The sequence below is a fragment of the Nothobranchius furzeri genome, chromosome 8 (assembly GCF_043380555.1).
Source record: "Nothobranchius furzeri strain GRZ-AD chromosome 8, NfurGRZ-RIMD1, whole genome shotgun sequence".
Lineage (NCBI taxonomy): Eukaryota > Metazoa > Chordata > Actinopteri > Cyprinodontiformes > Nothobranchiidae > Nothobranchius > Nothobranchius furzeri.
In genome coordinates, this window is record NC_091748.1 from 55478314 (window position 1) to 55757625 (window position 279312).

General features: G+C 42.5%; 11 protein-coding genes and 2 long non-coding RNA genes across 24 annotated transcripts; 5 read left to right on the forward strand and 8 right to left on the reverse strand.

Annotated features, from left to right (window-relative positions):
- Positions 1 to 16864: 16864 nt before the first annotated feature.
- LOC139071398 (uncharacterized) lies at positions 16865 to 17379 on the reverse strand. The gene is made up of 3 exons (XR_011521299.1): positions 17300 to 17379; positions 17003 to 17188; positions 16865 to 16937 (listed from the first exon to the last, which is right to left on the reverse strand). It is a non-coding gene; the product is annotated as an uncharacterized lncRNA (long non-coding RNA).
- Positions 17380 to 21866: 4487 nt separating this feature from the next.
- On the reverse strand, positions 21867 to 22447 carry LOC139071399 (uncharacterized). 2 transcript variants are annotated; one of them, XR_011521301.1, is made up of 3 exons: positions 22302 to 22447; positions 22005 to 22190; positions 21867 to 21939 (listed from the first exon to the last, which is right to left on the reverse strand). It is a non-coding gene; the product is annotated as an uncharacterized lncRNA (long non-coding RNA). The 2 variants fall into 2 exon arrangements; XR_011521300.1 differs by lacking the exon at positions 22302 to 22447 and having other exon boundaries at positions 22005 to 22290.
- Positions 22448 to 44863: 22416 nt separating this feature from the next.
- LOC139071414 (uncharacterized) lies at positions 44864 to 47911 on the reverse strand. Its single transcript, XM_070553872.1, has 6 exons — positions 47550 to 47911; positions 46716 to 47305; positions 46244 to 46423; positions 45763 to 45969; positions 45456 to 45510; positions 44864 to 45299 (listed from the first exon to the last, which is right to left on the reverse strand). The coding sequence occupies exons 1-6, from the start codon at positions 47749 to 47751 to the stop codon at positions 45142 to 45144; spliced, it is 1392 nt and encodes a 463-aa protein (XP_070409973.1). The 5' UTR covers positions 47752 to 47911; the 3' UTR covers positions 44864 to 45141.
- Positions 47912 to 115487: 67576 nt separating this feature from the next.
- LOC107393184 (C2 calcium-dependent domain-containing protein 4C) lies at positions 115488 to 117728 on the reverse strand. The gene is made up of 2 exons (XM_015971391.3): positions 117601 to 117728; positions 115488 to 116933 (listed from the first exon to the last, which is right to left on the reverse strand). Exon 2 carries the CDS (start codon positions 116884 to 116886, stop codon positions 115627 to 115629), a length of 1260 nt encoding a protein of 419 aa, XP_015826877.1. The 5' UTR covers positions 116887 to 116933; positions 117601 to 117728; the 3' UTR covers positions 115488 to 115626.
- Positions 117729 to 126955: 9227 nt separating this feature from the next.
- cdc34a (cell division cycle 34 homolog (S. cerevisiae) a) lies at positions 126956 to 166453 on the reverse strand. Its single transcript, XM_015971390.3, has 5 exons — positions 166059 to 166453; positions 138066 to 138152; positions 133605 to 133702; positions 127508 to 127642; positions 126956 to 127390 (listed from the first exon to the last, which is right to left on the reverse strand). The coding sequence occupies exons 1-5, from the start codon at positions 166239 to 166241 to the stop codon at positions 127168 to 127170; spliced, it is 726 nt and encodes a 241-aa protein (XP_015826876.1). The 5' UTR covers positions 166242 to 166453; the 3' UTR covers positions 126956 to 127167.
- A 3052-nt stretch (positions 166454 to 169505) lies between these two features.
- On the reverse strand, positions 169506 to 197529 carry ap3d1 (adaptor related protein complex 3 subunit delta 1). 6 transcript variants are annotated; one of them, XM_070554132.1, is made up of 35 exons: positions 197225 to 197529; positions 194849 to 194944; positions 194150 to 194230; positions 193944 to 194024; positions 193745 to 193852; positions 193457 to 193586; positions 191459 to 191598; positions 191276 to 191349; positions 191117 to 191166; positions 190872 to 190921; positions 189937 to 189985; positions 187428 to 187573; positions 187082 to 187230; positions 186755 to 186985; positions 186417 to 186648; positions 186150 to 186295; positions 185838 to 185979; positions 185413 to 185484; positions 185233 to 185308; positions 184892 to 185091; positions 183425 to 183498; positions 182805 to 182825; positions 178779 to 178947; positions 178490 to 178636; positions 178108 to 178161; positions 176242 to 176352; positions 175469 to 175627; positions 175146 to 175193; positions 173835 to 173855; positions 173331 to 173520; positions 173113 to 173201; positions 170939 to 171024; positions 170283 to 170404; positions 170048 to 170127; positions 169506 to 169829 (listed from the first exon to the last, which is right to left on the reverse strand). In XM_070554132.1, exons 1-35 carry the CDS (start codon positions 197318 to 197320, stop codon positions 169734 to 169736), a joined length of 3816 nt encoding a protein of 1271 aa, XP_070410233.1. In that variant the 5' UTR covers positions 197321 to 197529; the 3' UTR covers positions 169506 to 169733. The 6 variants fall into 6 exon arrangements, with proteins under 6 accessions (XP_070410233.1, XP_070410234.1, XP_070410235.1 ...); XM_070554133.1 differs by lacking the exon at positions 182805 to 182825; XM_070554134.1 differs by lacking the exon at positions 178108 to 178161.
- A 6979-nt stretch (positions 197530 to 204508) lies between these two features.
- hdgfl2 (HDGF like 2) lies at positions 204509 to 212736 on the reverse strand. Of its 4 annotated transcripts, none has more exons than XM_054752403.2 (16): positions 212524 to 212736; positions 212022 to 212098; positions 210178 to 210319; positions 209789 to 209980; positions 209316 to 209435; positions 209163 to 209228; positions 208885 to 209059; positions 208658 to 208742; positions 207926 to 208223; positions 207720 to 207847; positions 207566 to 207633; positions 206096 to 206166; positions 205915 to 206016; positions 205154 to 205310; positions 204969 to 205080; positions 204509 to 204797 (listed from the first exon to the last, which is right to left on the reverse strand). In XM_054752403.2, the coding sequence occupies exons 1-16, from the start codon at positions 212593 to 212595 to the stop codon at positions 204698 to 204700; spliced, it is 1965 nt and encodes a 654-aa protein (XP_054608378.2). In that variant the 5' UTR covers positions 212596 to 212736; the 3' UTR covers positions 204509 to 204697. The 4 variants fall into 4 exon arrangements, with proteins under 4 accessions (XP_054608378.2, XP_015826864.3, XP_015826865.3 ...); XM_015971378.3 differs by having other exon boundaries at positions 204954 to 205080; XM_015971379.3 differs by having other exon boundaries at positions 204969 to 205083.
- A 1528-nt stretch (positions 212737 to 214264) lies between these two features.
- fh (fumarate hydratase) lies at positions 214265 to 216164 on the forward strand. Its single transcript, XM_015971380.3, has one exon. The coding sequence runs from the start codon at positions 214356 to 214358 to the stop codon at positions 215853 to 215855; it is 1500 nt and encodes a 499-aa protein (XP_015826866.3). The 5' UTR covers positions 214265 to 214355; the 3' UTR covers positions 215856 to 216164.
- On the reverse strand, positions 216163 to 224199 carry fam32a (family with sequence similarity 32 member A). The gene is made up of 4 exons (XM_015971382.3): positions 224057 to 224199; positions 223075 to 223219; positions 216566 to 216619; positions 216163 to 216342 (listed from the first exon to the last, which is right to left on the reverse strand). Exons 1-4 carry the CDS (start codon positions 224128 to 224130, stop codon positions 216274 to 216276), a joined length of 342 nt encoding a protein of 113 aa, XP_015826868.1. The 5' UTR covers positions 224131 to 224199; the 3' UTR covers positions 216163 to 216273.
- A 52-nt stretch (positions 224200 to 224251) lies between these two features.
- Positions 224252 to 229699, forward strand: mrpl54 (mitochondrial ribosomal protein L54). The gene is made up of 3 exons (XM_015971381.3): positions 224252 to 224493; positions 224624 to 224780; positions 229188 to 229699. Exons 1-3 carry the CDS (start codon positions 224373 to 224375, stop codon positions 229318 to 229320), a joined length of 411 nt encoding a protein of 136 aa, XP_015826867.1. The 5' UTR covers positions 224252 to 224372; the 3' UTR covers positions 229321 to 229699.
- On the forward strand, positions 229660 to 243044 carry malt2 (MALT paracaspase 2). Of its 3 annotated transcripts, XM_015971373.3 has the most exons (17): positions 229660 to 229826; positions 230306 to 230476; positions 230661 to 230827; positions 234906 to 235036; positions 235121 to 235277; positions 235358 to 235542; positions 238431 to 238527; positions 238682 to 238732; positions 238951 to 239043; positions 239129 to 239332; positions 239429 to 239606; positions 241036 to 241110; positions 241205 to 241332; positions 241462 to 241611; positions 241693 to 241850; positions 242182 to 242319; positions 242421 to 243044. In XM_015971373.3, exons 1-17 carry the CDS (start codon positions 229798 to 229800, stop codon positions 242829 to 242831), a joined length of 2523 nt encoding a protein of 840 aa, XP_015826859.3. In that variant the 5' UTR covers positions 229660 to 229797; the 3' UTR covers positions 242832 to 243044. The 3 variants fall into 3 exon arrangements, with proteins under 3 accessions (XP_015826859.3, XP_070410237.1, XP_070410238.1); XM_070554136.1 differs by having other exon boundaries at positions 241205 to 241611; XM_070554137.1 differs by lacking the exon at positions 229660 to 229826 and adding an exon at positions 229830 to 229950 and having other exon boundaries at positions 241205 to 241611.
- A 7518-nt stretch (positions 243045 to 250562) lies between these two features.
- On the forward strand, positions 250563 to 258940 carry safb (scaffold attachment factor B). Its single transcript, XM_054752401.2, has 21 exons — positions 250563 to 250859; positions 251111 to 251210; positions 251477 to 251538; positions 251631 to 251786; positions 251864 to 251923; positions 252005 to 252038; positions 252815 to 253238; positions 253599 to 253642; positions 253723 to 253829; positions 253904 to 254053; positions 254151 to 254227; positions 254387 to 254433; positions 254524 to 254609; positions 254699 to 254841; positions 254949 to 255048; positions 255775 to 255971; positions 256059 to 256239; positions 257855 to 257928; positions 258038 to 258096; positions 258183 to 258237; positions 258311 to 258940. The coding sequence occupies exons 1-21, from the start codon at positions 250707 to 250709 to the stop codon at positions 258426 to 258428; spliced, it is 2427 nt and encodes an 808-aa protein (XP_054608376.2). The 5' UTR covers positions 250563 to 250706; the 3' UTR covers positions 258429 to 258940.
- An 8659-nt stretch (positions 258941 to 267599) lies between these two features.
- On the forward strand, positions 267600 to 274206 carry lpla (lipoprotein lipase a). Its single transcript, XM_015971371.3, has 10 exons — positions 267600 to 267855; positions 268587 to 268792; positions 269899 to 270078; positions 270964 to 271075; positions 271572 to 271814; positions 272109 to 272351; positions 272874 to 272994; positions 273094 to 273276; positions 273366 to 273473; positions 273594 to 274206. The coding sequence occupies exons 1-10, from the start codon at positions 267753 to 267755 to the stop codon at positions 273643 to 273645; spliced, it is 1551 nt and encodes a 516-aa protein (XP_015826857.3). The 5' UTR covers positions 267600 to 267752; the 3' UTR covers positions 273646 to 274206.
- Positions 274207 to 279312: the final 5106 nt, after the last annotated feature.

Consider the following 279312-nt stretch of genomic DNA (forward strand, 5'->3'; position numbering starts at 1 on the left):
TCTTTCGTTCTCAATCTCGTTCTGACTAACTTACCAAAACCACTTCTCTTCCCAAAGCAAACTTGTTGTGCATCAGAGCAAATGTATTTTGAATTGATACGGACCTGTGTGAGGAGGTGTGAAGGTCATCGCTAAACATCTTCAAAAACATTATTTAATTAAGTACTGATTCATTATAGTTCATTATGATTACCCAAAGCATAATAATCATTCATTTGATTAAAATACATTTATAATGAGCAAAGTGATCAAATGATTATTTAACAAAAATAATGAAGAAAGTTTAAGACTTAGTTTTATTATGACTAGACTGTGGGTTGAAGTCCTTCTTCTGAAGACCAGGTGTTGGATGTTGTGGAGTCCTTCAGACTTGCTGTCGGCTCAGGTCTTAATCTGTGGGTGAAGGTGCTGCGTGACCCAGCTCTGACCCAGCTGGGCAAATACGACCTTTGGCACAGAAAACCCATACTTCCTCACGTTACAGTATAATTTAAGAGTATTGAAAGATTGTATTTTTTGTACTTACCTGTGTCTGGGTTTTAGGATTAATCCAGTTAGTCACACCTGTTATAAATACAGCTCTGTGTTTGTTGGAGAGAGTTGAGTGATGGATGGAGTGGCAGGCATGGATTTGTGCTGCCTAGATTTGAATTTTGTAAAATGTAAATAAAATACACTTGGGTCTGGACAAAGGCCTCCTCAGTATTACTTTTCCTCCGGAACGCATGAGGGTCATCCTGACAAGTGCCCTCGGCACCACAATTGGTGGTATTTCAGTTCATCTCAGATTAGCTTGCTGTTTGATTCATCTACGTTATATTTGACAATTTAAATTCTGGTGGAATCATTAGATTCTCACTATGTTTACCTTTTGCAGCTCAAGTGTGGCTCAGATTTTTGATTGATTTAAACTGAAGCAGCTTTCTGCAAAAACAAAGTGGTGAAAAAGCTAAAAATGTTGCATCTCAAAAGAAAAACTGACCACATTTATGTTTATCCAGCAAACTCTGAAATGATGAAACTTGTCCTGTATTAGTGGCATTTTGCTGCACATGCTGCTAAAATCTGGATGGTAAAACTGATAAAAACTGTCAAATTAAATATAAATATTATTTAATCATTTGTGGCCCTATAAAAACAACTAATGATGATTGCGATCCTTTGCTTCACTTCAAGACTTTGTTCATGTCTTCTGAGATTGAAATGTTTCAGCTTTTAGATCAAATGTTTCTCCAGTGAACATTTTAAATGAATTAACCAGGGAGAGTGTGAGCAACAAGATGAAGGTGAGCTAGAAAAAAATGAAAAATACAGGAGAATATCACTAATCCTTGTTGTGAATCAAGAGGCAAAATTTGATTCACTATTTTGTTGCATCACTGCTCAGGGGTAAAGAGCGGGGGTGGGGGGTGTTCTAAGGGTATAATTACAGAGATAGATGAATACAGAGGTGTAATTACTCCTGGAGAAAGTTCACTGTCAATCAGCCTGACAGAAGCGAGTGTATCCTGTATGTGAGGCTGAACAGAGGGGGTCTAACCTATATGCATCAGCTGGATGGACCATTTACATATCGCACACTAATGGGTGTTTGATTAGATGAGGGAGATGAGTCTGACCTTTGCCTTTGTATGAGAGTTGTGATGAGGCTGTGACTGTAGTAAAAAAGAGGACGTGACCTTGACCTCTCTCATTTAAGAGGAACATAAATACTCTATTAAAACCGTATTTGTGCTTTAATAAAAAGGGATGGATTTGTTGCAGAAAGACAGGAAACAGATAACAGTGCCTAACATTCACGTTCAGGTTTCTCGTGATTTCTTACTGCTACAAATTAAAACCACACACACACACACACACACACACACACACACACACACACACACACACACATACACACACACGCACATACGCACGTGCATACAAACACGCACACATACACACACGCACATACACACACACACACACACACCAAGGTTTGTACACAAAGCAAGAGATGAGTAAGAATCTTGCAGGGTTGGCTGATAACCATCTTCCTTTCTGTATGTATGGGATGCATGACAACTATTATATTTAGTTATAGAAGCTGTTTGTGTTTTCACTGATGATAACGATCAGTACATGTTGTTACAATTAAAATGTAAATATAGCTAGGGCTCGTTTGCAGATTTCTTCTCTGGTAAGGATTTGCATGAGCAAGTTAAAGGGATTTGTGGTGTGTTAGTGTGTCTCCGTATAAAAGTTATTTTCTGCTTGAACAGAGCTTGTACATTCTGCACGACTGATGAGTTATTCCTACTTCACACTGGAAGCATTAACAGCGTGGAACGCACACACTCACCCACGGTGCGCACAATAGCTTGTGAGCAATATGGCTTACGCATGTGTGTGTGTGTGTTAAATGTGAAGAGTGCGCTAACACGACATTACAAATAAAGCATCACTAACCACTGTTGTTCAGTTCTTAAAGATTGATCTTTCCTCTGGAGAAACCTTTCAAAAGCTTCTCAGTTAAAGTCCAATAATCCCAAAGTTTAATCCAGCGATCCCCAACTGGTGGACACTTTTTTGCTGACCAACCTCTCATAAACCGGTGCTCCCCTCACCTCTCCTCAACCCCCCTCTGTCCACTATAGCCTCCATTCCCTATTTTCACAGCCAACGCTGCGATAATATTAGTTCAAGCCTTCTGGTTTAATATTTCATCTTTGTTGAAGTGGCAAAGTTGTCTTCATTACTTCTGTTGCTTCTTGTTAGCTAACCAGCACAACCAACAAGGCTGCATTTGTCCGCAGAACAGAAACATAAACTCATGTATTTTTTCTCATTTGTTGACTGGATGATCTGAGTTTGGGGCCGGAGTCTCTGGGCCCTATGGCTTACCACTGAGACTGAGTTAAGCATGTGCACTGTGATTTCAGACCTTCCTTGTTTAACCCTCTCAGGCTCAAAATAAGTCTTGATAAAAGGACGAACAACTAAAGCCAGGCGTACACTGTGCGACTTTTTCACTCGTAGCAGTCAGCTTCAGCTCAAACTGTACGACTTCCTCGCAGGGCAGATCTCACGAGTCATGCGCTCACACTGTACGACCCAGTTCTCGGATGCGACCTGACTGCTCACACTGTACGTCTGGAAGCAACACGTCGGACCTAAAAAATATGCTAAAAATAGCAGTTTTTACTCAACACGTCAGACTTTTTTGTCTTGTTTTGCCTGTTGTCCTGCGGGAGCGCTGCAGGAGGATACACAGGGATTTATGGGGGTTGGATGAGGAAAACGAAATAAAGAAAGTAAATCTGTGTTTTGTGATCAGTTTAATTTGACATGAACACAACAAACACGCTTTCTTGACAATCTTTGTGAGTAAAAAAAACGTGTAGAAATTAAAACGAACACCATGATGTGTTATTAGGGAAATAGCAGGCGAGCGGTGTTGATGCAGGATTGCGCATGCGCCGTGAGCGGTTCTGATACATTTTGGGTCGCAGCTGCTCGCAGCGCTGCTTCAACAGTGCAATACCCTCACGAGGGACGAGCAAAATATTAAACACGCCAGAAGTCCGTGTGAGCTCATGATTGCTGGTAGGTAGCTGGTCACGTGGTATTAATCGCCTCTCGTAACCCCCTGTACACTACACGACGCTCGGCGCAAAACTCGCCCCGATGTCGTGGATTCTCGCACGAGTGGAAAATCGGCTCAAAAAAGTGAAAAAGTCGCACAGTGTACGTCCGGCTTAAGTCCTTCAGGGGTACTTCTGAGTTAAAACATGCTCATGAAATACGTGTGTGGAGTAACCAGGTAAGTAACCAGTAACCAGGTAAGTAGGTGTTAAGATGTCTAATGAGCTTTGAAAGAAAAGCGTCTGGACTTCTTTGAGTTGCTTGAAGATGTTTCACCTCTCATCCGAGAGGCTTCTTCGGTTCTAAGGTCAAATGGTGGAGAGTCCCAGATTTAAACCCAGTGGGAGTTTCCCCCCGAAGAGGGAACAAAAGACCCCCTGATGATCTTCTACATAAACACAATGAGGTTGTCAGTATCCAAATGCAATCGTAGATATAAACACACACATGTTTTTAAGAGGATCTTCTGGTGACAGAATAGGTTTTTATACAATATCACTCTAAAACAAACCATTCCGCTAATTTTTTAACCCTCCCACTGTCTTTGTAGGGTGACCCTGCGAGGAAAGTTGACCATTGAGCAGGGTTGGTGGTTTATCCCTTGAGGTCCATATGGCAGGGGTGAGGTGGTGCTCACTCCTCACCCCTGCCACGTGGACCCAAGAGATAAACCATCAACCCTGCTCAATGGTCAGCTTTCCTCACAGGGTCACACCCATTAGGACAGTGGGAGGGTTAAGGAAGTATAGAGCTCCACAGCGCCATCTGGTGGAGCCCAGCCCCACTGGCCCCCAATGCAGAGACGTCACTGAGTATTTCCCCTCTTATTTAACAAGACCACTCAAACAGAAACACAGTTATCCTTTTGGAACTGAGGTGCACTTTGGCACTCTTTACTTTCATGATTCCCAGTCCCCATGTTAGTCATTTTCCATTCACTGAGCATTTCCTTTCCATTACCATCCCTGTTTGGCTCTGGCTGATTCTAATTCTGTATGTTTACCCAGCTTTTTGAAAACAGACTCTTTCTGAGGGGCTTTACAGACGTGTGTGATTTAATCAGGTTGAAAAAAGTTTATTGCAAACACATAAAACCTTCTGTTTGGCTTTTTTAAATAGGGAAAAACGAAGTATAAAACAAAAGTGCTAGACCTTGTTTGTTCACATAAAAAGTCCATTTGTGTCTCCGCAAAGCCCCTGAACATGGTTGTTTACCACAAAACCCTCTCCATTTCTATGTTTCACTTGCATTTCCCTGTTTATGTGAGAGCAAAACAAATTAAAGGCAGCAGATTAATAAGTGATCTTAAGCGAATGTTCTGACAGAATATGAAGCATATGCTCAGTGAGATGCAAGTGCACATAAAACAAATGGAAACTCACAAATAGATGTAAATTTGTGCTGCTTTTTGAAAACAGAGGCAGTGACACGCTCACTAAAAATGTCTTTCAAGTTGAGTGACAAATTAAGAGTTATCCAGGGACTTCATTGATTAATTTAATTAATGAACAGAGGTGAAAAAGAGGGAAAATTGTTAAAAAAAAGAAACTCAAGAAACTTTTGCTAAATTAACACTTCAATTAATTTACAGAATGAAATCCCAAAAGCTATTTTTTTTCATTATTTTGTTATTACTCAGTTTTGATTTTAAGCCAATCTGAATTTGAAATAAATATTTCATGCCTGTGATGAAGAGATGATAAATCTTCTCATCCAAAGACATTAATAAGTAAATATCCTAAAACACTGAAGTCAACCATTAAAGAAGTACCGTAAATCCTCTAATACAGGCCTGGGCCTGTATTTGACTCAAGCTCATCAAGCTCCAGGCCTTTATTGGAAGGAGGACCAGAATTAGAGGCAGGCCTCAAGTTCTATTTGAGCAAAATGAACTAATGGTTCGCTGGAGTTTTTGACAATTAAAATTGCTCCCACATTTTCAAAGTTAAACACATTTCTTTTAACAATGGTAGTTTCTGCTTCAGCCCTCTCCCCCCTCCCCCTGCGCAGCGGCCGCAAACTCACTGATGCTCCTGCAGCCTCTCGGAGTTCCTGCTGCTCTAAACATTAAAATAATTATTTCATTTTCTGTTCCTCACTTCTGATTACCTTCAATGGTGTCTGTTTGTTGCAACTACCAGGTACAAAAACTAACTTGTTTTTATTTGACTATTATTCTGTCCTGCCTGTTTATTATCTTCCTACATCTCCTCTCAATCCTAAAGAAAAACTGCTACCTGGGTTCATATATATTCACCTTATGAGTTACCTTTGAACTGCAGTTCTAAAAGATCTACCGACCGCAAAAACAGCGCAGTGCTCGCGGCCACATCAGTTAGGTGCGTCGCCAAGGACAAAACAGGTGATGCGCCCTGATCCGCAGCAGCGAAACGCATCAGGCACAAAAAAAAGAATGAAAGACAGAAAACATGAAAGGAAATGAGCCGACATGAACAATCGCGTGTTAAATTAGTTTTTGAGGTGGCGACACCTGATTTGATAACGTTACTGTGGCCGTGCTCAGGACGCAGATGTCTGGAGCGCGTCAACAATCAGAGCTTTGCATGCGCAAGCTGGTTAAGGTTAGGATGGGGGTGAGGGGAATGTTAAATTGCTAGAGGGTAAAAGTCACAAATTGGTTAAATGTCCGTTTTACGGCGGGTGTCAGTACCGACGCTCTGCACCGTGCGTTGCCTCCCGACGCGCAGGAGCTTGTCACCTGCTGACAGCAGGCTGCTGTCTTTTCCGTGGACTGCATCTTGCCGGTCATTATCACGTGACAGCGACTAGTCGATGACAGGCATAACAAGTCACTATAGAGCGGTGAAGCCAACTAGTGACTAGTTCATACAACCCCTGCTACTGCTCCCCAGAGTGTTCTGCAGCATAATCAGCACGTTCTCTTTGAACTTGATATCAAATTTTCGCCTCCTCTTCATCTCCGCACGGTTAAAGTTACCCACACGGTCTATCACTGGCAAATCAAAAGTGAGACGGATGACACAACCACCCTCTGTACTTGCTTGTTACCACATTCCACCCGGCCACAATAAAAAACCAGCCATTATTCACATCCGCCGACTCCAACACCGGCCAAAATATGATACCCGGCAGTTAATTAGATACAGGCTAATATTAGAGGATTTATGGTAATTAATGCATGAATTCACTTGATAGATGTGCGGAATGCTGATTCCTGCAGGAGATTAGGATTAACATAGAGATTATCAGAGTGTCATGGGTATTTAAATGCACCCTCATTCTCCTGTAATAAAATATATGTTCTGAAAGACCACCAGGAAACACGTTCCCAGTGACTTGTAAGGATGTGTCTATTGCCTACGTTAGTTTTTTGGCGTTCTCAGTTTAACAGCATAATAACATTGATGCAATACTCAGTATGTGTTCAGTACTTGTGCAATGCCAGATTTACCCAGCATGTCTGTGTCTCTTTCAGTCGTTCTGGAACCCAAGTTCTTAACTTTTATTCATGTTTTTTATTGGTCAAAGGTTACAATAATAGCGTACTGTCTATACGTATATATGGTGGGTACAGAATTTGATATATGTGAATGTGTGTGTGAATGGGTGAATGGCTGGTTGTGTTGTAAAGCACTTTAGGGGGTTCCAGGACTCTAAAAGGTGCTATATCAAATACAGGCTATTTCCGTACCCACTGTACATGTACCTTTGTTATTATTTGTCTTCAAATTATTCTCTTAAGTGTTTGTGCTGCTGTAACAAGTGAATTTTCCCGTTCTGGGATCAATAAAGTCAATTCTATTCTATTCCATTCTGTGCAGTTTTTTATACGCTAAACATTTCACTCTCGTTAATAAGCTCATTTAGCAACAGCTTTGCCTTATCAGAGATCACCCTTCCATGTCCTCTCCATTCTGCAACCAAATGTAGCATTTTAATTAACCCACCATGACAAGGGTTCTTGGCTAACAAACTCTGATCCACATTCATCTTACAAATGCTGGCTAATGAGGCTCTGGGTTTTACTTCAGTCCGGTGGCATTTTCTGTGTTTTCTGGGGTTGTACTTGCAGAGCTGGTTCCCTCTTCAGTGTTATGGAGTGAAAATCCTCACACACACAGCTCTAACACTGTGCTATTCAGTGTTAGACCTAGGATGACACAGACTAGTTAATTTATGAAGCTTCTATCATATATCGATATAAAATATTAATATAAGCGATAGAAGATCATACACCAACGAGCTTGGTCTATGATTAATCTACAGATTAATACTTAATTTAAGATACTTGAATTAATAGCAAAAGTTTATTTATTAAACAGAAGATTCAGTAAGATTATTTTCATTTGATAAATGGAAATGCAACCCTTTTCTGTGTTTCGTTTCAATAATGAGGCAAGTTTAAAAATGAAGGAAATTTTATTACTAACAATTTTTAAACGAAAGATTTGAAACGACAATTATAAAATGACAATTCATGGATGGCAATTTTAATGACAATCTTTAACAGTTTTGATATTACTTGTTTAAAAGCAAACCTGTGACTGAATGGAGCTAAAATGAGAATGATGAGTTTTGGATGTGTGAATTTCTCAGAAGGTTTCTTTCAGAGAGAATGAAAGTGTTCTGGGTGGAAATTATGTTTTGCAGATAACTGCATTATTTTTGAGAGAAGCAGCATCAAACGCATTCTGTCGAGGTCTACCTCACCCAATCAGAAGACCCCCATTTGGATCCGAAGTGTCCAGGTGGAGATGGGTTTCTTCCAGGCACGAGGTTGGTAGAAAAACCTCTAGCACGACCAGATCGGTTCTGAGATGTCTTCTTGGGTCACTCGATGTATGAAGCATTTGGCAGATGAACGTTCTCGTCTTTAACTTAACTTCAGAAATCAATGACTCTGGTAGAGTCTTCGTTAGCTGGTGACAGCTTCATTTATTCTTTGGCTATTCTTGACGGCGTGACAGAACAGCTTGGCAGAGGGTCAGGGCGGCCGTCCCTGGCTCCTCAGGATGATGCTTGGTTTCAGAACTGAACGTGAATCTGTGATGGTTACAGTTTTACCAAAAGCTCTCAGAACCACTCCCACTCCCTCCGGAAGAAAGCTTACTCATGCGTCAAAAATATGTTATTTTTTATCTGAACTCTGTGTTAGCTGAATGGGTGAACTTGACCTTGTTGCTAAACACATCTTTAATCATTATAATAATTATTATTACTATACCCAAAGCTTATTAATCCATTTCATGTAATTAAAATACCTTTATATTAACCAAGTGGTCATGTTATGATCATTACATTAAACAGTAATAAAATCAATAAGTTTATTATTTATTAATCTAATTATTATCATCACGACATGAAGTGTCCTTCTGGACGGAACAGCAGATATGATGTTATTATCTTGAGCAGACATCGTGGCTCCTTGGGTTAATCTGTGGATTCAAAAAGTACTGTTTGACCCAGCTTGACCCAGCTGGGCAAATGTGACCTTTGCCACACATCAGAGAGCCTTCATCACGCTACATCAGCATAAAGTGAAAATCCCATCCTGTTCTACCAATAGATTCAGAAACAGAGAGAAAAATATGCTCTATGGTGACACGTAATCCCTAAAATCTAAGAAAACCCACAGCGGTACCTCGCTGTCACACACATTGTTCTTCATCTACATGTGCCAGAGACACTACGTTCACCTGGCTGCTTCATGTTCTGCTTTGCATTTATGAGAAATCTCCATGGGCCAATTATCATGACTGTGACCGGATCACTGATTCTTAACATGACAACAGCAAACACAAATCAGAATGTACTCGTGTGAAATACAGTTTTCTAAATTAAATTAAAGTGCTGCAAAATTAACAGAAAAAACATTCTGATTCAAAAAAGGAAACGGTTTGGTTGGAACTATTCAAATTGAAAAACTAAATTTCTGTTTAGACATTTAAAGTGTCTTACCATTACAACTGGAGACAGCTCAGTCTGCTGCCTGACGAAAGGAGGGGGAATTGCTCCAGGGCTTTATGGGTGAGGTTTGTTATTATTTTCTTAGCAGTGGTTCTGCATCTGCTGCTGTATATGTCTAGCCTTGTGAACTAGACCAAATTCTTGCTTTGCAAAGTGAATATAAAGTCTGGCTTGCCAGGCTAGTAAATGTCCGCAAGAGAGGAGAAACTGAAGTCATACCTAACTTTCTGCTGCACCTTCTTGTCAGCCTCAGAGCAGTTTTCAAAATGGACAGTTACATGAGATGGAAGGATGTTTTCCTCTACTCAGAGGTAAAAAGAACAGCAAATCGAGCTGTTGGTGAGCCTTTTTGATGATAACTGACAGGCTGATCCATCCATCCACCCATCCATCCATCCATCCATCCATTGTCTGAACCTGCTTTGTCCACATAGGGTCACGGGGGGGGGGGGGGGGGGGGGGTATCTCCAGCGGTCAGTGGGCAATCAGGCGGAGTACACCCTGGAGCCAGTCCATCGCAGCTGACAGGCTGATCCAAAGACTAAAATGCTTCTGAGTCCTAATCTGTATTTTTGCATAATGCTTCTTTATAGTTAAATTGTACACCATTTACATATTAAGGGGTCCACAGAGTACTGTTTTTACAATTGAAAACTACTCTTTCAGCCTCTATAAACTATATAAAACATTGTTGGGGCTCACAGTAGCCCAGGAGCCATAATAAATGGTCACACTCAACCCCATGGATAAGGTCTGCAATGAAAAGACTGTTTTCACCACCCACTCGGCTAGTACATGTAAATAAAATGAACTGCAGGATCATGGACAAAGATGTGGGAGCATGGACAGTGTGAACAAGCATGACAAACAAGCTATCTGTATTCATTCATGGTCTGGATGTACATACTGGATCGTTAGTAGAACCCCATCATTCTTTTTTGTAGTTTTCCTCTAGTAAGAGTTAGCAGTAGCTCATATAGAGTTAGTAGTAGCTTTAGCTAGCATTAGCAGTAGCTTGGACTAGGGTTGTTGCGTTGTCAGCATCATAGTGACCAGTATAGGTGATGTTGAAGTGGATTGGGATATGCAGATTTAAGGTGGTGTGTCTTGCGTATGATTCGTTAAACTTCTCAGAGCAAACCGTTTCTCCCTCGTCTTTACAAAATTTACTGATTTACATAGGAGAGCAGGCCAGAGATGGCACAGGGGTTGCAAAGATTGACCGGATTGACTATTAACCAACGCTGCGGTTAACCCACCGTAATGAAGTCTCCAACACCGTAATAAAAAATTAAGACATTAGCAGACCAAAGCTAAAGTGAAACTGAATGAATGCATGCATCAACAACCACTCGGACTGCTCCGTTCACTGTTGCCAACCGTTTTTGACTGAAAGTAGCTGAAGTTCCCCCAAAAGTTGCTAGATGTCACCAGATGACATAATGTGCTATTTGCATATGACGCAATGATGTCATCTGGTTTTCGTGATGACGTCACCACGTTTGCATCATGACATCACCGGTCTTGTAGAGTAAATCAAATAAAACCTGCGTAATTTAATTTAAAAAAATATTTAATTTATTTTTTTTATGTTTTATTAAAATAAAAACCCCATAGAATGCAAAACAGCAGCCTTTAAAACATCAAGAAAAGATGGCACAAAAAATGGAAGGAATATTTTTATTTTGTCTGAAGAGAATGGATCTCTTAAACACAAAATATTAAATTGATAGGAATGTATGTATTTTATTAATTAATTAATTTATTTATTTTGCCTTTATTTAACCAGGTTGGTCCCATTGAGATACAAGATATCTTTTGCAAGGGAGGCCTGGCCAAGACAGACAGAGCAGCAGCACAATTTACAACATTAATACATTCACATTTAAATACATTTCCACATAAACTCAATTAAAACATGAACACACTGTCTGGATTCCAATGACCTAATCAGAGTCTTAAATCCATTCAAGGAAACTCAATCCTTGATTTTTAGATCTTTCTGTAGTGAATTCCATGTAGATGTAGCAGCAAAGCTAAAAGCCGTCTTTCCCAGCTCTGTGCGAACCTTAGGAACAACAAATTGCAAAAGTTCACTTGAGTGGAGGCTGAGCTGATTCTGCTTTCTTGATAAAATACATGATAAATACAAAGGCAAATATCCACATACAGCTTTATAAATAAAAACATACCAATGTATGAGTCGACATACCCGCAATGAAGACCAATTCACTTTTGAATATAACAAACAAAGATGGGTAAGAGGCCGACAGTTTGTTTTAAAGTGCAAGGCACCATGATACACACTGTCCAACATGCTCAAACAGTGCACAGGGGCATTCATGTACAAGATGTCTCCATAGTCTATTACAGACATAAATGTTGATTCTACTAACCTCTTTTTTACCGTAAAAGAAAAGCAAGATTTATTTTTGTAATAAAATCCTAATAAAAATCTCAATTTTTTTGTTAAATACTGGATATGGAGCTTGAAAGATAACTTATCATCAATTAAGAAACCCGGATATTTAAAACTAGAAACTAGTTCAATCTGATGACCCAGACCAGTAGAAATTGACTTATTCTCTGTTTTACTTTTTGACTGAGAGAAAAACATAAGTTTAGTTTTATCAACATTTAGTACAAGCCGCAAATGGCACAATTGTTCTTGTACTTGATCAAATGCTGATTGAAGATCCTGAGTTTGTCTTACAGTATCATTCTGTTTTTTATAAAAGTTTTAAATGTGCTACGTTATTGAACTCATCATAGAGTTCCAATGTTCCTTGAATGCACCACAGGTGGTGCGAGACATAGATATGTTATGTATATAAACACATGTAAACATGTATATGTGTTTCTTAGGTGTGTTCTTGCTGTGCGTTATTTCTAATTCCATGTTGTCGTTCTTTTTTAAAACACAGAAACGGTTTTGTTACCTGTTATTGACGCTACAGTTTCGCTGACGGCTGCCGGCTTCTTCTTCTTCTTCAGAGAGGGGAGAGCGGGCAATAGAGGGCGACAACGTCCTCTGCTGCCCGCAGATAAACGGAAAAGGAAGTGACGCGCCACCATCAGCGTCAGCCTGAAGAAGCCGGCAGCCGTTGGCGAAACTGTAGCGTCAATAACAGGTAACAAAACCGTTTCTGTGTTTTAAAAAAGAACGACAACATGGAATGTATATGTGTTTATATACACATATATATATATATATACACACATATATATACACACACACACACATATATATATATATATATATATATATATATATATATATATATATATATATATACATACATGTCTATGGTGCGAGAAGCCAGCAGCTGAGTGTTACACTGCCTGCACGCACATGCGCAGAACATTTTCTTTCTGATCCTATGGAAGGAAGGACAGTCCTGTCACTTCAGATGCATCTCTAATCTGCAGGTAAAGTTGGCAACAAAGTTGTAGTCAAAGTAGCTGAGGGGGGTCAGAAATGTCGCCAGATTTGTCGCTAGGTGGCTTTTTGAAAAAAAGTCGTTAAGGGGGTCTGAAAAGTCGTTAGAAATGGCGATAAAGTCACTAAGTTGGCAACACTGGCTCCACTTCCACCTAGGAATTGCTTCAAGTGTCCTCTGAAGAAATATTTCAGACTCCCAAAGATGCTAAAAGAGAGAGAAATTCAGAACAATGGCTCATCCATCTGCAGAGCTGGCAGAAAAAAAAGTTGCAACACTCCCAACTTGTTATCATCTCTGAGATAATCATGCAGACAAATAAATACTAATTAAAGGTGTGGAACACCAAAAAAAAAGTTTAATGATAATTTTTGTTAATCAGTCACTCTGAGTTTTTCATGCAGGTTGAACATGAAAATAATCTCCTACTCCTATCTCCTGCATTAGCTTCTGCTAGAAAATAGACGTGAAACTCTACTATTAGGAAAGCCTACGTCACACTTTCACTTAACATTCATGGACTCACCCATCATGACTCACAACGGGGAAGGCTGTTGTTGGTTTAGCGTCCAGGAAACAACAGAGAACATCTCGACTAGTAGAAGCTAACTGTTAGCATTAGCAACTCCACCACACAGCAGAACTCCTCCAGGCGTGTGTTATTTGTGGAGGTAAAACATCAATATTGCAAACAGTGAAGTGAAGTAGAGTGAATTTGTCTAAGCAAACATCTCTGAAAAGGAACAATAGATATTTCAGGGATTCACAACCTTTATAGAATGTAATTATACCTTCTATCAATAATTTATGGGATGTGTGTGTGATTTATACATGTTAATACAAATGTGAAATCAATTCATGTAAAATAATCATGGTGATGGTGGAACCGTGATTATTTCTCAGACTATAATCGTACCACTAAATTTATAATTGCTGCAACTCTAGATGGCATAGACATTTGGTATGACATCAGGTATGCTAACAACAAGAAGGTAAATTATGGTTAATTCTACTGCCCCTTTAAAGCTTTCTGAAAATGATCAAAATCATTTTTATCTTGATTAAGCTTTTAAGCCTAATTGGTTCTGGCTCAATCATTTCCCCGTCAAACATTAAGTCTAACCTCCACTGATCTGCTTAAAAAAAATAAAACATCGATTTAAGTGACATGTAGCAGATATTTCACCACCAGCTGTCAATCATGCTGTCACGGGAGTGTTTTTACAGGAAACCAACACCTTCCTGCTCTTATCTTTCCTTTCAGTAGCAGCTGCTCCAACCCAGAATAACATTAGGCTTTTGGAGATAACAAGGTTTCCCCCTCGCTCTCCTCCATCATCTGATACCATCAGAGGGTATAATTAGACAGGTAATGAAGAGCAGAGAAATTCCTGGCCCATCCTTCTTAATGAAAAGAACTCTAACAATGCAAATCCAGGCTCTTTGATTGCTCAGATGCCTGAAAGATTGAAATAATTTTAACTTTTAAAGTATCAGAGAAAGCAAGAGAGCCCCTCAGAGCTGGTAGATGATGAGATGTAATTTCTAATTTGTAGCAGGAAAGCTAGGGGTTTCCCTGGATGAATAAAACGAGTAATAAAATAGGGAATTAGTACGTGATGAGGCTGTGGGCTCGTCCACCCACTCCAGAGATGGCCCTTCTCTGTCTGGTCTATTGTACCTTGTTGTTGCTTCTTTCTTTCATTTTCTCCTCACATGGTTTTCTTCTGCCTTCTTGATCAGATTTTTCTGTGCTTATCCTCTCTGCCTCAGTCAGTTTCATCCCCTCTTATTCCCTCTTATTTTTTGAGGAATGGGGAAGTCATCTGCAGGCAAGACGATAGCAGGATGGCGTATAACTGTTGCATGTGGGTAGGCTAAATTGAACTCATGAGGCAAATTTAGATGGCATAAAATAAAGAAGCGACGAGTTTTACTCAGGGTGTAAACTTGGAGGTCATAGTCGATGGAATTTCTGTCACTATTTCAAGTCCTGCTGATAGATAATAAATAAAAGACTAAAGCACGAAAAAGCTCACAAGGGACAGAAGAGGACTTGTAGAAGTTTAAGAACCAGAATACACAATTATCCTAAAGTTGTGTTTGTCAGTCACATAGAACCACACACGTCAACCTGTTTATTCCTGCTTTTTGTCAACAAGTTTTATTTTGTATAAAGTTCATGTTTTATTTAACAGATTCAATCCTGCTAATTTGTTATGATCTTCTCATATGGACTCGATGTGTTGCTGCCATGGCAACAGTCAGCAAACGAAAGTATGATGTCATTTTATACAAAGCAGATACCCAGAGAGACGATAACAGATATTTGATATATATATATATATATATATATATATATATATATATATATATATATATACTTATTTTGGCCAATAGGAGGGGACCTCACCTTCCTTATCTTTCACCTGGAAGAGACCACATTTTACCTGGTTTATCTCAGAGGACAAATCCACGCTCTGCACCAGAAACCCAGACACTGATTCCACTTGAATTTCTATTACCTCTATTTTTAGATACTTGCCTTTTTGAAGGATTAAACTTTAGAAACCTGCCCTTCCAGTTTTAAAGTGACAGTGTGTATTTTTACCATTAATCTCTGGAAATATCCACCAAAATGTTGTTGAAAAGGAATAAAATGATGGCTTTGTATCTTGTAATCATAAAATTTTGGTCTAAAGTGCATAGGTCAAGGGTCTAGTGTCTTTGACGGACACCATATTAGACGCCACGTTTCCTTCTGGTGGTCCTGCGCCTGTCGATGACATCACACTAGATGATTGGTTGAATGTACAACTTATGAAAGTTACGTTAAAATGTTCAACAACATTTAGGCATGAGAAACATGATAAACTCTTCCCAAAACATATGTGAAATTACAGAATCGAAAAAGAGATGCAACATATTTTGGCCAAGTGGTATTGTCTAGTACAGGGGTGGGCAATTATTTTTTCCATGGGGCCACATGAGAAACAGAAAATATTGTGGAGGGCCAGGCCAAAAGGCTGAAGTCAATTATGCATAATATTAATGGTATTTCTTTATAAAAAGCAGTAAATACCATCATTTTTTCAAGCTGGTAAGAGTAGACTAAATGTTATAAATGAGCAAAAAGGAAAAAGTGAGGTTGGCTTACAAAAATGTGATTTATTCAAATTTCCCAAGGCAATGGTAAACAAAGTGTGCGCATTTGGTTTTTGTTAAACATTTGTGACTTATATTAGTTAACAGTTTCAGTCACATTCACTCCAAAACACATTTTGAGTTTCAAATGTTGTTGGAAAGAGGTTCTTAGCATTCTACAGACACACAGTATTGTCTGTAAAATAAAATCACTGAACTGTGATCTTGAGAAAGAGGTTTCAAACAAACGTGTCCCAGTTCACTGCTAGTTGCCTACATTTGTCGTCCAAACACCTTATTTCGTGTTTTTAAGCGATTTTTTTCTTATTCAGTGTGAGAAATCTCGTCTCTGCTGGGCTTTAATGAGTGCATCAAAGTCAGGTTGAATGTCTGAGGTGGAGATGCGAAGCACAGCTGACAAATGATCATCAGTGAGAGAGGCTCTATACCTGGATTTTGTAAACTTCATCAATGAAAATATTTGTTCACAAATGTAGGTAGAGCCGAAGAGAACCAACATCTTCTGATCATGTCTCCTCAGGTTTGGAAAGTTCTCCTCCTTAAGAGAAGAGTAGAAATCCAGCAGAGATCCTGACTTAAAGTGCTCTGCCAGTACTGCATCAGACTGCAGGTCAATGAGTTCCTGTCATGTTTGAGGGTAATTTCTTGACCCACGACATGAAGAATCACCACCGAGAGACAGAAGGTAAGTTTAAATGATTTATTTTGAATGGGAGAGGTAGCCGAAGCTTCTGCAGGACTGGAGGGATCCGTGGGGTCTGAGAGAGGAAAAGAGGTCAGAGTCTGGAGCAACGTGAGACGATGATGAAAAAATAAGGCTTACTGTTTCCTGGATGATCCGGTATTTTGTGGGGGGTTAGTCAGACCTGGCTGGATGGGGAGACCGAGGAGCTGCAGGTGGATAGGTGGGTGACGGAGAGCTGGCGATCAGGGGCAAACAGCAGGACTGGAATGTGGTTGATGGTTCTGGAGGTATAGCAGAGAGTGGAGATGAACAGATGACTGGAACCTGGAGGAATCAGGAGGGCAGAGCAGGTTAACTTCCAGAAGGGCAGGAACAGGTGGACAAACAAATTCTAAAATAGTTTTTAGGAAGATCAAAAGGAGGGCTAGAAACTACCCAAGACTGAGTATCATCTGGCAATGGTGAGATGTCCAGCTGCTCCTTAAATCCCCTGATCGCTGATGAGCTGATTTGGTACAGCTGGGCTCTCCAGACACACCCACCTGCAAACAACACTCAGCAGAGATGGTTATGCAGCACAGATCATGACAGTACCCCCCCCCCCCCTCAAAGGCCGACACCCGGCGGCCGCGCAGACGAGGAGGAGGAGGCAGCAGCAGAAGACCGAGCGGCGTCAAAGTCTCTGATGAGAGAAGGGTCCTCAATCCAGGAACTGGGGACCCACTGGCGATGTTCTGGACTGTAACCCTCCCAGTCCACCAAGAACTGACGCCCCCGGCCCCTGGGCCTGACGTCCAGCAGGCGCCGAACACGAAAGCCAAGTCCACCATCAGTGAGACGAATAGGAGAAGGGGGAGCAGGAACAGGGCACAACGGACTGGACGAGACAGGTTTCAGGAGGGATACATGAAAGACAGGGTGGATCTTCAAAGACGGGGGCAGGACAAGACGGACAGAACAGGGACTGAGAACCTCCTGAATGGGATATGGGCCAATGAAGCGAGGTGAAAGTTTCCTAGTTGTACCCTTGAGACCAATATCTTTGGTTGACAGCCAGACCTGTTGACCTGGACTGTACACGGGCGCGGGTCTGCGGTGTCGATCTGCCAGCCGTTGGTTGCGCTCTTTGGTGCGCTGAAGGACCGCCCGGGTTTGGATCCATGTTCTCCTTGCCCGGCGGATAAACTGAGGGACTGTGACAGAGGAGGATAAATCCGAAGGGAACAGGGGAGGTTGGTAACCAAGGGATGATTCAAACGGGGACTTACTGGTTGCAGTGGAAACGTGGGTGTTGTGCGCGTACTCGATCCATGGGAGTTGGGTGCTCCAGCTGGTAGGGTTTGAAGAGCAGACACATCTGAGCATAGCCTCCAACTCCTGATTGAGCCGCTCGCACTGACCGTTAGTTTGGGGGTGGTAACCAGAACTCAGGGAAACACGGGCCCCCAATAAGGTGGCAAACTCCTTCCAGACCCTGGAGAGGAATTGGGGGCCGCGATCTGACAAGATCTCTGATGGGATGCCATGAAGCCTGAAAACATGGGTTATGAGGAGGTTAGCGGTTTCAGTGGATGATGGAAGGGATTTCACTGGAACAAAATGACAGGCTTTTGAAAATCTATCGATTATAGTGAGAATTGCAGAAAAACCTTTGGAGAGGGGTAGGCCAGTAACGAAGTCCACTGCTATATGCGACCATGGGCGAGATGGAATGGGGAGAGGATGTAACAGTCCTGCCGGGGGTTGATTGGTGGTTTTATTACGGGCACAGACATGGAAGGCGTTGATGTACTCTTTAGTGTCACTAAACATGGAGGGCCACCAGAATGACCTGCGGATCAGGGCGAGAGTGCGACCAATTCCAGGGTGAACGGAAAACTTGGCAGTATGTGCCCAGTGGATCACTGCTCCTCGAACCTGTTGAGGCACAAACAGTTTATTGGGAGGACCATTACCTGGGTCAGGATCAGTGCGTTGGGCGTCCAGAACTTTGTTAGTGATGTCCCAGGAAACAGCTCCTACAACACAAGATGGAGGAAGGATAGTGGCGGGTTCAATGTCTCTGTCTGAAGCGTACTGGCGGGATAGAGCATCTGGTTTGACATTCTTTGATCCGGGGGTGTAGGAAATGATGAAATTGAAGCGTGTGAAGAACAGGGACCACCGGGACTGTCTGGGGTTTAACCTCTTGGCCTCTTTCAGGTAAGCAAGGTTTTTATGGTCTTTCCAGATAATTATGGGATGCTCGGAACCTTCAAGCCAATGGCGCCACTCTTCCAGAGCCAATTTGATGGCTAGCAGCTCTCGGTCTCCCACATCATAGTTTTGCTCCGCCTGAGAGAGTTTCTTTGAAAAGAAAGCACAAGGATGTAATAGATTATCTGAAGGTGACATTTGAGATAGGACAGCACCAACGCCAGAATCTGAAGCGTCGACTTCCATGGTGAACTGAACAGACGGATCAGGGCGAACCAAAACAGGAGCTTGAGTGAAACGTGTCTTTAACTCCTGAAAAGCCTCTTCAGCGTTAGCTGACCACACAAAGGCTCTTTTAACAGAAGTCAACTGCGTCAAGGGAGATGCCACCTGGCTGTAGCCACGAATAAAACGCCGATAAAAATTTGCAAACCCGAGGAAACGTTGAAGCTGTTTGCGGGTAGTGGGAGTTGGCCAGTCACGGACAGCTTCAACCTTTTCTGGGTCTGTTCTCAGCTTTCCCTTCTCCAGAACAAATCCCAGAAATTTCACTGAGGAAACGTGGAATTCGCATTTTTCAGCCTTGACGAAAAGGCGGTTCTCCAGAAGGCGTTGTAGGACAGCGCGGACATGTTGATGGTGTTCGGAAACGGTACTGGAAAAAATCAGAATGTCGTCGAGGTATACAGTGACAAATGAATTGATATAGTCAGAGAGTACGGAGTTTACCAGGGACTGGAACACTGCGGGAGCATTGGTCAGGCCAAAAGGCATGACAAGGTACTCGTAGTGGCCCAGAGGTGTCTTGAAAGCCGTTTTCCACTCGTCACCCTCCTTGATCCTTACAAGATGATAAGCGTTGCGGAGATCTAATTTGGTGAAGATGGTTGCATTCTGTACAGGGTCAAAGGTGGAGGAAAGCAGAGGCAGAGGATATTTGTTCTTGACTGTTATTTGATTTAACCCTCGATAGTCGATACAAGGACGCAGGGAACCATCTTTCTTTGAAACAAAGAAGAACCCTGCGCCCAAGGGAGAAGTGGATGGACGAATCAGACCTGATGCTAAGGACTCAGAGATGTACGTGGTCATGCATTCATGTTCAGCTTTAGAAAGACTGTACAACCTGCTGGATGGGAATGTGGCATCAGGAAGCAGGTCGATACTGCAATCATATGGACGATGGGGAGGTAAGGATGCAGCTCGATCTTTGCTGAAAACTGCTTGTAGGTCATGATATTCTGATGGCACTGAAGAAAGGTCCGGAATGGGTGGAGGACTGGAAGCAGGAACCTGGACCGGAAGGCTAGCGGACAACAAACAGTGGGACAAGCAGTAAGGACTCCAAGCAGCAACTTGACCAGTCTTCCAATCGATGTGGGGGTTGTGCATGCTAAGCCATTCATGTCCTAAGACGACTGGAAACTGAGGAGAGGGAAAAACAAAAAATGAAATGATTTCTTGGTGGTTACCAGACACTTGCAACTTGACAGGCTCCGTTCGGTGGGTGATGGTAGTGAGCGCGTTGCCATCCAATGATGAAACCTGAACTGGAGTGAGAAGAGGTGTCGTTGGAATTCTCAGTTTAGTGACCACAGACTGATCTAGAAGATTCCTCTCACAACCAGAATCAAGCAGGGCTGTAGTTAAAAAAGGCAGCTGATTAAAAAAAACAGAGCAGGTAAATACAAACCGGGAGGCTTCTTTGTTAGTGCTGCTACCCACCAGAACTCCCGGACTTACTGGTGGACTCTCCCTTTTGGGCGAATTGGACAGTTAGGTAGAAAGTGACCAGACAAACCACAGTACAGACACAGTTGGGAGGAGATGCGACGTTGTCTCTCTTCTGGGGTCAGACTAGCCCGGCCTATCTGCATGTGAACCTCTGGAGGAATTGCGGCAGAAGCAAAAGCAGACGGCAGAGCTGGAGGAATAGTGGAACGAGCGGTCTGATGGGTATGATAACTGGGCAGAGCAGACCTGGGACGGGTCTTGAGTCTTTTCTCAATGCGAATAGCCAGAGTGATAAGATCCTCCAGAGTGCCAGGTTCAGGACACAGGGCTAGTTGGTCCTGGATTTTGTCGTGGAGGGCTTGAGTAAAAGCTCCTTTTAATGACTCCTCATCCACACTAGAAGTGATAGCTAATGTTCTGAATTCAACTGCAAAGTCTGAAACCGTTTGTTTTTCTTGCTTCAGATTCCAAATGGCCCGGGCTATTTCTGAGGGTGTCTCTGATTTACCAAAAGTTCTATTAAAATCTACGAGGAAGTTGTCTAAGGAACCTCTAAGGAAACTAGGTTCCCGACTTTTTGCCTCAGCCCATTGTAAGGCAGGACCTCGGAGCAGACCGACAATGTAAGAAATTTTTGCGGGATCACTAATAAATGCTTCTGGGGTTCTTTCAAACGCTAACATGCATTGGAGAAGAAAACAACGTATTTTGCCTGACTCACCGGAGAAGGTATCGGGAGGAGGCGAGTCTGCAACCCAGAAGTGCCAATATGTAGACGGACCAGGCTGAACCGGAAGTAGTTGAGGTGGAGGTGGAGAAACTGAAGCAGCCGGAACAGATAGCTTTTCATTTAGTTCCCTTAATCTGGAGTCTAACTGGAACAAACGTTGGTTAGTGTTGGCTTGATGTTCGAGGAGAGTCTGTATGGATTGTTCATGTTGGGCAAAAGCTGTGGATATAACGGACGGTAGTGATTCGACAGCGGGGTCAGGAGTTTGGCCAGATGATTCTGTCATGTTTGAGGGTAATTTCTTGACCCACGACATGAAGAATCACCACCGAGAGACAGAAGGTAAGTTTAAATGATTTATTTTGAATGGGAGAGGTAGCCGAAGCTTCTGCAGGACTGGAGGGATCCGTGGGGTCTGAGAGAGGAAAAGAGGTCAGAGTCTGGAGCAACGTGAGACGATGATGAAAAAATAAGGCTTACTGTTTCCTGGATGATCCGGTATTTTGTGGGGGGTTAGTCAGACCTGGCTGGATGGGGAGACCGAGGAGCTGCAGGTGGATAGGTGGGTGACGGAGAGCTGGCGATCAGGGGCAAACAGCAGGACTGGAATGTGGTTGATGGTTCTGGAGGTATAGCAGAGAGTGGAGATGAACAGATGACTGGAACCTGGAGGAATCAGGAGGGCAGAGCAGGTTAACTGCCAGAAGGGCAGGAACAGGTGGACAAACAAATTCTAAAATAGTTTTTAGGAAGGTCAAAAGGAGGGCTAGAAACTACCCAAGACTGAGTATCATCTGGCAATGGTGAGATGTCCAGCTGCTCCTTAAATCCCCTGATCGCTGATGAGCTGATTTGGCACAGCTGGGCTCTCCAGACACACCCACCTGCAAACAACACTCAGCAGAGATGGTTATGCAGCACAGATCATGACAGTTCCAGCTGCACATCACTGGGAGCATTATCCACACTGCAGGTAAAGGGAGAGGAAATCATGCGCATTTCATCCTCGATTGTTCTGAGATCTTCAAAACGCCTTGAAAACTCACCATGTAATGCTCCTAACATGGATGAGTACCTGCTGAGGTGATCAGCTGATGGTGTGACTTCGTTCAGGGTTTGCATGTGAGTGAGAGTGTTGCTCTCCAGTTGACTTGAAAGAAACTGCAGCTTTCTCATGAAGGCTTTCACGAGGCTGTGCATTTCATGAACAAAAAGGCCCTTGCCTTGCAGTTTGGTGTTCAGTTCATTCATCAGTGTAGTCACATCAACAGCAAATGCAAAATCTGCCATCCAATCCTCATCTGAGAGCTCTGGAATGTCTTTGCCTTTCCTCTCGCAAAACTCTCGAATCTCTGTTTTCAAGTCCCAAACCCTCTCCAGCACTTTCCCCAGGCTGAGCCATCTGACAGCTGTGTGGAGTCCTCCAAAAGAGTGACAAACTGTCTGTGATTCATTGCCCGTGCCCTGATGAAGTTTATATTTTAGTAACAACATCAGTAACATGGTTGATTTTTAGCACTGACTTGCACAACACATGTTGGTGTATAATACAATGCAAAAACACCTATTTTTGATCTGCATTGATTTCTGTCACTTTATCTTGCATGCGTTTCAAAAGTCCAACATTTTTCCCTGTAAGATTTGGACAACCGTCTGTTGTGACACCTGACAGTCTCTCCCATTTCAATCCCAGAGTGTCCATGCACGTATTTACCTCTGTAGAAAGATCACTCCCTGTCGTTGTCCCTTTCATCGACCGCATTGCTGCCAGCTCCTCTGTGAGCTTGAAGTCCGTTATCCCCCGGACAAATACGAGCAGCTGGGCTGTGTCGCGGACATCACAGCTCTCGTCTAAGGCCAATGAGAAAAAGTCAAAACTTGCCACTTCACGTTGCAGCTGAAGCTCCAGGTTCCCCGCAATGTCCTCGATCCTCCTGGTCACGGTTCGCCTGGACAGCGGGATTTGCTCAAATGCACCTTTTTTACAGGGCATATTAATGCGGCAGAGTCCACCATGCACTCTTTGACAAACTCTCCCTCCGAAAACAGCTTGCTGATTTTAGCTATTTTGTGGGATATCACAAAGCTGGTCCTGGTTGCTGCATCCCTGGATGTGTGAAGCTTAGTAAAAAAAAGCCTTGCTGCTTTTGCAAATTTGCTAGCAAAGCTTCGGATGTCCGTGCCCTCTCAGCACCAGACAACTTCTTGTATTTTGACGAGTGTTTCTTGTCGTAATGCCGACTCAAATTGTAGTCCTTAAACACGGCAATCTCCTCCCCGCAAACCAAACACACGGCTTTACCTCCGACTTCAGTAAAAAAATACTTAGCAGTCCAATTTTTGTTGAAAATCCAGCATTCGGCATCTATCTTTCTTTTTTTTTTTTTTTTTTTTTTTTTTGCATGAGCGGACATTTCTGGGGGCTACAATCACCATGTCAACCGCGGGCACCTGTTGCTATACGTATTGCGTCATTGTGTACGTAAAAAAACAACTTCAAAATAAAAGCAATGCAGCCTTAGTCCATGCATGAGGTAAAATGAGAAAATACATTTATTTTGTAATTTCCAATTAACCTTACGCGGGCCGGTCAAAGTCAACCAAAGGGCAGTATGTGGCCCGCGGGCAGTAAAATGCCCAGGTTTGGTCTAGTATGATGACATCATCATCAGGCGCAGCACCCTGAGCAGATGCGGAAAGTACAACGCCCGAAAACTACAATCAGCATTGCGTTCTCATGATGGAATTACCTGAAGGACCATCAAAGTTTGAGGAGTCACAGCGAGGTTGCATGATTTCTGCTCCACAGGTAACAACATTTACCGTAATGTTTTTGTAAACTACTGACAGCCACGCAGATATGGTGTGAAACTACCCTGAAATATTTTTACTGCCCCCTAGCAGCAGAAACACTGCCACTTAAAGTGTAATCAGTTTTGTCACTCAGTTAAATTAAAAAGCATATATCGTACATATGACATCACAGTATAATGTAACTTGGATGTGTTTGAAGTTAAGATCATTTTGTTTTTGCAGCATGCATGTATTCTATAGTTTATTCTTCCAAATGTGCATGTCAAGTAATTTAACAAACTAGCAAACAGAGTCCTGATGAGTGCTGCATCTTTATGCTTCTAGGGTTAGAGAGATCAGACAGAGCTAACAGGCCGATTAAAAGCAGATTGTTGCGTGAACAAGGATCTTTTTCAAAGACTCTCCTCCTCGAGAACAAGCTCAGCCTCAACACATCTCTGGTCGGCACTCTGAAGTTAGTACCTGTTAAATGACTCAACAGTATAATGACAAGTTACACAGACGGTCCCATGTGGTTTTGAAGGTTTTATTCACCTGTGTCCTAAATAATTAAATAGCTTTACGCTTCTTTCATTTTAAACTGAATAAATGTTTTGTGCAGATTTGCAAAGTGACAAAACATTTGATTTAATGAAGTTCCATTCAGATTTCAAATATTGCTAATCGCTACAACAAGGTAAATAAGAAAGTGACTATTTGCAGTAACACCATGTTGCAAAATTGCAGTTAATACGATGAAAAAATATGTTTGTTTACTTATTGGGAAAACTCATGTCTTTAATTTGAATTTGGGAAAATGATTTAAAAAGTTGATAAATCTTTCAACAAACTTAAAGTAGGAAATGAACAAAGGAGGGCTGATAAGTTTTCAAACATAAGAGACACTTAATCCTTGCTGCATACTGGATCTCAGATGAACGTCTTTTATCTCTTTCAATCCAAAGACCTGGGGCAGAGACTCTCTCCAGCTCATCGAAGGTGAATTTAGAGCAGAGGATTCTAAAATTTTGTCCTGAAGTTTAAAAAGTCAGCTTTCCCACAGTCTGCTGTTCTTAACCTGAGAGACAACGACAGAAATAAACTTGGAAAGACGTGTTCTGTAGAGTAATTTAACACTTTCAAACTGCACGGTAGATATCAACCTCTGTTGTGTGACTCATCTTCATTTATAACCGCTGGACTCAGATAACCTTAGAAATAATCTTACTTTCATGATAACTACAATTATTTTACATGAACTGATTTCACATCTGTATATAAATCACACACACACACACACACACACGCGCGCGCGCGTGGGCGCGCGTTCTATAAATGTTTTGAAGCCCTGAAGACATCTATTGCTCTTTTTCAGAGATTCTGCTTAGAAAACTTCATTTGTAAAATCAAAGTGATGTCTGTAATTTTTAAGTTACAGTTTAAAACTTTTAAAATACTGTAGGTACAGAACGTATTCATACACTCGTCAATTTTTCACTCTTTGTTATATTGCAGCCATTTGCTAAAATCAATTAAATACATTTTTTCCTCATTAATGTACACGCAGCACTAGTGGTGTGCATCTCTACCTGCCTCACGATTCGATCCGATTCCGATTATCTGCCTAACGATGCGATTTGAGTCTGAAATGCATCACGATTCTTCACACAAAAATTTTCATTACTTAGTAAAAGCAGTAGAATAGTTTTCAATTTCTTTTTGATTTCGAAATCCCTGAAAAACAGAACATTCATCTATTCACTATAGTGAGCAATAATGTTTAAAGTGTGCTGCCTATAATTACTTAAATAATATAAGAAATAATGTTTTCGGTAGAGCAGCTTTAAGATAGAAAATTACTGAACTTAAAAATAGTAAACAAATACTGTGTTAAGTGATTCTTTCACATCCAGGATCCCAAAACCGAAATTAGCCCAGACATCCGATTTAAATGTAACGGGTACATCTTTGATTACTGGTAATGTTGGCCCTATCCCTGTCCGCCTTTTCTGTTTTAAATTGGCGCTAGGGCAACGCAGTGCGCATGTCATTGCAACTCTGCCCCCAGAAGTAATTATAAAACCTCAAAACTTTATTGTCTTGCATAGACATAGACCAGGGGTTGGCAACCTGTTCCCATCAGAGAGCCATTATTACCCATTTCCCACAGTAAAGAAAACACTGGGAGCCACAGCAGCTGCGGCGTTGTGGGCGGGGCCTACCCTCAGACAGCAGAGAGCTGCTCACAACGGGTGACAGCAGCCAGTACCGGTCGCTCGTGTACGTCAAAGTTATCTTTCATAAGAAGATAATCAATAAAATGATTTATATAAAATGGATCCAGAAGTTGTAGCCCGTCTCTGCCTACAATATTTTGATATTTTTCACCCTGTTGATGGTTTTACTGAGCAGGTGCCACTTTTGTCATACGTTTCTTTTTAAAACATGTTTAGACTGTTCAGAATACAAATCCAGGCTCTGTCACGTTTGATTGTTGTAATTAAACTTTGTAGGTGGGGAAGGTCAGAAAAGGATCCAATCATTTTGTTTTTCCCTCATTTACAGTGACGGAGATAACGGCGCAGTGCACCTGGCTCTGGTGTTAATCAAGTTTAATTTTATCTATTTTCACAAGAAAACAGAACAGTTAAAAGTAGGGCTTGTGCTGACCGGACAGTTCCCGTGTTTGACCGTTTATTTTGACGGAGAAAGAATGGAAAGAATTACCCCAACGCATGCAGACGAACTGACATTTTATTCTACGCACTTCGCAGATGTAGCAAAATCACTCAAGAAACTATTCCCATCTGAACATCTGAGCTGGACACTGCTCAGCGCAGCTCGCTGTCATCGTGTACTACATAAGGTCCACAGCGAGCTGAAGATGTGGAGAGGGGCTTGGAGCATGTTGCAGAACCAGAGCGCATGCAGGAAGATTCCTCCGACTGAATTCAGTCGGAGGAATCTTCCCGCTGATCTGAATCTGATGCGGCTCTCTGTGCTTGTAAAATAATGAATGGATATTTAAATAAAATGCTTTATATTTTACTGAATTAATTTTATATCTGTAAGTCAATTCTATGTAAAGATTGTCTGCGTAAACCTGAACAGGCCCAACCCAGTCTTACTGTGAGACCGGGTTGACGGGTCACGCTTGTGCGTAATCATGTAGGCGCTTTCTGAGCTGACGAGGATATGAGATTCTGGGCTTCTCCTCAGACGGCTCCTAGATGCGTCACCACATTGGAGACAGGAACAAGTGCTATTCAGCCAAAGTTTCATAATCAGGGAACATTTTCTAAGTGACAAGTCTCTCTGAGAGACAGGGTTTGGAAAACACTCGCTTCAGTGGGAGGAACCTTCCCGCATGCGCTCTGGTTCTGCAACGCGCTCCAAGCCAATCTCCACATCTTCAGCTCGCTGTGCACATATGCGCTGACAGCGAGCTGCGCTGAGCAGCTCAGATGTTCAGATGGGAATCTTTTCTTGGGTGATTTAGCTACATCTGCAGTGTGTGTAGAACAAAATGTCAGTTCGTCTGCATGCGTCGGGGTAATTCTTTCTATTGTTTCTCCGTCAAAATAAACGGTCAAATACGGGAACTATCCGGTCAACACAACACAAGCCCTGCTTTTGACTGTTTTGTTTTCTTGTGAAAATTGTTGGAAAGAGAAAGTGCGCCGTCATCTCCATGACGGTAAATGAGGGAAAAACAAATTGATCGGATCCTGCACGTCTTTTAACACATTGGTCAGGATTGACGCACTTTGTTTTCATTTAGTTGGTTAAAAAAAAGTCGGGCTCGGGTCGGGCCAGAGAATCCTGAAAACCTTTTCGGACCGGGTCGGGCTGAGGCTCCACCCCCTCGGGCCGGGCCGGACACGGGCTCAGATTTTAGGCCCGTGCAGGGCTCTAATCTTGACTACATTTCATAACTCGGATTTCAGAAAACATGATAAAGTCTAAAAAATCATTGTTACACACCTAAATTTATTTTATAAACGGGATTTAGATGATGAATGTTCCAGAGGTTCACGCCTCCTCCTCTCCAGAGGTCAAATCTAATCAAATCAAATCAAATCGCTTTTATTGTCACGTCACATGTGCAGGTACACTAGTACAGTACATGTGAGTGAAATTCTTGTGTCTCCTCCAGTCCAAAGGTCGATATCCCCTCCAGTCCAGTGTTTGACGCTGTCGCCTCCGTTCCAGTGGTTAACGCCTTCGCCTCCATTCCAGTGGTTGACGGCGTTGCCTCCATTCCAGTGGTCGACCCCATCGCCTCCTGTCCAGTGGTCGACGCTGTCACCTCCAGTCCAGTGGTCGACGCCGTCGCCTCCAGTCCAGAGGTCGACGCCGCCGCCTCCAGTCCAGAGGTCGACACCGCCGCCTCCAGTCCAGAGGCCGACGCAGGCGCCTCCAGTCCAGAAGTCGAGGACGTCTCCTCCAGCGTCTCTGCCTCCGGTCACCGCCGGTCCTGCCCTCGCCAGGCACGAGCCTCCCAGAGCCCGTCGTCTCGTCCTCTGCCCCAGACACAGGCCCCCAAGAGCCTGTTGTCCTCTCCTCCTCTGCCGCAGACGCAGGCCCCCAGGAGCCCGTCGTTGTCTCCTCCTCTGCCCCAGATGCAGGTCCTCGGACTCTACTGATCCCTACCTCCACTCCACCGGTCCCTTGGTTCCTCTTGGTCCTCCTTCCTGGTCCCCCTCCTTCCGCCCTGCTCTGTGTTCCTGTGGGTGTCTGGGATCTGCCATTTGAGAGGGGGGGGGGGGGGGGGTACTGTCATACCCTGTCTTGTCTCCCCATTCTGTTCAGTCCTGTGTCTCTGTTAATTGCTCCCACCTGCCTCTCGTTTTCCAATCACCCAAGCTCCCAGCCCTCATGTATTTAAACCCCTTCAGTCCTGTGTCTCTGGTCGGTTCATTGTTTCTATGTCCAGCGTGCTTTATATATTAAAACTCTTCCAAAACCGTTCCTGCCTGTCTGCCTGCCTTCCTCACCCGCATTTGGATCCTTGCCTCCGTTTCACTCACCGGCACGCGCTGACAGAAAACACCTGGACTTAAAAAGGAATTACAAACTTGATAAACAAATGGAGGAACTAATTAAAGGACACATGATGGAAAAACAGGAAAAAGAGTTCACAAAAGTCAAAGAAAGACACATAAAGAAGTTAAACAAACTCATAAACAAGAAAAGGAGAAAAGAAATACAAGATAACACCACACAAAGCTCATGGGTATGTAACATTTCACAATACGAACTAACAGAAGCAGAAGAGAGCATATTAAAAAATGGTTTAAACTTTGCAGCCACACCAAAAGAAATACCATATGATGAATTCATGTCAACAGATCACAGATGAGGGAAAGAAAGCAGAACTTAGAAATAACGTAGTTGGGATATTAAAAAACAGCCAAAGTCAACACAGCAATATTACAAAAGAAGAACAATCAGCTATGACAGCTTTATCCAAAAATGAACAGATAATTAGAACTACAGTAGTTATGGACAGAGAAAAATATAAACAACAGATGAAACAAATGTTAGAAGACAAAAATACATACAAAATACTTAAAAAAGACCCAACAGAAAACATTAAGAAACACATGAACAAATTACTGACGCCACTACAAGAAAAAGGCAAAATAACAGAAAAAAATTACAAACAATGGATTCCTACGGCAAACATAACACCAAGAATAAATGGAACGCCAAAAACACACAAACAAAACACCCCACTTAGACCAATAGTTGATAGCATAGGTACACCTGTAGGAGCTAAAAGCAGTGTTTTGTGTACGTGCATGTTGACATGTTGCTTATCAATACCAGCCGCACACGTGCTGTGCAACTTCTTGTTTATCAGGCAGCCCAGCTGCTGAGTACATGCTCCACAACATGTTGTTCAGTCCAGCTTATGTAAGTCTCAACTACTTTTGACCATATTAGGAGGTGGAAGTAGCACCCCATCATTTCTCAGAATCAAAAGGAGGTGGGGGTTGAATAGTATATGATGCTGCGTGGTGTAGGAGAAAGGGGGCTTTTGCAGAAGGATCTCCAGCCGAGGTGTTTAGATCGAAGCTGGACGCTGTCCCCATGAAGTGTTGGTGATGTATGGAAGAGTTGTGTAAATAAACGCCCCACGCTGAGTTTGGACAAAACTGTCTCTCTCTTGTGTTTGATAAGGAAAAAGAACCACATTTTGGTGACCACGAAGGTGGAGTAGAGGCGTGCTCTTCGGATCGTTTCGCAGTCCACGGAATTTTGACTTCTGGGCCCTTAGGTAAGAACAGTTTTTGTTCAATTTTGGATTCATCCGTGGATTGTGAACTGGTCTGAGAGAAAAAACATGCCCTTCTCATAAATTAGAAGTTATAATAACAAGAAGAGGCATTTGTCCAGAACAGCGGTGATAAATATTCACACATGTGTGAAGTCAGCTGAGTCATTTTGATGACGGACAAAGTTTAAGTGATAAATTAAAGCTGGGACAGTGAAAATTGGAATAGATTTTGACAGCTGATAAAAGTCCAGGGAGGACAAGTGAAAAAGGTCGACATTGAGATCCAGTAGGGTGTCCCGGTGAAGCCGGGCAACGACTGGGATCTGAGAAAAAGCGCTGAAGTTGTGACAGATAAGCTTGCCAGTAATTCGGTTGAATCCTCGGGGATTGGTAAATTTCATGAGTTTTTGGCAAAGGCATGTGTTGACGTCATAGTTGCAGCAAAGTGGCTGTAAACAACTCTGGAGCTCAGAAATTGCTTGTGTGTGTGTGTTTGGGAGAGAAGTTTGTGTGTGGGACAGGCGTGTGAGATAAGCGTGTGTGTGTGGCGGAGATAAGCGTGTGTGCGAGTTGAGACAAGTGGGTGTGTGAGATGAACGGGGTGTGTCAGGCGCCAGAGAATTAGAGGAGGAAAAAGAAAAACAAAGGAGAAAAAACTAGGAGAAGCTTTAAAAACGGTGTAAAACAAATCAATATTATTCACTGCAGTGCTAAATTTTGATGTTTAATGTTATACAAATTTCAAAGTCTGTGATCTTTGTCTGATTAGTCTTTAAACAGAAAACCAGAAGTTAAAATAATAAGTTTTTAGAGTGACATATATATAAATAAAAATATATGCTGAAGTGCACAAGCTTGATAACTATTTTTACCAGCTGGGTAATGTGAAATATGAGAAATATAGATTATGATTAATAAATAAATAATAATGTTTATGTGTGTTGAGTGTTTGGCATGAAAATGTTGCTTCAGTGTCAAATTGCTTTGAAGTGTGTTTTTCTTATCTCTATGCAAGTGTGAAAGCTTTGCTGTGTGTGTGGTTGTTTTACTCGTGAAGGTTCAAATACTCTGATCTTGTTTAAACTATTGCTTGGATAAATTAGAGAGAAACTGATTTTTCTTCTGCTGATTCGGTCTCTATTGTGGTTGACTCTTTCCTGTATTATAGTGTTATAAAGCTGTTTGAGAGTTGTTAAATCCTGAAGGCTGAATGCACTTGGTGGCACCGGATCTGTTCGTTTCTCCGTAGACACCCTCAGCTGTCAGACCCAAGCTTAAGACTGGGCAGGGGGGCCAGTGCAGAGGTGCAGGGCTCCACCTACAAGCTGTCCTCTCCATACACACGCACAGACACAGAAGTACAGAGGCGATCCCGCCTCTGACTCCACCTCTGTGTGAGGATTGGTTGGTGAGCCATAGGGCGTAGAGAAACCCTACCCTGTGGGCTGAGTTTTGCTCACACACAAGCTTGGGGTTCAGCATAAGGCTATTTTTAGCCTGCCACTGCAACACAGCTGCTGAGGGCAAATAAATACATATTCAATCCAGATTTAAAAGGTTCACCTATAAAAACTTTCAGGCATTAAGTTTTTCTTTAAACAATAACTAAAGCTTTTTGAACTAACTTTACTTTAGTGTTACATCAGAAGAGATTTGATTTTAAGGCATGCACAATAAGAAGATAAATTGTTCAACATTTGTGTAAACAGAACAACAACAGATTACTCAAGACCACAGCATCATATGTCACCAGTATTTGTTTCAACTTTCACTTCTTGTTTATTTTCAGGAGATTATAAATAAACAAACTAGTTTACTAATCAGAGGAATAATACGTGTCACTGAAACTTCAAAATGTCGGTCACGCCAGCAGGAATTTTGGCAGCAAAGAATCCTGCTTTAGCAAAAGAGATAAAGCACATGTCAGAGAAGTGGTCGAAACGGACGAGAAAACTATGCAATCCGTGGCCATCTGAAGGCACTTACGATGTAGCAGCATGTGACAATTTTGAATTGAGAATTCAGGATCATAAAGCAGATGGGTCCAAGAAAAGACAGCAGAAAAGAGAAAAGGAAATTCAGATCCTGGACTTATTCAGGAATGAAGGAAAGATTTACAGACAGAATTTTAAACAGGCCATCCTTAAAATGAAAGACAAATTGGACAAACCCCAGAAGGAAGTGAAGGCCCCAGCAGAAGAGGGCCTGTATCCCCTCTTGGGAACCGTTACAATTACGGGAGATTTTGATTTGCGCGACACATTCGACAAAGGTCCTAAGGGTTTAGATGTTGACAATGCAATTTTAAAATTAACAACATCACAGCAATCAGATGAAGCACCTGGCAAAGAAAAGCATGCAAAAGGAAGTGAGGAAAGAGAATTCGAACAAACAACTCCACCTCGTGGAACGCATCCAAAATATTGCAGTACAGAACGTCGAGCGGTAAGTGAAGAAGGACGAAGGGAGACTGATTGTTTTGCAGAACATAAGGATTTTTTGAAAAGGCAACCGAAGGCTAACTCATACTGGATTGACCTTGAGAACAAGGATGAGGATGTACATGATGAGCTAAACGATGTTGACCAAATTATACAGGACATATCTGAAGGCCTGCAGAAATCCTTAAATCACATCACAGGCACACATTCAGATGAGGTTAGTGAGAACACCACTAGCACAAGCAAGGAGAAAAATTTCAAGCCTTTTTACAAACCAGGCATTCACTCACCAGAGCGTGGTGACCCAAATACAGGTCTGACTCAGGAGAAGGAAAAACCAGGTCCTAGCAGTGAAAGCCGTGATCTGAGACCCAGACATGACTTAAAACCACCTATTCGATACACTAATGATGGTCAGTACCCAATTTTAATTAAGGGCACAAGAGCTAATTATATTCCCTGGCAGAGCCTCGACCTCACTGGTTTGGTTTCGCGGCTGCCCCACATTCAAGATGGCGCTGGAAAGTGGGTTAGGGCTTTCGAACAGGAGACAACTGGGCTAATGCTTGCCCTTGGAGATCTCAAAGCTATTTTGGCTCGAGTTGTTGGGACATCAGCTATGGGAACATTGCTCGCATCCAATGGAGTCCAATGGATGCTGGACCCAATGGCTGACGGCACGGAGTTTAACACACACAGAAATGCACTCTGGAACATACTAAGAGCAGCATATCCCAACAGGATTGACCCCAAAGCTTTGAAAGGTGAGCCACTTTCAGAGACTGAGAGTCCTGCGTCATTCGTTGACAGGCAGCTCAGGCGGTGGAAGCTGAAGACGGAGGAGGGTCCTGAGGGGACGCCAATAATGACTTCTCTGTTCCGAACATCCCTGATTTCTGCTCTCCCGACTCCTGTGCGAGACAACCTGGAGGATGTTGTGGGACTGGACTCAATGCCACATGCACAGTTCAGAGACCATGTAGTCCACGCAGTGGACCGCTATCGGAAAGACAATAACAAAATGATTGAGCAAGAAAAGTGCGCTCAGAGAAAACTCACACAGTTGCACATAAATGATCTCCAGCACAAGGCGAAGACGCAGGAGGCAGTGGAGAAAAGTGACAGCAACTGTGACAGTCAAACCCAAGCATTGCAGACAGCTGTGGCCCCGCCTCAAACTCCATCTCAACCGGTTATCAGTGTCTACCCAAACCAGTATGGTAGACAGCAGCCTGGACCACAGAGACGATTTCCAAATCGTTTCCCCAATCGCTACCCAACCTGACAAGGCTGGGTGCAGCAGAACCGACCCCCACTTCCAGGTTCATGTTGGGGGTGTGGCCAGATGGGTCACCTGTATCGAGACTGTCCGAATCCAATTCCAAACCCTGAATGGTCTGGGCGTGGTCGTGGAACACGACCAAACCGGGGAAGAGGAGGTCCAGTTAATCCATGGGCAGCACAACAAGGATTCTAGGGATGCCCGGAGGGCCCTGGGGGGGAGGAGCAACTACCAATTTTAATAGCTAACGCCAATAAAGAACCAGTGATCAATGTTAAAATAGAAGGCAAATCGGTCCCAATGTTAGTTGATACTGGGGCAACCTACTCATGCATAAAATCAAATTATGCAACTCATCTCCCCATGTCTGAGAAAAGCGTAAAGACAACAGGGTTCTCGGGAACAAAACAAATAAACCCCTTAACAGCTCCAGTAAGACTAGCAGTTGATGACAGTGAAATCGTAATCCCAATTCTGATTTCAGACCAAACTCCAGTTAATCTACTAGGAAGAGATGCATTGTGTAAACTAAAAACAAAAATCTGGTGCACACCAGAAGGAATTTATGTAGATAGCTCTGGAATAAACTTTCAAATGACTGCTCAGACAGAACACGCTAAGGTCTACTGGCTTGGTGACATTAACAAGCCAGTCTCAGAGATGTTTCAACAATGGAAAAAATTTATTGAAGCTCAAATTCCAGAAGCTACTGTACCGTTCAGTGACTATCAGTGCACAATGACTTATGATCCATCATGCAGTAAAATCTTTGAAGAAAAATGGGACAAAGAAACAAAAGACTTGCACGTTAGGCTAGTGTCACAATACATCGTGATAGGACAGCAAGGTGCAGCTGTGAATGTGGAAGAAAACCCATTTATTGAAAAATGGCACACTGTGCCAGAATCAGCACCACACATTACCTTAATGGTAAACAAGGGCTTTGAGTCAAGAGATCTTGGACCAATGATGTTAACAGCAACTAAAACAGAGTGGCAGAAAACAGATAACCCGCTAATCTATACTACAAAAAATGCAGAAATGATTAAAATTCTCTGCGGCACCACCATGATGTCAAAACCACAGGTTGTAACAGTCGCAAACAAAAAACACATGCAAGGTGTAGCAGAATCAGAAACAGTTCAAAACAAGTTGAAAGCCGACATGCTAAAACAGGTTCCAGACCAGCTATGGTCTAAACATGACACGTATGTTGGACTGGTAACATCGGCAACTCCAGTTCAAGTGGAATTGAAGCCAAATGCAAGACTGCCTTATCGACCCCAATACCCACTAAAGCCAGAAGCAGAAGAGGGTATAAATGCAACTATTGAAGGTCTAATTCAAGCAGGAGTACTAAAAGAAACCTATAGCACATGTAACACTCCAATTCTGCCAGTGCTAAAAGCAGACAAGCTCAAGTACAGACTGGTACATAATTTAAGAGCTGTAAATGAAGTGATCACTGACTTTGACGCAGACGTGCCAAATCCAAGCACATTACTGAGTAACATCGATGGGGAAGCTAAATACTTCACGGTAATTGATCTGTGTTCAGCATTTTTTAGCATCCCATTGGCCAAAGAAACACAATATCTTTTTGCTTTCACGTTTCGTGGGAGACAGCTCACGTACAGAAGGCTACCACAAGGGCTAAAACACAGTCCACACATCTTTAACCAAATTTTGAAACAGAGCCTCGAAGGCATCGAGGTGAACAGCACTGTGATTCAGTATGTTGATGACCTACTGATTTGCGCACGAACAATCGATGATTGTCAACGTGACTCCATTAAAGTCCTCCAGAAGTTAGCTCGGGGAGGACACAAAGCCTCTCTGACAAAGCTTCAGTAATGCCAACCACAGGTAGAGTACCTAGGGAGAGTAATCTCCCATGGGACTGTCGCCATCTCACCAGAACACGTGGAAGGTGTGAGCAAAGCTCCACAACCACAAACAGTTGGACAAATGATGACATTTCTGGGAATGACTGGTTTCAACTCCGAGTGGATTGAAAACTATGCTGAAAAAACCGCACCACTTAGGGCACTGATTAAAGATGCTGGAAGTGAGTCTTTAAAATCGACTCTAAAATGGACAAATGACGCTAAGATAGCTTTTGAAACCATCAAACAAGACATGCAAACTGCGCCAAGTTTAGCAACACCTGACTACACAAAACCATTTTTGCTGTACGTCGCAAACAGACATGACATGTATGCCTCTGCAGTGTTAATGCAGGACACATGCAGTGGACGTCGGAAACAACCTATTGCGTACTACAGTGCAAAACTTGACAATGTTGCACAGGGATGGCCCCCTTGTTATCAAGGATTGGCTGCTTTGCATTATGCTTATGAGAAAGCCTCAGTGATAACAATGGGATATCCTGTCACCATCTACACACATCACAAAATATCTGAACTAATCAACCGAGGGAAGTTTGTGCTAAACCAAGCAAGATGCCTGCAGTATATGCCACTACTGACATATCCTGACGTTGTCATAAAGAAGTGTACCACAACAAACCCTGCTAACAGTGTTCCCTTTGAGTTTGAAGGAGAACCACATTGCTGCATAGCCGAGGTATCTAGATACACTAAGCTAAGGCCTGATTTGGAATCTACCCCTTTCGACCAATCTGATGTCACCTATTTTGTTGACGGTTCATGTTTTAGAGACTACTTAGGAAACCATGCAGCGTTTGCTGTTGTGGAAAAAGTAGATGACAGATTTGAAACAGTAAAAGCTGAAAAGTGTAACCAACCCTGTTCTGCACAGCTAGCGGAACTCAAAGCCCTGACCGAAGCTTGCAAGTTGGCAAGTGGCCAGGTAGCAACTATCTACATTGACTCTGCATACGCACATGGTGTTTGCCACCTGTTTGGAAGTGTGTGGAGACAAAGAGGTTTTAAGAAGACGGATGGTACACCCATCCTTCATGGAAAGCAGATCAACGAGCTGATCTCAGCAATGATGCTTCCATCGAAACTGGCCATTGTAAAGTGCCCTGCGCACCGCAAGGGTAACTGTGATGTCATCAGAGGCAACAATGCAGCAGATGAGGCGGCAAAATCTGCCTCCAGGTGTGAAGAAGCCATTTTGACACCTGTAATATCATTAGAGCCTGTAATAACACCAGAAGACATCATTCTGATTCAGGAAAAGGCAGAGAAAAGCGAGCAGCAGTGTTGGAGAAGAAGAGGTGCAACAATGGACTCAAGCGGCTTGTGGAGGTCTCATGAGGGCTTGATCGTTGCACCTGTCTCCTTGCTGACTATGCTAATCTCGGAAAGCCACGGTCCTGATCATTGTGGTCGTGCAGAGGTGCTGAAAAGACTTAACAAACAAGGTTACTGGTCACCATACCTAAAATCCATGGTTGAGGAAGTAATAGATCAGTGTGACATTTGTGCTGAGAACAATGTAAAAAAGGGCATCACAGTCCCAGCGGGACACATTCCAGTGCCCGAAGGTCCTTTCAAACATTTGGTCATTGACTATGTTGACATGATTAAGTCTGTGCATGGGAAACGGTACATGCTGGTGATCATTGACAGATTCAGTCGGTGGATCGAAGCCATTCCCTCTAAAGATCTAGGTTCAGAAACAGTGGTAAAGTTTCTAGTCAGAGAAGTGATTCCTCGCTTTGGTATCCCGTCGGAAATAAGCTCGGACAATGGTCCTGCTTTTGTTGAAAAAGTCCTTAAAGGTGTGTTGCAACAACTAAGGATAAAGCGATGATTAGGATCAGTTTATCACCCCCAGAGCCAAGGGATGGTCGAGCGAGCGAATCTGACGTTGAAGTCTAAAATCTGCAAAATCTGTGCTTGTACTAACCTTAACTGGGTTGATGCATTACCGCTTGCCTTAATGAGCTATCGCATGCAAACTAACAGAAGCACGCATCTTTCACCTCATGAGGTCCTAACAGGCAGGCCAATGCCAGCTCCTCAGCTTAGAGGACCCCACAAGGGGCCTTCGCTGGACCAGCTAGAGCTTGAATTCAAAAGCTATATCAAGCAACTAACCAGCATCCATAAAGCCATCTATTTGCATGAAAAGAGAAAGGAGCTCGTCTCTAGCGCAGGCGCAGACGGGCCAGTAGTTCCTGGAGACCAGGTGTACATCAAAGTTTTCAGGAGGAAGTGGCACGAACCGCGACGAGAGGGTCCCTACAAAGTGGTTCGAGCAACGCCAACAGCAGTCCAGGTCGAAGGAGGATCGACGTGGCATCATCTGACACACTGCACGAAAGTCAAAGACAAAACTCAGGGCAGTATTGTGTCTGACGTAACAAACCGGCATGATGGCCGGAGGAAATAAGGGCGTGCTAAGCCTGATGACAGTTCTGTTTTGGATAACACTAGGGGGTCTGATGATGGTGCTGGAGGAGGTGAAGATGGAGACGATGGCCGAGGAGCAACTCGTCGACCCATCACAAGAGCATACGCCAGACGACTTGGTCAACGACGAGGCAGCACACCGTGATCAAGTTAAGTACAATTCAGCAGGCCGGATGCAACATAGGTCGGCATCCCTGCCTGCATTCGACGTAGCAATTGTTAAAACTGGTGTTACAACCACGGTTCCAAACAATGTTTTGACCACAACTAAGACAAATAAAATCCCTGACAGTGTGACCACAGTTCCAAGTAATGTTTTGACTACTAGCGCTACTACTACTGTGATCCCTGATGTTTTGACTACCACAGCCCCTGCTGAAGAGGTGAGGGCCGACTGGAGCTCTTCCTCTCTTTTACAGCTAGTGACTCCACTGATTTCAAGATCTAAAACAACGCCAATTAGCAAGCTGAGAAGCGTAACCACTAAGCCACCTGTCAGTACTACAACTCCCACAGGAGGTGTAGCTGTGAAATCTGGCTTTCCCACCGCAACCTCTGGTAGTAACTATGTTCGTAATCTCACTCAGAAAGGACAGAATGAACAAGAAGTGACCAATCGCAAAGCTGTACCTAAGCCACTATTTGGGCCAATTAGACCTAGGTCCGGCGGTAGCACAGGGCCTATCTCCCCTAGAGCGAGCAGACAATTGGCTATAGAGGATAGGCTTTGGGATGCCGCCATGCAAAATAGTTGGTATAAATGGGCTTTGTATACGACGAGAGAAATGACTCCTAATGACTGCATAGTGTGCGCTCAAGCACCCGGAATGTTACCTGAGGTTGTTCCGGAAAAGTATACTTCTAGTGAATGTGCCATTACACAACGACGCACATGTAAGACTAGAAAGGAAATAGAGATAAATAAAAAGATTCCACCTCTTCTTAAGATGCCATTGTGTGGATTCCAATGCAGATTGCTCCATGGTACACGAGATAAGTACAAATATGTTGAAAAATATGCAGAATATAACATCCTAGAGGAATGTGCTGAATTTGCGATCCAAACAGACCAAAATGGTCCTCCAACGGACTACAAAATTGATTATAGTGCTGATTATGAATGTTTTGCAAGTGGAGGTTTCGCTGACGATGGAGTGGACATAGGTAATACATCTGTCAATTGTAACGTCACTTGGGTATTATCCTGGTTCCTGCATGCAAATGTGACACCACTTCTCATTGACACCCCTGTTTGGTATGAAAACCCTGTAACTCTTAGTCAGGATTGTGATGACATATCGATGACGATTCCCACTCTGGATCTCATAGGTGAGCAAGACATTCCAGTGGCCGACAGCTACTGGATGTGTGGTGGTGATGTTCTAATGAATGTTTTGCCAAGTTTTTGGGTTGGGTTGTGTACGCTAGTACGTATGAAAGTTCCAGTGACTATCTTGCATGAAGGTGTGAGTGAATTACTTCAGTTGGAGACTACCAATAGACGTAGGACAAAGAGGTATGATGTGTTTGATCATAAAGTGCATTTAAACGCCATAGGACTGCCAACAGGAATTCCCATAGAGTTTCAGGCCAGAGATGAGGTAGTGGCAGGTTTAGAGTCAATTCTTCCTTGGATAACAATAAATAAGAATGTGAAATGGATCAACTATGTTTATTTTAATCAGCAAAGAATCTTAAATTACACAGTAAATAACCTTGGCCTTTTGGGTGAACAACTTCATGCCACCGTCAGAATGACTTTGCAGCACGACCAGGCTTTGGACTGGTTGCTGGCCGAGAAAGGTGGGCTCTGTAAGTTTCTGAACTCCAGTGGGCAAGAATGTTGCACCTACATTCCAAGTAATACGGCCCCTGATGGTGCATTTACTGAAGGAATGAGGAAATTGAACGATTTAAAGATAGAGCTGAGGGAGAATGCAGGCAGGGAAAGCTGGTCCTTAGACTCCTTAGCCCTCAAATTGGGTCAGTGGGGAGCTATTTTGGTAAAGGCAGGAATTAGTGCAATAGTAGTACTAATTCTGATTTCTCTATTGGCATGTTGCATCCTACCTGTTGTGAGAAGACTGTGGGAGCGAACTCTGGCTGCCCAAATGAACCTTGCTGCGTCGTCTCAATATGTGCAAATGGAAATGGCCGCAATGGACTCAGCACGACACCCACTGTGCCTGAAGAATGGGACGGCTGATGGGACAACGATGGAGTAATCTTTGCGTCTCATCAGAGATGTTGTTGTTGTGGTTACATGTACTCGACTAAGGAATCGGCCTCAAAGTCCTCTTCCAGCGACAAGACCCCTGCAGCAGTCATCAATAAAACTGAACTTGACTCTTGTGTTTTCTTCACTCCATTTCTTTTTCAGTTCTGCAACTGGGACTCTGACTCCGCTCTCTATTTCGGTTGAGCAGTTGTGTTGTTACATCAAGTATATTCATTACACCTCCTGTTGTGTTTAACTTTTTTATAGGTTTAGTCACATCGACATCATCTAGTCGTTCATTCGTATCCACGTCAATCATTTATTTCACATGAGTTTGTATTTTTGATTGCATATTCACGTACAGTTACTGGTTGCAATATTGCTAAGGGTAATTAATGCTCGATCATGCTTATGATTTTTGTTCTCTGTTGGAAGGTTTCATCAGTTTGTTTTCTCTTACGTGTGTTCTTTTGTTAATTCACTGTTACCTAATGTCTGCCGTATACTTAGGCTAGACTTGTATGCTCACTCTGTGCGTTATGCGATCGTCCTGTTTGGGCCAGGAGGTCAAGGGGGAATTTTTCCTGTTAAGAACAGCGGACAGGTTTTCGCCCCCTTACGGTGTGCGCATGCATTTTGATGTGTTACTGTGATGGTTAAAGACGTCACATTCCATGTTGTGTTTTGAAGCTGATACTTACTTTGTGTACTCATCCAAGTGTTGGTTTGCAGTTACTTTGTCGTTACATATATACCTATATAGTTTGGTTGAAGTTTGTAGTGTATTTGTCATTTTGCCATTCGACACCCATTTACTGGTTTATGTTAACATTCACTTATGTGTTATGTTATATGTTATGTAGCCAGCTTATTAATGGGGGTGGACACCCCCATGGGGGGGATCTGTAGGAGCTAAAAGCAGTGTTTTGTGTACGTGCATGTTGACATGTTGCTTATCAATACCAGCCGCACACGTGCTGTGCAACTTCTTGTTTATCAGGCAGCCCAGCTGCTGAGTACATGCTCCACAACATGTTGTTCAGTCCAGCTTATGTAAGTCTCAACTACTTTTGACCATATTAGGAGGTGGAAGTAGCACCCCATCATTTCCCAGAATCAAAGGGAGGTGGGGGTTGAATAGTATATGATGCTGTGTGGTGTAGGAGAAAGGGGGCTTTTGCAGAAGGATCTCCAGCCGAGGTGTTTAGATTGAAGCTGGACGCTGTCCCCATGAAGTGTTGGTGATGTATGGAAGAGTTGTGTAAATAAACGCCCCACGCTGAGTTTGGACAAAACTGTCTCTCTCTTGTGTTTGATAAGGAAAAAGAACCACACACCAACATATTTGGCAAGAGATATCAGCTAAATCATCAGCCCGTTATTAGGAAACACAGATCAACACTGCAAAAATAGCATAGAACTGGCAAAAGAACTAAAGGAGATTACAGTAGAAGACAACGACATACTCATCTCACATGACGTCACATTCCTGTTCACAAAAACACCAACCCAAAAAACCATAGACATAGTAGTTAACAGAATCAGACAGGACAAGACTTTACACAAAAGAACAAACCTCACAGCAGACGACATGGCACAACTGATAGGACTGGTAGCTAACTCCACTTACTTCACATAAGACAACACAATATACAAACAACTGGAAGGCTTCGCCATGGGTGACCCGTTATCAGCCACCCTGTGCGAGTTTTTCATGGAAGACCTAGAACAAAAATCCATAGCCACTGCCCCCCAAACTGCAAAATAAAACTATGGAAAAGCTATGTAGACTACACTGTTAAAAAAAATTCCGTTATAAAACGGAAAAAGTGCTGGTAATTAATTACCAGCACTTTTTCCGTTATTGTACGAGCACTTCCGTAAACCTTAAAACGGATATTTCTGTAGATTTACCAGCACTTTTTCCGTTATTGTACGAGCACTTCCGTAAACCTTAAAACGGATATTTCTGTAGATTTAACCGAGTTTTTCTGTACCATTGACGGACATTTCCGTCAAACCGAAAATGGCAAATTCCGTATTTTCCATAAATTTCTGCGTTGTTGCACAGACAATTCCGTAAACCCTATAAAAGATATTTCAGTAGATTTACCTGACTTTTTCTTTACCATTTACGGACAGTTCCATCAAACCTAAAATGGAATATTCCGTATTATTTAAGTACTCAATCCATACCATTTACGGACACTTCAGTCATCCTAAAATGTTTAATTCTGTACCATTCTCTATACCGTTTACTATCAATAAAGCACAAATGTTGAATCACAGCAATTATTTATTTCCTTTAATTTTACATACATAAACCTGCTGTTCTCTCAAAGAAGTGCAGCCATGTTAGGGAGATGCCAAATCTAGCAACTTTTTAGCATCCACAGGCTGACAGGCATTAATAACAACTTGTTTTGTTAAAGACAATGACAAAATAAGACAATAAAACTGCCAGCATTGCTGTTGCTGTCTCACCTGTCAGTGCAAAATGAGGAGGCCCCTCCAGGAGGATGCAGAAACCTACACCTCCAACTCCACATATCACACCGACAGGCAGAGCTCTGCAACCAGTGGCTGACCTTTCTACAAAAAACAAATAGAACATTAGAAGTATTATATTATACAACTTTTCTATAAAACATCAGTGCAGCAATAACAACCATGACCTTAGAAGGATGACTGTGCAACATGCCATTAAGAGATTTTTAAAACTCTTAAAACAACTTAAAACAAAAAAAAATTAAAACTTACACCTCCAACTCCACAATGACAGGAAAAGCTTAACCGGAATGACAAATATCACCCACCTTCCCTCCCCCTTAACATGGGGGATTTGAAACTGCAGCATGTGTGTTGTGGGCATAAAACATCTGAACTCACCTAATACTGTAAAAATCTGTATTTCGACTCCCAAACCCCATGTTTTTGGATTTGCCTGTGTGTGTGTGTGTGTGTGTGTGTGTGTGTGTGTGTGTGTGTGTGTGTGTGTGTGTGTGTGTGTGTGTGTGTGTGCATTCAGTCCAAAAAGGTATTTTCTGAGCTCTGAGAACAGCTCAAATGGCCCATTCAGATTCCTTCTGCTTGCATTCAAATTCCTTCAGCTGAGAAACCAGCTTGCACACCTGTGGAGGAATGAAGTGCCGTTTCTTCCCCTTCTTCTCTGCCTTTGAGCCTCGCTCAGGATTGACCCCAAAGAAAACTCTGAGGAAAAAAAAAAACAATAGTGATATGCAGACAAAGTTTGCACGTGTAGTGTGGCTTGACAGGAGTGGAGCAGTTCAATAAAATCCTACAATTGTTTTCTTCAATATGCCCCTATGTGTGAACCTCTCTATCATTCTAATTGACCATCTGTCTAGAACCCAATGTTGTTGTGGTGCTGGTGCCAGTGGCTAAGCTTATCTCTTCCTTTGTCTTTTCAAGACACATGCATTCGCACTGTGCATATACAGAAATGTTTGCAAGAGCGAGAAGTCTGCTTATCACCAACACATGACAGCATGCATCCTCAATGTGTATGCAGGGATATTATAAATGCACAGAACACAGAAGGGTTAGAAAACACAGTTGACATTGTCCTATCAAAAGGTGTAACAGCACATTTGAACACGGACTGTCCTGGGGGTTATTCAGACATGGAGTGGAGAAACTGTCACATTCAGTGCATGTTACACATCAGTACAAGTATTAACATTTGGGCATGAATCCACTATGTCCACTATGGTCCCTGGAGCAACATATTTTGAGTTTGGGGTCTGCAGCCAAATAAATTTCAGTTTGTGTGTCTTTGACATGAAAAGGTTTGACCACCACTGACATAACCTGGTCTCAGGTGCTAATGGTTTTAAAGAGATAGCTCAAAAGAATTTTGTGTCAACAAACCATTCTGAAAAAAATATGTTTTTGCTCCATTTCCCAACTAGAATCATGTTATGTTTGTTTTGTTATTGATTGACTTAGGACACTATTTAAAGCAAGAAGCATGTTACCTGCCCTTTAAAAAGATATGACACATTTATTCCAACAGTGGTCTTCAACAGGGAGCTACAAAATCTCCGAACAAATCCATATTCAGGGGGATCATAAGCCAATAACAGCTGATCTAAAAGCTCACAGCATGTGGCGACACATTTTGAGCTTGTACATCTCAGACAAACGGGTTTAGTGTAGATTGACAAAAAGCAGGTCAGGTGCAGAAAGGCACGGCAAAGTCACATTTACAAAGTATTTCCAAACAATGAGTGCTTACCTTTGCATGAATTCGAGAGTAAAAGCCATCTCCGGTGGGTATTGGACGTTGCAGACATAAAACATGGAGAAGACGTAGCTCAAGGCCACAATGGGAGAGGTGATGTGGTCATTGACAAGTAACCCATCAACAGCAATCTTGAATTGCTGGTCACCTTAAACACAGATAAAAACCATGTACGACTTACAAAAAAAAAATCCTACATTTTAAGGCAAGCAAAACATTTCTTTAATAAATATGACACAACAACAGCTTATAACAACAGCTAACAACAGCTTGCTGGGATACAAAAAAAGATTTAACTACAAACCTCTGATTAGGATGCATGGGGTCACTGGGAGTTCGACTTCAGGATCTGCAGAGATCTGTTTTGGTGACAGACATGATACATGAATGAATGTTTCCAGTGCACACAAACCTGCTGGCAAATTGACTATCTGCTAGTGTCTTCATCAGACAGAGGTAGCCATTATGCACAAACATTAATGTAAATAGTTTATAGAGAATATCAGCAGCACAATTAGGGGAATCTATACTTCCTACTGTGGTTGGTTACTCGGTTCACCACTGGATGCAAATAATTATCTTGCACACAGTTTAAAATCTACAACATCTACCTCTTTTTTGTGGAAGAGTTTATAAGAGTCTTCCTTGAAGTATTTTGAAATGCCGCAGATGAGCTGTATTGGACCTTCGCCCGTCTTCATCCCTTTGTAGTCAAGGAAGTCACTGATCCCCTTTTCTTTTTTGGAAAGTTCCTGTTGAAGGTTCAAGGTGTTAATTTTGTACAAGTACATAAGACTAACACTCATTTTCGTTTGGAGCTATGGAGAGAATTTTGAAAAAAATTAAAATAACCTGTTCTGTTTTGATCTCAAATGTCCTGCTTTTTTGGTTGTCACTTCTTGATTTTTGGTCTCAAATCTATTCCATTTGATTGTTCATCCAAGTTATTCTATTTGATTGGTTGCCAGTTTATCTTTTTTGGTCTCAACTCTCTTTTTGGTTGCAAATCCGTTTTTGATTGATTAATAAAGACAAAATTCTCTCCATATGGAGCAGCACAGCACAATCATAATAATAACAATAACAACACACCTGTGCCAGCTTGTTTTGTACAGAGAAGCCAAAGAGTTTAGATGCATGATCAAACAGGTGAGGAACTTCAAACAGGAACGGCCACTCGTCCTTTACAACGGCAATAGTGGTATCATCATCGTTGAGGATTTCACGCTGAATGGGATATGTTTCAGTCATCAATTTTCGAACAGATGACTCCTAAAGATATGAGGCAGTTAGACAAACAGTCGAACAGTTAGTCAAACTAACCAATTAAAATAATAAAACAGGGTATCAATTTCAATTGACTATGGGCATAGTGATACAGACGATCTACAATTTCACAATGTGTCCTAAATTGTACTTGGACCCAGACCTCATCGCATTACTCCTGCTATATACTATTGCTGTGTGAATGGTTGTATGTCTAGATGGTGGACTGTAGGAACCGAATATCCCTTTGAGGATTAATAAAGCTTTCTGTGTCTGTAATGGATGATTGCAGACCCACCTGAAGATCCTGGGTTTGAAAGGCACGTTTCAACTCATCTCGTTTAGACAGCAGGTCTTCTCTACACATGGCCCCCTCAATGATTGGATCCCACGCAACACATCCATACAGATCTGAATTTCTGGGCCTTTTCTTTGTCGAATTTTCACCCCCTGCTTGCCTCTTCAGTGAGCTTAGTGGCCTCTTCATATTTTCAATTCTGTGTTCCAGCTGACGAAAGAGAGTTTCAGAACCATCTTTTGCAAAAGGTTTGTTTCCAAACGGCTCTTTCAGCTTGAAGGAGGCAGGATATTGTCCTACAATCATACTGGCGAGTTCCCTCAGCTTTTGTCTACCAGGTCTTCCTGGGTGTTTATGGAGGTAATCTTCAGCGACGATCCGAACCATCTCTCGTCTGTCTTTCCCCATTATGTACTTTTTTTCACGCAACTCATCCATGACTTTTGAGGGAAATTTGTGCCATGGTACAGAATATGTGTCTTGGGATGGGGAGTCGGCTGTCTCAGGTGGTGTTGAGGGCAGCTGAAACCTCTGTGGTTCAGGTGTTGATGAGGGGCCAGGCCGGGTGAACTGCGGTGGAGTTTGTGAATCTATGGATGATATGACAAACATCTTCATAAATTAAACACATCACAGTTGTTGCAAATCAATTAATACATTGGTCCTCAATGTCCAGTTTGGGTCAACCAGGAATACAAATGGACCTAATTATGAAAACCAATTATAGAGAAATTATTGCCATGTACAGCTGATGGCAACTTTTTTTCGGCATTTTTGGAATAAACCCTTGTAGTTTCAGAAAACTTGCATTAAAACAGAGGGGCAAAAACTCACCTGCTTCCAATGCTTTGACAGCTCTGACGAATCTTTTGCACTGAATGAATGGCAGAGTGTCTTTAATGTCCTCCGGGTCCACAAGGCTCAGGTCATCTACAGAGAGAACTCCCAATTCCTCCAGTTTAGCCATGAGTGTATCCATCTTATCGCTACTGAGCGATGGCATTGCTTTCTTGACATAGTTTTTCACAAGTTCCATGTTGGTGTGTGTTTAAGAGGAATGAGCCACCGAGTACCTCTGTGGTAAGCATAAAGTGGATGATAATCAACAAGTTTGTTCAAATCATGGCAACTGAACAGGTCAGAAGCATTTTCATCAAGTTCATAGAGTCCAAGCTCAGGTATCCAGCTGGCAGTTTTCCCTCGAAGCAAAAGTAAGACAGTAGTTTCATTTTTTACAAAAATGCTTGCTATTTGTCCTAACTGCAGTAGTCCTTTTGCGTAGCTCAGTAAGACCAGCATTCCATTTGCATATTTAGTGCCTTTAACCTGCGCACTCTCTGTGACAACTGAGTTACTTGAGTTCAAATCAAATTCACCAACCACTGTCCTTATGTTCTGGTCATAGAGCTCTGGATAGAACCGTGTTGAGTCTGACACATGAACCTGGGAACGAAACAAGGTACCACAAGACTGATAAGCCTGAAGCAACTGGTGCCGTTCAGCCAGAGACTTGGTTACATTTATGAAGTTCTTACTTGCCCTAATGCACCTTTTAAAATAAGAATGTTTTGATTCAAAGCGCATTGTCCAAGTATATATGAGTGGGCCAAATTGTAAAGTCAAGTGTGCATAGTGAAGCAGATAGTGGTGTTTTGGTCTAAGTTGAACTCTTGGAAACAGCTCTTGCCTCAATTCCACATACAGTTCAATCAGTCCCTTCATGAAAGCAATCTGCAACTCTGAGAGCCGAGGTGCACAGACAAATTCAACAAGCTCCCTCAGAAGTAGTACAAGTCCCCATACTTCATTATCAGCATCTTCAATTGTGTCATGCACCAAAACAGGCAAGAATTTCAAAAGCCACCTGTTTTGGGCTGCATGTCCTCCAAGCCTGGCTCCTGTAGTGGGAATAGTGTTTAGCTTGTCGCTGCTTTCACCAGGAAATGATTTGATTCTTTCATTAAGAACCTCATAACTGAACCACTTTTGTGTTCTGATTAAGAACTGCAAAAACAATGCCAAATCATAATCTACTACCCCCTCAAACAGATCATGAGCTAAACAAGCTGGTAAGCCTGGCTGACACACATGAAAGTTGGACAGTTTGTTGAAAACACTGTCACATTTAACACCGTGATGAGTGTGTACTTCATCGTTACTTTCCAGAAACCGCACAGTCTCATTATGATCAGCTGGATTTCTATGAGTGAAAACTGTGAGAGGGTTAGACTGAAATTCACTTTTTGTTGCCAAACAGTATCTGCAGAAATATTGAGCTGTGCTGAAATTTTCTGTAAAGCCACCAATCATGTGGGAGCCCAGATTATCGCCCATTATGCACGCAACAGTGCCTTTATATATTTTTCCATTGAAAGATATGCCCCTTTCCTCCAGCTCACACAAGTCTGACACTAGCTTATTGAAAATCTTATCCATTCCAAAGTATTTGCAATCTTTCTCTACACAGAGTAATGCCAACTGTATCTGATCAACAGTTGATCGTTGGTGTGGATGAAAATTTCCAAGTGTGAAGTAGACAGCCAATACTTTATGCTTTGTCTTGGCAGATCCGAGTGGATTAGCCACCTCAAAAGCATCCTGAAAGAGCATTACCTTTAAACTGTCTGGGTCTGAGGAAAACATGGCATTGGATTTGATGGCCCACCCATCAGTGACATCACACAGTACATCATCTTCAGAATTAGAACTAGGACTGTGCTGATCTAAACCTTGCTGTTTCAGAATTACTTTGAGGGTTTCCAGTATTGGGATGTAATGATAGTGCCTCTTCTGGCCACTGTGATTGCGTCCAAGAAAGACTTCAACAGGTTCAACATAGTCATAGTGTGACTTGTAATATTTCAGCCTCTTGTGTTGCGTAGTTAAATGACCCTTTTCATGTAATGCCTTGTGCATAGGGCTCTGCTCGTACATACTATTCCCAAGAGATGTTACAGTCTCCTTTGGAACACCATACTGCCCCAGTTCACAGGCTAGTGCTTCCACAGTATATTCCTGTTGAATATCACTTATAGTTCTCATTTCATTTGCTATTTCTGTTATTGTGGAGGCTGGAACCAAATATTTTGCCTGTAAACCCAAGTAAAACTGAGCAAGACTCTCTGTGAAGTTGTCTTTCACTTGATCACAGCAGAAATTATCACTTTGTTCTGCATCAATGTTAAAACTTTCAGGTTCTTCAGGTTCTAAATGTGATATTTCACCTTGGAAAGACCGTTCTGTTAGTTCACATATATGAACTGGGGCTATCTTGGTAACATCCCACCCTTTATGGTATCTGGAAATATGCGTTAAAAAGGATGACTTTACATTGAATGTCTTAGAACATCCATCAAAGGGACATGTTACAGTCAAACCCTCATCTATGTGACCACTCAAATGACACTTTAAAGTTTTAAGATCATCATATTCACTGCTGCAAAAATTAAACAAGCACCTTAACTGTACAGACACATTACGGTTCCATGTTTGTGTGCTCCTTCTGTCTACATGAGCTCGTGACATATGCACAGCAAGGCTACTGTATGTGTTAAACTTCCTTCTGCAATCCCTATGGCCACATAAAAAAGATACATTATTATTATTTCTGTGTGTTCGGCGGTGTTTCAAGTAATCAGTCGAAGACCGAGCATTAAAGCCACAAATGTTACAAGTCAACATTTTTAAGAGATTGAATTTGCCAATTGAAGGATAGCCAGAATCAGAACAGAATCAATATGAAAACAATAAATTTATATCAGCACAGTGAAGCACATTCACTTTTCAGGTACCTTCAAATAAGTAATCTGCGTTGGGCTGCATGGGCCACTTTCCTTGGGCTTTAAATTTTTTCCTGCAAGGAAATCTGATTCTACTTAACTATCACCCCTTTTAATTATTACCATGTTCAGTTGCATGCTAACGTAACACGGCGAGCTATAACAATACACACACACACACACACACAAGCGCGCGCATCCAATTTATGGGCTAACGCTAACTTTAGTTGGGCAAACCACGCTTCAAAATAACGCAAAACCGACACATTCAAATGTTACCATGAAACACACACGGCTACCAACTGACTATCGAGACCAAATTTCATGTAAGAGGGAGGGAAAAATGGTTTTTGACGTACTTACGAAGCGCAGGCGGCTGGCTAATGCTAATGCTAACGCAGCTAGCAGCAAACGTCCACTCACATACACACCACTTCCAACTGCCTATCGAGGCCAATTTAATGTACGAGAGGGAACAAGGTGGCACTCCATTCTCATTCCACACAACCAACCTGTTTCCAACTTTCCTTGTGACTTGCAGAAATTTAGGTAGGGACTGACCGCACTGAAAGTAATGGCGTCGGAATATTCTGGCAGGGGGAGAAAATTCTGCATGCGCAACAGCAAACTTTCCGTATTTCGCAAAACGGAGCGAATCCGTAGCAAATCCACGGTAAAGGGACCCCTAAATTTACGGATTTTTTTAACAGTGTACATACTGGAAACCATACAAAAAGGACAAACAGAAACACTAACTCAACACTTGAATAACATTGACGACACAGGCAGCATAAAGTTCACTTATGAGTCAGAAACGGAAGGCAGTATAGCTTTTATGGATATGAAAATAACCAGGCAGACCGACGGGACCCTAAACATAAACACATACAGGAAACCAACACACACAGACCAATATCTATTATGGACATCAGAACACCCTACCATACACAAAATGTCAGTAATCAGAACACTATATCACTGAGCAAACATGATAACAGAAGAAAGAGACCGTAAACAAGAGGACAAACACATACAACACGCTTTAAAGACCTGCGGATACCCGACATGGGCAATAAACAAAGGAAAACGGCAAACAATAACAGAAAGAAAAGAACAACCTAAGCAAAGAACCAGTAACCCAGAAAGACAAGAACCAAAACCAGTGAAAACCCTACCATACATCAAAGGCATAACAGAAAAAATAAGAGCAACAATGAAAAATACAAAATAAACACACCAACAAAACCATACACAACAGTTAGAAACAGACTAGTACACCCAAAAGACAATATCAGCTGGACATAAATGTGTAGTTGTTTACAAAATCCCATGCAAACTCTGCAATAAAACATACATAGGAGAAACCGGACGCCAACTCAACACATGAACAATAGAACATGGAAAGGAGTGCGAGAAAGAGGCAAGTCGAAAACACACAAGAGCAGCAAAAGAAGAAGCAGAAAGTACAATAAAGAAGTCAGACGTAACAGATCACTGCACACGAGAAAACCATGTAATGGACTAGGACAACACAAGGATCATAAACACCGAACAGCAAAAATACAAAAGATGGATAAAAGAAGCAATCGAGATAAGGAGACGTGGATGTGGGACCATGAACAGGGATGATGGAGTTTACACGTTGGACCGCGAATGGGACTGCATCGTTGGAGAGGGAAGAGTGGGCAGCAGAGGGAGACAACGTCCTCTGCTGCCCGCGGATAAACGGAGAAGGAAGTGACGCCACCATCAGCGTCAGCCTGAGGAAGTTTGCAGCCGCAAACGAAACGTAGCGGGAAAACAGGTAACGAAACTGTTCTGTGTTTTAAAAAAGAACTACAGCATGGAATTAGAAATACGACACAGCAAGAACACACCTAAGATCTCAATTTGCTGTTTATGTAATTAAATATTAAACTCCTTCCTAGTTGGTTAATTAACATTTTCTCAGTCTTTATTCTGTTGAAGACCCCCTGGGCGCAACTACAACAGGACACAGCGATGAAGAGACGCTGGAAAAGGATAACAGCTTCAATCACCTGCACCCACTCTCCAAACTGGTTTCATGGTCAAAGGATCAGAAGGACTTTTTGGGGACAAGATCAACTCCCTGACAATTGGACAACCACCTCAACGCGCCATGGAAAGACTGACATCTTCCTTTTAAGAAGTTGAACTGTGCGCTCACATCCAGAACTCCATTATTGCACTCCAGACCTGGACTTCAAAGAACTTATCAACTTAAGACTGAAACCATCCTGATCAACGGAAGAGGACTCTGACCTTCCAAACTCTTCTCCAACTGAGACTCTCAGCCCACGGACAAGCCCTTGATGAAGAACACTTGATTTGCCTCAGTTCTGCCATGGTTAGAGCTGCATAAATTAATGTTACACGTTCATTTTCCCTCATTCACAGAAAGAGTCATCTGCAGCTTGAAGCTTTAAATTAAATTCACCTGATGTTTCAATAAACTCTACTGATGTTTTTTGTATATGGTTTTGCTAACCTTTCCCAATCTCTTTACAAGGACTGCTATAAATTATAGAACTGTTGCATCATAGTAAATTCACTTAAATATGTGTGGAATAGCTTATCTTAAGTTTTTGTTGGTGTTGATTTAACAGGTTCCCATTATCTCACTTGTATCTTTGTTAGCTGCTGTTTGATGTTATTGTCAGTCGTGTTTGCCTTCTCGTGTTTTATTATTTTATTTGTTCTTTATTATTTTACTTATTTGTTATTCATGTGTTGTCTTCTTTTTGTTTGGTTATCCTATTCGGATAAACAGGAGGGATTATGTTATTATGGAAATTTTATATTTCATTACTTTAGTCCTATTAACAGATCTATTAACTGAATGTCCTGAAAGCATTCTCACACACACACACACACACACACACACACACACACACACACACACACACACACACACATTCTTGTCTTCCCACATACACACACACACACACACACACACACACACACACACACACACACACACACACACACTCACACACACACTCTCTCACACATGATCCACTCCCATTCCTCTCTTATCTCTTTGCTTAAATAAACTCTGTGACCAGCTGTTCAGGGCATTTGCCCTGCGCACTTGCCACTAAATCATGATTTGGTTGTATGTCTGCCTCATTGGTTCTTGTCTCTCTCTAGCTGCAGGAAATGGGTTTCTTGGTAAACATATTGATAAAATCCATGACAGTAGAATAATCAGAACTATGTCATAGAGACATGGGAAGGGGCCAAAGTTGAAGGTATTAGATGAACAATGTAGCATCATGAATGTCCTGTTTTTGACCTAAAGGTCATGATTGCTGCGTCTGCTCGAGCAGAGACATAAAGTCTCCGACACAGGCTGATCTACATGAGATACTGGCCAAGGACTTTCATGCACTCTGCTCATCTGAACTGTTTCACCTCTGTTACAGCTCAAGACGAAGACGAAGAACTCTCTTGATAAACACATTATCAACCAACTTTGTTATTACCAATAATAATGTGAGCCCAATGTTCAATCAATCTGTGAAATGACAATGTTATTACTTGATATTATAATCCTGTGATCAGTAGTATTTTACAAGTAATTGTAATCCTGGACATTTGCACTAGACACTGACGACACGTAATGCTAAAGTCACACGACACATTTCCTTTTGTCTGATCTAATCAGAACCTTCGTTTCTGATGCGAGGCGTGGTTATTTGTGGTGTTTGTATAAACCCTCTTTTCCATGTCAACTTCTGATTTGCCAGTATACAAAAATATGACAATTATAAAAACTATTCCACGCCACCTTTTCTTTAGTTCAAGCGTTCTAGAGAAGTCTCGGACAAGCCATCCAGACTTCCTCTTCAGCCAAAAAGAACCTCAGACAAGCTGGATAAAATCTGTTGCAAGTTACACCTGACCGCAACGGTTCCTTCAGAATAAAAGCTGAACCTCACGACCCCTTCAGGGTCTCGCTAACGCCAATGAACCTGTCGTGACCTGGAAGCATTCCCAGACTAGTTTGGTCGGCACCGCTGCTTTTCTACCGGCTTCGGTTCCAAGGAGGGTCCAAGAGGACCTCGACATTCTGGATCTAAACGGAGGCTTCCCCTGGGGTATGTAGACCGACAGATGGCGTTTAATGTGTGTTATAAATCTCCAACTAAAGTTTAGAGCGAAACATTCACTCCCACTCAGAACTAAATGCTTCTTCGGATCCGCTCATTCTGATAATAACATTCCACACACACCCCATCATTGCACGTCTCACTCCACCTTAGTTCCATCAGTGTTAAAGTTAGCCTTGTTTAAATTGTGTAGAAATAAATTTCTTAATTATTATAAACATGACTCTCTTTCTTTCCTCTGAGTTAATACGAAGTGTCAAGTAATCCCTGCAATAAAAAGTTCTGATCTTCCGATTAAAATATTCAAAGATCCATCAGATTAAATATTTCATATTTCTATGAAATCTCACATTTTATGGTTCATAAGTAAGATGTAAACAACTCATCATTTACAACAAACTAAACTAAACGCACTTTGATTGGCCACTAGAATATTTCAGCTCAGCTGACACTTCACGTAATGCGCACATGATTACTTTTTACCCTCCCGTGGGGCGGAAAATATTAAACTGGTTAGATATTCACCTCAACGTCTCATGAGGCAAAAAACTCAGTGAAAATCAGACGTACACAGCCACGTATCTGCTGAGCAAACGGTTATTCGAGGCTGTTTGCTCAGCAGTGACAAGGTTTCTAAGTGGAGGCATTTCAAGAAGCTTGTCACACCTGCATGTTTATGCCAACACAAGACATCGTGTGACAAGTAACCCCCCTCCCCTAAATAAAAACAAAGAAACTTATGTGAAAAGACTGAACCTCTGTGGTCAGGTGGGGAGCGCTGGGCCACCGCGGTGTCTGAAGACAGGCACCTCGGTGGTCCAGGGGGCGGACCACTAATCTGAAGTTAAAGCAGTCACCGCGTCACCAAAACCTTATCTGAGAAATAAACAAGACACTCGACCCCCCAATCACACACACAAGATAAAGGAACAGGGCATCACGTCTGCACAGTGGGTAGCACTGTTGCCTAGCAGAAAGGTTGCTGGTTTAATTCTCATCAACTTCCTTTCAGCGTGGAGCTAGCGTGTTCTCCCCATGTATGAGTGGGTTTACTCTCGATGCCCCCCCCCCACCCCCCCCCCACCCCCCACACACACACACACACAGGCCAAAAACACACGTTTAGGTCAGCTGGTGACTCTAAATTGACCCTAGATGTTAATGAGAGTGTGAATGGTGGTGTGTCGAGTCCCTGTGATGGACAGGACTTGACCAGCGTGTCCCCTACCTCTCAACCAGTAGTTGCTAGAGAGAGCCACCAGCTCCCCACAACGTTTGTTCAGAAAATGATTGAATGAGAAACAAATGTGAAAAGTTACCCCCCACCCCCAGTCAGTCGTGGCAGACGGCTGCTCAGTCTGTGCCAGGTTCTGTTGGAGGGTTTTAAATCTTAAAAAAAATAATCTGTCTTTAAATCTAAAGGTCAGTCTGAAGTGCGACATAAGTCCATGGAGAGGACAGAACAACACCATGAGCAGGTTTGATGTTACTACCAGTGAAGCTGTGGGTTTGGGAGGAATAAAGAAATAAACAACAGAAAAGTCAGATTATGCATCTTATGAAATAATCAGACAAGTCAGATGTGATGATATTAAGAATAAAATATCTTATTGTTTGAATATATATTAGTTTTAAAGCAGAACAGCTGAACATTCCACATTTGGCATTTTACCAAATAAAAAGCCTGATTGGGAATAAGTGATGCTCACCAGTAGGCAGTGATGCCGCTACACAGGTTTCCTCTTAAATAACTTGCTAATATAACCTTCTTCTAATTCTACAGACGTGATTTAGTTTTCTAAAAGGTGCCTCGGTGTGACCTTTTAAGGTTGGTTATTAAACACCATGGAAACATTCTGAGTGGCTGCTTTTCACAAGAAAATAATAAAGGAATTAAAAGTAAGATCTAAAATGAAGTGCAGCTCATTACTGTTACTCAGCTGCTGCAGCCTTTTTGGCTCATCTTTATTAATAACTCTTGCAATTATGGACGCCGTTGCACATTATGCATCCCATTTAAAGATCTGAAGGGGATGCTGGTGTGGCGGCGTGTTGAAATGTGGGAGACAAGGCAAGGGAACGAAACAGAACTGTTAAATAAAGCTTCAAAAGAAACCATTTCTCCCTCGTCGGCCTGCTTTATGTGATCATCGGCCTTAAGGAAAAAATCTGATTGGATCTAAGTCTAATTCTTTCATCACTCTGTTCCCAGTGACAGGAGGAGACAGGAGGAGATTGGAGGAGGCGTGAAAACCAGGAAACAGAAAGAGTCTCGCTATTATAAAGACAAGTTTGGGGGTTGATGTTTTACAATTTATGCATTTTTTTTAATTTATCTAGAACATATTGAACTTTAAGATCACTCTTCCTCTTTAGTTAGATGTAAAACTTGGTTATTTGTTTCCCCTTATAGGGAGCCTAAGTCACTTCAGCACCAAAAAATGAATGCAAGTCAACGGGGCTAAAAACGTTATTTTCTAACCCGCTTTGCCTTATGCCCTGGATCGCTGCAACTTAAATGAAAAGTAATGATGGGTGTTTCGACCATGCCTGTCATGTACTTTGAGATTTATCAGCCTGCAAAAGTTCGTAATTAGCATGACTACAAACCAGAAATCGGCACGTCGCATTTATGACGTCACCACATAATCTCCTCTCCCCTAACGTAGCTGCTACTTACCACATGACCAGATTTATGGTGGTTCTTTCCTCCTGTAGGTAGGTTGCTGAACTTACAGGCCTTTTCCCTCAGTTTTCTCTGTGTCTGGTTTGATGATGTCACTTTCGTAGTCCTGGAGTTATTTTCACACAAACCCTAAAATAGCATTTCCCCCGTTCGAAAATAAGAGTGTTCTTGGTATCAAAATGTGTATTTAAAATTCACGGACATCATATGTGAAATCCATGGCACAAAACAAGCGGAGTTAGAAAATAGCGTTTTTAGCCCCGCTGACTTGCATTCATTTTTTCTTTCTTCTGGGGACCCATGGTGCGGAAGTGACAAGCTCCCATTCAAAACATTGGCTTTTCATCCTTTTGCTGCAACTCGTGAATTCGTGTTATTTTCTAAAATCCAATTCAGTTAGAGGATCTTTCATTGGAATGCTTTGCTAATTTGTTTTCAAACCTCTGAACTGTTTGCAATAGTCTTGAGCTCTCTGGAGCAGATGCAACCTTACCCTGCACTCTGGTGTCTCCTGGGCCTTGATTAGACTTTTTGTGCACCTTTGTCATTAGTGTTTTCCAACATCCTAGTGAAATGTTTTCATGGTGGTTAAAATGTAACATTACAGCTGTTTTTGCATATGCTATGTGTGAATTGACAGGAGTAAGTTGTGATATGTTTTCATGACTACAATAATAATTCATTTCTTAGCTTTTCTGAAATTAAAGCACAAACTGAAAGTTGCAGAGACTCCTTCCTCCAACGGCTGTAAACGTATTAAAAGGTTATTGTTATCAGGTCTCTTTTGTCTAATTAAATTTCCACCTTTTCAATCACTTATTGAAAGTGATAAGCAATAATTAAAAATAATCTAATTTCTGGAAATCTTGTAAACTTTTGAACTTGCAGGTCAATCACCTGGTAAGGCAACTTTTAATCTTTATATCCTATTGAAGCTTTTGCAAGGCTAAACTTGGAAAAAACAGAAATAAGATAAGTTTCTAAAAACTTGGTATGCAATATATAATTTCATTAATATAACAATAAATTAATATAACAATTAATGAAATTACAACTTTTCTTTCTGCAAGTTAAGTTTTCAAAATACAAAGAATAATGATTTTTATGTAGAATATATTTTTGAGTGTACATTGAATATTTAAAACCCTTACTTGGCTTTTTATGACCTACAAAGAATGCTGCTGTTGTGTCCTTGAGCAAGACACTTAATCCAATTTGCCTGCTGGTGGTGGTCGGAAGCCTCGCCTCTGTCAGGGCGCCGCAGGGTAGCTGTGGCTACAATGTAGCTCATCATCACCAGGGTGTGAATGTGTGTGTGAATGGATGAATGATACACTGCTCTGGAGTCCTCTGAGTCTGAAAGGCATGGGTCATAAATACTACCACAGCTTTTTCTGTCTTTAGCTTAGCCAGTTTCCCTTCCCAGCTGTTTCATGTTGATACACGCCTTACACAGAAATGAATGAAGAACGTCCCCTTTGACATCTGTAGCGGTGAGGATTAGTTACATTATTTGTTAAATGATCAACAAGATGTGATATTCCAAATAAATTTGAAATATGAATCTGACTGAACTTTGAATATTAGAATTAAAATTAGCTTTAGGTTGTTTTGACTATTCAGGGAACACACACCATGTTAATTCAGACAGAGTCAAGGATACAGTTGATAAAAATGAATTTAATTCTATTTTTCAAAACTAAGTGATTATACATGACAAAATATGCATAAATGATGGTTATACAAATAACAGACAATGGACAAAATGATGTAATGTAAGCTAGATGTTTAGCAGAACCTTGTAAGTGTCTGTGAGAGCTTGTGATGTCTGGGTTGTAAAAGCAGTTTGGCTCTATGGTTTAATAAACTAGAGATTATTCATAAAGCCATCTGATGCCATTTGTGCCAAGTCTACGCACCAGTGTGCGAAGGTCCCCGTGTGATCCAGGGGGTCAAGAGGTTGGGATGGACAGTGCCAGTGGTGGGATCTCTGGGCACGGAACCCGTAGTTCCGAGCATGACCCATCTAGTCTGAGATACCATCAGGTGATGGCAGGAAGCTGGTGTATATATTTTGTGCCTGAGGCTGTTTGGTGGCTCTTAAAAGAGCCGTTGTGTCTGACATCACTCGCAAGCATTGCAGAGCAATGTTTTGACCTGAGGTCAAAAGAGAGGATGGTCCCAAACGCTTGCTCAGCGGTCGGCCGAACTAGGAGTCGGCTAAAGAATCAACTAGATCAGGAAGTGATCCTTGTATTTATTAAATCAGCCATTTGGTACGCTATTTCTGGGTAGCTAGAGTCCGATTAGCACCGCCCCCAACAGTGGGGCTTAGTTCCTTCTTGTTTGAACATATTTAGGAGTCGAAAATACAACTTTAAGACTAGCGGAAGGACTCAAACCCAGAGGCAACATTGCAAAATACACTTGTTTGTCTAGGGCTACATCCCAAAATGTATTGCAAAGTTACATCCCAATCTATTTTTAGCTACTGTAGAATACGACATTTCTTTAAAAATCTAAGAATAAAGATAATTTGCTCAAATACATTCCAAATTATTTCATAAACTAAATTTCTGTCCACACAGTTAGTTGTTTTACACCAAACCCAGTTCTCCACAAAGCTTTGTTAGAGTAATCAGGGTTTCTACTGTGCTGCTTTTCTTGTCTTTGGTTTATTTCAGGGTGACGAGGCCACACGACAGAAGCACCTCCTCAGACAATCTTGGGAACAAACAAGCAGAATCTGAGGTAGAAACACTGATTAATTTTCAAACTAATTCTCTGGATTTGGTGTATCCAAACACCTAAAAAGACTGTTGGGTTATTGTGGGAAAGAAAAGAAAAGAAATTAGACAGAGCGAGCCCAGGCCATCGCTATCATCTTAATCACATTCAATCCCCAAATGCAGCTGGAGGTCTGATTCGTATCTCTGCCTCTCACAGCTCTGTGACCAATCAATAGATTTAAGTGGCTTTGCTCTCAGCTCGTGCTGAATGAATGAGCACTCTCACACCAAGAGGTCGGTTCGTTTTCCTGCTGAAAGTCATGAAATTCCCCAGCTTGACTTAGGGTGGATCTGTCGGTCTGCAGCCCTCTGTCACTCTCAATCAGCTGTTATCAATCTTAAAGTGGCTCAACACCTTTATGCTTCACAGTTTATTTAAAAAAATATTCTTCTTGATCAGTTCAGTTCACAGAGAGCAGTAGAAACACCAAAAAACGTGGAAATCTGTCATCATTCCTGCAATCGATCGGTCGATCAGACGCACCTCCTCCTAATCTCTGCTCACCCAGAGATTATTATCAGCAGCAACAGGCTCGAGCTGCTACACATTAAAGAGAAAAACACTTCCTCTGCCTCCTGTGATGTTACCATGACATGCACACTTAGAGAGCATCCACGCTGTAAGGACTATAATTCCCTCCTACTGACGCCGTCCTTTTGACAGGTGTTCTTTGTGTAGCTTGAACAGGGTTCTTGTCTTAAAGGTAAATACAGACGTGGCACTCAGTTTGGTTTTTGCTTTTTAATAAAAAATATTATACTTGTACCAATTTTGCACACATCTCTCTTATGTGACAACATCCTTCGCTTTTCACCAAGTCGAAACATTGCGCAACACCAGTCATGTGGTAATACTGGATGAATCCAGGATCAAAGATAATGTAACTGCAGCAAAAAATTGAAGCCTTAGACGGGCAAGACTGTAACTAACCTGAGAATCGGGTTCCGAACAGTGCATGAACAAGACTCATAGATTCACATGGAAAGTTTCTGACCCAGTTATCATCGGAGTGGCATCGGGCTGCACAAATCATTATTTTTTCTGTTGCACGGGGGTTAAGTGCCCCAGATGTGTTTCTCTAGTCAAAAATGCAGGTAAGAAGTGACTTAGCTCCCTTCCAAACAGAATGCAGTTACCTCAATGAACCAATAATCCTGCTTTGTAGTACAAGTCTCTCGTGTGGTTTATTTAATCCAATTAATCAACATGTGGTGTTTGGTTACTGGCTGCTCTCTTCCAAATCCTCTCGCACTGTTAACTGGCTACATGGGGAGGAAACTGGACACATAAAAGAAAGGTTGTCCACCGTCCTTTGTTTCTTTGTTACACTGGGCGGGACAGAGGAACCTAAACATTTACACAAGATACATCACTCAAGTGTTTTCTAAATGCGGATGCTCATATCTCTGTCCTTTGTCACGAGCATGTCATACATCACGTGGATAAATTGCAGATTCTCTGAAGGGTGCATTCACACACGCACACTCCCTTGCAGTCTTTGTTGTGGTAATATTGCTCATAACGTCTGGGTTCATCCTCATCATTATTTAGTTCCAACACCTCAGTGTCTTTTATTAGCTCCCAGAGCACGGTCCAAAAGAAGAAAGCATGCATCAACAGCGAGGAGAACATCAGCACCCTGCTCAACCCTGTGGCTTTTATGTAAGAAATAATGAGGAACTAGCATCAGAAGTTTGTGCCAGATGAGAGCAGGACTAAGACGCAAACATTTTTTAAATAAAACTGAACAGGATGATGATTAGGAAACCATCAGCACTGGTGGATAAATGTCATGTCCTGCTGAGCTAAGGTCTGGTTTCTTATCATTGCTAGATTTTTAAAAAGTGTGAACATATGTTTACAATATATACAAAGTGACTATATGATCTGAAACTGTGGTAGTCTCCAAACTTCAGTGCACCGATCATGAAAAATTTACATTTGAATTTCCCACTGTTCAGAAAATAATTTGTTTGTTAGTTTTGTGATTTACATTGTAAATGTTCCTGGCTCAAAACTGTATTGGACTTTTAATGGGGTTTTTTCACTGTTTTTTCCCCTATTTTGTTGTTTTTCATCAATGTTTAGTGAGAAAAGGCAGATATTTTTATTAAGTGGAGCCAGGCTGGGGGGAATAGTTTCTCCTTATATTGGAGACGTTGCAGGTTTGGCTCATCAGTGTGAAAGGGGGCGGCCTGTTGGAATTACTCTCATTTAAAACTGAATAACAAGTTTGATGAACCAAACAAAGGAGGGACAAGTGTAGCAGAATGCAAGTAAAAAGATGGGAAATCACCGTCTGATTTTGACTAATAGATCTCTACATGGTTTCTCTCTCTTCTATCAACCCTTTTTGCTGGTGAGTCACGCAGGTCACACATCTAATTTAGATGCCAAGCAAACTGTTCCAAAAGTCTAGTGTTAGTTTGGCTCCAGCAGAATGAAGCCATCAACTTAATGATGTAACGTGAGGAAATATGGGTTTTCTGTCACAATGGTGGTGTTGGACGCAGCGAGGTCAAAGCTGGGTCATTGAGAACTTTCACCCACAGATTAAGACCTGAACGCCAGCGAGTCTGGGAGGAAACCATAACATCTGCCACCTGCGGTACCAGAAGAAGGAGTTCTCATGGACAAGTAGTCATAACAAATCAAAACATAAAGTTTAAACTTCTTTTTCTTGATTTTAATGTTAAAGTAACCATTATCATTTTGCCCATTATAAATGTGTTTAATCAAATGAATGGTTCTTATGCTTTGGGGTAATTATAAGAGATTTAATGAATCCATTCTTAAATAGTGTTGAGAATGTTTGGTACTGACCTTCACACACACCCACACACATCTTCCCACAGTAAACTCCAGACACATTTGATGACGCACACGTTTGCTTTGAGAAGAGAAAGGTTTTTGGTAAGTTTCAGTCTTATGATAACAGTTGGTGCTTGACAACGAAAGAGAGAGGACGTGTGAACGACCGCTAATGGGGCACGGAGCCCATTGGCTCAAACCCCCCCCCCCCCCTCTCTCTCTCTCACGCTGTTTCTGCCACGCCAGGTAGAATAGCTGAATCGCGACTTCTAACGCAGACTCATTACCGAGTCTTTTGATTTCTGAGTGAATTAACTTAAGAAAGCGCGTCGACGAAACGCTTTACCATCAACGTGTACCGAGGGCAACTCTGGACCGGTTCTGTTCGACACCTACGTCTTCCCTGTCAGCCGTTGAGTGTCATCTGGATGAACCACAACATCCTCCACGGCCCGGATCCGAAAGAGGGTCCACAAGAGTTCGGTGAGACAGCACACGGTGTTTAGCGTTTGGATGCATTTTTTCCAACTAAACCTAAGTTTATTCAAACCATCACTTTTCACTCAGACACCTGTTTCTTCCTGAAGCAAAATCAGATGCACACACGCATCCATCTCACATCATATCACTCTCACAACTCACAACCTTCTCAATCTTCATAAATTCACCAGAAGGTCTATTTGAGCAAGAACAGCATATCAACTGTTAAAGATTATCCCACGAAGTTGCCAATGTGATTGTTATTTCCTGTTTGTCAATTTGCAAAATCATTAGTTTAATTTGAAGAATTAAAACTTTTAATCGTCATACTGGTTTCCTCATTGAACTGAAACACAGACACTCAGATATTATCGGCAGTTTATCGATGAAAACAACCTTTGAGTCTTCTGAACAATATAAAATTTGGTTATTGATTTATTAAAAATTAATATTCCGAATTAATACGTAGCATGGTTCCTCTTTCATAAAAGAGCATAAACCCACAACGCTACAATGATCTGAGCGCATGTTTGGATGGCAAAATATTCATCTGGTGACGTTCATGCATTTAAAAAACAGATTTCATATTTCCTCCTCTACTCTTTTTGTACCTCTTGTGCAGGAGTCTATAACAGTGTTTCTTGCTTATGTCTAAACTCCAAAAACACAGATAACCTGTGCTGAAAAGACCCAAACTCACACACGTTGTATGTGTGAATAGTTAAAACTACATGTGCTCAGGCCAAATGACCCTGCAACAGAGAAACTCAGGTTTACTCTAGTGAATAGTTTTTACATCAGAAAACTGTGATGCTGCCTCCAGTCTGTGCATCAGACTAAATGTTCCTTCTGAAGAGGAGCCTGAGTGCTTCCTGTGGAATCAGGAGGCTCAAAAACAGATCATATGCTTAAGAGTAAAGTGGTGAATTTTGTTTTGGTTTATTTAACCCAGGTGATGTAGCTTCTCATTTCTGCAAATATGTTGGTCTTAATGCATGACAAAAGTCTGGAGCTGACTGAAATTAGGTTGAAAACTGTTAAAAATGTTTTTTAAACTGCGCCAGAGCCGTTATTTTTTCCTTAATATGTTATATTCATGAGAAGAAATTAAATAACCTTAAACAAAAATGAGTTAATACTTGTTATGACCAGACTTGGGGACCCGTGAAGACACGGAGACACGGTAAGGCATATTTACAGACTTGTTAACCCTCTCAGGCTCAAAACAAGTTTTGGTGAAAGGACAAACAACTTCGTCCTTCAGGGGTACTTCTGAGTTAAAAACATGCTCATGAAATATGTATGTGGAGTAACCAGGTAGGTAGGTTTTAACTGTTACAAATCTGCAACGCCTGCCTCCAGAGGGTTAATACACATTCAAAGTGGGAAATTTACCAGAACCATATGGGAAGCAGGCAAAGGCTTGGTCAGGATGAAGCATGGGTCAGAGGTGGGGAGATCTGTGGGAAGCACAAGGAGGCAGGCCAAGGGCAGAGTCCAAGAGACAGATCCGTGGTTGAGAGCCCAGGTGGTCAGATACGTCAGGATATTTCAGGCAGGGGACAGGACTGTGGGGTGGTCGAGATACAGAAACAAGGTTGAGATTCAGGCATAGTTGTGAGTACTGGAAATTTTACAGGCAGAAGAGCTTTCAATAATCTGGCGTCCTGGTGTCTGGCTTGGGTCTTGATAGGGAGAGGTGCAGGTGGAGAGGGTTAGGGAGTTGATGGCTTGGCTGAGGGAGTGGTGTTGGAGGGCTGCAGGCTGGGCATCATGACAAATACTAGGGATGCTCGATATTGGCTTTCTTACCGATATCCAGTATACCGTTATTGTCTCAACAATAAATGATACCAATAAACATCTTATGTGCAAAATAACAACTACTTCAGTTTATGTTAGTACCAGGTTTTATATTAGCTTTGTCTCTCACAGCAGCTGAACCTCATTCTCTCTAAACTAAGGCGTAGTTTGTAATGTATTTTTTTCTTTTTATGTAATTGTAGTTACGGTACTAAAACTTTAATAAAGATCTTCCGATGAGATAAACAAACAAGTGAAGATTCTTATTTTTGTTTTAGCCGTTTGTTAGCGGGCTAGCTACACATAGCTACGTGCTGTGAGGACAGCATACGTTCACTATCCAGGACAAATATCTATCTCACAAAGTTGTGTTAAAATATCTCAAAAGCTTTTCCTCAGATCTGTTTTATTTTTACATTATGAGAGAGAGGAGAAGTAGCTGAAGACTTTGATGTATAATATGTGTAAGAGTTGTGTTATTAAACGACTGAAAACCGATACCAATATTTTCCAATATGAAATTTTATTTTTTATTTTTTTATTTTTTTTTTTTTTATTTATCTCAAACCATCGAAAACATGAAATTGCATATGCACTCCCCCATATTCCTGGTGCATACAAAAAAAAATTTTTTTTTAAAATGAGGAATACGATAAACATATGCTGTTGAATGAAACAATACAAAACATACAATAACATAAAACCATTTGAGAGGGAACTGGAAGAAGCAAAAGCTTATCTAGTCCAGCCCCAATTCAGTTAATAAATCACATTTGCTCACATTAACAAATTTGAAAGAAAAAAAATTTTTCTTTATGCAGGTCGTTCTATCTTCACCTTGCTAGTTGCTACATAAAAAGACAGTTACAAAACAATTGTTCACATGAATCTACAGAAAAAGAAAACAAAACCAATAAACAACAAAAACAAAATATTCCATTTGAAGCCAATTACCATTTTTATCACTTGCTATTTATGTATGAGTCAATTATAAGTTGTTTATACAACATTTTAAATGATCTAATGTTTTTACATAATTTTAAAGTCACATCAAGTTTGTTCCACAGTTTGATACCACATACAGATACACACATACTTTTCATAGTTGTTCGGTATAATGGAAAAATGAAGTTTTTAACGCCTCTCAATTCATAACCCTCTTCATGAGTTTTAAACAACCTTTGCAAATTACACGGCAGTACACCCATCATGGCCCTATACGGTACAAGGACAGTTTTAAATTGAATTAAGTCAAAAAATTTGAGTAATCTTAAATTGTAGAATAATGGAGTTGTATGATCTCTATATCCAGAATTTATAATTATCCTTACCACTCTTTTTTGGAGAACACAAATCTTTAATAAATTAGATTTATAAGTATTGCCCCATACTTCGACACAATATGATAAGTATGGTAGAATCATAGTACAATAAAGTGTGTGTAGTGCTTTCTGTGGTAGAGAATATCTTGTTTTATTTATTATTCCAATGCTTCTGGCTAATTTAGAACACACATATTGTATGTATGGCTTCCAACAGAGCTTATGATCAATCAATATCCCCAAAAACTTAATTTCATACACTCTTTCAATGGCTATTTCATTAACAGTCAAATAGATTTCTTTACTACTTCTTTTATTTCCAAATAACATAAACTTTGTTTTGCTGACATTTAACGACAGTTTGTTTTTATCAAACCAATTCTTAAGCTCACTCAATTCATTCTGGACCTTTAGTATAAGTTGCTGTATATCTTCTGCTGAACACAAAATATTTGTATCATCAGCAAACATAATAAATTTAAATAATTTTGAAGTTGTGTAAATATCATTTATATATAACAGAAATAACTTTGGGCCAAGTACCGACCCTTGCGGAACTCCACAGTGAACTTCGAGACAGCTAGACTTGTGATAGCCCAACTGCACATACTGAGCTCTGTTACTCAAATAACTTTTTAGCCAATTGAGAGCTGTCTCCCTTATACCATACTTCTCCATTTTTGATAAAAGTATTTTGTGATCGACTGTATCAAAGGCTTTCTTCAAATCAATAAAAATTCCCAGAACATATTTTTTCTGATCAAGCGATGTGGATATGTCTTCAACCAATTCCATTAGAGCTTGTGCAGTAGATCTACCTGATCTGAAGCCATACTGACTGTCTAATAAAATGCCATTTTTTTCTACAAATTTTTCCAGCTTATCATTGTAAATCTTTTCCAATATCTTTGAAAACTGAGGTAACAAGGAGACCGGTCTGTAGTTTGTAAATTGATGCCTATTGCCAGACTTGTAAAGAGGAACCACCTTAGCCACCTTCATTTTATTTGGGAATATTCCTGTTTTAAATGATAAATTACATATATACGTGAGTGGTTCGACAATACAATCAATAGTTTGTTTAACTAAAAACATATCTATGTCATCTCCATCTAATGAAAATTTTGTTTTACATGCTCTGACAATTTTAAGAATATCCTTTTGAGTCACTTCTTCAAGTAATAATGAATCCGCCACACCGTCTCCGTCACCATAACCATTGGATTCAGAGTCCACATTACTATTTATTTTGTCAGCCAACTTTGGACCAACCCCAACAAAAAATTCATTGAAGTGTTCTACTGTCAACTGTCTATCATAAATATCTCTGTTATTACTGACAAAATAATCTGGATGGTTTAGACCGTCACAACGCTTCTTGATTATTGTATTTAACACGTTCCATATTCCTTTGATGTTACTTTTATTCCTTTCAATCAAATTACTGTAATAATTCCTTTTACACATCCTCATTATAGTAATTAATTTATTTTTATATGTTTTATATTTTTGCTCCGCTTCTTTAGTTCTGTGTGATATAAATAGCTTATATAATGTGTTCTTTTTTTTTACAAGCATTTTGGATCCCCTTTGTCATCCACGGCTTCTCTGAATATCGATTTCTACAACTATGTCTTATCATCGGACAATGCTTATCATATATACTTTTGTAAATATCCAGAAATAAGTTATACGCAATATTCACATCATGTTCACTATATATATTACTCCAGTTAACACTACGTAGTTCCGTTTTTAAATTTTGTAAATCTTCTTCCTTTCTTCTCCTTTTATACATTAAAGTTTTAGCTGGTTTTACTTTCTTTGGATGGCAGTCGTGGATAGCAAATACAGGGAGATGATCTGTTAGGTCTGTTATCAATAGTCCACTATGTATAATACTTTCTACATTATTAGTAAATATATTATCAATAAGAGTGGCACTATCAGCAGTTATTCTACTTGGTTTCGCAATGAGGGGAACCATGCTCATACTGTACATTAACTCAAGAAATTCATCAGTTTTCTTATGTGCTGTAGCTTTCAGTAGATCTATATTAAAGTCTCCACACACATATGTTATCTTACTTTTGTTTAACATTAAAATACTTTCCATTGTAACAATAAATGTGTCAATGTCACTTCCTGGTTTCCTGTATACACAATGAATCACTATGTTTTTTGTTTGCTTAATACTCACTTCAATGGATATACATTCCATAACTTCATCAATAACCATAGACAAGTTTTCAGTAAATTTATATGAAAGGGACTGATCAATGAAAAACGCAACCCCTCCACCCTTTCCATTCCTATTGATACAATGAAAATTGTAACCTTGCAAGAAAAAATCCTCACCGTGCTCTGAATCTATCCATGTTTCTGATATTGCAATGATGTTAAACGGCCTCACAAAATTATCAATATAATCTTTAATATTCTGAAAATGAGCATAAAGACTTCTGCTATTAAAATGAATGATAGATAAGCCATGCTCATATTTAATAGTTGCATTAAACTGTTGGTCAGTAAAATAACCACTTAATGAATGTGTGCTACTATGGAAATTTTGTTCTGGATCAATGTCCTGTTCAAAATCACCCATGAAGAAAAAATAATTTACATATAGAAAAAAAATTTAAGTAAATAAAACAACAACACCCACAAACTAAGTAAAAAACTAAATTAAAAAATGACCAACATAACTGTAACCATATCACTTAATATTTTCCAGTTGCTTGATATCTCTGATCCATAACCCACGACTATTTTCCGGAGCACCTTTCTGTTTGATGAACACCTTACAATTCATAGTCCAGGTAGACTCTACGTATCCCTGCTTTTTCATTTGTCTCGCTCTACGAGCAATGTCTGCATTTTTCTTCGTCAGATTTTCATTCAAGTACACATTTGTTCCCTTTAATTTCCTCCCCTGTTTGAGCAGATCCACTTTGTGCTTCCTACTATTAAAGCGTATCATAATAGCTGGTATCACAGATTTATCCTGATTTTTCTTGAAAGGTAATGAATGGCATGCCTCAATGTTTATTTTATCAATTGAAATGTCTTTACTTTTCAGAAATGACACAACCTGCTCTTCAGCTGTATCATCTTGGTCAGCCCCATTGTCATTATCTATTCCCTTTACCGCTTGGAGGTAGCTTTTAGGCCTAATTTTAAGACCTGTAATAATTATATCATTCATTCTTGAATGCTGTTCCAGCTCTGCCACTCGATTTTCGAGCAAGTCAATTTTCCTTTCTTGTTCCATATTTCTCATTTTAAGATCTTTAATCTCAGTAAGTAAGTCCTTAATGCAGGCTTGCTGTTTTGTCAAAGTTGACAACTCAGCTGTCATCATGCTCACAGAATCCTTTAACTCCTCCATATCTTTCTGTAGTACTTTCATTGCCATTTTTGTGGCCAGATATAAAAACAGTTCACTTAGCTTTTGTTGAGATTTTCTGTGTAGCCAGGCTTAGCGTAGATGAGCCAAGAAACAGGTCCTGGTAGCTGATGGTGGATCCTGGCTGCCAGACTCGAAGGTCGGTGACAGTACCTGGCTGCTAGGCCCGGAGGCCGGCGGTGGAGTCGGGATGCTGGGCCCGGAGGACGGTGGCAGTACCTGCTGCTGGGCTAGGAGGCCGATGGTGAAGCCTGAACCCGGCCTGAAGGTTGGTATGGCTAAGCTCGCTGCTTGTCCCGGACGCTGTTGGCGGAGACCGGCTGCTGGGCCCGGAGGCTGCTGGTGGAGCCCGGCTGCTGGTCCAGGAGGCTGCCGGAGGAGCCCGGGCACTGGGCCCGGAGGCCACCGGTGGAGCACGGCCGCTGGTCCCGGAGGCCGCCGGCGGAGCCCGGCTGCTGGTCCAGGAGGCTGCCGGTGGAGCCCGGCTGCTGGGCCTGGCGGCTGATGGCGGAGCCCGGCTTCAGCGGTCGGAGATGGTAAACACGTCTCGTCTCTTCTTGTCTTCTTCCTCCTATCTGGGTTCCCGTCGCAGTGGCAGCTGAGTGTCAGCGTCTCGTGAGCTTGATGGCAGCTTAGGGAGTTGCTTTCCAGCGGTTCTGTGTTCGATCTGCCAATATTAATAGTAGACCAATAATATTGAGCATACTTAGTAGATACCTAATATTAATCAGTGTAGCATAGAACTGTCTGGAATAAAATACTGTGCAGCAGCAAGAAAACCAATAATCAGTGAAGCTGATTAAAATGTAAAGTTCTGACTCTGAAGATGTAGAAAAGGTCACCTGGAAGTCCAGAGTCCCCTTCACCGTGAGCGAGGGGCTCATCGCTGTGAGAGCCCTCAACGTGCAAACTCAAAGCAGCATTTTATAACCACAGAACTCCATCTTCAGTACTGTCTTCTGCTCCTGAGACGAGGATTCTTTCTCCCTAATTGCACAATTATACCAGACTATGATGATGTCAGGATTTATCAGGTTCAAACCCTGAAAGCCTAGTTCAGTGAGCACAAGACATCAGAATTACAGATGGATTTACCACCACAGAAACCAGACGTCCCATTAAATACAAGAGCTGGCAATAAATTTAATTTAACTCTAGTTGAGGTGGGGGTGGTGAATCGGCTCATCAGCACGATGCAGTAATAACAACTCACAAATTACAGCCTGATGGAAAGAGTCCCACAAATATCCTCAGTTTTAAAAATTCACCTGAACCTGCAGAAAGACGTTTTCTTTGTTTCACGAGTCACTTTCTTCTTTAATAAAACTGCAAATTTGCTGTTTTTGCAAACAAATATGAATCTTTTAGCTAACAATCAAGATTATATATTTTAAACTCGTCTAACTGATTGCATACCGTAAAACGTTGCTTTGCGTCTTGATGCAGATTGAAAATATCAGCTATCCTCTCTGTCTGCAGCAGAGCTGCTTATAATAGCCACCCTCCCAAGTCTCCATTAAAACCTTCCGCTACAGGAGCTTTCATGTCAGTTTAGAAACCCTCCTTTTCTCGCTCATTAGAAGAGGTGACAGGCAGAATAAGGTGCGCTGATGTGACATTTCCTGCGACACGAGTAATTAATGAGGTAATAACAGGAGAATATTAAGCAGATCTTACAAACTTGCTTCATTCTAACCGACTTTGGCTCTTCTTGTCTTTCATTGTGAGCCGTTAAAATGGATTTTAAATGTTTATTGTGGGTAAGAAAACAAAACACTCTCTGGCGCTTTAAACCAGAAATTAATTTAAAGGTGTGTTTCACTCATTTAATCAATACATCTGTAGTGGTTTTTAGTAGGAATGATTGCCTTGCGCGTCGTTCTTGGGGGGAAAATATGCCAGTCCATCGTTTTAAGGAACTAGTAGTGATCCACATCACAGCTGAGCTTTAGACAGCAGGATTTGGATTCTTATTTCTTGATATTTAAAAATCTTGTCTCAGACTGGCATCACGACTCTACAACTGACTTGCATCATTGATGCTTTATCTCCACAAATAACACAAGCCTGGAGGAGTTCTGCTGTGTGGTGGAGTTGCTAATGCTAACCATTAGCTTCTACTAGCTGAAACGTTCTCTGCTGGACGCTAAACCAACAACAGCCTTCCCCGTCATGAGCCAAGATGGGTGAGTCGTGCCATGTAAATCTGTCAGAATTTTCAAATCATAAGCTAATGCAGGAGATAGGTGTAGGAGACTATTTTCATGTTCAGCCTGCATGAAAATCTCAGAGTGACCTCATTATAATAACGAATATTAATTATAATTGTTTTTTCAGTGAACCATACCTTCGAGGATGTTTCTGGGAAACTCAAGTTACATCGTTAGTAATCTATTAGAAGTGGCAAAGCCTCTTGAGAGAGGACGACCCTCACAGAGTTTTCTCTTACATCATTCCATGTTATTTTATTTTGCTTTTCTAAGAATGATGAATGAATGAAGTCTGTGAAAACCCAGGACTCATATGAGGAGTAACTGAATGAATCAGACACGAGTCAGTGAAAACAATGAGAGATGTCGAGAGGAAATCCATGAAAGGCAACATGCTGCAACTCATCGGCAGGGGATGAAACTGTTTCAACTGGAAGGGAAGAAGAGAGGCCATTTGAGTTTAGAAGCTTTCTGTACTATCTGAAGCACTCTGGAGGCCAGTTAAAGAAACAAGACATTATTAAAGCATCAGAAACAGCCTTAAATTATGATTTAAACTTACAAAATTCCTTCAAATAGTTACAATAAACAACCTGATCCAAATATATGTCCAAGCAAAATTCTGACTATCAGATGATTTATCAGGACCTGTGAAGAAGAGAAAAATGACCGGTTAACCCTCTGGAGGCAGGCGTTGCAGATTTGCAACAGTTAAAACCTACCTACCTGGTTACTCCACATACGTATTTCATGAGCATTTTTTAATTCTGAAGTACCCCTGAAGGACTTAGTTGTTCGTCCTTTTATCAAAACTTATTTTGAGCCTGAGAGGGTTAAAGCTGTGGGAGCTAGAAAGTGCATGTTGTTGACTTGGAAGTCCTCAAAGCCCCCTTTGCTTTCTTTTTGGTTCCGAACTGTTTTAAATGTTCTTAAGTTAGAAAAGGTGAGCTTTATGGTGGGAAGTGCTTCTGTAAGGGTTTATCACATTTGAGCTTCCTTTTTAGAATATTGTAAATCCCTGGACGAGATGCGGTCAATGGATGCAGCTAAACCCCCCCCCCCCCCCCTTTCTTTTTTATTTCTTAATTTATTACTTATTTGTTTTTATTCTTTTTCCTTTCTCTCTTTTGGGTGTTTTTGTTAATGAAAAAGAAGAAAAAGTTTCTATGAAAGACACAGATTATATGTGTTTCTGTTTCTGTGGTTTCTTTCAATAAAAAATAAAATATTAAAAGCTGTGGGAGCTGCTGACACAATGTGTTTTGGATTTAAATAAAAGGCTCAACGTGTTCTTTAAAACCGTCTTACATCAGACTGGAGGCACAGCTGGTGCAGTTAAAATAATAAAGTTAACCTAATTATTTTAATACACGCATGTGCATGTGCAGTCTGCAGAGCTGTGAGTTTATTAACGGACTTTTTAGTTCGCAGAACAAATAAGTCCAAGTTTTAATAAAATACAAAAGATGCATTAAATGTGCATTTAAAAAATCTGACATTTGGCACCTAAAGGGGAACTAGAGCCGAAACAAAAATCTATCTCCTTGCTGTGTTCGACTTTAAATACCTTAAAGGTGCAGTATGTAAGAATATAGTGAGAATTTTGCAGTGAGAAAATCGCACAAGAGTCTAATGTTTCAGTCATTTTGGAAGGAAGGTTATACTGAAACATATTTCATAACCAACTGCGAGGATTGTCAGTTTTTCTCCTTTCAAAACAAAGGAAGGAGGGACGGAACTGCTGTTTTCTATCAGTGAGTGCGGGGTTGCCATGTCTCCTGCGAGCTCATACTGCATACGACGACCAGCAGAAAATCTCCAGAGTTGTTTAAGGTGGTTGTAATCAAGGCCGGATTATACAATGGGCATTATGAGCACGGGCCCAGTACTTTTTACCCAAGTACCGCAGCAATTTCCTAATGTTGTGATTTCTTGCACATATGACAATAAAACACTTCTCATTCTGATTCTGAAGTTTGAACCAAAAGTCTAATTTAAATGTTTGGGGTTTTTTTATTACCAGAAAAGAGATCCACTCTGGCTTTCATTAGTTTAGGAGGGTATTTTTTTAATTAACATATTTATTTATGTAAAGATGAATAAAACATTTGCTGAATGTTAAATCTAGACCAGTTTGAGCCAAACCTCTTCTTATTGCTTACGTAGAAATTAGATCATTTGCCATCTGGAAATGTTATGTTTTATTCTTTTCATCAACCAGATGTCAGCATCAAACAATCTGGTCAATATCAGCATTAATCCCAGTAATCACTCAGTTGTAATTTATACAACAGTTGTATGTCATCATTTAAGTGTTTTTCCAAGATTTTCTTTTGCCAACAGATGAAAAGTGTTCGCCGTGTTCCATGAGGAGTTTTAGAAACATCACAAATGGGTTTTTACCTGGGCTGCACTAAGGAAAACCCGGACTTCGGACTTCGTTACATATTTACGCTGCTCAGACTGCTGACATTGTAATAAAAATGTGCTGTTAAATTCATGTAATATTACTCAGCTGACATGTACTTTGTTCACAGACGCAAGTCTGTTCTATGTGAAAGCATCTACATTTAGAACATTTTTGTTTAATGTTGTGTTCATCTGTTTGTTCTAAATCAATAAAGACCACTGGTTCAACTTTTTTTAAAATAATTTTCTGAAAGCATCTTATCAGAGATAATGAAGAAGAAATTCTAAATTAAGATTTAAAATATTTGATTTTGAGTGTAAGTAAAGTGTTGAAGCAGAGTGTTTGATTGGCTGTGGTGACTTCTCTTCACTCGCTCCCACAAGGTAACCAATTATAACATAATGACGTCTTTGGTTCACAGGACGGAAGCTGTTATGCACCAGTCTGAGCTGCAGAGGGATAAGTGTCTGCAAAAGGACTACTGGATATGTCTGACATGCAGCTGTTTAACATGCAAAAAGCCAATGTTGCCACCGACGTTACGTGTTTTCAGCAGAAACATGAATAAACTCACTGTGGTTTTCCCAGAAATGAGCTGAGGTGAAAATGGAGCACTTGAGATGCAAGCAGGAGCTTCTATTTGTCAGGACCTCAGAGAGTAAATACAAAAAAATCCAGCCATCTCAGTGGTTTGCCTTCATCTGACACCTGTGCATTTGAAAACAAGCCTTCTTTGATTTTATGGCAGCAGCGTGTGGATGAAGGACTGGGATAACACTCTGAATTGCTTGGCCATCCTCTTCTTTCCCTGTGTTTTGTAATTAAGATCCCACTGCTGCAGCACTAATGTTAATTCACAGGTGTCTGCTGCCTGGCAGTCACCATGGCAACCTCAAAGGTATGCCGTCTAATTCGTAACACACACACACACACATTTTATTCCTGTTCGCTTATCAGGGCTGATTAATCTGGACAACAAACGGTGCTCGCTGTGGCGTGGGCAACCTGCTGCCGACCTCCCCTGAACAGGAAATTGAGGCTGACTGGTAAAAGTCAGATCTCAAACTACATTGTTGTTCCTAAACAAACCTTTAATAATTACTTGTAAAAAAAATGATGAAACAGCATTAAAGCTTCTTGTGGGGCGGCCCGGCTCTATTAGGTTTAAACGCAGTCATGTGGGAGGAGGAGCTCATCGTCGGGTCGATCCCGGCATCAGCATCTCTCATCACTCAGAGTTCAGATGTCTGTTCCAAACTTCACACAAGATGACTCATTTCTGTTCTTCTTGATTCAAATATGTCTTTGCTGATTTGAAAACAGTTTTCCTCAGTTGTTTATACACAATTCCTTGTACGTCTGACACAATGACTACAACTGATCCATCAACTCCCTTAACCAATTCTGCTAAATTACAAGCACAATCTCTGCTTTACACTTACACTGCAGTTGAAAAACACACTTCTGTCAAAACACTTCACACAACTCTTTGCATTTGGCACAATTTTCATGAAGGAAATCTTGTGTTTTCACAACAAACACACTGTCATTCCAAACTGTAGAGCCAGTTGCCCTGTTTCATCATTCGACTAATAGAGATTTGTTATTTAACTACTTGCTGACAATTTCCAGCTACATTGCCTTCTTCAGAGCGTCGCCGATGTTGGTGGCGTCACTTCCGTCTTTGTTTATCTGCGGGCAGCAGAGGACTATGTGCCCGCACCCTCCTCACCGATGACCATGTCCCATGAATGGTCCAGTGTATACACTTCAATCAATCAATCAATCAATCAAAGCTTTATTTATAAAGCGCCTTCCGCAACCCTGTCAGGAAGCCCAAAGCGCTGAACATGGTACAGTTGTAAGTAATTATACTGAATAAATCAACAATAAAAGAAATTCAAATTACAAAATACAAATTACAAAATACAGAATGGAAATAACAAGATAGATGAAACATTCCGGTAAAATACAAATGTGTGAGACACAATTGGATTGAGTGGATGGATTGAGTGTACCAATGAAAACTGTGGAATGGATTCAACATAATAGAGGGCCATAATCAAGCATGTTCTGGAAACGCCAAGCGGAGGAGGTGTGTTTTTAGGTGATTCTTAAAGACTGGCAGAGAAGGGGACAGCCTAACTGAGGGTGGCAACTGGTTCCAGAGTAACGGTGCTAGGACAGAGAAAGCCCGGTCCCCACGGATACGACACCTAGACCGAGGGACAGCGAGCAGGCCTTGGTCAGAGGAGCGCAGAGCGCGTGATGGGGAATGTCTGTTCAGGAGTGTGGCCAGATAGGGGGGAGCACCACCCTGGAAGAAATGATAAACAAAGACGAGTATTTTGAATTGTGAGCGATAGGAAATCGGAAGCCAGTGCAGGGAGGCCAGAACTGGACTGATGTGGTCCCGTTTCCTGGTCCCAGTCAGGAACCTGGCAGCGCTGTTCTGCACAACCTGTAGGCGACGCAGTGTTGACTGACACAACCCTGCGTAGAGAGAGCTGCAGTAGTCAAGCCGAGAAATTACAAAGGCATGCAGTACCCGCTCCAGGTGGGCTCTCGACAGCATATGCTTGATTTTAGCAAGGCGTCTCAGGTGAAAGAAACTGGACCGGATCACAGAATTGATGTGAGCATCAAATTTAAGTCCTACATCAAGTTTCACCCCCAAACTGGTAACAACTGGTTTTGAGTATGGAGAAAGAGGGCCAAGATCAGCATAACGATCCACATTCCTGCTGTTGGGGTGAAAAACAATGAGCTCTGTCTTTCCCTCATTCAGATGTAGATAGTTGGACATTAGCCAAGACTTCACCTCATTAACACAGGAGACAAAGGACTGAATAGAGTGACCTTTCTCCTGACACAATGGAGAGTAAATCTGGCAATCGTCAGCATACAGATGGAATGATAGGCCATGTTTACGAAAGATTGACCCCAGAGGTAGCAGATAAATGGCAAACAAAAGTGGACCAAGGATCGACCCCTGCGGGACCCCCCACCAGAGCCCCTCCCAAGAAGAAAAAACATCACCCAGTTTAACACAGAATGTCCTGTTTTGGAGTTACGATCTAAACCAGTCCAGAGCTGACCCTTTGATCCCAACCCATCGTTCCAAGCGATCGAGTAGAATCGCGTGGTCAACTGTGTCGAAGGCTGCTGTCAGGTCTAATAACAGAAGCAGCACAGATTTTCTGTGATCTAGTGATAGATAGATGTCATTTAGGACCCTCAGTAGAGCAGACTCTGTGCTATGGCCAGACCTGAACCCTGATTGGAAAACCTCAAACAGATCAGAGTCAGCTAAATGTGAGACCAGCTGCTGATAAACGACTTTCTCAAGCAGTTTTGATGTAAAGGGCAGGGTAGAGATAGGCCTGTAATTTTCTATCACAGAGACATCAGCACCAGGTTTCTTCAGGGTCGGCCGAATAACTGCTGCTTTCAAAGCAGCTGGGACCACACCTGTGCTGAGGCTCCCATTGATAATCTGACCAAGTGAAGGGCCAAGGCACGGAAAGGCAGCCTTCCAGAGACGAGGCGGTAGAACATCAAGTGGAGAGCCAGATGGCTTCTGCCTCGCAACTAGCTTACTCAGCTCAGAGTATGAAACTGTATTGAGGGAGCTCAGGGTGGGTGGTAATGGATGAACTGGAACAGGGTCAACAGAGTTACCAGAAATGACTGCTCTAATACCTGACACTTTATCAACAAAGAATTTGTGAAAAGCTTCAGAGTTTCCAGCAGCTGTAGAAGACATGGTGCTAGGCTCCTGATACACCAGAACTGAGTTTAGCGTTTTGAAGAGAATCTTAGGATTATTGGAGTTTGTCTCAATGATGTCTGCAAAATAGGCCATTCTGGCGGCCCTCACTGCATCCTGATAAGCAACCAGAGATGCTCTGAACAACTCACGCGAGACCTGTAGGCCATCCTTTTTCCACTTTCTCTCAGAGGATCTACACGCCCGCCTGCAAGCCCGTGTGACATCAGAAAGCCAAGGCTCCCTCCTAGGTCGAGACTTGCACAGTTTGAGAGGGGCAACCACGTCCAGGACCTGATTACAAAGTACATCAAAGTGTTGTGAATAGTGATCAACGTTAGATGGATCTGGCTTAAAGGTCTCTAACCTTACGGACATACAGTCCACAAATTTTGAAATAGTTTCTGCATCCAGGGCTCTGAACCTAGTAGCTGGAGCTTCACACACAGGGACAGGACATGGCAACGTAACATCACAGAGTGTTGGAGAGTGGTCAGAGAACACAGGAGGCAAAGTCACAAGGTTCATGATGGGTAGACCATAAGAGATAACCAGGTCCAGGGTGTGACCCCTGGCATGAGTTGGGGATGATACCCATTGAGTTAGATTGAATGACTCTAGCAAATTAAAAAAACCTTTAGCAAGCACATTATCAGGACAGCAGATATGGATGTTAAAATCACCAAAAAATAGGACATAATCATATTTTAGGATGCAGTCTGCCACAAGATCACAGAAATCATTAAGGAAGTTAGAGTCAGTCTTTGGAGGCCGATAAATCAGCACAACGAGCAGGCGGGGGGAGATGCACAGTTCAAATAAGCACAGTTCAAAGGAAGAAAATGACATGGTGGGTGTAAGCTGTTGTAACGGAATCAAAGTGATGTAACTATCTAAAGTTGTATTTTAATACACTGTTAGTAGTTCACTTTTTATAAACAGAAGAATATGCTGTTTTTATCATCAGGGAGTGTAATTAAACACTCTGTATTGACTTTGAGACAATAAAAGAGAGAGAGATGGGATCGTTTGAGAATCTTTAATTTCTGAATTATAAATTCTAAACAATCTACCAGGACTACTCTGTGATGGATGAGAATGGATTCGGATGTTGTGTTGGTGCGTGTGTGTGTGTGTGTGTTTGGTTCAGATTCTCTAGGCTGACGTAAAGGAATCTGGTCGTCTTTGTTATGACTAGATATCACGAGGCTTATAAAGTGATGACATGAGCCGCTATTTTGCCGTGTACGTACCCAGTGGGGGTCTCCCAGGTAGATCAGGAAATGCCAGGTCCAAGAACCTCGGATGTACGCTGGAGCTGTCGGTGCAGCGGTCGCAACGTTTCAAAGCCCGTCTGGAGGGTCGACCCCGGTACCGTTCGTCGGCGTCAGCAGGTACTCTTATTTTGAAAGGACGTCGTCTGGTTGTTAAACGACGAAAATCTCCCGTTTCACAGTTCTTAGTTTAGAGAAGAAAACACATCTGGACAGGCTGTGCTTTTCTTTAGGATGATGTTGAATAGAACTGAAGTCAAAATGGAACTAAGCTTAAAATGGCGTTGCCTTGTTTTATATCTCTGAATTGTTGATAAGTTGGAGTAAAGTGGATTGGACACTTGAAGTCAACACCAGATTCTCCTGCGGCAGCCGAAAGCTCTGATTGGTTGGAACAATGTGTCATGCGTTTCTATGGAGATGAGGATCAGTATGTCTGTGCCGTAGTCCTGGTTTCATTAAACATGATTCATGACATATTTATTTCACAGATCATTCACTTGATTATTGTTGATCAACATCTGTTTTGCTTAATAATTTTAATCACAAATAAAGTACTTTGATTAAGTAAAGCTTCTTCTTCTCCTTCGGACTCTTCTCCTGGAATGTAAACAGTCTGAGGAACACCCGACCTTGGTTTTTCTACACGGTGTTATTGTGCCCAGGGGGCAGCTGTATGGAGTTGAAAACAATGAACTTCATAACCTTACATATCCCCCCTTTTCAAGGTCAATGTGGTCCTTCAAGAGACCACTTGGTCGATGAACAAACCCAAGTTATGAAGAATCTTGACAACAGAACAGGATGCGATCCCAAGGGAACAGCCATCTGTGGTGAGGCACGAACCCCACGCCGGAGAACAGTCTCGCATACTCCTCAGGAAGAACACAAGTCAGCAGGTTATTAATTATTCCCCATGGAAGCAATAAACGAAGCAACAGCAACTTCATATCCTCACGGGCAATAAAGCAAAGCAGGAGCAAATCTTGAACGTATCCACGAACAGGGTAGTATTCCAATTAAAAATCGATTGTTGTATCCGCAGGCAGGGTAATATTCCAAATAAAAATTGAACTTTGAAAGAGTACTTATCGTAATCCACAAAAAGGGAAGAGCGGGTGACAGTAATCCCAACGAATGAGGTGTCCCAGCAGCCATGCCGGAACCACAGTCGTCCAAGGCCAACGAGCCGGAGCACCCTCAGGAGTAGTCGATGCAGATGACGAGTCACGGATCCACCCCCAGGACGCAGGATCCTCACAAGCTCAGCAGAGGAGAGAGAGCACAGTGTAGGCACTTCAATGTAGACATGACAAAAGTGCATTTCATGTCATCAAAGAAATAAAAATAATAAAAACCTAACTCTATGAGTGCCTTTTGTACTATGTGTTAGTTTTAAGTGTAATTACCCATTAAGTGAAGAAATGGATGCAGCCCTGACTGTGTAAGATGCAAAAAGGAATGATGCGAGAAGCAGAAAAATGAAAGAAACCCTAACTGGTATCAGTGAATCCTCACTGTAAATACTTGTGTCAGGACAGGGGCAAAATTGGTTATAGCCCAGTAGGATAAATCAAAGAATTGATAATCACAAACAGAATTCTCACTGTAAAAATCAACTGGTCAAAGGTACTATAAAAAAACAGAAATGTAAATCAGCACTAAAATGTAAATCAGTGGTTAGTAATCATGTTCATGTTAATGTACCCCTAAGGAATTGTGATTAGTAAAGATTAAAAAAAAACAAAATTTTGGACAACAGTACTATGTGACCTAACCCACTCACTGTTACCTGACTCCAGGAGCCCACAGCACGTCCATCTCAACACACCTTAAGTCTGCACGTGACGTATAACAGGAAAGACAACCATGTACACTCACAAACAAACAAATTTGTGTAATCAGAGATAGAAATCTGTGGAACCAACGGGACGTATTTATCACCCCCTTTTGAAGTCGGTGGATTGTTGTTGTTGGTATCGGCCAAATCTGTGGGACCCTTGTGCAGTTTGATATGGTCCCTGTGTACCCATTTGTAGACGGGCGCCTTGTTTTTGTCGGCGATCTTGATCTGATACACGACCGGAGAGATCTTATCTGTAATCAGGTATGGACCCGACCATCTGGGCAAAAGTTTCTTAGCCAGCTTCCCCGAGGTCGCATTGTTGTTTCCCGTTGTGGGAGCGAAAATGTAGTACCAGGCCTGGTCACCTACATCGAGTTCGGAATGTGAGGCTTTCTTATCGTAATAAGTTTTTCTGCCTTCAGCTGACTTTTCCAGAGACGCCTGTGTGAACGAGAATGCTGCAAGCAGGTGATCTCTCAGGTCCTGCAAGTATTGGCCGCTTGTACACGCCGGGGCTGTGTCGGACGGAACCCGTCGTTGATACAGCAGGTGAAGCGGTAGGGTCATCTGCCTACCCGTCATCATTTCAAACGGGGAGACACCTGTAGACTCGTGAGGGGTAGCGCGTATGGCCATGAGGACCAATGGAAGTTTCACATCCCAATCTCGGTGGTTAGCTTTCACGTACTTTTTTAACATGCTGATAACCGTGCGGTTCACCCTTTCGACCTGTCCAGAGGACTGGGGCCGGTGGCTAATGTGGAACTTAGCCTTGACACCCAACAGTTCCCAAAGATGTTTCATCACGTCAGAGGTGAAATGGGTACCCCTGTCCGAGTCGACCCTCGTGGGCAAACCAAAGCGGGCAAAAACGTGATTCAGCAAGAGGACCGCTGTAAGAGGACCGCTGTAGTCCTCGCCGTGTCATCAGGAGCTGGCAAACATTCAACCCATTTGGTGAATGCGCAGGTGACAGTCAGTATGTACTTACTCCCCCTGGTGGATTTGGTCAGAGGCCCCACCCAATCGAATTGCAAGTCCGACCACGGAGTGGTCGGCCTTTTTTCCTGTAGGGGAGCTCTGTGCGTAGGGTTGGACGGCTGAAACTGACAACAAACCAAGCAACGCTCGACGTGGTCCGAGATATCACGACGCATCCCCGGCCAATAAGCAACCCGGCACAGGGCACCGAACGTGGCCTTGATGCCTTTGTGACCGGCGGATGGAGAGTCATGAGCCTGCGAGATCATGTCCATCCTCAGCGGTTTTGGAGTAACAAGGACAGGCGGCGAAGGAGGCTTGGCGGCGTGCATCAGCAGCCCTTCGACGACCCTCAGCGTAGACCGCACACGAAAGAGAGAGCGAAGCTCTGGAACGGAATCAAGTTCGACGGAAGTCGGTAGCTGGGTTTTAGGATCAGAAATGTACTTGATCATCCTGCTGATAGCAGGGTCCCGGGATTGAAGACTGACAAGATCGGTATCCGAATAGGCAGGTTGAACGGCCACCGCACCTTTGGGTTGTCCCGAGTCGGACGCTTTAGCAGCCCGAGCTCGAGTAACTACACACACCTGGTTTTCATCAGGGAAAGACCACACATGTCCATCAAGCCACCCGGGTTCAAAAACCCACAAGGGACCATCGGTCGTGCCCTGTTTGGCCAAAGAGTCTGCAAGATCGTTCAACTCCTTTTCAGGACCGGGTGCGCGAGAGTGACCTTTGACTTTACGCCAGTAAATGTGCATGTCAAGTGCAGTCACCAGAATGTCACACGCCCTGAAGAGGGCCTGGTTTTTGACGGGCTTCCGGCTAGCGGTCTGGAACCCGTTACTCTTCCACGTTGGTAGGTGACACAAGAAACTGAGACGCGCGTAGTCCGAGTCAGTGCAAACCACCAGTTCACGGAAGCCATGGTCCCTAGCGCTACGTAGCGCTATCACGATCCCCGCTACTTCAGCATACTGTGAGGTCTTCTCACCCAGAGAGTAACATCGGGACTCCCTGCGGTCACCGTCTACCCAGATGACACCCACGCCCGCACTAGGCGCAGAACCATGCCGAAAAGCACTGCCATCCACGTATACGGTCGGTAAACCCGCACAGTACGACTGGTCGTAGTAGTGGTGGTTGCGGTTTAGAAGAGCCTGAGGGGGCCTGGCTGGCGGGACTGACGCGATGGCGTCGTCCGAGCAATGTTGGCATGCAGCCAAACCCATGCCAAGAGGGCTACGTCGGTTCTGGGCGTAGCGCACCTCGATGTCGAAACTTTGAAGAGCCAGCAGCCACGAAGCGATTCGTGAATTGGTCACCACACCATCTCTGATGCGCTGACTGTTAAGGAAGGTCACCGGCTGGTGCTGTGTCTCAATGATGATTTTCTGTCCGCCAATGTAGTTCGCAAAGTACTTAACTGCCCACATGGTGGAAAGCAAAGCCTTTTCACAGTCCGAGTATTTCAACTCAGGTCCAGTCAAGAGCTTACTAGCATAGGCCACGACACGCCTGTCGCAGTCATGAATCTGGTAGAGACCAGCACTCAAACAGTGAGCTGAGAAACCAACCTCAAGATGGAACTCCTTGTCACAGTCGGGGAGCGCCAAGCACGGAGCCGAGCACATGGCGGCCTTCAGGTCATCCATGGCCTGCTGGTGCTGCTCCGCCCACTCGAACGCCACATCCTTCTTCAACAGATTAGTCAGAGGTCGTGCCAACTCAGCGTAATGTTCCACGAACTGACGCGAGTAGTTGCAGACCCCCAAGAAGCTGCGAAGTTCGGAGACGTTCGTCGGAGGTGTGATGGTGGCAACACCCTGAATCCTGCCAAGCTGAGGCTGTACTCCCTGTGGTCCCACAAGGAGGCCAACGTACTGAACTTGCGACCTGCACCACTGTCCCTTGGCGAGAGAGATCTTAGCACCCGCCGCCGCGAGCTGACCCATGACATGGTCCAGCTCGGCCAGGTGGTCATCCAACGTACGCCGACGAATAAGAATGTCGTCGACATAGATGAGTGTCCCACGCTCTCGAGCATCGGGGCAGGCCTTGTTCAAGAAGATGTTGAACTCAGCTGGCGAGTTGAAATAACCAAAAGGACACCGGGTGAAGGTGTACTGCCGGTTGGCAAAGGAGAAAGCAAGTTTGTGTTGGTCCGATTCGTGGACGGGAATCGTCCAGAATCCAGATGCAATGTCAAGGGTGGAAAAGTACTTAGCATCTTTCACTTTTGGAAGCTCCTGCTCCAGGCGTGTCATAGGCCACCTAGACAAGGGGACCTGTTTGTTGAGTTGCCGGTAGTCAATGGTAAGTTACCACTAACCATTAGGCTTTAGTACCGGCCACAACGGAGCCGAGTAGGTGCTGTTGCAGGGTCGAATGACCCCGTTAGCCAAGAGGCTGTTAATGATTTCCTGGACCGGTTCTATGGACGCCAGGGGAATCTTGTATTGCCGCACAAAGGACGGCGGTGCATCTGGCCTGGTAGGAATCTGGACTTCATGGATAGTGGTCAGACCACAGTCCAAGGAGTCAAGTGAAAGAAAATCCTGGTACTTTAGCAAAAGTTGTCTTAGCTGGTCGGGCTCGACCTCGTTGGTGAGAGCATCCGCTTGGTCTATGACCTTCTCAATCTGTAACAGAAGTTCCGGGGGTCTACCCGGTGGCTTCGAGAGTGGTGGTGAGGTCAAATCGCGTCCCCCCGCGAAAGACATGCCACCGAAGGGCGTCCGCCTGTGTCAGGCCACGGTTTGTACGGCTTTGGCTTCCGCACACGTGCAAACAGTTGTCCGGACGCACCGCTGATTCTAGCGTCAAGGCGTTGGAGACAGTCCAACCCTAAGAGCATGGGCATCGGCATATCCTCGGTGATGTACACGAGGTGTTTAAAGCACATGCCTCCTATCGAGATGTTGACCTCAGCCGCCGCAGCCGCGGGCGAGGGAGCGCCATAGAACTCGTCAAAATCCTTTGGGCCCGAAATGAGTGTGGGGGGTGAGATGTCCTCCCCCCTTTGTTCGCACATGCTGCTGTAAAGAGCTCCGCTGATGAGCGAGATGTCCACTCCTGTGTCTAATAATGCGACACAGCGATGTCTCTGATTTACAGTGACCTCCACTGTGGGCCTATTAGATCCCTTTCTCACGACCAGAGGTGCAAGCAAAATTTTCTCAGTGACGGCGGTGGTAGTAGTGGTACTGCGGTCGGCATCTGCGGGTTCATCGCCTAACATCGCCACGGATGGAACGACCGGTGAGGTGTTGTCGCTTTCCTTTGAGGTGTTGTTGTTTTCCTGTGAATCAGAACCTGAGAAAACATCAACCTGCAGCATTTCAGTCTCACTTTGCGGTTTCTCAGGCAAACACGGAGTCTCTGACCGGGTCTCCTGAGAATCACGCACAAATTGTTTGACGCCCTCGACGTCTTTCTGAAGATTGCAGATCATGTTCATCATGTTAGTCATCATTGGAAGGAAAGTGTTTTGCATCGCCTGAAGTTGAGATGATAATTGCATCGTTACCTCTGAGTCCATTTTCCAAAATAGTAAATAGTCTTTTCTTGTTTTACCTACTAATTTACTCTTCGAATTTGCCTTCTAATTAGATGTTTATTTAGAAACAACCTTACCTGTAGACTTTTTTTAAAAGAATTAGTTACAGGGAAGCCTGGCTGATGAATGATTATTTTGGGCAAAATTGTTCAATAATGCCAAAAATATCATTGTCATTTGACCTGCCCAAGATGGCGGGTCGAGCTACGTGCCGGGCACCTAAGAAGGCGGACCGCCGCGCATGCGTCGTCCGACACCCGGCTTTGATCCCCGTAGCAATCACACGATTCTAAACACCGCTGCGTGTTTCAGAACCGCCGCTAACGTTACCTTAAAGTACTCCGTACCGGAAGGTTTAGCGGATTAAAGGACGCAGTTCCGCTGCGTCGGAACGGCTAGAAAGCTCCGCGGGACGCATTCCCGAGCCTTCTCACCGAGAAGAGTGGCTAGTTAGCTCGTCGGCTAATGCTAGCGAACGCCCTGTTGCGACCAGGGTCTCAAAATTGCCTCGATCAACCAACGGGCATCTCGCTCCGTGATTGAAAGGGTCTCAATAGCGTACGCAATCTGGATGCAGTATCGCTCTGCGGTTGTTCTCGGCTGACAGCGTTTACCGAGCAAGTCAAGCTACGGCAGGTGCTAACGAGAATTCCGACTAAGAACAGCGCGGATCCCTGCACTCATCGAATGGAAATAAATTTCCGACGGAGTCTTCTGTCTCCGATTACACAAATGGATGCACACAGTGTCACAAACACCGCGACAAACAATAAACAGACGGTTCCAATGCAATAAAACAAGAGAAATGTTTACCCTTAGATGTAGGCCCCAAAATGGCCACCAGCACACGTCAGCACTTAAGGTGTTTTGATGAAACAGCGCCTCCTGTTGGAGGGTGATGAATGTGCACCCCCCCTTTCTGAGAGCTGAATGAGGAAGCGCTCGCCTTTTTCTTTTCTAACACACAGACACTGAACCAAAAATATCCCAAATAAAATGTCTCAGAGTCGGCACAAAGTGTAATAAACTGTGCAGATATCAAGCTTGGCTCGCCATATTGTAACGGAATCAAAGTGATGTAACTATCTAAAGTTGTATTTTAATACACTGTTAGTAGTTCACTTTTTATAAACAGAAGAATAGGCTGTTTTTATCATCAGGGAGTTTAATTAAACACTCTGTATTGACTTTGAGACAATAAAAGAGAGAGAGATGGGATCGTTTGAGAATCTTTAATTTCTGAATTATAAATTCTAAACAATCTACCAGGACTACTCTGTGATGGATGAGAATGGATTCGGATGTTGTGTTGGTGCGTGTGTGTGTGTGTGTGTTTGGTTCAAATTCTCTAGGCTGACGTAAAGGAATCTGGTCGTCTTTGTTATGACTAGATATCACGAGGCTTATAAAGTGATGACATGAGCCGCTATTTTGCCGTGTACGTACCCAGTGGGGGTCTCCCAGGTAGATCAGGAAATGCCAGGTCCAAGAACCTCGGATGTACGCTGGAGCTGTCGGTGCAGCGGTCGCAACGTTTCAAAGCCCGTCTGGAGGGTCGACCCCGGTACCGTTCGTCGGCGTCAGCAGGTGCTCTTATTTTGAAAGGACGTCGTCTGGTTGTTAAACGACGAAAATCTCCCGTTTCACAGTTCTTAGTTTAGAGAAGAAAACACATCTGGACAGGCTGTGCTTTTCTTTAGGATGATGTTGAATAGAACTGAAGTCAAAATGGAACTAAGCTTAAAATGGCGTTGCCTTGTTTTATATCTCTGAATTGTTGATAAGTTGGAGTAAAGTGGATTGGACACTTGAAGTCAACACCAGATTCTCCTGCGGCAGCCGAAAGCTCTGATTGGTTGGAACAATGTGTCATGCGTTTCTATGGAGATGAGGATCAGTATGTCTGTGCCGTAGTCCTGGTTTCATTAAACATAATTCATGACATATTTATTTCACAGATCATTCACTTGATTATTGTTGATCAACATCTGTTTTGCTTAATAATTTTAATCACAAATAAAGTACTTTGATTAAGTAAAGCTTCTTCTTCTCCTTCGGACTCTTCTCCTGGAATGTAAACAGTCTGAGGAACACCCGACCTTGGTTTTTCTACACGGTGTTATTGTGCCCAGGGGGCAGCTGTATGGAGTTGAAAACAATGAACTTCATAACCTTACACTGTTTACAAGGAAAGCTGGATTTAAAAACAATAACCAGCCCTCCACCTCTGCCCCGTGACCTGGGGATATTAAAACACGAGCAGCCAGGTGGTATGAGCTCGAGTAGGGAACTTGTGTCGCCAAACGGGATCCAGGACTCACAGATGCAGAGAAAACCCAGGTCATGCTGAATAAAAAAGTCACGAAGAATAAAAGTTTTGTTCAGCACAGACCTGGCATTTACCAAACCAAACCGGGTCTGCAGCGGGGCTGCAGCACAGAGATCGCGCACGGACCCAGTCCCCTCTAACTCTGTGCCCGTAACCGAGCGCAGATTCTCCCAGCAAACCCCAGTCTGGCGTGATCTTCGAGCCGATCCGCCGTGGCGCGGTGCCGATACACCATCAGAGCCGGCCGAGTTCCCTGGGCAGGCGCCGAGTAATCCAGGAGACATCTCGGAACCATCGGGTCAGAAGCTGGGCCGGATCGGGCCAGCCGCTTGTTCAGGGATCCAGGCCGACGTCTCACGCGCCCGCTACCTCTCTTTCCTCGTCTTCTCCGATGCTTCCTTCTCGAGCTGGGGCGGACAGAGGGCCGACACATCACGGCTTGGGTGGAGAGAGCACGCGGGCAGTTCAACCAGCAGCATCGTCCGTGAGGTTCATAGCTCGCACAGCCCGGTTCCCAGCGCACGCTGCCGGCTACATCAACGGAAGGACGAAGCCTCAGCAGCGCAGCTCGATCATATGTCAGCAGAGGATCCACACCATTCAAAAAAGGGATCAGCACTTAAACACTTCTTAAACACACAGCAGATAACACTTCTTCGTCATCTTCTGTATTTCTGTTGTTCTCTGTTTATGATCTGTGCGCTGTCCTATACAAAGACATAACAGAAAAAATAGTGATAGCAATGAAAAAACACAACAAACACACCAACAAATCCATACATGACAGTTAGGAAAAAGACTAGTGCACTCAAAAGACAAGATATCATCAGAACACAAGTGTGGAGTCATGAACGAAATACCGTGCAAACTGCAATAAAACATACAGAAACCGGACCCCAACTCAACACACGAGGAATAGAACACAGAAAGGAATGTGAGAAAGAAACAAGTCAAAGTCACACAAGAGCAGCAAAACAAGAGGCAGAAAGCACAATAAAGAAGTCAGTCGTAACAGATCACTGCACAAGGGAGAATCATATATTGGACTAGGACAACACAAGGATCATAACAGTTTTTCACAATTGTTATGGAAATTTTATATTTCATTACTTTAGTCCTATTAACAGATCTATTAACTGAATGTCCTGAAAGCATTCGCGCGCGCACACACACACACACACACACACACACACACACACACACTCTTGTCCTCCCACACATACACACACTCACTCTATCCACTCCCATTCCTCTCTTATCTCTTTGCTTAAATAAACTGTGACCAGCTGTTCAGGGCATTTGCCCTGGGCACTTGCCACAAATTCTGATTTGGTTGTATGTCTGCCTCATTGTTTATTGTCCCTCTCTCTAGCTGCAGGAAATGGGTTTATTGATATACATATTGATAAAATCCTTGACAACAATTGTCTACACACAGTTCCTTGTACGTCTGGCACAATGTCTACAACATAGCTGATGCAAAGGAAATCTCGTTTTCACAACAAACACACTGTCATTCAAAACTGTAAAATCAGTTGCCTTACTTTAAACACAAAACTCATCAAAACACCTGGCACTCAAAATCAAAAATCATAAATTAGAGAAACTATTTCCCTCCATGGTGGCATTCATCGCCATGCTACCCTTGGCCCCTACAAGACTACCCATCTGCTCACGTTCCTGGACATCTTACACAACACACTCCTTCCAACAGACCAGATGAATGGCCCAGAGCAGCTCAGGTTTGTTGTCGTTGTCACGTTTGAGCCAGGAGGAGGTCAGGACCCAAGATGTAGAAACCCAGAACGACACAAGGCAGGAGCGTAGTCAAATGTAAAATCATTTTATTAGGAGTCAATGTCCAAAAATCCAAGAAGGGACAGAAAGCCAAGCCTAAAGTCAGTAGCCCAACTGACAAAAGCAAAAAACTCTTTGATAAGCTAAACCTAGAGTTTCATGAGGAGGAACAGAACAATACTGACAGTGAAACTGGACCGACAAACACTGAGAGACACAAACAGTGTTATATACACAGGGACTGGGTGATTAGGAGACGAGGAGCAGGTGCGTGGGGAATAGAGCACAGGTGAAACAAACGAACTGAGGGAAGAAGCAGAAATAAGCAGGGGAGAAAACTATATCTTAAACCTGTAAACCAAAGCTACTAAAACAACCCAAACTAAACTTCCTCAAAGACACAGGGGAATCTGAACATAAGTAAACAAATGATCTAAGTGGGGAGCGAGAACTGAGGAGAGACTAGGAGAACATGAGGGAAACCTGGAGGGAGCTAGGGACAAAAAGGGCTGGGGACTACAAGGAGCACAGGACTTGAGGGGATACCTGGAGGGAGAACAGGAGGGGGCTGGGGACCAAAGGGACACAGAATCTGAGGGGACACCCCCCACAATGCGGGACAGAAATTGAGGCCAACGCGGAAGTGAAATAAATTGCAGTTCCATCCTCTGGGGGCTGGTGTCAGAAGCGAGCAAATCCTCATTGACTCCCATGTCAAAAATACCAGTTTCACAGCAGAAATAAACATGTTTACAGCCTGGTTCCAAAACATGTTTTTGGTTTTGGTTTAAATTATCTAGTTCATACTCATGACAACTCTGAGGGGGGTGAATTTTTTGTCACTCTTCTGTTTAAGTGTATTAAATGCCTAAAATTCTGTATCATTAATGAGCATCAGACCCACGTGACCACAGAGCTAGCTCCGTGGAAAGGCCTCCGTCCGAGTCTCGGTCTCGCCTGAAAACTGTTCAGCGATTTTCAGTCTCTGAAATTACGTAGACCAGTAGTTGTGGCGTTTGTGTATTCTTTTTGGATATTATTTGTGCAATTGTTGGACAAAAGGACTTGCTGTGGTATTAATTGCACTAATAGAGCATTCAAGGAGTCTCCATTTCTTTCGGTAAGTAAAATTATATTTATGTATTTTAGGTCACTGCCACTTTTGCACTAGCTGAGCTTATCAAAGTAGCTAGCTAACTACCATTTTAACATGTACTGTTTAACCATGAAATGTAGATGTAATACGGTAAAATAATTAACAGGGTATATGTCGATGGGTGTAAAACCCAGTGCATTTAACATATAAATGGGTTGAAATATGACATGTTGGTGGAGCTCTCGGAGGGAGTCTTCTGTGTTCCATTCTTCCACCTGGTTCTCCCCAGCGGTCAGCCCAGCGCTTCTCTGACTGCTTTGGTGCCTGTGTGCTGCGCGGGCTGACCGCTTGTGGAGCGGACTTGGAGAGAGACCTGACCACAGAAATACTGCAGCTCGGTGAGTTGGTTGATAGTGCTTGATGTTAGTCTCCAGAAGTCTGTATGTCATCAGATAAACTCGCTCGTTGGTTATATTTTTTGCATATTTGTAAAATGGTGGTGGGGAGCGACTAAATAACTAATTTGTCCACAAAGAGCCGTGACCGGGTGCCCTGTTCTCATCTTATCTTAAAACTAAAACCATTTTGATATGTTATTGCACAGATAAGCTGTATTGTTGAATCCCAGCAGTATAGGGTTTTGGTTTGTTTGTTCTATTTTGTTCCTAGCAGGTATTAATTTTCTCTCTGCGGTTGAGTTCCCGCCACCACCCCCAGTTTCGGCTGTGGAACGTCATCAACGTATCTGAAAGTAAGATTTAATAGATCCTATCATCTTTGGTGATCTCACGCCAAAAAAACATCCTTTGTTCTAATGGTGAAATTAATTTAAGCTGATCTTTAACCTGCTGACCTCTATAACTTTATTCCTATTCCTACTTCAAAAGAAACCCCTGTGCAGAGTCCTTCAGACACCTAAGTGAAGTTGCCCCCCCACCTTCTTCAAATCTAACAAAATTGGTGTCAAACATTTGCTTATGGCAGGTAAACCAATAAAAAAACTAAATCACCCAGCTTCCAGCGACCCCCCAGCTTCCAGCGACCCCCCAGCTTCCGGCTCGCACGGCGGGCTCACAGCACCAAAATGTTGGGTAACTTTATTCAATCCAGGATTACCTCAAAGAAAGTCCAAAACACACAAGGGGGTTAGAGATATTAGGTTTTAGATTATCAATACCATTTACCAATAATCAATCACCAATAATCAACAACCAGACTTTGCAAATTCGGAGAAAAAGAAGATACACACCAGTGGCTGTCTGTTCGGTCTCTCGACGAGCAGATGCTCGCAAAAAGGTTTTATTCAAAAGTACATAGCACACACACATTAAAGATAAACACACCCACCCCCCTCACAGAAAGAAAACTTTCCCAGGTTCTTGGCATAACAGAGAAAAGCTTCGTCTGGACTTCACTAGGGAGCTTTTGTGATAACAACAGATCCTGCAGACCTGCAAGGTCGAACCTCCCTGCCGGAGCCACAGAATAATAACAAAATATGATGAGCATGGAATGAACCTTCGTTTGAATTAAAAAACACCAGATGGTACCCAGACAAAATCATTTCCATACGTCCAATACTGTTTTTACCCAACATTGCCAACTGTTTTTGACAGAAAGTAGCTGAAGTTCCTCCCAAAAGTCACTAGAAATTGCCATCTGGTTTGCGTGATGAAGTCACCACGTTTGCGTCATGATGTCACCGGTCTTGTAGAGTAAATCAAATAAAACCCACGTGATTTTATTAAAAAAAATTATTTAATTCATTTTTTAATATTTTATTAAAATAAAAAAACCATAGAAACACAGAAACACAAAACAGCACGAAATACAAAACAGCAGCCTTTAAAACATCAAGGAAAGATGGCACAAAAAAATTGAAGGAATATTTCTAATTTGTCTGAAGAGAATGGAACTCTTAAACACAAAAATATTAAATTGATAGGAATGTATGTATGATTGAATTAAAATGAATTTTCTATAGTTTTCAAGTGCCTTGAGATGTATTCTTCTGTTGTGATTCAGTGCTATATATTGACCTAACAGATAATATATATTTTTTTTATTTTTGTTTGGTTTTGTTGTTTTTAGTACTTTTGTGTAAAAAGAAGCAGGCCGTATTTAGTATTCAGAAACGTTACATGCAAACTGCCAATGACCTGAGGTGTTTGCCTTACAGTATTATTCTGTTTTTTATAAAAGTTTTAAATGTGCTACGTTATTGAACTCATCATAGAGTTCCAATGTTCCTTGAATGCACCACAAGTGGTGCGAGAAGCCATGTGTGAGTGTGACGCTGCCTGCCAGTGCCAGCCGAGCTCAGCTGCCGAAATGCGGCAGGATGGCAGAAGGAGTGGTCGCCCTTTATGTAGCTCTGGTAGCTACTGTATCTCAAATAATGGGCTTGTGAAAACCCACAAAAGATTTGATTGGTCAAAGGGGGTAGCGTGATCATGCTGCACGAACTTGTGCAGATTATTTTCTTTCTGACTCTCTGGAAGGAAGGACGGTCCTGTTGCTTCAGATGCATCTCTAATCTACAGGTAAAGTCGGCTACAAAGTTGTAGTCAAAGTAGCTGAGGGGGGTCAGAAATGTCACCAGATTTGTCGCTAGGCGCTTTTTTGAAAAAAACAATCGTTAAAGGGATCTGAAAAGTCGTTAGAAATGGCAACAAAGTCGCTAAGTTGGCCACATTGGTTCGACCGGGTGTCGTCATTTGATCCCAGCCTTACAGCCCCACCCTCAGCTCCACCTCTCTTCCCTTTTGTGGAATTGTCTGGACTTGATGGTGTCGGTACAGGATCTGCTCGGACAACGGAACCTGTGACACGGTCAAAATGGCGGTGGTGGCCACCTCCCATTTCTCCTCAAAAACATGTTATTGGTGCCTGTGGAAACCCATTGTCCATATATTTCTATGTTGATGGGGGACTCCTAGAGGGAACCTGGAGGGGGCTGGGGACCACAGCGACAGAGAACTTGACAGCCATTTGAGACAGCATCAGTTTCCACCGGCTGCTCTGGTTCATGACTGGTTCACTGCCCACCCATGCTATTTAGTTCTTAATCTCCCTATCATATGGTCCAGTCCTCAATCCTATTGAATTATTTTTCTGCTTGGACATGGAAGGTGTATGCCCAAAGTCCACACACACACACACACACACACACACACACACACACACACACACACACCTTCTCCAAGCTATGAAAGATGCATGTGGCGATAAAGCAGCTGATGCTATTTCATGGCTGGATTTGCCAACACGCTTGATGAAGTAGTTAAATCACCTGTGCAGCTCATAGGCTCTAGCCTGTTAATCACCTACTGATTCAAATCAGGTGTGTTGAAGCTGGCAAACAACTAAAACATGCTGGATATTGGCCCTCCAGGACCAGGAATGGGCACCCCTGCTCTAGATTCAAATCAGTTTTTGATTGGTTTCTCTTGATCACAACCACTTAAAACATGGAAAAGTGTTGCTCCTTCAAAGCAAAATTCAAAAAGGCTAAAGATGACAAAAGATTTTCACAATAAACCTATTTCACAGCAGACATTGTGACTTCAAAGTGTTAGGAAAACCCAGAGTGCTGCATCCCATTAAGCAGTCATGCTTGTTAGTGGTTTAATATCACAAACAGCAGCAGGAATGGAACACAGCCCTGCTCTGTCCACCTGCACCTACTCAACTGCCCAACATGTCTGCCATGGACCGGGCCTGGTTGCGCCACTTTGAGAATGGACCGTGCGCTGGACGCAGCAGCCTGGAGCGCTGCACAACAACGCAGCGCTGTGCCGCTCTCTGTGCTCTCTGCTCAAAAGAGTCCATAAATGATGTAATATAGGTAGAAAACTTTTTTCCGGCTCCCCTGAATGTGTAGGATTTACAGCTCCCCTATAATTCGATCCCTGCTCCTGGATGAAAAGCCGGACATTTTCATCAATACAAGAACCCCCAGTCCGGACGCCCTGGACAGAGAGTGAAAAGTGGACATGTCCGGGGAAAACCGGACGTACGGTCACCCTAGTTTAATATAAAGCGGGAGATTACAGATAGGCCTACAGTATTTTGCTCGTGCTCTTGCTGCCCTGGGCCCTTTAGAGTTCGTGGGCCATGGGCAATTGCCCAGTTGCCCATATGGTTAATCCGGCCTTGGGTGTGGGCACTGCTAGCCGATGATCCTGTGATGACCGGAGCGGCCGGGCCGAGACGTAAGCCTTTGCAAGAGGATTCAGGTAGATGGGAGCCGTACATCTCAGACTTTGTATGCTAGTGTTAGCAATTTGAATTTGATGCGTGCTGCTAGCGGTAGCCAGTGGAGCTCAATGAACAGAGGGGTGACGTTTTCTCTTTTTGGCTGATTGAAGACCAGATGCGCCGCTGCGTTCTGGACCATTTGAAGAGGTCTCACAGTACAGCCTGGAAGACCAGTTTGAAGGGCATTGCAGTAATCGAGGCGGGAGATGACAGTAGATTGCACCAGGAGCTGGGTGGCATGTTGTGTTAGGTATGGTCGGATCTTTTGTATGTTATACAGCGCAAAGCGGCACGAACGAGCAACAGAGGTAACATGATCTTTAAAGGTCAGGTGTTCATCAATCACAACACCCAGATTTCGAACTGCCTTTGAAGGAGCCATCACTGCTTCATCGCCTGGTGCTGCTGCTCTGGGTTCTGGTTCTTCTGGAGTTCTGGACGTCCTATGGTTTTCCTGCTATGGTTTCCTGGATCGTTATGGGTTACTGGGATCTGGTCTGTTTCTGCTCATGGATCTGGTTTCCCTCTCATCGTGGTCCCTGCCTGCGGATTTCGCTAAGTGGGGATTACTATTTCCTGTTTGGTTTGCCTCACTCCTGATGCTTCAGTGCCTGAGAACTAACTCTGTCTTCCTCTGCTGAGTCCTCAGGGCTTCTAAGATTGTCCAACGCCTCACGGTCTTTGCCGTGACCGTGTGACCTTGGAAAGGGGGGGAGTTGTAATGTACCAAAAGGGTCAATTTTTCACCATCTACATTGACCAACATAGTGACCTTTCATCTACAGCATAAATCCACTTTCTATGTGGCCTTCTAAATCCAGAAGGTTCTGCTCAGCGTGTGTTGACATTCCATGAAGACAAAACATTCAAATAGACACTGTCCCAAGGTCCAACACTCGTTGCTTAGAAGCCAGAAAACAGTCTTCACTCTGAACAAGTGAAGACTCCATGATTTCATAGTTATAAGTTAAATAATCATATGTGATGAATGAACAAGATGTTTAAATGAAATGATTGAATAACCTGTACTTAAATCAATGAATTTGAAATGAATATTGCTCTTAAAATAATATCACTTATATCACAAATCACTATGTGTTTGATTTACCAAGTTAATCATTTACACTCATACACATTACAATAAGATATTAATTAAGGTTAAAAACATCTTTGTATCTGAACGAAGGCGTGGCTTTCTGAGGAATGTTTTGGTAAAGCCTTCCAGACATGACACATTCTGATTTGCCAAAACCTTTCTGCGACGCTGCAACTGATTACAGACACAACAGGTCTTTTCAGAGCTACTTCACACCTAATCCGCAGACCCTGGGTTGCATCTCATAGCCGGAGAAGCTGAACTCAGAGGAAGCTACTGATCTCTGACTATTGTGGTTTCGACGTCCGGTGACCTCACCACTCTGACCGCAAACCTCCAAGTCGCCGGGACCAACTCATACAAGGGTATCGTAAGCCTGCATACCGTTGTCTGATGAGGTTTATAAATAACTAACTCTAGTTATAACAAACAACAAATTATTTTACACCCATATTTCACAATTTCTCTCAGATACAAAGAACGGTTGCCACAACATCTAGCTTCCATCACAACACATCACATCCACCACACCACATCTCATTATTCACATCTTGTCACGTACTTTAGGAAAAATAATTAAATTCATTTTATGAACTATATACTGACTCTGTCTGAATTAATACGAGTGTGTTTAAGGTCCCTGAATAAGCAAAGAACCCTAGAATCTTCTGATTAAACATTCAAAGATCAATCAGATTGATATTTCATATTTGTATGGAATATCACATCTTATTGGTCATAATTAATTAAAAATGTATTCCACTACAGCTGTGAGGGGCGGAGGTGAGGGCGTGTGTGTGTGTGTGTGTGTGTGTGTGTGTGTGTGTGTGTGTGTGTGTGTGTGTGTGTGTGTGTGTGTGTGTGTGTGTGTGTGTGTGTGTGTGTGTGTGTGTGTGTGTGTGAAGACATTGAAAAGTAGCAGCGTGCTGTAAGAGGCTCAGCATAAGAACAGGAGTTGCAGAGCTGATGACTGCATCAGGAGCTTTTATTGATGAGGACATCGAGTCGGGATCTTGTCACTCTGATGAAAGAAATGAATATTTTTACACTTTGAGAGAGAACAAACAGTACAGTGCTTTTCTCAATATTATCATACCATGAAGAGCGGCTGGAGAGGAAAATAGCACTCTCCTCGTCTACCGGCTGGTAATGACTACTTGATGTAACCACTTTAATTTCCTGTCTTTCACTTTATTGTCTTCTTTTGAGAAAAAGGAAGCTATGAGCAGTTTGATTTCCATAATTAAAACTGGCACCAGCGTCACAGAAATGGGCATTTCCTGTCTCGCATTTTTCAATGACAATGACGCAAAAGAACAGAGGTGTATAGATCATCATGTATTGCTTATAAATATTACTTTAATTTAAAAATAATGGTTATTTGACAGAAATTGAGAATTTCACATCACCAATGGCTCAGAGCTTCACCCTCTCACAGTTCAGAGCTGGATTGTCTCTTGTGATCATGGAGGTCAAGTCGATGGCAGGTCTCCAATCTTACAGGTGAAAGGGTCCAGGAGTCGATGGTGACAAGGTCACGGCCGCCGGTTAACAAATGGTTTCAGGGCATTGTTACTGCTGCTGCTGATAAACAGCTGGAATGCTCCGTGTGGATTCACTCACCAGTCCATCACAACACATTCCTCTAGCAGCTCACTTCAATGAAAATGTAGTGAGGTAGTAAATAAGCTGGAACCAGGTGTGAAGAACAGAGACATCCCGCTGGACGCGACTTTACTGGAGGATAAACAGAATAGACGCCCAAGTCTGAGGTAACAGAAATAGTTTGCTTGCTTTTGGTTTTGATAATAGTGTAATCAATACCATTCCTCTCCGTAGCACTGGCAACAATTTAATTACACTTATTTGTGATCCTTTGTTAGACATCTTTAATTCATCCACCAGCCGCTGCAACAGCAACTGTCTCACAGCCTTTGAAGGGGACATATTGTGCAAATCTCACCTTTCAGCACCCTTTTGTGCTGCAGGTGAGTCTTTGCTGCCACTGTGAACACTCTAAACTCACAAAATGTAAAAATAGAAAAACACCAATCCTTTTTGTTTTTTTGTCTGTGTTCAGTTTTAGGAATTATATGCCTAAAACAAGCCATTTCAAAAAGGTCCCATTTGTGATGTCACAGACGGGGAAACCACAGAGCCCCGCTCGCGTGTAAGAGAGAGCGGCAGCTGAATGAGCAGCGGCTCTACTTCGATCCCCTCCCAGATATTGGAGCTTCTCAGCTTATAGCAGCCTGAACGAGGGAGGGGCAGCTCCAGCTTGTACTCTTAAAGTTTCCCTGAAATGGCTCATTCTGGAAGGTACTGAAACAGGACGCGTGATGCACACATTAACCCTTTGATGCATAATGGTCACTACAGTGGACAGGTACGCAAAATTGTTATTTATTTATTTTTGCTATTAAGCACAGCTGTTGAAGACTTTATTGCATGTGAGCCCCTCCATTTGGACTTCAGTAAGTCAAGCCAACATATTTCATGTTCAGAATGCATGCTGTCCACCGAGGTGGGCATGTAATAAATTATTTGTAAATTATTGTATGTTATAAAAAATATTTGTTGAAATTCGTTTCATTCACACCTAAAGATGAATGAAAAAAATTGTTTAAAAAATCATGGTTGAAGATTTCATAATTCATGCATCAAAGGGTTAAATGTTTGTAAGCATTTCCAAAAAGTCTGAAAGTCACTTAAAACAATCTGTTCTTCTAATACAGCGTTGCCTGCTCCGATTATTAAATTATGGTCTAGTTGGATAAGTTCTGTACTCTACTGTTGCTGTAGCTAATGGCATAAGGCACAAATGAATCACAACAAGATGTCTAAATAGGGAATAAAAAAACGTGAAAAAGCCACAGATGATAGAGATGCTTTGACAAGCCTGATCTAGCAGCAGAGCAGCACCATAACATCACCTGGAAACATCAGCTAGCTAGCATATAATATGAACTTATTCACTATTGTTGCACTGTTCTGTAAAAATCTTCTAATGTGTTTTCTAAAATTGTACAGATCTAAGTTGGTGTTGTTGAGAAATCCCAGAGAAAACCGTGGAAATACATACAAATCTACTAAAACTGCATTCATCACATATTTTAAAGCAAATTTATTGACCAAATCCAGAGGGAGCAGTGTGCTGATGGATGTAAAGGTCGGTAATAACAGACACATGCTCGGCTATACAGCACACACCTGCTAAATAAAGGCCAATCACGCCAGACTTTCAGCATAATCAATGCAACAATCAGCAAGTCTATAATTTACTGTATAATTGTAACCATGACTGAGGCACCAGCAAGCTACTTAAGGCATTCTCCTCACACTTTAAGAAGACTGCTGTTGAAGAATAAGAGGGAGAGATCGAAGCATTTTAGAAAAGAAAGAAGTCGTTTAAACTGTGGGGACAGAAATGGAGCTCTGTGATGGATCAGTCAGCTGTTCGGGCTGTACCCTTAGCACATGGTGTCAGCTGGACAAGCTCCACTTTCTGCAAATCTGCACAACATACAGTTGATGAAAAGCACTAATAAATCAATGGAAGAATGGATGGTGCAGAAATGAGAAATGTTACAAGTTTTGGAGTGAGCAGAGGTGAAAAAGCATGTTCCTTTTACAGAGATGAGATGTTGTAATGGCCTTTCTAGCAGGTATCACTAAAAACATAACAATGTGGTGTGTTACATTAAAACTGGTCTGCTAACAATACTTTACTCCTAATCATCTGAAAGCTGAACCCATATGTTTCCAGCAGCTTTAAAATGTTTATGTTTATTTATTTGGCAGACGCTTTTATCCAATGCGACTTACAGTTTATAACCTATAGGGCATGTTGTGATCTGTGGGAGAAACCGGAGTACCCGGAGGAAACCCACACGTGCATGGGGAGAACACACAACTCCAAGCAGAAAGGCCGCAGCCGAGTTTCGAACCTGCAACCTTCGTGCTGCGAGGCAACAGTGCTAACCACTGCGCCACCGTGCAGCCCGTCAAATGCCAAATCTAAATGGCTAAGTCATGACTTTGGTGAGTTTTTCTTGAGCAGATCGTTTCCAACATGAGTTAGAGTCGGGTTTATGTTAGATTAGACATTTGGAGGCTTTGGAAAAGTAATTTTTAAAACCACACCAAACATTAAAAACCTTCCACTTGAAGATTTCACTAAATTAACATCTGAACACAATATCCTGCATGGCTGTTGGACAGCAATTTAACCAACAACTCTTCAGTCGCCACACAAACACACACTTTTTCCTCATTCCTTCACTCAAAAAACACTCCACTCTGCTGTTGCCATAGCGATCCCAAAGCCAATAACAGACCTAAACCTTTCCTCTCTTAGAGTCAAGGAAGCCAAGGAGGAAAATGGCCCCAATCAAATTTACCCCAGAGTGTATAGGTTCCCACGGCTGATGCCTTGTCACATCTAGAACCGAGACCCTCAGTCGCTCTTGTGTTTTCTTCCACCCTCCTGCTGCATACTCAGGAGAAGACAGCATTATAAATCAATTTACAAGCTGTGAGAGACATTCGGCAGTGGATGGAAATAAACAAAGGCAGATGGAAGATATTGGAAAACATTTTCCTCCCCGACACATGCAGCGCCAGCCTCTCGTGTGCAGCTGGCAAAAAAATACCTAATGATATATTCTCAGGTGCGTGACTGAGCGGGTGATGAGCTAGTGATGGAGAGGATGCAGACAGGATGAGGGGTTGGGAATCTCATGCTTGTTTTGAATTTTGAGAATTAAAGTGTGTTCAGCCCACACAGGCAAAGTGGGCAAAGGTTTTTCATAGCAGCTGGATGAGGTGGAGGAGAGGACAAGGAAAAGGTTGGACCAGATCAAAACCAACCTATGGATGCATTCATCAGCTACTCTTCTGCCTAAAATGATCAGTCAGTGTAGTAACTTGTTACAAATAGTCATCATCAAGAGGGTCAAGGCTGGGAGCTGAAGCCTGGCCCATGAGGTTGAGGTGTTTGTCACCTGCTGAAGCCTGATTCGCTTGGCCTCAGCAGGTGATTAGAAATGAAGTTATGCAACTTCAGGTCTAGATTACAGGAATGTGAAGCTGATTCTGAGCCTAGGGACAAACATATTTCCATTATAGGAAATTTCTGGGAGTGGGTTAGGCGACAGGGAAATACAATGGCTCGGTCCGCTCAGCTGTGTCTCTGTACAAAATCAACCTTTTCAAGACTTTGCTAAGACATCAGCATATTGCAACCATTTTGGCAGGGAGTGACATCACTTAACAGTGCCAAACATGGTCAGTAAAGTGTTATTCAGTCAAAGTACACTGTAACAGAATCAAAGCAGGTTAAAGGAGGCATCAATCTTTATGGTGTTCTGTAGGATACCACAAAGCCGCTGAAATTACAGCGCTGTTGAACCATTTCCACCACATTATTTGGTGTTGGGAATTTGGAAACGGTGATTTTAAAGCAGCTTTTTCCTTGCATTCTGCTTCACCAGCAACTCATCCAATTTTACAAATGCCGGTTGCTTGGCTACATCTGCCAGTATCATTAGTAAGTGGCCAGTATTTGTATAGCACTTAGCCAAGGCACTTAACAACGCAATGAGTCATTCACCCGTTCACACGCTGATGATGAGGAGTGGCACTGTAGCCACAGCTGCCTTGGAGGTGCACTGGTACAGGCACCATCGGTCCCTCCGACCGCCACCAGCAGGCAAGGTGGGTTAAGTGTCTTGCCCAAGGACACAACAGCAGAATTTTCTGTCCAGAACCGGAAACAATCCTACTGTCACGGTCTGTGCTGAGTTAACCTTTGTTTGGAGCTGAGTCTTTCTGTCTGCAGGTGGGCGTGCCGCGGAGAGCAGCTGCTGCTAATCTCCTCATCAGCATCAGGGGATTTAAGGAGCAGCGTGACAACTCACCAGTGCCGGATGATTACTCAGTATTGGGTAGTATCTAACCTGTGCTCTGCCTGTTTCAGTCTTGTTTGCCTCTGGAGTTTCCTGCAACCCTAGTACTCACCTGCTTGTCCTCCGGCTCCCTCAGGTACCTCTCGTCCACTAAACTACTCTACCTCTCATGGAAGAGACTCCCCAGATTAGCCCTGCCTGCCAGCCACGCCGCTCTCCCCGACCGCCCGCTCTCCAACGCCCACCTGCCAGCCCCGACACCTTTGGACTCCTGTGCTCAGCTCCCAGCCATCATCGTCATCTCAAGGACGCCTCACTCAGCCAGATCTGACTCACCCTCCTCTCTATCTCCAAGACCTTCAGGAAATTGTAAGCCCCCCTCTCTGTGCATTATCCTCATTTATCTGCAAACTACTCATCCTTGTTTCTGCTGCAGAACTCTATTGGACCCTCCCGATCTCAGACCTTCTACCACACCTCAACAAGTCAAAAATAAATCATTTTTTACTTACCTTTTGCCTCGAGTGGTGATTCTTCATGCCGTGGGTCAAACAATTACAGCCCAACACGACAGAATCATCCGGCCATACTTTCGACCCCACTGACGATTCACTTCCGCCTGCCCTAGCCACAACATTGTCCCAACACGAGAGTTCCATCCAAATCCTCCTTGATCATCAGACAAACACTAATCAGCATTTATTCCAGTTAGAAAACATGATCTGGCAGCTGAACGACAAGCTCTCTGTCCCATCGACTCCAACGGTTCCACCAGCTGCCTGTGAACTTCCTGTCCAGCCTGACCCCTCACCTTGATTGCACTTCTGGGTACCGGATTCTGCTCCATCGGTTACGTTCAGTGGAGAGTTTGACCAGGTACGCGGTTTTCTGCTCCAATGTAAGTTAAGTTTTGAAAATTACCCAGAATCGTTCAGTAATGATTCAATGAAAATTTCCTACATGGTGGGTCTGTTCTGTTGTCGCGCCTCACAATGGGCGGAAGCTAAAAGCCGGGACCCCAGCTTCCTTAGAGGCTCCCTACATAATTTTCTAGCTGATTTCAAGAGAACTTTTGATCATACCAAAACCCCAGCAGAAATATCTAGGATCATTTGGTGCCTTAAACAAGAGAAACAAACTGTGTCGGATTTTGCCATAGATTTCAGAACCCTTGCCTTCAAGCATGGATGCAGAATCATTAACGGGAGCTTTTACCCATGCTCTTAATGAGACGATTCAGGATCAGTTAGCTTTCTGCCCCGAGGCTGGGTCCTTGGAGGATCTCATCAGCCTCGCGGCCCGCATTGAAAAGAGATCAAAGACTCGTCCAAAGTACACTCAGCCATGCTTTCAGCCAGCTCAGCCCATCCAACCTGTCTGTGCCACATCCCTTTCTGTTCCAGCCCCAGCGTCGGAGAAACCATTGCAGATCGGCCGGGCCAGCTTGACCCCTGAGGAGAGACAACAGCGGTTCTCCTCCTGGTTGTGTTTATATTGTGGTCAGTCAGGTCATTTCCTGTCGAGCTGTCCGGTGCACCCAAAAGGGAGAGCCCACCAGTAGTAACGGGTGTAACGGTGGGTGGTAATTTCAACAGCAAAACCTCCCGGTGCACTTTGACCTGGTCTGTTATTTTTAACCAGCAGTCCTTTTCCACGAAAGCCCTTGTGGACTCCGGTTGTGAAAGGAACCTCCTGGATCTGACCATGGTAAATCAACTGGGAATGGTAAATCAACTGGGAATCCCCACAACTCCTCTCTCTGCTCCAATCAGGGCCTCGTCGCTGGATGGAAACCCATTAACCTCCATCACACACCAGACAGTACCCGTCAAACTACAGTATTCTGGTAACCATCATGAAGTCGTATTATTCTTTGTGTTTCCCTCTCCTCAATCACCTGTCGTTCTTGGTTATGACTGGTTAGCCACACACAACCCCCATATTGGCTGGAAAACTAGTCAGGCAGTAGCCTGGGGCCCGCATTGTTTGTCCCATTGCCTCCTGTCTGTTCACCTCCCCACCCAGCGTCCGGTTTCCAGTTCCCCGATTCCTCCCGACCTGTCCCTGATTCTGACCGAGTACCATGATCTACAAGCTGTGTTTTGCAAGGACTGAGCCGCCTCTCTACCACCACATCGTCATCATGACTGTAGCAAAGATCTACTCCAGGAAGCCACCATACCTTCCAGCAGGTTATACAATTTATCTAAGCCTGAACGTTGTCATGTTCTGAGGGTGGAGATGGTGGACCAAGTGTGGTGGAGGGTTCCAGAGGCAGATGAGCAGGCACGGATAAAGTAAAAATTGTTTAATTGTAGAACGGGAGCGACAGGACAAACAAACATGCACAAAACGACAATGATCCGACACAGGACATACGAGACGGGAGGTATAAATATACTGGGGAAAATCAGGAACACATGGGCATGTTAACAAGGGCAGGTGAAACCAATACACAACTAATCAGGGCAGGAGAGAAACACAGTCAGGAAGGCAGGGGCAGATTGTGACAAACGTGACAGCATGGCCACCTACATCTCAGAATCATTAGCAGCAGGTATAATCCGTCCATCCACCTCTCCACTGGGTGCTGGATTTTTCTTTGTTTACAAGAAAGACAGCTCCCTGCGCCCCTGCATTGATTATAGAGGATTAAATCAAATAACAGTCAAAAATAAGTACCCTCTGCTTCTGCTGTCATCTACTTTTGATCCAGTTCAAAACGCTACCATTTTCACCAAGTTGGACCCCCGAAACGCCTACCACCTGGTCAGGATCCGGGAAGGCGACGAGTGGAAGACGGCCTTCAAGACCCTCCTGGGCCACTACAAATATCTCGTCATGCCCTTCAGCCTCACCAACGCCCCCGCCATGTTCCAGTCATTGGTAAACTCTGTACTCAATGATTACATAAATTGGTTTGTTACCGTTTACCTCGATGGCATCTTAATATTCTCCAGTACCCTCTCTAAACACCGCCATCACGTCCGTGCAGTTCTACAGCGTCTTCTGGAAAACCACCTCTTCGTAAAGGCTGAGAAATGCAAATTCCATGCTTTATCTGTGAAGTTCCTTGGATTCGTCTTGGAGAGCTGGCGGTTTAAGACAGATCCTGATAAAGTAGACGTAGTCTACGACTGACCTCCCCCAACTACTCGCAAGTAGCTACAACGGTTCCTAGGTTTTGCCAACTTTTGTAGATGTTTCATTCGTAATTACAGTCAGATGGCTTCTCCTCTCACACAGTTAACCTCCACAAAGAGACCTTTTGTTTGGACCAACGACGCCGACCAGGCATTTTTGGAATTAAAGTCCCGTCTTTCCCAGGCCCCAGTCCTGTCTCGCCCCAATCACTCCCTCCAATTTACTGTCGAAGTAGATGCCTCGGATTCTGGGGTAGGTGCTGTGCTTTCCCAAACGTCCTCCTCTGATAACCTGCTCCACCCCTGTGCCTTCTTCTCCAGGAAACTCTCACCTGCCAAAAATAAATATGACGTGGGAGACCAAGAGTTGCTGGCAGTTAAATTGGCTCTGGAGGAATGGCGCCATTGGCTGGAGGGAGCTGAGCACCCCCTGATAATCTGGACTGATCATAAGAATCTCGCCTACCTAAAGGAGGCCATGAGACTCAACCCCAGGCAGTCCCGTCAGTCTTTATTTTTCACTCGCTTCAACTTCATCATCTCTTTCAGACCCGGAACCAAAAACATCAAACCTGATGCCCTGTCTCGCCAGTATGCATCCGACAAAGACCAGGAACCAGCCACTATCCTCCCTCCATCCTGTGTGTTGGGGTCCATTACCTGGGACATCTCGCAAAAGGTTCTAGATGCACAACAGATGGACCTCGACCTAGGTAACGGTCCTACCCATAAGCTGTATGTGCCTCAACAGGTCCGAGGGGCAGTCATACACTGGGCACATATGACTAAGTTCTCCATCCAGGAGTTGGTCGCACCCTCGCTCTGGTCCGCAGGTCCTTCTGGTGGCCCTCCATGTTTAAGGACGTCAAGGAATACATCGGTGCCTGTCAGGTCTGTGCTCGCAACAAAACCACAAATCAACCACCGGCTGGACTCCTAAGACCCCTTTCCATTCCCTCTCGCCCATGGTCCCATGTTGCACTTGATTTTGTCACTCGTCTGCCTCCCTCAAAAGGGTTCTCAGTTATCCTCACTGTCATCGACAGGTTCTCCAAGGCCTGCCATTTCATTCCCCTGAAGTCCCTTCCATCCTCCGCTGTCACGGCTGACCTACTGGTTCTAGACGTTTTCAGACTCCATGGCATCCCCACTGAGGTACTGTCCGATGGAGGCCCCCAGTTCCTGTCTAAGGTGTGGAAGGAGTTTGCTACCTCATTGGGGGCCAACGTCCCCCTAAGCTCTGGATATCATTCTCAAACTAACGGCTAGTGTGAGTGGCTCAACCAGGAGTTGTTGTGTGTGCTCCTCCAATCCTACCAGTTGGAGCACCTAACTTCCCTGGATTGAGTACGCTCACAATTCCCACATCTCGTCTGCTACAGGTCAGTCCCCAGGAGTCGGAGGCCATGCTTTGTTGTGTGTGCTCCTCCAATCCTACCAGTTGGAGCACCTAACTTCCCTGGATTGAGTACGCTCACAATTCCCACGTCTCTTCTGCTACAGGTCAGTCCCTGTTCGAGTCATCTCTGGGTTATCAACCTCCGCTTTTCCCGCCAGATCTCCCTGCCTCAGTCTCAGTCCCACAGTTCATCCGCAGGGCCAAGAGGACTTGGATCCAGACCCGGGCAGCTCTACAACGCACTGCTGAGCACAACCGACGGTTGGCTGACCGCCACCGCCGCCCTGCCTCACCTTATACCCGAGGGAAACAGGTCTGGCTTTCCACCAGGGACATAAAACTAAACGATACCAGCAAGTAACTCACCCCCCAGTTCATTGGACCATACACTATCAGTGACGTCATCAGCCCCTGGTCTGTCCGACTCTCATTACCCGCATCCCTGAAGGTCAGCCCTGTTTTTCATGTCTCTCTCGTCAAGCCCGTTTCAACCAGTCCTCTGTGTCCTGCCCCTGCTGCTGCTCCTCCTCCTCCTCCCATTGGTCTTGCCGATGGTAGCCTGGGCTACCGAGTGCGGCGTCTGCTGGATGCCAGACCCCGCGGTCGGGGTCGCCAGTTCCTGGTGGACTGGGTAGGTTACGGCCCAGAGCATCGGCAGTGGATCCCTGGGTCCTGGATTGATGATCCGTCCCTCATCGGGGATTTTGATGCTGCACGTGCAGTCTCTGCCTCCTCCTCCGCCTCCTCCTTCTCCTCTGCCTTGCCGCCGGGTGGCGGCCTTGGGGGAGGGGGGGGGGGGGGGGTACTGTCACGGTCTGTGCTGAGTTAACCTCTGTTTGGAGATGAGTCTATCTGTCTGCAGGTGGGCGTGCCCCGGAGAGCAGCTGCTGCTAATCTCCTCATCAGCATCAGGGGACTTAAGGAGCAGCGTGACAACTCACCGGTGCCGGATGATTACTCAGTATTGGGTAGTATCTAACCTGTGCTCTGCCTGTTTCAGTCTTGTTTGCCTCTGGAGTTTCCTGCAACCCTGTTACTCACCTGCTTGTCCTCCAGCTCCCTCAGGTACCTCTCGTCTACTAAACTACTCTACCTCTCATGGAAGAGACTCCCCGGATCAGCCCTGCTGCCAGCCACGCCGCTCGCCCCGACCGCCCGCTCTCCAATGCCCACCTGCCAACCCGGACACCTTTGAACTCCTGTGCTCAGCTCCCAGCCATCATCATCATCTCAAAGACACCTCACTCAGCCAGATCTGACTCACCCTCCTCTCCAGCTCCAAGACCTTCAGGAAACCATAAGCCCCCCCTCTCTTCAGAATTTAGGCACTCAGTTGGTCCCTGAAATGGCACGGAAAGGGTCCTTTCGGGCCACCCTGGTGAAATGGGGACACCCACATGGCACGAAGGTCTGGTAAAATTACCTGGATGTTCTGGTGGCCTTTCCAAAAGTAATGTGATGTCTCACCTTACATCCCATTCCTGATCCATTAGTTGGTCCACCCTTTGCAGATACAACTTTTCTTTCCACAAGGTTTATGAGCATGTTTATGGGAATTTCTGACCGTTTTCCCAAAAGCACATGCATGAGGTCTGGCATTGGCTATAAAGTCTACATTAATGGACCAGAGGGAAATAAATAAAAGCAAATTTAATGTGGAGAATAAAAAGTTGCAAAATAGATTCCCAAAAGCAGAAATATTACAGTAACAGAAGCTTTTATGTTTCGTTTGTTTCTCCCTGAGGTTAAAGGAAATCTGACCATTACCAATAAATTAGCAATTACTTATGTCTGTGTTTGATGTTGATTATTGGGAGTAGAAAGGATAAGAAAAGGATAGGAGACCTGGAGACTCCTATGGAAATGGAGTTTCAGAGGGAAAGGGTTATCCTTTAAAAAAGCAACTGTTAAAATAAGGCTGGGAAGGATGATAGGCGGGAAGGGGGGGTCAAGGTGATGGAGAGGTTCCCACAAAAATAATGAGAATTCCATTAAAGTAATGAAGAAATGTATTAAAAGCATTTTCAGCATTTTCATCCTGCATGAATAATGTGCAAATGATGTTTCGGAAAGGTGGAATGAAGAAAAGAAAGACTTTCCCTGTTCTTTAGGACAACTATTGAGCAGTTTTCTGTTTAACTATTGTTGGTCACTCAGAAATATAATCCTAATAAACTGTAACCATCAGATAATGAATTGATGATAACAACAAACATCAACAGTGACTCCATTTAGTTTTATTAAAAGAAATTCACACCCATTAACACGGTAACTAGAGAACAGCATCATCACAGTATCAAAGAGAATCAGGTTAGAAACACAGGAACAACAGCTGCACTTGGAAACCAGCTTCCATGGTTTTTTATTTTCTTTTGGAAAGAAAAGAATTAAGAGTCAAGTATGGGATCGGCACATTTCTTCTGTCCGAACAGACCTGTTAATACAGAAGAAAACCAGCATTTATACAGTTTATTTTAGATTAAAACAAAGTCACTGTTCATGCAAAACACACACACACAGTAAAATCTGTCTGCCCTCTTTTACATAATGTTGGGCTGAGTGTTGGTTTGTTAGCAAAATTAAGAAAACACGTCTAACATGAATTTGCAGGAGAGACGGCCAAATTAAACACATATTTACTTTGTTTTAATTAGTAGAAGGATTCTCAGCTGCTGTTTAAATGCTAGCAGACCCGTGATGCACTGACTCGCTCCACAAAAGTCTCTACCTCCGAGGAGTCAGACCAAGTATCGGCTCAAAATTTTCATATCGATGCTTAACTACTAATTTTCTTTTCTGCACAGTAACTGCTCACCTTTAACTTTGTCTCTTTTCTGATTCTGAAAGTGAAATCACTTTGGTGTGTACGTTGGTGTGTTTTAATTGCGCTGACACGTTATTTTAATGCCCGTGCTATACAAATAAAGCTGCCTTACCTTATCTAAAGTTGCATATGTGTTTTAACGTTAGTTGTGTCTAGTTAAGGGGATTTTGTTCCAATTAGAAGTTTGTATCTGTGTGAATAATCACTATCTTGCCTGCCGCAGATAGCCTCCTGAATGGCTTCTGTTCAGAGAATAGAGCTAACTCTAAGCTAATGGCTAGTCTAAACATCTAAACGTTTTAACAAAGTTTCACAGAGGTTCCGGACATTTTTTATCTTTCATCAGATTTTGAATTACACAACTATGTACATGCATCAATGTAATCAGCAGCTGCCAAGTACATGTGTCAATTCCACCAGGAATTTATTTTCATTTCTGACTAAATAAGCATGTCATGCAAAACGGACAGCATTGCAAGTGTTTATATAAACTATTCCAAAGAAATGCTGTTGAGATGTTGGAAACTGCAGCTGTTTTAATACTGCAGCAATCGTTTTTGGTCTTGGCAGCGTTATAACAAGGTGTGAGCTCATCAGTAGGCCACCTACAACGGGTAAGACATGCATTATTTATAGCTTTTATACAGTTATACTTTTATACTCTGCTCAGACACTTTCTCTCTTCTCTTCAGTGTCTTTAAGACTAATTCCTACACAGTGCTACTAAAAGCCTGACAAAGCTACAAAATGAGGACACACTCATTTAACACCTCCCTCGTAGGTTAGGGGAAGTATTGTATTATAATGAGTATGTGTGACTGTAGCAAAGATCAATCCACAAAAGCACAACAAGAGTCCACTCAGGTTCAGCACAAGTGAAATTATTTAGCCATGCTTGTAGAAATCTAAGACAGGATTTAGTAATAACAGCAGAGGAGATCATCTTTGACTTAAAAAATGCATCAAACCTAAGTGTAGTTGCACACACACACACACACACAGATATGCATTTAGGTGTTTCGTCGTTTTTACGCCATCACAGCAATTACTGTATGTTGAATATATAGAGCACAGGAATGACGTAGCAGAAGCTCAGGAGCTCATTTCGCGTTTACCGAGCACTTACGGCCAGAGACATTTCTTCTACTCCCTCAGCAGAAAACAGCCAAAAATGAGACACAATAGAAAAACTGCCGTTCACGTTCGAGCACACACTAATGTTTTCTTTGTTGTTAGTATTTTCTGTCATCTTGTTTGACATTTCCTCTTTGTCCCACCGGGATTCATCAACTCTAAAATTGAAGTGTTGCTCCTCTTCACTTCCAACTCGCTGGTGCATAATTAGCATTTCTCTGGAAAATGCTGAAGCTATCATGTACAGTTTACAGACAAATACAGTAGAAACCCAACACGTGTCAACAATCAGTTCAAAAGCTGCTTACAAAGTGCTTTGTGTCGTACACAAAAATTTACCTTTAGATAAAAGCATGCTGACCAGGACACACACACACCCAGAGTAAGGCTTTGGGGTTTCATAAACACTTTGAGCATGTCATGCAGACACCAGTTGATGCTGTGCAGCTGGCCCTCACAGTGACAACATCGCTCTAATATCCTCATATTTAAAAAATAATAACTAACATGCACATAATGGTGCGTCTACTTGTGATGCCGAGGCACTACGGCTAAAGCCTGGTTGCATACATAGATGATCTTATTACGTGTGCTGACGTGTTACATTTAAAAGGTGTATTGTTGTTTTGCTTTGTTTTGTGTTCCTATTCGGTCCTAATTCTGTCATTTCTAAAGGTAAAAGGATAGTGACTGAAAGATTATTCAGATGATTCTAGAATGGTTGCCATGTAAGAATTAAATGAGCTATCGCCATCAGGTTTGGAGGAATGGTGCATCTTTTTGAAAAAAGTTTCTCAATATTTCTTCTGCTTGTCCAACCCAGGTTGGCTGTTGCATGCCAGTTTCCTCAGGACATTAAAAAAGCTCATAAATCCAATAATAAATGTAATTTACAGATAAAGGGTCCTAATTTTAGGGGTGTTTTTGTTTTGATGTTTGTTGTTTTTCTTTGTGCACCAGCACTTCTTTTCTCTTTTTATTGAAACTCTTTAGAAAAGTAGAAAAATACAATTTAGTGACAAATCTTGACTACAGTGGGGCAGATGTGTAATATAGCACGCCTGCACAATCACATTCTAATTAGTTAAGATGCTCCTTCGTCTGACAGTGTTCCATTTCTGACAAAACTGACCTTGTTGTGTGTACTCAAGTATATACGTCCGTTCTCTTGTTATCTTTAGACATTATTACTTCCATCCGTCTCCTTGGTAGTTTTCATGGTAAACTTAATGTAAAAGTAAGATGATCACTATTTCTGCCACACAAGGTTTCATTTGAGGAAATTTCCAAAAAGTCCATATTCCCTCTAAGGATCACTGTAACTGTGAGTCCACACCAACATCACTACGTTTTGTCATTCACGAACTCTGACATCATGTCAAATCTTATCCAGTAACAAGAGAAACTTTAAAAGTTCAAATCCACAAGAACAAAAACACATTTTACATTTCTGCAGATGTACTTCAAGATCACCAAAATGACTGAGTGCTGCAAATAAAATGTGTTCCACTACTTTACTTGTATTGAATTACTTTGTTGATATTTCTTCCATTTTCTGATCATTCCAGAGGAAAATATTTAAGTTTATAGCGATTCATTTGCAATGAAACTTTTAAAAGTGTTTTTCAACACAGGGGTGACAGTTTTTGTACTGATTTAAAATTAACACAACTAGATTTAGTGGAACCAGTTGACCAAACGTGGTTTCATAAATTCAACATTTCCTTTTTAGAGTGTATTTTGTGATGTGTCACCAGCATTATCCCACTCTTGTCTTTATTTATTTGTTAGACCTAATTAGATTTCTGACCTTACAGAGATACAAAGAAAATTATGTAAGTATAAATAGCTGACTTAATTTATGCTTTAAAGCAGAAATCCAGAGCTTTTGCTCTTTATGATTCATTATGCTGCCTCACTCCACTTAGGATTGACTGATTAGTGTTTGTTGTTAGCCTCAAGGGCAACCTGCTTGAACTTGAGACTGTTATCCACACCCTCATCTCCTCACGCTTAGACTACTGTAACTCTCTTATCACGTGTCTGAGCAGAACCTCCCTGAACCGTCTACAGGTGGTTCAGAATGCCTGTGCTCGGCTTCTGACCAAGTCCTCCAAACACACCCACATCACCCCGCTTCTCCTCCAGCTTCACTGGCTGCCAGTCAACTTCAGGGTTCATTTCAAGATCCTGGTTCTGGTCTATAGGGCCTTACATGGACAAGCACCATCTTACATTGGTGATCTTCTCAGTCCCTACACCCCCAGCAGGTCCCTGAGGTCCAGTGATCAAAGCCTACTGGTTGTGCACCAGGCTAAAGACCAAAGGTGACAGATCATTTGCTGCTGTGGCCCCTAGACTCTGGAACTCTCTCCCCCTGAGCCTGAGATCAGTGGACTCAGTGGTCTCCTTTAAAAAGCAGCTGAAAACTCACTTGTTCAGGCTGGCTTTTGTATGACCTTCTTCACCACTCTCTCTTTATTCTGCTCTCCCCACCTATTTCACCTTCCTCAGGATCCACTGGTTTCCCTCTTTCCTATTCGCTCTCTCTCTTTCTTTACATTTTTTAATCACAATTGTCTATTTTTTGCTCATTGTAAATATATTTTTAACCAATTTCTAAATAATTTTTCATATTTTTGCATTTTTTGTTTTTGTGAAGCGCCTCATGATTTTTATCTTGAGAGGCACTATAGAAATGATATTTTCTTCTTCTTTCTTCTTCTTCATTATCACTTGTAAGTCTCTTTGGACAAAAAGTGTCTGCTTAATGCATAAACATAAACATAAACATACTCAGAGGGCACCATCTCGAGGCACAAAAAATATGTTTCACCTTAAACCCCTCTGTCTAATTCTGTGATTACGGCTGAAAGACGCCGCCTACCTCTAGCTGGTCAACAGAGGTAAAACCCTTTGTTTTACAATTATCACTTAATGCTTTTTATTCATATATATTTTAGAGGTGGGACTCGATTAAAAAAATCTAATTAATCAGAGGTTTTGTAATTAATTAAACGTGATTAATCACATTTTAATCGTTTAAGACAATTTGTCCTCGAGCAATGTTTAATAATAAAAATAATGTTAGTGAGGTTCAGGTGGCATACCCACACTTTAATGAATATATTTCTGTAGCCACAAGGTCTATTTGAGTATTTTAGTAACCATAAATGTAACTATTGTGGGCTTTCTTGAGATGCATAAATATTAGTATATGTGTTATTGACGTGAAGTGTAAATGGACATGAAACATTGAAAATGTTGTGTACTGAACTGAACACTAGGTGGCAGCAGAGCACTACTAACATATATAGAGGTGTAGTGTAGAGTTCCGGGGAAGTCCTGCTGACGTTACAAGATTAATGTTGTGTGTATGCTTGTCCCTCCTGCTGTAATAAAGTCCAAATGGATAAAGTTACTGCCTGCCTGCCTGCCTGCTTTCTACCAGCTAGAAAATATAACAGTAAAAAAGTAGATTTTTTTCTTGCTTTCTTTCTTTTCTTCATGAAAAGCAATTTGTCTTGATTCTTTTAATTGGCGTTTGAATTGTGTTTGGAGCAGGTATAAAAGGTTTATATGGCCTTGTAGCCCAGGCTCTGTGGTTTCTCGAGGTGCAGCTTGATGATATTTATTAATACACAGGGCATACATTTTGATGCTGAACTTTTTCAGCCACTGGTGGCGGACACTTGAGCCTGAGTGGGAATTTTTAACACGTTATTTGTTTCTAATGAATTAATCGAAATTAACGCATTGAATTTCCACTCTTAATGTTGATATTTGTAAAGAAGCACCTAACAATGAGAAATGTTGCCAACTTTGAATCAACTATGAAGTAAGTCCTTCAAAGCTCGGCTTGCTCTTTGATTGAAATCATAAGGTGTCTAGCGCCATTGGCTAATGACATATGTCCTACATTATACCACACTACAGGGTAAGAGTATCACATTTACGGATTCCTAAAAAATAATACATAATTTCTGAAATAAGGAAAACTCAGGATTTCTGCTTTAAGCTAAAAATTGCAACCAAACATTAGTTTTGCAGCATCTAAGCTGTATGATCTTTTGATACCTGCAAGATTAATCATGATCATGTCAGCAGTAGACTTCTGTCTCACTTACTTAATCATATTGTAATTCGATTTTTGATGTGCATGTAAATGTGGACACTCTTTCTGTTCCTTGCTCTCCTCTGTAGATCAAAGGATCATTTGCACATCAGGATGTCGAGCCACTTCAAAGCTCGCACTCATTCACAAAAGCATCTCTGCGTCCGGCAGATGGTGGAGCTGATGCAGAATCCTGTGCTGCTGCGGATTTCTGCCACATTACAATAATAAAAAACACACAATGCCAAGGTGAGCACGCTAGACACAGGCTGATGCACAGGTGCCGTCCAACCTTTCAGCTCAAGAAGCGTGGTCAAGAGGAAAAGCTTTTTATGTGTTGCGGCAGGGCTCAGCTCAGTTTGATGATGGTAAACATTGACCACCATAAATTAGGTCAGGAGGGTCTGTTATTTTGTTGCTCACAAATCCAAGATTAAAGCTGTAATCACAAGTTTGGGTTTTTGGAATGAACAACGATGGAGGATAAACCAGCGTAAACATTAGGTTTTATTCCGAATCCATGGGGTTCGCCTCCTTTCAGCTCCCTGGTTTTAGAGTCCTGAAAGCAGTTTGGTCAGTGGCACCTCCCTCTCCCCCAGCAGCATGTCCCTTTTGAGGCTGGTACCTTTGTTCACCACTTTGAACTTGACGGAAAGATTCTTCACTTGAATCGAGCTTATGGAGTCAAAGAAGAAGTCCTCGTTGAAAACCGGGTTTCGGCTATTCTTGATGATGTTGCTCCTCTGCTTCTGCAGCTTGCCGGGATTCAGGTAGACGGACACACAGCAGTTGATGCTCTTGATGTCGCAGCTCTTGTCGTAAAGACTCTCCGCTGCCAGAACACGGATGAGCAGGCGGGACGTGCTGGAGTCGTAGTTGGCGCTGATCCTCACCGTCCCACCTTTGTGCAGGTTGACGGTGTGCTCTCTTTGGAGGCCAGGATCAGATGATCCCGCACCGCCTTGCAGAGAGGGAACGTGAAGCCGTCTCTGTATGTTAGGGCTCGGCTCAGCTGAGCTGCACTCGTCGGTGGACAGGGAACTATGGCGAGCAAACGTCCGCTTAGCCTTGACGACTTTGGCCTGGGTCTCGTGGGTGAAGATCTTGAGCAGGGATGCAGAGCGGGAAAGAAGTGGAGAGCTGAAGGGAGAGGACTCAGCGGAGGAGCAGGTGTCACTTTCTCCACCGCTGAAGTAGCGATAAGGGTTCATGTGGGAGGTGTTGTAGTCAGCTGGGTTCAGATGGTTTCCGGTGTCGCTGCTTTTTCCTGGGGTCTTCCTCTGAGTGTTTGGAGAAGTGATGGGACTGGTGAGCTCGCAGTGGAACAGCGACTCCTTACGCCGAGTGTGGGGGCTCTCCTTTAGGGTTGCAAAGCCATATGAAGTCTGAGTCTTGGGAACATAAGGGAGGGACATTGCTGTTTGCGACTGTGGGTCTGCGTTGGTGTCTCCAGCCACGACATCATCAGCACTCTCTATCTGAATGATGTGGCGGTTCGCTGCTTTCAGCAAGTTCTTAGTGTCTCCTGCCAGCTTAGCCACCAGGCGAGGACTTCTGGGGCTGCTGATCTTCCTGCCGCTGCCCAGAGTTTGCTCAGAAGTGGATGGCTGTAAACAGTCTTTGGTTTTTGTGTTTGAGATCTCTGGCTCCACGGGGCAGCTGACCAGCTTCGGTGGGATAAAGAAATCAGGAATTTTGTCTGGGGTCAGCACATTGCTGTAGGCTGGGGTGACAACTTTCTTGTCTCCACCATCTCCTTGTCTCAGCAAACTGGTGTCCACCGAGCCACGGATCTTATCCAGAACCCACATGGTCCCTCGGGACAGTGGGATTCAGGATCAGGCTGATTCAGGAGCGTCTGCAATTAACAACATGGATTGGTAGAGGATCAGAGGAGAGTCACTCCAGAGGGATGAAAGTGTTACTTGATTGTGGCGGTGCTGAAATGCAGCCTGCGTGTAACTTTAAGAGGAAGCAGGTTTTACGGTTAAGATAAACTGAATCTAAATTTCAAAAAATGTTTTCTGTAATTGAAGAAAAATTTGTATTATTTATTATTACAGCATAACAAAGAATATGTAGTTAGAATTTAACTTAATCTAAATGTAGTCTGGAAAAGAACTATTATTGTTTGAAGGCTTCCGACGTGAAGTTCATAACATAGCTTCAGCCTCTATGCCCTCATAATGCAAGAAAACAACAGTTACTATAAACCTCATAGAGCTTTCCATTTCAGTCTGAGTGACTAGTATTGCCGTTTTATCGATATGATGTAATTTCTTGAAATTAACCAATCAAAATTCGACTAATACGAATTACAATAATTTAGAAATTAATTAATCATTTCTTTAATTTGTTCAGGAAAACATTTTGAAGCAGAAAAGTTATAAAACTCAACAGGTGCGAGACGCATTTCTCCTTTTGTGCGTCCTGATCTGCTTCCAGAAGCTCCAAAACAGAAACCCGCTCTAATGTCTATTTTCTTTCATGCTCTATGAACAAAAAGTCATAAATAATCTACTTACAGAGTTAACGGGAAGCCGCTTCTCTGCTTTTAGCGCTCCTTTGCGTCTGCTCCTTCAGTAACAGGTGTCAGATGCGGCTGTGCGCTCCGCGGCGCGGCTGCTCTGCACCTCCAGACGGTCTCCGATCCCGAGCTCCTGTCGTGCGTTTTAACCACGGCACGGAGCTGCATCTGACCAATAAGATCAACTTCTGCCACTCCGCGTTTCCCAGCGGAACCAGTTAAAACTCGCCTGTTGCGTCTGAAAGTTGCAGATGTGGAACTAATCTTGTTTTACGCACGAAGATATGGCCACGCTCCGTGGTTTATAAAGAATTAAATTGTCTTTAAATTATTATTAGTTTACACTTAAAGTTTTCTTAAATGCAGCGTAATCTCCTAAAGGAGCAAAAACCTACGAGCTTCATGTTTGTTTGTTTATTTGTGCCAGTAAACCTTTTCAAACCATTAAAGAATTAAACAAACGTTTACTCAGATCTGTCTTTGTTGGCCTTTCCCTCTTTGTATTCCTGCTCTTTTGTGTTTTTTTCCTTCTTTTCTCTCTTTTGTGTTTTTCTTTGGGTTTAAATCAGCTGATTGGTTTCCCTGGAAACTTCGCTATGGCAACAAATACATTTGTCTAAAATTGGACGGCCCCGTGTCTTCATTGATCCGCTGGACAAAAAAAAGTACTTTATTTGTCCAGATTGCCTGGTTTTGAACTTATAAGTGCCTTGAAAGCTGTGGCTCAGCAGAGGCTGTGTCTGAACTGCATTTAACAAGGTTCTTAAAAATAGACAGACTTCAGCTTCTGATGCATCCATGAGAATGAACTAAAATATCCTGTGACTGGGCTTGAAATATGTGCAATGCTGTTGATAAAAATGGGTGTTGGGTATTTATTAGCTGCTATATTTAACCCTAATTTAAATGTCATCCTTTTTTCAGCCTAATAATAAACATCTGTGGAGCTTTTCATGCTGCCACTTGTGAATGAATGAACTCAGACCTTCATAACCCCACCCAATCAGACGCACATGGGGGGGGGGGGTAACAACAGGTGCCTCTTGAGCTGATCTGGACATGATGTTACAGGCTTTTAAGAGTTATTTTCAGTTATTTGAGCAATAAACTACTCTCTGAGATAACCTGTGGGTCGCTGAGGCACATTTACATCTTTACCTGACTTCTTCACCAAGTTCTGAGAACCCAGTGAATACTTGAGTAGGCAAGTTAATTATCATTATTATTTTATTTCTGATACGTTTGGTTTTACATAAAAGATGTTACGCAATAAAAGTATCCTTTTATAAAGACATAAGCTGTCATGTGAGAACAGAAAAACACAAAAAGGAATACATTGAAACATGTATTAAAGGGGATATTTCATGACTTTTAATAGGTCTATTGTCGATACAAAACTTGTTCTTGAAGTTATTTGCATTAAATAATTCTCACATGAAGCAAATTCAGCAGTTTTGCTCTTGACAGTTTCAGTACCTTCCAGAATGAGTTGTTTCAGAACTCTGTCACTTTCAGAAAACAAGCTGGAGCTGGCCACGCCCACCCATCTCTCACTCAGGCTGCTATAAGCTGTGAAGCTCTGGTACCCGGGAGGGGCTCAGAGTTGAGCCACTGCTCTATTTTGGATGAGAGAGCTGGTTTTATTCTACTCTCCTCTGTTGTGATTTGTGTTTTTCAAGTTTTCCTTATTTTAAAGATAAAAAAGGTTGATTGTAATGTTTAAAACAATTACTAAGATCAAAAATGTGTCTTTTGCATGACTCTCTCTTGACTCAGTGCAGAACTGTAGGCTCACACTGTCAACAGCTTCCTTTTAGAAAATAATGAGATCGATGGCTGAGCTTTGGAGACTCGTCAGAGGAAAAGGTTAATGTGTCTGTTCTGCTCTCATTACAGGAGCCGGCCTCTCTACAACTCTGTCAGCCTGAAAACGAAGAGGAACACGTCAGCTCCTACGGACCCCGGTGGACAGGAAAAGTGCATTCCTTCTGCACCGAACACAGATCTGACAGTGTGTTCTTGTTCTCACAAGCAGAGAGATTAAAGTCACAGAAGGCAAGAAGGTGTTGGAACACAATAATCACTTGAAGGTTAAGAGTCAGAATGTGTCGAACATTATCCCTGCCAATGATCGACTGGCTTCCTGGACGGACAGGAAGGAGAAGAAAGAAGGATGTGCTCGGAAACAAAAGCACAGCAGGAGGTCTGGTATACTTCCAGGTTTTATTGGATGCATTGTGCGCATGAGCGTGTGTGTGTGTGTGTGTGTGTGTCTGTCTGTCTGTCCGTGTGTGTGTGTGTACTTATACGTTTAATGACCCAATACACCTGAAAATGAGTAAAAAGAGAACCCTGTCATTTCAGAGGAAGCATTTCTGCCACATTCTCTCTTTTTGTTGTCATCCATCTTTCCTTCCTGCCTGCCGACCTGCTTCCCACCTTCACAGCTTCTGTTGCCTTGGAGACGTCTCATAGACTGACATATGGATTACCCCCACCCCAATAGCATACATTTCTTCATCTCTCCAGTCTTTTGCACCCACTCCATCTTGCTCAGTCTCCATCTCTCTGTGGCTCGCAGAAAGCTCCGACTCCAGTCACTTCAGGCCTGCAGATTTGTGCCAATCTGCCAGTTGGAGGACAGGGTACATAGTAGCACATGTGACTCATGGTCACAGCGTTAAAGCTGCACACAAGTCCTGGAGGTTTTAAACATCCTGCAGATGGGGGTGTACATGCAGCAGCTGGGGGAGTGTTTTTCATTCAGACAAAAAAACAGCGACACACACAAAAAAAAAACAGCAAAGTATGAACGAAACCACAGAGGGAGGAAGCAATTCACAAAATGCCATCACCATTTGAGTGTCTTGCATTCTCTGCTTGGCTGGACTGGCATTTGGAACGGACACACGCAGGGCAAAAGGTCAGACCTGTTGTTACAGGAAGCAACATTGATGGACTCTGTTGCAAATATGGTCTCTTTTTGTTAGGAGGGGACTGGAGACATGACTTAGGAGAGAGTTGGTAAAAGGACAAGGGAGGAAAAAACAATAACTAAACAAAGGACACTGCTGCATGTATTTATAGCTTTCCCAAAGCCACAAAATAGGATGTATTGATCTTTAAAAACGATCTCCTGGCATTTCACACTCGAGTCATTTTCTTTTCCCGGTGGTTGGTTAACCATACCAGTTAGTTTAAACTGAAAGGGGAAAATATAAAATTTTGGCCCAAATAACATTTATATATAATTTTATTTAAGCAGCAATTTGTATCACTTATATTTTTCTCTAATTCTTCGTTTTTCTGGGAAGGATGAGATTTTAAAAAGCAAACACCTTGAGGCTTTTGATCGAAGCCACAAAAAGGGTGAGCTAATAACATTAAACCACTTAATAATGATTTTTTAATTATAATGCATGTGTAGTTTAATAATTTTGTTAAATGAAAACAAATAAAGTCGTTTAGTTTAAGCATCCCTTGTCTCATTTTATGATTTCTGAGATGATCAAGACTTGCAGACATAAGCTGTTGCTGCCCCCTAGAGGTGTAAAGCACAAACTAAACTCCAGGAACCATCTATTTATTTTTTATTAAATCTCACCAGACCTCTGATTATGAACACACCCCAAAAACTGTAAAACTACCAAACTATAAAAGTCAATTATATATAACATAAAAAGCCAACAACCCCTTTCAGAAGTATCTGAACGGGCAGTGAACAGCATATTTTATTTGATACAAAAAATAACTGTTTTAATCTATTAACCCTCTCAGGCTCAAAATAAGTTTTGATAAAAGGACAAACAACTAAATCCTTCAGGGGTACTTCTGAGTTTAAAAATGCTCATGAAATACGTATGTGGAGTAACCAGGTAGGTAGGTTTTAACTGTTGCAAATCTGCAACGCCTGCCTCCAGAGGGTTAAAGGTAAAGAAACACAGCTGGTTTGTGTAGTCTGTCACAGAAAAATAGACATTTTTCCTTTAGTATTTTGCATCTAAAAGTAGAAACGTGGCATAATCTTTTCAAACTCACAATTGATGTCAAATTAGAAGATGCACCTGTTACAGAGTTAATAATATTGTACCCACAAATGTAAGATTTATTTTACTTAACACACCTTTCTGCCCTTGGAAAAGAAAATAGGGCAAGCTTTAGTTAGGTGGTTTGCAGGAGCAGATTTAGCAGTGAAGTGTTCTGGGGCGTCGCCCAAATGAATGATGAATCTTTTTAGCATGTACAAAAAAATTGGTGGACAACTTTTGTGTTAAAAAACCATAGCACAATATCGTGTAAACACATATATCAGTGTTTGTGAAAACCTTTGAGCCACAAATTGGTAGACATAAGAGTTTCTCACGCGGGACATGATTGAACCATGTAGGACAATGTCTTTGTGGGCTTTAGATTTGTATCTATTTAGCAGTGGGTGTTACTTTACATATTATACATATTTTATTGTGACAACTGTCTGTAGAAATAATTGGAAAAAAGAATTTGATTTTCTACAAAATGCAACCTATTTTTAATAGGTTTATTCAGTCACTCTGCTCAGAAAAATAAACCAACAGGAATTGATCAGAACATTATTAATCATTGTATAATTATTAGGAATCATGGACGTAATTTTCACTTTAGAAGTGGGGGGGACGGGGAGGTGGGGGGAATCTTTACAGTATGCTCTAATGGGAAACAGGCTTCAACACAAACGGTTGTTTTCTGCTTGGTCCTAGAGTTCAACCAGTGTCAGTTTTATATAGCATAATATTGTTTTTGGATGGTAAAAAGTGCAGGGGTCCAAACTTGACTTTGTCCCCCCCAAAAAAATTACGTCCATGTTAGGAATTATTAAGGAACACCAGGAACATCAGAAAACAAATGATAATATTTCTAAATATTGTAATAATCCACAAGGGGATATTGTGTGTTGTTGTAGCATAATGTTACTGTCACTTTAAAGGTGTGGAACACTCGTTTAATCGATACGTTTGTAGTGGTCTCTAGTAGGAATGAATGCCTTGTAAATTGTACTCTGTGGGGAAAAAAGCCCTGGTGCACCAGTTTCAGGTAGTAGAAGTGATCCACATGAGAGATAAGCTTCAAACGTTGGAGTCTTATTTCCTGATATTTAGAAATCTTGCTTCTGATTGGATTACAGAAACATGACTCTACCACCAACGCAGTGTTGCTTTGCAACGTTGATATTTTATCTCCACAAATAACACAAGCCTGAAAGAGTTATAGGTAGATAATTATAAAACATTAAAATACTGCCTACATTTATTTCAAAGGCTTTGAAATTATTCAAAACAAACTAGTTTCAAAATATGTAAATGTATAACAAGCCTTTTACTTTTAAAATTGTGTATATATTGGTTAAAATAAATATGTAAATGAGTCACTACCTGCTAGCCACCAAATCTGCAACTACTAAGCAACTAACCAACCATAGTTAACTGCTTTGGATCTAAAAAATATTCCAGACAACAGCCTGATGGCTACAATTAATGGACTTACATTTAAACTGGAAAGTTGCCCTTGAAGTAGCTGCCGGCTTCTGATCCGCCATCCATTTGAAAATGCCACGCTGCATTCTAGGAAATTGTTGACCAAGTACAGGCTACAAGACTCCGCTCGTGTATCATTGGTCAGCTAGCTAAACGGCTAAAAAATGAAGAACACACGCCTCGGTAAAACATGAACACTAAACACGCCTTGGCGGTTCCTGATGTATCACCTAGGCAACCGGGGCAGGACCACGATATCAAGGCGAGGTTTCTTAATATTGAGAAACACCCACTATGATTCTGAACCATGAGTTGAAACCATTTTTGTTTTTCTTTGTTTCATGCTTCATAACATTTGTGTTTATATCAGTCTTCTCACATGTGCAGTGTGTCGTACTGCATGTTACTTCCAAGCTTCTTTTTTTTTTTACTTTCAAATGGAAAATTCTGGTTTAGGGCTTTTCAGAAAACATCCAAGGCTTGAGCACAAGTTGCCACCCCCTAACCCCGCTTGAAAACATTTAATCCCACAGTAACAGATGTTTTAACAGGTAATGATTAATGAATGATGGTTAAATTGGACCTAAGACTTTCTCTAATTTATTTTAGGTTAAATTTGAAGCACAAAATAAAATAAATGACTGATGAGGAAATGTGTTTAAAAGGAAGTTAAACTCTGTTAAATAAATAAAATCGACCATAATTTTACATGTGAAATAAAGATTTAAAGAGCAAGTCAACCCCTACCAGAGTCTAACTCCACTCCCGCTTCATGTTTGAAAAATGCAACACATGCTGTTGCCTGGCAGACCGAGAGGGCGGAGCCGCTAACAAATACACACACACTCAGGCTCACGACAGCATTGTGACATCATAATGTACCAGTTTACATCATAGCATACTTCTTAGCCAATAGCGGTGGCAGATTTAAATTAAAATACAGTGCAGTTTTTACCTGACAACGGCACAACACTGCCAGTTTTAGGCAGAATATTTAAATTTTAACTAAGATGCACTGAAGTGCCAAATTATTGACGACACGTGTCTGCAGCACGATTAGACACTTGTTTATTTAGTTTATCAGCAAAAAAAAGTTTATTTGGGGGTCACATGCTCTTTAATATTTAATAGGTAAACATTTTCTCTTCTGTCTGCGTGTTTTTAGAATTATTTTGTTTTGAAATATATTTTTGTAAATCTCAAAAAATCTCAGTTATTCAAAAAATTGTCATTTTTTTGTCTAAGTAATTTGAATAACAACACAGCATCTAATAAAGAACTTTATTTCAGAATTTAAATAGATTTACAAACCATGAGAAAAAAGAAAATATAAACAAGAAAAAAATAAGAAACATCAAGTGATCGTCAAAATATCCACATGTGCATATCAAGGTAGAGATTGTAAACAGTCTTTTGAAGCCAAAAAATGAGTCCCCCATCCCACCCCTGCTAGAGAAGAACTGGTTGGTTGGTTTGTTGGTAGTTTTTTTATTTTCCTGAGGTTTTAGTTGTTTCTTAACTGCTGGGTTTTATCGCAATCACAGTTCAGAGAACTTGGGGAAAAAGTGGAAAGACGAGAAAACATTTGACAAAAGTAACACCCCTCCCTTTAAAAAAAACACGAGCATCATTCATAGATCATGAAACTGGGTTACCAACAGTTCATCGTGAAATATTCATGACCAGGGGCATTGTGTGAGTTTGGGGAACATTTCTGTTCTCACAAGATGGTGTATTTAAATGTACAATTACGTATTCTCTCATGAATAACACGAGTTCTTAATCTTCACACAAAAATTAAAATTTTCCAGCTTGCATCATAATTTAGAAAACAAGTCAAAACTGGAAAAAACAGGAAAAGTCACACACCCCCGGCTCATTCAGGTTCCGATCCCTAATCTTGGACATAATCCCAACCCCTACAGCAGACCTAAAACCACAAACACATATCAGCATGCTCGTGAAGAACTACATAAGTCTGGTCATGCTCAGAGACCAGCCTTGAACTTCTTCACTTTCTCTCCACGTTTTTCTGCTCAAACATGAGAAAACAGACATGGCCACAGTAACATTGTGAACACTGCTAGCTGTTGGTAAAGTGTTTAAGCGTGCAGCAGAGCACTCCTGGCCGAGAGTAGAAGTCCTCTGGTGGTGCACAGGAGACAGAAAACCAACCCCCTCCCCCCAGTCAGCCTACATATTCAGCAGGTCGTTTTCCATTCCCCTGATCTCCTCTGAGGTAACAAGATTCAGGTGAGTCAAGATGGCTCCGATCCAGTCTAGTCATTCAAAGACAGAAATAAAAAAATAGTGCACACAATGACCAGCAGGGGACGCGCTCTGACGGTTTGGGAGCTGTGCTACTCAGTACAGGACTGAAACTGCAGACCAAAACAAAAATGGATCCAGCTGCACACGTCCATCTCCATCACTCCAAAGCCTTCACAGACCAATCTGGAGTTAGAGTAGACTATCAAAAGGCTACTGCTGCATTTGAAGCGCTGCATAGGATTTTTTAAATACAGTACTCAGGATTTTTTGGGCAGCAGCAGCAGACTCAGGTAGCCATTTTTCTTCAACATATCCAGGCAGCTGAAAGCACGTGCTTTTACTCTGAAAGGATGTGGGGCAGTGGGAGGATGTATGATCTACATTTGACTCTGCAGATCAGCTGTTAGATCTTAACTTTCTCACTCACACCACCAGACAAATCTGACAGATGCTTCTATAAATAATTTTGTACATCACACTCTGCCACTCTTCAGGGTTGAGCTGGTGGTCAGTCGCTTGAATCTGGAACATTATGGTTTAAACAAGGCACAAGAAAGTGTGAGTGGGCTTTTTGGGGGAACGATAACTTCCCCCATTTGGAGCAGCATAAGCTTTGTGATGATAGAAGGGTCAGAGGTGAAGTGTGGCAGGACCTGACTCAGCCTGCTAGCAGATCAAGATATCAAACACAAGCTATCCAAGAGCAAATAACCTTCTTTTGCTAATGCTGCTGGATTTAGATTCAGGGATGCACCAATACCACCCAACCGAGCATGCGTGCTCACACTTGAGTAATACTGAGTACTATAGATGCCACTGATCTAAGTCACAGTTTGGTACAAACAGAGTGAGTTCCTGTGTTCTTGACTATAATGGTCTGAATATCAACTCCTAGTGTAAAAATACTGAATAAATAAAATGTGAAACACTCGCTACAAACTCTCAACCACAAGTCCTACTAGTGTGAGAAAATTACCTTGTGATAAACCAAATTAATGCACCTGACTGACACAGTGCATTATCTAATATAACTGCTTGCTGCCGATCAACTCAGAAGCTTTTTCCACACGGCAGATTAGAAACAATCAGATATTATTTTAAAGCAGCCGTTTATGTCGTTAGATGGAGAGCTTCACTTCTTTTGATGCTGTTAGCAAAATGTGGCTAAATAAAATGGGCTACCACTATGAGAGCGGTGATCAGCTTGTTTACTTTAACTCTTTTTTTTCACCAGTTTGCTGGAAACTCTGCACAGTAGCTGCTGTTGGTATTGGTGCATCTTACTTAAAGTGATCATCCTCCATCTGCTGATGGCGCTTCATCAGTGGGCAAATTTATACCAAAGAGAAATTTGGCTAAAACCATAACATCAACATCTGTGGAACAATCGAGTCATAAAGCCAGAAAGCTTTTTTTTGGAAATTCCAAACAGATGCCGATGAAAACGAAGATGGAAAAGTTACTTCTTTACATTTTACTGCTGTTTGTGTTCGTTTTGTGTGTAACCGCTACTAAAACAAAAAATTTTTAAAAAATCTTAATAAAATGTAAAAAATAATAAATCAAAGAACAACTCTGCAGCTTTGTTTTCTTCACAGGATCAGGCTTTAGTGTGCAGAATGTGACTGCACTTAACAGAAGTGGATGGTGGGGCTCTCAGTAACGACTCCAGAGGAAGAAGAGGGTGGAAGAGGCTTCCATAATGAAAGAGGGGGGTGCATGTGTGTGTGGGTGAGAACAGGAAGTGGTCAGTGATGGGGGAGGAGGAGGACGCCATGACACGGTCAGGAATCCTCTGTGCCAGAATCATCCTCGTCATAGCAACAGTCCTCATCGTCATCATCGTCATCTTCATCCAGCTCTTCGTCATCATAGTAGTCATCATATAAAAGGTTGGAGCCGTCATCTGTGGGTGGGACTTGGGTGCGGACGCAGTATTCGTCCAATGTGATGGGAACCTTCACGCCGTCCCGCTCTGCGTCAGCTTTGGTAGCCATTACCTGTTTTCTTTCAGGTGGAGATAAAAGTGTTTCAGAGTCACAATAATGCAGAATAAACCTTTTCAACTCTTAAGTGTAGCGTGCGTGCGTGCGTGTGTGTGTTTGTGTTTGTCACACTCAGTACCTTATGATCTCAATGTATTCTCTGTCCTTGCCTTTGCTCTCCCTCCACCTGCGGTACATGACTGACGCGTCCACATTGGCAGGAGAAAATGTGTTTGGTTCGTTCAGCAGTGAGATGACACTGAGCAGGATGGTCCTAAGAGATGTGCAGCGACAGGATGGGAAAGTCAGAGAAATTCAAATACAGAAAAAGATTTACACCAGCGTGGGAACTGAGGTAGAGAAACAAAGATGGAAACCAGATGAGACAAGAGACTAAGAGAACAGGACAAAGACTGGTACAGAAATGGCTACAAAGACCTGGGGCCTCTTTTATAGAGCTTGCTTACCAAGCCTCCACAATGCGGCTCAAAAATTGAGCCCAACCCGGAAGTACCAAAAATTGCAGTTCCACCCTCATCCGCTGGGGACTAGAGTCAGAAGCGAGCAAATCCTCATTGACTCCCATGTTAAAAATACCAATTTCACAGCAGAAATAAACATGTTTACAGCCTGGTACCAAAACATGTTTTTGGTTTAAATTATCTAGTTTATACTCATGACAACTCTGAGGGGGGTGAATTTTTCTCTCACTCTTCTGTTTAAGTGTATTAAAAGCCTAAAATTCTGTATAATTAATGAGCATCAGACCCACGTGACCACAGAGCTAGCTCTGTGGAAAGGCCTCAGTAGAGCCTCGGCCTGGCTTGGAAACTGCTCCGGCATTTTCAGTCTTTGTGTTTGTGTATTCTTTTTTGGATATTTTTTGTGCAATTGTTGGACAAAATGACTTGCTGTGGCATTAATTGCACTAATAGAGCGTCCAAGGAGTTTCCACTTCATTTTTCGGTAAGTAAAATTATATTTATGTATTTTAGGTCACTGCCGAGCTGAGCTTGGATTTTAACATGTACTGTTTAACCATGAAATTTAAATGTAATAGGGTAAACCAAGTGCATTTAACATAATGCTGCACTTTAGAAAATGGGTTGAAATATAACATGTTGGTGGAGCTAGGTTCTGACTATCTATCGGCTTGTGGAGCTCTCGGGAGACCGATGTTCTCCACCCGTTCTCGCCTCCCCGCAGTTTGATGCATCTCTGTCTGATCGCGGCTTCCGTCTGCTGCACGGGCTGCTGCGTGGGCTGCCGGCTTGTGGTTCTCCCCTCCCCGCAGCTCGGCGCATCTCTGTCTGATTGCAGCTTCTGTCTGCTGCGCGGGCTGCCGGCTTTCAGCAGCTTTCGGGAGACCTCTGTGTTCCACCCGGTTTTACCCAGCGGTCAGCCCGGCGTATCTCTGACTCAGAAGCTCTGGTGTTGTGCACAGTTAACTCCGGTTGTAGCTAGGTTACTACCTCCATTAGCTTAGATCCCACCTCCGCGTTAGCTTGTAGGTAGTTCGACCGGGTGTCGTCAGTTGATCCCAGCCTTACAGCCCCACCCTCAGCTCCACCTCTCTTCCCTTTTGTGGAATTGTCTGGGCTTGACGGAACCTGTGACACGGTCAAAATGGCGGTGGTGGCCACCTCCCATTTTAGCCCAAAAACTTATTAATGGAGTCTATGGAAACCCATTGTCCAATATTTATATGTCGATGTTGCTAACGCACAAAGCGGGGTCGAAAAACTGCGTAAGCAACTTTCCACGCAAACTTTGGGATTTATGAACGAAAACTTGGCGGAAAAATGTGCGCAACTTTAAGTTGTCTAAGGACCTGGCTTACGCACATTTTGGACATGGAGAGCACCTGCAGTGCTGCTGCTGAGAAGGATAAAATTATGAAATCCTGCAGTATTATCACTTGTACCGCTTAGTTTTCAAACAGAACAAGACCCCCCACACTCGCGCACACATGCACGCGCACATGCACACACACAGCCTGAAGCGCAGAATACGGAATGCAGAATATCAGCAGGGGGACAGATTGAGACACAATGTCATGCGTCTGTGACAGTGTGTGTCCTGTCACTGTGACCCGATTGATCGTGCACCCTGGCTACTTGGACAGGGGAGATCTCCGTTTGGCTGACTGGTTAGTGTGCATGACTTTCACCCAGAAGTCTGGGAATTGAATCCAGATTGGACCCTTTTTTTTATATCACCACAGATGTCTCTGAAGGACTCAGCATTGACGGCTTCAGCAACGCTGTGCCACTCCATGGGATTTCTCTTATTTGTTTAGCAAAAGCACTTCCTTTCATTTCTCCACCTCACCCACAAGTACCTGAATTTCTGCTTCTGTGAAATTGTGCTTCCTTAATCTGCCTTGATCTACGGTCGACATGTCATTGGCGGAGCGCTGCAACAGCCGGCTTATGTATATGCATGAGGTCCACAAGGCACTTTGCATTGACTATTTATGACAGTAAGTGGGCGTGGTGAGGGCGGGATGTGACTAAAATGCAGCTGAGAAACATTCTCGTTAGTCTTTGATTTATGAAGCAGAGATCGCATGCAGCTGTGCGTACTCCACGTTTGATGGATCACAAACCTACTTGGCGTAAGTACTTTTTTTTGGCTGAGCTTAAGTACGGTTTTAGTAAAGATTCTACACAATGTTTGATAAATGAGACCCCTGGACAAAGACAGGGGTAATCCAAGCAGCTTGTTGACTCTGTAAACATCAGTTTACATCACCATCAACATTTGATTTTAGCTTCAAAAGCTTCTGGTTAACCAGATAGAGATCCGTCAGCATTGCCACACGTTAAATTATTATCATTATTATTATTATACTTTATTCCAGACACAAGTCCATAGGAAATAAAACAAACATCTTAATGAGAATAAAGGAATAAACACAGCCCTTGTTGATACCTTATAAATCAAACTATCACACCAGTGTCTCCTTAGTCCAGAAGTAAATCTAAGACAGGTTTTACTAGGATTTACTATGGCCACAGTTATAGCTCTTAGTTTTGTCCAGGTGACACATTAAAGTATGCAACAATTATCTTAATAGTGCCTCAAATCTAGGAACTTTGTTATCCACAAATACTTGATTGGCACTGTGCCACCTAGCAACACCCAATGTACACCTGACTGCATCGTTATCGGCTATCTTGAGTCTTTGCAGATGCTTTCTAGAAGCCAGACCATAGCTGAACAGTATACAGAGGTGCAATGTAAGATATAAATAACGAGCGCTTCAAAGAGTCGGAGAGCATTGCAAACAGCCTTATTAATGTGTTAGCCTGAGAATAAACAGTGCAACGTTGACGATAGAGATCCTCATCATCAGACCAATTGTTGGTTGAAACGTGCCCGAGGTAGTTTACCTCCTCACACTCTGCAAGAGCACTTCCTGACAGATAGAAGGTGGGAAAAGTTAATTTCTTGTCCCCAGCACTTCTTTATATGGCTTATCTTAGCATTGTACTGCATGTCATATTCCAAACCATAACAACAGCATATCTTTAGTAAATGCTGCATCCTTGCATTATACGAGCAGAGCAGCACCAAATCGCTCGCATACATAAGAGGATTTATAATCATGCTGCCCACAAGACAGTTTTTGCACTATTCAACTGAGCTGATAAGTCATCCATATATACATTAAATAAAATCGATGAAAGTATTCCTCCTTGTCAACTATGAAAATAAATCTCTGAACTAAGCAGAAAAGACGGGACGGCTGGTGTGTTCAGTAAAAATCTGAAGTGAAGGATTATTTATACATGGTGTTTGGATGAGTGCTGCTTGGGTGGAGGTTGATTTACTGTGTTTAACCTCCAAACTGCTCACTCCATCTATCTTCTTTAGGAGGAGCCAGAATGTGGAACTGTTTGCGCGATAATCAGCTCCAGGCTGCAGCAGGCTGTGTGTGTGTGTGTACACACATCTACATAGCAGAGTGTGTGTTTGAGCTTTTAGGATGAAAGGTGAAGCTTCAGATGGACTACACATGACATTACATAAGAGTTCAATATGTAAAAAGAAGAACCCGTCATGAAGGAAAGGGATTTAGTGGTAAACAACTGAACAAAGTGGCCCAAAGCAGCTAAGAAAGATGGAAATGTGAGAATGTTTGTTCCGCAGGAGTAAAGCATGCAAGTTGAACCACGATTATTTTTGAATGATGTTAATTTTTTTGCATGTCAAACCAGAAAACTGCAAATTAATAAGAACAAAAACAAACAAATAATTAGAAAGAAAAGCTGAATCAACCCAGAGCTTTACATGTGGCTAATGGAGATCTTTACTGTAACGTTAAACACGTTTGCCACCAAAATATAAAAACATATGTGCTCAATGTCCACTTCAGGATAATTCTGTGTAAACATAGATAAACATAAATAAACTCGGATGTTTTACAGACAAGGTTCTACCAAAGGCTGATGATGTTTGTAGTTCCCATAAAAGCTCAAAGCGTTTAGATACACACTATTGAGGGAAGATCTATTTACATACATGTATATACATGTGGACATACATGTGTAGTAGGTAGAGCTGAAACAACTAATCGATTTAATCGATTATTAAAATAGTTAACAACTTTTTTAGTCATCGATTAGTTGTTTAATAATCACATTTTACCGCATAAAGTCTATTTTTACCACAATCTGACATCGGTTACAATGTTAAATTTGCCGCCAGTGTGTGGCAGTAATGAGCCACTGATCTACCAGTGGAGACGTAGAAGAGGAAACGAGCCAATAAGTGCCCTCGGTTTACATGACGTATCATGTTACTGATGCTCATCTTGCTGTGAGAGATGGCGGAACAAGAAGAAATACGGAAGAAAAATAGAAGCGACAATACTGAAGAGAAACCCTGGAAAAAAACCTCACGAGTATGGGAGCACTTCACTCTAGATGAAAAGACGGGTGACCTGGAAAATATGCAAAAACCATCTAGCATGGCACGGAAGCACGACGTCCCTAAGTGAACATTTGAGACGAAAATGTGGGGGCAAATGCAGCAGAGGAAACGCCAGCCCAGTAAGTAACAGAAAATAAACAAGCTAAATATAGTGGTCCATCACTACACGCAGATCAAATTTGGGACTTAGTGTTTTAGCTGAGTTTGTTATAGTGGATGTTAAACATGTTTTTTTGCCGCGTCAGTCTACGGTGTTCTACTTCTGATTGACTAAATGCAATCGTGAATCTCCTCCGTGTTGTGAATCATGCGCTTGCCAAATTTAGTACGTCTGTTTATAAGAATGTTCTCGTTAAGAGAAAAACGGCACAAACCCATAACTATGTTCCTCATTCAAGAAAGGACAACTCCACGGAGAAAAATATACAGACGAGCTGTGTCCAGGTGAATATAACGCGGCATAGTTGTACACTTTCAATTTTTAAATACAGGAGAAATTCAGAAAGTAATTTTTTTAACTATTAAAAGGCTGTTTTACTGTCTAACGCTGAAAAACGCCTCACAACACATTTTTGTCAAAATAAATGATCACTGTATATTGTTAATTAATTCAAATAATATAATATTGATTTAGTGTTGTAGTGTGTGTGCTGCTTTATTTTATATGTGTACTTATTTCAGTCTATTTTTGTTTCTCATGCAGAAAAATAAACAAGCAACGATGGACAACTACATGGGGAACAAGACACTCACCCCCCAGCAATGCTTACCACTTACAAACTCTATTCTAGATTCTACATTATTTTTTATGGAATTTACCTCTTATATTTTGATGCCAAAAAATTATTCTGGACTGATATTTTGCACTGTTTAGCTCATTTTACACTGCTGACTGTGTTCGTGTGCAATAAAATAGATTGCAGTCAACTGCACAATTCTGTTTTTCTTTTTCTTAACTGAAATGTATTCATCACGTGTATAGGTTAAATAGCTAAACAATAACAAACCGATTAATCGAAAAAAATTATCGACAGATTAATCGATTATGAAAATAATCGTTAGTTGCAGCCCTAGTAGTAGGAGAACTAGCAAAAAGGCTCTTTTCCTTGAAACGGGTACAGAGCCCTTTGGTAAGTGTTTATTCTTGCACTTGTTTTTTTTTGACACAGACGATAAAAGCAACATTTATTTATTCTACTCCATACTGCAAAATGTGAGCAATGATGGAGAACTTTATCTGTAGAGCAGGAAAACAAGAAATGTGCAAAAAAATAAAAATTTAAAAGTCTGCCAAGTACCTGACGTTCTGTGTGGGGTTCCACCTCTCTGAAGGCAACTCACCGCTCTGTGGGTCATCCACTGGTGGATGCAGGATAGAGATACACACATCCCCGTTCTAGGAACACAACACAATACACACACATATTCAGATAAATATTTCAACAGGTCTTATTTAAAGCGGTAATTTCCTTGTCTGGTATCATGTGGGGTGTGTCAAGGCTGTAGATGGCGTGTGGATACCAGCCAGTGACAGCACAGGAAAATGAGAATTAAGCAGCAAATCAGATCAAATACACAAGCATAAAAGATATGTTGGGAGATGGAAGAGTCTATTAAAAGGAGTCATCACCTGTTACTACCATGGATATCTACATCATATATTATGGGCTTTTAAGCCATAAAAATAAGTTGTATTGGAAAAATAAATTTAAAAGTGACCGACATGTTTTCTCACGAAAGCACATGTGATGTTTTGGCTGTGTCGTATGCGTCGTTTGAAATCGTAGGGTGTCCAAGGAAGACCCTGTCTTTCTTGCATCTGATTAGATAGAAGGGCTCTACTACAATAAACCATAGGGAGTCACGCCCATCTACTTCTGGACCATGGGTCCTCGAAAGAACGAAAAAATGAAGGCAAGTCAATGGGGCTAAAAACACTACTTTCTAATTAAAAAGTTTGTTATGTTCCATGGATTTCACATATGATGTCTGTCAATTTTAAACACGTTTTTTGATACCATGAAAGTCCTTATTTTCGAAAGGGGTGGGGGACGACGACATTAGTTTAGGTTTTGTGTGAAAATAAGTCCGGGACTACAAATGCACTTCACGAAAGTGACGTCATTGAACCAGACACGAAGAACAACAGAGGGAAAAGGCTGTAAGTTTAGCTAACTTGAAATCCTTCCTTCGGGATGAAAAAAACACACCATAAATTCGGCCCTTTGGCTAGTAGCAGCTTCACTAGGGGAGAGGAGATTATGTGGTGACGTCACATATGTGACGTGCCAATGTAGTCATGCTAATTACAAACTTTTACAAGCTGATGAATCTCAAAGTATGTGACAGGCATGGTCGAAACACCTATCATTACTTTTCATTTGAATTGCAGTATAACATATGTGTGTGATCCAGGGCCTAAGGCTAAGTGGGTTGGACAATAGCTCTTTTAGCCCATTGAGTTGCATTCATTTTTTCGTTCTTCCGGAAACCCATGAGCTGACTGGAAAGGGTGGAGACATAGGCTCCCCATCTGCGAAGTGCAGACTGTTCTCCTGCCACCGCCACCAACAGAAAGCTGTTTTGTTAAGAAACTGTAAACTTAGCGCTATAATAATCAGAGGCGAGAAAGACGGGACCTCCCTTGGACGTACTGCAATTCCAAATGACGCGTCCTGTTATGGTTGAAATATAGATCCAAAATTAAAGTTGAACCGACATCTTTTCTCGCCATGAATTCAATGTCTTTCGGCGCGTCTCATTTGGACATTTAAAAATTAAAATTTGGGTGTTTTATATGGTTGTCATGGTAACCGGTGTAGCGGTAAACCCCGTTAAAGAAGTTGACAATAATATTAACAGTCTTGTTTAAAAAAAATATTATCTCGGTGGATTACCGTGGCTGCGGTGTAGGCGCATTGACCCTTACCAGCTACCGTATCATCTGCTGAAGTTGCCGGCGGCACAAGCGCACTTTTTTTTTGTTAACTCATTCACTGCCATTGACGAATAAAGTCGTCATTTGCATTTTTCTTACTGTTTGAGCATTAGAACGAGCCCCCGCACTGAGAACAAACATCTCAGCCCTGAAGCCGATCTTCATCTGTATAAGTCACATGTCACGTGATCAGGAAGCAGACCATCCATGTGTTAGATCGTTTTGGGCTGTTTCTGTAAAAAAAGTGAGGCGCGAACCGGAAAAGCGTCTGCAGATCACAATTCGACCACAGATTATGAAAACGGATAACGCTCGAAACACACAGACTCTTCCTGATGTGTGAGTCTCCTCTTTGTTTTGGTTGTTTTCGTGTCGACATCATGCTAGCGCGCAACGTTCTGTGACTCTTAAAAAAACAGTAAAAACGGTGAGAAACGCTGGCAGCGAAGGCCGTTAGCGATCAGGAAATGGCTGGCAGTGAATGAGTTAACGACCAAAACTTTCTTGAAGCTAAAGCTGAAATAATGGCCAAAGGAGGAGATGGCAGCGCTCAGGACATTTATTATTCCTCAAAGAAGACAAAGTTGGAAGTATGGGCATTTTTTGGATATTTGAAGAATGCCGAGGGAGTTTATAGAAGACGGCTATCCTGTTTGCAGCACGTGCAGGAAAAAGTGTCTGTGAAAGGCAGCAGCACTTAAAATCTCATGACACATCTTTGTGACCATCACCCACAACTCTACAGTCAACGTAAGGCAAGTTAACGTTAGCGTTTTAGCTAAAATGCGTGATCCGAGGATTTGGGTTGAGGGAGAATGCAACGAGTTGCTATATAAAGCAGCCGCAGCGCCGCTACCTGCTTTTAAACCATGTCGCGGACACCCCCATATTAAAATGACGCTATGCATAAGAGTTGGTCTCTTTCCGAGAATAATTATAAATTTAACAATGATTACTGCCTGATGACATTTTTCCAAATCTGCAAAGCTCACCGGAAGGACACAAACCGAGGACAATATTTTCCTGATATAGGGATTATTACTCAAGTAAGGGTAAAAAAAAGTATCTGATTAGAAGGCTACTTGAGTACTGAGTATCATCTGATCTAATATTTTTAAAATGATGACATCAAGCAGACAAAAAATAAGAAGTTATGGGCAAATATTGTATTTTAAAGACTAAAAGGGGAAAAATGTAAACAAATAAACAACATAATTCCAAAATTACAAATTTTAGGCAAAATTTAGACACAATCTGAGGACTATATTTTCCTGATATACAGGGTTTATTTAGTTGTCTGAAAATGTAACACGTTTAAAAAAATACCGCGATAATACCGAAAACCGTGATAATTTTGGTCACAATAACAGTGAGGTTAAATTTTCACACCGTGACAACCCTAGTGTCTTATTACTGTCTAACCACTGTAAAACCACTTGTCCTCCGTGTGTAAGTCAGGAGTCTTACATGTTGAGCCATCTTTGACACATTTAACTAAAAATATTTGTATCACCAAAAATGGTGTTAAAACCCAGCAAACATTTGGATGCTTGATGACAGCTGGAACGACTTTGGGCCAATAAAAGTTTGATATTTTAAAATACGAACTATTATTACTATATTTTCAAAAACAACTAGTTCCAAAATTTAAGTTGAAACTACGTCTCTAATGGCCATCTTTTCTGGAAGTAGAGAAGTGTGGGCTATAGCGGCGTTGCTCTGCGCTGTCCATATATGGTACTGTACATCCTGCCTTTGTGACAACAGTTAGGCCAGAGCTCAAGATCTTGATTTGGAGTGCGCATGCTCGTGGGGTGAACGTGGGCTGGTTGAAGTAGCAAAGAGGAAAAAAACGATCCAATGTTAAATATCGACTTTTTGGCCATTGAAAAATCATTAGGAAGCCATTATACACATTTTTTCAAGTGGAAAAGTGACATTTCAGGTGATGACTCCTTTAAAAAGTCTGCTAATAGAATTACTTTACAGTGATTCTATTTATTAGTTTTATTCCATAAGATCAATGTCAAACACTTTGTAGATTGTTTTTGCTTTCAGTCCTTCCAGAGTGATGTGATGCTATAAGCTTTAATTAATTAAAAAGGTAGTTCTATTATTTAGCAATGAGGAAATGCTATACAAATATTTCCACAGTCTTTAAACCTGAATCATGATTTAGAAACTTAAACTCTGATTCCTGATTGAAATTTCTAACTAAATTCTAGATAATTCAGCAGCAAAGAGGACAGAAGGCAAAGATTGCAATGCTCCATCTAGAGCTGCACAATATATCGCAAATATATCGTTATCGCGATATCAGCACACGCAATATGCATATCGCAAATAACAGATAAATATCATAATGAATGGTCAGCTCAAATGTTTGCTACACATAATGCATTCTGTCAATCAAACGGAAGCATGATGTATTTTTAACAAATCAAATAGAGTTCTTCACCAATTTGGCCAATCGGGTGGGTTCTAAAAGGTTAGAGTCCCGCCCCCGAGGCGGACGGCACTTAATTTGGATGGTTAGCAAACACCTGAATTAGCTTTGTTCTGCTCTATCTGCTGATTCTGCTTTTCTCAGGATCCACTGATTCCCTTTTCTTGTTCATTTTCATGATTTTTTTTTTGTAATTTTTTCATTTCTTTGTTTTCGATTATTTTAGTTCCAGAGTTAATTTTTTATTTATCGCAAGTAATATCATCATCGCAATATTGGCCACTGTTATCGCATCTCGCAGGTTTTCTTAATATCGTGCAGCCCTAGCTCCATCTAAACAAACAAGCTTGGATTTACACATTTAGAACTAATTACCTCATAGATGTTGGGATGCCACATTTTGGTGAGGAAACGGAAAGCAGGTGGAGAGTAAGGGTAGTCGACAGGAAACTTGATCCGAGCCTGAGGATGAGAGAAGGTGCAATAATAGATGTGGCAAGAAGGTCATTTACCCAACTCAGCTACCAGTAGACAAGTCCAGACTACTTGCCACCTACCTATTCTTGCTGGGGAAACATCTTTAGTTATTAAGCAAAAAGACTGGTTGAGCCACAGTTATGCAGCCCCATGTAAATAAAGCCGACATGGCATCAGTTTCCTTACAGTGTGCAGTGAATCCACGAATAGTACTCCTAAAAGCTACTTGTGCGCTTTTTCATGGACATTACTAACAAAAGAAGACACATATAAATATAGCTGCCAAACAGAAACAAGGCTCCATTGTGTAGGTTTGTTCTTGAATGGATCATGACTCTCCACATTTGTGGCCATAACTCTAAAATTGGCTTGAAACTACTTATAAAAATAGTAAATGTGGAGTCACTGCAAACCCTTCCAAGGTGGTTGAGTGTGGAGGAGGCAATGGTGGTGTAATGTAATATGTTGGAGGATGGGAGGGATGAGTGTGTGGAGCTGAGGAAAACGTCAGCAGGCTGGGAGGGACGGGGGTTGGTGGTATAAGGACACTGTGTACGTCCTCACCACAGTGCAAAACAATCCACTACAAATAACTGTGTTCTACTGTCATATGTCCACACACACACACACACACACACACACACACACACACACACACACACACACACACACACACACACACACACACACACACACACCTGTGAATTACTGTCATTTGTTCCTACACATTCACTCCCATGTTACAAATGCCATCTTCTATGCAGAAATAAACAGTCTGGATGAAAAAAAAACATTTTAGTTCTAATAGTTTAAGTTTATCGTCATGACAACGCTGAGGTGGTGGATTATTTTTTGTAACTCATCTGTTTAGATGTAAAAAATACTTTAAATTAATAATTATTAGGAGTGTGTACTTTTGATTGACAGGTGTATAAAGAGCCATCAGCGCTACAGTAGCAACTTGCCTCCTGCTTACTCCAAGGAAAGCCTCTGCCTCACGTTAAAAGTGTTATCCTAGAAAGTTGGAGTTGCTCAACCACGGTTTTCGGGCTGAACTCATTCCACAAGACTATTAGTTTCGGATGGCTCCAGGATAGCCGAATAAGCTCGCAGCTACATTGGCTCACAGTTTGAAGGGTGTCAATCAATCATCTGCCCTCACCCTCACAGGCCCACTCTCAGCTTCATTTTTGTATTGTCCAGTGTTGATAAGACGTGCAACACGGCCAAGATGGCAGTGGTAGGAGCCAGCCATTGGGCTTCAATTCAGCTCTTCAGAAACCTAAGGATGATGTCATGAAGGCACCTTCCATTCATCTGATCTTATTTTTATATTTATATACACATATACATATACATGTACACACACAAACATACACACACTCTATATATCCTAACACACGTCTGTGTTCCATTGCTATAAGTTCCTACACACATTTTGTGTAAATCCAGTCTGTGGAAGATCCTTTCTCACTCTCCAGCAGACGTGTCAGGACAAAAAGCAATAGTGAAGGAGCACACACACACACACACACACACACACTGAATGAAATGATTACCCACATACATATTGCTCACAGCAAGAAACCATCTTGTGAAACTCTCATCATATACATGTACCAGGGTTTTTCCTGGCTCAAATTGAGGCAGAGGTGGCACCATCCTGACCATGCGCCAGCACATGAATACTCTGTGCATTCAACTGCCTCACTTTTTTAGAGACAAAATATTATAAAAGGCTCAATAATATGCATTAGATTAGTGTTTAGTTTGCTTTTCCCATCTGATATTTATAGTTAAAAATATTTTTTAATATTTGACCTACATTTCAGTAACATTTTAGGTTTGTATTAACACTCATCTTAGTCAAAATAACACATAAATATATCCAGTAAAATATAATGCATTTCATTAACATGCATTTGTATTGAAAATTTTAATAACATTTAATTTCTGCTGCCAACAATGTAATGGTGGCATGTCTATTATGTACGGGTTAGGGGGGTGTTTCATTTAGCCTTGGCCCCCAAAATGCCTTGAAATGGCCCTGGGCGTGTGACTGAGTTTTGAAGGTGATCTGAATTCTATCAAATGTATAAATATTACATGTGTATAACTTATTGCTAGGGATGCTCCGATCCGATCACGTGATCGGAAATCGGGCCCGATCACGTGATCGGAAATCGGGCCCGATCACGTGACTTTTAAAAGATCGGAATCGGGTGTTAAAGATCGGATTTAACCTTATAAAACAACAAGCATGACATTTTTAATCAATCTTGAGTTTCAAATTGAATAACAATGGCTTAATTTTGTACCAAGTTTCACTTCCTCAATAACGACATGACAACACCATACGGCAGCCGTAACGTCACACGTTTTAAAGTGGACCGTGGAATTCAGGTAGCAGTTAGCTAGCAGGTTAATGCTTGTCTCGCTCCAGGAGAGCAAAAAATGTCAGTGGTTTGGAATCATTTTAAACTGCACTTTATTTGGGAGCCTTAAAGTAAAAGTTGAGCTCCATGTAGAGCACATGGAAGAGGTGATTTACTAGTTCTTTGCAATTTGATGTTGATGTTTTATACTTGAATGGTGAAGTTCGTACTAGGGTTGTCACGGTAACCGGTATAGCGGTAAACCCCGGTAAAAAAGTTGACAATAAAAATAACCGTCCAGTTTTTAAAAAACTATATTATCTCGGTGGGTTTACCGTGGCCGCGGTTTCGGCGCGATGACCCTTACCAGCCACCGTCGCTTCAGCTGAAGTTCCCGCGGCGCGCACACGCACTTTTTAATTTGCAACGGCACCAAAACTTTGAAGCTGAAATAATGGCCGAAGGAGGCGACGGCAGCGCCCAGGACATCCATCAGCCCTCAAAGAAGACTAAATCGGAAGTATGGGCATATTTGGGATTTCTGAAAAATGCTGAGGGACAGTTAATAGAAGACGGCTATCCCGTTTGCAGAACGTGCAGGAAACAAGTGTCTGCAGAAGGCAGCAACACTTCAAATCTCATGGCACATCTGCGTGACGATCACCCACGTCTCCACAGCCAGTGCAAGGTAAGTTAACATTAGCATTTTAGCTTACATGCATGACGTGAGGACTTTTGGTTGAGGGAGAATGCAACGAGTCACTACATACTGCAGCCGCAGCGTCCTCTGCCAGCATTTAAACCGTGTCACGGACACCCTGTTGCTGGATGAAGCATCTTATTTGTTGATGATGAAGAGAAATATACAATTAGTTCCTTGTCATGGATTTGTTTACTTATTCAATGCCATTTATACTTGAACATTTGGATTTGATTACATAGTGTAGTAGTTATTTTAGTAATTTGTTTAAAGTGGATATTTATTTTAAATACATATTTTTTAAGGTTGACTTGTACAGTGCTCAAGTCAAGTGTGGACTGGAGTTTTAGATTTTCATTTTGATAATGAAGAAAACAAGTATATGAGAAAACAAGTGGTGTTTCTTTGATTTGTTTACATATTGTTTATGTTTTGAATGTTTGGATTTGTATAATTTAAACCTGCACTGACTACAGTAACATGTTCCAGAAAAAGAAGCTGTTTGTTCCTTTACTTGTGAAAAGTTGCACTTTTGCTAAGGCTTTGTGTTATTTTAGGTTTAATAAACACTGTTAAACCTTTTCAGAACTATTTCAGTTTGTGTAGAACAGGACTATCAATGCTTTCTGAACATATGCAACACCGTTTAAAAAATACCGCGATAATACCGAAAACCGTGATAATTTTGGTCACAATAACCGTGAGGTTAAATTTTCATACCGTGACAACCCTAGTTCGTACACCACTTTGATTAGGCATATCTTTTGTTCGTTTTAATAAACTAGTCAGTCAAAGGCCTGAGATGTATTTTATTTTGTTACCTGACTGAATTATGCAACTACCTCTTAGAGGTGGAGGTAAGCACTTTAATTTAACTTCTATTATTGTGTTGAGTTATTTTACAAACCTTTTCTACTTTTCTATAAAAACAAATTTGTTTACATATTGTTGCACCACTGATAAGCTACAAAGATATAATTTTGTTTACTTGGTTTGAAGTGCTGCTGCACTAACAAAATGTTTCTACTTTCTTATGGTATCATGTTGGATGCAGTCATATAAATAATAATAACAAACCTAACTGGTCAATTTGGGTGCAGTCTCCCTTTTTTCTTGCTATTTTATTGTATTGCTGAAGTATCGGATCGGGACTCGGTATCGGCAGATACTCAAAATCAAATGACTCGGAATCGGATCGGGAGCAAAAAAATGTGATCGGAGCATCCCTACTTATTGCTTTATACAGGTAAAAACGTGTAGTGGAGATAAATCTACCTACATTTTACTTTTCAACACTTTGTTTTGTTTTCTTGTTTTTATTTAACCATTTTCCTGTCCTGTCTGTCTCTCATCTTCCTGCATCTCCTCTAGGGCTGGGCGATATGACGATTTTAGACCGTTTTACGATCTACACATCTGACGGTCTGTCATTTTTGAGAGACCGTTTTATCACGATTCACAGCTCTGCTGTTGAATTTCTGCCTCTGAATGAAAAGGGAACGTTGGTTACGAATTGTAACCCCAGATTCTATGAGTCTAGTCGCAGCCCTTAAGCTAGCTGCTATTGGAAGGATGATCTGGGAGCCAATCATGAAGAGCTTAAATGTACGCCCACCAATAGTGGGCCCCCTCGTGGTATATAACCGCAGTGACCCCACTGCTCACCTCCAATGGCTCTTATTCCCATCATAACTAGTGGGGCCAGTGGCTTAAGGGCTGCGACTAGACTCATAGAATCTGGGGTTACAATACGTAACCAACGTTCTATTTCGTCTAGTCTTAGCCCTTAAGCTAGCTGCTATTGGAATAAAGCGCAGCTGGATGGGTTTACGCCCCACTGGTTAACACAACCAATGGACACACCCAATCAAATCTCCTCTAGTGGGGGACGTTCAGCCTCAGACCAGGCCTAAAGACTGAGGCAGGCACGATAAGAGAGGGGCCCCCACTAAAAAACATCATCCACAAGAGGATAAAATCCATCTCAGCAAGGCCAATGAGGTGCCATAAGCATTCATTTAGCCTGCTGGGGTCCAAGCACTGAACGAGTGATGGAACCTGAAGACACATCTCGTAAATAATAACGAGTAAAGGAACAGGGTGAAGCCCATGAAGCAGCCTGACAAATGTCTTCCATTGACACACCACTGAGGAGCGCCATCGAAGAGGAAATCCCTCTGGCCGAATGAGCCCTGAGTGCCTCAGGGGGATCCCGCCCTGATGATGTGTAAGCGAGGGAAATGGCGTCACACAGCCAGCGTGAAAAGCGCTGGGCCGACAGCGCCTGACCAAGGGAAGACTCCCTGTAGTGCACAAACAGGTTTTGTGAGCGACGAATCCCTGAAGTGCGTGACACATATCGTGCAAGCGCGCGCACCGGGCAGAGAAGGTGAGAAGCCGCCTCCTCCTCAGAATTATGGGGAGGAGGAAAAAGTCCAGCCAATGAAATTGACCTGGATTTGAAGGAAGCATTAATGCTTTTGGGCACAAAGGCTGGGTTGGGGCATAAAACAGCAGACCCGCCATCCTCCCGGATCCTGAGGCAAGCGGGAGCCACTGAGAGGGCGGTTAGGTCACTCACTCTCTTAACTGATGCTAGCGCCAGCAGCAATGCAGTTTTAAGCGACAGGAACTTGAGTGAGACCTGGTCCAAGGGTTCAAATGGAGCTTCAGATAAGCCGTGCAGAACCACCGTTATATCCCATTGGGGAAAAAGCGGGCGGGACACAGGTCTGTTCCTTCTGACACCTTTTAGAAAACGTTTTGTGAGGGGATGATTGAAAACAGATCTATCTCCAAAACCCTGATGACATGATGAGATAGCTGCAGCATATGTCTTAACAGTGCTGAATGCGAGGCCCCTGTCCATCAGTATCTGCAAAAACGATAGAACATCCGCCAGCTGGCAGGAGAGCGCTTGAACATTCCGTTCTGCGCACCAGTTCTGGAAAGCTGCCCATTTAGCACCGTAAGAGGCAATGGTAGAGGGCGCCCGCGCACTCTGAATCGTGGCCACCACATCATGCGGCAGCCCAGAAGCCTCTAAGCGTGACCGCTCAGCGGCCAGACCCACAGCCGTTGGCCTATTTCCGGAGGATGTTTGATTATCCCATCCGCCTGGAGAAGGGCGTCCGCCCTCCACGGGAGCCTCCACGGGGAGCCGGACACTAGCGCTTGCAGTTCCGGAAACCATGACGCGGACACGCGCCTGGGAGCCACCAGAATCACCGAGAGCTGTTCCAACCGAATTCGGTCCAGGAGACGGGGAATCAGAGGGACTGGTGGAAACGCGTAAAGGAGCGTTCGAGGCCAGGGCTGGTGTGAGAAGGCGTCCGCCCCGAGCGGGGGTCCGTCCCGGGGACTCAGGGAAAACCACAGGCGACACTGAGCGTTTTCGCGAGCCGCGAACAGATCCACAGACGGTTCCCCGAACCTGATCCAGATCTGTGATATCAGTGCAGGATGTAGACGCCAGTCGGAGTCGCGGGGTCCCCCTCTCGACAGGATGTCTGCCGCTACATTCAGTACCCCCGGAATGTAGATGGCTCTGATGGACAGCAGGTGGACATGTGTCCAACACAGTAAATCTGTGGCGACACGCAACAGTGGGAGGGATCGAACTCCCCCTTGGCGATTTATGTAGGCTGCCGCTACCCGGTTGTCTGTGTAAACTTCGACATGACGGCCCTCGAGAAGGGCAGCGAAGTGTCTGATCACATTCCTCACTGTCATAAGCTCCAACACATTTATGTGCTCGTGCGTGTGGGAGGGCCAGCGATCTGCCACCGTGTGGGACAAGCACGTGCCCCCCCACCCCGACAGTGACGCATCCGTAAACACAGATACGTGTGACGCAGGACGTCTGATGGGAACCCCGCGTGAGAGGATGCAGGGGTTCCCCCAGTGAGCGAGGTCCCCGCCCACTGAAGGGGGAATCCTCAACATACGTCTCTTCTGACGTATTGGGTGTACCCGGAGGCGGACGAACCAGCGTTGCAAGCGCCTCGTGCGCAGCAAACCTAGCGGCACTACTGAATGGGCTGCGGACATCATGCCCAGGAGTTTCATGACTAACCGGGCTCTCACGATCTTGCGGGGTTGAACACGGGAGATCACCATGGAGAGATCTGCCGCTCTTGCAGGCGACAAACGTGCTCTCATTAGGGAGGCGTCCAACTCCACCCCGAGAAACACAATCGACTGGGATGGAAGGATGGAGCTCTTTTCCCAGTTTATAGAAAACCCTAGGGTTGACAGATGCTCTGTCAACCTCCTGGTTTGTTGTGACGCCTCGTCCTCGGACCGAGCGCACAGGAGAAGATCGTCCAGGTAAAATAAGACCCTCATTCCCTCTGTGCGCAGTGGCTGCAGCGCGGTCTCCAGACATTTGGAGAAAGTGCGCGGGGCTAGCGAGTAGCCGAAAGGGAGGCGATTGAACTGATATTGAACTCCCTTGAACGAAAAACGCAGAAACTTCCGGTGGTTTGGAACTACTGGTATGTGGAAGTATGCGTCTTTCAGGTCGATTGACGTGAACCAATCCCCGGGGCGCACATATTCCAGGACTTGTCTCATCGTTAACATGCGGAAATGCATTACTGCTATGGAGCAGTTGAACAGGGACAGGTCGAGAATCGGCCTCATTCCTCCCGACTTCTTCGGAACTACGAAGTAGCGGGAGTTGAAACCCGAGAGTTCTTGTCCGCGAGGGACTCGGGAAATAGCGTCTTTGGACAGAAGTTCCCGCAGTTCCAGCTCTAGCGCCTGAGACTGTACTTGCGATGTGAACGTCGTCTCCACGATCCCGTTGAAGGGAGGTGGAGTGGCCTGAAAATGAAGTGTGTGACCGCAATGAATGGTGTCCGAAATCCATTTGCTCATGATGCAAAGGCGGCGCCACTCGTGCGCGCGTTCCGACAGTGGATGCGTGTGCGCGGTCACGTGAACAACGTCTGAGGGTTGTGCATGCGCCCTTACCGCCGTCGCCTGTACCAGAGAACTGGGGGCGACCCATGGAGGGCTGCGCTCGAAAGGGCAAGTGCGAAACAGCTGGAACAGGCTGGTCCACACCGCGGAGCGTGGAGTCCGAGAGTGAAGGACGAGTGGGAGCCGGGCCTGTGCACGGGGGCGACAGAGTGCTAGCGGATGGAGCCGCGCACTGTGCCGCCGCGCGTGGTCGAGACAGCGACATGACATCCCGCCCCACCCAACGGCGTGGGGAGAGCGGGACGAGTTGGGCCTGGCCGGATGCTGGGGCCAGAGCGCAAATGGAGCGCACCCTTACGGCTGGCCGTGTATTATGACTACCTGCAGGAACATGTGTGCGTGCAGCAGTGCTTGGTGTGGGGAACATGTGTGAAAACTCGGCAGAGGATTCTGCGGAGCACTGTAGGATTGAGCTCTTTGAGTGACGTTTTTTGGGTTTTATTTCAAAACCAACAACATCAGAACAATCAGTAACACACACATTCCCCCCAAAGAGTCACTTCCGTGGCTGCTTTCGGCGAGGCTCCTGCACCTGGGACTGCCAAGACGGCGTGTCTGCTGGCCCCGCCGGAACCGTTGTCCGCCATCTCGCTGGTCCCGCTGATGTGGAGCCGAAGCGGGAGGCCGGCTCCGTGGAGCGGGCGGTGCAGCTGGACGTCTGAAGCTTCCGCGCCGTTCGTCCCATCCTCTGGCTGAACGGCCGGAGTGCGAGGCTGACCGAGGGTGGACCAGGTCTCGCACCGTAGCCGATAGTTCGGCCGTCTTCTGAGCCCTCTCAATGACGCCCCTAAGATGGGGACCAAACAGAACATCGGTGGTGATGGGGCCATCCAGCATCTCCCTTTGCAGATGTTCCGGAATGGAGGGCAGGGCCTTCAGCCAGATCGCTCGCTGGATGAGGGTCTGCCAGGCAGCGATGCGAGCAGAACCGGTGAGCACAGCAGCACACAGATTGAGGATGGCATCAGCAGTCTTAGTTATGACGGCTTTCGACTCCTCGGGAGCTTCCAGCTCCTCCATCATCTTGGAGACGCCGAAGGCAAGAAGGGCGATGTTATTCCCTGCAGCGCCGGTGTGAAAGGCACACTGATGTGTGCGGTCGGTGAGCTGCGTCAGCAGCTGGTCATGTTTTGAAGCGGGAACAGCTCGCGGGCCAGCGAGGTGGTTCTTGGCGCCGAACAGCGAGGCCAAATCCGGCTCTAGTGGAGGAACGGACGGCCAGCCTTGGTCGGAAAACCCCTCGACCTTGGTGATGGGCGCATATGTGGAGACTGGCGCCTTGAGCTTGGCAGGCTCGGAGAAGGCGGCAGACCAGCAGCTCATAGCAGCGGGGAAGCGCGGCCAGACAGGGTCTGGACAGCGTGTCTGAGTTGCCCCGAAAATTCCCGCCAAATCATCCGCTTCAGGCAGGGCCGGTTCTGGCACAGCTAGCCCCTTGCGGGCTGCTGACGCAGAAATGATGGCGGGCAGCTCCTGGAGCAGTGCTCTTACTGCTGGCAGGGAGGAGCGAGAAGCCACTGGGGCAGAAGGACCCGCTGAGCGAAGCTCGTCGACCTCCGTTATGTCTAGGAGGGACGCCGCCTCATCGTAGTTTTCGCTGTCAGTGACGTCATCCAGCCGGTTGAAGCCAGCCGGCTCCTGACCGGCGTCGAAGAAAACCAAAGCCTTGTCCAGCGGGTAGGAGTCAGCCACCGGAAATTCTTCGTCGGCGGCGGGAGTGAAGTACTCGACCCGGCGAATCTTCTCCGCCACGGGCAGAGCGGCACAGAACGGGCACGAGGCCTGCGGGGTCAAGGCCAGGCCAGCGTGGTGAGCCCCGAGACAGACCTCACACTTAGCGTGCAGGTCGCCGCTGGAAATGGAGCCCGTCTGGCAGGTCGGGCAGGGTCTGGTGTCGCTGGACATGGCTGGTAAGTCGTCTTCGGATAATTTGCTCTTTTGAGATAATATTTGCTCTTTAATAAAGCTCTCAAGCTTGGCATGAAGAGAAAAAGGAGGTGAGCAGTGGGGTCACTGCGGTTATATACCACGAGGGGGCCCACTATTGGTGGGCGTACATTTAAGCTCTTCATGATTGGCTGATGCGGAGATCATCCTTCCAATAGCAGCTAGCTTAAGGGCTAAGACTAGACGAAATAGAACTTACCCCAGGCGAATGACACGCCCTTGTTTGACCCTTAACCAATCAGAGTGAGTCATAGTAATATATTAGTGCCCCGCTTGTTTTCACTTTGTGTGTGAACAAACATGGCTTCGCCGCGGCTGAGCGACAACGAGGTTTTCGTTCCGAAGAGGAACGCAGGGTTTCCTTAGCGCGCGGCGCTAACAACTTAGCGACGTGACATGTCTCGGAGAAAGCGTAAAAACACGTTGGACGCTTCTTCTGAAGCAGGAAAATAACACCGCTTCTAAAGCAGAGCACGACGTCGCCTCGGCTCGTCCACCCTCTGCCGAGCCGGTGTCGGTACCGGACTGAGCTCGGTTGCTGGAGCTGCCCCGTGACTGCCTGATGGAAAACCAGCGGGTTTCATCAGACTCGTAGTTTCTTGTTTTTGCTGGGACCCCCTGTATTTTACCGCTCCCTCCTGCAGTCTTCCCCTATTAACATTTAAAATGATTGTGTAAACTCCGTGTATCAATAGAAACAATCTCTGCCTCTGCCAGCTGCAGTAAATGTAGTCTCCAAATAATAAGAGGTGCATTCATCTGTGTATCTCCTTTGATCCACATTAGTGATGTTTTCAGCACCAGAACAGTGAAGCAAAGAAAGATTCCTGAGTTTGTTAGTAATTTTATTTATTAGGTGCATCTGACCTGTTCTATTTTTCTCTGAAATGAGATCAAATCAGTGCGTCTATGGGTTGTCTCCAATCTGCACTGGAAAATTTTACTTTATTTAGAGACTTGTTGCAGAAAATATTCAGAATGCGCAGTTATTTGCTACCACAAGCGATCTCTGGTCCAGCCGCACATCAGAGCCGTATTTGAGCTTAACTATCCACTACATGAGCAACTGGGAGCTACATAGTATTTTGAACAAGTTAATGTTTGCACAATACGTTTGCAATTGACATGTTTGCACTTTAAATATGTTTACGATTTTAATTTATGTTAAGTTACTTGAAAAACGAGAAAAACTGATTTTTGTTATTGTTTCTCTCAGGGCTTTTATCATCTCTGGTGTGAGTTTAAAATATAAGTGTGTTAGCACTGTGCTGATTATCCCTAATATGAATAAATGTTTATTTATTCAATGTTTCTCTTCTTTAATACGCAATTGAAGTTATGCTATTCATGGGTAAAAAATTGTGATAAAATCGAAATCGTGATAAAATATTGGAAAAATCGTGATATTCTATTTTTTCCATATCGCCCAGACCTAATCTCCTCTAAACTCTCCAGAAAAACTGCTGCCTGGATTCTTACTTTTTCACCTCATCAGTTACTTTTGAGCAGATCAAAAGGATCTCCTGACCGTAAAGCAGAGTGCGCATTTTGATGCTGCTTCAGTGAGGTGAAATCCCTGCAGCACACGATGAGCGGAGCATGTCAGGAACGATTAAAAGACAGAATACCAGAAGATTTTAACAGATATGAACGATCATGTGTTAATAATAATGTTTGATCGCCACCTTGAGAATGTATTGTGCGCCAGATGCAGCGGGCACACCAACGATCAGCGCTCTGCGTACTCTCCGCTCAACAGAATCCCCGCTGAGACCATTAATATTGTAATACAGGTAGAGACTGGATCTTTCCCTGAAAGATATCTAGCCCCATAACTCGATCCCTGCTCCTGGACGAAAAACCGGACATTTTGATCAATGTCGCTTTTTTTGCGGTCAATAGATCAATTTTATCTGCTAGTTAAAAAGTTATTTGTGAGGTGAAAAGGAAGGGAGCAGACAGGAGTTTTTCTGGAGAACTGGGAGATGCAGGAAGATCAGAGACAGACAGGACAGGAAGATAGGAAAACAAAAACGAAGAAAACAATGTAGGTAGATTTATCCCACTACACGTTTGTGCCTGTATAAAGCAATAATTTATCAGCATGTAGTATTTATAGTTGATACAATTCAGATCATCTTCAAAACTCCGTCCCATGCCCAGGGACGTATCTAAGCATTTTGGGGGCCGAGGCAAAATAAACCCCTGCCAGGTATTTTAAGCTGAACTGCTATCTGTTTTTATATTAGACTTTTTATATTTGCAATAAAGTCCAAAAGTGAAGAATTTATGTTATTTATTACTTGATTGTTCAAGCTACCTCACAGAGGTGATCTGTGGTTAAAAAACTTAAAATAAAAAGGTAATTAAATAAAAAATAAGGAACATTCTGGAACTGTTTCTTCCTTCTTTTTTTTAAGTATCGAAAGTATCGGATCGGGACTCTGTATCAGCAGATTCTCAAAATCAAATGACTCGGACTCGGGGGCAAAAAAAACCTGATCGGGACATCCCTATTTATAGGCTTCTTTAATTGTGTTGCATAATTTAAAACCAAGCACCAAAATATTCAAGTGTTGAGGAACTCTAAATGTTTGGACATTCATGATCAAAGAGTTTAGTCATAAAGCTTTATATCCTTCTGCAGAATGGTATAGAGCTCCGGACCCCACGTGACTCTCAGTTAGTAGACGCCATATTGGCAGGTAAAAGAAGCTAAACAAACACGGATCGTAAACATGAACGTGAACGGGATCGGCTTGGATTTTACTTCGTCGGAGTTTACTTCACACTTTAAAACCGAAGAAATCGTTTTATATAGTCAGAAATTAAATAGACTAAACATCTCCGACCCTTACCGTGCCCCTGGGATACTTTTTAAAAACGCCAGAAGCTGTCGGAGCAGACTTCTTACCGGACCTGGCCGGGGAACCCCTTGGGATTCCCCCAGAGGAACTGGCTCAGGCGGCTGGGGAGAGGGAAGTCTGGGCCTCTCGCCGCTACTGCCCCCGCAACCCGACTCCGGATACGCGGATGAAAATGGATGGATGGACAAATAACAGATTTACACGTAAGTAGTTTAAATAGAGTGCTGTGCTGTTTGAATGTATAAACTGAACGCCAAGAGAAATCACTAGTCTGATTGTTTTCCGTGAATAAAATAAATCAGGCAGGAGTGTCTCAGGATCTGTCTGAGATCTGTCTCGGTGAGACAGATAATAGCAATCCAAAGTGCTTTTTATGTGTGATCTGACAGTTGATCAACCATTGCTTAAAATGAAATACAGCTTAGCCGGTAAATTGCTGTGATCATAAAACACGTAAACGGCAGCACGCAGAAATCACAAGGCAACATTTTAAGTAATGTTTACTTGTTGCTGTGAGTAATAAGACAGAAAAAGCCACGCCAAAATAAGTTTAGGAAGCCCACTAAGAATCGTAACAAAAGCATTTAAAATAAATACCATACACAGTTGAGGAAACGTTGGTTTAAGTACCTGATATGAAGTGGTTGCTACATAAGCGAAATCCTTTACTCTCGGGATCCTACAGTTTCATTTTAGCCCGGTCACTAGCGTGTTTTATTACAATGATCCAACGTTTGCGGCGCTCCGGATCATGGGGAATCCAGTAGATGGCTCATTCCTTAAGTCGTCCGTGTCTGTTCTGTAGCCTGGGGCACAACAGGAATCTACCATATTTCCTGTCTGATAGAGTTTTCTGACAATAACAAATAGTCCAGCTGTCGGCTTCTACCTGCCAATATGGCGCCGTTTCGATTTGAACTGTTGCATGCCGGGAGAAGTGACGTCAACTCCCGGAGCTCTATACCATATAGATTTTGTATTTGTCAGAGCAACTATTATATAAAGAGATCAGCAACCTACTACTGTAATCTGATCCCGCCCTATAAAACTAAACAGAGAAGAAACATTGAGGCAGCTCTGTAAAATTAGGGAAATAACCTAAATCTTGTGTCTGACTAGTTCTGCCAGAAAGCTGGCAGCCAGGCAGAGTGCAAGGTTCAATCCAACACGGTACACATTACAGGCTGCCAACAGCGCAGCACATGGCAGGCAGCTAAGAGAGTGGTGGAGGTGGAGGGAAGTCATGAAACGCCACTGGCAGTTTACTTTGTCCTCCACAACATTTCTGTCCACTGGCTGAAAAAAAGGAAAATGGGACAGATCCTCCAACACTTCATCCTGAGCCCAAAACAGCTTCATGTGCCAAGAAGAATATTTTAAATAAAACCAACAGACTCACATCAGTGGGCCAAAATTTAGACTCATGTGTTTGACAGTTTTTGTCAACTAGTCCAACTGTTTGCTTGTTGCAGTCTGAGTAATCTAGAAGGCATTGACAAAGAAACTGAGCTTTTCAGGATATGCAGGGAAATTACTAACCTAGTAAACAAGCAAGACTGTACACTTTGAACTAAAAACCAATCCCATATGTGCAGGGGGATGCGCACACACACACACACACGCGCACGCGCGCACACACACACACACACACACACACACACACACACACGCACACACGCACACACCATTTCTCAACATTTAAAATGTAACGTTTGGATCCTGGATCAAGACAGAACCGCCTCAGAGCCTGAGATCAGAGGACTCAGTGGTCTCCTTTATAAAGCAGCTGAAAACTCATCTGTGTAGCCTTTGGTTGATTCTTCATCACCTTTTCTTCATTCTGCTCTTTCTACCAATTCAGTCTTTCCTGAGATCCACTGGTCTCTTTCTTATTCATTTTCCCTTTCCCTCACATTTTTTAATCACAATTTTAACTTTTCCCAATTTAATGATATTTTTAAATCTTATTTACTTATTTTCTTATTTCTTTTTTTTTTTTTGGTTCTTGTTAAGCGCCCTGTGATTTATTTTATCTTAAGTGGAGCTACATAGAGATAGTTTCTTCTTCTTCATGTCAGTTTTCTTGTTAAGACTCCATGTGAAAACTTTCCAGAGCTCCACATCCAGATCCACACCGCAGCTGGTGAGATTGCCCTGATTCGATTCAATGATTTTTGGTCCATGCAGAGGCCAGACGGAAACTGGACCACATCCGTTCCGCACTTGGTGTAGAGGCTTTACCTGACCTGGGCACACAGACTTCTCAAACAATCAGTACATAGAGCCATGTTTAGGAGGAATGACTACCACACTGGCAGCCCCGACTGGAAGAAAAAGAAAAAGTGTGCACATGTTTTAACAAGCTGGGGCCCCACACTCACCTCTAGTCACACTGGGCTTTCCTTTCAAAAGGGAACAACTGTGGGGAAGGGTTCAGTCTACTCTGGAGCTAGCTGCTTCAGTGTTCCCTGTTTGTTCTTTCTTTGGCCTTGCTCTTGTTTCTCTGTGACACAGCTAGAGGGGGAAACATGACTCTGGCAGCTCAGCTCAGCTCAGCCAAGCCTTGTGCAGCTGGGCTGGGTCTCCTCGCATGCACCCCCATCTTACAAGGCTTATATGGAGCATGTGGATGAGCAAAGAAATGAAAGCAAGAGAATATTAATCCAACAGCTCAACAGAAGAGACCATCTGTAAACTAACCATCAAAATTTAAAAAGGACAGCAAATCCAAGGCTAAACATCCAGTCTGAAACCTGTCTTCTTTTCCCGTCTGAGTCTCAGTTTACGTCACAGTTTAATGCACCACTAAAACAAGCAAATTGCCAAAATAAAGGTTCTCCCACAGCAGTGCAGCTTTGAGTCACTTCACTCATTACACCATCATTTCTGGTGTTGAGAAACCCTCGGCATGAGAAACCTCTTTGTACAGCAAAAAAAAAAACTTGACCTCATTACTTCTAATGTAGTGATACAGGACAGAGGGGGTAGTCACAAAGAATCTGTCAAAAACTTAAAACCATATTAAGTTATTGTGTCTGTCCTTGTTTTAACCCTCTCAGGCTCAAAATAAGTTTTGATAAAAGACGAACAACTAAGTCCTTCAGGGGTACTTCTGAGTTAAAACATGCTCATGAAATACGTATGTGGAGTAACCAGGTAGGTAGGTTTTAATGTTGCAAATCTGCAACGCCTGCCTCCAGAGGATTAAAGGTGTGGTTCACTTGCTTAATCAATACTTTTGCAGTGGTCTCTAGTAGAAATTAGGGCTGGACAATAATTCATTAGTGATATACTGGGGCAGCAGTAGCTCAACAGGTTGAGCGGGTTGTCCAGTAATCGGAAGGTTGCAGGTTCGATCCCGGCTCCGGACAGAGAATTCTGCTGTTGTGTCCTTGGGCAAGACGCTTAACCCACCTTGCCTGCTGATGGTCGGAGGAACCGGTGGCGCCTGAGCTCGGCAGCCTCGCCTCTGTCAGTGCGCCCCAGGGCAGCTGTGGCTACATCGTAGCTCATCACCATCAGTGTGTGAATGTGTGTGTGAATGGATGAATGATACACTGTAGTATAAAGCACTTTGGAGTCCTTACTCTGAGAGGCGCTAACCACTCGCTGCCAAATTGCAGCCTTTGCGATTAGAAAATCTCCTTTTGTCACATCGCAATTTAATTGTACATGCAGTTAATCGTTCAGCCCTAATATACATGCAGCTCTATGCTAAAAGTGTATTTTCAAAAAGGTAATGATGGATTTCTTTGTAAAAGTTGTCCATCTTTCCAACAGAAAGATTTGCCTGGACCAACGTAACGTGATTACGTAATTCCGTAAGGTTCATGTTCAGCCAATCAACTACTTTGACGTCATCGGCAGTCGACAAACCCCGAGCCGATCTTGCACCCGAGCAGATCTTGTACCGACACCGGCTCGGTCGTGAACGAGCCGAGGCGACGTCGTGCTCTGCTTAAGAAGAGGTGTTATTTTTCCGCTTCAGAAGAAGCGTCTAACGTGTTTTTACGCTTTCTCCGAGACATGTCACGTCGCTAAGTTGTTAGCGCCGCGCGCTAACACGTCAATAGTGCAGCGTAGCCTGCTGGAGGTTTTAAGGGTTCCGATGAAAACACCCGACCTCTCAGGCTGCTCACACATCGATCTTAAGTTGTCGCTGCTGCGCTCACGCCGTAATGCAGTATTAGATGCGTCAGACATGAAAAAATAAATACATTTTACATGAATAAGTGATGCTTAGCCTGGTGGGGGGAGGAAAACCTGGCCTAGAAAGCACTGGAGGAAACCCTGTCAAGATCATCAACACTCATTTATCTTAATGCTATTGAAACATGTAAACCAAAAAGCATTATATCTACTGCTACCTTTCTCATTTTAAACTCAGTAACTTATGCTGTAACTTCACCTTGCCCTGCCTGCTCCTCCTTGCTGCCTGTCGGCTGTGATCGCAAGCGACAACATAGTAGTTCCCGCTGCTTTTTCGGGAAACAGCGCAAAAAAAATACTTGGGATCTTGTAGGCGTGGCGGTGGGATTTCAGCCGTGACGGCCCGCCACGGCTACGCCTATGTAAGGGAAACCCTGAGCAAATTCTCTCATTGCTACTGAACATTTTCTCCACTTATGTGGTTATGATATAAGGCTGTTGCTGCAACTGGAATGTGAACTGTGCTGGGCCAAACCAGGAAAATTTAGATTTTTTGAGGGAAAGAGAACAACAATTGTCTACCTTTCAGAAGAGGAACTGGCAAAAAAAAAACTACATGGAAAATATGTGAAAACATTTGCTTTTAACCCCAAATTGAACAAGTTTACCTAGATCTTAAAAAGCAGCTCAGATGATGAAACTGTAACTATGATCCTGATAACAAGCTAACAAATTGAACTAGCTCCTCTAAGATAACCGGCTAGCAGAGCTTCTGACTGACAGTTTATGTGCAGCAGCAAATCAACTATCCTGATTAAGAAGGTTATAAAAGCTCATAAATGAAAAATCACTTTGATGTGTGGGGGAACTTTTCCAGGCCCTATTTAGCAGGGTGGGACTGGGAGGAGAGAGCTGTAGCCTTTTAACTGGAAGCTAACCAGAGCCTGGGGCTAACATCACCACCCGGTGGAACACTAGCGATATTTGAAATTGCTACACGATGATGTGTTTCCCTCTGCTTCTGTGTTATGCACTGAAGCTGGCACGTTCCCGGAGTTTTTCCAGCAAGGTGGTGCACCACCACATTATGGGTGTCAGGTCTGAGCATTCCTAGATGGAACAGTTTCCTGGAAAGTGTATAGGTCATTGGGGGGCCAGTTGAATAGCCCCCAAGGTCTCCCACTCTGACCCCCTTAAACTTTTATCTTTGGGGTCATCTGAAGGCAATTGTCTATGGTGTGAAGATATGAGATGTGCAGTAGGGCTGCAACAACGAATCGATAAATTCGATGTTGTGTCGCACAACACTCCCAAAAGCGCCCCCCCCCCCCCCCTTCCCGCCCGCCGCTGTGCGCAGAGCAAGTCAGCCGGCAGATCAGCGAGAGGGAGAGCCGGCAGATCAGCGCAAGGTTCGCGCTGCTGCGAACCGGTTCCGCCCAAGGCCGGATTAACTGGGCAATTGCCCAGGGCCCACGAACTCTAAAGGGCCCAGGGCACGAGCACAATACTGTATCTATAATTTCCCGCTTTATGAGGACTATGGTGACCGTACGTTCCGTTTTCCCCGGACATGTCCACTTTTCACTCTCTGTCCGGGCGTCCGGACTGCGGGTTCTTGTATTGATGAAAATGTCCGGCTTTTCATCCAGGAGCAGGGATCGAATTATGGGGGAGCTGTATATCCTACACATCCGGGGAGCCGGAAAAAAATTTTCTATATTATATCATTTTTGGACTATTTTGAGCAGAGTGCGGCACAGCGCATTGTTGCGCAGCGATCCAGGCAGCTGCTTCCAGCGCACGGTCCATTCTCAAAGTGGCGCAGCCAAAAAACTATAATTAGCACACGATCGTTCATGTCTGCACATGTTCTCTATTTTCTGTCTTATTTGTGCCTGAAGCGCGCTACTGCGGAGCTCATCACCCAGGGTCCGAAATTAAATTTTTTACTCACCGGCCAAGTTGGCCGGTAGATGATGAAAATCTACCGGCCAAGCATATTTTTTTACCGGCCAAAATTCTAAATGATTTAGATCTACCTAAAGCATGTAATTCTATATTATGTTGATTCCAAACAGAGTGACAAAATAATTAAAACATCAATTAATAAGGAAAACAACTCTTTTGTCATTTTTACTATTTATTTATTTATTTTTAGAGATGTTTTTATGAACTCTTTCATTGAAATCTAGTCAGACTCCTTGTTTTCTCTGTCCATGAAGTCTGGCCTCCTGCTTCTGACACCGTCTTTGTGCCAAAGCATTACAGCCTCATTTGGGTCATAGTCCTTGATCTCTGGCGAACACAGCTGCACCATGAGAATATCTGAAAGTGTCAGGGCTAGGGTTGTCACGGTAACCGTTGTAGCTGTAAACCCCGGTAAAAAAAAGTTGACAATAATAATAACAGTCTTGTTTAAAAATATATATCTCGGTGGATTACCGTGGCTGCGGTGTAGGCGCGGTGACCCTTACCAGCCACCGTATCATCTGTTAGAAGTTGCCGGCGGCACATGCGCACTTTGTTGTTTACGACCAAAACTTTCTTTAAGCTAAAGCGGAAATAATGGCAGGAGGAGACGGCAGCACTTGGGACATTTATTATCCCTCAAAGAAGACAAAGTCGGAAGTACGGGCATTTTTTTTTGGATATTTGAAGAATGCCGAGGGACAGTTGTCTGTGAAAGGCAGCAACGCTACGTGGCCATCATAATGTAGCCATTGTCTCACGACTCCGCCGTCTCAATTTCGCCACTTTTCACAAAATCTTCTGGTTGCCACTGGTCCTGGTGGTTTTTCTTCCAGTTCGACGAGTTTTCTTTTGGAAGGCTGGCTGACTCCAGTTAAAAACCGCCACATTTCACAGCTAGTTTTAACACGAAGCTAACGGCTAACTTGATAAACTGATTGAATGGGATAGGTGGAACTGACGTTGGATGCGGCGTTCACGTTTCGCATACGTTTGTGTACGTTGCATGCAGGCGGGAGGAGTATCAGAAATCCATGGAAGATGACTGATAAACATAACTAATTTGGTGCAAACATTTACTCGCCAGGTGGCAGGTAGAGCTCAAAAATTTACTCGCCAAATGGAGCTATTTACTCGCATTTGGCGAGTGGCGAGTGTTAATTTCGGACCCTGTCATCACCTGTGCTGTGGTGATGTCACCTCACGCAGCATCGAAAACGCGCTCTCCGCTTTGCGGTCAGGAGATCCCGTTGATCTGCTCAAAAGTAACTGATGAGGTGAAAAGGTAAGAAGCAAGGCAACAGATTTTCTGGAGAATTAAGAGGAGATGCAGGAAGATGAGAGACAGACAGGACAGGAAAATAGTTAAATAAAAACAAGAAAACAAAACTAAGTGTTGAAAAGTAAAATGTAGGTAGATTTATCTCCACTACACGTTTTTACCAGTAAAAAACAATAAGTTATACACATGTCATATTTATACATCTGATACAATTCAGATCACCTTCAAAACTCAGTCACACACCCAGGGCCATTTCAAGACATTTTGAGGGCCAAGGCAAAATGCCCCCCCCCCCCCCCCCAATAACTGGGCTCCCCAGAGGCCTCTGTGTAATTCATACCCTCTCCAGTAGTGTTAGTTATACGGTGTTTATAAAAGCCCCTCAGACATTACTGACATGTTCTAATATTATCAGATGAAAAACTAAATTATCAGACATGCTGTCTCATCTGCTTCTTTTCTAAACTTGCAAAAAGTAACAAAACCATTTGAAAGCCACTATTTGTGGATTCTCTGAAAGTTTCCATGGAGTGTGGGACAACTTATTTTTTCATTGATCCTATCGTTTAATCTCACAGCTGAAACAAGCATCCTTAATAATCCGTGCACAAGAAGCTTACCAATGCTGTAGTAAAACAAAAGGTATAATAATTTATTATTAATAAAACCTTGTTGCAGCACTAAAGCAGAAAAATGAGATTTTGCAATAAATATGCTAAATATTTACATATGAATTGTTTTAGAGCCATTTTATTGGCAGAATCTGATATTAATTTAGTTCTTACAAAAAATGGGTCCCAACATGGTTTGTGTGGTGTTGCCATAGTGTGACATCATAGGCACAGATCCCCTGTCCTCTTGTTTGGAAATGGAAATATGGTCACCCTATTAAACAAACTGTCCACCTGGGCTTTTGCGCTGCACAGAGACGCTTCGCTGCCTATGACTGAACGTCAGTTGAGTCAGTCTCATGCAGACTGACCAATGAAGAGAGGGCCTCAAGTTAAGACCCCCTCCTCATTGGTCAGTCCACACGAGGTGGGTCAAAGGTTACTCTGGGCGGGTTACGTGTTGTCAGGCATTCAAGTATTGAGTATATTTACTGCATATTACAGTAAAATATTCTGTATGTGACCACATTATGGTGATCCTCGGGTTGTGATGATGGAGCCCTTGAATATTGTTGCCCAGGGTACAACAAAGTGTTAATCTGGCCCTGGTTCCACCGTCACATTTCCGCAGAAACTGGTTGATCACACCGGGGCCAGACTACTAGCATGTGGTTTTACAACCACAATGTCCTCGGAAGCAAAAATGCTTTTAAAAGGGAGGGAGGAGTCCTAACTGTTGCTGCAGGCGTGTTGTGTGAGAGTAGGGCTGCTCAATTAATCGAATTTTAATCACGATTATGATCTGAGTTTTGAACGATTATAAAAAACAAAACAAGCCGATTATATGCTCCTCCCACTTGCGCTGCCCTGAGTTGCAAATGAAGTGCTCCTCCCTGACAGCGTTGCCAACTTGGCGACTTTGACGCTATTTCCAACAGCTTCTCAGACCCCCTTCTTGACTTTTTAAATCTTAAAAGTACCTAGCAAACACCTCAGAATCATCTCTGGTGACCCTTAGCTACTTTCTGGATAACTGTCGTCGACGTTTCCTGCAGGTTAGCTAAACACTCCGCCTGCGCTCCGGACCGTTCTTCAGGACATTAGGAAAGGGAATGATGTAGTGATGTGTCATTCGCTAAAGAAACAGCTCTCGGAGCCGGCTCCCTGTTGGAGTAACCAGGGTGAGTGACACACACACCGTACCTGCGGACTCCTGAGCCGCTAAAAACGGCTAAATGTGCACGTGCGGCGTGCTAAACATACGTGCAGCTTGCCCCGATTGCTGTGAGACCGGGTTGGGGGGTGGGGGGTGCAGCTGTGGTTGGGACATTTATTACATTAACTGATGAATGACTTGTAAATAAATAGTTTATAAATAAAGTAGAAATAGATATAAATAAGTTCCTCATGCTGATAAATAATAACTAACCTCTCTGAGGACGCGGTGCTAGTGCACTCTCCTACAGCACCTTGACACAACTTCAGTAAATGTTATGCAACATTTTGTGAACATCAATTTATTTGCATTTATTTGTTATAAATGCAACTGTATAATTCTTGCTGTCAGTATTTGCAAGATATTGGTATTTGGGTCTGTACTGGTTAGACTTAAGAGTTAAACCAAGGTCTACAGCCCTTGGGTCATAAACTATGAGCTATAAGTATATTGGTCTTTTTATACTGAGAATCAGGAGTTATTTTAGTGATCATCTTGTTTCTTATTTATTTTTGTCCTGATTGTGCCTGAGCAATTTTATGACTGAATAAAAACAAATAAAATCAACATAAATAGAAAAATCGTCCTAAATAATCGTGATCTCAATTTCAGTCACAAAAATCGTGATTATTATTTTTGCCATAATCGAGCAGCCCTATGTGAGAGTGCAGTATATACTGGTTAATATATTTTTGGGTTCAGTTGCTTTCATGTGGCCTAATGTGAGTCTATTTGGGATCATCGGAATGATCAGCAGCATTTCTTGATGTGACTTTATGGCAGTTGCCCAGGGCATCATCACAAGGAGGATGGCATTCATTTACTTTTGTTTTATTTGGTATTTTTTCAGTCATTTTTGGAAATAGTGATCAATTTTGATTAATTCACAGCCAATGTTGAATTACATTTAAAAATTAGTTGTTTGACATCCCCAATTATAATGTCTACAGATGAGATCAAACAAAACAGATGAGAATTGCCCTTAAGCTGTTTAACTTGGACCAAGCATTTTAGGTCACAGATAGATGTAGCTTAGGGTCTCTGTCTATACACCTTATAAGACAATTTAGGTGATGGCATGTTGTTTTTCTGCTATTGAACTGTTTTCTAATAATGTTGTGTTCAATAAAGTGAAGCAGTTTTAAAAATTTCCCCACATAATCCGATTAATCGATTAATCGTGTCGAGACCCCATCCGATTCATCGATTATCCAAATAATCGTTTGTTGCAGCCCTAATGTGCAGCACCTGAAACTATGGATACTGGAAACCTGTGCTGGCATTTATACAGCGGTGTTGCCACCAGTGTGTGAAGAGTGGGAGAAGAGGATTACATTGACAATCGAACACAAAGTGGTCAGAAACTTGTAAATAACTCATGAAAGAATAAAGTTACGTTCAAACCAAGCACACCATTGTTTTTCTTGTGAAATTCCCAATAAGTTTGATGTGTCACATGACCCTCTTCCTATTGAAAAAACAAAAGTTGGATCCAAGATGGCCAACTTCAAAATAGCCACCATGGTCAACACCCATCTTGAAAAGTTTGCCCCCTCACATATACTAATGTGCCACAAACCGGACGTTAATATCACCAACCAATCCCATTTTATTAAGGTCTATCCATATAAATGGCCCATGCTGTAGAGTCATTACTTACACCCAACCAATCAAAAATACAGACCCAAGCACGCTCCGTCACCAAGCCCTCCCCTCTCAAACCTAAACAGACAGCAATGTGACTTAAACAAGATGTTGCAGCAAGGAAAAGTGGAAGAAAACATACCAAAAAAAGGTTACAATACTTCACCGGTGTGGCAATAAGTCTGACAAAAAACAAAGGTGGTTTGATACAGAGAATCAATAAAAAAACACGTATGGTAACACAACCAACTTGTTTTATCATAAAGTAATGGCCTAAGATGGCCAGGGCTGCACTTAAAATATATTTGACATTTTTCATATAGCTGTCAATAATTATTGATATCGATCAATATGACTTTTTTAACCGATGAGGTTTTTTTTTTCTATATTGTCCAGACCTAGTAAAATTAATGCCTTTTAAGTTGAACTCTGGGTACAAAAAGTTCTGGTGTGCCCGTTTCAGGATCTAGAAGATTGCCAGATCAGAGGAGAGCTTCAGCCAGCAGCATTTGGAGACTTACTTCCAGATATTTGGACATCTCTCCTCTGATTGGCTAACAGCAACACGACTCTACCACTGACACGGTTTGCTCTGTAACGTTGATATTTTATCTCCACAAATAACACAAGCCTGAAGAAGTTCTGCTGTGTTGTGGAGTTGCGAATGCTAAGGGTTAGCTTCTACTAGCCGAGACGTCCTCTGCCGTTTCCTGGATGCTAAACCAACTATAGCCTTCCCCATCGTGAGTCAAGACGGTTGAGTCTGTGAATGTTCATAGACAGCGTGACGTAGATCTGTCAGGATTGTCAAATCCTACTTTCACTGTCTATTTTCTATCAGAAGCTAATGCAGGAGATAGGTGTAGGAGACTATTTTCATGTTCAATCTGTATGAAAAACTGATTATAATCAGAAATATTAATTGAAAATTTGTTGGGGGTTTTTCCCAGTGAACCACATCTTTAACACCACACTAAATTGACAATTGTGGAGAATCGAGCTAAATAAGAAGTGCTGATTGTCATTTTGCTAAATGAGTGCCAATAGCAAAAAGATACTGTATAAAATCTATTAACATATTTTAAAAATCTTACTCCAAGAAAGTTTCAGTGTTGGGCGTTAATTTTATGGATACCTACATTTTAAGAACATTTTAAACACAAACATGTCTTTGCTTGATAACAAATAGGGAAGTTTAGCACATTAGTAGTGCTTATAAATGTAGATATGTTTCTGAGAAAGGTGCAGTAATTATATTAGGTTTATTGGAGCAGATTTACCAGACACTAGGCCAGGGGTTGGCAACCCTGGTCCTGGAGAGCATCTATCCAGCACGTTTTGGAGGTTGCCCTGGTTCAACACACCTGATTTTAATCAGCAGGTGATTAAAATGTTCTGCAGAGCCGGGTGAACTGGTGAATCAACTGTGTTGAATCAAGGCAACTTTTAAAACTAGATAGTGGCTCTCCAGGACCAGGGGTCTCTATCCTTGCACTAGGCTAACAAAATTGGTTTTAGATTATCCTGGTGAGAGAAAATTGCTGTAACACTTTACGAATTAAAAATCAGCGAAAAATAAATAAAGAGTTTAAATGTGACACACTTATGTGTCTGAAAACGATTGAAAATCTATGGCAAGGTCATAAAAATAAAGTCCTGGATCCAAATCAAAATCAAGAGTAAATCGTTTTTAAGCTGGACTGTCCTCACTTTTACAAAGTAAATATGTCCATAACTTGGTGAGATCCACTAACAAACAATCTGTAACCCCTCGTAGTGTGTGTGTGGGGGGGGGGGGGTTGTTCTATGAGAGTAGCCAAGTCAGCTGCTTATTACATGTCCCAAGATCCTAGCCAGCTATGAGACAAAATGATCCACTGCCAGCTATCGGGCCCTCTGAGCCTGAAAGAGTACTTCACATGATGAGGTTGAAGGAAAACAAGACTCTGAGAAGTCCTGGAACAGATGAGCGGGTGAGAGGGTCACTGCATACCCAGGTCAGTTACCTAATCGTGTCTGAGTGACATTTGAATGTGTTTCAGTCCAGTGTGTGTGCTTGCAGTCATGACTCTGAAAACGTAGGAGAAAAAAAGCCTGGCTCTGCCAGGTTTCACGTAATGTCACTTTGGTTTGTTTCAGAAACTCGGTCAAAACGTTCTTCAGTTGTTGTTGTTAGAATAACTGGTTGGATGGAAACCTAAATGAGAACAATGAATCACAATCATGTGGTGGATTTCACAGCCGGGATGTGCATTCCTGCCCCGACAAAGGAATCCTGCAGCACCCACACTGTCACACAGAGCACCACCTACAGCCACCGGGACGGGGCCCTCGGATCGGGCTCACAAATATGAAAAAAAGAAGACCAGAGATGACAAGATGAAGTTCCTCAAAAACTGGAAGCTAGCATAACTGCAGCTGCTTTTCTTTTTTCCCCTCAGAACAGATCCATCACACCAAAGTGGGATAATCCAAACAAACGTGGCTTAGCAAGCCGCAAATATGATAACAAGCTAATAAGAAAATGTAGAAATTCATTGTTTTCACTGTTGCTACAAACTAACTCTTCTGATGCCCTGAGCTATTTTGTTTCATTCTGACTAGACTATTATGTCATTTTAATAAAGGCTTGTTTGATATAAAACAAATATCCATGAAAGTCAAGTTTCTACTACAACCCCCAAGGTTGTCTGTGTACAAAAAAACTAACCACTTAGTAAAGAAATTTAAACAATGTTCGCTACGTTCAATAATTTTCAGTTTACGCTCTCGTTATTCTTTGAGTTTAACATAAATCAACAGCATGCCTGCTATGGTGACACACCTGTAGATCTTAAAATGTAGATGTGTACGTTCTACTAAGGTGAGCTAATTCCAGTGGCCTTAGGTCAAAAACAGGTAAAAACGGTGTGTAAATGTACAATTTGAATTGGATTAAATGTTCTTTTGGATTAAAAATTTGTAAAGCAAGCATAAGAATATGTATAAATTAATCCTCAAAAGGGAAACATCAAGTCTGAATTAAACACATCTTCACTCTCATGGGAGGAAGTTAGTCAGAAAACAAGCTCATGAGTTACCAGGAAGTCGACGAGGCATGCTGGAGGAGAGGGGCCATCTGTGTTTGAAGAGCAGCATTACCATGCATTAGAGACTGGTTTCCAGGAGTTAATCAGAATATAAAACCCAACAGACTGTTCTGTACCACTGCTGTTGATTTACAAATGATCCACACAAAAGAAATGATTGAATCAGTCAGCTAGCTGATGAACTTTAGAGTAATTCAGATTACAAGGGTCAAAAAGGTAAATGTCATCTGCCTCCACTGGACAGGAAAAACAATGTAGTTTTACTTTTCAAGATTAGAGATTTCAAAATTGAACTGAAACTAAAACTCCAAGAGATGCTCTTTGTAAAACTATTTTTTTAAATAATACCATAAATTTTACACACTGTCCACGTGCTTTTGTTAATGGAGCTTGGTTGTTTATTATGGTTCACTGTTTATTAAAGTTAATCTGTAGTTTATGATGTTGTTTCAAGGTGTGGGGGTTATTTGATTCAAGACAACTATAAATGGTGAATATAAGTTTCATAATGTTATGAATTGTTTAAAACACAAAATGTGGAAATAAATGAATTTTATAATCCAACAGATTATGTTTCTTTTTAATAAATCAGCTATGTAACCTAAATTAAGTAACTGGCTACATTTCAAAGCAATGCAACCATGATTGTGATGATGAGCACAAAGAATATGATGAATTAATGAGCCATCTGATGAGCTTCCCACTCACAATGTCAATCAGCCTTTTGTTTCAGAGCAACATGAAGGTATGATAACAATGTTATCACGTACTGACTGGACAATAAATGTATTCTGTAACAACCGGTCTAAAGCTTCCGTGTAATGAAGCATCACCACTAAAAGTCATTCTGACTGAGTTGATTTAAAGTTACACAAAGAGCTGTGTTTACCACAGCAACGTTCAACAGAAAACAACCCCAGCGTAAGCAAAACTTTTATTTACTCATTAAATCATGAACAGATTTTATCTACTATGCTGACCTTCATGTGTTAAATATAGGCTAAATTAATCCACAAAAGAACAATAGATATACTGCTAGCTAACATTAGCTACTCACCTTAAAATAACCACCCTCGTAGTGCGTGTTCGGGGGTCCGAAAATCGCTACTTCCCAGTTGTACATGTCCGACTCGTCCACTAAAGTTATCTTGAATCCTTCGACTGGCTCATCTTGGAGACTTTTCATTTCGAGCATTAGTGCTTTTTGTGAACTGGCTACGTGATGTCCATGCTGAGCCATATTCCACTACGATTAGTATTAATATATCAGCAACCCACCACAATTGTGACTGCGAAGGACAAAGCTGGGTCGGTAAAAACAATAGCTACCCGCGGAATAATGAAGCCCCTCGCGCAATGGAACGCCTGAACGTTGGTTTCTGCTGGTAAATCTTCAAAACAGGATCTAAAATCGCGACGACTCGGCTTTATTTAGTCACAGCTGGTGCGCCTTCTTCCTCTAGTTGTGAATATCCAAGAGAGCTCTGTCTGTACAATTTAAATCTGCTTCGAGCTATCTATTAGCGAGGATACTTGCCTAACTTCCGGTTACTTATTTCAAAATAAAAAAATATTTTTTGGGGGGGCAACTATTTCTTGTACAATACTTTTACCATTTTGATTCGAGAGTAATATCAAAACAATTTATACAATTTACACAGGTTTAGTCACTCTTATGTTTGAGATGTTTACAGTTGTAAGATTTGTTAAATTTTTTTTAATGTCAAATCTCAACTTGCCCTGATGAAAATGTATTATTTTGAAGTGTAGTGAAAGCAGCCATGTTTCTTTTGTCTCATTAAAAACAATCTTTTCCAAGCCATATGGCCTTGTGTGATAATTTATGCAGTTTGCACCTATTGGACCCATAATGATTTCTAATAAACCAATTTGAAGCAAGCCATATGGCCTTGTGTGATAATTTATGTAGTTTGCACCTATTGGACCCATAATGATTTCTAATAAACCAACTTGAAGCAGAAAACCCACTATGGTTTTAAAAAAAAAGAAAGTAACTTTTAAAAGCTCGTATCATCGAGCACCAAACAAGTTAATTTTACTTTGAAAGTCTAAACAGGTAACATAGCTAACAACAGTTAGCCTGACAAAAATGCTTCAAAAGCTAGCTTTCAGTTTGGGTGTGTAGAGACTGACCAAGCGAGATTTACCTTTAAAGAAACACGTTATACAGGAAATGATTAAAACAGCCCTGAAAGCTTCGTCGGCTTAACTTTTACTTCTGCTGGTCGCTGTCAACCAGCTGAGGTCTCGCTTGCTTGCACTTCAAAGGGACGCCTAAAGGGAATTGTAGTTCATCTCAGACAGCCTGAACGCCCCTGTCAAAGTTTTAAAAAAAAAAATACGTCAAACATTTTGGCATAAATTTTTATTATATTTGGAACAAACACACACACACACATACACATCCCCACACACGCAAAAGACAACAGAAGCTTCCCACAGCCTTTATTTCTAATTTGGGTGGACTTCCTTTACAGGGAGCAGATAATTTATGTTGCCCCCTTGACATCATGACAATGTACACTGCAAGCTTGATACCTGAATATGGAAAAATAAGACATGCCCATTAAAATATGCAATTTTCAGAGAATATTTCAATGTCACAAGCCAAAGTTGATGACCCAAATGTAAAGAGAACTAAGATGGTGGGTTGCTTCTTCTCAGTTCATGGCTTCATGTGAACTGCTCCTGTCAAATATTCTTCTGAGCCCCACACTCATGGTGTTGTAATACTAAAGCCCCTTCACTCCCCTGTGTTTAATAATTTAAAACATTCAGTGATATCACTTCTTTTAATGTCTGAACCTAGAACGGATAAAAACAATACCATCAAAAATAGAGAAAGGTCAAGTAAACACCATAAAAAAAGAGAAGAGAAAAAATAAGGAAAAGGGGCAGTATGGAATGACCAGTTTGTGTACACTTCTAATCATGCAATTTACAAATTCTTCTAATATTATGCACAAAATGATCATTACGCATGACGAGGCAGGTTTTTTCTAGGAATCATGGCTAGTAGTTTTCAGAAACACATGATCATCTTTTCCAATCAAAGCAACAGATCCCCTCTGTTTAGATTGTACTACAGGACTAATACCTGGTGGAATGGCTGACCTTCTGGTCACAGACATTATCAAAGTTATCTACAATAGCAGACAAATGTGAAAAGGGCCTCACTAGTGTATGTTGCTAAGACGATAGCAGGGAAAAGGAGCTCCGACATAAGGGATGCTAATTAATTCATCCAAAAATGAAAAGTGTTTGTTACAGAAGGTCCAATCGTTCTTAAAATAGAACCTTTCATGATTCTCGTGACATATTGCACAAAAAGAGGCAAGGCAGTTCCTTAAAGGGCAAATAAACCTCAGAACTACATGCCAGATGTACGTTAGCCACCTTGGGTGGAACTACTGTGATACAAATGTTCAAGTGGCACAATAGTTCACAGGAACCCATGAAAGAGTGGATGCTACCTCAATGTAGATGCCAATTTGCCCAATGGTGACTTAGAGAAAGCCAGATTTACTGGCCGTTAGATAGTTTTACTACATGGTTCAATTGACCACAACCTGACTCAATTGGTGACACAAAAGCAAGAACATTTCAGAAATATGCAGTTATTAGAATAACATTAACAGAACCAAAACAAACCAAGGAGTTGAAGATGACTCAATGACCATCTGCTGAACACTCATATCCTCGTGTATTTGCACTAGATTTCAAAACTTCTAACGTTAAAGGGAGACAATTAAGTAGACGTTTTCAAGAGATGTATGGAGTTCTAGGAGACTGGAGGGGCCAAGGCACAGAGCAAAACCACTCAACTGAGCCGGACAAGGACCCTGCAGATGTGCTTCCAGTCTTAAGCAGGTCGGACAATGCTTCTTATCGTCATACAAGGTGAATTTTTCTATTAGTGTATTTTGCTTTGGTTAGTTTGTTCCATCATCAATGCAGCTGCCTAATATTGGGTCTTCTCCAGACACCAGGTGACCAGGCTGGATTATCTTTATTTATGCTTTTCTCTTCAGGTAAGACCAGACAGAAAAACAGTCAGTCACATTGGGTTTTCAGGCTTAAACAGAAGAGCTGCACTGATGTTCAGTGAGTGGAAAGAAAGGTCGAGACAAAGGCGCAGGCAGACGGGCTTCAAAGAGCACAAACAGAAGAGAGAAACAAAACATCAAACAAACAAAAAACTACAGACAAAAACGTAAAACTTCAAAACCATAAAAATACAATTCAACCATCAACGGCAAATATCCAGTTGTCAATTTTACATTACATAACTGTCACAGACTGAACTGCCAGCAGAGTGGAGGGTGGAAAGTTAATGCAGGAAAGAACAGAGGACATGAGCAATTTCAGAAACGGGAGCTCAGTGAAAAGTCAGGGTGGAACAGGGAGGCGATTCAAAAACAAGGAAGTAAAAAAAAATAAAGAAAGTCAAAGTGCATTGCAGAGAAGACGGAGCGTGAAGACTGTGAGTCTGTAAAACAGCTTCAAGTACGAGTGAGTGACCGACAGAGCTGAGGCTGCAAAGGAGAAGGAAAAGGAATTCTTGCGAATTTGAGGACAAATAAATAGGGCAAAGCTGAAAGCGCCAGCCGCAGTGTTTTGTAACGTGATTATGTCGTGTTTTGGTGAGGGGGTGAGTGAGTGGATGGCATGAAGGGGTCACTGGGGGGCACCATGGGGCTGTCAGACACAATCAGCACTGAGAAAAGGTCTGCTTGATCTCATCCAGCACATTCCCAAGCAGCGTCGGCTCATCACATTTTGCGTCAACGGACACCGTCTGACTAGACTGGAAAACAGAAAGTAAAGTTAAAGCCATAATGTCGTAAATGACCAAAAGTACTAATTCCATGACTCTGGGTATAGACATTAATCAAGGTTCCAAAAACAAGCAAAAACACATTTCAATAAAATATTACAAATGTGTAAACATTTTAGTCAAATTTCCTGAATAAAAATAAACTGAATAGAAACTGAAAAATTAGGCCGTTTTTTTGGTTCACTTACAATTTTTACCAGCAGACAAACATGGTGACCCTGAATGGACCTGCTGTACATTGAGGCACAGGAGTCGATCCTCTCCACAACTGCTCCAAGACCACACAAGGACATTGTGTGATTATTGTCTTCTTTCAAAGTTACTGCATTCAGTCATTATTAAGGCTCTCAATAACCTATGCATACTCTGAGATTTGAAGTGCAATTATGTTTCAAGGCTGCTTAAAAGAAAGACAAACTGTACCAGAGAAGTGGTGGTGAAAGCAGATCCTGGCCAGTAGATGGTGAAAGGGCATGTTAACCCCTTCCAGTCTGATAGAGCTGCTCTTCAAGTCTCCTGACTCCAGAAGCTTTGCAAAAGCATCACTGGTATAGACAAAAAGAACACAAACGACAGTTAGTGACAAATATAAATGCATGTTGTCAAATAGATCAGCTTCCTTTCTGAATGGTCTGCAGACTTGTTTCTAGTCTATTTGGTAAAAAATAAATATTGTCCCCCTTAAAGCAACAACATAACTAAACTATTTGGGTGTTCTGACAGCTGCAGCAGAATCTAGTTGCACTTGTCATCCACATGAAATCACAGCTCCTGGCCCTTAAAAGAATCAATTTGAAAAAAGCGAGGCTGAATATTTTCTAACAGTCTGACTGTGATGGTTGAGTGTGGACAAGAAAACAGAAGCTATGTCGGATTGTGTACTGCCATCTGTGTTGGTCTGACATGATCCTGACAGTGCTTCAGCTACTATGCATTTTTCCCTGGACTGAGACCAATATGGAGGTTTTAAATTAAAGTTTAAGTTTTAGAAAATTCCAGTGTGTGTGTTTGTGTGTTTAACCTAAACAGAAAAATAACCAAGATTCCATAAAAACTATTTAACAATTAATTGAACCAACCTGTAACAAGGAGTAGTGATTAGATAGGAGGTGCAAGTAAAGTGCAGTTTAAAGTCCAGTTTCTCATGAGTGGAGGATTCTTCATTCTGTAACAAAAGAACAAGATATTTCCTTATTGATCAAAACATCTGGAATGATCTGGGTGAACAAAAAAAAGACCAATCAGCATGAGGGGGTGGTTACAATCTCCAGTCTTGCCAAATGTCCCACTACTCTACATTTGTTTCTGTCCAATTAACAAAGTGATAGGACATATTTGCTTAAAGGAGTTGTTAGCTTGTTTAACCAATACATTTGCAGTAGTCCTTAGTAGGAATGAAAGCCTTGTTAATAGTAATAGTAATAGTTATCCCAGTGCACCATTTTCAAGGAACTAACAGTTACTCGCATCACAGCTGAGCTTCAGAGGGCAGGATTTGGAGTCCTACTTTCTGATATTTGGACATCTCGCCTCAGACTGGATAACAGCAATGAGACTGACACTGACTTGTAATGTTGATGTTTTATAACACAAGCCTGGAGGAGCTTCTGCCATGTGGTGGAGTTGCTAATGCTAATGATGAGCTTCGACTAGTCAAGCCGTTCTCTGCCGTTTCCTGGACGCTAAACAAACAAACAGCCTTCTCCATTCTGAGTCAAGATGGGTGAGTCCACAATTGCTAAGTGACAGTGTGTGACGTACATCTGTCAGGATTTTCAATAGGGATGGGTACCGAATTCGGTACTTTTTAAGGTACCGACCGAATTCCATAGTACCGACCGAGCACCGATTCACGTCATTTCAAATGGTGCCTCGTTTCAGTACCCGTCCATCATAACGAGAACTTGCCTAGACAGCTGCGCATGCGCAAGAGCGTTATGTCATCGGTCGCTGCGAGCGAGTTGTAAACAGAGCAGCATGGTAGAAAGAACGCACGCTAAAGCTTGGGTCCACTTCACTAAATGTGATGGGTAACTGGGTCATGATGAAACCAGCGACAACTATCTAAGTGAGACATCCTCATCTTAATCTGCTCCGGTAGGTAAATATAATTAGCTTGATATGTTAGCTTCCGTTTCGCTAATGGTGCGTTCACTTTCTCCTCGGAACTCCGAATTCCCGACTAGAAGAACATGAACGCGCTCTAATGTTTGGCTTCACTTTACTAAATGTGACGGGTGAAGACGAAACCAGTGACAACGATCCAAGTGTGAGGCATCATCGTTTTAATCTGCTCCAGCAGCTAAATAAACTGTTTAAGATAACGTTAGCTTGGTATGTTAGCTTCCATTGCTACCATTGTTATCAGCTAATGGTGCATTCGCTTTCTCCTCGGAAATTCTAACTTTCCAGTAGGAAATATCAAATGAAAAAGACTGCAAAAGGAATGACGATACACAGTAAATTTAGTTCACAGTAAAGATGTTTGCTTCAGTTTAATTATCAGCTTACAAAACTACAAGGACGATGTTAAAATACAAATAGTTGTATGTTATTTGTCGTGATATTTATCAAATATGGTTATATATTGAGAAAATATATATTTAATTATAAAAGCGAATTAAAATAATAAACACTCAAAAGTATCGAAAATTGGTACCGTTAAGTACCGGTATCGATTCTTAGGTACCGAGAATTAGTACCGGATCGATTCAAATGTCAAAGATACCCATCCCTAATTTTCAAATCCTAAATTTTCACCTTCTATGTTCTATAATGCAGGAGATACATGTAAGACACTTTTTTAATGTTCGGTCTGCTTGAAAGAATGACTGATTATAATCAGAAATAATCATAAAAAATGGGTTTTCAGAGAACCACACCTTTTAAACAATACTACCTGATCAGCTGATTGACCAAAAATGGCTAAATGCCCAACAGCTGCTGATTCTTGGACTTTTAAAACTAGGCAAGTGTTTTTTTTTTTACTGCACACAATGATCTAGAAAAATTTTGAAATAAGTTGGCATTGCATAGGCCAGAATATATCCTTCAGTGGGACATGTCTAGGTTGGAAACTTTAGACCATCATCCTATTGAAATTAATATCTAAGCATTTAGAAATCCTGAAAAAGAATCAAAATCTAAAGCTATGTTTGCAAAACATTAGTGAAGCAATGTGGTTTGATCAATAACTCCAAAATCATTTACATTAAATGCATTTTTGTGTTTAATTGTGCATTTTACTACAGACCTTTACAATGAAGGTCAGAGTTCCCTTCAGTTTCTGTGGCATTATGATGCTTTGCACAGTGAAGACAAATCTTGCCTCGTTGGACACACCTTCAACAAAAAAAGCTCAATGTTAGGCGACTCAACCTTCATTTCCAATGAGACGTTATAAATAAAGCTAACACACACAGCAGCCAATCCTTAAACAACTGCATCAACATTCTGCGGATCGTCACTGACCAGGAGGAAGCTGAAAGGGGATGGTGAGGCTGTCATGAGGGCCCGAGCCTTCTGGCCTCTGCAGCTTGGAGTTCAGAGAATCCAACACGTTGAACTCCATGGATTTCAGGAAGCTGTCACACTTGTTCTCAAATATGACGGACACAACCACCTGACTGCCATCCTGCAGGTTACCCTGGATGTCGTACGCCTTACGATCAAATGAATAAAACAGGAAAATAAAAGTTAGCATCACAGAGATTAAGCGCCTCTCCCAAGTCTAGTTAGAGAAAATAGTCAAGAAACAAGATTTTAGATGAACATCAGAAATTCCTAGAAATAGGCTGAACACGAGGGGGTAAACACAGAGATTTTCTCAGAAAGAGACCAAACACTGCTGTGCTACAGAGGCATTCGTGTAATCTGCCTCAGAGGACAGCCTGTAAAAAGAACAAGGACAGAGAAAAGCACATCTATCAAAGAGTGTTTAAAATTTTCTGCCTGAGACAGAACTTTAACAAATACCTCGTCAGCGTCTTCCATCATCTTTAAAGAGAACAAAAAGAAAGAAGGCATTTGGATTGATTTTTGCTTCTATGTTGAATGTTTATGTGTCTACGACGTCCAGGTAGTGCCAGGTGTCAAAAATTGAAACGTCTGTTTACAGTTTTATTTAGTAAACTAGGCTAACACATTTTCACATGTGCTCTTGTTCTGGTAATCTGTGTGCATGGATTTGCTAAATAGAGCATCTCAAGTTTGGTGAATTTGAGAACATGTCAGGATTTTTTTTTCTTGAACCAAAAATTCCCCCTCACTTCAACCACAGAAAATACTAGTTTGAGTAAAAACAAGTGATATTTTAAGCTGGACAGATAAGAGTTATTCGCCATTACAGGGAGCAAATTTTGGGACCGTTTACAAGGAGCAGCACCTGAAAATAAATACTCTCTTATTAAAAAACAATAAATCACTAGTTGTAATGCCATTAACATCTGATAATATTTCATGTGATCAATGATACTACAGTTGCTACTAATAATGTCATTGAAATAAGAAAGTCAGGTGTTGAACTTTGCAGATGGTCCCTAAGCAGTAAAGTTACCCAGAGATCGGTCAGCTGCCATCTTTGACGCAAACACACAGCTCAACCCAACAGCTGCTGCACATTTACACCGCTGTTGTTATTTCTCCAGCTTAAAATTCAGCTCCGTTTAATGGAAATTAGATTACAGTTTACTTTTCTATAGTTGGACTGAGGTTAAGTCTGTTCTGCAATGTTGCTCGTCTCGAGAGCCACTGATCCAGGTAATTAAAACATTTCTGGTTTTGGCAATTTAACTAAATAAATAAATACATCACTGCATTTAAATAGTTGTGTGCATACTGTTTACCAAACCGAGAGCACAGATCATGTGTATGGTGTACAAAAGATTTCCCTGAACTTTACTTGTATTCTACACTTGGCACCGATCCTTCTCCATAGCCATCTTTGACACACCTGGTGATTACTAACCTTGTATGGAGAAACATGTGAAAAGTTACAGATAATTCACCTCGTTTGATCAGCAAAACCATTTTTATCTCATTGTTTATTTGCCCATCTGTATTAACAATTCACCAAAACTGAATCAGGTTTAACTCCAATGCAAGAGGACTGTGTCTAATTTAAACCTTTTTTTAAATAGAAACTGTTCTATTGGAGAAACATGAAGACACATTTATGCATTGGAAATTAAACTGGGGAATTAAATGCTCCAACCCAAATGAGGATAAATGGTTGTGGAAAAATAAAGAAGAATATTCTGCAGCAGTTTCCCAATCTCCATCACTCACCACCTTGATGTAGGAGTTCTCAGCCAGCAGGCAGTAATTGGACATGGGCTGAAAGAAGAGAAGAGCTCAGGTCAGATAGGGCGTTCGCAGTCACTCGGTGTGACACCCCGGCAACAGGAGCCTGTGTCATCAAACTGATCTAACGTGTGTGTGTGTGTGTGCGTGTGCGTGCGTGTGTGTGTGTGTGTGTGTGTGTGTGTGTGTGTGTGTGTGTTAAAATTGAATGTTTATGTTTATCAAAGCTTGTAGAAACAGAGGTGATGAACACTTTGAATGTAAACTAAATATATCGGTAAAACATTTTAGGATGTTTTAATACTGACCGGGAGAGGCTCTTCTTCCTCCACAGTCCCATTCTGAACAGACTCCTCTCCACCTTTGTCACCATGGTGATGGTGATGATGATGATGCTTCTTCTTCTTTTTCTTTTCCTTGTCTTCCTTTTCCCTTTTCTGCTTCTTCTTCTTGTGTTTGGATGACTTCTAAACCCCACAACAGGAGCAAAGAAAAATACTTTTAGAAATCTGTAAAACATCAACAATATGTTTAAACACTGAAGAGTTTGACACTTCACGCTATTGCTTTGAAACTGGTTTCAGTGGTTCTTGAGGCTGACATTTAAACAACTTCCAGTTGTACAGCTCTCTGCTGATCAGAAACTGCACCTTACAGTTTTGTGGTTCAAGTAGGAACACTAGAGGGAGGTCTCTACTTGCTTTATGGCAACAGCTGTTTGCTATGACGGTAGCTCGATAAAGGCCATTCGTTAGCTCTTTCAGTTCATCGACCAAATAAAAGTGTAGCACTAGCCACAGCAGGCTGTGGCAGGACCGCTCACGGCAGTTGTAATTATGCTTTAAACCAGGCGGACGGAGAAGCAGGAAACTTAAGTGTTGTTTTAACTGACTAAAATTTCAAAGTGATTGAAAATCTCCTCTCAAGACCAGAGAAAGTTGTAGAAAGATGGCAGGTCATTTACACAAACTTGTGAGAATGAGAACTGTCAATGTGCTGCATCTTGTCAGGCCTTTGTGAACTGGAATCTCAAGCACTGTGGCCAAACTTAGCAATTATCACATTATTGGCAGTGACTCACCGTCTCCTCCATTTCAGTGTCTTTGGGTTCTTCAGGCTCCGAGTCTGGTGTTGTGACAGAGATAGCCCCAGGCGCTGGAGCTGCTTCTGCTGCTGCTACCGTTGCTGCTTCCTGCTCTCACACAAACAGGCAACACACACATACACAAAACACCAAATTAAAAGAATTAGCAAACATGACCACACCAGCTTTGTTCTCCACTTCTGTGTTGAGAGAGGGAAGAAAGGTTAAGAGTCCCAACAAAAATGCCACCAGTGGCACACCAACAAAAATGACGATGCGTTAAACACTAAGCACATCCAACAAACCAACACAAACGGCTGCTCCAAAACTAAATCCTGGTGTGCGAGATTCTTTGTGACGGCGATAACTCAAGTGTGACAGCCAACACGAAAACAAGTCTTCTATATAAACCAGGCTGAAGCGTGTTTCTGGACCAGCTTCCACTTCGGGGCTGATAGCTTCAAAGATAAAACACACACACACCCATCTAACAGACCTGGTTTCACTGAACACTTCTCCTCACACGAAGACTAAAGATGAAAGAGCACTTTTAGATCCCTCGTGTGTCAAAAGCAGACTTATATTTCAAGCACGATATGTTTAACTTTCGCACAGAAAAGAGATGAAGATAAAAAGCTAATTTCTTGATGTAAAAGTATCATAAAATGTGCCGTCCTAAAAAGGTCAACAGGGGTCTCGTAACTCCTCTGAAATCATTAGATTACTCTTATATTTTGTCTTTAGTTGAGGTCATTTTGAACTGAACTGACTCCTGTAGATGAAGTGCATTCATTATAATCAGTAAGTGTTTAATAAGGTATTTTGCTACTACAGACTACTGAATACTAACTACTGACAAATGTACACAGAAATGAATGACTTTCACCTTTTAGCGGTGGGTGAGTCAAAACAGATTTAAGCAAATTTATGCCCGTTTCCATTATCAGAACTTCGGGGTATATTTATAGGAACTTCCCGACGTGTCTCCACTTGACCAGGCCAGCTGAACAGCCATTTTCAGGAACGTTCGAAGTACCCGAGTGGGGTAGATACTCGGAAAGGCCCGGTGGAGTAGCTGATTGGTTATAACTCAGTAGGAAATTACATCAGACGTTGTCCAAAACAGCCAGCCTTAGTAAATTAAACTCCTGACACCAGAAAAACGGGGAAATTACTCCCAACAACTGAATTCTCACGGCTTTGTTGTCTCACAGAGCACCGTCAACAACAGAGCTTCTTCTGGTCTTGAATGCCATGTTTTACATCACACAGTTGCTCTGGTCCTCTGAATGGATTCAATTATGATATACTTTGACAGAATAAATGCTTTTACTATTAATGTTACTGTGGATGCTTTCTGGCACGAACCAGTTACTTCACTTACTGCCAAAGCAGTTGCAATATGCAGACGCCTGTGCAAGTCCTAAAAGGGCTTAATTTGAATGGAGACACAACAGCAGAGAGGACCGGGACACCGTATCTTCCAGTCAAATTTCCCATCCCAGAATTTACCCTTAAGTTCCAGCAATGAAAACACACCACCGACTTACTTTAACTACAACTTCAAAACCATCACAAGACCCATCAAGCAAAGCAAAAACCAAGAACTGGTAATGTACAACACTAACAATATGTATGCACACAACTGCATGCTAGAAGACAGAGACCCATGAAAAGTAGACGAAACAGTGTTCTGTGACCTCAAAAAGTAAGGAGTCAAAAAGGCGCCCAAGATGAGAAATAAAAAGGTGATGCTTATCCAAAGATCTCAGAAACAGAGTGTAGAGTAGATCTAATGACTGATGGAAGTTTATGAAACACAGCATGATGAAGAGAGAAAAGGGGGGGTGGGGGCGACTCCACCTGGGTGTTAGAGGGCACTGGAGCGTTTGAGAGCCAGAAATCCAGGTCCGAAACCTAGGAGAGGAAGGGAGGGAGAGGAGTGGCAGGAGGTGAGAGGGGCGGGGGCGCAAACAACTTCTGCATCTTACTACAGACAGAGATTACACTGCACTATTTCATGAGTAAATCAGGTATTTGGAGAGAGACTGCATGGTTGGCTACGAGGAAACTGATGCGTGATCACAGGAGCTGACCGGGAAGCAGCAATGGAAGTGCTGAGTCAAATCAAACATTTCTGCTTTTGTCTAAACTCTTTAAAGAGCAAACAGTAGGACTCATTTGTATCAATCTAAATGGTAAACAAAAGGAAATACTAGATACTAAACATGTTACAGAGGCATACATCAGCAGAGGTGGATGTGGGAGGAGTCACCACTTCATTGGTTTCTTCTGACTGGAACGCAGGCTCATCTGCCTGACCACAGAGAAGATCCGCCTCCTCCTTTTCTTCATGTTTGTGTTTTTTCTTCTTTTTCTCTTCTTTGCTCTTCTGTTAAAGAGAAAAATATAACAGATTTCTTCATGTCAGTCAGAACCTGACAAAAGCTCAGTCATCACAGCAGTCGACGGCTCTTTGATCCGATTCACGAGGAAACAGCTTCAGATAATCCTGACTCAAACAGCATCTTTACCTTCCTATCCTTGTCTTTATCTTTCTTCTTTTCCCTCTTTTCTTTGCTGCTCTTCTTTTTGGGTTCCAGTGAAGAAACATTTTCTCCCTCTTCATCTTCTGCTGGGCTTTTCAGAACCTCTGCAGCACGATGAGACCTGACTGGCAGCTTCTCGCTGTCCGCAAGCGGCCTGTACATAGAAATGGTACAGAAATGTATTAGAGGTTTACTTGTAAGGCTCTTGATATTTGGAGCCTAATCTAACAAAATTAATAAATAGAACTTCAGCATTCTTTCTGTTTGAATCTGTTCCAAAAGCTGAACAAGGCTGGTCAGGTGCAGCTGTCAGACATACTCAAGCAAAGCTGCTCAAAATTAAAAGCAGGCAAGTTTCAGTCAAAGCACTTTTCTACCATTGTTCCAGGCATCAGAGACAGGCAACCAGCCCAAAACATTCCTCCATTTTGAAATGAAGAGCTTTAACATCCAAAATCTTGATTTAACAGCTGCAATGTGTCCCTCTGCTGGCTATCCTCTATTAAGACAGTGCTGTGTGTGTGTGTATATCTATATACAGGTGCTGGCCAGTAAATTAGAATATCATCAAAAGGTTGAAAATATTTCAGTAATTCCATTCAAAACGTGAAACTTGTACATTATATTCATGCAATGCACACAGACCAATGTATTTCCAATGTTCATTACATTTAAATTAGATATTCATAAGTGACAACTAATGAAAACTCCAAATTTGGTATCTCAAAAAATTAGAATATTCTGAAAAGGCTGAATATAGAAGACACCTGCTGCCACTCTAATCAGCTGATTTACTCAAAACACCTGCAAAGGCCTTTAAAAGGTCCCTCAGTCTTGTTTTGAAGGCACCACAATCATGGGGAAGACTTCTGACTTAACAGCTGTCCAAAAGACAATCATTGACACCTTGCACAAGGAGGGCAAGGCACAAAAGGTGATTGCTAAAGAAGCTGGCTGTTCGCAGAGCTCTGTGTCCAAGCACATTAACAGACAGGCGAAGGGACGGATAAAATGTGGTAGAAAAAAGTGTACAAGCTCTAGGGATAACCGCACCCTGCAGAGAATTGTGACGACAAACCCATTCAAAAATGTGGGGGAGATCCACAAAGAGTGGACTGCAGCTGGAGTCAGCGCTTCAAGAACCACCACGAGGAGAATCATGAAAGACATGGGATTCAGGTGTCGCATTCCGTGTGTCAAGCCACTCTTGAACAAGAAACAGCGCAAGAAGCGTCTCGCCTGGGCCAAGGACAAAAAGGACTGGACTGATGCTGAGTGGTCCAAAGTTATGTTTTCTGATGAAAGCAAGTTCTGCATTTCCTTTGGAAATCAAGGACCCAGAGTCTGGAGGAAGAGCGGAGAAGCACAGAATCCACGTTGCATGAGGTCCAGTGTAAAGTTTCCACCGTCAGTGATGGTGTGGGGTGCCATGTCATCTGCCGGTGTTGGCCCACTCTGTTTCCTGAGGTCCAGGGTCAATGCAGCCGTCTACCAGGAAGTTTTAGAGCACTTCATGCTTCCTGCTGCTGACCAACTTTATGGGGATGCAGACTTCACCTTTCAACAGGACTTGGCACCTGCACACAGTGCCAAAACCACCAGCACCTGGTTCAAGGACCATGGTATCCCTGTCCTTGATTGGCCAGCAAACTCGCCTGACCTTAACCCCATAGAAAATCTATGGGGTATTGTGAAGCGGAGGATGCAATACGCTAGACCCAACAATGCAGAGGAGCTGAAGACGACTGTCAGAGCAACCTGGGCTCTCATAACACCTGAGCAGTGCCACAGACTGATCGAGTCCATGCCACGCCGCATTACTGCAGTTATTGAGGCAAAAGGAGCCCCGACTAAGTATTGAGTGCTATACATGCACATTCTTTTCATGTTCATTCTTTTCAGTTGGCCAACATTAGAGAAACAAACATTTTTTCATTGGCCTTTAGAATATTCTAATTTTCTGAGATATCAGATTTGATGTTTTCATTGGTTGTCACCTATAAATATCAAAATTAAACGTAATAAACATCGGAAATACATTGGTCTGTGTGCATTGCATGAATATAATGTACAAGTTTCACGTTTTGAATGGAATTACTGAAATATTTTCAACCTTTTGATGATATTCTAATTTACTGGCCAGCACCTGTATCTATTACTTTGTACCAAGTCAGCATTCATTTCTTTATATTTTGCTTCCAAGAAGTCAAACTTCCTTTATGATGTTTAAGAAGATCTGAAATATTTTAATTTTTTTTAAATAATTAATTCTTTTAAAGTTTTTCAGACACCTTTGGCTGATTCTTCACTCATTTTCTAGCCTTGTGCTTGAGTTTTTTAATGAATGTTTTAAGCTTTTTAATTCTAACTGGTGAATCATTCAGGCATCTCAAAGCCGCCTAAACTCAGGCAAACCAGTGATGTCAAAAACAACAGAAAACTTAAAAGGTGTGGTTCACTCATTTAAAGTAGCTTTCCAGAGTTTTCCCCTTTCAGAAATTATGTACGATTTTACAGAAATCTGTAAACGTGATTGTCTTACTATGTACTGTGATATAATGTAAGAAATAAGTCAATTTTGTTTTTTGCTAAGCACGCCCCCGCCCCACAGAGCTCTGTGCAAAAGGAAACAGAGAACTGACCAGAACTAGCCGATTACTACCAACTAACCGCTTACATGCTTCACATTTAAGGAAGTACTTCAGGCTGATGCTGATTGGTGAACTTTTCACGGACAAGTCTTTAAAATATAAATATATGAAAACACAACATGACATGAGAATAATACTTGTAAAACAACGTGTTTTAGCTCTGTCTGTCGACTACAGAAGCACATTCAGAAACAAGAAACGTGAAGTCGCCATCTTAAAACGGATCGGCAGAATTTTTGTGTGATATGCTTGTCGGCCACTTGATGGTGCTATCAGATAAGCGAAATACTCCGTCCAGTTGCTTTAATCAATACACTTGCATTGGTCTCTAGTAGGAATGAATGCCTTTTAAGTCATCCTATGGGGTAAAAAAAAAAACACCAGTGCACCTGTTTCAGGAAGTAGAAGATTGCCTGTCTTCTTTCCCGATATTTGGAAATCTCACCTCAGACTGGATAACAGCAACGCAACTCTACCACTGACTCCATTTGCTCTGCAATGTTGATGTTTTATCTCCACAAATAACACAAGCCTGGAGGAGTTCTGTCGTATTGTAGAGTTGCTAAAGCTAACAGTTACCTTTTACCAGCCGAGAGGTTCACCAATGTTTCCTGGACTATAAACCAACAGCCTTCTCAGATGCAAGTCAAGTTGGGCAAAGGTAAAAAGCCTAGCCAATTTATTTTTATTTATTTATTTGCATTTCAAGTAAATGCAGCAGAATATGCAAATCAATGTCAGGTGCAAGAACTGAGCAAAGATTAAGTGAAACATAGCAAAAGTCTCCTGAAAATCCTTTGAGCGTTACTGCAGTGCTCACACTGTGAGCGCACCAGAGCGCCAGAAGTCAGGAATGTCTGACTGAAGTCAGACCTGACAACTGTGGGTCAAATAACTGCTCTGTAACTCCAGTGATGAATCTTCCAAAAACATCTTGCTGTGACCTATTTTAGGGGAAAGAAATAGCAGCAAAACACTTTAGGAAGCTAATTCAAGAGGACAAGCAGCAAAAAGATTCAAGTCCTGATAATATCAGCACCAGTCTATTACAAAATTGTTTAATTATTTTCTCATCAATTTAAATCATTTGTTCAGAATTACAGGTGCTGATGTTATCAAGCACAGAGTCAAAACAGTAAAAGAGGAAGAAAGGCTTCAGGATCAGAGAAAATGGACGCTGACAGAAAACACGTCCAAAGCTACAAGCAAAGCCTACATATAAAGAGTCTACAGGGAGAAGAGAGCAGAGATGAAACAACTAGTGTGAGCTCCTAGCTGTGGAAACACATCAGTAAGTAGAAGGGCAAGTATTAACACAAACAGGCAGTAAGTCAGGTCCTCTGGCTGGGGCACGACTCACCTTTTCCCAGCTGATTCCAAACTGTCACCACAAAGAGGCAGTGGTGATGGTTTGCATAGAAGAGAGGAAGCAGAAGACCATGAGGAAGAAAAGAGCTGGGCTACACCGACCCCAGTGCTGTGGCCAGAAAGCTCTTAAGATTTTCTGATCCTTTCAAAAATAGACTTGTTTTTATAAATAAAAACTGAAAACCGCAAAACTAAAAAGTCTTTAACTAACTTATAAATATTAGATCACGACTAAAATATCACCCATGACCACTTTCATCTTCAGATGAATGACCCTAGTTTGGCACATTTTCCTTTTTTATGCATCTTGAAACATCTTGGGGGGATCAAAATGGACCAGATTAAATCTGGCCATTTCAAAAGAAGTGTCAATAGAGGAAAATAAAAAATATTCAAACTGCCTCAAAAATTTACAAAGGTCCTGTAATCAGGATTTGTGATCAAAACAAAATAAAACCACATAAAATAAAGTGAAAACAATTGATCCTATCTAATTTTGGACTCCGTATTTGAATAAAAGCTTTACTTGGTTCTTATTGTTTTTAGACATTTAACAAAATGTATTAAAATCTGATCTCATGCAGAAGTGGGATAAATATGATGTAAACTCACTTGTCCAGGTCGATATCCAGAGCTTTGTGTGGGTCAGCGGGATCTCTTTCATCATCATCGCTGGGTAAGGCATTCTGATGCAACCAGAAATCACAACAAAACAGGAAATAACTTGCTCATTAATTACTATATTAGTTCACTGACTTCCGAACTTTGATGTGAGGAATCCAAAAAAGAAAGATCATATTAGGTTTTAATAAAATTAAATGATTTTGCCAAAACTAAATGACGAAGGTCACTGACTTTCTAAAAACTTTCAAATAAAAATGCCTTTTAAACAACAAGTCACCCCAAAGCTATTGCTTCTGCTGTTAAACTATAAACAAGTGTCTAATAGTCATGTGTAGTCTTTATTTCTGGCATTTTAGAGCATCTTATTTAATATTCAGCCCAAGACTGTCAGTGTACCGCCCTCTTCAGCTTAAAGGTCTGCTCTGTTTGAATTTGGATCAGCCATCGTTATTGGATAAGCGGTACCATGTGACGTCATCTCAAGTTTTCTGGAGCTCCACATTCATACCACACCACAGCCAGTGTGAATGCTCTGATTGGACTAAATGATTTCTGATCTATGTGGAAGCCATCCAGAAACGTTAAGTTATGCATATAACTACCATTCCCTGAAGGAGAGGAACGAGGTACAACACATATAGTATAGGATATCACGCCTTCGCATGGTCTGACTGAAGACACCTTTAATCACGCCTTTAAGCCACATGACATGTGACATAGGGGGCAGGGTCCATCTGCTTATAAATACCCTTATTCACACATCATGTTCCAGTTCTTACGCTCTTCACCTCCCTGGAACACCTCCCAATCAACCTGTGCTAGCTAGCACTCTTCTCCGCTGTTTTTTGGAGCTAGCTTAACTGTTCGTGTCGAACTAGACCGCTGCCTGCTGGTAAGTGTGCCTACTCGCCGAGCGCTAGCACCGTTTAACCTCGCTAACACCTACGCTGTTGGACCTCGTGGTTCGGAATGAGCACCAGGTCTGACCCACAGAAGAAGAAGTCCACTATACGACCCTGCCCACAGGGCTGTGGCTTCACGACAAGGATTTACATGAAGCTTGCCCTGTTTGTCTCGGTATTGTCCAAGCCAGGAGAGCGTTGACAAGAGCCGGACGCATGCTCATTCTGCAGCCAGCTTAAGCGCTCAACGCTGGAACGCAGACCACGCGAGGGCGTGATATCCCATACTATATGTGTTGTACCGAGTGAATCAACTGAAAGGGAGCTGGACTGCACCTATTCTACATTTGGAATGAAAAAGGCATTAGAATCTGATGGGGGGTAACTTGCTCTTTAAAGACAATAATGCATCAGCCAAAAAAAATATATAAATGCAACAAATAAACCCAAATGAAGTTAAAATCTCTTATGGATCCTAATGTGAATCCTGACTGTGTTTCTGTGTAACTGGGGCTTGTTTGAACATTATCCTTTAAAGTCACAGTGAGCCTACCTCTGGCATCTCCTCTGTTACAATGTCGACCATGTGAGCAGGTGTGATGTCCTCCTCACTCTCCGGACCGGAGTCATGTTTCTTCCCTCGTCCGCTGCGCTTTTCTTTCCTCTTCTTCTTATCCTTCTTCTTTTTCTCTGCCCTCTCCTTCTGACGACGCTCCTCTTCCAGCTTCACATACTGGTCGGACATAGGCAGACCTGAGGCAAACGGGGACAAAATTGTTTGGAAAGTGAATGATGGATGTGCGGTCAAACTACACATCATCATGCAATACTGCAGTACATTAAACCACTTGAAAAGGGTGTTGTGTGTGTTACTGAGAGGATGACATGTGCTACCTGGGACTTTGAGAGGCACACTGAGGTCAATCTGCACAACTGGGATGTGTTCCACTCCAGGAGTCTCCTGATACACCTACACAGAAGAACACTATAACTGTGCAGTCTACATTTAGTACACTACTGCTTTTTGTAAAGTGCTGCCATGACTATAACATTAGCGAAAGATGGTAGCCAGACCTTTTGAGAAGACGGAGAGGCCTTGATGTAGAACGGATTGTTGGCTTGCTCCTGTTTTCTGGCTTCTCTCCTCTGGGAACAAGGAAGTACGCAAACAGCAGCATGGAATAATCAATGAATAACACCAGTTTAAGCATGAGAATGGATGCACATCAAAAGCTGGATTAATCACATTAAACTCTGAGAAGATCCATATGATTTGCTGAAATGACGACTACAAGAGATTGGTAACATTTTCAAACACATGTCTAATGTTTTTGTTTAATCTGAATCACCCAAATGGTTCAGGTGAAATAAGATGCTACAAAGTAGGTGGAAAGGTTACTAATAAGGCTAAATAAATCAAAGAACAAATCACACAACCAGGTTTTTTTTTTAAAGTAAATTCACTTTTTAAATTAAACGGCGGCTTCATGAGTGCGTACCCTCGCCAGCTCTTTCTCGTCCACCTCTGTGTGACGGGGACGAGAGTGTTTCGGCTCCTCCTTTGAAAAAATTGCCTTTGGTTGCTCATCTTCAGACTCACTTTCAGATGGCGGCTCATTAATCCAAGCGTCCAGGTCCAGGCTTCATAAACATACAAACACGTGTGCATCACACTGGTCAGCATTCAAACAGACATGGATTCACAGACGTTTCAGTTATTCCCTTAAGTTTTAAACTAGAAACATGAACCAAAATAACCAGCAATGTTTGTTTTGAATCTTACAAAGAGTACATGTGGTAGGTGAACTCACCCGTCAGGAATAGGTACTTTTTTCTGTGCCTTTGGAGCTACAGGGTTGAGTTCTCCAGCAAACAGAGCACAGACTTCCTCTGACACTTCCACATCCTTCTGCTGAAGCTTCTGGATGTACTTGACCAACTGCAGGATGCAAGACGCCTGAAGAAAGACAGCGAGCCGGTTTAGATTGCCGTTACTTTGCTGAGTTTGAGTTAGCATTGGGATCCTGACTATCTTAAAGCACAATAATGTTTTCTTGGTGTGACTCGTTTGCTCTTACCCGCTCCTGCACCTCCAGGTTAGCGCTCTGAACAAACAGCGGTAGCCTGTCAATCATTAGCTGACTGGCTTCCTGTGCAGTAGTGCTGTCTGTGTTTCCCTCCTGACTCTTCAGCACAGTGGCAAACAGCTTAGCTGCATTCTGTACATACACAGCCTGGATGTGGCCTGGTAGTGTGGCTACCTTGGGCCTCAGCATGGCCTCCAACGTCTCCATTGGGTTCTCCAGGTGTCTGAGAAAATCACAAAATAAAATCTGTACTGTCATTTCCACTAAAGCAACAAAAATTAGATATTTTAACCAAACTTACAGAAAAGGATGAAGAAAAGTGTACTTACTCTGAGAATTCTCCACAGATCCAGGCTGCAGCATACAGAACCTCACAGATGCCGTTTCGCTGCGTGTTTCCAGTCAGCATGTGGGCGTTGTCCAGCAGAGTCGCCATCTGAGCAACAGCAAAGACTCGGATGGCCTTGACCCGTATAGCAACATCCAGCATCTGAGAGGCGATGAGGTGGCCATGCCGTGTGCCTTCCAATCGGGTCAGCTCCACCAGAATGCTGATGTACCTGCCAGGCAGACACGAAGAGACGAGTGTTCAACACATCTTCGTGTGAAGCAGAAGACAGAAATGTGGTTTTATGAGGTTCAAGAGCAAATCCAACCATTCAAAGTTTGTGATGTATTGATAGTTGCTTTGGCTGCAAATGTCAATGATCTTTGTGAGCAGTTCGTCCCTGTAGGTGGTTCCTTCTGCTTTGTCTACGTGGAGCATCAGCTTCTTTACAATCTCCATCAAGTTCTTCTTGGACACCTAAAGAAAGTTCAAGCAACGTGGAATTTCAGTCTACAAAGGTTGATTAAATTAGACTTGCATAGTGCCAAATAGAAACTACGCACAAAATATTTGTCAAATACAATCATTCTGCACCATTTGAAACAATAAAAATCCAGCATCCTTCATCCTACATGTATCCAAGCACAAAGTGAGATTTAGATTTTGTTTCGTACCATGCCATAGAGCAGGTCCAAGGCTCTGAGACGAATTGACTCATCTTTGTCATCCAGACACTGGAGGATCAGGTCCTTATGAGACTGCACTGACTTGGGGTGAGTCTTCAGAATCTTAGACATGGCGAGCAGGCCCAGATATTTCACTGTGTTAATACAACAAATACCACATGCCTCAGAGAACTGAACAACAAACAACCCTTTAATCTTCTTTAAAGAATGATACAACATTCATCTGTTAACTCACTTAACCAACTACACTGGCCTAACACCATGTCTGTCCCTTCATTCACACATCCCAATATTTTTACAGGACTGTGATCAACTTGGAAAACTGATCAGAGAAACTGTTCTTTAAAGGTGCATTATGTAGAAATGAAATTAAAATATGTGGTCAATTTTGGTTACTGTAACCACTGTAAACAACTCAGGAGCTTTTTGCTGGCTGTCGTCAAATTACAATTGTCGGCGCTGCCGTATTGGCTCGCAGGAGACACGGCGACCCCACACTCACTGGTGGTAAACAGGAGTTAAGTCCCCCCTTCCTTTGTTTTGGAAGGAGAAAAACTGACAATCCCCACAGCCAGCTGGATATGAAACATGTTTCAGGTATAACCTTCCTTCCTAAATGACTGAAACATTAGACTCTCCTGGGCTTTTCTCACTGTAAAATTCTCACTCTATTCTTCCATACTGCACCTTTAAGCAATCAATGGTTTCCTAAAGAAATGGATAAAAAATGAGAAACATCACATTTAAAATCAGTAAATGATCAGTAAGCAACAGTAAAAGCAGCTACTTCTATACTAACTATGAGTGGATCTATAAAGTACATGAAGGGAAATCAAAGAAACACAAAACAATGGAAAAGACACACACACACAGACACACACGAAAAAGTATTTTCTTTTTATCCTCGTTTTCATTTCTGAAACTCTGCTCAAGTGTGGTGTTCCCTCTATTGTTTTATCTACAATGCCTCTCAGGTTCCTGAGTCAATAAACGTGTGCAGCACTGACCTTGAGGGTCAAGTAACAAACTCTCCCCACCTACACTCCTCATCCCTGCCCCATGGACCCAAGGGATAAACCATCAACCCTACTCAATGGTCAACTTTCCTTGCGGGGTCACACCCATTAGGACAGTGGGAAGGTTAAACATTGTTTCATGCCCCTTTACAACATTCCAACATAGTATAGCCATAAATATATTTTGGAGATTAATAATAATAATAATAATAATAAAGTGGTGCCCTTGTTTTTGTCTAAAAACCTCCACCAATAACACTTTTCGGACAGAAAGTAACCTTTGGACCACCCGGGTGTCGGTCTGGTCGAACCGCCACACTTCCGTGTGTGCTTCGGTCCTCCACTCATCACACACTCACATATTTAGCAACAGAACACCACTGGTGTGAGAGGTTCTCAAAGAAGGAGAAATAGCCAGCTGCTATCACTTCAACTTTAGGACAAACTACCAAAGTCCCAAAAAGAAAATCAACATTTGAAGTCGCAGACAACAAAAGGCGTTTGGACCTAGAAAACCGTGACTGGTGTTTAGTGCTATCTCGTTTCCTCTTGAAATGAGGGTGTTCAGTTCAGGCAGAACCATCTCAGGGAAGATACCCGAGGGGAGGGGTGAGTGTTCTGCAACCGTGTTTGCGTTCAAAACCTAGCTTGTTTAGTTGATTCACTAAAGCGGCTTTGGACCTCTAGAGACCAGAGGTCCAGTTTGACTCTTGCTCTCTCACTAGTTTTGCTACACAAACGTAAAAAGGTGATTCTCTCACGGTCAGGGCCTGCTGAAAGAAAGGGTGTGTAATCTGAGTCAATGTGCAGGAGGCCGCTGGTTTGACACCAACCAATAAGCTGCGAAAACTGAGCTCAATAACAGAGAAAAATGAACTTATGTCCTCCCTAAAACTGGAAACATTTGAACTGTTTTGGCTAAACATATTTACTCCCCCTGATCAGTTCAGTAGGTTGGTTTTCCACAGGCTTTGCAGACTGATGCTGTTCATACCAAAGTGGTGTCTGATTCTAACGGAGAACCGATTTTCAAGGTGGTTTAAAAATCTTGTAAAACCCAACAAGAGGTCCAGTAAAAGGATAAAACCAAAGTGTCAGCAGCTAGACCTACAGATACTAGCAGTCTGCTGTCTACACCACACACACAGCTATCTATGAACGGAGGTCCAGATAACTCGAATGGCTCAATAAACCAATAGGGTTAATTACTGATTGGGTCTAAACCCAACAGATGGAAGCAACAACCTGGGATAAACCACAGAAAGTTGTTTATTTCCACCCTCACTCAGCAGGCTTTCTGGAGGAAGAGGTGGATGCTACACAAGTATTCCAAGCTGGCCTTCTTAATTGAGCGAAAACAGCAGTAAGGATCGAGTTATCCAGAATGAGGGGTCTACGGTGTTGTCTACAAGGATGGACTGTTCCAGTCAGAAACAGACAATGAGAAAATGACACACTGCAGGCATTGACAGAGGGCTCACAGTTCTGGTCCGAGTCTTCAATCAGGATTCGCAGTTTCTGCACACAGAGCTGTGGGAGAGAAACAGCAGGAGGGAAGAGCCATCAACACAACTGTTAACCTTTCCATACCAGTTTCTGCTCTGTCATAAGAGAACACATAAGAACAAAAATGAAGCATCTCAGAGAACAGAAATGAGGCCTTAGGCTGATTTTATATAGGTTGCAGTGTGAACTGTTTTTATGTCTTAAGTCTTCTGCAACAGCAATCGTCGCACAAAGAATGAAATTTAAACACAAACAGGTTTTGGTGATAATACCTCGACATATCCGAGATGTGTTTGTCTATCGACTACTGTGGGTTCATCCCTGGGATTCTATAAGAGTTTTGGAGCAACAGATGACAAACCAACAGGCTGTCACATTCCTCTCAACTCAGTCTCAGACTCTCTGATAAGGGTGCAGCTCATTGATGAGGCCAAAGCTGCAAAGAAATGTTTTTTAAATCCTGCAGATATAATGAACCAGATCCTCTTAGCTGCTGCTCATCTATTTTTCCTCTTCATCCGTAAAAATAATGCCAGGGCTTTCATCCAGTGTAACAGTTTCATACACATCAAAGCCTGCAGCTAGAGGAAACTATCCTCTAGCTACTTCTAACGGGTGATTCACGCTTGTATCCATCTGTCTGCTTTGCATCATACCTCCACAGTAAAATATAACCTGCATCCTACATGAAAGCCAAAATGCTTATTCAGCTCAGAATAGCTTTATTTTCTGTAGAGCTGACAGAAGAAGAAAGGTCTTCCTTGCATGTTCGACAGCAGCATCCTTTCTATGTAAGATGTGTCTTAATCAGACTGTGACAGCCTGCATTATGACTCAACTGGAGAGGAGGCGGGTCATAACAAGCATTTTATTCGTATTAAAGACGGAGGACAGAAAGTTGAAGGCCTACCTGGATACTAGCACTGTGGTTCGGCATCCCAGAGGACAAAGAAATCAGCACTGTAATGAAGAACAAGAAGGCAATTAGCCATGAAAAACAAACCAGTGTTATAGCAGAAAGATGATGTAGAATTTGAGAGAAAAACAAATAAATCCTTTTCTAATCTATAGAAAACTGACTATTTCTATGAATCTTTAAGAAGCCAGTTAACGTTCAGATCGAATTTCTACCATGTAGCAGAAATTAAAACTAACCTGCAATTACAGTGTTGACACATTCATACAGCAGAGACATGGCAGAAGTGCTGTGAGAAAGGAAAACCGGGTACAAAACAAAGAAAATAGAAATTATTATTAGTTTATTCATTCCATGAGACAATCTATCAAAAAATCTAATGGAGTATTTCAGCTCACCTGTGGATCAGGTTAGTCAAAGGTTCGATAAGCTTCTTCCCCAACCTTGGCTCCAGAGGAGTGAGTGCACCAAACTGTAAAAACAGAGACGTGATCCTTTTGGAAAACCTGACTACATATTATTACTACTTTGAAATTATGAAGTGTTTTTTTTTTCCACTTTCAAATAACCTGCTGACTTACCAGCTTGATGATCTTAATGAGAACCCAATTATTAGTAGAGGAAGTCATAAGTTTGAAGAAAAGTGGGGCCAGAGACAGGTAGTTCTTAGGATTTCTCCTAGCCAGCTCACAGATAACATTTACAGCTGCTGACTGGACACCTAAGAACGAAAAAGAACAAACGCTTTTTAGGGAAGGGTTTCCATTTTAAAAAACAAACCATTTAAACACATAAACATAAAATCTATGTGAAACGGCATAAAAACAAAATGCACATCTTATGTAATAGTTGCTAATTGATCAAAACAGGTCAATAGAAATATTCTTGTTTTTAAAGGTGTGGAAAACTCATTTAATCAATACATTTGCAGGAGTCTAGTAGGAATGAATGTTTTGTAAATTGCACTGGGGGGTGTATACTGGTGAACCGTTTATCTCCAAATAACACAAGCCTGAAGGAGCTTCTGCCATGTGTTGACGTTGCTAATGCTAACGGTTAGGTTCTACTAGCTTTTAGGTCCGCTTCTTTTTAATCTATATATTTTACCTTTGGCAGCTATTTTCAGAAAATTCGGGGTGAATAATCATCTCTATGCTGACGACTGCCAACTGTATGTGGCTCTTAAAGCGGCTGACCCTGTGCAACCACTGACTGACTGCCTGAATGAAATCAAGTCATGGCTTTCTGCCAATTTCCTCCATCTGAACAGCTCCAAACTGGAGGCTTTTTTTTTTTTTTTTTGCCCCCTGCTCCCCCTCTGCTGTGGAGCCATCTCTGCCTCATTCTTTGTCAGTTTTTCTGAAGTCGGCAATTAAAAGTTTGGGGGTCATACTGGACGCCAATTTTAAAATGGATACACAGATAAACCAGATGGTCAGGTCGTGTTTCTTTCATTTTCGCCGGCTGACTAAATTAAAATCGGTCCTTAACAAGAGAGATCTCCACACAGTTGTTCATGCTTTTGTAACTTCACGTTTGGACTATGCTAACTCTCTGTTATATGGGGTTCCATCCTCTTTTCAATGGTACGCCTCCCAATCGGTACAGAATGCTGCAGCGAGGTTTCTAACAAACACAGACCGATGGCAACACATCTCACCTGTTTTAGCAAATTTGCACTGGCTTCCTGTTCAGTTTCGGATTAAGTTTAAAATTCTACTGCTGGTGTATAAATCTTTGCATGAAATGGCACCCTTTTATTTGGCGCAGCTTTTAAGCCCCTATGTTCCGGTGCGAACCTTGAGGTCCTCTGACCAGCACCTTCTGCTCGTCCCTCCAGCTCGCGATAGGGCACGTGGCGAACGGGCTTTTTCAGTTTGTGCCCCTAAGCTTTGGAAACAATTCCCCCTGACGGTCCGACTTGCCTTCCAACTTTTAAAGTACATCTGAAGACATATTTTTATTACCTGGCTTACCCAGCTGAGATTGTTTTACCCTTAAGTTTGTCTGTTATTTTACTTTTTTACTTATTTTTATCTAATGACGCCGCTGTTTTCTAGTTTGGTGATCTGTAACTTAAGTTTTTAAGTGTTTTTATCTATTTTACGCTGCTGTCTTCTAGTTTGGTGTCCTATCGTCTTGTACAGCACTTCGATTGGCGTAGTCGCTGTTTAAACGTGCTTTATAAATAAAGGATGATGATGATGTTCTCTGTTGTTTCCTGGATGCTAAACCAACAACAGCCTTCTCCGTCACAAGTCAAGATGGGTGAGTCCATGAATGCTAATCTACAGTGTGACGTAGATCTGTCTGGATTTTCTAATCCAAGAGATTCACCATCTATTTTCCATCAGAAGCTAATGCAGGATGTTGTACATTTCTCTTGCCAAGCTAGATACTCATAAGGGAATTCCTTTCAGTTTAAAACAACAACAAAACAGCATTGCAGTATCACAGCCGCCATATATCATTTTCTCTTGCTGAATACTTTATGGGATTTAGAAGACAGAAAATAAAACTCACAAAAAAGCTTCTGCAGTTTCAGATTTGCCTCAAATGACAAAAACACTGTAACACACCTGGATCTGGATCCTCCAGTTTCTCTTTGAGCCTTGGAAAAGCAGGGCGCAGGGATTCTGGGTACTTCAAAAACACCTTATACATGATAAGCACAGCTTTCTTCCTAATGTAAGGTTTAGTGTGGGACATCTAAAGTGGAAAACAAAAACAGCCAAAATAAGAACCAGTTGTGTTCCAAATGCAAAAATGTTCACATTTCATCTGTGAGCCTAGAAAAGAATTGAAGACCATGGAGGAAAAGAAAAACTGGTTATGTGGATAAACTCGACATTTCCTGCATGACTCACCAGTGTCATGATGTCATTAGCAAGATCTCGAGCCAGATCAGGAGTCACAAAACAAGAGAGCCCAGTCAGAGCAACACCTGTATCATACTGGTTGGGACTACTGAGATCCTAAGAGAAAAATGGAAAAGTCAATAAATAAAAGTAGGACAAAAAGGTAGAAAGGTATTCATAGGCTGCACCAAACAAGTGCATCACCGACCTTTCGGATTTGATTGGTCGTCAGCATGATGACATCAGTGCTCTCATGGAAGCACTGTGAGGCTGCTAAGTAACCGATCCTCTGCAAGAAGAAAACCCGAGCAGGAAAGACAAATGCACTTTGTTATAAAATAACAGAAACATTATCATCGGTCTGCAGCAGCTGGTTTTCATTAACACGATCAGCTGGTGCACGGGCAGTTATACCTTGTATGTGAACTTCGAGGAGCTCATGACTTCAACAATGTTGAACGCTGCCCAGCTGACATCATAGCCCAGCATCTGAAGCTGTAACACAAACGAGCCACACTGTAAATAATGTCAAAAACACTGAGAAACTAACAGATGTTAGCTGGAAGCTCAATAACTGAATGTAGATTTTAAAAACCTCTTTATAACCAGCAGAAACTTCACCACAAACACTTCATTTGACAGTGTTTCTTTGTCAGACTCAACTGTGTTGTTTCAAGAATTAGCACTTTTATTCTTCATTACAAGTGACTAATTTGCTCCAATGTTCACCAAGTTACAGGGTTTGTTTTCTTGGTAAAACTTCTATAAAATAAAATGCGCAACGCAACTCTATCCAATTTGAGTCAGAAAAAGTCTTAGTGCATCAATAGTGTATGTCTAACAGAAAGCACAGATAAATGTTCTACTCCTTTCAGGATGAGGACGGCCATTTTTAAATTGTGATTCAACAGCAGTTTGACGAAAAGCTATTGATCCAAAAAGATCACGTCTGCAACTATCTTGAAGATTGTGATGTGCACTTTAACCTGACCAATCATTCTACCAGAGGGCCCACAGTGGGGTTAAACAAACAGTAAAGAGCAGATGTGACAAAGCCAGAGCTTCTGCTTGTGTGTGTGTGTGTGTGTGTGTGGGGGGGGGGGGGGCTCTTACATAGGTGAGCTTGCACACAGCATTGGCTTTGACAGCGATGTTGTCCTGCTTGAGCTCCTGTTTGATCTCATCAATGCACGTGGAGATGTATTTGGCCTGAGGACAGACAGAGGACAAAGCAGACACCAGATTAGATTAGGTAGAGTAATGTCAGGAGAGCGTTTTTAGGAAAAAACAAAATGAAAAGCCAGCAAACCCCAGCAGCACTGCTGTCTGCCATCTAGCTGACAAAGATAGAATTAACTGAACAAGCTTGATCTAATTAAACCTGTTTTCATCAGCTAACGCTTCTACTATCACTGCTGTCATAGATCTAGGGAGGAGGATGGGCCTGCATGTAAACAAATAAATAAATGCTGTCCAAAAATGTGCTGGTGAAATGATTAAATACACACACAAAAAAATAACATAGAAGTAAGAAACACACAAAAAAATAACATAGAAGTAAGAAATGGAGCAGGATAATGTGCAAACGTTAAAGCTCAAGCATCTTTGACCTTTCTGCCCTTACTTCTACAGCTATAACTGAATATTTTTGGAGAAATCTAGAGCAGTCAGCTTGTTTTATTCAGCACTGGGGGAGTGAGACGAGCCAGGCCTTTTAATGCAAAAAAAATAAATCAGTCAACCATTGTTGAGCTGAGAGGAGCAGCCTATTAAAACAAACACATATAGAGTGTGCCGGTCATGTGTGCGCAGTCATGAGACAGCACAGTGACAAGAGGAGGTGGGGTGGAGAACTACAGCAGCAGCTCCACAAGAAACTTTGGTTTGCTGTGGTAGAAAGCTGGCAGGAGACTGAAAATGCTCTCCTTCAACTACTGACTCTGAATCCACCAAATAACTCAAAAAGTTGATGGGAAGCCAACAGGGGCAGCAACACAGACTGAGTTGGAGATAATCTATAGAGCTGGAGGATATTTGATCATAACTTGTGCAATATTCATTTTCACAAACAACACTGACAAACAGCTTCCAAACACTCCGAGGAGCAACCATTGGAGGACATCCTCACACGTTTCCTCAATACTCCCTCTGTTTCAGAGCATGGAAGCGCTGAGGAATGAATGAGCAGTGCAAATATTCTGCTTCCATGTGAAAAAGATGTGGGCTGACTTAAAAAAAGGGGGCAAGACGCACTCATGAGTACGCACACAGAGTATTAATATTTCAGCAGGCTGTCCACTGTTGACTGGGCAACCAGCACTTTATCTAGATGGCCCTGGTTAGGTTACCGTGAGACTAGGAGCAACAGACACAGAATCAAAGATCAAGAGTCTTAAACAACCGTGTGGTCTAGGAGCTGGATTTTCTATTCCAAAATTCCAATAAAGATTTTAGGAAGTATGATCTGCTGGTTTTACCTCTACACACACAAAAAAAATCATTATAGAGCAAGATGGTCAAAAATGTGTGGATTGGAGCCGGTTGCAGCAGGTATGTGCAACAATGCAACCCAGGGACTTTACTTAAAATCCTCCTTTACTAATACGGTATTTTTGCTCTTTCATTAAAAAGCAGGTTGAGGTAAGGCAGGAAACATGACTGCACACATGGGTATCATAATTCATCGGTCACTGGTGAGAAGATTGCTTAACTCATTTTATACACTATCCAGACTCATTACAATGGACTATTTCACACTTATTTCAGTCAGTAAATCATAAATTCATCAGCATAACGGAACACTTTCTGCTAAATCAGCTGATCACAGACAGATGTGACAAACTAGCAGAACAAGAAACGCGACTTTGTAAAATTAAACACTTTCTGAACAATCCAATCCAATATCTTTGATACCGCTGGAGAAACACACTCCAAGTTATCCACTCTGTAATCAACTTTTTTTATACTTTCATGTGACAGCTGACTGTTACTGTCATTATCTGTCTTGTAAGTTAACGGGTCTTTTTCTTTTGTATTTTCATTTTTGTAAGCACCTCATGTCCTTCGGCTGTTTTGAGTTGGGTTAGGATTAGGGTTGTGTCGCTTGTCCGAGCAGCTCTGTGCCGAACAGAAAGCCAGTGCAGAATTCACTAGCTGTCCCTGGTTTGGTCCTAGTTCTGCAGAAGTAAGTTCCTGGTGTGAATAATTATTTGTCACCTTTTCCCTCTGACTTCTAGCCGGTTGTCACTGAAGTGTCTCCTTATTCACACCTGGCATTGGGCTACAAAGCCAGCGTTAGCGGTTTGTCACTAAGTAAACGCCAACCAGCTACATAAACAATCCAGTTCACCGCTAGCTAGTGGCTGAAACAACTAGCTAACTCGTCAGGGCTAGCCGTTAGCTAGTGGTGTAACGGTGATGGTTAAATGAATTAACTTAAAAGCACAAATAAATTAGATGTTTAAGGTGTTCCAGGTGGGCTCATTTTACCTCATCTTCCTTGTGATTCCTGATGCCACGTACTAAATCCTGGAGATTTTTGTCGAACATCCGATCGATGCTCCCTTTGACAATCTTCAAAGCCATGGCTGTCTGCGACTTGTACCGCTTCTGTCCAGTGGACCCACCCGCCTTGCAGAGAGAGAGGAGTCTTCTGGGACTAGTTTCTCATCCACCCGGGGGTACCGTGCGTTCAAGGTCCGCTGCAGTCAACCGAGCCCGGGCAGGTGAAGCTGCTGAGGCCAGACGAGGCGTCCTGAGCTGTGCAGAGACGCTGGCAGTAGATCTGTGTAGGAAATGGCTGACAAAATGGCGTCTAAAGTCAGCTGACTGGAGCGTTAAGGGAATGAGCGGAGTTAAAGGTCTAGGCGGTCTTCAGCTCAGCCTGGCCTGGAGGAGCCGCCTGCTTCATAATTATATATATATATATATATATATATATATATATATATATATATATATATATATAATTATGTTGTTATACTTATTGTATCTCGTGGCCATGCATTAATAACTCGTGGGAACGCATTAATAAGTCGTGGCAACGAGTTAACAACTCATTCCCATGCATTATCTCGTGTCCACGAGTTATTTCTTTCCCTCAATGTCACCAGACGGACACTGTACCTTTCTACTGAACTTTCAAAACTAAATTTAATTGTTGAGTTAAGTTTGACAACAAAATGAGCATTTTCTTGTGTTTAGTTTAAAGTGAGTTGATGCGTTTATCACCACATGTAGGCTAAGTTATATATATATATAACTTAGATATAGGAGCTATCTGAGCTTAGTGGAAATTACTGTTCTGAACTGCACCTTTCCTTAAATTATATCATTCACACTTTGACAAATTAAACAAAGTATTAAATTAATTGTGGATAATGTGAAAAAAGATTATAGGCCAACTTTTTCTTAACAGTATGACATTGTTCTTAAAGTCTCTTTCCAGAGTATTTATCTTCCACCATCTAGTGGCTGACAAGCGTATCACGCAAATGGTTTCTCCTTCCATATTTTAAAGATGGCAACTTCACATTTGTTTTTAAATGTGCTACTGTAGCTGACAAACAGAGCTAAAAGTCATTGTTTTACAAGTATTATTCTCATGTTGTGTTCTCAGTATATTTATACAACACTTGTCTGTGAGAAGTTCAACTCTGCATCCTTAAATTTGAAGCATGTAGGCGGTAGTCCAATGCTATTGGTTAGTTCTGGTCAGCGCTTAGTTTCCTATTGCATGGAGTTCTACGGTGCAGGGGGCATGTTTAGCAAAAAAAAGTGTTGCTTACATTATATTACATTACATGATGCGACAATCACTTTCAAGGAGTTCTGAAAAATCATACATAATGTTTGAAAGGTAAAACTCTGGAAAGATATATTAATTCAAAGGTAAAGGTTAAAGAAAGGAGCACTGTTCAGATAGTAAATAATGTTATTAATGTGAATATAAACTAAATCGTGCCTGCTGCAGAACATTACAGTTGAGTGTTTTCGACTTTGTGCCATCTTTCTTTTCTCTGCAGACCACCTCTGTCACGTTGCGAGTTAGGAGGAGGTTAGGACCCAAGATGCAGGAAACACCAGATGGCACGAGCGGTTCAAAAGTAAAATCCTTTTTATTAAGATGAGAAACAAAATCTAAAAGGGCAGGAAGCCAGAAGCCAAAAACCAAAGTCCTGAATACCAGGAGAACCAAAGCTCCCATAGAGCGCAAAACCAAGAGCTGAGGCTCAAAGCAACACCGACACCAAACAATGGACCGTCAACAGATAGAGACGCAGACAGGGTTAAATACACTGGGGCATGATGGGAGGCAGATGGGCTGCAGGTGTGTGGGGAGAGAAACCAGGTGAAAGCAATTAACTAATCAGGGAGGAAACTAATATGACCTAAGAGTAAAACCTAAAGAAGAAGAGCAGCAGCATAACTAATATTCTAAGGGTGTAGGAAAACTACAAACACCGGTGGGAAAAAACACACTAAAGAGACTAATAAAATGAAAAGCTGAAACTATAAAAACTGCGGAGGGGTGACTGGGGAAGACTGAAGGAACACAGGACCTGGGAGAGAGGATCTGGAGGGCTGTAGATCTGGGAACACAGAAAGAGAAACTACAGGGGTGTGACAAAGGAGGACCACGGGGAGCACAGGACCTGGAGGGAGATACCTGGGGGGAAGGAAACCTAGAGGGGCTGCAGCTCTGGGAACACATGAGGAAGACGTAGACAATGACACAAGAGGGCACTAGGATACACAATAGGAGAACCTAGAGATGAATGGAGAACACAAGGAGACACATGAGGGGAGACGCAGATCATGACAACCACACCACAGCCGACAAGGGCCATACAAACAATAAACAACAGTAGAACATCTGCTGGATTTTAAATAAATAAAGTTCATAAAATGAATGTGTATAAAGTGTATTGATCATTTCAGAGGTCACCCGTACGCTATTTATTTTGATTTACATTTTGTCTCAAAGATGAAATAAGTTAAACTTTACTGATCCCAATGGAAAATGAATGTCTGGCAGCTCCTCCAACACTTATAGATTTAAAATCCTGATGGCTGCAGAAATGAAGAATGTGCTGATATTTCTGTCCTACATTGGATTGAGGAGCCATATACCACCAATGTGTATTATGTGTATGTAAATTAACATAAAAAATGAAGATATTTCACTTAGATGGAAAAAATGGTCAATTAATTAATAGTTTGATGCAATGCTTCACCAGCAATTAAAACATTTTATGTTGCTTTAATAAAATTTAATTTCTAACTTCTAATAAAATTTTACAAATGTAATGTGATTCAAAGGCATGTTTTGAATCGACAGTTGCAATTAAACAAACATTCATCCTTTAGAGGGCACTGTTTCAAAAACAATACAAGCTGAATGAGCAGTCAGCCTGAATTTACGGTCTCCGGGTCTGCAGCCATACACCTGCGCCTTTTCTACATCACTCCCCTCAGGCATACAACACCAGGGAGTCTGGTAGGGGAAAGAGTTTGGATGGGTGGAGCTGCCAAGCAGTGGTCTCTCCTTTCAGCCTTCAACCACCCCCACCAAACCCACTGCCACAACCACACACACACACACACACACACACTCACAACAATGGTTCACTCGCACTGATTCTACCCTCTAAACTCCCAGTGTTCGCGGCCAAGGCCAACTACCACCCTCACTATCCCTATGGGTTGGTGGCATGGTTGAGTGTTGGCACTTGCTTTGCAGGGTGGCAGGGCCGGGTTGGCCGGTTGGCCTGTGCTGGCTGTCCCTCATAGGGGTGGGCCCCTTGGGGCTTGGTTGGCCCACTCTGGGTTGGCCTGTATCGGTGGGCGTGACAGTGTGCTGGGGTGGGGGCTCCAGGTTTGGCAGTCTCAAATGGGTTTCCTTTGGCTGGGGGTTGGTGCCCTGACATCATCTGGCTAACCCCCCTTCTTCCCTGGTTTTGGGTCTGCCCTCTGGTCTGGCCTATTGGTGTCCACCCATTGGTGTTCATCAGCTGCTGGGCCGTGCGTGGCTCATCAACATATATACTGGACAATTCATGTCAATAGGCTCGAATTACAAGGTTTTGTTCCCAAATGGGAGGTTCCCACCACCGCCATTTTGACCGTGTCGCACGACCTGTCACGCCTAGACAGTCCAAAAAAAGGGAAAAGAGGTGGAGCTGAGGGTGGAGCTGCTACAGTTGGAAATGAACCAATGCAGCTACTTAGCTCACCCAAGAAGATGAGAAGGGCACCAAGGACGGGGTAGCCAACCTGCAAGCCTTCCGTATTCATACTGGTCTCCTTTAGAGATCTAATGTGGATTGGGACTGTTAAATTACAAGTGGAGCCTCAGACAGCTGCGATCGTAACCAAGCGCCATAGCCTTTTACATCTGCTCTTGCTCCACGGTCGGAGATCAGCGGGACATTAGCCACATGCTAACGCAAAGCTAACAGAGTTTTTCCAGGCGTTTTTAGCAAGAAAAATGCAGTAGAGTGACTCCAAAGTGAAGGCACCTCTGGCCTGCTTAGTAATGAAATCATAACTAGGTAAGCTGACTGTGGATATCGGGCGTTGCTGTTCCACCGTGGTCAAAGATCCATGAGTCTGCCGCTGTGTCAACACCCTGCGGAGCAGAGAGCTGAGTGACAATGGCGGACTTGCAGATCTTTGACAGCGGCGGAACAGCGAAGTTCGAAAGCCTCTGTAGATATATAGCTCTAGTATTTTTTTAACCCAGCAGCCACACCAACACATTATATTTCAACTCATTTTAGACCAAGCAGTGTTATGGTAAATGCACAGAATTTTCCCCCATTCAACCAGCAAGCTATTAGTGAGAAAATGCGGTTGAATGACTCAAAAATGAAGCAGCGTCAACTAAAAGAGCTGTGGTGTTTCTGTGGTCTCTCTCAGAGATCCACCAGTGACCAGCATGACTACATCCTGTCACTAGAACCAGTCCGGCTGCTCTGGGAAATGGAAACAGCCACCCGCGTGCTCTAGCAGGAGACAGGAGAAGCTGCGCACCCGCTCAAGGTTCTTATGCAGCCCCACTAACAAGTTTGACCAAGCAGTTAAATGACTCAGCATTTTCCCCCATTCAACCAGCAAAATAAAGTACAGAAATATAATTTTCCTCTGCATTGTTGGTTCTTTTTTAAAACACAGAAAAGGTTTCTCTACCTTGCTGACAGTTTCGTTCGCTCAGAAGAAGTTTGCAGCCACGAACGAAACTGTCAGCAAGGTAAAGAGAAACCTTTTCTGTGTTTTAAAAAAGAACCAACAATGCAGTTAGAAAAGCAACACAGCAAGAACATACCATAGATAATTTTCCTCACTGATCAAAAGAAGCAGAAACTGCTTGGATGATCTGTGTAGTCAATAACCACAGCTTGTCCTCTTTGTCCAAATAATTCCATAATTAATGTCCAAACACGAAAACAGACAAAACTAATGTTCAGAGAGTCGAAATGGCGCAGGCTTAGGTCCTTCTTCTGAGCTAGCTCTGAAGTCACATGGATGCTCACTAATTATTCAGAAATGTAAGCATTAAAATCCATTTGAACAGAAGAGGTACAAAAATTCACCCTTCTAAGAGTTGTCATGAATGTAAACTAGATCTATGAAACCTAAGCTGGTTCTTTGAACCAGGTTGTAAACATGTTTATTTCTGCTGTGAAATCGGCATTTTCTACATGGGAGTCTTTTTTTTCTTCAAAACTTTATTGAACAAGGTGATAAGTATGCAAACAAATTGCATACAAAATTGAACAAAGAAGATGAAACATATGCCAGGGGGTGCACTACAGAAATGTTACAAACATCCAAATAAATTATAGGTGGTGCAAATAGTTATAGTTTTTAAAGCTTTTTTGTTTTGTGATCCACTAATCAATTTTATGTAAGATAGAGTGTCACTATAGTGCTTGAAATTAGGTTTTTGGTTACTATACTTGCATTTGTGGAGATAGAATTTAGCTAGAATAATTAACAAATTTATAACAAAGTATACATCTTCCTTTCTGTGCTTGCGAAAAAAAAAATAAAACATTTTCCCATTTTAAAATGAAGTCCTTGCAGAGCTGTCCGATAATAAATCTGCTAGTCTTTTCTACACGGGAGTCAGTAAGGATTTGCTCACTTCTGGTGCCAGCTCCTAGCGGATGAGGGTGGAACTTCAATTTTTGCCACTTGCTTTTTGGCTGCAATTTAATTGCAAAATGATGGTGCTTGGCCTGGCTACAGACTCTGCTACAGACTCTGGCGTTGGCAGGGCCTAGGCTGCTGCAGGCAACTCTTCCCTCATCACATACACAACATTAAAAAAACAAAACAACACTCATAGACAAAAGCCACATCCAAACACCCAACAAACACTTAGTGACTCAGATAAACAGTTTAAGACCTGCACACACAGGTAACCACACAATCACACACACGTTTTAGAAGATATAGATGCGCACGCACACACACGTATGCTATTACAAATACGGACAATACAATTTACCAGCTCCTATTCCCTTTATTCATGTATAATTATTTTTTAATGATGACTGTGCAAACATATATAACCAGCTTTCTTCCTTTGACTTCAGAGGGTTATCAAAAGCAATGAAATACTTAGATATAGATTTATAAAAAGCATTAAATCAAATTAAATCTAACTTGAATATTTGGAGTTAAAATTTGACTTTATAGGGTGAACACCATAAAAATGGTACTGGCTCCACAGATATATTGGTCTTCAGACATCTTCCTAGGTACTTTATTACAACGTAATCGATCCACTATTTAGCAAAACAGTGTGTCATTACTGGCTGTACATTTTTGCAGACAATAGTGTTGCGTATGTAACGGATGCAGGGAGCATACCCTATCCATACTTTTCCAGCTGACATCTAAAAACCATCATCAGTCACTGATAAAAGTTTGTGCAGTCACCTCTGGCAGCCGACTCATTTCAGGAAGTTACCAGAAAACAAGAATCAAAACCATGCTGAGATTTTTATTCAAGTCTCAACTACGTAATAGAAATGCTTTACCAATTTACAGAGCATTAAAAACACGTTGTAGGCATGTAACGGAAAAATGCCAAAATAGATTGCTTCTACATGATTTCTACCCTTTTTTTGGCCAGTTTATGGTCTATACTGTTATTTATTATGCAATTTACTAAAAGCAAACACTACACATGTGTGTGCAAGTTTTTTTAAACTGCACTGTAGATATTATTTTAGACAAAAGTGTAATCATTTGAAAAGAAGCAATAAAAAGTAGGTGGGTATCTTCAAGTGACCTTTTTTACATGTCAGACTGAATTAACTGAACCTAGACCACATAATTAAAAAAATATTCAACATAAAAGACACAAATAGCACTTCATTACTCTCACAAAGCTATACACACACAGACAAGAGGCCTTCGTGATGTTTGGCAGGCTTTATAAAATGAAGCAAACAGGTGGCAGCTGCACAAAACCCTCAAAACAACAGATTAACACCTCCTTCGCTTCTCTTTGTAAAAATTAGTAAGAACTCATTTTGTGATACCCAAGTTAAAGTCTATTTATAGTTAAAAATGTAATCATTCAGTTTATGCAGAGGATGACAACAGAAAAACATGAGTTGAACATCCAGAACAAAGTGAGTGTCACACACAAAAGGAGAGGTCAATTTCAGAAACAAACAACAAAAATAAAACGTCCGTGAAGCGCTACAAGTGATCACGCTAAAAAGCATTTCATTTTGCCGTGAGAGGCAACGGACCAGAGTGTTTGGAGGGGGGATGGCTTTCAGGTTTGATATCAGCAGATCACAAAATGTATCAACGTTGATGTAACAGATGCTGCAGGAAACGACGAGTGTGAGCTGGGATGTGGTTGGGGGCACGAGCGCAGCAAACATGGGCCGCCATCTTTTAGAGCTTGGTCCATTGCTGAGAGTTGTGAAGAGTCTTTCAGCTCTCTATAGCTGGCGCTTCTGTTTCTGCTGAGACGGAGCCATCTGCTTCCTCGTATGTGTGTGTCGGCTGTTCGGCTGGGCTATCTGCGCTGCGTCTGCAGAAAAACAGCAACAGCTGCTTAGATTACAACCATGTGTCAATTTATCAGCTAAAAAGTAGATCACATCACTTTTTTACTAACTGTTTTATGCTTCTGTGGAAACGAGTCATAACCAGAAAATACAAGTCATAACCCAAAGTAGATCCTAACTTGTGTGATTCTTGCCTGACTGGACTCGAACCGGCTTCGTCGTCGTTGTTCTCCTCTGGTGTTTTGGGATTTTCCTCCATCTCCGTCTCATTTTTCTTCTCCGCTGACTCCCCGTTGACTGGAGTGGCTTCTAAAAAAGACAAAATATGGATTTGCCAAACTCATTTTGAAACAAAAGTAACACAGACACCGTCTTTTACCGGTGTTTCGTGACTCCTTGTCATCGTCTTCTGCTTCCTTGTTTTCAGGTTTAGGTTTTACTGCCAGCTCGGTTTTGCCTACAAAGCGAAGCTTTAGCTTGTTGTAGACATCGCTGGCTTTCTCCATGACCGCTGTGCTAGCCTTATATCTTCGAATCTGTAAAATCATAATAAAGAGAAAAAAAGCACACACTGAAGATGTTAGGAAAAGACAGTATTTCATTGAAGGCAAGGCAGCTTTATTTATAGAGCACATTTCAAACACAGAGGCAATTCAATGTGCTTTACAAATATCAGGACATGATATGAAAACACATAAAAACACAAATTACAATACACACAAATGAAGGTGAAGATTGAAGATAACCCCTCACAAAAAAAGAGAAAAAACTAGAAAATTCCAGAAGAAATTTTAAAAAGGGACCTGCCACAAGACATTTTCTATGCAAATGTAAAAAATGCCACACACAAAGTTTGAAAGGGTAGCTCAATATGCCCAAAAAACAGAAATTCTTTGAAGCCTTTTCTAATAACCTCGCCGTGGTAATTCAGAACTCTTACAAACGTAATAGCACACCTCCCACGGCCAAGCCGCTCATTTCGATGTGAAATTTGTGCACGCTGCCATTCGAGCCGCATTAATGTCCGCGGAAAAATAATAATAAAGGATATTAATGTCGAAAAAACCCCTGGTGCATAACAATAAGGACCCCGCTGGCTGAAGCAGCAGCAAAAGACGCAACCAGAAAAATAAAGTGCACCTTCTTTAGTGTGGCAATAACTTCAGCATTCTTCTGGAGAATATGGCTGGTAACAGGGACAGCTTCAAGCTCCTCTAGGGCTTGTAAACACTTATCAATGTCCTAGAAAGAAAAAATAAACACAAAAAGTTCTTTTTCATGTCTGCATCAACCCAAACGTAGAGAGAGCTGCTGAACTTACTGGGTTGTCCACTTTGAGTGCAAACTTGATCTCTGTGTGGAGTTTCTGTAGCTTTTCCTCTGGTGATGCTTCTGAATATGGACAAAGGAAAAAAAAAGAAAGTTAAACAGCATCTGCCCTTTTTCTGTTAGAGGAATTAGACGAGTTTGCAGTGCAGATGAGACAGTAGCCACGTTTACATGCGCATATTTAATCGGATTGAATGCCCATTCAGATTGAAAATTCTGCATGTAAACATGTCAATCAGAATATTCTGATCCGATTCGGCCCGATCGGATTGAAATTTCAATCCGATTGAGAGCGGTGGTTTATTCCGTTCTTCATTCCGATTGACGTGCATGTACACAGCCATTCGGATTGTTGGGGTAAAATAATGCCCACTGCGCATGTGTGCAACAGCCAGCGGGCCTCTCCGCTGTCATTTGGACTGCCTGACTTCAAAAATGACGGTGTAATTAACGAGCGGCGGCTTTTAAATCCGACGACAAGACGTCCCGTTTCAGTAATATTTAATTCAGAACTTGCATTTTGTGGAAGTAAAATAAAAATCTGATTATTGCACAAATCATTCGACAAAGATGTTCAAATCTTTACTGGAAATACGCAGGTTTATCGTGGGGGTTGCAGCGCACGGATCCCCGTTTCTGTCAGCTTTGAACACAGCAGCTTCTGCAGCAGGTGATGGAGACACGCTTGTAAAGAACACAGGATAATATGGGTTTTACAGACCTGATTGGAGGCTGATGTTGGGTAGAAAAACGTCCTCGGTTAAATACTCTGGACGACAGTAAAGTCCGTGTTCGTTAAAAGCAAGTAAACGCAGATGACCTGAGATGCGGTTCGTTAATGATGAACACAGGCTTCTAAACTTTCTGAACATCTTCTGTTATTTTGTTTGAACAGATTTTTCTCAACAGTTTCAGCTGATCGTCACATGTTATTAATAATAAGCCACAACAGAGCTCAGTAATAAAACATGAGGCTAATCCCCCCCCCCACCCCCCGTCCCCCCCCGTCCCGCAGCGCAGCGCAACAGCTGTCAATTCAGACCTGCGGACCAGCTGATCAAGAGGCAGACATAACCCTCCCTTATTTTAATCAACAATAAAATGCAGCAAAGCATATATCTGCAGTTATTCACTGAAGAAAACGTAACTTCTATGAGCTAAATAAAAATATTAAATTGAATAAATGGATCAGGAAAGCAGGAAGAATAGTTATTTCTGTTTTTACATTTTTCTTTTCGTTTCATGGCGTTTGTTTACAATTTTTCTTTCGTGAAACGCAACTCTGCGCATGCTCAACCTATTTAATCGGATTAAATGCTTGGTGCATATGTACGCACGGCATGATCGGATCATTTCAGTTCGTGTCCATGTGAAAAGAGATTCGGAAATTCCGATCAACCAAGATTTCAATCGGATTGAGGAAATTTGCCACATGAAAACGCAGCTAGTGAGCGATACCGACCCTTTTTCTTCTCCACTCTCTTCTCTGGCTGCCTCTCCGGTCTGCGTTTGGGCTTTTCAGGCTTGGACCTGAGTTAGAGAGAACTCTGAGATCTGTGGTCTTCAATATTTAATCCAGTAGTTCCAATGAGGTCTGCTGCCGTTTGTCCACTCACCTCGCTCTGGATTTCTCCTCTGCCCGTCGGGCTTTCTTCTCTTTCGCTTCTTTCTCCTTTCTTTCTTTTCTCTCTTTATTCTGTTTTGCTGCCTTTGATTTGTCTTGTTTCTTGGAGGATTTTCTCAACTTTTAAACAAGAAAAAAAAAAAACAGCTCGTGCATCATTCTACAGCAATCTGTTTTCCTGTTAGAGCAGATGTTTACCTCTGCTGGTGGAGGAGAATCTGAGTCTGAAGGTGCGGGGATCGGGGGTGGAGGAGGTTTCTTGGACTTCTTCAGTGGGTGATCATCTACACCTTCATCTGAACTACTGCTGCTGTCGTTGTCGCTCCCCTTTTTAGCCTTATCTTTGTCCTTTTTCCTTTTCTCCTCCTCTTCCTTCTCTCTCTCACGTAGCCGGCGGAGTTCCTCAGCCTCCTCCTTTTTTCGGCGTTCTTCCAGCTCTCGCTTGCGCTCCTCATCACGTTTCTTCCATTCGCTGATGCGGTCGGGTTCACTGTCGCTTTTTTATTAAAAAAAAAAAAAAAGATGTAAATTTCAGGTGCCAAGCTAATAATCACACAAAACCAGACCGCACTGGAAGTCACACGCAGGTAAAAATTGTAAAAATGGCCTGTATTTGATATAGCGCCTTCTAGAGTCCTGGAACCCCCCAAGGCGCTTTACAACAGAGTCATTCACCCATTCACACACTGGTGGGGATGAGCTACAATGTAGCCACAGCTGCCCTGGGGCGCAGTGACAGAGGCGAGGCTGCCGAGCACTGGCGCCACCGGTCCCTCCGACCACCAGCAGCAGGCAAGGTGAGTTAAGTGCCTTGCCCAAGGACACGACAGACTGAGCGGGGCTCGAACCTGCAACCTTCCGATTACGGGGCGAGCACTTAACTCCTGTGCCACCGTCGCCCACAAAATAACAGCTTTAAAGCAACCTGACCTGTCGCTGTCGGAGGATGAAGACGGAGCTCGTTTTGCTGGGGCAGGTTTGGGCTTCCGTGCACGAGGCTTTGGTGCAGGTTTCTCTGCAAGTTAGAAAAAAACTGTTTACATGTGACTTCAGGTATTCATGAGCAGCAGAAGGGGATGAAAGATTTGTGGTAAAACAAATCAAAACTTACCTCCACCCTTTGTTATTGTGACTGATAAAAGAACGTCAGCTCTCACCTTTCTTGCGAGGTTGCGGGCCCTTGCGGGGAGGTGGATCAGAATCGGACTCAGACTTTGAGCCAGACTGGGATTCTGAGCCTGACAGAGCTGGTCGAGGCTTCTCATCCTCAGAGTCGCTGTCTACAACTTTCCTATCTGACCCTGATCCTGATTCTGAGTCAGAAGAAGCCTTCTGCAGCATCATGAAAACATCAAATTAGAAACAGAATAGAACAGACATTTACCTTAAATATAATAATAAATCTGGGGTTTGCAGAATAAAGTTTGTGGTTCACCTTCTTCCCTCTGCCTGCTGCCTTTTTTCCACCTCGTCCTCCAGGTTTCTTCTCTGGAGTAAAATCCTGTTTTAAAACACAGACAGTTAGCCTGTTTTGTATCACCACAGCTAGAAATTCTACTTTGATAAATGTTTTCTTTTTTTCCCCAACCTTGTCACTATTTTTGCCAGAGTCAGACTCTGAAGGTGTCGCCTCTGATTCAGGAGATCCACTCTCCTCCTCATCTCGGTCACTAGAGGAGCCACGAGCCTTTTTTGGAGGAGGTGGCCGCTAAAACAAGGCAAAAGCAGGAACAGTTATTATTATTATTATTTTAATAATCAACATTTTCCAAGCATTACAGCGTTTTTACCATTGCAAGGATAACTCTTTACACAAAAGTATTCTTTATGCTGCTTTGTGTTGAGTTTTTCGTGAAAGCATGGACACAAAAATGCTTTTTTGATACAAATACTGCATATTGTGCCAAGCTCATCTCTTTACTATCCATAAATTCCACCAAATAAACCATTTTCTGTTGAGTTCATTAACTTAATGACACAAGTTAATCATGAACCAAATGTTGTGTAGTTGCAAGAAAGACTATTTCCACACTAAATCAATTCAACTGTAGGTGTTGTTACCTTGGGAGCTTGCGGTTTTCGCTTCATCCCTCCTCCCCTTCCTCTGTTATCACTCCCAGAATCAGAGTCATCCTCGCTACCCGAATCGGCTTTCCGAGGAACCGGGGCTTCCTCCTCGTCTTCTTCCTCCTCGTCACTACCTCCTCTACCTCCTCCTGCATCATTGCCCTCACTGTCAGATGAGCTAGGCGGCTAAAACCCCAACACAATTAAAGGATTAACATTAACTTTACTCAACATAAAGATCTTAACAATGAAGAAAAAAACAGAGGAACTATAACTAGCAAAAGGTATGAAAAGATCATTTTCATAACATTTTCTATAGGAATGTGCAAGATTGTATTCTGATTTATCAATGCATCTGGATTTTAGTCATCAGTAGGACTTACTACAGGTGGGGCACTGTAGGAGGCGTGCGGATTGTTTTGGATTTCCCATAAACCTTCGTTAAATCCCTTCCTCTTATTGGGCTTTCCATAGCGTTCGCTGTACTTCTCATAAGGAAAAAGGTCCTTTGGTGCAAGGAATGCTCTGTGATGATGAGTAGAGTAAATTCAACAGTCAAGTGACATCCTAACGTAACAACAGGAAGTTTACACTGGATTGAGACACTGGATCAGAATATGGTGCCCCCTAGTGGTGAATTTATATACTGCAGGTGCCATTAAATCAGATATATCACACAACTCTTGTATTGCCATTAAAAAGCCTTTAAAGTGTGTGTAATCTATGCAGTTATACATCAAAAAGACAATGTTCTACAAAGAATGAAAAGCAGACAATAATAGAATCCAATTTCCTTCTTAAATGAAGCTGTGAGCACATAATAGTTTCCCAAATGGGACAAAACTAATAAATGTTTTTGCAAGATTTAGCTATGACGTTTATCTGAGGTCTCTGGTGGTTTAATGATGCATAGATAATTAAAATGAAAATCTTCCGGCTCTCGGAGGGTGCAGACGCTTTTCCCCCCACTCCTCCATATCTTATCCTCAAGGCCCTTTGTCTGTCCATGTTTGCATGGCTGCTTCAGCATTTTTTCTGGAAACTGAAATCACTAAAATGGACCTCGTCAGTTGGTCACTCAACGCGATTGATACAATTTTTTCAACAATGAGAACAAGAGATGGGGCTCCCGGATGCCCCTCCAGGACAGACCCAGTTGGACACATCATGGACTCCTGGAAACAGTGGAACTTGATTTGTTCATCTCAGCTGTCTGTGGAAGACTCTGAAGACGTGTGGATATTCGTGGTGTTGGTGTCAGGTTTCCTGCTCATTGCCTTGGAGGCTACCTGGCTTACCGGAAAATTAACGAGCTGTCGAGGAATATTGGCCCGTGCCCGGAGCTCAGAGATGGTTTGCACTGTGCTGTGAATTCACACTCCCCATAATTGTCAAGATGAATCGTAAGCTTGGAACTTTGGCCGAGATTCATTCAATGGCACAAAAGATGGATGCCATCAAGGATAGAGTGGACGAATCAGCACGGACTGGGATAGATTAATGTCCATTATTGGGATTTTGAGAGGTTGAGGACCAAGGAACTTTAAGACAGAGATGAAATTATCTCTGTCTGGCCCCAAAACAATTTCTAATCGGAATCTGGTGCCCCGAAAACTCCCCCCTCAGAAGATATGTGGAATGTGCTGTCGCTATGGCAACTCAACTCTGTCTCCTATCCCAGCCTGGGCGGGACTGCGGGAAGGCCGCCGAATCGTTCCAGGGTCACTGCAACCCTCCAACCCTCAATGCTCCTCCCCCTGTTCAGACTGAGGTGACATGCGCTGTTTGTAGTGGCTGCACGAACCAAAGTGTGGATAGTCCCAAACCCACCACCCCACCTAGTGGACACTTATGTTGTGTGATGTCTGAAGTCTGTTGCATATCTGTCTGAGGTGTTCTTTTTGCAGAGCAAAGCTGCCCTCCCGGTGGAGGGTAACTCTAAAGTGCCTTTTTTTTTCCCTCCACCTGAACCAATCCTCATATAACTCTCTGATCTCTATTAAGGTAGCGTGACTCAGGGTTGTGAATAACCACAGTCACATTTCTTGTCATGTGTCTTGCCCATGTATGTCTGATCTCTGAATTGTGTGTAATGAAACTCTAATTTCCCTCTGGGATTAATAAGTATCTTTGAATTGAATTTTTGAATTGAGATGTAACTATAAAAGGGCAACAATCTGGTAACAACACACCGTTGTATTTAACCCCAGAGGAAAACTGTACTCACGTTTCATGTGTTCCAAAGAAAAAAATTGGGATTTTATTTGGCGGTGGTTTCACAGCTCCATCAGCCACATCTTCGATCTGCGAACATGCAGAATATTCAAGGAACAAACAAGAGGCACATTAAAGCGTCACATCTTTCCCATAAACGGAAACGTGGCGTATCTGATTACACCTGTGATGGACAATAAACGCGTTTTTACGCCTTGATGAGGGTTTATAGTCCAGGAAACGAGGCAGCTCTCTTAAACGTCATTTCCAAAATTAACAGCGTTAGCTCCGCTGCCTCTGCAGATTAGGCCAGCAGCGTATCATGCAAATTCAGAAAGCTCACACACTGGCGGTCTACAAACCACCTGTCAGCTCGCAGACATTATGGTATGCTTCTGTTTATGGTTTTTCATTAGATATTGCTGAGATAATTAGAGAATCTTCTACACCGTCCCATACAGAGCAGCCCACCCCCTCCTCCGCCCCTCCGGCTCCCGTTAACGTTGCCTTCTTACCCGAGCTGGCCAGTGTGGGTATCCCTTCATTTTGGCGAAGACCAAGTCTCCGGGCTGGAAGTTGTGTGGCATTGCCCCGCTTCTTTGTGCAGACTGGATTTAAAATATATTCAGCTGCACTGTCTTCCTGTGTCTTTCTTAGTTTGGTGTTTTCAGGTCGACACAAAACCTGGAAACGATGGAGTTAGCTAACAAGCTAGCTGTATACTAACCGATACCAGCGTTACCGCGAGACCGAAGTCAGACCGAAGGCTACCAAGCACTTCCGCTCAGGTACATTAAGCTTCAAAATAAAAGTCTTTATCAGTGACATTTTAGAAAAACAATTAGCAAAAACTGGGGCAAATTGTAATTTCACTAAATAAATTGTAGATTTTTCACAGTTTCTATAAGTTGTATTTTAAATATAATATGTGGACCAAAAATGATTGAACCACATCCTAATCATGTGATAGGAGCAATCATTTGATTTTCAAGTCCTTCAAAAGCTAACAGACACAAAATTTGATTTAAATATATTCATATACAAACAATATGGAAGAATGTATCTTTTTATTTAAAGTGTATTTCATGATAGTGGTAACAGTTCAGATTATGGCAGAATGAGGAACTACAAATGTCTTTTTTAACACTATGTCAGATTTTTTTTAAAGTCACATAATGTATTTTCTTAATATGCATTTGAATCAAAGATACAAAACCCATGAAGAAACTGAAGTAAAAAGTATTTCTTTAATTAAAAAGAAGTGGATTGCTGCTGCAACATTTAAAAATGAAAGCTTCTGCTTTAAAGGTTAACACTGTGCATCATGCTTCTCTGGCGCTCATCACAAACTGATTCACCTCTGATTCACTAATTTGACTTAAACTGTCCAGTAGGAGGCTTGTCTGCTGTGGCCATTCGGAGGAATGTTCATCGTTGCCATTCTACATAATTAATATTTTATTGTGCTTATTTCTTATTTCTAATTTTTGCTTATCATTTATTTGCACCAAGTACCACAGCAGTTTACTAATGTAGTGATTTCTCACATAATGAGGCAATAAAACCATTCTGATTCTGATTTGTATAGATTTATAGACAAGGCAATCCTCAGACTGTGGTTTTTCTATATGATCCTTTCTTGAAATGAGAAGTGCTGATCGTTATTCTTTGTGTGCAAGATCAATTGCTGCCTTCTGTTCCATGTGCATGAACTGAACTTGGATAAAGATCTTGAATAATGATGGAAAATGACAGATAATTTTTCACTGACTGCTTTTAAATCAAATGTGAAAGTCCCTGAGACTGACTTCATAACGTGAAACTTCTAAAGTTTTTATTGCAATCTTTGTTTCTCCCTGTGTATAACTGTGTAGTCCACGTAACCATGTTTTGATCCATGTTGCTTTGGTCGGGTCTCCCTTGAGAAATATTTTTTTAATCTCAATGAGAAATAAATAAACAAACAAATGACCTTTTATAGCATTTATTCCTAAAATTACACATTTTCTTTTGTATGTTCCCTTTAATGTTTTCTTTCAAGTTTTTTAATATCCATGCTTGTACATGTTCTTCTTTAAATGTCAATCTAGTCATTTATTTTATTTTGAAGTAAAATTTATCTATTTTCCACACCGGAAATAAAGTTGCATGATGTTTTGAAGGACTTCACAGAGCCGGATGTAGCAGTTCTGTTGCTGTCACCTGATACGACAACCATAGAGGAAGTCACGCCTCTCTTGCGTCGCGATTGGCTGATTTTCAGTCGAGTTTCTCCCTCGTCCAATAACTTGTTACAATGTGAAAAACTGCGTTGACCTCCCCCCGGATTCACCTCTAAAGCGAAGCCATGTTCCGCTCTTTTAGAAGCGTTCAGCAGTTTAACTGCAACCTCCTGACTTTACAGAAACTCCACGTTAACTCTAAACTCCTGATCTGCGCGTCCAGAATGGCCAGCTCAGAGTACAGGATTGAGCGGGACACGTTTGGTGAGCTCAAAGTCCCAGCTGACAAGTATTACGGAGCCCAGACTGTCAGATCCACCATGAACTTCAAGATCGGGGGACCGAGTGAGAGAATGCCAATCCAAGTGATCAAGGCCTTTGGTATCCTGAAGAAAGCAGCTGCCCAGGTGAACAAAGACTACGGTCTCGACCCAAAGATAGCCAATGCCATCGTCCAGGCTGCAGATGAGGTGTCAGCTGGTAAACTGGATGATCATTTCCCACTTGTGGTGTGGCAGACTGGGTCAGGAACCCAAACCAACATGAACGTCAACGAGGTGATCAGCAACAGAGCCATCGAGATCCTGGGAGGGAAACTGGGCTCCAAGGATCCAGTTCACCCTAATGACCATGTCAACAAGAGTCAGAGCTCCAATGACACCTTTCCCACTGCCATGCACATTGCTGTAGCCACAGAGGTGCACCAGGTGCTCCTACCTGGCCTCCAGACTCTGCATGATGCTCTGGCTGCAAAGGCTGAAGAGTTCAAAAATATCATCAAGATCGGACGCACCCACACCCAGGATGCTGTCCCTCTCTCTCTCGGGCAGGAGTTTGGCGGCTATGTCCAGCAGGTTAAGTACAGCATAGAGCGGGTGAAAGCTGCCATGCCCAGGGTTTATGAGCTGGCAGCAGGAGGCACGGCAGTCGGGACTGGACTCAACACCCGCATTGGCTTTGCAGAGAAAGTAGCTTCTACTGTTGCTTCTCTCACTGGCCTGCCGTTCATCACCGCCCCAAACAAGTTTGAAGCTCTGGCAGCTCACGATGCCCTGGTAGAGCTGAGCGGAGCACTGAACACAGTAGCCGTCAGCATGATGAAGATCGCCAACGACATTCGTTTCCTGGGGTCAGGGCCTCGCTCCGGCCTGGGGGAACTCATCCTGCCAGAGAACGAACCTGGAAGCAGCATAATGCCGGGCAAAGTGAATCCCACGCAGTGTGAGGCCATGACCATGGTGGCGGCGCAGGTGATGGGCAACCACGTGGCGGTCACTGTCGGCGGAAGCAATGGACACTTTGAGCTTAATGTCTTTAAGCCCATGATGGTCAAGAATGTGCTCAACTCCGCACGGCTGCTCGGTGACGCGTCCGTGTCCTTCACCAACAACTGTGTGGTGGGCATCCAGGCCAACTCTGAGAGGATCAACAAGCTGATGAACGAGTCCCTCATGCTGGTCACCGCGCTCAACCCTCACATCGGGTACGACAAGGCAGCCGCCATCGCTAAGACGGCTCATAAGAAGGGTTCAACGCTGAAGGCAGTGGCCGTGGAGCTGGGCTACCTGACAGAAGAGCAGTTCGACCAGTGGGTGAAGCCGAGTGAGATGCTGGGGCCAAAGTGAACTCTGACAACACTACAACATCAAAGCTGAACAATTTGAAGAAAACATCCGTTAATAAAGCCAAATTCTTTTGACCCCATTTTTTTTTCTACCTGATTATACTTAATGTTAAAAAGTCTTATGTTGGAACACTTTGGTGAAAAAAGGTGACTATTAATTGCATCATAGTACTTTTGTCTCACTTTACAATACATGTGCCATTATCACAGTGTTCAGATTTATTTAAATTGATTTAACTTGTGTCATGCTTTTGCACGCCAGTAATCTGTCAGTGCAATGTAAAAAAAATATAAAAAAAACTACAACAGATGTTCAATACTCCTTTATTGTGCACAACAAATTTACAACACAAAAGAAATTCCCAAATGAATCCAATAGAACATTCAAAAAACGAAAAACCACAAACATCTGCTTGTCTTTACTTGGTCCAGCTGACTTTTGGAATATCGTAATGCTCTGTCAGTGTGTCCAGGTGGCGATTGAAATCCTGTAACAATAAAAGGACAAAATATTTCTTATATCTGCAACCACCACATTAACATTTAAACAGGCTAAAGGAAGTAGACAGGTCAAATAAAATCTACGGTTGAATATAGAAAATAGTAAAATTCAATCAAAGCCTTTATAAAATAACCAACATTTGATATTTTTGAGTGAAGGTCGTGTTTTACAAATCTGAACAAGAAGGTCCGACAGAAATTTGTACTTACTTCAACTCTGTGTTTGTGTGTCTTTGATGCTTTCTTCAAAATCCGTTCCATTTGCTGCAAGAAAAATAAAAAATAAACTTTACTACTGCTGTGCTTCACCAGCTGAACGTCCCAGGAAATGATCCATACTATTTAGTATTATATACTAGTGTCAAAACTCTTTTTCCAGTGATAATCTGTTTTGGTGAGCAGATGGTTGAAATGTTTACATTTAAAAACATTTTTCATGAAGAGCAAGCCCCCACAATGCGGCTCTAAAATTGGGCCCAACCCGGAGGTACAAAAATTGCAGTTCCACCCTCATCCACTGGGTGCTGCTGTCAGAAGCGAGCAAATCCTCATTGACTCCCATGTTAAAAATACCAATTTCACAGCAGAAATAAACATGTTTACAGCCTGGAACCAAAACATGTTTTTTGTTTACATGATCTAGTTTACACTCATGACAACTCTGAGGGGGGTGAATTGTGTGTTAAAAGCCTAAAATTCTGTATAATTAATGAGCATCAGACCCTCTCCTCTTTTCAATTTACATTCTACCACTTGGTAAGATTTTAGCAAGTCTCGGGGTTAACTACCACTTTTATGCAGATGATTGCCAGATCTACCTTCAAATCAACCAACAGCACTCATTTTCTATAATGTCAGAATGCCTCTCCCAGGTCAGATCCTGGCTTTCTCAAAACTGCCTACGGTTAAGTGACAGCAAATCAGATGCCATACTTTTTAGCCCCACTAACATAAATGGTGCTTTAGATGTCTCAAGTCTCCCACTAAATCTCAAATCATGTACCACTAGCCTAGGTGTGAAATTGGACTCTGACCTTTCAATGTCTTCACAAGTCAACGCTACTGTCAAGTCCTGCTTTTTCCAACTCTGCCGCATCACTCGTCTTAAGTCATTCCTCAAACGCCCGGATCTTGAGTCAGTCATTCATGCTTTCATTACTTCATGTCTGGATAACGCAAATTCTGTCTTGATTGGGATTAATGCTTCAGCCTTAAGCAAACTGCAGAAGGTTCAAAATGCCGTGGCCAGATTTTTAACCAACACCGACAGACACATGCACATCACACCCATCCTCGCAGATTTACACTGGCTCCCAGTCAAATTTAGGATTAACTTCAAGGTCTTGTTATATGTTTACAAGGCTTTGTACTGCCCATCCCCATCCTATCTGACGGACCTGCTGACCCCATATGTTCCCACCCGTGCCCTTCGGTCAGCAGATCATCTGCTGCTTGTTGTTCCGATGGTTCGGTACAAATCACGGGGGGAGCGTGCCTTCTCTTATGCAGCCCCAAAACTTTGGAACTCTCTGCCCCTCCGTGTGCGTCTGGCTCCCTCTGTTAGCGGTTTCAAGTCGGCCCTGAAAACGCACTTCTTTAGCATTGCCTTCCCTCCGTGACACTTTTCATGACAATCTAGCACCGGATCTGAGTTTTTCATTCCATTTTTATGATTTAGTTGCTCACTTTTGGCACCTCGCACCATCTGGTATTTTATTTCGTTTTATTTGTGCCATTTCAAAAGTTTTTATCATTCGTCGCATTATTTTATTATATAGTGCTGTTAAATGTTCTCCTATTTTATTGTTTTTAGTAGGACTTTTTCTCTTCGACTATTTATGCTTTGTTCTTATGTATTTTGCCTGTTCTTATTGTGTTTCTTGGTCGAGCATTTGGCTTTTTATGTACAGCACTTTGGTTAGCTGCCATGCTATTTTGAAATGGTGCTTTATAAATAAATATGGTATGGTATGGTACGTGACCACAGAGCTAGCTCCGTGGAAAGGCCTCAGTAGAGCCTCGGTCTGGCTTGGAAACTGCTCCGGGATTTTGAGTCTCTGTGTCTGTGCGTTCTTTTTTGGATATTTTTTGTGCAATTGTTGGACAAAATGACTTGCTGTGGCATTAATTGCACTAATAGAGCGTCTAAGGAGTCTCCACTTCATTTTTTTCGGTAAGTAAAATTATATTTATGTATTTTAGGTCACTGCCGAGCTGAGCTTAGATTTTAACATGTACTGTTTAACCATGAAATTTAAATGTAATAGGGTAAGACCCAGTGCATTTAACATAATGCTGCACTTTAGAAAATGGGTTGAAATATAACATGTTGGTGGAGCTGGGTTCCGACTATCTCTTCCGGTTCCGGTTGAGTGAACGCTGGCGCGTCTCGCTGCCGCTGCTCGCTGGCAAACAAACTTTTTGTATTTTTTTTTCTTCTTTTTCACCCTGGTCACATCCCTGTGTCGGTGAAAACTCATTTTCACCTACCTGCTCAGCTTGCGTTCTGGTTGCACATCACCACCTCCCTGCTCCACTCCATAATGTGGTCCAGCAGGATTTCTGTGTGCCTCGCACTGGCCTGGATCATCCTGTCGCTCATTCTTCTGTCCGTGGATGGCCTTCTCCAGTACTCGGCGGCGGAGCTCTTCAACCTCCGCTTTCGCTACTCCGGATCTCCACCACCAGCTCTGTGCCTCTTCCCCGACATCACCTTCCAGCCTCGCCGTCGGTATATCCATCGGGGGTCCCGGCGGAACCTCCATCTCGACGGCTCCAAAGGAATACCCTCCTTCTGGTCCACGACTAGCCGGCGGCTACCCAGGAATACCTGCCGAGCTGCCGACTCCAGCGTGTTAGCCCGGCTGGCTAGTCGGACTAATGCTCCTGTCGCCAGGGACTTCCGCACTGCTAATTTTGGTCTTCTCAACATTCGCTCCCTCTCTGGTAAAGGACATCTCCTCCAAGATACCATCAGTGACCATAAGCTAGACTTTCTTTGTCTGAACGAAACATGGCAACAACCCAGCGATTTCTCACAACTCAATGACTGTACTCCTCCCGGATTTGTTTACCTCTCCAAACCCCGTGGGTCGGGCCGCGGCGGTGGTCTCGCGATACTGTATCGCGAGACTTGGAAGGTCCTTCCCGTAAACCTTCCTCCTCTCACCACTCTGGAATGCCTCGCCTGTCAACTCTCCGGCCCGACCCCCACAATAATTGTCACTGTTTATCGTCCCCCCAAGTTCAGCCCTGAGTTTTTAAATGAACTCTCTGCTCTTTTATCCCATCTGTCCGCCCTTTCCCCAAATGTAATTTTACTTGGTGATTTTAATATTCATATGGACAATATGGCCCTCCCCCTCAGCAAAGACTTCTCCTCATCTTTGGACAGCCTCAGTTTTCATCAATATGCCAATTTTCCCACTCACATTAAAGGTCACACCCTGGATTTAATCTGCTGCTCCGGCCTGACCCCCTCCAACTGTACAGCTGACCCGCTCCCTTTCACGGACCACTTCCTCATCTCCTTTTCTGTTCCCCTCCGTCTCTCCATCATCAAGTCACCACGTATCATTTCTTTTCGTAATATTAAGGACATTGATCTAGCCTCCCTGTCCTCCAGTTTTGCCACCTTGACCCCTAATTTGTCCTCTACTCCCGATGATCTTGTCATTCAGTACAATAACGGTCTGGTTTCTATCCTTAATTCATTTGCTCCCATCAAATCCCGCTCTGTATATTTTACTCGGTCTGCTCCATGGTTCACCCCTGCCCTTCGCTCCTTGAAAGCTACTAACCGGAGGCTTGAAAGACTCTACAAGAAAACCGGTCTCACCATCCATAAAGACTTATATTCTGCTCAGATTTCTCTCTACAAGGACTCCATCTCCCATGCCAAATCTCAGTATTACTCCGGTCTCATCTCGTCCAACTCCAGCAACACTAAAACATTATTTTCCATCATGAACAGCATTTTTCAGCCTCCCGACTCCTTACCCATCCATCTTTACTCTTCAGAAACCTGTAACTCTCTCCTTCAGTTTTTTAATGAGAAGGTCAATAGAATCCATCTCTCTTTACCTCATTCCTCCCCTCCCTCTCCTGATTTATTTGAACCCACCATTCCGTTCTCCTCCTTTGAACTTCCCCATCCCTCAGAAATATTAGATTACATCACCAAATCCAAACCTTCCACCTGTCAACTGGACCCTATTCCAACTGTTTTAGTTAAATCCTGCCTTTCTTCTCTGCTCCCTTTTATAACAGCCATTATTCATTCCTCACTATCCTCTGGTACGGTCCCATCCCTATTCAAATCCGCTTCAGTCAGCCCTATTCTAAAAAAACCTGGTTTAGATCCCAATGATTTCAATAACCTCCGTCCCATTTCCCATCTTCCCTTCATTTCCAAAGTCCTTGAGAAAACTGTTGCATCTCAGCTCCATTCACATCTCACCCGCAATAACCTTTATGAACAGTTTCAGTCTGGCTTCCGTCCCCACCACAGCACAGAAACAGCTCTCATCAAGATCACTAACGACCTACTCATTGCTGCTGATTCTGGTTTAATCTCTATTCTTATTCTCCTCGATCTGAGTGCGGCCTTTGACACCATTTCTCATCCCATCCTCCTTAATAGACTCTATTCCTTAGGCATCACTCACACCCCCCTCCGCTGGTTTCAATCTTACCTTACTGGCCGCACTCAGTTCATCCAGTTAAAATCCTTTACCTCAGAACCCTCCCCAGTCAAGTCAGGTGTGCCCCAGGGCTCTGTCCTGGGGCCCCTCCTCTTCATAGTATATCTCCTCCCTATCGGCAAAATCTTCCGCAAATTCAATATCCAGTTTCACTGCTTTGCAGATGACACCCAGCTCTACATTTCCAGTAAGCCCAACTCAACTCTCCCACCATCCTCCCTTACACTCTGCCTCTCTGAAATCAAATCATGGTTCACCTCTAATTTCCTCAAACTCAACGGCAATAAAACTGAACTTCTTCTAGTTGGCACTAACTCCACCCTCTCAACATCTGACAGCTTTTCTTTAACTATTGACAGTGCCACAGTCTCCCCCTCACCTCATGTCAAGAGTCTGGGTGTCATTCTCGACAGCTCCCTTTCTTTTCAGGCTCACATTAATAACTTAATTCGGTCAGCATACTTCCATCTACGTTCCATAAACCGTCTTCGTCCCTCACTGACCCCTCACACTGCCGCCATTCTCGTCCACAGCCTCGTCACCTCCCGTCTCGACTATTGCAATTCACTTCTTTATGGTCTCCCCAACAAACTCCTTCATAAACTGCAACTGGTCCAGAATTCAGCAGCCCGTATTATCACCAGAACCCCTTCCTTTCACCACATCACGCCGGTTCTCCAGCAGCTCCACTGGCTCCCAGTTAAATTCAGGCCCATCTTCAAAATTCTCCTCCATACCTTCAAAGCAATCCACAACCTCTCTCCTCCATATATCTCAGACCTTATAAGTATTCACACCCCGTCCCGTTCACTCAGATCTTCTTCTTCCATCCATCTTGCGGTTCCTTCTGCCCGTCTCGCTACCATGGGGAGCAGAGCTTTCAGCCGCTCTGCTCCTCGACTCTGGAACTCACTTCCCCCAGACATCAGGAACATCGACAGTTTTACCCTTTTCCAATCAAAACTCAAAACACATATGTTTAAATCTGCCTACAACCTCTGATTTTATTGAAATGTTTCTCTCTGTTTTTTCTTCTTTGGGTTTTATTATTGTTTTATTGTATTTTATTACGTGTTTTGTGTAAAGTGACCTTGGGTGTCCTGAAAGGCGCTTTGAAATAAAATGTATTATTATTATTATTATTTGTGGAGCTCTCGGGAGACCGATGTTTTCCACCCGTTCTCGCCTCCCCGCAGCTTGGCGCATCTCTGTCTGATCGCGGCTTCTGTCTGCTGCGCGGGCTGCGGACTTGTGGAGCTCTGGGATGGAAACCTTTCCACCTGGTTCTCCCCAGCGGCAGCTCTGCGCATCTCAGATCGCAGCGGCGCTTGTCTGCTGTGCGGCTGCCAGCTTGTGGTGGTCTCGGAGACCTCTGTGTTCCACCCGGTTTTATCCAGCGGTCAGCCCAGCGTATCTCTGACTCAGAAGCTCTGGTGTTGTGCACAGTTAACTCCAGTTGTAGCTACGTTGCTACCTCTGTTAACTTAGCTCCCACCTCCGCATTAGCTTTGGGTTAGCTTCAGGTTAGCTTGTAGCTAGTTCGACCGGGTGTCGTCAGTTGATCCCAGCCTTACAGCCCCACCCACAGCTCCACCTCTCTTCCCTTTTATGGAATTATCTGGGCTTGACGGAACCTGTGACACGGTCAAAATGGCGGTGGTGGCCACCTCCCATTTTAGTACAAAAACTTATTATTGGAGCTATGGAAACCCATTGTCCATATATGTATGTCGATGGTGAAGAGTAACAACATATTTGATTTAAATAGTTTCATTTGGTCTGAGCTAAATCTATTAGCATGAAAGTTGTGCAGTGAAGTCATTTGTTTTAGTTAATGTAATGTGCAGTTGGTCCACTACTTTATCACAAGTGACCTGAAATTTTACTGCAGCATTATTGTGTTAAAATAGTCAGATTTAACTCAGACTGTGAAACGACTGACAGAGTTTGTTAATATTCTAGATCTTGTCTGTTTGCCTCCAGCCGATGCAAGATGAGTTGGGAAACTAAACTTACCCTCTTTTCTTGCGTCTTGTCAAAAGCAATTTGCGCTGGTGTCCTTTTGTCAATGTAAGCCTTCTTTGTTTTCACCTCCTCCTCATCGTTTTGACTTGTCACAACCTGCTCCATGCGATGCTTGCTCTCTGACTTCTTCTTTTTTCTAAAGAAAAACAGAAAAAGTTCAAATATTGCAAACTAGTTCTGGCCGTGTTCCCACGACATTTATATACTCTGCCATCTTTTTCCACACAATTATTTACCTTTTATTTCTTAAAATGTGTATACATTTAAAAGTATCTCTGCGCTGCTTTCTTGTTCACGGTAGAGCGTTTTACTCTCTCCTGTGTTATTTATCTGCATTGTTTTGTTTAGCTTTGCTTGCTGCTGTGATACCAGCATTTCCCCACTGAGGATCAATATATATTTTTAAATTATCTTCTATCAGTGAAAGTTGTGTTTATTATATTCATTCACAGTCACACGTGAGTGAAACGTAACCCTTAAACATTGCATCATGTGGTAAATACTACAGATGTTTCGTTTTTCTTCCTACAAAACGGTTAGTAGTGTTGTGGAAAGCGGCTTACATTTATTTTTAAATACTGACACAGTTTCTAAGGACATAATTTTTATTAATTATGAAATTACGCGACGTACGTGCAGCTCTGTCGCTTTGTTCATGCTAACGCTAGTATTCACAACCTGTTTCTGAGACATTATAACACATAGACACGAACAACACAGTCTCAGCCAAAAAACGCACGTTTAACACCCACAAAAATACTATTTGATAATTTAATTAATCGCAATTGATCTTGAGTACATGTTTTCAGTAAACTTTAAAACACCACCATTCAGTAAACTTTAAAACACCACCACCACCGTTAGCAAACATGCTAACGAACCAGACACGATTATCGTCGCGACGAATTAACGAATTATTACATTGATTTAACTAGTTGTACGTGAGACAACTTATTAAAGTTATAAAGCTCACTTTTTCCCAGCTGAGAGCTCCCCGACACCCTTTAATTTCAGGGAACTTTTCTGTATCTTCTCGTACTCAGACATTTTCTAGAATTTGCTGGCGTCTTCTTCTACTTTGTTATTAATTCAGCCGCATCAGCACTGCCACCTGCTGGTTAAAAGGGAAACTGGAAACACAACCACAGCATGCAGTGTCTCTTCCTTTCCACGAGGGGCAGTGCAGTTCCTCGGGGAGCCGAACTGAAGGCAGAAAACGGAAAAGGACTGAACAATGAATGTCAAACTGTAGCATGGTCTGTTATTCGTTTGGGTAACACAAAGCAGAAATGTCTTGCTACAGTTTATTCCGGTTAGCACCGCCAAGATGTTTCACGAGCAACGCTGCAATGTTTCTGAGCAGGATAAGTATATATCGAATACCGACATGTGGATATGCTAAGAAAGTTGGTGAGTAAGAGGACGTCTCTATCAACTGAACACTTTTGCGTTTTAAAGAACCCTCTCAAGTAATGCTAAATGTGTATATTTGACTTCAGTGGCAGCTTGCACCAGCCAAACCCACTTTCTTGTTTTTCAGCGGCCAAAGTGAAGGGTAAAGGCATGGTGAAAGAGGAGCAGAAGGGCCCAGAGGTGTGTAAAGACCCAGTCAGACTTACATCCCATGCAGTGGGGGTAAACATCTATAAACAAGGGGAAGATCCTCTACTAAAGCCTCATGGGGAATATCCTGAGTGGTGAGTGTGCTTATCACTACAATTTCTGCTACTTGAGTTGATGTAGTCTTTTATCATCATATTAAAGTACTTTACCCCATATGACATTGTATTTATTCATGTACTAAATACACATACTATATTTGAATGCGACTCAGATTTGTGTGTTGGCTTTTTCCTGTAGTTTGTCCTTTGTCATATATTTTAATGGGTTTGTTAGTGTGCATCATCTTTTTAAAGGGTTAACCTCCATATCAAAGTGATTTTTCAGATAGGAAGCCTCATCTTAAAATACATCCTGACCTGAATGACGTTTTCTTGGCTTGGTTGTGGACACGTACTCATGAATCCACATCTTACCAGCAGAGAAAGCTGTTGTGTTATGTGGCAAAGTTTGTAGTGATAAAATGTTACTCGTTAAAAGACCGGTTATGAATTTTCATCGTGTACAAGTGTAATTGTAAATGAAAGTGATGATCGCATCCAGTTGTTTGGATATGAGAGACAGTCATCACAAAAAGTTTTGTTATTTGGGACTGACAGCTGCCTAAACCCAGAGTTCATTCATTCCATGTGTGTTTATGTATCCTTGAAAATCTTCTTTAATCACCTTTTGTGCGTGAACATGGTTTATGTTTGTTGACAGATTTGTTGTTATTGTTTGTTTACTATTTACTTGTCAGAGTGTCATTTACAAAAACCGTAAGCTATCTGCAGTTCCTGGGTCCCTGACCAGTAACAACAATGAAACAATTCACAATACAGAATAAACAGTAGCTCATCTATGAAAATAATTACTTCTGTTACTACTTCATGATTAATACCAAATACATTTACTAAAAAGAAAATTAGCCTGCCCTGCAATACTTAAAGAGCAAGTCACCCCAAGTCAACTTTTTTTGCTGATAAACTATATAGTTAATGAGACTGGACACACGGGGAGCGCCGTGCCGAGACGCTGAAGATAGACGCCCCGGCTGTTTACAACATTGTGGAGTACTTTACAACAGACATTACAATGCGGAAAGGCTTTATGGCACAAACCTAGCAGCAGTTTTGATAACTTTAAAGTACTGTTGATCTTAAAATATTCTAATAAATAGTGTACTTACCCATGTATATTGAATTTGAGTCTCACGAAACACGATGGCAAGTCCGATCAAGTATAAACAATAGAATCACTTCCCGCTTCCTGTTCTCAAGTCCCACGTGATGTTGTGACTATCGCGCAACTTTCCAAGAAGCGCTCAGCGGCGCGTTCTGTGTGACCGCTTGACTTCTCAAAATCTCGGACGCGGTGTGTCCGCCTCCAACGTGCCACAGGCTTAAGACTTTGGTATATGGCACGGTATGGGGGCCATAATGAAGACGACTGCCCAGCAGCAGGAGGCTATATAAATTCTGAAGCAAACTATTGATCTGATTAATGATAAGCTGGCGCTGCTTACTGAGGAATAGCTCCTTTACCAGCGTTATTACTAGATACGCTAGGGACTAGCAGCCCTCGGCTGGTCATTGACTGGTTCACACACTCCCTCTGCTGTCTATTAGCATGGATAGGCTAGCGTTAGCCTGGATGGGCTGGTGTTAGCATTGGAGAGGCTAGCCATTAGCATGCCTAGGCTGGCCACTAGCTGGACTTCCTACCTCCTCGATGGACCATTAGCATGGATAGGCTGGCATTAGCATCAGAGAGGCTAGCCATTAGCATGTCTCGGAGAGTCACTAGTCAGCTAGTGGCCAGCCTAGGCATGCTAATGGCTAGCCCCTCCGATGCTAACGCCAGCCTATCCATGCTAATGGTCTATCAAGGGGGTAGGAAATCCAGCTAGTGGCCAGGCTAGACACGCTAATGGCTAGCCTCTCCGATGTTAACACCAGCCCGTCCAGGCTAACGCTAGCCTATCCATGCTAATAGACAGCAGAGGGAGTGTGTGAACCAGTCAATGACCAGCCGAGGGTTGCTAGTCCCTAGCGTATCTGGTAGTAACGCCGGTAAAGGTGGTATTTCTCAGTAAGCAGCGCTAGCCTCTCAGTTACCGGCGCCAGCTTATCATTAATCAGGTTGGTAGTTTGCTTCAGAATTTGTATAGCCTCCTGCTGCTAGGCAGTAGTCTTAATTTTGGCCACCATACCACGCCATATTGGTAGGGGTGGCTTGCTCTTTAATAATTAAAATTATTAGTACAGATCACTAATACTGACGGATGTTGGCATTGGCACAGGTAATTGTTGAAAATAAGTTTTTAAAGTTTTTTCTAAGTTTTCCAAAACAACCATAAATTTTCCCCCTCAAAGCAAGAATTTTTACAGAAAGTAAATTTTCTGTTCTTATAATGGAGCCTGTGTGACCCTTTAAGAGCAACCGCTATCAATAATAATCTTTGTCTCTATCACCTGCTCAAAGCTGCGTCTTGGCCAGTAGGTGGCAGTAACACGACATAAAAATTTAATTGTTATTAAATGCTGTTTTAAACATAATAAATCCTACAAAATGAGATAAAATAAACAAAATTTACATTAACAGTTATGATTTCAGCTTTATTTTAAACCCAACATAAAATAAACAAAATTTACATTAACAGTTATGATTTCAGCTTTATTTTAAACCCAACAGTGAGTGGTGTGAATGAGGATGTGACAGAGTGAAAATGAGATCCAGCACTTTCTAGCATGATAGCTAGTTGAAGCTCCAGCACTGTCAAGCTAACACCCGAGGGGCATTCAATTCACAGATACTGATTGGCCCAAAATTCTTCATTTCTCCCTAGCAACCAAATGTTTAGCTGCAGTGTGGCGCTTTTCCCAGTGACCCAAGAGTGAAACTAGTCTGGTGGAGGAAATTCACAGTTTAAAGTTAGAATATGGAACATTTTAATAAAAAGCTATACATTTTTTTTTAAATAATACCTCCACGGGGCGTTTAGAGGTGTGCAGAATGATTGTGCAGTTTCTCATTTAAAAGCTATATTTCTTTGAACATGGTGCTGGAACGTGTAAGCAGTGAACCAACATCCCAACGGCTGGAAAATTTGTCCTGCTGTTGAAATACCTCCTCTGAACACCAGAGTTCGCCAGAGTGTTTGTGTTCCATATTCAACCTTTAATCAGACAGCTGGTGAAAATGATGTGTAAATAATTCAGATTTCATGTTGGCACATTCAATTAAACACATCAGACACATTTATAGTTAACTATCATCTATCTATCTATCTATCTATCTATCTATCCATCCATCCATCCATCCATCCATCCATCCATCCATCCATCCATCCATCCATCCATCCATCCATCCATCCATCCATCCATCCATCTATCTATCTATCTATCTATCTATCTATCTATCTATCTATCTATCTATCTATCTATCTATCTATCTATCTATCTATCTATCTATCTATCTATCTATCTATCTATCTATCTATCTATCTATATCTTGTGTGGGGCGACGGTGGCACAGGAGTTAAGTGCTCGCCTCGCAATCGGAAGGTCGCAGGTTCGAGACCCGCTCAGTCTGTCGCTGTCGTTGTGTCCTTGGGCAAGACACTTAACCCACATTGCCTGCTGGTGGTGGTCGGAGGGACCGGTGGCGCCAGTGCTCGGCAGCCTCGCCTCTGTCAGTGCGCCCCAGGGCAGCTGTGGCTACATCGTAGCTCATCCCCACCAGTGTGTGAATGTGTGTGTGAATGGGTGAATGACTGATTGTGTTGTAAAGTGCCTTGGGGGGTTCCAGGACTCTAGAAGGCGCTATATCAAATACAGGCCATTTACCATCTATCTATCTATCTATCTATCTATCTATCTATCTATCTATCTATCTATCTATCTATCTATCTATCTATCATCTATCTATCTGTCTATCTGTCTATCTGTCTATCTGTCTGTCTGTCTGTCTGTCTGTCTGTCTGTCCCCTCCCTCCCTCCCTCCCTCCTAGTGTTGGACTTCATTTGGTCAAATTTTTACCTCATGATCTCCATTCACAAATAAACTGTTTATTTAATAATATTTTAAAAGTAATTTAAATTGTTGAAATAATTTGGTAATGCTATTTAAATCTTTGCATGATTACTCCAAAAAGCAAAAGTCAAGTCATTTATAGGATAGTAACTTTTATATTTTTTAGGAAAACATTTGGGTTAAATTTAATTTAGGATTCTTGTTTTATTTATTTAGTTTTACTAGAAAGGGAAATTCCAGACAGACTCAGGTTGGGTAATATCTACTTTTATAATTGAAATGAGTCTGTAGCATGCAATGCTTCTGTAGCAGGACAGTCATGCGGGGCACGGGGGAAATTATGTGCAACGGGTAGAATTTCCTCTACTTCTGGTTTTTGTTTTAGTTGCATGAGAGGTGCAGATATCTTTTACTAATAGGGGAACCAGAGTTTGAACATGTTGTTTCTTTCTTTTGTCATTTTCACTCAGGTTGTTCCAGTTGAACTTGGGAAAGGCGAAAAAACTTCAGGAGCTGGAACCCGACACCTGGCAATATTGGAGCCGTCTCAGGAAGGAAAACATTTGGCGTTACAACAGACTACATAAAGGGAAGAAGTTTTAGATCAGTAGCTTCTCTCCGTAAACATTTGTCACATTCTGGACTCAAAAAGGGACTCCTGTTCATAATAATGAAACTTCTGGACTCGCTTATTAACTTCCAGTCACACACCAGATCATGTGAAGCACACACCTCGCTACGTCAACTCGTCAAAACCAGAAGGAGATGTTTGCGCTTTTTTTTTAAACAGATGAAACTACAAAATGTTTGATTAAAAAATCCAGTTTAAATGTGAAATTACAGGAATGTGTGCAAAGAAAATCCATCATTTACTGCAAACTGAATCAGAATAAGAAACTATAACATCTCATTTTTAACGATTTTTTGTCCCTTCTTTACTGAATTAAATCACAAACAAAAATAAACTCATTTCCAAAACGAAGCCTTGGTATTCATTAATATTATATGGGCCCTGTTGCTATGACAACGCTTCATGCAAATGAGCGTGCTGGCCAGGGATGGCAGAAATGAGGAACCGAAATGAGAAACAAACTGGGGAACAACAGCAGGTAAGACTGAAAGAAGAGCGCAGTGGGTGAGATACACCAGAGACATCTAAGAGAAGGAGCTCAACGGTTCTTCTGACATTTTAACTCCAGCTTGGACTTAAGTTGGTTTTCTTGAAGGAACTTTGTGAGTTTAAGGCGGAAGCGACGAGTCAAAATCGAGCTAGTGATTTTACTTTTGCTGAGATTTCCACTCGTGTCACATATCTTTGATTGTTTCCGAGTTAGCCCAGATTAGTGCAGAGTGAAAGGTGTGTGTGCGCTCGCGCGGCGGGTCTCACCCTCTGAAACCCTTAAACCCGCTGGTTGCGTTTAGCACTCGTAGTTTTTTGGAGATTCGGACTCGTAGGAGGGGCGGTGTTTCACACAATCAACACCGTCTTCACGGGTTTGTTTTAGTCACAGCCTGAACGTGCTGCTGGACACAAACCTGTTGAAATTTAGCGCATACGTTTATCAGTTTCACGCCCGTGTCTGTGCAGAAACTCTGATTTACTGCGCGAGTCAAAAGCGAGGATGGAGAACTGGACAATGGGCGTCGGTTCTCTCGGTGAGGAGGCTTTAAGCAAGCTGTCAAAGATGTTGGACAACTCCGCTTGTGGGTGGAGGAAGTTGGCAAGCGCCGCGGCTGAGCAGCCTCAATTCCGCTGCAGGTGAGACCCTGAAGGTATCACGGAGGTGTAGCTGTTTAACGGTTTAAAATGACATTTTCAGTTTTATATCCATTTAAATACACGAACTGTGCGCCTTAAGTTAGTAAGTTTCTCCGTTAATACTGTACAGTTTCTTGTAACTTTGGCCACACTGATACGGTGTAATCACTAACTCTCCTCACAGTGAGAAGGAGCTGACCTGCTGCTCCCTTCAGGTGCTGGACCCTTTAGGCAGCCCCACACGAAACCTTCTGGCCTGCCTCGATGATCGTCGCTGCTCCCTGGACTTCCTCCTGCACTGCCTGAGAAAGATTGACCACCAGGAAGCTGTGCAGTTCCTCACCACCACAGGTAAGGTAAACATGACAGGTGTAGATGTACATGTAACCATTCAACTCTGAAACCGCTTATCCGGGTTGGGTCGCATGGGCTGCAGCCTAAGCAGGGAGGCCCAGCTCCTCTGGGGGAATCCTAAGGCGTTCCCTGGCCAGCCGAGGGACATAGTCTCTCCAGCGTGTTCTGGGTCTTCCTTTAGCTCTTCTCCTGGTTGGATGTGCTTGGGAAACCTTACCAGGGAGGCGTCCAGGAGGCATCCTGACTAGATGCCCGAGCCACTTCAATTGGCTCCTCTCGATGTGGATGAGCAACGGGTCTACTCCGAGCCCCTCCTGGATGACCGAGCTTCTCACCTTATATCTAAGGGAGAGTCCGGCCACCCATCCATGTATTTGTGATCTCGTTTTTTCAGTCAGCCAAAGCTCGTGACCATAGGGTGAGGGGAGGAACGTAGGTTGACCAGGAAATTGAGAGCTTTGCCTTCCGTCTCAGCGCTCTCTTCACACCAACAGACCGGTACGACGCTGCAGACGCAGCACCAAACCGCCTGTCGATCTTGTGCTTTCCCTCACTCGTGAACAAGACCCCGAGATACTTAAACTCCTCCACTTGGGGCAGGACCTCATCCCTGACCCGGAGAAGACATTCTACCTTTTTCTGAATAAAGACCGTGGTCTCGGATTTAGAGGAGCTAATTCTCATCTCAATTATTTTTACTGAAGCTCAATAGAAGGCAATTGGCATGAAAAACACAAGAGGCATTAAGTGGAGTAAACAGACAATCAAAAAGGCCGTACAGCTCGGTTTTTCAGTGGGCTCAACAGGCTGTAGGTTTCTTCAGGACACGAGTATCCCTCTGCCTGATGTTAGAACCCTGCAAAGACAAATGCAGCCCATTAACTGGAACCAGGTATGTTAGGAGAGATGTGTGACATGCTCAGTTTGAAGGTTAAAAATCTGACAGAGGTGGAAAGAGAGTGTGTGCTTACTGTGGATGAGAAGGCAATCACTCCAGGCGTGCATCACTCCATCACAGACCCAACTGGGATTTGCCACCACCGTTGTTTCTGGTCAGCTCTCCACTCAGCCACTATGAAAACATGAAGATGGACACACAACACAGTTTAACCTTTAATGGTTAAGTAAGATTTTTGTTTTAGTAACTCTTTGACATTTATTTATTGATAGTTATGTTATTGTTAATTCTTATTTCTTGTCATTCCTTACTTAATACCAAAATTGCAAATGCTAATATTATAAAGCAAGTGGAAATGAGCAGTTTTATGGAAAATGTCTCATTTTTAAAAGTTATTGTTCGACTACTGTTCTTGAAATATCGGAATTCTATTCTTATTACTTGAGTACGCAAAATAGAACAACGTATCTTCTTACGTTTGTAATCCTGTTTGTCTCATGCTTCAGCAGTTCGTTGCAGTCAGTTTTATTAACTGAAAAATATTAAATAATTACTTGTGTGATGGGACCATCGACATAATATACGGATGGGACAGACAGATCTCGTCTAGTCCCATCCCAGCGAGGAGCCAGGTGGCTCACATTAGAGTGATTTCAGGGTGGGGTGAGTCATCTAATAAAAGAAGAAGAAGAAAGAAGAAAATATCATTTCTATAGCGCCTCTCAAGATAAAAATCACGAGGCCCTTCACAAAAACAAAAAATATAAAAATTGTAAAAATATAAAAAGCATTTCGAAAGGCAGCTGCCTGCTCTTTCAACAGGACAGCTTTGGTATGGCACTTCAGGTGCCGGGGTAATGAGAAACCCCAACTGCAAGCAGCGATTACCGGAGCTGCATATGCTGTCTGTGCGCCGAGAGCCGTTTCTCAATCTAAAAACGAATTATTAACGAGCGTGCACGTACTCACACTAGACTTACCGCTCAGGAGAAGAGCAGACACAGATTCTGCAGCATTCTGGAGGATTTCCTGTTAACCACAATCATTAGATGAAAAGGGGAGGAGGGCATTTTTTTCAAGGAGGCGAGCGGCTCAGAGTGCTAATGTGTCAAATCGGCAGTTGAGTGGCTGAGCCAGGTGCAGGTGCGGCTGCCTCACCTGGAGACCAGTGCAGTGCAGCCACATAGTAATTTGCTGACGTCACGTTTTTCAGCTTAGCCATCAACCACAACTGGTTCTACATGAATGTGTAGCAGAGTTTTAACCTGAAGATGGAGATATAATTATGGTTTTGGGCTGAAATATTAAATTTAAAGTAAGTTACACTAAACTGCCACACTAATGATTACACATGTGTACAGCACTATTAGACACTCATCTATACAAGTTATCAGCAAAAAAATGTTAATTTAAACCGATCCCTGAAACGGCTCATTCTGGATAGTACTGAAAATGTCAAGAATAAAACTGTTGAAATTGCTATATGTGAAAGGGATTTAGTGCAAAGAACTTCACAAACATGTTTTGTTTGACCATAGAACTATTTTATGTCCCCTTTAAACTTTTTTTAGGCTGTTTAAATTATTTTATAAAAACATTTTTAAATGGAAATCTGCAAGACTTCTCACCTCACAGCCAACGTCTAGAATGATTTTTCAGTCCCAAAGATTATAATCTTCTTTTTTGGGGCTTTATATGGTTGATTTTTATTTTCAAAGAAAGTGTTTTAATTTAAACAAATCCAGTAGAAGTGCCCTGGAGCTCAACCATCATCTTTAAAAATCTGTTTGCAGCAATGAAAAACAAGTTTATGATCTTTATAGTTAATAGAGCTTGATTTTTAGATGAAAAATTCTCCTCATTGTTTTAACAGCCACAAGTTGGTGCATGTTTGATTTGTTTCACCACCCAAAGATTCTACAGCACTTGTGTCAGACACAAGGCCCGTGGAGCCATTTTATGTGGCCCGTGAGATAAATATCAAAAATATATTAAAACTGACCCGCTGGCCGATTTTGCTGCAAAGACTACAACTTCCATGATGCTTTGCGGCGTTAGCGCTGAGCCGAAGCGCCCCCTCCTTTGTGTTTTTACCGTCTGCAGCCGGTGTCTGCAGTTCTGCTGTCTCAGAGAAACTAAACACTCCTCTCACTCATCGTCGAGTTTACTCAGCTATTTGCCGACGTTGAAGCCCAGAAACTGAGATTTTAACCGCTCAGTAATGCGTTCACGACTGAGCGGTTTTCCAACTAACTTCCAGAGAGAGCAGATATAACTCCAGCGAGCAGCTCAAATCATCATGACTCTGTCGCTGCTGTAGTTTTTATTTTTCCTCCCCAACACACAACAACGTGGTCAAGCTGCTCAGACTTGTTCATCAGCACAAACCTGTTGCCATCTAATGTTGTCATCATTATAATGAAGATGAACAAAACAACAGGAGTCTCCTCCTCAGCTCAGATCAACCCCATGATGCAGGTATCTGGCTGGAACAGGTGAGCATCACAGTAAACCAGTGGAGCAAACTGAGCTTAAAATATGTTGGTTTTATGCTCTTTTTCTGCTCCAAAACATGAAAGCTGACAGGTGAGATGTTGCATTTTCATTTAAGATCAAATTATATTTTTATTTTGTTGTTGGCCCGTGAGAAAAGATTTAACCTACAGTAAACAGGAAGTGGAAAGGCTGCAGATAGATGAATAGAATAGAAAATCCCTTCATTGTTCCTCAGTGAGAAAAGCTAGACGTCACAGCAGCGATGACACGTATTACAGGAGAAAAAAAGGAGAATAAAAAATAAGAAAAATGAATAAACGACAAGAAAACATAAATCCTGAATAGATTTTAAAAATGCTGAATATACCACAAGTAATGAATACTACTGATGCGTTTTATTTAAAATCGTCTTGCTCGTGCGTAATTTGGTTATTCCACATTCAGTGTTAATGCAAAAATAAGTTTGTTTCCAAATTAAAAGGTTCAAAATTGCATATATGTCGATAAAGAAAATGTGCAAATTTGCCGTCACTTTTTCAAAAAATATTAAGTTTGGCCCGTGACTTCGTCCCAGATTTTAATTTCGGCCCTGTGTGAATTTGAGTTTGACACCCCTGTTGTACAGGATTAAGCAGAAATACCAGAGTTCTGTTTTTCTGTCCTTCTCATGTCTTGTTTAAGTGTCAGAACAGTTTCGGATCACAGTAAACCCACAGTCCCAACAGGCTCCAGCTGGGAGCAAGCTGGTTCTGATCTGCAGGGCTTCTGGACCCCCTGGACTCAACTACCAGTGGTTCAGAGGCAAAAATGAGGTCATTTCTACATCTTTTGTTTTAGTTAATTCTGTGAATATTTCTTCACATAATTGTATTAACAACAATAAATGATATATTTAGATTGTGGGTGGAACAGGGACTTCACCAGAGTTGGTTCTGTGTCCTCTAAGCCCCACACATCAGGGTCACTACATCTGCAGAGTCAACCAGGGAGAAAAATGCCTCTTCTCCCAGTGGGCTCAAGTTCGCCTGGTCCACTCTGCTGGTTCCACTGCAGGTATCTGTTACTTCCTCCTGTCTTCTCTGATTTCAAGTCATCTCTAACGACGTGAACGCAATGAACCTTCATCACGGCAGGCTGCAGCAGCCTGTTCACCAGCTCAGTGAGTGGACTGCACATCGTCCAGCAGCCTCAGTCCCAAGCAGCGTCTGAGGGAGATGCTCTGCTCCTGAAGTGTAGAGCAGAGGCCAACCCCCCAGCTCAGTATGAGTGGTACCACAACAAAAAGCCCATGCCCAAACAAAAGACATGCTCCCTCCAGGTGAGTAAGTTCTCTAAAACCCAAGTAGGATGCTTAATTTATCTGTATAAACACCTTACTTTATTAAAACTTGTAAAAGCAGAAAACATTTACAACTCAGAAAATAGCTGCTAAGATATTTTTTTATTAAAGGTGTAGTATGGAAGAATATAGTGAGAATTTTACAGTGAGACAATCCTAAAAGAGTAATAGACCCTTTTACTGTTTGTAAACAATATGACGTCAGCGAGAATGCGCGCGCAGCTTGGCAACAGTGAATGGCATTGTTTCAGGCTTTATCAAGCTACGCTGCGGGGTTATCACCGGCAAATCTTGAATGTTATATTACTAAACTCACTTTAACGAATGGCAACAGACTCCCGGATCCCTGTGGCATTACGGAATGGGTGGAAGATGTAGGTGCGTGGCCAGATATCCAGTGGCCCGATATATATACGTTTTTAGTGGAGAGGCCCAGTAAGTACACACGTGAGAAGCTACGGGCATACAAATCGTTAGATGCATACAACTATGTTGTCTGTGGCCACGTACAAAAAGTAAAATATCACGACATAGACTCTGAGTTTTGCGTCTTGAAGGCAGAAGTCCTTCCTAGCCAAAGACAAGGACACAAGACTGCTTTGTACGAGGCTTGGGTCATAGTAAACAAACCAGAGAACTACGTCTTCACAGCCAACTGTACCAGAACAGGCTGCAGTTACATCTCAGGCATGTGCATGTTGAAATGGATGTGCTCCCTTCGGAATTCTGTAAAGTTTCATTCCACTGCTTGAAGAGAAGCGATTCTGGCATCCATACACGCAACAACCCGACATTTTTATGTGCTCAGAACTTCAAAACAAAGGGTTTAAAACGCTGTTTTAGTATCGAGGGTGAATGAGGAAGCCTTCACTCTCGTTGCCAGGCTGCACGTGCAACTTTTGATGACGTAGGTAGTAAAAGGTCTATGTTTCCTTCCAAAGCAAAGGAATGAGGGACGTAACTACTGTTTACCATCAGTGGGTGTGGGGTTGTCGTGTCTCCTGCAAGCTAACAGAGATGTTTAACACTAGAACTACCAGGATTCGATCCCCAGACTCCCGGGTGAGAGTCATACGCTCTAACCAGTCAGCCAAAGGGACATCCCCTTGGCCAAGTAGCCAGGGCGCATGATCAATCGGGACATTGTGACAGGATGCTCACACTGTCACAAGTATATAAACGACGTAAACATGGGAAAGTTAGTGAACAACCAGCGGACATGGCTAATTGGAGTGACGAGATCTGTGAACTTCTGTCTTTACGAGCAGAGGCAGAAGTAGCCAGACAACTCTCAGGAACTGTGACGGACAGCCACCTCTTTGAGAGTTTGTCTAAAAAACTCAAGGAGTGTGGCTTCTGCAGAGACGGAGAACAGATCACGTCCAAACTCAAAGGATTGAAGAAGTTTCACTGTCCACTGTTTCTTTTTACATGCAATTGCAGCCAGGTAAAAATAAATTCTATTCAGAGTTAGCTGATCACCTGAAGTCTTTTCAAGAGCCTGGCTTGTTTTCAACACCTGAAAAGCAGCTTCATCACAGCTGCTATGAACCGTCTTTTGGAACCTGGACAATCGAAACCTGCATTGTATATTCCCCCAAAATTGAGTTGCAAGGGCAGCAGTAGCTCAGGTGGTAGAGCGGGTTGCCTCATGATCGGTCGCGGGTTCGATTCCAGCTCCCGCCAGGGGTATCCTGCTGTTGTGTCCTTGGGCAAGACACTTCACCCAACTTGCCTGTGTTAGTGGTGGTCAGAGGGGCCGACGGCACCAAATGGCAGCCTCGCCTCTGTCAGACCTCCCCAGGGCGGCTGTGGCTACAAGTAGCTTACCATCACTAGCAGTGTGTGAATGTGAGAGTGTGTGAAAAAGCGTCTTTGGGTGTCTAGAAAAGCGCTATATAAGTTCAATGTATTATTATTATTATTATTATTATTATTATTATTATTAATACAAAGCATTCACAAATGGCTTGTGCATTTGAAGGTTTATTGTTCTAATAAAACCATAAGGCTTTCTAGACTTGCCTGAGCATTTTGTGGCCCTTTTGTAAAAAGCAACTGAACTTGCCCACCCAAAATAATTTATGACTGACTTTGTGAAGACTTCAGATAAGCACACAAGTTGTGAATGCAACATAAGCTATAAAGGCTACAAACATAGTAATTTTAAAGAAATCACGTTTTACAGATGCCTGTATGCTCTGTCATTATATCCTGCATGTAGCCTCTAACTGAAGACGCTCTTGTGGAGTAGTCTTGTGTCTCTGGTTTTTCTCTAGCTGCCTCTTTACCAGGAGCACCAGCATCTCCTAAAGTGATTTACAGAACAAAGGCGAACATTCACAAGTGATTAAGGTGAAAACGGGGCCAAATGGCGGCTCTCTGGTAGATCGGGGGGGGGGGGGGGGGGGGGAGATGGTGGCAAATGGCGGCTCTCTGGTAGATGGGGGGGGGGGGGGCAATGGTGGCTCTCTGGGAGTTCTAGTGTTAAAGTGGTTGCAGTAACCAAATTTTACCACGGGATGTCATTTCTACATGATGCACCTTTAAATTGGCTGTCTAAATATACAAATAATCCACATGAAACAAAGTACGGAGTCAAAAGATGTGCTAGCATCTTACTACGTTTCAAATTTGATTTCATGCCATTGAATCATCCTTTGTCTAAATATATAAATGATTGTGAATTGTGAATTTATTTTCATGTGTTTTAATGGTGGTTTACCATCTCATCAACCAGTTCGTAGAAAATGTAGACAATTTGGTTATTTCATAAAATAATTTTGTTTTTTTTTGTTTTTTAAAGAAAAAAGCAGTGACTTATGAGAAGTCATCCATGGTGTCTGAATAAAACGTATGTTTTCTAGATCCAGTGTGTGACCACGAAGCACAGAGGAGAGTACAGATGTAAGGTGTTTAATCTGTACCACGAAGCGTGGAGCGACACGGCAACCGTCACCATTGGTGAGACCCCCACAGGCTTTACTTTTTATTCTTTATTACATATTGTTAAAATTTTAATTAAAAAACCTAACAGCCTTTTGTTGAAGGGTTACACAATTAATAGCTGATCTGCAGTGATGTAGAGTAAGGTATCCTGTTTTGCACGTTCACACAGGCCCGAGTTCAGTCACAGAAGCCTCCTGGGTGGAAGTCGACCGTGGATTAGGTAATGTGCTGTTCCTGTTGAAATGTTCGGCGTGAATTAGAGGAACCGCAATAGTATTTTAGTTCCTCTGCTTCTTTCTCCCCTTTTATTTCCTGTTTTGTATTTACAGTCTTTTGGTTTGTGGCAACCTTTTTACGTTCACACTTTCTGTTGAGTGTGCATGAGCCCAGTGTGGGCTTTATTCTTTTTAGTTTATTTGTTTCTATTATTTTTGGTAGAGTCACAGGAAGTCCACAAGTCGACCTCCAAACAAGGAGTGTATCCTTTACATCAGAGTACAAGTCCGCCCTCAGCAGCCATGAATTTCTACGGTGACCTTCACACAAACATGTTAAATAATTGTCCAGTGCCAATTAGAGTTTGAGTTTAATGATTTCCTATCTGCCTTCTGCTCAGCTGCAGACAAAGTTGCTCTTCTGATTGGCAACATGAACTACCTCCACCATGGTCAGCTCCGTGCTCCTATTTCCGATGTCCACGAGTTGACCAACCTTCTCAGACAAATGGACTTCAAGGTGGTTTCCCTGCTTGACTTAAACTTTCAGGAGATGCACAGCGCCGTGACCGAGTTCCTGTTGCTGCTTGACAAGGGAGTGTATGGTTAGTTCTACATTCAGTGTTCATTTAGCTGAAGAAACACGTGAAAACGTTTGGAGTCTGCCTTGTCTTATATTTCTTTGGCCGTTGCTTCTGCAGGCCTGCTGTATTATGCTGGTCATGGTTATGAGAACTACGGAAACAGTTTCTTGGTTCCTATTGATGCTCCGGCCTCTTACACATCACAGCACTGCCTGTGTGTGCAGAATATTCTCACCAAGATGCAGGAGAAAGAGACTGGACTCAATGTATTCCTGTTGGACATGTGCCGTGTGAGGTACACCTCTTAAGACTTTTTTTTAATAATGAAATTAAAGTAACACCAAACAGTTTCCAGCTTCTCCGTCCCACTGGTTGCCAGAGCTGCCAACTCTCCTGCGCTGAGCGTGAGACACACGCATTTGACCCTCTTCACACGCTCTCACGCCACACCTCCAATCTCTCACTCTAAACCAGCATCTGCACTCCCCAAACGCGCATCACGCAGTGTGTGTAGGTCTTATGAAAAATAAAAACAGATGATATTAATTATAGCATTAGCTACTGAACAACAAGCACACAAACAACACTTACTTAATACTTAACTGGCATTAATTCACACACAGAATCCCATCTGTAGAATCCAAGCAGATGTGCTTTTTTACGCTCTGGTTGTGAGATGGGCGGAGCGGTAAGCTCCACCTGCTGTTGATGGGACGGGCATGCCCGGTTCTCCCAGAACCGTGAGCTGCAGCGCCGCCAAAATGACATGCTTTATTTAGAAATGCAGCCGCGTCGCCAGCCGGTGTTGACGGAGCTTCAGTCCCGAATGTTTCTCTTTTGTTTTCACTCCTCAGCCACAGATCCTCACTCACAACAAGCTGGTCTTTCTACCGTGGTGACTCACTCACATGTGGCGACAGTGGCGCAGGAGTTAAGTGCTCGCCCCGTAATCGGAAGGTTGCAGGTTCGAGCCCCCTCAGTCTGTCGCTGTCGTTGTGTCCTTGGGCAAGACACTTAACCCACCTTGCCTGCTGGTGGTGGTCGGAGGGACCGGTGGCGCCAGTGCTCGGCAGCCTCGCCTCTGTCAGTGCGCCCCAGGGCAGCTGTGGCTACATCGTAGCTCATCACCATCAGTGTGTGAATGTGTGTGTGAATGGGTGAATGACTGATTGTGTTGTAAAGCGCCTTGGGGGGTCCCAGGACTCTAGAAGGTGCTATATCAAATACAGGCCATTTACCATTTACATGTTCCCTCTCCTACATTAGCTGGTGACGCGGTGAATTGTTTTAATTCACCACTTCACCAGTGTGTTTTTCCTGTTTGTGAGACGAACCCCTCCTCCATAACCAGGTTACTGGTACAGAAGCCTGGAAGGGCCAACAAAAAAAGCAAACAATTTTTTCTTCTTTTGTTTCTTTTATAGAACTGAAAAAGCTAATGGCTAGCCTTTAATAGCTAACATTTTAGCTACCTGCATGGAAAATGGCCAAGAGCCATTATGCAGGTATAGCGCGCCCCCTAGCACACCTATCCACTCCACAAAACTTTTGAGTGCATCTGTCCAGCAAAGGGCTGCAGAGGGGTGTCAAATATGAAACTGGTCAAGTTTCTAACTCAACAATTACTGAGATCAATGTTAAAGTTCTTGCTTAAAATTTAAAAACTATTTAGTGTTATTTTTCATACATATATGTATCTTAAACTTTATTTATTTATTTTCCAGAAACCCAAATGATGATGTCAAGGTTCAACCTGGACTGCTCAAAGTCACGGCAAACATAGTGTTTGGTTACGCCACGTAGGTTGCCGATTCTGTGCCAGCTGTTGTTTTAGATCCTCTTGTTTTTTTGTTTTTTTGTTTTCACGTCTCGTGTGTAATTCATTGAGTTTAGATGCGTTGATGCCAAAGCGTATGAGGTGAACCGGGAAGACGTGGCCAACGGCATCTTCATAAACTTCCTTAAACAGCGAGTGTGTGAAAATGAGAAGGTCACCATCATGCTGGACCGGGTCGCTGAAGGTAGAGTTCACAGACTCATCCAGCTCAGTGATTCTGCAGCACTTTTCATCCCTTTCTGGATTTTTCAGGCCAGAGGTGCTGAAAACTTCACTGATGTAGCTTTAGATGAAGTCTTTTTAATCTTTCCAGACATGGGTCGATGTGCGATTGCGAGAGGTCGTCAGGCTCTAGAGCTTCGCAGCAATCTGTCAGAAAGACGTTCCCTCACTGATCAGATACAGGCTACTGACAGATCTGCGTCTTCTTCAGCTCGAAACCTGCAGTGGGCAGTTGCTCATGGTACCCTAATATTTAGGTTTATAGTAGAAAGAACTAAATATTGCAAAAGTTACTGAGATCCAGTTGCTCTATACGTCACAGTTCTTCCTGAGAGCTGTTTCCTCCAGTTTGACTGCGGGGTGAAAGTTCAGCTGGGATTTGCTGCAGAATTCTCCAACGTCATGGTCATCTACACTCGGATTCTCCAGAAACCACGAGAGGTCGTCTCCTGCTCTGCTCAGCTGACTGGCTTTCCAGCGGTGGGTTATCTCCTACCATATGTTTTATCACACATTTGGGGGATTCTTCATCATATCCTAAATTGGTTGTCATAGCAACACATTAGTAACATCAAGCTAGCTTTAAAGAATGTTTCTTTAAAACAAATTTCTCAGAGAAATCCTGAAGTTGTGGCATTGCTCATCATGGTATCCTCCCATGAAACCATTAAAGCCAAGATCCATTCAGCTACTTTCATTAAATTATGATATGGGTTCAATTTCAGAACCCAAAAAGATCAAACTGTTGAACTGTTGGTATTTTACAAGATAACGCCTATTAAAAAAAAGATTTTTAAAATTCTCTGAACAGGATGTGGATGTTGATCTGAAACAGAGCAACCAGGAGACTCTGCTTGAAGCTGGCAGTTTACTTCTGATTAAGGAAGAGCTCCGGTGCCCGGACGTCCCAAGTCTTTACACACGTATTCACAGCCTGCAGAGACTCCGGGTTTGACTCTCGCTTTTGTCTTTTCGTTTAACACTTTTTAGACATCTGAAAAAGTCTCCTGTAAATATACCATATGGTAATAATTAACGCGTTCTTCACAGAGGGAGCTCACGTTTACTGTTTGCCTTCATTACACCTATTCCAACATGGATGAAGAGGTAGAAGAAAAGCAGCCGGTGACTGTGGGGAAACCTCTGGTCTCCAAACTGAATCTCTATGAACCACGAACGCCCAGAACCTGTTCAGCCTCCTTGTTCACCAGCGTTAGCTCTTCCTTTGTTGAGGAATTCCCGTCTGTTAGTCCAACCTCAAACACTTGGCCTTATTATGCAGAAAGTTCCAACATCGACTCTCTGACTTCATCCAGGAGTGCTAACGTACCAGAGGAGTGTGATAGTCCAGACTTATATGATGCCCCACCATCTCCTGTTTCCAGCAAAAGTTGGCCACACGGCCAAATGAATGATGCAAACTACAGATTTAGTGACATGTCCAATTTTAATTCCTACTAATTGTCATGATGACGTCATGGTGATGTAGCGGTCACACTATATAGAGTGACGACTGCAAATTAATTATGACCAATAAGATGCGATTATTCCATATAAATATGAAATATCAATCTGATTGATCTTTGAATGTATAATCAGAAGAGTCAAGGGTTCTTTGCTTGTTGAGAGACCATAAACACATTTTGTATTAATTCAGACAGAGTCAAGTATATAGTTAAAAAGGAATTTTATTATTTTCTAAACTAATGATTTTACATGACAAGATGTGATCGAGTGGATATGCGGTGATGGAATGTGATGTCTAGGTGGTGTGATGTAAGTTAGATGTTTATCAGAATTTTTGTATCTGAAATTGTGAAATCTGGGTGTAAAAGAATTTGTTGTCTGCTATAAACTAGAGAGTTGATTATTAATAAATGTGGCGAGGTGGAGAAACGAGGGCCCGGACGGGATTCGATCCCTAGACTCCCAGGTGAGAGTCATATGCGCTAACCAGTCAGCCAAAGGGACATTCCCTTGGCCAAGTAGCCAGGGCGCATCATCAATCGGGACACTGTGACAGGATGCTCACACTGTCACACAAAACAGCATCAGACGCAATCTGTTGTGTCTACAAACTCTGGCGGAGACCCCCAGCAGATCCGGACTGTCAGAAGTCAGGTGGACCTCACGGCACCTGAAGCCAGAAGATTAACTTCGATACGACCCGTCCAGTCTTGAGATGTTTCCAGGTCACAACAGTAGCTGGAATGCTTGTTTGTGTCCAAAGTGGATGTGGCTCTTAGGGAGCCGTCTGAATGTATCAGCTTGCAGCGTGCAAACAGGTTTTGATTGTATGCCAAAAGAGATGTCTCAACGATGCTTGTTCCGAATTGGCCGGTTCGAAACTCTGCTCGAAACTGCATTACTCGAGAAGTAATTCCTGTTTTATTAAACAACTTTCCCATGATTTCCGGCCATTCTGGCAAATCAGAATGTGCCATGTCTGGAAGGCTTCACCAAAACATTCCTCAGAAAGCCACGCCTTCCTTCAGATACAAGATCCTTAATTCTGTGAGTAAAGAATCTTTAAACGTTCTGTGAGGTGAACCTTAACCTTAATTTGTATCTTATGAAGATGTGTATGAGTGTAGATAATGATTAACTTATTAAATCAAACACATACTGGCCATAAGATTTGTAATGGATCATTGTAAGAGCAACATTCATTTCAAATTCATTGATTTAAGCACAGGTTATTCAAGTATTTGGTTTAAACATCTTGTTGAGTCATACATATGATTATTTAACTTATAAGTTGTTAAGGCTTGTAGGATTCATGTGGATTCAATAATTCAGAATGAGGAATCCAGCAGTCTGACTTTTAGTAGAGAGATGAGGCTTTTGCGGGAGACCTTGGCAGTTTATTTATGTCTGCGTTGAACACTAAGTGAGCAAAAGGTTGATTTGTACGTCTGAATCCTCCAGCTGGCGTAACCTTAACTTTGCAGCTCTGGAATGCCGTAACCTTGACTTTGCAGCTCTGGCATGCGTCGTTGTCGTCGTCTTCCTCTTCCTCCGCTTGTCCAGGTCGCAGGGGCAGCATCCCAACTAGTGAGCCCCAGACCATCCTCTGCCCGACCACCTCCACCAGCTCCTCCGGCAGGACCCCAAGGCGTTCCCGGACCAGATAGGAGATGTAACCTCCCCAACGTGTCCTGGGTCGACCCGGGGGCCTCCTGCCGGCAGGACATGCTTGAAACACCTCCCCAGGGAGGCGTCCAGGAGGCATCCTGACCAGATGCCCAAACCACCTCAACTGACTCCTTTCGATCCGGAGGAGCAGCGGTTCTACTCCGAGTCCCTCCCGAATGTCCGAGCTCTTCACCCTATCTCTAAGGCTGAGCCCGGCCACCCTACGGAGGAAACTCATTTCGGTCGCTTGTATCCACGATCTCGTTCTTTCGGTCATTACCCAAAGCTCATGACCATAGGTGAGGATTGGGACGTGGATCGACTGGTAAATCGAGAGCCTGGCTTTCTGGCTCAGCTCCCTCTTCACCACAACAGATCGGCTCAGCGTCCGCATCACTGCAGATGCTGAACCAACCAATCCGCCTGTCAATCTCCCGATCCCTCCTACCCTCACTTGTGAACAAGACCCTGAGATACTTAAACTTCTCCACTTGAGGTAGGACCTCTCTCCCGACCTGGAGTTGGCAAGCCACCCTTTTCCGGTCGAGAACCATGGTCTCAGATTTGGATGTGCTGATCCTCATCCCAGCCGCTTCACACTCTGCCACGAACCTACCCAGCAGGAGCTGAAGGTCAGAGCTGGATGAAGCTAGGAGGACCACATCATCCGCAAAAATCAGAGACAAGATTCTCCTGCCACCAAACTCGACACACTCCACACCACGGCTGTGCCTAGAAATTCTGTCCATAAAGGTTATGAACATAACCGGTGACAAAGGGCAGCCCTGACAGAGTCCAACCCTCACCGGGAACAGGTCCGACTTACTACCGGCTATGCGGACCAAACTTGCGCTCCTCTGGTAAAGGGACTGAATGGCCCTTAACAGAAAGCCACCCACCCCATACTCTTGGAGTGTCCCCTACAGGGTGCTCCTGGGGAGACGGTCATAAGCCTTCTCCAAATCCACAAAACACATGTGGATTGGTTGGGCAAACTCCCATGCTCCCTCCATCACCCTTGCAAGGGTGTAGAACTGGTCCACAGTTCCACGGCCAGGACGAAAATCGCATTGCTCCTCCTCAATCTGAGATTCAACTATCGATCTGACCCTCCTCACCAGAACTGCCCCTGATGACCATGCAATGTTGCAGAGACATGTCAACCACGACAGCCCTACAACATCCATAGCCTTGAGATACCCAGGACTAATCTCATCCGCCCCCGGGGCTCCGCCGCTGTGTAGTTGTTTGACTACCTCAGCAACCTCTGCCCCCGAGATTGGAAAATCCATCCCCAGGTCTCCCGGCTCTGGTTCCTCATCGGAATGTGCATAGGTGGGATTTAGGAGCTCCTCAAAGTATTGCTTCCACCGTCCGACTATTGCCCCAGTTGACGTCAGCAGCTCCCCATCCCCACTGTAAACAGTGTGAGCGAGTTGCTGCCTTCCTCTCCTGAGGCGCTGGATAGTTTGCCAGAACCTCTTTAGAGCCGATTGATAGTCTTTCTCCATGGACTCACCAAACTCCTCCCACGCCCGAGATTTTGCCTTGGCAACTGCCACTGCGGCACCCCGCTCGGCTATCCGGTACCTGTCTGCTGCCTCCGGAGACCCACAGACCAGCCACGCCCTGTAGGCCTCCTTCTTCAGCCTGACGGCTCCCCGAACCTCTGGTGTCCACCAGCGGGTACGGGGGTTGCCACCACGACTGGCACTGGACACCTTGCAACCACAGCTAGCAACAGCCGCCTCAACAATCGCAGAGTGAAACAACGCCCACTCGGAGACGATGTCCCCCACTGCTCTCTGGACGCGGTCAAAACTCTGCCGGAGGTGGGAGTTGAAGACCGTCTTGACAGATTCTTCTGCCAGGCGTTCCCAGCAGACACTCACTATGCATTTGGGTCTGCCAGGTCTACGTGGCATCTTCCCCTGCCATCTGATCCAACTCACCACCAGGTGGTGATCAGTTGACAGCGCCTCTCCTCTCTTCACTCGGGAAGCTACCCTCTCGTCCCCCGGGGTAAACCCCAACACACAGGCAGAGAGTCTTGGGGCTAACAAAATGCCAATCCCAGCCCTCCGCCTCTCACCCGGAGCAACTCCAGCAAAGGAGAGTGTCCAACCCCTCTCAAGGACTTGGGTTCCAGAGCTAATGGTATGTGTCGAGGTGAGTCCGACTATATCTAGACGTTACCGCTCAACCTCTGCCACAAGCTCCTGCTCCTTCCCCGCCAGCGAGGTAACGTTCCATGTCCCAAAAACCAGTTTCCTTGTCCGGGGATCGGACCGCCAAGGCTCCCGCCTCTGTCTGCCACCCGATCCACACTGCACTGGACCCTTCATGTTCCTCCTGCGGGTGGTGTGTCCACAGTTGGATGAGCCCATGTATCCGGTTCGGGCTGGGCCTGGCCGGGCCCCATGGGCGAAAGCCCGGCCACCAGGTGCTCGCTCACGGGCCCCAACCCCAGGCCTGGCTCCAGGGTGGGACCCCGATAACCCTCCGGCCGGGTACTCCGACTCTTTGAATTTACATCTGTCAGGGACTTGCATAAACCAGCCAGCAGAGCACGGATGATTATCTTGACATCTTCATTTATTACTTTTTTTCTTTTCTCCAAAGAGTGGTCCAACCAGCACTTGACATTACAAGACAATGGACGTAGTAACAAAGTAACCCAAACTCAGGACCTGACTACAGACATGCACAAAAAATAACCTTCTACAGACACAACAGGATCAACTTAAATAGTGGCTGATCAGACCACTGCCAACACAATAGGGTGGGGAGACATCAGTAAACAAAGAACATAAACTACCCCTAACAAATTCATACTAATCAGTCCATTCTGTTTGAGTTACTTCAAATGAAAACATTACCATCAAAACATATTACCATCAAAACCCAACTACTATTTACAAAAGAGAATAACTAAATACACAAACACAGGAATCTTCTCCCTTGAGAGTTGGTATGACCCAATGGTGCTGATTAGGCCAAGTGATCTGCTACAGCTGCTCCAACTCCAAGGCCACTGACAACTCAAAGAAAACAATCATACAAACCCCTACAGACTAAAACTGATGAGTAACTGAATGTGTGCACTTCATACAGTCACCCAAACAGTCAATCCATGGAAACAAACACCTTTGTTCAAAATAAAAGAAACATTAACAGTCATTTACTTGAAGTGTGACAGCAGGGCAGCTGTCACAGTCCCCCCTCCTTAAGAAGCTCCCCCGCTCCAGCGGGAAAGATAATTAGCAGTCATATTATTAGACCTTCATAGATGAGATTATAGTATTAGTCACAAAACTGTGAATGCTCACCGCAGCTCACGGCACATCCAGAACCTTCAGCACTTAAGAGATTTGTTTTACAAAATTGGGCAACATCGGACCTCAGACCAGGCCAGTAGAAATGGCGTTGAATACGGGCCCATATCTTCTGCTTCCCCAGGTAGCCAGCCCAAGGAATAGCATGACCCAACTCCAGCACCATCTCTCGTGCCTCTCGTGGGACCACCAGCTGCCTCTGTACTCCTTGTTGCAGATACAAAATGTCATCCTGTAAAACATAATCAGCACAGCCATTGTGCTCACCACTCCCATCTCCCCGGGCTCTATCTATCAGGTCCTCCTTAGACATCCTTGCAGTATGTAGAAACTTCTCCCGCCTTCGCTGTTGACGGGACTTGCTTAGTTTCCCAGGCTGCACGTCCATATGGGGACCTCCGATTATCCTTCTCTTTGAAAGTCTTCCAAGCAGTGTAGCTCCAGGGTTGTCCTTTTCATCTTGCTGCGACAAACACCTCTGCTAATGAAGCAGCCTTGGATGCAGATGGAGGGTCATGTTCCCGAACCCAAACCTGAAGCTCAGGGGACAGCATACGAAGAAACTTCTCTATAATTATAATTCTTACATGACAACAAGCACTTTAAAGCGTTCTGTGTTGCAGAACTTCAACGACAGAAATGACCGACTAAGGCCTAGTCCACACGTAGCCGGGTTTTTTAAAAACGAACATCCGCCCCTCCAAAAACTTGCATCCACACCACCGCGTTTTAAAAACAAACTCTGTCCACACGTACCCGGATAAATACGTTGTTAAGGACATGCCAGACCTGTAGGCGGCAGTACTTCCCCCGTTCTTAACCTCGTCCTTCGTCTGTGGTCTTCCGCAAGGAGCAGTAATTCCGCTTGCAAAAACAAACAAGCAGAAAGCGCTTGGACAGTTGATGGATCTGTAGGGGTTTGTATGATTGTTTTCTATTTCGCCAATGTCTTTAACAGTTTTACCTTGGTGGTGGATCCATTTGTCATAGAGCTCTTTTAGCCTGACATATAGCTCTTTAGGAGTCTCACCTGCTTCAACCTCTGTCGAGCGGAATCTCTGTCGATAAGTCTCTGGGTTGATATCATATTTCCTGAGAATAGCTCCCTTAACAGACTCATAGTCACGTACCTCCTCAATGTCCATGTGCACATAGGCACTCCTGGCTTTCCCAGTGAGTAGTGGTACAAGGTGGAAAACCCAGTCAGCCATCGGCCTATTACAGGATGCAGCAATCCTCTCAAAAGTGATCAGAAAATGTTCAATGTCATCAGTGTCTGTTAACTTTTCCAGTCTAGGCTCTGAGAAGGAACGACACTGACCTGGAGAGCTGATGGTCTTGTGACCCTCGACCACCTGTTCCTCGTCGCCTTGTTCCAGCTCCCCAGAATCAGATTTCCTGAGAGGGTGTGGCTGTAGCTCCTCTTGCAGATGCTGAAATTGTTGCTGAAGCTCCTGGAACCTCCGATCCTGACGTTGTGCCTCTTCCATCAACATGTGATTCTGGGCCGTCTGTTGGCTCATGTGTGCCTGAAGTATCCCAACAAGATCTGTTAACGTTGGCTCCCGGGATCCTTCCGCTTCCACAACTGCAGAGCCAGCAGCCCCCTCATCTTCAGAACCATCCGACTGCTTTTCCGGTCCAGCTGGCTCCAAAGGCTCCACAGGTCGCCTGACCCTGCCTCGCTGCATGGTTTCTTCCCTGGGTCTCACTAATTCAACACGTACTCATGGCTAGCAAAATCCCACCTCTGCCAATACTTGTCAGGGACTTACATAAACCAGCCAGCAGAGCACGGATGATTTTCTTGACATCTTCATTTATTACTTTTTTTCTTTTCTCCAAAGAGGGTTCCAACCAGCACTTGACATTACAAGACAATGGACATAGTAACAAAGTAACCCAAACTCAGGACCTGACTACAGACATGCACAAAAAATAACCTTCTACAGACACAACAGGATCACACCACTCCCATCTCCCCGGGCTCTCTCTATCAGGCCCTCCTTAGACATCCTCGCAGTATGTAGAAACTTCTCCCGGTGAAAGATCCTCTGAACCGTTCTTTGTCTCACTCTTCACCTAAGACCAATTTGTCATGGGAGACCCTACCAGGGGCACAAAGTGCCCCAGACAACATAGCTCCTAGGATCATTAGGGCACTCAAACTCCTCCACCACGATAAGGTGACGGTTCAAGGAGGAGAGCTCTGGCGTGCATGAAAGGTTACTGTGTCAATTTGATGGTTTTTTACAGTGACACCGTGCGAAACTGGCAGTCATTTAGAACCAAAGATGAAAGTATCAACTTCAGAGAGGATTGACCTGATTATAAGTTATTGTATGGAGTTTATCTGCCTATATTTTAGGGTTTGTTTTATGAACATATTTATATCATGTCATGATCATATAAGAAAAAAAAACTTGTATTGTAATGCGTTCAGCTTTTTAAACTTAAAAGAATCATTTTGAAGTTAAATAGACTTTGTTTTTGCTGCTTTTTGTGCTTGTGTCTTACTTTAGGGGTGTTTAAAATCGTCGTTAATTCTGAACGGAATCGTGTCATTTTGACCAAAATTGATGTTATTATAGTATCAAATATTGCTAACGTTATTAAATTAATGCGAACAACTATATGTTTGAGAGTGATGAGCAGTTTAAATCGTAGACATATCTGGATTAAAACTGCCTTTTGCAAATGTTTACCTGCACCAACGCTCAACAGCGCATGCGCAGTAGCGTCACCTTTCCCATCACCCCGTCCACCATTTTGCAGTCTTTCTGCAAGCTTGCTGCTTCCATTCGTGGTGCAGCTTTAATTAAATACTTTCGTCTATTCACTGAACGTTTGGAGATTTGACGAAAAGATGGCAAACGCATCAGCAGACGTGGAGCTTCCCGAGGACGCAGAAACCCGCAAGCTGTCGGACCTGAGAGTTATCGATCTGAAGGCCGAGTTGAAGAAACGAAATCTAGACACGACTGGAGTCAAGAGCGTCCTGTCGGAACGTCTAAAAAAGGTTTATTTACACTTTTATTTAATGCCTAGCTGATCGTTGTTGACAGAAAGCAATAAATCATGTTAGCGAGCGGAGTTTGGACTCTCGAGCCCCTTTGAACACGCAGTTTCATCCAGTCGTAAGCTAGTTCCGTTAGCTTCTCAGTGCTATGCTAGCGGGTTTGCTGACCCCTGCGTCAAACGGCTACATGTCAGACCATTTGTGTCTTGTGCTACAGTGATTGTGTCGTTTTATTGCATTGTATTATATAGGCAATTGAAGAAGAGGGTGGGAATCCAGATGAGATCGTTGTCGTTCCAGAATCGACCCCTAAAAGAGCGACCCTTCCACCCAAACGAGGAGCATTCAAAGGTAAGAAGCTCACGCGCGCAGTCATTCCAGCTCGTGGAGCCATGTTACGTAACAGCCGGAAATAAAGAGACTCCTCTCATCAACACTTCAAACTGGGCAGTGAAATGAGACTGTTTACAAATGCTGTACCTTGTATAGAATTTGAAATTAACATTGTTTTATTATTTATTTAATATTTAATTCACTCTTGGTGGAGTTAACACAGTAAATAGTAGGTTTAACCGGAGGGAGCGAAAGTAGGCTTAAGGGAAGTTTGTTTTCCTTAGATTCCAAGCCGGAGAACGATGAAACAGAAGATGCTGTCATGGAGGATTCCCGTGATGAACAGGTGTGTTTGCTGATTTAAAAAAAATCACTTTTTGATGCAGGTTGAAGTCTTGTTATTCCAGATGTTCATCTTCTTATATGTTTGCTCATCAGGATGATCAGGAGAACATGCAGGACATGGACATCCTTGACATGAACGTTCTGGATGAGACGGAAAACGACAACGGGATACCAGCCGACGATCACTTGGATGAAGATAACTTTGACAGAGATGATGAAGCCTTGGAACTCAACACCGCAGATCTGGAGGTGAGGAATTTGACTTAAGTTGTTCACAGAAATCTTTGTTTGAAATGTTTTATGCGATTTGTTTTGTGTTTTAACAGCTGGACCAATGTGAGACACTCGACGAAGATGAAGCTCTGCTAGACCCTTCTGCACCTGCGGTATGTTAAATTGTTAACTTGAAAATAAACAATTGAAGCTTGTTTTTCAGCTTTTAACCTTTGTCTTAACATCCTTTTTAGGATCTGGACGCTGATGATGTAAAAGAACAAGCAGGTACTGGTAACTAAGGTTCATCAGATTACTTTTAGAGTCTTGACCTTGGAATTGCAAGCTCTAAGTATAATTACAACCAGAAGGAGAGACTGGAAACCCAAAGGGAATTGCTGGCTTTGTGTTGATATTGTGTTAACCATTTAAAAAGAAACAAAATCCACATATTTGTGTTTGCTGGATAATTTTGGGTTCCAGTGTGCTTGCATACTTGCGGTTAACAGTTTGATGCACATTGTCAGCAGTTACACCTCATTGGTCAGGGGCGATTGAGCCATTGCTGGTGACTGTAGCGTTTTTAGGTTGCTGCGTAAAGATTAGGACAAAGAAGATCCCTCAAGACTTGTTGCAGGCCATGACGCTGGAAATGAAACTTGGACCTCAGCTGAAGTTGTGGTTTATAAAAATGGACCCTGAACATGTGCAAGGCCGAAAGAAGACGGACATCAGTGAGTCTCCATGGCTGGGCTTGTGGCACTTTTCATCACTGAGCTCTTTTGTTTTGGATCAGGTGATTAGAGTGAAGTGGTTCCGCCTGTTAAATGAACCAAAGGCCCCACTCCTCCACCTTCTTGTTGCTTGGTTGTCTTGTAGCCTTTGGGTTCTTTTCCAGTCTCTTCGTTAGGGTCTACGTCAACCTTTTGTTGCATAGTGATAAGAGCACAGGCCAGAGGTCATGATGACGTTCCTAATCCAGACCTTTCCAGTTCCACGTTAACCATTGATGTGTTTCAGAAGTGATTAAACTCTGTGCCATTCTATTCCTGTTAAATCCGTAGAAAATGACAAAGTAGCCGGGTCTTGTTTATCTGAGCCGCTTAACGAAGATCGCCATGAGACGGGCCCCGAAGAAGAGCAAGCCACCACCACCGGAGAAGAAGACCATGTGTCCATCACCGGTGCCAAGTCTGACAACGCAGCGTCCGAAGATACGGAGCACGACAGGAGCGTTGTGGAGGCCGACACCACCGTGACAGATGCCGGGGACGGGCGGAGCGCTTCAGAAGAGACATTAGACTTTGAAAACAAAAACTCGCAGGCTGTTAGTGTAAGCGAACAGGGTGACACGGGTGAAACTGTTGATTCAGAAAAGGGCTCTAAGAAGGGTGAGGAAGATGAGAAGACAGAAGATAACGCTGCTGCGGATTCAGCCTCTACGCTGAAAGAGTCCTCTACTGTAGAGGGCGATGATCAGAAAAAGAGGTTTGTTGCTTTCTGTATACTAGAAACCAAAATGGTTATCTCTGTTGCATTGGCCCTCTCTGTGTTAGCAAAATTTGGATGCTCTTTGAAGGTAAAACTGTTCTGTGAATACGTGTTCTCTTTTTGTCATTTGTTACACTCAATTGTTCCACTTTGTTATCCAATAAGTGTAAAAGTTTGTGGGTTCGGAGAGGTAGGTTTTCATCTAGTCTCCATAAATTCGCTCCACTGTGGAATACAAGGGGTTGGTCACTGGATCTAAATATTAGCACCAAAATAAAAACAAACATCAATTTTAGGAATCCACAGGTGCTTTTGTTGTTGTGCATTTACATATGACTTTTCTCCCTTTGTCTCTAGCTCTGAGGAGAAAGACGCCACGAGTGAGTCAAAAGATGAAAAGGGTGGGTGACCTGTTGATCCGGTGCATGTTATCTCTGCTTTTAATGGTTTTATAATCATTCATTTGTTTTCTTGTGTGAAGCCGCAGGAAGTGGTGCTGCAGCGGGCAGCAAGAATCTGTGGGTCAGTGGTCTGTCCACAACCACCAGAGCGACTGATCTGAAGGCTCTCTTCAGCAAATATGGCAGAGTGGGTTCAAAACATTTCATTTACACTGCTTTTCTTTTTTCAACACAACTTTTACAAATATGTGCTTCCTGCAGGTTGTTGGAGCTAAGGTGGTGACCAATGCCAAGAGTCCTGGAGCTCGCTGCTTTGGCTTGGTCACCATGTCGACTTCAGAGGAGGCCACCAACTGTATCAGTCACCTCCACAGGACCGAGCTGCATGGCAGGATGATCTCTGTGGATCAGGTGAGTTCACCTGTATCTCTTTAGATCTTTTAATTTTTAGAAATGATGAGCTCATCTAGTTCTTTGGAGTAAATTTGGTCTTGTTTAATATTTTTAGGCTAAAAACGAGCCTGCAGGGAAGAAGCCAGCAGACAAGAAGTCTGGGAGCGAGAGGAGACACTCTTCTGACTCAAAGTACGACCGTATCTAAATCTTTAGCATGAGATGCAAGTTTTAGTTAAATATAAAAAATAAAGGTTAAATTGGGGAAACTGCCAATATAAGAAAAGCAAACAACTTCTTAAATTTAGTTTTTTATTATTGAGTTTCTAATTTTTTGTTAAATTTCTGCAGGTCTCAGGCAAAAGACAAGACCGATGGAGAAGGAAAAGATGATAAAGGTGAATTTTGATCTAGTTTACTATCAACTCCACTCAGAATTAAGTAAAACAACTTTAAAACATTATTTTATTGTTGTTCCTGTTTGACAGAGCAAAATGAGAGGACTGTAGTTATGGACAAGTCCAAGGGGGAGCCTGTCATCAGCGTCAAAACCAAGAGCAAGAGCAGGGACAGGGTAAGGAAACGGGCTGCTTTGACAGACGTCATGAATTATTCCAGCTGTGAATTCTAAAGAGACTGGTTATTTATTTTTTCCTCATTCAGAGCACAAAGAGTCGAGATCGCACATCATCTAGCAAAGAGAGAAAAGGCATCCTGACGTTTGACCAGATCAAGGAGCAGAGGGAGAGGGAGAGACAGAGGCAGCGAGAGCGGGAGATGAGGGAGGTGGAGAGACGCAGATATATGTAAGAGTTACACCTGGAGACACGTGCATCTGTCTTCTTAATCCTGTCATTAGTATTATGTCTGTAGTTGTTACCCATTAGAGAGTAATCTTCAATTTTCCATTCAGGGACCGCCGTCGTGATCCCCGTTCAGAGCGGGAGAGAATCCGTCTGTTCCGGGAAAAGGAAGAACAGAAGCATCTGCTGACTAAAAGACACTGGTTGGAGGTAAAGTCATGTGACTTGGTTTTAGGCCCTGTCCACACGTAGCCGGGGATCTGCCAAAACGTAGATATTTTCCTACGTTTTGGCCTGTCATCCACACGAAAACAGAGTTTTTTCACACGAAAACGGATCTTTTTAAAAACTCCGGCCAAAGTGAAGATCTGCGTTTTCTCCGTTTTGGGTTTCTGCGTGTGGACAGACAAAACCGGAGTTTTAAGGTCCGCAACGTCACTTTCCGCGACAAAAAATGCTGACATCACGTGTGCGACCTGTGTTTACATTAGCCGGCATCATGGAAGCCCTCAGAGCTGCGCTCTGTCACTACCCGATCCATCAACTGTCCAAGCGCTTTCTGCTTGTTTGTTTTTGCAAGCGGAATTACTGCTCCTTGCGGAAGACCACAGACGAAGGACGAGGTTAAGAACGGGGGAAGTACTGCCGCCTACAGGTCTGGCATGTCCTTAACAACGTATTTATCCGGGTACGTGTGAACAGAGTTTGTTTTTAAAACGCGGTGGTGTGGATGCAAGTTTTTGGAGGGGCGGATATTCGTTTTTAAAAAACCCGGCTACGTGTGGACTAGGCCTTAGTCGGTCATTTCTGTCGTTGAAGTTCTGCAACACAGAACGCTTTAAAGTGCTTGTTGTCATGTAAGAATTATAATTTTCAGATGATCCCATTGTGCTCGTCATGTGTTTCTTGATATATACTCATGCTGTTTGTTGCCAGGTGGAGAAGCAGCGCCTTGAGGCGGACCGCATGGAGCGCCAGTTCCTGGAGCGTGAGAGGATGCGTATCGAGTACGAGAGACGCCGCGAGCAGGAGCGCATCCTCAGAGAGCGTGAAGAGCTGAGGAGGCAGCAGGAACAGTTGCGCTATGATCAGGATAGACGCGGAGTGAAGAGGCCTTTTGACATGGATGGAAGGTACAGAAAACACAGCCAAAGGGTCCGGGTAAATAAAATCATTCACCAGCTGACAGAACCTCCATCACACGCCTTGTTTTATTGCAGGAAAGATGATTGGCCCGATAAGCGCATGAGTATGGATGACCGCTACGGCCGCTCAGATTTCAGTCGTCAGGATCGCTATCAGGACTTTGATCACAGAGGTGATCGGGGTCGTTTTCAGGACGACGGGGGGATGGACCGGCGAGACAGTGCCCGTGGTATGGGTGCTGACAGAGATGGACAGGTAAGAGTTGAGCAGCTGCTGCATGAATGTACAGGGAGTGCAGAATTATTAGGCAAGTTGTATTTTTGAGGAATAAGTTTATTATTGAACAGCCATGTTCTCAATGAACCCAAACAACTCATTAATATCAAAGCTGAATGTTTTTGGAAGTAGTTTTTAGTTTGTTTTTAGTTTTAGCTATTTTAGGGGGATATCTGTGTGTGCAGGTGACTATTACTGTGCATAATTATTAGGCAACTTAACAAAAAACATATATATACCCATTTCAATTATTTATTTTTACCAGTGAAACCAATATAACATCTCCACATTCCCAAATATACATTTCTGACATTCAAAAACAAATCAGCGACCAATATAGCTACCTTTCTTTGCAAGGACACTCAAAAGCCTGCCATCCATGGATTCTGTCAGTGTTTTGATCTGTTCACCATCAACATTGCGTGCAGCAGCAACCACAGCCTCCCAGACACTGTTCAGAGAGGTGTACCGTTTTCCCTCCTTGTAAATCTCACATTTGATGATGGACCACAGGTTCTCAATGGGGTTCAGATCAGGTGAACAAGGAGGCCATGTCATTAGTTTTTCTTCTTTTATACCCTTTCTTGCCAGCCACGCTGTGGAGTACTTGGATGCGTGTGATGGAGCACTGTCCTGCATGAAAATCATGTTTTTCTTGAAGGATGCAGACTTCTTCCTGTACCACTGCTTGAAGAAGGTGTCTTCCAGAAACTGGCAGTAGGACTGGGAGTTGAGCTTGACTCCATCCTCAACCCAAAAAGGCCCCACAAGCTCATCTTTGATGATACCAGCCCAAACCAGTACTCCACCTCCACCTTGCTGGCGTCTGAGTCGTACTGGAGCTCTCTGCCTTTTACCAATCCAGCCACGGGCCCATCCATCTGGCCCATCAAGACTCACTCTCATCTCATCAGTCCATAAAACCTTAGAAAAATCAGTCTTGAGATATTTCTTGGCCCAGTCTTGACGTTTCAGCTTGTGTGTCTTGTTCAGTGGTGGTCGTCTTTCAGCCTTTCTTACCTTGGCCATGTCTCTGAGTATTGCACACCTTGTGCTTTTGGGCACTCCAGTGATGTTGCAGCTCTGAAATATGGCCAAACTGGTGGCAAGTGGCATCTTGGCAGCTGCACGCTTGACTTTTCTCAGTTCATGGGCAGTTATTTTGCACCTTGGTTTGTCCACATGCTTCTTGCGACCCTGTTGACTATTTTGAATGAAACGCTTGATTGTTTGATGATCACGCTTCAGAAGCTTTGCAATTTTAAGACTGCTGCATCCCTCTGCAAGATATCTCACTATTTCTGACTTTTCTGAGCCTGTCAAGTCCTTCTTTTGACCCATTTTGCCAAAGGAAAGAAAGTTGCCTAATAATTATGCACACCTGATATAGGCATTAGACCACACCCCTTCTCATTACAGAGATGCACATCACCTAACATGCTTAATAGGTAGTAGGCTTTCGAGCCTATACAGCTTGCAGTAAGACAACATGCATGAAGAGGATGATGTGGACAAAATACTCATTTGCCTAATAAATCTGCACTCCCTGTACTGGAAGAGTAAAATCATTTCAGCTGATTGTCTTCTCCCTCAGCATTTCTCAGACAGACACGGCAGAGATGGAAGAGACTCCTGGGGGGGGGGCTACGATAAGCGCTTGAATCCCAGGTGAGCTTCTCGCTGATCTGAAACCAGCTTCTTTTGAAGCTCATCCAAACCTGGTGTGACGCTTCCTGAACAGGAATGTAAGCTAGGATTTATTTTCCTGTTTTTAAAGGGAGGGGGGCCGTGACTGGGACTCTGGTCGTAAGGTGGACGGAGACCGGCCGTGGCAAGGTGAGCATAAGTAAAAGAACATAAATACTGATATGAAATGTTTTAACATGTCTTAGAAGATCTGATGTGTGGTTTTACAATCCTAGGTAGAGACGGAGGCGTTTCAAGTCAGAGCCACGTACCCCGCGGAGGAATGGCCGGGTGAGTGGGTTTGATCTCTCCGAACACAGTCAAAGGAGAGCTGCCATCTGATTGTTTCTTCTTCTCCCTGCAGCCGTGGAGGCTTTGTGAACACAGGAACATCTCAGTCTCTCTCTGGAGCTCTGAACAGACAGAACCAGCTGATGCAGGGCAGCGCGCTGCAGGGGGGGGCTTTCGGCCGGCGCTATTGATCTGTGATGTCAGAACTATTTCCGCTGGTCATTTCGTCACTGATGGGATAAACTGTTTTTGTAATTTTTTTTTAACAAATTTGTTTTACTGCAGATCTTAAATACATTTGAAGTGCTTTCTTTGTTAGCCTTGTGATGTAGTGATCTTCTGTCCTGTACATTTTTTGTAGAATAACCATATGTAACCCTTTTTTGTGTCCGTTTCGAGCCTTGAATGCTAGATTAAGCATTTAGGACCTGGCCTCAGCTCGTCAGAAGCTTGGTAGAAAGTTTCTGCTCGTTAGAGCATCCCACTTTTCCTGCTGAGGTAATATTCCTACATTTTAGGCTGTTTTTTTTCCTTCCATCAAACGTTTGTTGCTTATCAGTGCTTGCAAGTGCATCACACAGATTTAGAAATATTTATGCTGTGTTTTTAGTTTTATGCAGACTGTGTTGGTGATTACTCTTCAGTTGGACAGTCTGTCTTGTAAAATGCACAAGGGGAAATTCTAATAAATGATTTTTCATAATTTGTTTCAGTGCTGCTCATGAAAATGTTTTTACAGAGTGCAAAAATGATCCAAACTGATACTTTGTGATGCTTTTCATTTCAAAGGCAAATGCATAAATTCTGCTTACTGGATATTTAGTGACATAAAATCAGAAAGAGGCTTTGATCCATAATGAAAGCTTGTCTGAAATCAGCTCAGTGTGTGACTTGTCTTCTACACTTTGAAAGTTCAGCAAGAAAGTCAAACTGTTTTATTTACTTTTCAGAGGTCAGGTTGACCTTTTGACTTCAATACAATCAGCAGAAGATCTAAAGAAATGTGTAGTTTCTCACCAGGGCCACTAATGAAGAAATTGTCATTTGAATGTCTATCAGTCAAATACTTGCTGTTGGCTTTCTTTTTGATCGTATGAAATGTTTAAATACAGCTACAGGTGAAACCTGAGAAATTAGAATATGGTGCAAAAGTCCATTTATGCCAGTACAAGTTTAGACTGAGAAACCATCTAAAGGCTCAGGAACCGTTTGCAGGTGTTTTCTAATTGAGATCTTGAATGTGGGGTTTTCATAAGCTGTAAATCATAATCGTCACTATTATAACAGTATTAAAACAAAATTATAACGTATCAATATATTAGTTTAACCTTTTGAGCTGAATGTTGGACATGAATGAACTTTTGAACCACATTCTATTTGTCCTAGTTTCACCCGTTTTCCCCATATTAATAAAACTTAAGAGTGGTTATGGTTTCTTAATCTACGATAATCAAACAGGATTCTTTGCTGCAGTTTTCTGCAAACATTCACAGTAATTTGTTTTATTTATTTTTAAATGTTGAAACATCTGATAATTCTGGTAAAACTTCAGCGAACAATTTCAAAGATGTAAGTTCAAGAAGTGAAGAAAACGTGCGTACATGAGAATGAAGTATTTGGTCATCATCTGAAATAAACGGCAATGATGGAACGAGGGCGTTTCCAATCTTTGGTTCAAGGGAAGATAGTTTACCTGATGACATGCAGAGAGAATTTACAAACGGTTTTCAACTAGTTAAGGGAGGTAAAACATTTATTATAAAGTTAACATATTTTCTGTCTTATCAAAAGTAGGCTGAAGTTTGACCTCATAACTACGGTTTGACCTCTACCACACTCACACAGTTGCTGTCATCTGGATGATGCACCACAGAAAATAGATTTTACTCAAATGAGACAAAAGTAAGGACCTCTAACTTCATTTACTCACATCAATTACTCACTCTGAGTTCCTGTTCCCTCTGAAAACACTTCCTGTTTTACAGCAGGTTCTTTCCTCCCTCAGACTCCACATGGTTCATCATTAATAGTCAGGAGTGATGCGTGGGCCATGCCACTGATAAAACACAACCAGCTTATTTATATCCACTAAAATATGCTGGTTTATTCCAAGCATGGTTTAACACATTACAGACACACAGTGCAAAATGTATGTAAAAATCTATTAAAATAAGTGTTAAAACTATCAGAAAATTGTTTTAGCCTTTTTAAAGCCTGTAACATTCTCTCAAAGGCTAAAATAATGTAAAATAATGCCACAAATAAAAGTGAGTAGATCTTCTTTTCTTAATTTCACCCCTTTTCCACTAGGGGGCCCTGCATCGTCATTAAAAACTTGCAACCACACAACTATTCTCTAAAAAATCTTCATATTCATTCATAATGTCCACATCTTCATATTCATTGTTGAATGTGTCACAATTTACTGAGCATTTTTTAAAATGCTAAAAACTAGAGTTTCTGAGTCTATATGTGACTTCAGCTTCAATCTGGCTGCAGATGGATCAGTAAGATCAATTTCCCTCTGGGATTAATAAAGTATTTTTGAATTTGAATTTGAATAAACAGAAGTCAGGGCCTCAGAAGACCAGATCTGAACGTGAGAAAGTGTCAGGAGAACCAACCGGGCCTCCTCTTGCGCTGGATGACCACTCCTCATCTCCAAATATTCCACCAGATGTAGAAGAGTCCACATGAATCAACATGACAGCGATCACTGGCAGAGAAAAACACCAGCTAGAGCCTCAGAACGTCTGCAGATGCCTCAGAGGCCAAAAGCAGGAGTTTGTGATTGCAGGGGCAGAGTCCCACTGAAGTCAGGGTGTATGAAGGACACACACACACACACACACACACACACACACACACACACACACACACACACACACACACACACACACACACACACACACACACACACACACACACACACACACACACACCCCACTGATCCTCAGCGTCACCCCCTCACTGTGAAACGTCATTTAGCCAAATTCCTGCTCCCTGCATGGTGGTTGTGTTTATTTTCCTCTGATGTCTGCTTAGTTTTAACATCTTACTGAAGTACCTTTTGTGTTGTGTTATGTCTTTGGATCCATCTGCATTTCTCAGAGGTTTGGAAGATTAATAATCTGATAATTAGGTGGTGTGAGGAATCAAATCAGTGGAATGTTTTAGTTTCATATCCTTCTGATTAAAATCCGAGTTTTGGTGGATAACATGTTCTTGTGTATCCAATAACCCCAGAAGTAGAACTATTACAGCAGGGGTGTCAAACTCATTTTAGCTCAGGGGCCACATTGAGGGAAATCTAGTCCCAAGTGGGCTGGACCGGTAAATTAAAAAAAACTTCAGATTGTTTTCTTTGTTTTAATACAATCAATATAAAACAAGGCTGGAGCCTGAGGACAGTGTATCCAAAATAGTACAAGTACAACACCTGAAGTGTACTTGAAAATTTGAAAAAAAAAAAATATATATATATATATAAAAATCAACAAATAAAAAAAACAATCCTCAGTGATTCAAAGAGCTTACAGATCACATGGCAGGATCAATTTCATGCAGCACTTAAAATATATTTGACTCATTTTACTTAACATCTTTTAGCTTTCACCAGCACATCAATATCAGAAGTCACATCCTGAGTGGCGGCCAACTTCAGGATGTGATTCAAGTTCTTGTGTGAGCCTTGAGCGCAGCTTTGTTTTATTTATACTCATTACAGAGGAAACTTGCTCACACTGATGAGTTTATTTTCACTCTACATTGTAAAGTATGCAAATAAAGTTTACACAACCATCTCGTGGGCCGGATTGAACCCGCTTGCGGGCCGGATCCGGCCCGTGGGCCGCATTTTGACACCCCTGTATTACAGCATTACAATTGCGTTCCTGTGATAAATTTAATGAACTTTTGCTTGAAAAAGGCTTGTTTTTAGGTCTCAAGGCCTATTTTTATTGACACGATTTAAACTTTCCCTCATTTCACGATCGTTTGTGGGGTTAGGGTGGGTAAACTAAAACCCTTCAGAGCTCCTCGTATTTTTAACATGTGAGACAAAAAACAAGTTCAGCTTCTCATCATGTCCAACAGCGGGTTGTCCCTGAGGTGTTCTGTAGAGCTTCGTTTTCTTTAATCGGGTCTCAGCTCTGAAACAGAGGCTGTGCGTGTGTGTGTGCATATACATGTGTGTGTGTGTGTGTGTGTGTGACTGCACAGCAGGATAGCTGAAGGAGGGCTGGAACATGATCTAATGCTCTTCTATATGTTACTGTGGTCTGAAAGACCGCCACAGGTGGATGGAGCGAGACCTTTCCTGCTCGCTGAGGAAAAACAAAGCTGAGACAACATTCTCATTGTGTTTGGGCGGTGTTGGAGGTCAAATGCTGCGGCTCAGGAAGAGATGGATTTGAATTCTGCTGTAAAGAAATAAATACACTGTAAATAAACACAGCTAAATACAATAGCTGCAAGCTGTATTGTAGTAAAAAACATTAACAATGAAAAAGTGGGACTTGTGAAACTGCCCATGAAGATTTTTGTATAAACTTTTCCAAATTAAATATTACTTGTGTTTAAATAAATATTATAGCTCTAAAGTTAATTTAGAGCATAACCAAAAGTCTCACCTCTTTTATTTCTCTATTCACGGTAAAATCCACATTTACCCACAGTGCAACACAGCAGATGCCAGTTCACTCAAAGGCTCTCAAATTTCACAGAAACAGCAGCTGCATGTGCTCTAGTAGCGATGAAGACTGACCTACAGAAGGATGAACTCACTTACACTTTAAGATGTTTCTTCTTCATCCTAAAGAAATCCAGAAAGAAACTGGAATATAAAAGTCTTTTCTTTCCCCAACAAAACCTCTTTCTAGCTGTGACACAAACAAAACAAATCCTGAATTAGATGTCATTTTTAAATGTCTGATTCTTAAAAAGATCATTTGTGGCTTTTGTACAAAGATTTCATTTAATGCAAAGTGAGCAGATTATGGTCCTGCGCGTTGCTGTCACAAACATCCGACAGACTTTTGCTTAGAAGGGAGACATCTCGACAAAACGCTCGAAACAAAACAACATCTAACACAAACCAGTTCACCTGCAGCCACGCTCAAACTGGATCAACGAAACCTGCTGCTTTCATTGTTGCTGGGTGGAGCTGCAGGACCCAGCGTTAGGAATCAATTGTCTAAAACCTTAGAAATCAGCTGCCAGTTATTCTGCAAAACAAGGGCATTCATTTAAATTTGAAAGACGTGTTATCTGACAGTTTGAACCCAGGTATGTTTACAGTAAATCTGAAGGCCAACCGTTTCCTGCCTGTTTGTCCACATGTGCAATCTCACCCCCCTCGCCGCCTCTCAGATGCTGGCATCCTCCGGAGAGGATGAAATCCAACAGTTATGAAACTTTGCTCTTGCTCTCAGGTTGGGACATCGTTGGCGCCTTGAGAAACTCCAATCAGACCAGACTGCATGCACAAAGTGTCTCCTTAAACCTTCCCCAACCCCAGAGTGACCAACTGCACGAACTGGATGCAACGCAGGCTTCATTCGAGGTTTCAGATTTGCTGCATTCCACACATCCAGATAAAACAAAATCCATGCATACAAATATGTGTGCTGGACACTGAGAGCTCACACACATTGGCAACAGATGTGTGTGTGTGTGTGTTCAGCATGATGACAGAGCTGCTGGACTTTATAGTTAAAATTCCTTAAATGCACGCACAAACACATGAAAGGCTACATTTATACAACAATGCATTGCATCTGCCTAGATGTCATGTATTTTCATCAGTTTTGCAAAAAAAAAAAAAAAAAAAAAAAAAAACTGCACAAAGCCAAAAAACTCCATTGTGTCAAGAAAACCAACCAGATTGAGAAACGACTCGTCTCTCAGGTAGTGCAAGTCACTGTTTGCTACAAAGCTGGTTTGTGATGACTGGAATGCTCCAACAGGGCTCTCACCAGAGCACAGCATGCACACGCTCCCTCATCCTGTGTGCAGATAACACTTCTTGTATCAATTAGCTCTACTGTTAAACTGCCAGCACAAATCTTTACTTCGCCCCATGAACAGAAGGATAAAACACGTCTGCCCTCTCTAACACACGTCTCGTCCCCGGACCTTTCTTTGGCTTTTTATGGCCTGACTGAGTCTTTAGTAGGACACTTATAAAATACTTAACCCACAGAGGAGACACTTTTCTTTTAGTGCCACACATTAAATCTTGGACTTCAGCCAAACAAAGCTGCTAATTGACTGCTTTTTCTTTAGCTTTTAAGCCACAAGGCTAATGTATTGTAAAGACTGCTAGAACTTTCTGAAGGTCTTCAGATATCCTGTTGCGTCTGAGGAGATATGAAGGTGGAGACGATGAGATAAAGGAGGACACAGCGTGATGAGTGTCAGTAAGACAAGCGAGTGGCCTTGCACATGCAACTGTGGTTAGATATCGCATATTTTCTGTGGCTTTGCGTGCACAGTCCAACACGGAGCAGAGGAGGACATGAATGAAGGATGTGAGAGGGAGGATTCATTCAAAAAAGGAGATAAAGGCATGCTGTTTGTTGAGGGGTTCAAAGTTTGAATGATTGTTTTATTTTGTGGATAAAAACCCACAGCATGCACACCAACACGCTCACCAACCAGCAGAATCCTGTGAATCTTGTCTGTCTGATGTCCTAGAATGCTCCTCAGTGTTTGATGTGTCATCACAATGTTTCATTCAGAATGTGTGTGTGAGCATAACAGAATGATTTTACCACACCTGTAGCGGCACCTGCAGAGTCTTCCCTATAAACTCGTGCAAACGTTGCATGCACAAGAGGCAGAAAAGGAGACACCGGGAAAGTATTTATCACTGAGTTAAATATTTGCAACTGGTTTTCGGAGCGCCACGTTGACCCCAAACATCCTGTGAGTTTACTGAGCGACGCGTGAGGCTCAGATGTGCTGCTGGAGTCCAGGCAGCAGAAACCCAGATGGTGGAATGAGAACAAGTGTTCCACCTTCTGGTCTGAAAAGCTTATTTGTGCAAAGAGCGGTGACCGGAAAACAAAGGGAATCTTTAAATTTCCCCAGAGGAAAAACAAAACTTAATGCATTCTGAGCTTCTTGTCCTCACCGCTGACCCTCCTCCACATCTTTATCTTGCTCGATTTCTTTTATTTGAGTCTAAATAACCTCCAAGCAGCTGAGAAAGTCCTCGATAACAGAAGAATCCTCCATGGAGCCGAGTGTTCTTGAGATGCTGCTGCTAGGGTGTGTCTCCGCCACAGGCTGAGGGAAGGGCGTCTGTCTTCTGTCTAATCACCGGGTTGGACCCACTGGCCGGACCATAAGCATCACCTTCCTCTCAGCCATCCTCATGCACAGATCAGCCAAAACATTATGACCACTCATTTAAACATCCTGTAAAAAACTGCTCAGAAAGATTCTTAGATGTTCTCTAGGGGGCTAAAAGACTTAGTCAGATCTGGAATTAGATGGTTATAATGTTTCGGCTCACGCATTGTACTCAGAAATGTCAAATCTATAGTGACAGATTTAGAGGGAAATATTAACTTTGCTCTTTTTTAACATCAACGAGAACATGATAGCGGTTGATGAGTGGAGTAATTGCTTTGTGTTTGCTGCTCTTGTTCTGAAACGGTAATGAAGATTTAGCTTTTCTTCTTCTCTCTCTTAAACATGCGTGTGCGTTTCCTGCTCTCCTTGAGCTTGTTTTGGGCCCTGAAGGGCAAAACAAAAGCCACAACATCCACCTGGCCTCCACTTTTTGTTTTTGTTCCTCGTCACCTGAAGGGAGACAGGAGCGTCACTTTTCACAAAGCAGCAGGGCATCACCTTGTAGGAATTCTGACATGTGCTTCACTCGTAGGTCCACCAATGAAAAAGGGGCTTTTCAGCACACCCACACAGCCTTTGAATGTGCAAGGAATCATGAAAGCAGTCAGATTATCAGACGGTGGGCCTCAGGGTGAACACAGACAACCCCCAACAGCAGCACAAAGGAGAAAACCTCCAGTCTCACACTTGTTTGGAATCTATCTGAACTTCGTGTGCTTCTTTATGGTATTTATTTCTTTCAAAAACAGAAACTTGACCTCTTTTTCTGTGATATTTTGCAAGTAAACAGACTCAAAAGACCGATAGAAAAACTCTCGTGTGTTAAACATGAAAGAAGGTTTCCTAAGGCATCTGTTTTCCTGCACATGTTGCAGAGTTTTATGATAAATAAGGAAACAAATGTGAGCTTCAAATCCACTCAGAGTTACCTCAAACATTTTGGCCAAAAATATTCAAAAATCAAACAGAAGAAAAAAGTGTTTCAACCTTGAGAACTATTGTTGATTTAACTTTATAGATATTAGTCTAAAATGTAAAAAAAGCCTTTCTTTCTGTTTACAAATACTTTGTTTACACTTTAAAATAAGGGTCCTTTTATCAGCCTTACTAAGATGCATTATTAACCATTAATAAACAAACAGTCTCTTCAATAATGCTACTGTTATTGTTAACTATAACAATACATAATATGTGTAGGACAGCAGCAGCTTAAGAGATTGAACGGGTTGTCCAGAAATTGGAAGGTTGCAGGTTAAATCCCGGCTCCGGACAGAGGATGCTGCTGTTGTGTCCTTGGGCAAGACCCTTAACCCACCTCACCTGCTGGTGGTGGTCGGAGGGACCGGTGGTGCCTGAGCTTGGCAGCCTCGCTTCCGTCAGTGCCCCAAGGCAGCTGTGGCAACTATCAGTGTGTGAATGTGTGTGTGTGAATGGGTGAATGATACACTGCTGTGTAAAGAGCTTTTGGAGTCCCCTGACTCAAGTGCAGGTCATTTATCATATTAAGCATGAAGTTTATGCTTTATTTAATAGTTTATTAATGCTTAATTATGCACTAAATAAGGCTAATAAAGGCACCCTTAATGTAAAGTGTTAGAAATCCTTCTCCTCTGGTTTTATTTTCTACAGAAGGACTTAAAGTTGACAAGAAAAAAACTGAATTTATTTAGTAAAACATGCATCTTTCGACAGATTTAACCCCCAAAGTGTCTAGTAGATATTTAGTAACAGAATGACTTCTAGTGCCGCGTGTTTCTAAATCCCAAATGTGATAAAACGAAACTATAACTTGGGTTTAGATGAAAGGCAGCTCTTCTTTAGCTGATGGCACCGTGTACTGTAAGTGAAACCTTCTGCAACCAGGGGCCAGCTTTCCTCACAGGATGAATTTTTTTTCTTTAGAGCTGGGACAAAGTTTAGTCTCCGCCTACAAACCTTCAGCCAATCACGTTGGAAAATTCAAATAAGCCACCCATAAAGATGACTTGGTGCAGCAACTGCTACAGACCATAAGCAACTTCACCCTTAAACCACAACTCCTCACCACTTTGTCACCGGTGCTTTGGGTTTAAGAGGATTAATACCAGCAGCAAGACCTACAGAAGCTTCTAATCAGGAAACTTAACATCAAATCAAACCTCAGTAATAATAATAATATGGGAAAAGAAAGTGTTTGCTTTTTGACTATTTGGATAACTTTGGGAAAAATATTTGCAACTTTTTCTTCAGATGCTGAACCTACCAACGCAACACTTTTTGGTAAGATCTCGGCGGATGTTTATTGTGTTTATTTAAACGGTGACCCAGATGTGATGAGGTAAATTAGCCTCAGGAAACAGGTTAATGAATGCATGCTGTTCCACGCTGACCGGGAGTAACCCCTCCAGAAGTTTTCAGAGTTCAGCTCCACATCCCGGCTCAAGCCATTCAGCTCCATGACAGCATGAAGAAGAGCCTTTTGTCTGAGGAAGGACCAAAAAAAGAAGGGGGAGATTAGAACTAAAATATATAAAAAAAATCTCTATGAATTCAAATTAAAGGATTTGAAGCTCAAAAACATCAAATTTAGCTCCAAAAAACACCAAAACCAGCTTTTATTTAAATTTTTTTATGTCTGACTCATTGAATAAACTGATGGTAACCATGGAGATTAGATTAAATTCGGGCTTGTATTTTGCTTTTATCCGGCTAATCTAGGTTTGATGATGGTAGAAGCTTAGAAAAGTCAAAAGGGGGCGATACCTTCATTGCTTCATGACACTTGAGTCTGGATGAGCTCTCAGATAAACTTTTCTTCTGCATCAGATACATTTTTATGCCCAAAACAGAAATAAAAAAATACAGTTTATTGTAATAATTGTGTAAAACGTTTTTTTTCTTTGTTCCAATCTAATCTGGCAGCAATTCTTTGTTATCGTTAAACTAAATTACCTTCCTTGTGTGTGTGTGTGTGTGTATGTGTGTGTGTGTGTGTGTGTGTGTGTGTGTAGTGAACACCACAGCCACCTCTGCTCCTCTGCCGACCACCACTGAATGGCTGACAGACTTCTCGGACATCGTGTCCAAGTTCTCCCTGCGCACTGCGGAGCTGCCAGAAGATGATATCTGTTACTTGGTGCCCGGCAGACCAGAAACCATCAAAGAATGTGAATTCAATGCAGAAACGCAGACCTTCATCATGATACATGGCTGGACGGTACAGCAAACTAAACACACTCTCTTTGGCTCAGGCTCTGTTGTGGTGAAATTACATCACGGCTGCAGAATGGAAGAAAAATGTAAAAAGACATGTTATTTTTGAAGTGAGGCCAACATGGAGCAAACAGTGCAGCCATCCATCTTCTCCTGTAATGTGATTTAAAGTCCGTCAGTCACGCAGGGAAATTTGAACCTGATGATGCCTTGGCTCTGGTCCAACAACAGGACAAAGAAGGAGAGCTGAGGCCAAAGTAAATCACGCCACACAGCAGCTGACCTCCTGTGTGACCGTGCAGGAAAACATACACACACTTTCTGTGTGTGGCAAAGAAACATAGAGGAGAATTAGTAGAATTAGTGAGCTTGCAGTAAACAGTTCAGAGGTTAGACATGAACTGAATTCATATTTATTTGTTTAATTTGATGTTTGTGGAAAAGCTTCTCTCATCATGGTGGTTGTGGTCAGATTTGGACGGTAATCAGTGTGATCGGCTCTGCCTCAGTCTGAAATTTAAAAATGTTGCATTTTAAAATCTAATTATGTTATTAAAACAACGAGAACCGTACAGAAAATTATTGGTCCACACTTTTTGTTGTGAGTTTTAGAAGTTAAAGAGCAAGTCACCCCTTACAAGAAGCGTACTTCACTCCCACTTCATGTTTGAAAAATGCAACAAATGCTGTTGCCTAGCAGACGGAGAGGGTGGAGCCACTACAAATACACACACTCACGACATTGTGACATCATAATCTACCAGTTTACATCATAGCATACCTCTTAGCCAATGGCGATGTCAGATTTAAATTCAAATGCAGTGAAGAGTTTTTACCTGACAACGGTACAACACTGACAGTTTCCGGCAGAAATTTTAAATTTTAACTAAAATGCACTAAAGTGCAAAACTATTGGCTACACGTGTCTGCAGCACGATTAGACACGCATTTATATAGTTTATCAGAAAAAAATAGTTTATTTGGGGGTGACTTGCTCTTTAATGACATAAAATTGTGGATAAATACAAATTTATTTGGCAGATTTCAACACACAGAAAAAAGAAACGTATACCAGTTTTCCTTAACACTGCATTTTGTGTGTTTCTGTAGGTGACAGGGATGTTTGAGAGCTGGGTGCCCAAACTGGTCTCTGCTCTGTACGAACGTGAACCCACCGCCAACGTGATCGTGGTTGACTGGCTGACCCGGGCCAACCAGCACTACCCAACCTCTGCAGCATACACCAAGCTAGTGGGCCGTGACGTCGCTAAGTTCGTTTCCTGGTTGCAGGTAAATTTTCTCAAATCTTGAAGGGGTGCTCTCTAACAGCTGGATCAGAGTGGAATTGACCCGGTTTGGCAAAGACATCAGTCCTGCTGTTTCAGATTTTAAATGGCTATAAACACATTTAACAGTCATGTTTGTGGCTCACAGTCTCCCATTGAAAGGCTCAGTGTCAGTTGGAACAGTTTCAAGCTTCCTTCTTGTTTTTGCAGCTTCTAAGTTGAAAAGTTTTGGAGAAATGCATGAAAAATCTCTGAATGCCCCCCTTGGTTTTGCCCCAAAAAATCTCCCTGCTAAATGTATAGGACCATTTTTTAACCCTTTAGGCCCTAGGCCTTTTTTCTTTGGGCCCTGGCGCCTCCCAACTGGGGGCCTTTGGAGTTTCATGTCCCAGGTGTCAGTGATTGTTTGCATTCCCCGAGCACGGCTACAGCTACAATCAAGACAGTTTAGATTGCAAACAAAGCAATTTTTGGTTTTTGATACATTAAGATAAAATAATACTTACACTTTATTTTAGAAGAGCTGCCCCGTGTGAAAGTGCTGACAGGATGGAGGTTGTGAGGTCAATTTCTATTTAGGAAATTTAGTCAATTGTTTTAGTTATTCCAGGGGTCCTCAACTAAATTTGTTCAAGGGTTTAATTTTTCCCAGCAGACACCAGAGAAGGCCAGATGCTCTTCTAAAAGAAAGTTCAAATATCACTGTATCTTAACTTATTACAATTTAAAATGGCCTTGTTTCCCATCTGGGCTGTTTGATTGTGGTTTTAGTTGTGTTTGGAGAATGTGGACAGTTGTAGATGTTTGGGACATGAAACTGTAGAGGCCCCCCAATTGGGGGGTGTTAGGGTTAAACAGGTTGAATAGATTTTTTGTTCTTGGCTTTCAGGATGAGCTGCAGCTGCCCTGGGAGAGGATCCATCTGCTGGGTTACAGTCTGGGAGCTCATGTGGCTGGGATCGCTGGAGGCCTCACTGACAACAAGATCAGCAGGATCACAGGTAGGCCCGATTAGCCGAGTCCCATCAAATCAACTGGTTTTTGACATTAGATTTAGTCCCACAGCTAATGCACGTAAACAACAACATGCCAGACTTTAAAGCGTGAGTGCTTTTCTTCCCTGGAAACAAAGCAGCTCTCAGATAAAACATAATCTGTCAGCTGCTACATTCCAGGCCTGCATTGTAAGTGTGCATGCAGCTAGTCGGTGCCAGCTCTCGACCCCCTATTCACCACTCTGGCCTTTATCCAGCTCTGAAATTTCTTTGACCTGCCTAGAACAATGGTTTCTTTACACTGATCTGAGCTGTCAAGAGCTGCCTCATGCAGTTTTTTATGGCTTCAGTGGTTGTAAAAAGCTGCAAAATGCAGGAAGAGGTCAAACAGAGCACATCAGTACACGACAACTTGTCTTCTCTTTGCCTTTGATCAAACAATTGCAATTCTGTTTTGCATCAGAGAAGACAAACACATGTTTTTGTTAAACTTGTCCACCAGGTTTGGATCCGGCTGGTCCCACCTTCGAACACGCAGACGAACAGAGCACCTTGTCCCGAGGCGATGCTCAGTTCGTGGACGTCCTGCACACCAACACCAGGGGTTCTCCTGACCGCAGCATCGGCATCCAGAGACCCGTGGGTCACATCGACATCTACCCCAATGGAGGCACCTTCCAGCCGGGGTGCGACATCCAGAACACCTTGCTGGGGATCGCATTGGAGGGAATCAAGGGCCTGCAAAGTATGTGACACAAAATCTGCTCTCAAATCCTGCAAAAAAAGAAAAAAAAAAAAAAACTTTTTCAAAGGGAATAGTAAAATATAGATGAATAAATGTAATTTTGTCCCTTTTGTGGCACACACACTACTTCACACCCATGGTAAAATGCATTTTTAAACTACAGGGAGTTCAAAATTTCCTTAATGTTTCTAATGATCCAAGAATTCCCCCTGTGTGTGTGGTCATCTGGAAGTCATTTTTCAGCTTTGCACGATGTTATCTGAAGGAAGGCTCAGCAGCTCCTCTGCTCTGCAGATATGGACCAGCTGGTGAAATGTTCCCACGAGCGCTCCATCCATCTGTTCATCGACTCTCTGGTGAACACCCAGCAGAAGAGCATGGCCTACCGCTGCAACTCCAAAGACACCTTCAACAAGGGAATGTGCCTCAGCTGCCGGAAGAACCGCTGCAACATGCTCGGCTACAACATCAACAAAGTCCGCACAGCCCGCAGCACGAAGATGTTCCTCAAAACCCGTGATATGATGCCGTACAAAGGTAAATGCCACGGAGGATCGGAAAGGAGAATGCAGGCTGGGAGAAAACACACTTGACATTTAGAAAAGTAGAAAAGTCGGTCTGGATTTAGAAGGAATTGCTGTGAGTTAAATCATTCACATGCCTTAATTAAAAGTAATCCTTCTTTATTTTAGCTGCTATGGGTGCATATGCTTAGTGTGAGTGTGACTGCTTGGAGCCGACTTTATCCCGAGTGAATTTAGTGGGAATACTGGCAGACCGAATACAGTTTGGGAATGCAGCGAGTGGCGCGGGTTCAGAAGGAGGAGGTTGTGGGTTTTTTGGTAGATGAGGGAACACAACATAACGAGTGACTTTTATCCATAAAAGATGCAACAGCTGATTTAATAATGTAGGATGGAAACAAAATCTGTGAATAATTGCTGCACCTTAACAGAAAAATCTTCAGGTTAGCTAAGGGATTTGTTTGATTTAGTGGTTTAGAGAGATTCTAGGGGGACTTCTGAGGTTAAAACCATCTGTTTTTTCCCCGTTTTACAGTCTTTCACTACCAAGTAAAAGCACACTTCTTCAGCAAAGACAAGATGAGCTTCACTGAGCAGCCGATGAAGATCTCTCTCTATGGAACCCACGGAGAGAAGGAGAACATCGCCTTTGTCCTGTAAGAAACTGCTGGTTGCTCTTCAAACATTCGAAATGCAGAAAATTTAAAAATTCTGATTCCAAATGAAGATAATCTTATTTGTCTTTGACCCTGCAGACCAATGCTGAATGATAACTCCACCTTGTCCTTCCTCATCACCACCGACGTGGACATCGGCGACCTGATGATCGTCAAGCTGCAGTGGGAGAAGGATGCCATCCTCAGCTGGTCTGACTGGTGGGGCAGCAGCCAGTTTCACCTCCGAAAGCTTCGCATCAAATGTGGAGAGACTCAGTCCAAGTAAGGTTAAACCTGCTGGATGCACAGAGCTGACCAAGGGAAGTGTTTTCAGCCCAAACTCACACAGGATTCCTTCTGTGTGATTTCAGGGTCATCTTCAACGCAAAAGATGGAGAGTTTGCTTACCTCGTGCGAGGAGGGGAACAAGCGGTCTTCGTCAAGTCAAAAGAGGACAATCTAAGCCGTAAAGAAAGACGGTAACCTAAATTTAAACAAAGTGAAAATCTAACTTGTTTGTTTTTGAACAACACAATGTTAAACGGCTGTCATCAGAAGCATCACATCTCTTGTTTTCTGTTTGTTTTTGCTCCCTCTAGGATGCACAGGCTCAAAATGCAGGGGAGTCTTTTTGAACAAAACACCGCTTGAAGCAAACTTGAAGATTTCCCATCATGCGCATCATCCATCTCTACTAACCCAGCCAAGGATGGACAGCCCACAGAAACAATGGGAAAGCCTTTACATATCCTTGGACCCAGATTCACCCCTCCCCCACCCCAGTGAAACCAACATAACCTCGTCCCCAGCGCTCTACACCAGTCAGCTCATGACCTCCCACCTCTCTCTGCAAACTCTGCTGCTGAAAATGTTACTGATTACTTCTTCATGACGTGCTTTTCTCCTTTTTTAAACAACTTTATGCTATCAGTAGTGTAATGGAAATGAAGGGTATTACAATTTAATTAATGACCAGAGATATTAATGGTCCATACCTGGCATGGACCCCATCTCTGGACCTGGGCTTTTAAAATCAGAAGAGTGTTCTTTTTATTACAGGGAAATTCAAAATACACTTTGCATGAAACGAAAGACAAGAGAATAGAGAGAGACCTCGGAACGTTTAAGCAAAATTTATTATCTAAATTATTTTAAACAATTAACAGGACTAACTCTCTAGTGATGGATGCGAATGGAATTGAATGAGGTGGAGTGTGTGTTGGTGCAATGTCAGCTCAGAACCCCCCGTTCTGGAGAAGCGAGTCTGAGTGGGAGATGTTGTTTTGCTCCTAACTGATCGACGTTTGAACCTTGGTCAGAAAAGGCATGAGACGCTATCGGTGCCGTTCTACATTACCCGTCAGGGAGACTCCCCTACAGATCAGGCTGCCAGGTCCTCGACCTCCCAACGGTACTGGAGCCGAACGAAGCAGTGTCCTCAGCACGACAAACCAGTCTTTGGGTAGGCTCCAGGTAAAAACGGCAGGTGTTTCACAGTGTCAGAAGGGACCCCCCTTTAGGTCAGGGAGTTCAGCTTTTATTCTGAAGGAACCGTTGTTTGTTGATAACAACGACAGGATTTTCCCAGCTTGGCAGTTCTCAGCTTAAAAGTAAAAAGTACAGATGGCCGGTCCGTACTCCACTTAGCAATGAGGAACATCAGATGATTTTGAGAGCTGGCTGAAGACTGAACTCAAAATGGCGTTGTTCTGACTTATTAATCTTTGATGTTTACGATTCTGGACGAATCACAGCTGACAGATTAAACAAACACCACAGAGACTCTGCCACGCTTCAGATGTGAAGGTTCTGATTGGATTTTGCGACCGGAATGTGTCATGATTATTTATCTTGTGAATCAGCTGTCTAGTGGCTACAATACGTAATTTCCTTATTAAACATTATTCATAACATTGTGATTTCACAGATCGGTCACATGGTTATTATTGACTAACAATAGTTTTGATTAGCTTTATTAAAATAGAGTTCTTTGATTAATTAAAAGAAAAGAGTTCATTCTTCGTTCTTCTGTCTTCACTGCTGGAACGTAAACATTAGGAGTGAATGCATGACCTTGGGCTGTTTCATGCACTCTGGCACTGTGTCAAACAGAACAGCTGTTTAGAGGGGAGAAATGGCTCCGTCATCACGTTACAGTAGCTTTTGCTGCATTGTAATCGCTGTTTATGCTTTTGTATCATACTTGTACTGTTTTTACGGGCTTTTGTTACATTTTGAAACCCAAAACGATGGATTTCCTGTGCCAATGTGAACTTGGATTATTGGTAATAATGTATTGATGATTCCTAGTGATAGGCATAATTACTGCACATCATTGCATGTCCGTTTGATCACTTTGCACCCACCGCTTGCCTTTTTATAACCACTGATTGCCAACAATCGACAGGGACCAAAGAAGCATTTGCTATCTACTGAACGGAGAATCACAACCTCGCTGTCCTTTTTTGTAAATACTGTAATCACTATCAATAATGTTTTCTTTGAATATGAGTTATGTGAAAACACCTTATCTTTTGAAGCCTTGTTTGTTCTTTAATGGTGTTTGTTTTGTGTCACTGGTCACTTTAAAAGACCATTTAGATGTGAAAACCTTTGATTGCACTCCAATAGGGATCTGCATTATCTAATTATGTCTTCTATTTTGTCATAAAAACAAACTCTTTTCTCCTGTCTCACCTGAGACAATTTACCTCAGCAATTAAACTCAGCTCTTAAAAAAGACGTGCAAGCCTTTGAAATCTGTCTACAATAATGTCCAAGATTCATCTCAAGAGTACTCAGTACTGTATTTATTGATTGTACATTTATACATTTGTATATAAAGCTGTAATATATGTTGGCAGGCTTGCATATGTGTCTGTATTTCTATAAAAAGTGAAGTCATTTGTGTTGTTCATGGAAAAGGCTTTGGAAGCATCAATCCGACTGAATTCCATGCCAGCTGCTGAGTGCACTGTGTAGAAAAAGAGGCCAAAAATAAAGATTTAATAAAGAGTAACACCCCACATCAACACATTTCTGCTCAAAATGATTTGAACTAATCATTAAACTAGAGTTTTTAGGTAGAAGGGGCAGCACTGAGATGTGGTGGTCAGAATTATTGCTGCACAGACTCTCTGCGGGGCAGGGCCTTTCTGTTGAGTTTGCGTCGAGTTTTTTCAGCTTATTTTGTCCAGAAGTAAAAAAGTTTGCACACTGGACCTGTGATGAACAGCCTGCTGTTCAACAGCTGAAAGGCTCCTGCAACACTGAACAAAGCAGGTAAATAACGCAAGAAAAAGCTAAATTATAATAGAGCAATCACCAATTCATTAAAAAACCCTTTCTGGTTAAAGTCTCTGGTCACATCTGGGGTTCTACCATGAAAACAGACTCGTGAATGTTTCAAGTTTTCCTTGAGGATGTTCAGTGCATTTTCAACAGTGAAAAAGTGATCAGTTTGTGTTCTGACAAGATTTTTATCATAAATTCCAAATTTTTAATTACATTTTTATAAAAAAAGTATGAAAATTTACTTTTAAAAGAAAAAAGATTTTGAGAGAATAAGAAATTAGTATATGGCAAATAGTTGAAATCAGCATTTGCAAATGTTGTAGCTTTTATATCAGTTCAACAGGTAAAACAATAAGTTACAAAAATAAAGAAAAGTGAATAAAACCTTGGGCAGACCAGAAAAAAGCACGCTCTTAATCTGATTTGGGCCACTTGTTATTGTAATAAATCTGCGTTCTCTGTTGGAAAAAAAGCTCTGGTGCTCCTGTTTCAGGAAGTAAAGCTTAGCTGGGGGACAATTAACAGCAGGATTTGATGTCTTACTCATTAATATTCATGATGTGGGTGACTTGCCTCTGATTGGCTAAGACCGACTCTTCCAATGTCTGTTTGCTTTGCAACTTTCATCTACACAAATAACACAAGCCTCAATGTGGTCTGCCATGTTGCGGAGTTGCTAATGCTAACGGTTAGCTTCTACTTGCCGAGACGTGCTCTGCTCTCCCCGGCTGCAAAAGTCAACATCAGCCTCCCCTGGTCGTGAGCCTATGTGTGTGTCCTTCATAGATTTGAAGGATGTATTTTTGTCTGCCCCGTAGTTTATAAGAGAATTAAAAATAGTGAATGACCTGCATTTGTATAGCACCTTTTTAGGGTTCTGTAACCCCCCAAGGCGCTTTACAACACAATCAGTCATTCACACATTCACACACTGGTGGGGATGAGCTGTCCCTTACAAACAGAAACATGACACATCATAGAATGTTAAGGTAATCTATCTATCTATCATCTATCTATCTATCTATCTATCTATCTATCTATCTATCTATCTATCTATCTATCTATCTATCTATCTATCTATCTATCTATCTATCTATCTATCTATCTATCTATCTATCTATCTATCTATCTATCTATCTATCTATCTATCTATCTATCTATCTATCTATCTATCTATCTATCTATCTATCTATCTATCTATCTATCTATCTATCTATCTATCTATCTATCTATCTATCTATCTATCTATCTATCTATCTATCTATCTATCTATCTATCTATCTATCTATCTATCTATCTATCTATCTATCTATCTATCTATCTATCTATCTATCTATCTATCTATCTATCTATCTATCTATCTATCATCTATCTATCTATCTATCTATCTATCTATCTATCTATCTATCTATCTATCTATCTATCTATCTATCTATCTATCTATCTATCTATCTATCTATCTATCTATCTATCTATCTATCTATCTATCTATCTATCTATCTATCATCTATCTATCCTGCTTGCTGTCCATCCGTCCGTCCTTCAATCTGTGAAATAATCAAATTGACCTAAAGTCTGACCTAAAACTCATCCACTAAGTCCAACATTTGTAAGATCAACATCTGCTTTAACCCTTGAGCTCAGGAATAGACGGACCACAGAATCACGACGAGTGTTCTTGGATTAAATGTGTCCCTCGGTGCAGCACAGAACGAGCAGAGACATCGATTGTCTACAGCTCCACGCCTTAAGTAGGTGGTTGTGGATGTTTCATGTTGTGAACCTCCTCCAGGGGCGTGTAACCGTCATGAAAATGAAGTCATGACCATCGCTGCTTGTTGTTAAAAACACATTACGTAACACTGGACCGATCCACCGTATGGCTGAGACAAAACATTTTATGTTGTAATTCCTTGAGTGTGTGGATTTGTTCCTGTTAAAGAGACTCCCAGAAATCTGTTCAAAATCTGGAACGGTATTGAGCAATGTTTGGGATCTGGATGGAGTTAATGAACTGGAAACGGACAAACAGTAATGTTTGTGTTGGACTGGTTTAGTTTAGAACCTGATCTGACTCAAAGCTGGAAGACAAAAATAAAATAAAAATGACTTTCTTTGGTAGGGGACAAACATTTCTCACATCTTAGATATGGATACAAACAAAACAACATAAAAATAAAAGCCATCTGGTGATGCATTTCTCCAGCTTAGTGACCTACTGATGTTTTAGAAATCAGGACTTTAGGATTCCTAAAAAGATACAGATAGAAGGGTAAATCATTTACTTAAATAAAAGTTGAACTTTGAGTAAAAGCTCTAAAGTACCCTATGTACTCTATTTTCAAATATGTCTAAAAGTGTCAAACACTCATTTGGTTGTAATACGTCTGCAGTGGTTTCTAGTAAGAACGGTTGCCTTGTAAGTCGTACCTGGGGGAATAACAGCCCAGAAGCACCTGAATAAGCTCTGAGGAGTCAGCTGGAGGAGAGAGTGGCAGAACACGCCTGGATTTGGAGTCATATTTCCTGATATGTGGACATCTCGCTTCTGATTGGCTTACAGCAATGTGACTCGACCACTGACTCTGTTTGCTCAGCAACAAGGATGTTTTACCTCCACAAATAACACAAGCCTGGAAGAGTTCTGCTGTGTGGTGAAGTTTCTAATGCTAACGATTAGCTTCTGCTAGTTGAGACGTCCTCTGCTGTTTTCTGGATGCTAAACCAACAACAGCCTTCCCTGACATGAGTCAAAATGACTCATGAGTCCATGAATGTTAATTAAGTATGTAAGGACGATGAAAGGAAACTTCACAAAGGAACAAGGAAAACAACTCAACACTACAATGACTTCATCAGAGAATCAAACTTCTTGCCGTTAAGCCACATTGCTAAACCACCACACCGCTGTGCAGAAATTCATGTCCTAATCAAACTCTAACTTAAAAACCTTGTTTAATACTGAACTATGGTCTGGCTGGTAACATACAGTATCTATCTGTAAACTTTTTGTGGAGTAAACTC

Excerpts from the sequence above, each read along its gene's own strand:
- LOC139071414 (XM_070553872.1), bottom strand. The coding sequence starts at position 47,751 with ATGGAACTTGTGAAAAACTATGTCAAGAAAGCAATGCCATCGCTCAGT. Across the intron at positions 47,306-47,549 it reads TGTCAAAGCATTGGAAGCAG|ATTCACAAACTCCACCGCAG; the intron begins GTGAGTTTTTGC and ends TATCATCCATAG. Across the intron at positions 45,511-45,762 it reads AACTCTTCCACAAAAAAGAG|ATCTCTGCAGATCCTGAAGT; the intron begins GTAGATGTTGTA and ends TCACCAAAACAG.
- LOC107393184 (XM_015971391.3), bottom strand. The coding sequence starts at position 116,886 with ATGTGGGTTCTGGATAAGATCCGTGGCTCGGTGGACACCAGTTTGCTG.
- cdc34a (XM_015971390.3), bottom strand. The coding sequence starts at position 166,241 with ATGGCTCAGCATGGACATCACGTAGCCAGTTCACAAAAAGCACTAATG. Across the intron at positions 138,153-166,058 it reads ACGAGGGTGGTTATTTTAAG|GCTCGGATCAAGTTTCCTGT; the intron begins GTGAGTAGCTAA and ends TCTCATCCTCAG. Across the intron at positions 133,703-138,065 it reads GGCATCCCAACATCTATGAG|AACGGGGATGTGTGTATCTC; the intron begins GTAATTAGTTCT and ends TTGTGTTCCTAG.
- ap3d1 (XM_070554132.1), bottom strand. The coding sequence starts at position 197,320 with ATGGCTTTGAAGATTGTCAAAGGGAGCATCGATCGGATGTTCGACAAA. Across the intron at positions 190,922-191,116 it reads TGTCAACACTGTAATTGCAG|TGCTGATTTCTTTGTCCTCT; the intron begins GTTAGTTTTAAT and ends TCTTCATTACAG. Across the intron at positions 186,649-186,754 it reads ATCTGTGGAGAATTCTCAGA|ACACCTGGAGAACCCAATGG; the intron begins GTAAGTACACTT and ends TGATTTTCTCAG.
- hdgfl2 (XM_015971377.3), bottom strand. The coding sequence starts at position 212,595 with ATGCCACACAACTTCCAGCCCGGAGACTTGGTCTTCGCCAAAATGAAG. Across the intron at positions 212,099-212,523 it reads ACCCACACTGGCCAGCTCGG|ATCGAAGATGTGGCTGATGG; the intron begins GTAAGAAGGCAA and ends GCATGTTCGCAG. Across the intron at positions 207,848-207,925 it reads ATTCTCCTCCACCAGCAGAG|TTGAGAAAATCCTCCAAGAA; the intron begins GTAAACATCTGC and ends CTTGTTTAAAAG.
- fh (XM_015971380.3), top strand. The coding sequence starts at position 214,356 with ATGTTCCGCTCTTTTAGAAGCGTTCAGCAGTTTAACTGCAACCTCCTG.
- fam32a (XM_015971382.3), bottom strand. The coding sequence starts at position 224,130 with ATGTCTGAGTACGAGAAGATACAGAAAAGTTCCCTGAAATTAAAGGGT. Across the intron at positions 216,620-223,074 it reads ACAAGACGCAAGAAAAGAGG|CAAATGGAACGGATTTTGAA; the intron begins GTAAGTTTAGTT and ends TTTTTCTTGCAG. Across the intron at positions 216,343-216,565 it reads CACACAAACACAGAGTTGAA|GATTTCAATCGCCACCTGGA; the intron begins GTAAGTACAAAT and ends TTATTGTTACAG.
- mrpl54 (XM_015971381.3), top strand. The coding sequence starts at position 224,373 with ATGTCTTGCTACAGTTTATTCCGGTTAGCACCGCCAAGATGTTTCACG. Across the intron at positions 224,494-224,623 it reads TGGATATGCTAAGAAAGTTG|CGGCCAAAGTGAAGGGTAAA; the intron begins GTGAGTAAGAGG and ends CTTGTTTTTCAG. Across the intron at positions 224,781-229,187 it reads CATGGGGAATATCCTGAGTG|GTTGTTCCAGTTGAACTTGG; the intron begins GTGAGTGTGCTT and ends ATTTTCACTCAG.
- malt2 (XM_070554136.1), top strand. The coding sequence starts at position 229,798 with ATGAGAAACAAACTGGGGAACAACAGCAG. Across the intron at positions 239,333-239,428 it reads GCTTGACAAGGGAGTGTATG|GCCTGCTGTATTATGCTGGT; the intron begins GTTAGTTCTACA and ends TTGCTTCTGCAG. Across the intron at positions 241,111-241,204 it reads ATAGTGTTTGGTTACGCCAC|ATGCGTTGATGCCAAAGCGT; the intron begins GTAGGTTGCCGA and ends CATTGAGTTTAG.
- safb (XM_054752401.2), top strand. The coding sequence starts at position 250,707 with ATGGCAAACGCATCAGCAGACGTGGAGCTTCCCGAGGACGCAGAAACC. Across the intron at positions 253,239-253,598 it reads GGCGATGATCAGAAAAAGAG|CTCTGAGGAGAAAGACGCCA; the intron begins GTTTGTTGCTTT and ends CTTTGTCTCTAG. Across the intron at positions 254,228-254,386 it reads AGACACTCTTCTGACTCAAA|GTCTCAGGCAAAAGACAAGA; the intron begins GTACGACCGTAT and ends AAATTTCTGCAG.
- lpla (XM_015971371.3), top strand. The coding sequence starts at position 267,753 with ATGGGAAAAGAAAGTGTTTGCTTTTTGACTATTTGGATAACTTTGGGA. Across the intron at positions 270,079-270,963 it reads AGTTCGTTTCCTGGTTGCAG|GATGAGCTGCAGCTGCCCTG; the intron begins GTAAATTTTCTC and ends CTTGGCTTTCAG. Across the intron at positions 272,352-272,873 it reads TGATATGATGCCGTACAAAG|TCTTTCACTACCAAGTAAAA; the intron begins GTAAATGCCACG and ends CCCGTTTTACAG.